Source organism: Schistocerca americana, chromosome 5 (genome assembly GCF_021461395.2).
Source record: "Schistocerca americana isolate TAMUIC-IGC-003095 chromosome 5, iqSchAmer2.1, whole genome shotgun sequence".
NCBI lineage: Eukaryota > Metazoa > Arthropoda > Insecta > Orthoptera > Acrididae > Schistocerca > Schistocerca americana.
The window spans coordinates 142,266,273-142,554,630 of NC_060123.1; positions in this window are offsets into that span (position 1 = coordinate 142,266,273).

Genomic DNA, 288,358 nt, shown 5'->3' on the forward strand with positions numbered 1-288,358 from the left:
AATACAAAATATCGTTTGTCCAGATAAAGAGTCAACAAATACATTAGTGAGACTGCATGGTAGCAGTAAAAGCATTGGGCGTTTCAAAACCTCCAGTTGCTTTGGAGAAAATATTGTAGCAATAGGATCAGCAATTTCTTGCTTTGTTTACTTCTCCTATTAATTTAAATCAGATGACACAATATTCTCGGTGCTGAGTTCGATTAATATATTTTGTTTATCATCTACTGATTTTCTTCTTCGTGCATGTGTAAGATATTTTAGTGGGTTGCGTTATTGACGGCATGGAAGTTATCGAAGTCATGCAACAAACCACTCTACGGTGCGTGTTTTCCGTCTGCTGTCTCGTACAGCTTCGTTTCTTCCCGTGTTAGAGCGGATCTGCGGAGCAGTAACTGCATGTCAGGGGCTAGACACAAGTACGTGTGTTGGTGGAGCTGCAGTGGAAGGGAAGCTCAGAAGTTATGTCAGCACAAGCTAGCCAAAGATTCTATTCAGTCACTTGTCGACCAGTCTGGTGCGCTAACAAAAGAGAGAATATGAGAGCTGACGTTTAAATTTCGTGTTTAAGAAAGCATTTACACTGGAGTACCGTATAGAAATACCACTGGTTGACCGTCGCACGAACTCCAATATGGAAGACATACTCGTAGAAGTAGGCATCTTGGCGTTAAGAAGCAAATGAAAGATTTGAAAACAGATAAGTCAGCAGGTCCGGGTACAATCACAGTTTGATTTTACAGACAGAATTCTTCGCATTGGCCGCTTACTTTGCTTTAATTTCTCGCCTATTCTCCGCTCAACGTAAAATAGCAAGAGACTGGAAAAAAACGTCGGTGACTCCTATACATAAGAATCCTGTACACGGGAAGGGTAACAAACTACAGATCAGTACGCTTAGCATGAGTTTGCTGCAGAATTCTCGAACATATTCTGGAAAACCTGTCCACAAATCAGAACGTATTTAGAAAGCATCGCCCTTGCGAAACTCAGCTTGCCCTTTTCTCACCTGGTACCCTGCGAACCATGCACGAAGGCAACAGGCTGTTTCCTTATGCCTAGATTTCCGGAAAGCGTTTAACACGGTGCCCCACTGAAGACTGTGAACGAAGGCTCGAGTATACGGAACACACATACGTAAATGGCTCAAAGAAGTACGTTGTCTTGGACGGTGAATGATCGTCAGACACAAAGGTATCGTTAGGAGTGGCTCAGGGAGGCGTGACAGGATCACTCTTGTTCGGTATATACTCGTACAAAAACGATTCGATGCATAAGGTTATGAAACGTCCCCTTAGAAAAATTTATGAATGACTGTGTTGATAAACCTCTTACATTATTTTCTTTTCAAACAGCTGAGCAGAACTGAACACACTCAGACATTTCGCTCTTTACCTGTTCTGATCAACACTAAACTGACACACAACATTTTTAGCGCAACGCAATCTGACTTTCAATAATACCTACAAAAGAATGGCCCTGACTAACAATAACCTATACCTTTCATGAATCACTTACCTCACAAAATTCTTCGTTACTCAAACTACTGCAATACAGCGTGCGCCGATACTGCCAGCTGAATAAAAGATTGTAACTACTGAAGGCACTAACTACTGATAGGCATAGTTAGCAAATGAAAGATTTTGATATAGAACAAACAATGTATTTACCTTAATAGTCTTCAAAAGTCATAATATATATATCAGTTCATGACATCCAGTCTTACAAATTTACTGTCTGTCCAGATCATCCGCTCTCAAAACTCCGCCATCTCACTTCCCCACATCCACCACTCCTGGCGGCTCACCTCCAACTGCGCAACGCTACGCGCTGTTAACAGCCAACTGCCCACCACTACAATAGCAAACAGCAATGCAAACCAGCCACAGAATGCACACAGCACAGCCAGTGATTTTCATACAGAGCGCTACTAGGCGTTACCAACAGAAAAACCTAAACAGCCTACTTACAAGGTGAGCATCATTCTGCGGCTGTTTGCTGCTGACGTTGTGGTGAACGCCGGAGAGCCGTCGTACAGTGACAGGAGGAGGATTCAGAATGACTTAGAGTTACTATTTGTTGAGCTGAACCCTAACTTGCTGTAAATGTAGAAAAATGTAAGTTAAGCATTTACGTAGAAAAAACAATCCTTTGACGTTCGAATACCGGTTAGATCTATACACAGTCACACCCTTTAAACACCTAGGCGCAACATTTCAAAACGATATGAAATGGAACGAGCAAATATGGTCGGTAGCAGGAAAGGCTCATGATTAATTTGAATGTATTGGGAGAACTGCAGGAAAGCGTCGCTCCTCTATAAAGGGGACTCATTTTTGAGTACTGCTCTAGAGTTTAGGATCCCACAGTATCGGATCAAAGGAAAACGTAGAATAAATTCAGAGGCGTGTTCCTAAATTTTTTACCGGTACGTTCGATCAACATATTGGTATTACGGAAATGCTTCGTGGACTCAAATGGGAAGCCCATGTGCAAAGGTGACTTTCTTTTCGCGAAACACTGTTGAGAAAATTTAGAAAGCCGGCTTTCGCGTCTGACTGCAGAACGATTCTATTGCCGTCAACGTACATTTCACTTATGGACCGCAGAGACAAGAGAAATTAGGGTTCGTACAGAGGGTTTTCCGTCTCACCATTTGCTAATGGAACAGGAAAGGGTACTATCCGCAGTACAACATACTCTATGCCATCCACCATACGGTGGTTTGCGAAGTATGTATGTAGACAGAACATAGTGAGAAAAGGTATGACATTCTCAGGAAGAGACGATTAAAATTTTGCGGTTACGTGTTCAGAATGAATGACAATAGAATGGCTAGCAGAACCCTTAACCTCCCCATCTCAACAGAAGTTGACAGCTAGTAGATACCTGATATCAAAGGAGATTTTCATTGGCGCCACAGATGGGACAGCATAGGACAGATCTGAGATCCAAACAGTTGTCGAGAACAATCAGCTTACAGACAAACTGAAAACTGGGGCCAAAAGAACCTGGACAGAAGAACGGAACAGAGTCTTGATAGAGATGAAGAAGAAAGCCAAGTCACCAGCAAATTACACTGAAGCGTCAAAGAAACTGGTATGCGCATGCGTCTTCAAATACAGATATATGTAAACAGGCAGAATACGGCGGTGGTCGGCAACGCCTATGAAAGACAAGTGTATGGCGCACTTATTAGATCGGTTTCTGCTGCTGCAATGGCAGACTATCAAAATATAAATGAGTTTGAACGTGGTGTTATAGTCGGCGCACGAGCGATGGGACACAGCATCTCCGAGGTAGCCATGAATTTGGGATTTTCCTTTACGGCCATATCACGAGTGTACCACTAATATCAAGAATCCGGTAAAACATCAAATCTCCGACATCGCTGCTGCCGGAAAAAGATTCTGCGAGACTAGGACCACTGACAACTGAAGAGAATTATTCAACGGGACAGAAGTGCAACCCTTCCGAAAATTGCTACAGATTTCAGTGCTGGGCCATCAGTAAGTGTCAGAGTGCAAGCCATTCAACGAAACATCGTCGATATGGGCCTTCGGAGCCGAAGGCCCAATCATGTATCCTTGAAGACTGCACCACACAAAGCTTTTCCCATCAAGACCGACATTAGACTGTTGATGACAGGAAATATGTTGCAAGGTCGGACGAGTCTCGTTTCAAATTGTATCGAGCGGATGGACGTGTACGGGTATGGAGACATCCTCTTGAATCCTTGGACACTGCATGACAGCAGGGAACTGTTAAAGCTGGTGGAGGCTCTGTAATGGTGTGGGCTGTGAGCAGTTGGAGTGATATGGGACCCCTGATGCGTCTAGATACGATTCTGATCACTTGCATCCATTCATGTCGATTGTGAATTCCGACGGACTTGGTCAATTCCAGCAGGACAATGCAACACCTCACACATCCAGAATTGCAACAGAGTGGCTCCAGCAACACTCTTCTGAGTTTAAACGGTCGCGCTGGCCACCAAATTCCCCAGACATGAACATTATGGAGCATGTCTTGTAATGTTGATGCATTAAGTTGTTCTGAAAGCGGTGCGGATATTCAAGACAATAAAAGCGGGTTAAAAGCTGTGAGCAATCTGGGGAAGTTAACCTTGCATTATTGAGCAACTGTTTCACCAGGTATACAGTCTAGCTTACCAAATTCACATCCAGACTAACACTAATTATAATCTTTACATAGTCACCTTATGACAACCGGTGATATATATATAAAAAGAGAATTTAAATAAAAATAAATAAATCAGTTTACATTTGGACATTTATTTTAACATTGATCATTGTTCCGTTAAAATTTCAACATATTACACTTGGTTCATAACTAAACTGGTGCCTTATTTAGGATTGTGAAAATGTGAGTTTGTAATCTTACAGAACACATCAAATATGGAGCCAAGACTGGGAGACTGCATACAATACTGCATTCACAAAATAACACACGAGGAATGTTGAAACATATGCAAGAGGAAATTAACCACAACCAACCGATTCAATTTTCACCCAAAGAAGTTACGTTCGTAGCGCAGTCCCGTCCGTCATGAAATTACCACACACTGGTATACTAAATTCATACTAACTCTCTGTGAAATCTCTTACACCACATGCTTCACGTGGTCAACTTGGTTTACACAAAGAGTGTAACTCCACGATAATTTTGGCACATTAACAACAGGTGTAACCACTAGAATGTTGAATGCAAGTATGCAAACGTGCTTGGATTGTGTAGTACGTGTGCCGGATGTCTCTCTTTGGGATGGAGTTCCATGCCTCTTGCACTCGGTCGGTCAGTACAGGGACAGTTAATGCTGGTTGTCGTCCGATTATGTCCGGTATGTGCTCTGTTGGAGACAGATCTGATGACTGAGCAGGCCAACGTGAGATGTTGACACTCTGTAGCGAATGTTGGGTTGCAACAGCGGTATGTGGGCGAGCGTTATCCTGTTGGACAACACCCCCTGGAATGCTGTTCATGTATGGCAGCACAACAGGTCGAATCACCACATTTACGTACAAATTTGCAGTAAGGGTGCATGGGATAACCACGAGAGTACTCCTGCTGTCATACCATAATTCCAGGTGTAGGTCCGGTGTCTCCAGAACGCAGACAGGTCGGGTGCATGCCCTCAACTGGCCTCCTTCTAACCATCTAACCATCACCGGCACCGAGGCAGAACCAGCTTTCATCAGAAAATACAACACACCTCCATCCTGCTCTCCAATGAGCTTTCACTTGACACCACAGAAGTCGCAAATGGCGGTGTTTTGGTGTCAGTGGAATGCGCGCTACAGGGCGTCTGTCTCGGAGAGAAATGAAGATTTTCAAAATATAACTGACATTGTATTGTAATAAGAAAACTTATATAAGATTTTTATTGGAATCTTTACAAAAGTGCAGTAGAACGAGTGCAGTATCTTACAAGATAACAAACGGAAGACGACTCTAATAAGATTATTCCAAACATCAGGAGAACAAAAATAGCGGACGAACGAAATTAGTCCATCGTTTACATTTATCTTGTAGACATGAGGTTTTAGCGATCGATACACTAAAATAAGAGTAAATTCAGAATAACTGCACAGGTGCATCGTTTACATAGTTATTGTATGAACAGTTCATACAAATTCTGGTAGACAAAATCTAATAGTGCAAGCCTTGTGCCGAGGTAAACGTAGGTGATAAACGACTTAGACTAGAAGGGAACAGTGGTTTTCTAATCATGAATGCTGAATTTTAGTTGGGTTGATCGAATAACTAATGAGTAGGTGCCAAATGGAATTGGGTAGAAAAGAAATTTATGGCACAAGTTGAGTAACAAGCGATCATTTGGCAGGGCATATCCTACGATCAAGAAATCATCTGTTTGATAATGAAAGAGGACGAAAATTGTGGAGGGAGACCAGAGCTTGATTGCAGTGAGCATCTTCAGGTAGATACAGGTTGGGTTAGCTACGTGTACATGAAGACGGTTGCACAGAATAGACTATCATGTAGAGCTGCATCACACTGGTTTTCGAACTGAAGACCGTGACGACAACAGGTTATTCTTTTTTTTTAATGTCATACCCCTCTCTGCTATACTGAGAAATTTTCATAATGTGGCTGATAATGTCTTTGAATCAATAAATAATGACATTCATCGGATCGTTTTGGAATGCCACACATCACCAGAAAAATAATTCCCATTGTTGTAAAGACCTCAGAGTAAGCTAGAAACGGAGATAATTTTGGGTTTAAGGCTAGAGAGACATAGCTCTTCAGCCTTGACAGTATGTGACGAAAGACAAGTGCTGCCAAGTAAAGGCATTGTTTTCCATCTGCGTTGTAATCTGTGCAGTGATTTCCTCAGCGGGATGTTGGTGATGCATACTTCCACATACACGTGTTACTCACAGATGAGGCATACGCGCCAGTAATTTACTCAGTGAGATCCCACGGTAGATTGCAATTAGAAACCTCAAACAAACGTTATTCGCAAGCTCTTGGACGCGGAGTGATTGGTAATAACTTCCTAGAATCTGTGCTTCTGCCATTGCACTTACGTAGAGCTTTTTTATACCCAGATTTTTTGTACCCATTAATGACGTGCAACATCCAGCACTGGTAGCTGTTCGCAGCATGCTCTGACTACGGCTGACTACAGATATTCGAAATTTCAGTGCTGATATACGAGCACAGCTTAACTGTCGACTACTGAGAATCATTCGATAGAACGAGCAAGAGTTCCTGTGTGCCCAGCGCGTGTGCCTCATTTAACGCTCGTTGAACTTTTTCTCTGAGGCAGTAAATGAAGCGAGTGGTGTATACAGGGAGAAAATCAGGGAGGTTGCACGGGACATCAAAACAATCATTTCTCTCTAATGTCATAAATGTCTGTGAGCTCTTTTAATCCGGTAGAGGACGTAATCCCTCTCAACACTCTTTCGATTGCTCATAACATGGGAAGGAATCAGACGAATGTAAGAAACGTCCCTCATGAGCAATTGCTAATCCATTTCATTTACGACATGTGCACAACCTGGAACCAGGTGATTATCCACTCAGAGCACAGTTTTTGCAGTGGCACCTGGGACAGTCTCAAATGCATCCTCCACTTCCGTCGTATGTGCTGTTTACAAATGAAGCAACGCTTGGGTGTGATGGGGTCTTCAACATCCCCAATTCGCATATTTTGAGCGACATTAATCAACATGCCACACTTGCTCGCGCTCATCCGTTGCGGATGTGTGAGCAGATGTTGTTGGTGGCTATCCAATTGAACCATGCCTTCTAGCTATGCCATTAAATGACAGGCATTATTACAATTTCCTCGCTAGAACATTGCCAGAGTTGCTGGATGACGTGTCAATCGCTTCATGACACCGCATACGGTTCCAGCATGATAAGGCGCCAGCACATTTCGATCGTCCTGTGCGTCGATTCTTGAACGACAGATTTCAGAAAAGTCGGCTGGCAGTGGTGGTCCTGTACCTTGGCCTACTCGAGTCCCTGATTTGAGCGCTCTGGACTTCTTAGGGTGAGGCATTTTTGAATGCATACTGTAATTGAAGAAATTCTGTTGTGTTCATATTGTTATCCCTTGGAAATAAAAAATTAAAACTCTTTTGTGTTACATTTTGTCCTCATAGGAACACAAATTAGAAAAATTGTTTTCATTGCCCCATGCAACCTCCCAGAGTTTGTCGATTTACATAATTTTCACCCTATAAAACTCCATTCTCCACAGGAACTGAGCTGATTGCGTGGATCAGCGATGCATTTGACGATGTGGAACAGAATCCTGCCATATGCAACCGAGATGGACGACCATAGGTGCGGATTTGTCAATCACGTATTGAGGTTCAGAGAAGAGTGTTTCATTGGCTGTAACAGATATGTTTACTCATTGCCTTAAAAACTGATATTGTGTACAACAGATCTTACCCATTCCGATAACTATATCAATGTCTCAAGCTCACAACTCCGCAGTATTTCGTGAGAGCCCTTTCTGAACAGAACAATGTCTATCAGATCAGTGCATATTGCGCAACAGAAGTAGTGCATTTGTAGATAGGCAGTAATTTATGCAATAGCTACAACGCACAGTGCACACAGCAATCCTAGTGTGTTAACAGAATGAGATTTTCACTCTGCAGCGGAGTAAGCGCTGATGTGAAACTTCCTAGCAGATTAAAATTATGTGGCGGAGCGAGACTCGAACTCGGGACCTTTGCCTTTTACGGGCAAGTGCTCTGCTCCAGGCTGTTGCTAAGGCATGTCTCCGCCATATCCATTCTTCCAGGAGTGCTAGTTCTGAAACGTTCGCAGGAGAGCTTCTGTGAAGTTTGGAAAGTAGGAGACGAGATACTGGCATAAGTGAAATTGTGAGGACGGGTCGCGCGTCACGCTTTTGGAGCTGAGTCGGCAGCAGCACGGCCGCTCAGCGTGTTCCGTCAGAGAGTTGATCACATTACACAGGTTTTATGAATTGTTGAAATATTTGGTGTGAAAAGTTGAGTTGCTGTTCAATTTATCCTTTATTGTGCTACGTTTTCGGTCAAACGAAAATAACCAGGCAGATTTTTGTCAATAGCAGGAGCGCATAAGTAAAAAGAATATCAAAACTACAACATTTGTAAATAATGTTTAGTCATGCAGCAATGAATGACATTCCATCCAAACAGCTCAGCATGACTAAACATTATTTATAAATATTGTCTCCTTGAAATTAGGTGTTTTGATGTGTGTATCTCTTGCTGTTAACAAAAATGTGATCTGACTAGTTTCTGACCGAAATCGGTCTTATAATAAAAAATTAACTAAACCGCGGCTTAATGTGTAACAAGATGCAAATTCTACAATATAATATTATTGGTCAAAGAGTATATATTCCGAAAATCATTGAAAAAAATAAAGTACACTGACCAAAATGAAGACCGTAATTTGTAAGTGTGGAAATTGTATCTGTAAACAGGCATGTGATAGCGCTTGCCCTGAATCCGCTGTGCCGTTCTGAGCCCTGTGCCTCTGAGAAAGGAGCTGTGGACCCGCGATGTCGGACGCCTGTATTCCGCACGTTGCGCTGTCAGCTGTTTATGGTGAGCGCGCCGGCAGCGCCGCGACTGCATCACAACCCTTCTGTAATAAAAAAAACTGAGTTACCGGGTCAACCTCCACACCGAACAAATGCAACGATCAAAATGAGATTAAAAAAAGAAAAAAAATCGGTAGAGCACTTGCCCGCGAAAGGTAAAGGTCCTGAGTTCGAGTCTCGGTGCGCCACACAGTTTTAATCTGGCCGGAAGTTTCACACTAGTGTGTTCAAATGGTTCAAATGGCTCTAAACACTATGGGACCCAACATCTGAGGTCATCAGTCCCCTAGACTTAGAACTACTGAAACCTAACTAACCTAAGGACATCGCACACATCCATGCCCGAGGCAGGATTCGAACCTGCGACCACAGCAGCAGCGTGGTTCGGGACTGAAGCACCTAGAACCGCTCGGCCACAGAGGCTGGCTTACTAGTGTGTTAACTCACATGTTGTTGTTGTTGTTGTGGTCTCAGTCCTGAGACCGATTTGATGCAGCTCTCCATGCTACTCTATCCTGTCCAAGCTTCTTCATCTCCCAGTACCTACTGCAACCTACATCCTTCTGAATCTGTTTAGTGTATTCATCTCTTGGTCTCCCTCTACGATTTTTACCCTGCACGCTGCCCTCCAATTCTAAATTGGTGATCCCTTGATGCCTCAGAACATGTCCTACCAACCGATCCCTTCTTCTAGTCAAGTTGTGCCACAAACTTCTCTTCTCTCCAATCCTATTCAATACCTCCTCATTAGTTATGTGATCTACCCATCTAATCTTCAGCATTCGTCTGTAACACCACATTTCCAAAGCTTCCATTCTCTTCTTGTCCAAATTAGTTATCTCCCATGTTTCACTTCCATACATGGCTACACTCCATACAAATACTTCCAGAAACGACTTCCTGACACTTAAATCTATACTCAATGTTAACAAATTTCTATTCTTCAGAAACGCTTTCCTTTCCATTGGCAGTCTACATTTTATATCCTCTCTACTTCGACCATCATCAGTTATTTTGCTCCCCAAATAGCAAAATTCCTTTACTACTTTAAGTGTCTCATTTCTTAATCTAATTCCCTCAGCATCACCCAACTTAATTCTACTACATTCCATTATCCTCGTTTTGCTTTTGTTGATGTTCATCTTATACCCTCCTTTCATGACACTGTCCTTTCCGTTCAACTGCTCTTCCAAGTCCTTTGTTGTCTCTGACAGAATTACAATGTCATCGGCGAACCTCAAAGTTTTTAATTTCTTCTCCATGGATTTTAATACCTACTCCGAATTTTTCTTTTGTTTCCTTCACTGCTTGCTCAATATACAGATTGAATAACATCGGGGAGAGGCTACAACCCTGCCTCACTCCCTTCCCAACCACCGCTTCCCTTTCATGTCCCTCGACTCTTATAACTGCCATCTGGTTTCTGTACAAATTGTAAATAGCCTTTCGCTCCCTGCATTTTACCTCTGCCTCCTTCAGAATTTGAAAGAGAGTATTCCAGTCAACATTGTCAAAAATTTTCTCTAAGTCTACAAATGCTAGAAACGTAGGTTTGCCTTTCCTTAATCTATGACACAACATAATACGTGAGAAAATTTTATCAAGCGAAAGGGACTAACATTACCGTACAGGATGTGTGAGGTGTAGACATCGTATCATATCAAAATTTGTAGTGAAGTTGCAGATGTACAAAATGTTCTAATTACGTCAGGGGTACGGTCGCCAAGATAAAGTAGACACTTAATAAATGATTTTGGCAGTGATGTCCCTTCGTACTAAGGGATTTATTATTGTTGCACCCGCAAAAGAAACCATTGTCTCGGCGACGGTGGAACGTAACAGTGTAGAGCGGAATCTGAGGAGTGGGTGCGCGCCGCATACCCTACGTCGGCGCAGCGCGCAGCTTGGCAGCCGTCCCCGAGCCTCGCTTGCCAGAGGTGAGCAAGGGCTGCGGCTGCAGGTCCGAGCGCGTGCTGCCTGCTATCTTCAGCGAGCGAGCAGCTATCCCGGTTCTCTGCAGGTCCATGGCAGCCGAAACTGCGAAAGTCGCGAGGCTTCAAAGTGCGGTATTTAAAACTGAAAAATGCTCTCTCTCGTACGGAATATATAGGTACAAGCACACCTGGCTACAGCTGAAGAGTGCATGTGGCTATAATTCAGTACTGCGTCAGACTGTAACTGAACATTGGATCTGAGTCAGGTTGATTACTTAAGCGGAATGGAAAACAAATTTATCTAGTTACGGATGAAGCAGTCAAACCTACTTAAGAGGTACAAAAGATAAAATTATTATTCTTAATGGAATTAACTTGCCATTATTTAACCAAAAGTGCACAACGGCTAACATTTATGGCTACAGAAAGACAGCCAATACTGTCTGTTCCATTCTCCTGTACCTAACCACAACTGAAATATCGTAGAAGCTCTTTGGAATTAGAGAACAACCAGTAAACTACAAATTTTTTTAAAGAATCGAACTCCCATGTATAAAACAGCTTAAGACGTACCTCATAAACTACGCTACTGGTCATCAGATACTACAGCCAAATTGATTTGGAAGATAACACGTTCTACAAAGATTACATGATTGAAAATACAGCCACATGTGAAGTGAGGAAGATGACCAATTCAGTATTATGTGTTGCCGCCACTGCTGGCTACAACCGCTGCTAGACGCCTCGGCATTGAACCACAGAGGCTCTGGATGCGTTGCTGCGGTATAGCAGTCTATGCTGCTTCCACATATTGCCGAAGTTTATCTGGTGTGCCCGGGCCAGTCGTTCTGAAATCATCGACCACACGTTTTCAATATGCAAGAGATCGGGACAAGAGAGAGCCAATGCAGCAATGCAATCCGAAGGACGACGAGGAAGTCTTGAACATTGCGCGCCACATGTGGTCGCGTGTTACTGTGTTGCAATGTGGCTGTCGGAGAGCTCCGAAAGTATGGGACGACAACACGCTCCAATACCTCAGAGATGTGACGCTGGCTGGTTAGTGTTCGCCAACGCGTACTTGGTAGGTACGAGAGAGGAATCCAATATCACCCCCACCACAATACCGAGTGCAGGACCAGTACAGCGATGCATAAGGCAACAGTTCAACAGTCTCTCATCATAATGTCTCTGGACTCTAAACAGACCATCGCGGTGGTACAGGCAAAATCGAGATTCGTATGTAAGAACAATGTTGTCCCATTCGGCTGCCCATGTCCGTCGTTCATAGCACCATTGCGGGCGCAATCGCCTGTGGCGTTGACTCAGTGATAGAAACAGCAATAGACGTCTTGCGGACCGAATTTGTTGCGACACGGTTCGCGATGCAGCAGAGCGATCCATCGCAGCCATGCGCTCAGTATGCCTGATCAAAAAAAAATGGCTCTGAGCACTATGGGACTTCACATCTATGGTCATCAGTGCCCTAGAACTTAGAACTGCTTGAACCTAACTAACCTAAGGACATCACACAACACCCAGTCATCACGAGGCAGAGAAAATCCCTGACCCCGCCGGGAATCGAACCCGGGATCAGTATGCCTGTCATCACGTACAGTGGTACAACGAGGTGCGTGCAATCGGTCCCGTCGGACGATCGTTCTTTCCTGCATCCACCGATTACAGATCCGCATCACAAGCGCTTGATTCCGTCTGACACGATCACTGATTTCTCTAAAGGACAATCCGCAATCCCTATAGACAACTATTCTTCCTCGGTAGAACTTAAAAACGTGCTCGAGAGACGCTAGTTATCTCCTACGAGGCATACTGAAGCTGGTTACGCAAAACGACAGCACGAAAGAACAATTCCAATACCTCTACAAGGCTGTTTATTCCCCCCTCCCCCTTTTTGCAGGTGGCGCTGCCGCTGCCCGCAGTATGCGCCTGAGCTGAAATGCTAATCATGTGCATCTCTCCTCGCCGCAGACGCATGCTGGAAATTTCATCTGATTTGGTTGCTTCCTTCAGGCTGTGGCATTTTGGGTGGCCAGTAGTGTATTTTAAAAACGACTTAATTTATTAAACATTTGACTTTAAATAGATAAGCGAGAAAAAGTTTAGGGAACTTGAAATTCTTGGACGTTGCTAACTGCTCTTATTATGCAAAACTTAATGCTACAGTCTGGCTAATTTGCGCGTCATTTCAAGCAAAATCTAGCTTTTCACGCATGTTGATGTTTATGAAGTCTTATTTCCTAAACTATGCATAGAACAATGACATAATTTTGAGGTTCATTCAGTGGTATATATGGATAAGTGTCTGCAAACTGTGTTGCGAATAGAGGCTCTACTAAAGATGTAATAAATTAGAACATCGTGCCTGATCCTGAAATCTGACCACATGAACAGTGAAAATGCAGTAGATGCTAAACTTTTTACCCTTTGATTGTTTTGTGGGGAGCGTCAGCGAGAAAAAGTTTTGAAACTGTTTGAAATTACGTGTAAAGTTTGTTGGCAGCCGCTAAATGACCTCATTCTCAAATACTGGATGCTAAGCCCTCTCATTCTCAAATACTGGTTGAATAAAGTCCAGGTATTTGCGCCCCATCAATTAAGCTGCCTCAAGACAAACACGCTATGGTAGTTGTCTTATTGTGTTTGAATTTTAATATAAGTTTATATATCTCAATGAGTATGTTGTAGCAGAACTTTAAATTTTTAAATTCTGTCGATAATCGTGCGAAATCCTGAAAATCACTTTATTTATTTATTTATTTTCCCATAGAAGCCGTTAGACCGGTATCTTGCGACTGGTATGGGCTTCTGCGATAGAAGTTTAGTAATGTAGATCTGCCACGTACTCGATATCTTGTTCAAAGCCAGCTTCAACCCAGAACAGAAAGCTGAAAGGAAAGTGATGCAGTGCTGTGTTGTAACAAGTGATAGCGCAAAGGACTAGTTTGGTCCTGACCATACGTTTCCTAAAACTTTGCATTTTTCACTGTAAATCTTCTCTTGCTAAACCTCTGGCGTAAATAACAAGTTAATTTTCAGACAGAAGATCCGGAGTAACAAAAAGGGTCTAAGCTGCGCTCAAAACTTGGAGTGGATGTTGAAGGTGTCTTGAGGAACAAATCGAGGATAGCAACCCGTGTCCAGAAACGTCATCAGCAGACACTACAGCTATATAACGTTCATCCTCGAAGTGCTGCTGCAGTTACTGGACATTCGTCCGATATTGCTTCTGGCAGCTCGACAGAAGTGTGCGCTTGTCCGTCACTCTGGAACCACATACATCGACGGACTGCAAGTGGCACCTCCTCCAGTAACTGCAGCACTTCGAGGATGAACTCAGCTGTGAGTCGAGGGAAAAGCATGTAGGGGCCAGTCAAGTAACAGTGGGCCATGCCAGCCCATACACTGATGGTGAATATTTCCTGATAAGTTGGTTTGTGACCGGCATGGGGGCTCACCACAGCCCACAGTCGTGGGCGTCTAACATAGCCTTACAAGTGAAGGCCATTTCGTCCGGGAGTAACACATATGCAGCATAATATGCTGCCTGGCGCAACGCTGCAGGAACCAATGCCCGAACTCCTCATGTGGAGCAGAATAGTGGAACAAAGCACCTGTCCATTTTGAAGTTCGGATGGAAGCATTCTCTCCTTATGTCGCACCCGCCAAACCACTGACAGGGAAGTTTGAATTACTTGTGCCACAGTACGGGTGCTTGAGGATGGATCTGCGTCGAATATCGCCAGTACGTTGTCCTCAAATCGTGGCTTGCGCATGCTTAGCGCCTGCCCACTGTCGTGTCGAAGCCCCACGAAACCATACATTTCACCCAGACGCCGATGGAGTGGTGCGGTGGACGCCCCATTGACTCTCGCCTCACCACACGGAAAACGCGTGCCTCACTCCTCGACCCAGGTGATCGTCTCCGTGACGCATTGCGAACTGTCGTTTTCGACCGCGAAATGTATCGGAATCAACGTCCCAGGGAAAGAAGTGGCACATTGACGCCCGTTTTGCCACTCCATGAGGCTTTTACGTGTCGATTCTGAGCGGCAGAGTGTCTGAAATGTTTACCTCGGACACTCATAAGGAAACTGTGGGATTTCAACCCCAGGTGTCGCGATAGTGACATCAAAAGAAGAGGTGAATGTAGGTAAGAAGGACTGTCATGACCTTCTCATCGCGTGACACGTCCAAGGTGGCAATGGGAACTGTGGTGAAGTATGGTGCCAATATGACACCATTAACCCACCTCACAGCTTACATGAACTTTCGATCCGTGCCCTTTTTTTCCGCATGTGTCGACGCCTTGCTTTCTGCTGATCTTATCCGAGGGTGATGACGCAGGACGCCACGCTTTTGCAGCGTTACAGAGCAAGGCTGTAGGCACGTTAAAGGTAAATGTCAAATTTGTACGTCACAGTGGGAAGCACTAACGGGGTTTCGAAAAAGTGATCCTTTAATTGTGTTGTGCAGTGATTCAGCTCCCCATACGTAGGGATTTTATGCAACCTGCAATGCTTACAAATACCACGAGCAAGTTTGCGTATTCTCTCACTCACTACGCACAAACTGTCAGCCCTACAGAAAATATGAACAGTCCCTTTAGTAGGAAATTTAATGCAACTAAATTTTGTAGAGGCCGCAGTTTTCGAATTATTCAAGTAAAACGTACAAAAGCGACCTCCAAAAGCTTTATTCTTGAATAACTCGAAAACCGTGGCCAGCAGCAAAACGTATCCCAGCACAAAATATAACCACATTAAATTTCCTAGTAAATCGCTGTGCTCATTTTTTGTAGGAGTAATAGTATGCTGGAGGGAACTGGCACCATGAATCCTGCGGGGATGTCCATAAGTCCGTAAGAGTACGAGCGGCGGAGATCTCTTCTGAACAGTACATTGCGAAGGATCCAAAATATGCTCAATGATGTTCATGTCTGGGGAGTTCGGTGTCCAGCGGAAAGGTTTAAGCTCAGGAGAAAGTTCCTCAAGCCACTCTGTAACAATTATGGACGTGTGAGCTGTTGCATTGTCTTGCAGGAATTGCCCAAGTCCGTCGGAACGTACAATAGACATGAATGGATGCAGGTGATCAGACAGGATGCTTACGTACGTGTTTCTTGTCACAGTCGTATCTAAACGTATCGGGGTCCCATATTACTCCAAATTCACACGCCTCACACCATTACAGAGCTTCCACCAGCTTTAACAGTCTCCTGCTGACATGCAGGGCCCATGGATTCATGAGGTTGTCGCCATACGCGTACACGTCCACCCGCTCTATACAATTTGAAACGAGACTCGTCCGACCAGGCGACATATTTCCAGTCATCAACAGTCCAATGTCGGTGTTGACGGGCCCAGGAGAAGCTTAAAACTTTGTATCGTGCAGTCATCAAGGATACTCTAGTGGGCCTTCAGCTCCGAAAGCCCATATCGATGATGTTTCGATGAATGATTCGCACGCTGACACTTGTTGATGGCCCAGCACTGAAATCTGTAACAATTTGCGGAAGGGTTGCTCTTGTCTCATGTTGAGCGATTCTCTTCAGTCGTCGTTAGTCCCGTTCTTGCAGGATCTCTTTCCGATCGCATCGATGTCGGAGATTTTATGTTATACCGGATTCCTGATATTCACGGTACTATCCCAAAATGGTGGTACGGGAAAATCCCCACTTCATCGCTACCTCTGAGATATTGTGTCCATCGCTCGTGCGCCGACTATAACACCAAGTTCAAACTGACTTAAATCTCGATAACCTGACACTGTAGCAGCAGCGACCAATCTAACAACTACGCCAGACACTTGTTGTCTTACATAAGCGTTACCGGCCGCAGCGCCTATTCTGCCTGGTTACGTATCTCTGTATTTAAATACGCATGCCTATATCAGTTTCTTTGGCGCTTCAGTGTAGATCATGTCTTATTATCAGCCCGGTATGGCATGTTGCTCACTGTATTGCTGGAGCGAGGTTTTTTGGATGCGGGTATGAATCATCCCGTAATCATGGCTATGAGCGTAGGGACTACAGGCCCAGAGTCAGCACAGAGTGTGACGGGTGCGGAGGAATTTCCTTCGTTGTTGACACACTAGAGGACACCCCCGCCGCCTGTACCACATCACGCTACCCTTAATCTGCGCCGGCGTGATGCAAGGTGGACATAAATAGTGCGTCGTGCTGGCAGCCGCGCTGTGGCCGAGGGCAGGCGAGGCCACGTCACGTCCAGTGCTCGCCGCCGTGCTGACAGACGCAACGCCACGCGCGCCTGCTGCGTGACTCGCGCCGCCGCCGCCAGGCGCTGCGCAACGCCCTGGCACGTCACGCGGGGGAAGCCCCGAGCACCCGCCTCTCGCAGCCGCCTGTCACACGTAACCGACCGTTTTAAATTAACCTCTCTCGCATCGAAACGTTTATTCGGTCTCGTCCTCGGAGTTTCCGTGATTTCGCGTCAATCTCGAAGACGCGCCCGAAATCGACGCATTCATTTCGATATGCGGCGTACGAGACAAATTATGTGACGTACTGCATCGAAGAGTAACTAGGGGTGGTTCACTGGTGCTCCCGGATTAAATCTCTGCGGTACTTCATTATTAAATCAGTCTAAATAAGTGTCACCAGCCTCAGAACGACCCATGAGACACGGTTCAAATACGCACTAACGAACGACGTTTCAGACGTTTTCAGATCCGACCACTGTTCTGGAAAACGAGCTCAGCAGACACACACACTATTCCATCTATAACTGGTTCCTAGCAAAAACCGCCGATAATTTCCTCATTAAAAAAAAACATAGTAACAGTCTAGAGTTAAAAAGTAGGTCTAACACGAAAGCACCGCTCTTTAAATTTACACGGGAATAAAATGAATTTTTTGTCTTCTATTAATGTCACCAAATCCAGTTCCTTCATTAAACAACACCTCAACCTATTTAATCGCTCCACACTTTGGCAACCTGTCATTCCTACTGAGTACTAAGCTGCAGCACCCGCCTGCAAAACGGGCAAATTAACCAGAATAGATTTTGGCTAGTTAACCCTTTGTGCGTCACATTTAGAAAAAAATTGGAGAAAATTTTTTTGTGATTAATATTTATTGTATATGTTGCACATATGCCATATCCATTGCAAAAGTTCTTCTGAAGCTATTGGTTAATAAATAAAATAATGATTCCAAATGGCATCATTAGAAATTACATAATAATTACTCAAAAAATGCATGCATAACTGTATTGTAAACTTACCGTATTTCTTTCCCTTGCCCTTGACGAACTATGTAAAGTTCGTTCCATAACCAAGAATTTCAGTGTACACAGAATAAAACTAAACACAACAGTTATTGTTCACTCACAAATGCAATAGAACAACTGACGACACTTCTCTTTTCTGCACTTCAAACAAACGGCGTCATGAAAGCAAACGCCACTGTGATCTGTTGGCCAAACTTGGAACTACGTGAAGCGATGCCAAACGGTATCATTGAAGCATTGGGAAGCTCAAAAAAGCCAGGAATACTTAATGATGCCATTTGGAATCGCAGACGCAGAAAGGGTTAAATCAGCTGAGCAGGACTCGTCCCTATTCAAGTGATCACCTCAGCCTCTGGTAGAAGGAAAACGGTCTTAAAAAAGACTTCATAATTTTAAATATCTGGGGGTACTCTTTGCAGAGAACACATCGTGTGAGGCAGAAGTCAAAAGCTGGAATCCAAGCCGCAAATCGATCGTACATCAGTCTGACACTGCTTTTTAAGTCGCACATTCTCGTAAGAAATTTCAAACTCCATCTCTACAAAACAATGATCCTACCTGTTGGCAAAGTTGCTGTTATGCTGTCCTCCAAAGATCGCGGTCCCACACTACAGCTGGCAACACGCATCGATATCGAAGGCGTTAGCCATGTTTTGCTGCAATGTGCATCGATGAATGGGAGAAGCTAAAGAAGACACGCCCTCCCTCTCAAATGGTTCAGATGGCTCTGAGCACTATGGGACTTAACATCTGAGGTCATCAGTCCCCCAGAACTTAGAACTACTTAAACCTAACAAACCTAAGGACATCACACACATCCATGCGCAAGGCAGGATTCGAACCTGAGACCAGAGTGGTCGCGCGGTTCCAGACTGAAGCGCCTAGAACGCCTCGGCCACACCGGCCGGCCCTCCCTCTCAGACCAGCAGCGCCCTCGCACGGAGGTCAATATAGAGCCGAGCATGGCAGTACTCTGATGCAATTTCTGACCTCGGCTGAAGCACTCGACATCAGCGAGTACGACTAAAGAGTTCTTAAAGTCTCAGATGGAAACGCATTCTTCTGAAGGTTGAAACACGTATGTAACGTAGCAGCGATGGTGAGGCATGTTAAAATCTTTGACCAGAGAGCCTTTTATCGTGGTTAGACTGCGCTTGACCGCGCGAGTGTTACGAGCAGTACTCTAGTAGTCGTCGTGCAGTGCACTCTGTCGGTAGCAGTAGCTCAGTGCAGTTGCGTCCAGTAGTCGGTCGGTAGCAGTCGTGCAGTACAGTTGCGAGCAGTCTGTCAGTGGGCAGTAGGTGAGCAGTGCAGTATGTCGGTAGTAGCAGTCGAGTGCAGTTGTGTGTGAGGAGTCGGCGGGCGTCGACACGGCATTCTGGTCAAGATACAGGACGAGGTATATTATTTTTAAATGCGCTCGGCTAATAATGTAAATTAACTGTAACTAATTTGTGCAATAATCGCCCCAATAATAATTTTGGTTTCAAAGCAATTTTCAAAAAAAAAAAAAAACATTTAATTGAACCAATGATTTCCTTCCATTTCCCTTAAAGTAAAGTTTCAGTTAAATTTAAAAAAAAAAAAAAAAAAAGATATTATTTGCAATGCATTTCCTCCAAGCCGTGGCCAACAATAAGAGCAGAAACCTGACATGCAGTTATACTGAGGTAAGAAATTAATTCTGATTTTTGCACAGGGCCAAAGACCGATATTTCGGTTTAATTGAGTTTACATTGTCACTGAAGTCTCATTAGCACTGAATTGCTTTTCATTATTTTCGTGACAGCTTACACTTCGAGTCAGATTGCGATTCTCATTTTTATTGTCATTAAATTTTATTGCTAGGGAGGTTACGTTTGGCTCCCATTTCTATTAAATATTGTCTTTTTAAAAATTCTCCGGAAAGGTTACACTTAGCTCAATGATCATTAGCAGTCATAAATAATTGTCTTTTAAATTTCGGTGGGGAGGTTACACTTGTTTTTTTTTTTTTTTTTTTTTTTTTAAATTGAACTGAAACTTTACTTTAAGGGAAATGGAAGGAAATCATTGGTTCAATTAAATGTTTTTTTTTTTTTGAAAATTGCTTTGAAATCAAAATTATTATTGGGGCGATTATTGCACAAATTAGTTACAGTTAATTTACATTATTAGCTGAGCGCAATTAAAAATAATATACCTCGTCCTGTATCTTGACCAGAATGCCATGTCGACGCCCGCCGACTCCTCACACACAACTGCACTCGATTACTACTACCGACATACTCCACTGCTCACAGACTGCCCACTGACAGACTGCTCGCAACTGCACTGCACGACTACTACCGACCGACTACTGGACGCAACTGCACTGAGCTACTGCTACCGACAGAGTGCACTGCACGACGACTACTAGAGTACTGCTCGTAACACTCGCGCGGTCAAGCGCAGTCTAACCACGATAAAAGGCTCTCTGGTCAAAGATTTTAACATGCCTCACCATCGCTGCTACGTTACATACGTGTTTCAAGGTTGACCATTGTACTTCCAGAGCACAGGTCGTTAATTAGTGCATCGAATGACACTTTAATAGTCAGTGACAGTTGTAAACCATCAAGCTCTGTTGTGGCAAAGGACTGTATCAAGTTAAGTAAATCTTTTTACCATCTATGTAATAAAGTGAACTAATATTTCATATGTTGTAGGTTCAATGAGCCATCTCCAAGAGCAGTCAAAGAACCCACACTTTTTGCTGGATAATTGTAGTGTCGTCTGGTCATAACGGTTACCAAACTTGGAGTGTCCGGAAAAAAGACTCGAATAATCTTCCCATTTTCTAGCGAAAAGTATTATGTAAGATGAGACCTACAACAGACCAAACAATGTAGATCTGATGAGAACTAAACGGCTTGTATGGACAGGACATTTCCCTGGGATCGATGGACACAAATGGCCTTTGAAATCTGAGGAGAAAAACCACTAGACAGACCAAAGAAAAAGTGAAGAGATAGAATCCCTGAGGGCTTGCTGCAGATCAGCGTAGAGGGTATTGGTGACAGAAAGCAGCAAACATAATCTAGTGGAAGAGGATTCCTGTGGCTGTGTGCAGTTAGGTAAAGTAAATGACCTGCTTGGGTACACAGAATACGTTAACGCACTGCTTCCAACATTCGGGGAGGCCAGCCTGCTCCGTGTCGAATACACCTTTCCCTTTAACATGAGGACTGTTGAACCTGCCGGTCAGCCTTGATGTGGTTTTCAGGCGGTTTCTCTTATCTAACTGGATGAATAGGAGGCTGGTGGCCACTTCCCGCCTCAGGTAAACGCTACTCAATCATTTAGCAAACGTCCTCACTCTATGACGTGAGTTTTATTCTGGACGCAGACAGATGAGGTACACGACTTCCGTCTGGAGGGGAGTGTGGTGTCGGGAAGGGCACCCAGCCACCAACTGTTCTAACATGGCCAACCGTATAACAATGCCGACTCTATAGAGAAACCGGTAAAGGCAATGTAGAAAAGAAGAAATGCGTTTAGGTAAATAGCAGGATGGCTCACCTAAAAGGTATATGGCTGAACTCCTTCACTGACCTTGTCCTGACCGAACAGTATTCGGGCAGTAATGAGCACACCATCGGCGAGACGCCAAAACCTGATCTTTCAGCCCAACTGCGCAACAACTTCTTTTCACGAATGGTGAGGCCCCACAGCATTACAACGTCAATGCACGAGCCCAGATAAGTTGGTTGGTTGATTTTGGGAGACGGTAACAAAAATCCCGGATAAGTGGATAATCAACTGGGACCTAGTGTATTTGCCTCATTTAGCGCCGCTTAACTATTTTTCTCCAGCAGCTTGTCAGTAGTATGGTGCACATTAATCCATTTGCAACTGGAGCCGGCACTTACCAGCGGGAGACAATTTTGTGGGCTGACACTATTGCGAAATTAGCATCCTAGTAAGGAGGCTCGGAGTAAGCTGTTTCAAAACTTGCTGTAAATTTTTTCGAAAAGTCGTTTGCAAACAATTGTCGTTTTCCATTCTGGGAATCTCTGTCTTGTTCCTGCATCATTACCGCGATCAGAATAGTGAGCTGGAACGAACGGAAGGTGGGGTAGCAGTGGACTGTTTGTGTCTCATGCTCTCGCAGCACTTCTCCGTCTGACACTCTCAGTTCATGGTATTTTCAACTTTCTCCTCCGACACATCATCTCGAAAGCTTTCGTATTTTCTTTTCCATCATCCTCAGTTACCAAGTTCATCTCCGATACCTACATATACTCACGGTCTTTGAGAATCGTTTCCTTGCGATCAAGACCGTCAGTAACGTTCTTTTCTGGGTAGCTGATTATTTTAGTTGGGCTGGTCCAGATTAAACATTCACTTCTTCTACGATACCTGGTGGTTATAATTTAGCTGACAACTTTCCGAGTGCTGCAGTACACGCTGTATACATCGCAGTATGCTAAAACATCGTAGGTGTACTCATTAATCGATGCACTTGCAGAATATGCTGAATAAATGCCCGCCGGTTAGCCAGGCGGCCTTTCCGGGAGAGGAGGGTGCCGGTCCCCGGCACGAATCCGCCCGGCTGATTAGTGTCGAGGTCCGGTGTGCCGGTCAGTCTGTGGATGGTTTTTAAGGCGGTTTTCCATCTGCGGACTATTTCCCCTTATTCCGCCTCAGTTAACTATGTCGGCGATTGCTGCACAAACACTGTCTCCACGTACGGTTACACCATCATTACACTACCACGCAAACATTGGGGTTACACTCGTCTGGTGTGAGACGTTACCGGGGGGTTCACTGGGGGCCGAACAGCACAATCACCCTGGGTTCGGCGTGGGGCGGCGGTGGGGTGAGTGGACTGCTGTAGCCTGTTGTGGGGTTGTGAACCACTGAGGACTACGGCGGGGACGAAGCCTCTCCGTCGCTTCTAGGTCCCCAGTTAAATACAATGCTGAATAAAATAGTAATTCCACTAGGTGAAAATATGGTTAAACACACAAGGGTATGTTACGTGTTTTGCATTCGTATTTCGTTTCTCGGTGCACATTCTGTTTCGAGCAGACTGCACATCTACGCCATAGTCCGCGTTTCTTGGAATAGTCGCTTGGAATGACATTTGGAAAGTGCCTTCCAGTAATCTGCAGAGTATTCTCGTCATCAGAAAGTATGCCTTTCCTACCTCTCCTCCGTGTTGTAGCTAATTTTTCCACAAGTTCTCGAACCAGACATAAACGAAAATCTCCTAATGGTATTTTTCCGCCGATCTGTGAAGAGTGTCAGCATTCAGAACACAATGGTCCATAACATGAAAAAAACTTTTTGTTCCGTTGAACAGAGTTACGCACAGATCCACCTGAGCTTAACAGCGTGTCAGAGCGGTCTACTGCGCTCATACTTCCATTTTAGTCGACAACACACTCCGGCTTCATTTCTTTCTCGCCAGTCTTCCTGTTTGTCTTTGCTGTGTTACGCAGCCGGCCGGTCAGTCTGGAACCGCGTGACCACTACGGTCGCAGGTTCGAATCCTGCCTCGGGCATGGATGTGTGTGATGTCCTTAGGTTAGTTAGGTTTAAGTAGTTCTAAGTTCTAGGGGACTGATGACCACAGATGTTAAGTCCCATAGTGCTCAGAGCCATTGTGTTACGCATTTCCGTATTGTTACAAGTAGTCAACGTCTCTCTTGTTGCACCACTTGATGGCAATCATTTTATCAGCTGACATAAATTCCACTTCTCCTCGTTTTAGTTTCTTCTCTAGCTTCGGAAAATTGCGCCTTTTCCTACGTACAGAACCTCGTGCTCCTGTTGTACGGATGTGAAGCCAGAGGAGCAAGTCTGGACTGTATACCAATTGTCGACATACAGGGTGTGTCCACGTTCACAGTATGACTTCATAAGTGTTGCCACTATATCGCCGGATTTTCCCAATTTACGAACTTCAATTTCTGCTGTTGTGCCTGTGTATACAACGAAATCTAAGACGTACACAGTTTTACAGTTGCACAACACGTCTTGATTCCAAATGGGCTCGAAGAATGAATTGTTTAAAAAATAAGCGACATTTGAACAATATTGAGCTTTCATCGACACAGACCTTCTTGTATCTATTAAACGCAGTACGGGACGCCATACGAACTGTATCAGTTATTTTCCTAATTTTAAACAATTTGTCATCTCCACGTTCGGCAGAGTTGTCACTATCATAGAACATTCTCAAAAGAAACATAAAACGGCCACGTTAGATAACTTCGCCGGAAATTGGAGTGCTCAGAAGTACATCTCTGGACCGATATTCCTTTATTCTCAACTTTTTAACACGGACCATGAGAAGCGAAATACCAGTGAAGAAATATAGCTAATCAAAACCAGTGTCTTTCCAGGTGGACAGTCGAGAATGAACTGATTCCGACGTGTTTGCCGTGGTGAAAGTGTAAAATCGGTTCGTTTCAAATCCCATAAATTTCATAAGATTTTCTGACTGAGATAGCATGAATAAGGATAGAACGCTTGAATCAGGCTCTAGCTGGCAATTATATCCTGAAGATGAGTCATGAAATGCCTGCAGCACTGGATTGAAATTACGCTTTTACCAATCAAATTTGTCCCTAAGGCGTGGGCTTTTACGGAACCACTCGACTTCACTTTCAGAATCTGAAGAACTATCCTGGTGAGCTCTACTACGCGAAGTATCTAGACGCATATTACTACAAGATTCTTCTGAATAATCATCATCATCACTTGAGTCATTGAAGATGCCACACTCACCCACTGTCACCGTCGCTCTTTGAGAGTATCTCCAGTATCTCTTCGTCGGTGCAAACACGCCGACGTGCCATTTGTTTGTGGAACTCAAAAGTGATAGTACTCTAAAAATCCTGATGAATAAGCAGAAAGATAAACGACACCACAGAAGCAGAATGCATGTGGTCACACGAACCAACAAGCATAAATGTCGAACAGCAACTGTGAAATCCCAAGGAAATACCACTGAGCGGCTATAGACGTCCGCAGGACCATAGATAGCGGAACCGTCTGACGATAAAAGACGTCATTAGGACTACTGGCCAGACCGCGACGGTGAATGCCGTCTGCAGCTCCCACGGGAAATACCACTGCAGAACGACGTCTGCAGCCCCTGCAGGAAGGTGCAGAGCGGCGGGATTTCACGTCTAGAGTGCACAAACGGTTAATTGGCAGTCTGTGGAGGGTGAAATGCGCGCTGCAGGTGGTTGTACTACCACTGGGGTGTGCTTTTCGCCTCATGAGATGGGCTCACTCTTTCTGGTTATCGTAAACATGAACCAGGATGCTGCTGTACGTCATTACAACGGTAAAGGGACCCTCTGAGACCCACAGTTCGGCGACGACTTCGGTGCTACCCACGCACCTTTGTTGATCATGTTCAAAATATAAACCATGTGATCAAAAGTATCCGGACATGTGGCTGAAAATGACTTACAAATTCGTGGCATCCTCCATCGGTAATGCTGAAATTCAGTATGATGTTGGCCCACCCTTAGCCTTGATGACAGCTTCCATTCTAGCACACATACGTTCAATCAGGTACTCGAAGGTTTCTTGGGAAATGGCAGCCCATTCATCACGGAGTGCTGCACTGATAAGAGGTATCGATGTCGGTAGGTGAGGTCTGGCACGAAGTCGGCGTTCCAAAACATCCCAAAGGTCTTCTATAGGATTCAAGTCAGGACTCTGTGCAGACCAGTCCATTACAGGGATGTTATTATCGTGTAACCACCCCGCCACAGGCCGTGCATTATGAACAGGTGCTCGATCGTGTTGAAAGATTCACTCACCATCCACGAATTGTTCTTCAACAGTGGGAAGCAAGTAGGTGCTTAAGAGATCAGTGTAGCCCTGTGCTGTGATAGTGCCACGCGAAACAACAAGGGGTGCAAGCCCCATCCACGAAAAACACGACCACACCTAACACTACTGTGGTGTCACCGCCAGACACCACACTTGCTAGGTGGTAGCTTTAAATCGGCCGCGGTCCATTAGTACATGTCGGACCCGCGTGTCGCCACTGTGTGATCGCAGACCGAGCGCCACCACAAGGCAGGTCTCGAGATACGGACTAGCTCTCGCCCCAGTTGTACGGACGACATTGCTAGCGACTACACTGACGAAGCATCGCTCATTAGCCGAGCAGATAGTTAGAATAGCCTTCAGCTAAGTCCATGGCTACGACCTAGCAAGGCGCCATTAGCCTTACATAGCAATTGATAATTATCGTCTAGAGCATGTCTCAACAAGAACGATGTATACAACAAGGATAGATTAAAGTTAAGTATTCCAAAAGCAACATACTTTTCTTTATAGCATTTATTGAGCGTCCTGTTTCAGACTTCACGATATTCTGCGTGAGATTATAGCTTGCATATCGGCCCCCTCAAAATAACACTGTGTCGGCACTTCTGTCGACACATCAACTACCACCTCCAAATTTTATTGTTGGCACTACATACGCTGCCGGATGCCATACCAACATCCTGTCGGGCATGGGTGTGTGTGTTGTACATAGCGTAAGTTAGTTTAAGTTAGATTAAGTAGTGTGTAGGCGTAGGACCGATGACCTCAGCAGTTTGGTCCATACGACCTTACCGCAAATTTCCAAAAAATATCCAAACCCTCCCATCTGATCGCCACATTGTGCACCGTGATTCGCCACTCTACACAACCTTTTTCAACTGTTCAATCGTCCAATGTTTAAGCTCCTTACACCAAGCGAGGAGTCGTTTGGTATTTACCGGCATGATGTGTGGCTTACAAACAGCCGCTTGACCATGAAATCCAAGTTTTCGGACCTCCCGCCTATCTGTTGTAGTACTTGCAGCGGACCCTGATGCAGTTTGGAATCCCTGTGTGATGGTCTGGATAGATGTCTGCCTATTACACATTACGACCCTCTTCAACTGTCAGCGGTCTCTGTCAGTCAACAGACGAGGTCGTCCTGTACTGTTTTGTGCTGTACGTTTCCACTTCACTATCACATCGGAAACATTGGACATAGGGATGTTTATGAGTGTGGAAATCTCGCGTACAGACGTATGACACAAGTGACACCCAATCACCTGACCATGTTCGAAGTCCGTGAGTTCTGCGGAGCGTCCCATTCTGTTCTGGCTGGCTGGCTGGCTCTGAGCACTATGGGACTCAACTGCTGTGGTCATAAGTCCCCTAGAACTTAGAACTACTTAAACCTAACTAACCTAAGGACATCACACACATCCATGCCCGAGGCAGGATTCGAACCTGCGACCGTAACGGTCGTGCGGTTCCAGACTGTAGCGCCTTTAACCGCTCGGCCACTCCGGCCGGCCCCATTCTGTTGTCTCACGATGTCTAATGACTATTGAAGTTGCTGATATGGAATACCTGGCAGTGGGTGGCAGCAAATGCACCTAATATGAGAAATGTATATCTTGAGAGGGTGTTCGGATACTTTTCATCATATAGTTTATGTGTCAAAATTTCTACACCAGTCAGTCTCGAAGCTGCCCTAGCGGCTTTAGGCAGGCAAACCCTACCTAAGGGGTGTCGAGAGGGTGCCTAACCATCAGACGCTAGAGCAGCCGCGAGACTGAATTGGTGTCGAAGTTCTGACGGGTATATTTCTAACACGCTCAGCAGAGGTGTGTGAGTGGCACCGAAGTTGTGACCGAACTGAAATCTCTAAGAGGGACGTTTTACCGTTTTAATCACGCACAGATTAATGTAGCAGCCCCCTGTGATCACGCCACAGGAGACCACGAAACAGCAGTGCTGAAAAAGCATAAATTCTCTTTGCAGCTTTGGATCACGTTCAGGTTTTGTCGAATGGTTCTGAATTGTCCTTAGCGTTAACACCCTGTGTACTAGAGCAAAAACTGCAGTCGTACTACATTCCTAAGGGATCAAATCATTTTCAGTAGGATTGCAGCTCCATCCTATTGGAGCTCCACTTTGTCCTTAGAGTCAGGTTGAATCGTCGAGGTGGTGGCAGCAGTGTCTAACGTTGTCAGGAATGTCGTCCCATTGTTCATAGCACAATAAACTGACGTTTTAGACAGCGAAATGTGTGGGAATCAACGCCACTCGGGGGAGGGGTGGTTTCATTGTCGCCCTTTATGCAAACTTTGAGGCTTTTTCGAGGCGATTCTGAGTGGCATTCTGTCTGAAACGTTTCCCTCGGCCACCCTCAACAAAAACACTTGATTTCAACGCTGGTGTCATGGGTGCTACCTGCACTGCAAGTGTCGACACCTTGCTATGTGAAGCGTCGTCGAGCTCGAGGGTGACGTCACAGGGTGCCTCACTTTTGCACTGTTACAGAGGAAGGTTGTAGGCACCTTTGGGACAAAGTTTGAACCAATGCGTCGAAATGGGAGAGAATTACTGGGTTTCAAAAAAGAGATCCTGTGTTGTGCAGTACGTATTCCTTGCTCTGCAATTTCAGTAATTCTTCATCCAGTAAGCAACATCTCCGAGAAGACGTGCACCCGCGGAGAATGTGTGCTGTGGTTAGGTCGCCTCCTGGTGTCGCGGGAACGTGATTCGCCGTCGTCACGGCTAGGATTTATGTGGTGGGCCGGCGTGGTGAGAGCCCGGCGCCTGCGACAGCTGACGCGCTCTCCAACTGGAAGGCTGTGCCTGCCCTCCTGATTTACTGCCCCTCTCTCCAGGCTCCTCTCCCTCCCAACAAACTGCCGAGATCGCTCTTCCCTTCCAACTCGTTACGAGTTTCACCAGGCCGCATAGAATACGATCCCGGCTTTTACAGCTCGCCGAAGTACCGCTACGCTTATTAAACTCGCGTCAGCCGGTGTGCTCGCCAGCCGGAAGAACAATCTAAAAGTATCTGTACGAGGTATGATAATTACTTTCGATTATTTGGCCGACAACCCCGCGTAGTTATGGCTACTAAATACACTCTAAGACAAAGAACACCACATACCACGAAGGAATTATACAAATGGGACGGAAATCCGCAATGTGACGTACAAGTACAGACATAAAATGATTACAATTTGAGAAAAATTGGATGATATATTCAGAGAAAGAGCTTCACAAATTGAGCAAGTCAATAACGCGTTGGTCCACCTCTGGCCCTTATGCAAGTTGTTATTTGGCTTCGCAATTTTGAATGTCCTCCTGATGGATATCATGCCAAATTCTGTCCAATTGGTGCGTTAAATCGTCAAAGTCCCAAGCTGATTGGAGGACCCTAAACATAGGGCTCAAAAAGTTCTCTGCAGGTAGAGAGATCTGACAACCTGTCCGCCCCTGGTAGCTGAATGGTCAGCGCAAGGGAATGTCATATGTAACGGCCCGGGTTCGATTCCCGGCTGGGTCGGAAATTTGCTCCACTCAGGGTGTAAGATGGCAAGAACTATGCCCCTTACATGAAGTCATTAAAGATCATCTAACTCACGTTGAGCGAACAGTAGGGCTGAACAAAAATGACTGACAAGGCACAATGTTGTCCTTATCACCATCAGTTCATCCCCATCGACACGCAAGTCGCCGAAGTGGCATCAACTCGAAAGACTTGCACCAGGTGAACGATCTACCCCACGGGAAGCCCTAGCCATACGGCCTCTTCTCTACATCTGGCAACCTTTCTGGCCAAGGTAGGCTTTGGCAACCACGAATAAAAGCAGAAGACACTCTCGCCATGTGCAGGCGGGTATTATCGTGAAGATGTTGGAAGCCCAGAATGACTTTCCATGAAAGGCAACAAAACGAGGTGTAGAATATCTTCGACCAACCGCTGTGCTGTAAGGGTGCCACGGATGACAACCAAATGGGTCCTGTTATGAAGAAAATGGCACCATCACCCCTGGTTGCCAGGCCATATGCCAGGCGATGGTGAGGTTGTTATCCCACCGCTGTCCGCAGAATCTCCAGATACATCTTCGGTCTGGGATCTCATTGACTGAAGTAGAATTGTCTTCAGTGACGAGTACCGCTTCGAACTGAGCCCCAATGACCTGTGAAGACGTGTCTGGCAACGATCTGGACAGCAATGGGATACCAACTTGGCTGTCGGTGCAAACAATACTGTCAGCTGTGAAATGTTAATGCTAGTAGATGTTACTTCCCAGCTATAAGTAGTGCAGGAGAGAACTGAAAATAAAGTGAAAGCAGGGCAGAAAGAGGTGGGGTCGAATCGAGCAACGTTTGATCTTAACCGCAGGTCGCAAACGCAAGTTGTAAGCTACCGTCACAAAAGAGGAAGCTGATTCTACGGCCCATTCCATGCTCTAATGTTAACGCACCCCGTAACCGCACAGCAGTTATATCCAGGTAAGTGCCTGAATTAAAATATACTGCGCAAGACAGTTAAAGGGTCACTTCTTGAAACACATAATTGTCTCCAATTGCAGTGAAGAAGATAGGGGGAGCTTAGAAGCGCCCTTTGCAGTTTTATTCACTCACGTGTTAATGTCGCAGTCCCTCCTGATCATGCCATAGGATCGCCTGAAACAAGAGGCCTGAAAAAGCATAAAGACCCTGTGCTGCCTCCGATCACGTTCAGATTTCGTCAAATGGTTTTGAATGGTGCCTAGTGCTTCTACCACGCATGCCAGAACAAAAATTGCTGTCACACTGCCCTGCAAAGGCGTAAGATCACGTTCAACGGGGTCGGAGCCCCACAGTGTCCTAGGAGAAGGTTGACTCGACGGGGGGGGGGGGGGGGGGGGGGGGGGTATGTTAGTAGTGTCTAAGGTTGTCAAGAACGTCGTCGTATTGACATAGTACAGCAAAACTCTCCTTTTCGAGGTGTATAAATGAAAGCCCTAATGAAGAGGGTGGTTTCATTGACGCCCTTCATGCCACCTCATGAGGCCTTTCTTGTCGATTCTGAGCGTTGGTTGGTGTTTCTGAAATATTTCCTTTGGTCATCTTCCCTACAAAAAATGTCTCACATGTTGAACATATTTTTTGTAAGAAAATAAATGCTGATATGCAATTTGTTTTCAGCATATTGTTTTTTTCTGTGATCATTACGAATATATCTTGTTAAAAAAAAGTAGCCCAATATGTAGGACACATGTTTTTCTAAGAAAAAACGTATATCCAGTAGTTTACTTTCATGCAGAAGTTATTGTATTTCTTGGAGTCTACTCATCCGTTTTCCTTCCTTCTACCCTGTCATATATAATTAATTGTTTACAATGTGCAATTACATATGCACTGCACATGTCATTTTCATAAGGAAGGATGAATTTACATTCCAATTTAGGCAGATGCAAAAGTCTACATAAAGTGTCAATTTTTTTTCTTTTTTTCTTTTTTTTTTTACAATAGGCAGAGACATCTACATTGCATGGATTCTTTCTATAAGGAAGGATGCTTAAGTCTTTTACAACATGAATACCTACACTTAAATGTCTGACAAGAACCAGAGGAGTGAGCACAGCGTTAATCCTGCAGAGCTAGTCGCAGGTGAGATCGCTGCTGACGGCTCGGCCCTACCCTATAGCCATATTCTGTATCGTCCATACCGCGCGGTTCTGTAGGTTAGCCTCGGCAGTGACGTCATTTTCTGCTCGGTAGCCGAAGTTGTGCTCTGTGTGCTGGTGTGGTCTGTTACCGCCTGCCGATTTTTCGTCTACTGTACCGAAAGCTGGTGATAAGGCTATTCATTCAATTTAGTGGGCTTTGATTGGGGAGACAATTTGTTATTTTAAAAGTGAGTGATTTTTATTTATGGATGTAGTGATTATATTTTAGTGAACTGGGGCGCATCCAAGTGGAAAGGGAGTTCATAAATGTTGACTCATGAAAGTGGCACTGTTATGAAGTAGGCAAGAGCAACGTAGGCAGGCAAACACTCGAGAAACTGTGGCGCCATGCGACTTGCTAAAGTAATGTGCGGGACGAGACGACCCTTTTGAAACGCCCGAGAGCAACTTTGTGGCGAGGTGCTGACTGAGCAGGAAGGCAGCTTGTAATTTGGTTGAGAAATTGCGGCCGCACATGAGAGCCCATCATCAAGCTACGCCCATCCCTTTGTAGCTGAAGGTATATTTGCTTAGCAAGTCCTGAAGTCACTAAATCAGTTGAACATTCCTTATCAGTAATCAACTTTTTAACGCAGGTAGCTATTCCGAGGAAGACCAGACATACTGGTCGAAACCGGTCAATAATTAAATGTCTTACTGCGTCTTGGTTTTCTTTTCTATATAGCACACATAAAAAAACAGACACACAATGATAATATGCGTAGCCATTTCGGGGTCACTGGGATGTGAACATACTAACCTTCTCATTTCCGTCCTCCATTTCCATTGATATATGATCAACACTAGTCACTGTAAACACATTTTTCGTAAACAATAATGGGAATAGCGTGTCTGGTAGCTGTGTCGGCTGGCCGCTTCGCGTGTGGCGGGCTGTGCGCGCAGCCGTGCGCCGTCGTCGGATAAGCGAGCTGCGGTCATTTATCTTTGATTGCAGGGATAACAACACGGCATGGGCGCACCTCGGTACCTCGGAAGCTGTACCGACCCGCTACCGAACGGCTTACGGAATTGCACGGAGGCTCAGTGCAGTAACTCTACCGTTCTGTGCGCTCATCTAGGGAATCGATAGGAAGAGCGACGAAACGTTGCAGAATAGAGCTGCTGGCACCGCACATCGGCCTACTTCTGACCTCAGGTGCTGCTGCGGCGGCGATGGCCGGTGCTGTCTCGCAGCAGGTCCGGGCATGCCGTGCTCTGTCGCACTTCGCGGAGCCGCGGAGCCGTGTGGTGCACGCGGACGGTGGAAAACGGGGGGGGGGGGGGGGGGGGGGGGGCAGCGTGGCGGCGGCCGTGCTGGACGATGCAGGGCGGCCTAACATCTTCTCTGACCGTCGTAGAGCCTAGAGCCAGGGCCACTGTTCCAGAACTTGGGTTCTGATCTCAGAGAGCCAGGACCAGTATCCTAGGCCTTATATTCTGACATCATAGAGCCTGTCGCGGTGCTCCAAGTCAGTCATCTTGAATCCTGACTTAATGGAGCCAGGGCCAGGAGCCCAGATCTTCTGACGTCTTAGAGCCAGGGGCAGTATGCAAAGATCGCCATATTGATTTCCAACATCATCTTGCATTTTTTAATTTACTGCCAATTTATACATAGGAAAACAGTCCTACTTGCATTGGAGTAGGGAAAACCCCTCTAATTTTTGAATTTCACGCTAAAATTTGAAATTCCCAATATTTTATACATAGAGCAATTGGCCTTTGTCGGGTAGGGTGGGGAAACCCAATGATTCATCGATAACATCATCAGTGACATGCTTTGCACCAGAATTGTCCTTACTTATCTACTAACGAAGAAGAGCTAAAGAACTGTGTGGGACCGAACGTTTCAGAATCTGCCTGGAGTAAGCAGTGGCTGGGGCTCGTGAGCAGTATTGGTACCCAGAAAGCCGGAACCATCACTGTTTCCACTTCCTGCGACATTGGACCTCGTGCTGTGCATCGTAACAAGCTTTCTGTGATCCGACTCTGAGGGCTACTGCTCATCTGCTCTTGTAATCGGTGCTTTGTTGCACATGCACAGCTTCAGTGGCTGTTTCTAAGCTAATAAAGCCCAACTCCAATCGTTAGGCAAATACATTATTTTCATACTTTAAACAATTCCAGAGTACTACCATGTGTATTTTTCCTACCAGAAACTTTAATATTCCACTCTCAGTGACCAAAAGTCATTGGAAGAAACTGGATGTGATTTTAATAGTACAGCTCTCAAAAATAGTCACACATTGCAGCAAGCGCTCTATGAGGTGTCGGGATCATTCTGTAGAGATGTTGATTCACACATCTCTTAGTGCCATCCACATGTGTTCTTGTGCTGCGAGCATCGAGCCTACAGGGGTATAGTCAGCACTTCATTATTGCTCCACTGTATTACGGCTGGGCCGGCTGGTGTGGCCGTGCCGTTCTAGGCGCTTCAGTCTGGGACCGCGTGACCGCTACGGTAGCAAGTTCGAATCCTGCCTCGGGCATGGATGTGTGTGATGTCCTTAGGTTAGTTAGGTATAAGTAGTTCTAAGTTCTAGGGGACTCATGACCGCGGATGTTAAGTCCCATAGTGCTCAGAGCCATTTGAACCATTTTATTACGGCTGGGCAACCTGAGCGCCATGATCGTGGATTCGAGTTTGTGACACCTTCACGGAATGTCAGTTGCACAGAAATGGAATGTGTTGACATTTCCACGGATCCCAAGGTAATTCTAACGATACAAGTATCATTATAACCATAATTTTTCCGTAATAACACTGCATCGTAACAGTTGATATCGAGAGGATGTAACGAGAACTAATGTTGTGGACATGACTACGTAGGCTTCTTTGGCCCGTGTAATGATGATTAACATTCTTATGGATGCTTTATCGTGTCATTGTGCAAAAGACTTTAATTATAAACTTAAAATCAAAGTTTCAAACGTTTTAGAACGGTCTTCCTCGTGGCAAGACTGGTTTTCGTCGAGGAAAGGTGCCTCTGTTTACTGTAGACGACCGGTGTGAATACGTCATACTTTTGAAACTATATTGACCCTAGAAAATAATAGGGTAATCATCAGTTGCACAGAAATGGAATGTGTTGACATTTCCACGGATCCCAAGGTAATTCTAACGATACAAGTATCATTATAACCATAATTTTTCCGTAATAACACTGCATCGTAACAGTTGATATCGAGAGGATGTAACGAGAACTAATGTTGTGGACATGACTACGTAGGCTTCTTTGGCCCGTGTAATGATGATTAAAATTCTTATGGATGCTTTATCGTGTCATTGTGCAAAAGACTTTAATTATAAACTTAAAATCAAAGTTTCAAACGTTTTAGAACGGTCTTCCTCATGGCAAGACTGGTTTTCGTCGAGGAAAGGTGCCTCTGTTTACTGTAGACGACCGGTGTGAATACGTCATACTTTTGAAACTATATTGACCCTAGAAAATAATAGGGTAATCATTAAGGAAACCGAGCGAGGTGGCGCAGAGGTTAGCACACTGGACTCGCATTCGGAAGGACAACGGTTCAAACCCGAGTCCGGCCATACTGATTTAGGTTTTCCGTGATTTCCCTAAATCGCTTCAGGCAAATACCGGGAAGGTTCCTTCGAAAGGGCACGGCCGATTTCCTTCCCTAATCCGAGCTTGTGCTCCGTCTGTAATGACCTCGTTGGCGGCGGGAGGCTAAACACTGATCTCCTCTCCTCTCCTCCTCCTCCTCCTCCTCATCATCATCATCATGAAGGAAGGGGGTGGCTGCGTGGGAACGAAACTATTCGCTGTCTAGCCGGCTTGTCAGTGATTGGTGACAGTGTGCAAATCCGCGCTTCGCTTCTGCTGGGAACGGTTTCCTCCTGGAGTGCGCGGATGTGCACTAACAGTTCCCCTATGGCTGTTTGCTTACTCTTTCGTGTCCGTGACTAGTGAGGGTTCCTACCCCGCGACCGCCCGCAGCCCGATGGGCAGGGATAGCCGGCAGCTAGGAAGCCGGAAGTTCGTAGCCGTCCTCTCTGTTGATGTCGTCAGACTGCTTAATAAAATTCAGTCGCCTCTCGAATTTTTTGTTGGCGCGTCCACAACTCTTTCGTCAGCACACGGGCTTCCTGGGACGTCACAGCCTGTCCACAGTCACGGTGTTGTTCCGCTATCGCCAACTGATTATGATGCGGTGATCACAGATAGCGTTCTTCTGCTACTCATGTGGTAACTGTTCTCCCAGTCTCCCCTATATAGGTAATTCCGCACACACAACGTAGTTCATATACTCCTGCAGTATTTAGTTTGTTGACTGCATTCTTGGTGGAATCTATCATGTTACGAAATTTGTGGCTACTGCGGTAAATCGGTTTGAAATCTCGTCGGAAGAGGACGTTCCCTAGCAGTTCACAGACATCCATCAGATATCCTAAGTGCACTAGCGGAAGCTTCTGTCCCTTGCCCTCTTCTCTTGTTTCATTTCGGTTGGCCTTGGTCGCTTTTCTTATAACGACGTTGCCGTAACCGATGATGGCGCGAAATGTGTCGTTTAGCACCCTCAATTCTTCCTTGATGTTTTTAGTGCCATTTATGTGGCAGGTACTGGCAGTCAACGTGTACAGAACTGAATACGTCTGAGCTGGGTGATGGTGGCGATGTCCCATCGACAACGAGGTCGTTAGAGATGGAGCACAAGCTCGGATTAGGAAAGGATGGAGAAGAAAATTGGCCGTGACCTTCGTCAAAGGAACCATCCCGGAATTTGCCTGAAGCGATTTAGGGAAATCAAGGAAAACCTAAATCAGGATCGCCGGACCCGAGTTCGAACCGTCGTCCTTCCTAATACGAGACCAGTGAGCTAAGGTTTGTGCAGGATGACTTCTTGTACACTTTGTGTCCAAGCGTACCATTCGCAATTCTATATACTTCCACGTCCAAAAATGGTAACACTCTGTTGTCTTCAGTTTCGGGGCTGAACTGTATGTTCTTAAGGTGGCTGTAAGCTTCCCAGTTCCGCCTCCCTGTATGGCCAGATAACGAATGTGGGCTACATAGGGCAGCCAACAACGGGGGCGTTTGCTCTGAAGCTTCCATGAAGATTTCCGCAGCGACTGGGGAGAGGGGCGGAGTCCACTGCCGCTCCATCTCATTGCTCGTAGTATTTACCTCACCACGTAAAGTACGCTGTGATAGGCATAAGTGCACAAAATCACATACATTATCTTGGATCCGCTCATGAAGGATGTGCGTCGTTTCCTCTATAAGTGTGTTGATAAGGAGAGATTTCACATCGAAACTAACCATAATAACAGGTGCTTATCCGTTCCTCCTTAATTAGCTGTACAAAGTGGGAAGAATTCTTCACATACGAGTCTGTTTGTCCCGCAAGACGGCGCAGTTTAGATGCCACACTTTTCGGTGTGTAATCCGTTGACTACAGGCTTCAATAGTGTAACCCTCGTTATTCCGCTTAGGTCTTCCATTAATTGTAGGAGGCACGAGAACTTTGGTGCTTAGCCTCTTGGCTGTGTCAGCATTAATCCTCGAGTCCTTCACGAGTGCCTTCGTTCTCTTGACTGTCCTCACCGTCGGCCACTCCTTAGTTCTCCGTAAATGAAGTCGCCCAGTAGTTCATACGCTTTCTTTTCATATTCATAGGTGCCCATCAAAACCGCAGACTTTCCTTTGTGCGCATGTAATACCGTAATATCCTTGTTGTATCTGAGCTCTTTTATGGTCTGTAATATTGTGTCTTCGTAGCTTTGCTCTTTGTAATATTCTGGCGGTTTCTTGTCTTACCTTTTCTGCTTCGACATGTAGTACCAGATAAGTGGCTACCAGATGACTGACACTAATAACATCAAGGAAGAATTGAGGGAGCTACACCATACGTTCCACGCCAACGGTTATGGCAACGTCGTTATAAGAAAGGCGACCAAGGCCAGCCAAAATGAAACAAGAGAAGAGGGCAAGGAACAGGAGCTTCCACTAGTGCACTTAGGATATGTGAAGGACGTCAGGGAACGGCTAGGCAACGTCCTCCAACGACGGGCTTTCAAATAGATTTTCCGGAGCAGCCACAGCATTCACAGCATGATAGGTTCCACCAAGGATGCATTCAACAAACTAAATACTGCACGAATGTATGAAACACGTTGTGATTGCGGAGCTGTCTACATGTGGGAGACTGGGAGACCCGTTTGCATACTAGAAGCAGAACGTGAATGCTATTCGCGATTAGCTCGACGTAATAAATCGGCGATAGCGGAACACCACCGTGACTGTGGAGAACCCACCGTATTCCAGCAAGCCGGTGAAGTGGCGAAAGTGTCGTGGATGCACCAGCGCTAAATACGGGAGGCGAATGACTTTATTAAGCAACCTGACGACATCAATAGAGAGGAGGGCTACGAACGTCCGGGGTCCTGCCTGCCCGCTATTCCTGTCCAACGAGCTGCAAGGCGTCACGGGACGGAAGTCCCCTCACCCGTCATCGACGCGACAGCGTAAGCAAGCAGCTACGAGGGTAATCCCAAAAGTAAGGTCTCCTATTTTTTTACAAGAACATAGACCTGTTTATTTCTACAATGGTTTACATCAGTTTACAGCTTGAACATTTTGCTATTTTTCGACATAATCACCATTTCTGTCGATGCATTTATGTAGACGTTGTGGCAGTTTTTATATGCCCATGTCATACCAGCACGCCACCATGCTGTTCAGAAAGTTAGGAACCTCTTCTTTCACCTCGTCGTCGAAGCTGAATCGCTTTCCGGCCAAATGTTTTTTTAATCTAAGGAACTGGGCGCCAAGTCACGACTATAGGGTGGGTGGGTGATTATCTTCCACTGAAACTGTTGCAGGAGAGCAACGGTTTGCCGAGCGATGTGTGGGTGAGCGTTGTCATGGAGAATGTGTACGCTCTTGCTCAACGTTCATCTTCTCCGGTTCTGCCTTGCCCATTTGAGTTCTTTCAGAGTCTCACAGTACCTGTCAGCGATAATTGTGGTCCCAGCGATTCAGCTCAGTGCGTTTCCGCACACACCAAGAAGAAGATACGCCCACCAGAAGCCAAGCGCTGATTTCCAGACTGACGCCAACCATTGACAAGCCGGATAGTCGACGAACAGCTTCGTTCCTACCCATCCGTCAACACTTTCGTCATGACTAGCCTTTCATCGTGAGTAGCGTGTTATATTCTAGTGCAAATAAGGTTTAAAAAGTATGATGCATTGACACCGGTCGTCTACAATAAGTAGAGTCAACTTTCCTACATGAAACCAGTCTTGCCCTGAGAAAGGCCTTTGTAATACGTTATAAACGGCGGTTTTAATTTTATAATCAAGGTATTTTATACAACGACGCACTACAACACCAAGGAGAATTTTAATCATAATGTTGTGGCGTGATGGTAACATAGAAAGTCACTGTAATGTGCTGCCACCTTGTGGCTCAAGTTTCAGCTAATGATGCTGTCGACGTTCATAAACCATATTTGTGAAATATGCAAATGTATATTGATTTTACTATTTTTTAAAAAAAGGATTACGTTTTTAAGTATAGTGTAACTTTATGTAGTTTTCAATGCACAGAGACGTGACTTTAATATTAGTAACGATCTGCAGGGAATCCCAGAGAATGTATTGGCGCGGCTACACCACGCCTTTTTCAGTAACTAGTTCGAAAACAGTACAATATGTAGGATCCTAGTTCAGACCTTTTGACGTGAAGACTTAATGTATCTGTGTGGTCTTAACTGAGCTAATTATCAATGAGAGCCTCGGAAGACCATGCAAGAAGAGCAGCTAAACAAATACATGTAATTATCTAAGAAGAAGCGGCCTATGATTTATTACAAAATGTATGAGTAGATATGCCGTGGAGTCGTGGGCTCTGTAAAAGTTTAAGATACATGGTACTGGCTATTACTACAAAGGAGGAAGCAGTATTATTCAGAGCCACAGAAATATCAGCCGCTAAATGCATTTTGTAGTAGCATTTTCGTTGGAAGCTTCGGATATAGTTGACCACACTTGTTATTATTCGTGTAAATGGGGAATGTTTCCTTTTTCCTTTATGTGCGTTAAACTGATTACGTTCTGCAGTCATAAAGATTGGTAGAAACCTGGATATAAATATTTGCCAGTCTCTTAAATGAAGCTAATAAGTATATTATGAACCAACTATATACTCTTAAAAATGTTACGTGTTGCTGATGCTGAATTTAAGAAAACTGCACTGCAAGGTAATGTGAAACTTTTACTGTTCTTGTTAAAAGCATTGTGGTGGCTTGTACGTCACAGAATATCTCAATTAGTGTACGTGTGACGAAATAATACGTTGTATATTCAGAATTTGGCTCAAGTGATAGCTTAAACATAAGGTTAATTTGTTGCCAGACGTTGAGAAGTGATTTAATTTCAGCTTTGGTATGGAACAAATGTTCATTGTCGTACAGTAAAAATAATCTGTCATCACAGTAAGCTAAGCATCTTCTGTGCTTTGCACGGTAGTTAATATAATATTTCTATGATTAGTGTCCATACTATGTCTTACATTTAAAGCAGTTATTTGGGTGTGAGTGTATGTATGGTTCAAATGGCTGTGAGCACTATGCGACTTAACTTCTGAGGTCATCAGTCGCCTAGAACTTAGAACTACTTAAACCTAACTAACCTAAGAACATCACACATATCCATGCCCGAGGCAGGATTCGAACCTGCGACCGTAGCGGTCGCTCGGCTCCAGACTGTAGCGCCTAGAACCGCACGACCACTCTGGCCGGCGTGAGTGCATGTATAAATGACCGCTAGACATTGATGCACATAAAGTGATCCTCTTAGTTAACTATATCCCGTCATCGTCACCTCAAAGGCAGTTCGTGTAAAGTTAGTTAGGTTTCGCCAACTTTCAGTTTTCAGTAACAATTCATTTATTTATAATTTATCATGGGGTAGTGTGGAAGCTCTGTCTAATATAGGAGCGTTCAGTAGTTCAACTGCTACAGATACTGCACGCTACTGCACGCCATCGTTTCCCGTTTTTTCGAGTCCGATTGCCAAACACGACCATTAGAGCAATTAACATTCCTAATTAGGATATAATTTAAACGAACTGACACAGCTCACTCTTCAGGTAGTAGTGCCTCGGAACAGGCTTATCCAGAAATAGGATACACCGACCTGTCAGCCGCTACCTGCTACTTACTACTCGTCAAGTCCACTTCTTGCTCTAAGAGCCCTACCCGCGGGACGGTTTATTGACAGAGTAGACCGGCCGTCGTCCGTGGCTTTCTTTCAGAATTCAGTATTGCAGTTGATCTCTGGCAAGTAGTGATCCGTGTTCTCAGTGTTGGACGAATGTTGTTCATCGAGACCACCAAAGCGAAAACTTTACTGATGACAACGAGCATCAGTATTTCGTGGACTATATCAACAAAGAAAACGTAACATATTGCCGTTGTTTAAACTATAAAAAGAATAAGTGCAAAGGAAGACTAGCCACTAAAAATATCATACTTTTAAGCGAAGGTAGCCGTGGTTGTATTCCAGATGAAGCAGAAAATGAAGTGTGAAAATATTTTGTAAGTACAAAAGGCACGCAAAAGAAACAGATACTGCGGTTTCATCAATTTACGCTGAAGAAGTAGGGCAGAAGTTCAGTCGAGGCTACGAGTGAGTAACATCGTTACCGTCACATAGAAGTGCGAAACAGTTGCTGCATAGCATTAGGCGAAGATACACTCCTGGAAATGGAAAAAAGAACACATTGACACCGGTGTGTCAGACCCACCATACTTGCTCCGGACACTGCGAGAGGGCTGTACAAGCAATGATCACACGCACGGCACAGCGGTCACACCAGGAACCGCGGTGTTGGCCGTCGAATGGCGCTAGCTGTGCAGCATTTGTGCACCGCCGCCGTCAGTGTCAGCCAGTTTGCCGTGGCATACGGAGCTCCATCGCAGTCTTTAACACTGGTAGCATGCCGCGACAGCGTGGACGTGAACCGTATGTGCAGTTGACGGACGTTGAGCGAGGGCGTATAGTGGGCATGCGGGAGACCGGGTGGACGTACCGCCGAATTGCTCAACACGTGGGGCGTGAGGTCTCCACAGTACATCGATGTTGTCGCCAGTGGTCGGCGGAAGGTGCACGTGCCCGTCGACCTGGGACCGGACCGCAGCGACGCACGGATGCACGCCAAGACCGTAGGATCCTACGCAGTGCCGTAGGGGACCGCACCGCCACTTCCCAGCAAATTAGGGACACTGTTGCTCCTGGGGTATCGGCGAGGACCATTCGCAACCATCTCCATGAAGATGGGCTACGGTCCCGCACACCGTTAGGCCGTCTTCCGCTCACGCCCCAACATCGTGCAGCCCGCCTCCAGTGGTGTCGCGACAGGCGTGAATGGAGGGACGAATGGAGACGTGTCGTCTTCAGCGATGAGAGTCGCTTCTGCCTTGGTGCCAATGATGGTCGTTTGGCGCCGTGCAGGTGAGCGCCACAATCAGGACTGCATACGACCGAGGCACACAGGGCCAACACCCGGCATCATGGTGTGGGGAGCGATCTCCTACACTGGCCGTACACCACTGGTGATCGTCGAGGGGACACTGAATAGTGCACGGTACATCCAAACCGTCATCGAACCCATCGTTCTACCATTCCTAGACCGGCAAGGGAACTTGCTGTTCCAACAGGACAATGCACGTCCGCATGTATCCCGTGCCACCCAACGTGCTCTAGAAGGTGTAAGTCAACTACCCTGGCCAGCAAGATCTCCGGATCTGTCCCCCATTGAGCATGTTTGGGACTGGATGAAGCGTCGTCTCACGCGGTCTGCACGTCCAGCACGAACGCTGGTCCAACTGAGGCGCCAGGTGGAAATGGCATGGCAAGCCGTTCCACAGGACTACATCCAGCATCTCTACGATCGTCTCCATGGGAGAATAGCAGCCTGCATTGCTGCGAAAGGTGGATATACACTGTACTAGTGCCGACATTGTGCATGCTCTGTTGCCTGTGTCTATGTGCCTGTGGTTCTGTCAGTGTGATCATGTGATGTATCTGACCCCAGGAATGTGTCAATAAAGTTTCCACTTCCTGGGACAATGAATTCACGAAGTTCTTATTTCAATTTCCAGGAGTGTATATGCGACGTACCCAAGATCCAATTGATACCGAAGGAATATTCTTTCAAGGAAATAGTTTACTGATGAACGTCGGCAGCAAATTTTTACTTGTAGATGAGAACAGAGGACTGAATGACAGGCCACTGGCGATTACCAGCGAAAAGGAAAAATCGTGTTTAAGCTGTCGATCATTCTTTTTGGACGGAAAATTCTAGAGTTCAAGCAACCTTTTTGGACTGTTGTTTATACTTCACGGTGATCTTACAAGTATGTGGGAGAATACGAAACTATTCCAGCCGAACAAAAGCTAGAAGTATACGATCGTTTCTTTAAATCTATTAAATCTAAGGTGCCTGAATGGAACCTTGCATCTCTCATGATGGATTACGAAATTAAAAGTAAGTTTGTTTCCTGAAAGAGAAAGTACGGGTTGCAATGATCATTTTAATCAGTCTTTAGGGAGACAAGTTCACTGCAGCTTCCTTGTTCCTGCCTATAAGGAAAATGAAAAGATTCGCTGTTACATAAGAATGTCTTCAGCTGAAGCACATCTTCCTCTGGGCGAATGTTGGACGATGGTTGGCTGTGTATTCAGTAGAGACCACTGGAACGGAATATGTTCACTGCCGACAGTTTCACACACAGGTCACCTTCAACAAGCTGTTAGCACTTGCCGCTAAGTGTACTATATTCAGCTGTTGGCGGTGACCGTATTCCAGTTCAGTAGTCGAACCTCCGAATCTTTCTCAAAGTAGCTACAGGGCTTTTAATTATTGACACGGCACTGTGAAATATAACCCCGTCTCTTGGGTCAAAAAGTGTCTGGCGGCCCTTGTTTACAATGATTTGGCAGTGTAGCGGTGCAAACAAATCAACCAGTTCCGCCAACAAACGTTTCCGATTAAACCGGCGCAGCAGTACGTCGCCTATTGGCCTCGCGCGCGGCACGTGGCCAGCAGTACGTCGCTTCAGACCACGACCGCCGGTGCGACGTCGCGCGTCGCCACGGAAGCTCCGACGCAGGGCGCAAGGGAACGTTTCACATATTCCGACGGTAAAACGTTGGTCACTTGCACAGAGGTTACACTGAAATAACGTGCTTCAAATCTGCTTCCAACATTAAAAAAATAAAAAATAAGTTTAGTTCCTTCTCAAATATACGTTGTATGTCAAGTTAAGTAATTAAGAAAATTACCAGATCAAATAAAAACGCTGCCTCTTGAAAATCTGCGGTAGCGCGAAAAATGTCTATTCTGTACTCTAATTCCATCCAGAGCCGCTGCAACACGTCCGGAGGAATGGTACCGATGACTTCCACAGTCCGAATAATCGAAACTTATCATTTTCTACACTTGCTCTGGGGTTATGTAGGTGTCAAATTCTACGTCTATCACTGTCGTTCAATTGTTTTGATTGTGATTATTCCATCTACCGTTCTTGAAGGCCCCGCACTGCAGTGGCGTACACTTTATCCTTCACGTAGCTGCAGAGAAGAAAAATCCAGTGGTATGGTGTTAGGAAAACGTGGAGGCCAAGTCATGAGTCCATCACGTCCAATCCAGAGTCCTGGAAGTGTTCAGTTTAGAGGTTTCCAGACATTCAACAACCAGTGATGTGGAGCACGATCATGTTAAAACCAAAGGTTTGATTGCAACTCTTCAAACTGCTGAAAGACAAACATCACGAACATGTCTAGGTACGTCGTTCCCGTGACAAAGAAGAACGGTATAATCATCTAGTCGCACATGAGGCCACACCAAAGGTTCAAAAAAATGTGTGAATTCCTAAGGGAACAAACTGCTGAGGTCATTAGTCCCTGGACTTACTCACTACTTAAACTAACAACACACACACCCAGGGCCGAGGAAGGACTCGAACCTTCGGAGGGAGTGGCCGCGCAATCCGTGACATGGCGCCTCTAACCGCGCGACACCAAAGGTTCACTTTCGATCTATCTTTTCGATCTATCTCGCACCTTTTCCCTGACACCGTGTGGATTCTGTGACTCCCCCCCTCCCCCCAATCCAAATGCGAAAATTATGCTTATTCATAGGTCCAAAGACATGGAATATAGAGTCATGAGGAAACATTGCACTTGACAAGGAAGCAGGAGTTCGGGCCATTCGGTTAAGCATTTCGCATGAAAATCCATACCGTTGCTTTTCATCAGACTTTATGGCCTGCAGACGCGATAGCTCTTCCAGGACCTTACAAGCAGTTGCAGGTGGCATCTGAATTTCCTGTCAAATCTGATGAACTGATTCGCATGGGCTTTGTTGGAACTCTTGGTGGACATTCTCAAGCTGTTCTTGAGAGACATACCGACCTCTGGCATGCTGCTTCAGAATGCTGGCAGTGCCCAGAAACTGCCTGTACCATGCGTCTTCTCCTAGCGTCTGGTGCTACTTTCTTGTAACCAGAATGAAACTGCTTTTGCATTTCCGGAGTTATCTCTCCGGATCAAAGCTCGGCTCGTTCCTTCTCTTCGACTCACGCCATTTTCGCTTGGACGGACAACAATGAAACAATGAAAATACACAAAAGTTGCAAAAGTATGCAGCAACTACAGGACCTGCTTCGCCCAACGGACAAGTCAGACTTGAAATAAAGAAAGATTTGCTACTTTTAAACCGTGTCAAAAAATTGGGCACTTTGGAGTAGACATCCTGAATTTTAAATGGAAAGATTATTTTCAATAATAACGGAGTACTTAATGCTTGTTTTTCATCGTTTTTCAAAAATCGCCGAGCAACGCCAGCGTAATCCGCAAACGGGATAATCGAGAGCTTGCTGATTTCTGTAGAAATGGAAAAGCACAAAGCGGATCATAGTTGCTCTACAGACATGTTTTGCAAAGAAAGTGATGGGCGGCAGCGCAGAGGGAATCCCGAGGTGGTCCGTGCCGAGTAAACAGGGAGGTCGGCCGGCGGCTGCGCGCTATCGCCGGCCGCATCGCCTGGCGCTCGCTCTCGCCCCGGAGGCCGCTTCCGCTCTCCGGCGGTCACGAGCGCCGCGGAGGAGTCCGACGGACCTTGCCCTCGCCCCGCAGCCCTTCACCGGCCCGCCCTACCGCCCTCCGCCCTCCGGCCCCACCTGTTGCTCCACACAGTGAAAGGCCGGCTGTGCACCGCCGGGTTCTCACGTGTCGCTGCCCCAGATGGTTGTTGTGGGTGTTATTAAGGGTAATTCAGCCTGTGTTTGCTTTGTAAACCGTTCTCTCACCTCTCTGATCGCGATACAGCTCCGGTCCCGTTTATCCCTCTTTCGACACCTCGTGAACTTTTGGAGCATATACTATATTCAAACATTATGAAGCACCTCTAAGGGAACTATCTATTGATACGTAATCAGCATGGTTTCAGAAAACATTGTTCTTGTGCAACGCAGCTAGCTCTTTATTCGCATAAAGTAATGGCCGCTATCGACAGGGGATCTCAAGTTGACTCCATATTTCTAGATTTCCGGAAAGCTTTTGACGCCGTTCCTCACAAGCGACTTCTAATCAAGCTGTGGGCCTATGGGGTATCGTCTCAGTTGTGCAACTGTATTCGTGATTTCCTGTCAGGAAGGTCGCAGTTCCTAGTAATAGACGGCAAATCATCGAGTAAAACTGAAGTGATATCAGATGTTCCCCAGGGAAGCGTTCTGGGACCACTGCTGTTCCTGATCTATATAAATGACCTGGGTGACAATCTGAGCAGTTCTCTTAGGTTGTTCGCAGATGATGCTGTAATTTACCGTCTAGTAAGGTCATCTGAAGACCAGTATCAGTTGCAAAGCGATTTAGAAAAGATTTCTGTATGGTGTGGCAGGTGGCAGTTGACGCTAAATAACGAAACGTGTGAGGTGATCCACATGAGTTCCAAAAGAAATCCGTTGGAATTCGATTATTCGATAAATAGTACAATTCTCAAGGCTGTCAGTTCAACTAAGTACCTGGGTGTTAAAATTACGAACAACTTCAGTTGGAAAGAGCACATAGATAATATTGTGGGGAAGGCGAGCCAAAGGTTGCGTTTCATTGGCAGGACACTTAGAAGATGCAACAAGTCCACTAAAGAGACAGCTTACACTACACTCGTTCGTCCTCTGTTAGAATATTGCTGCGCAGTGTGGGATCCTTACCAGGTGAGATTGACGGAGGACATCGAAAGGGTGCAAAAAAGGGCAGTTCGTGTAGTATTATCACTTAATAGGGGAGAGAGTGTGGCAGATATGATACACGAGTTGGGATGGAAGTCATTAAAGCAAAGACGTTTTTCGTCGCGGCGAGATCTATTTACGAAATTTCAGTCACCAACTTTCTCTTCCGAATGCGAAAATATTTTGTTGAGCCCAACCTACATAGCTAAATGATCATCAAAATAAAATAAGAGAAATCAGAGCTCGAACAGAAAGGTTTAGGTTTTCGTTTTTCCCGCGCGCTGTTCGGTAGTGGAATGGTAGAGAGATAGTATGATTGTGGTTCGATGAACCCTCTGCCAAGCACTTAAATGTGAATTGCAGAGCAATCATGTAGATGTGGATGTAGATGTAGATGTAGTGATCCCTCAATTTTGCGCTAACTTCCCACAAGCGCTGGTATCACTTCTTTTTGTGTGTGTGTGTGTGTGTGTGTGTGTGTGTCAAGGTCTGGTCGGTTCTGAAATGGAAAGCAAAGTATAAATCAAAACTGCTTTAACAGCATCTTTTAGTTACACATTGCAGCTAATTCTCTACAGAGTCAACACTCCGACTTAGACATTTATAACAGTGTGGTGCCAGCTTTCCAGTACCATCGTCATAGAAGGCAGCTGCCTGTGCTTTCTTCAATTCTCTTCGCTGGTCTGCAGCCCGTTGTCTGTGTCAAAATGCTGTCCTCATATCCAGCGTTTGCTGTGAGCACAGAGACGAAAATCAGAGGGAGGCAAATAGAAAACACTGCAGGACGTCGCATCGTTATTGCAGCTGCAGTGTGTGGCCGAGCACTGTCATGAAGAAAGACAATGACTGATGACAACATTCCTCTTCACTTGTTCAAAATCGTCCTTCGTAGACGATTTTCTGGAATCGCTGATACACTCGTTGAACAACATCTTCGGTTGACACTCGCTTCCTTCCCTGATCGTCCCTCTCTGAGTTCTGCCTCAAAGTTGCTGCACCATTGCCGCGTTTTGCTGTCACACATGACAAATACGTTACGAGGAGTGCTGCATGGAAATCAGACGGAACTCCTCGGCATGAAGCAAGCAAATGACAACACGCACTTCACACTTGGCGGGAGGCTCTATTGTTTAAAACATCTTTACGTGCTCTCCATGCACTCCTTACTGAAAAGTGCGACGTGCATACTACAGACACGGCGCAGCACCTTTGCGCAAAGCTTCATCGATTTTTCACTGTGGTTTTAATTTCGCAACCAGTCGGACCCTGAAAAAAGTAGCCCTAGTATTTTCTCCCTGTTATTCAGTGGAACCCCCACCTGAGGTATGGATTCGTCATTTGCTAGTTACTTCTATTTTTACGCCGTTGTTGAATGGTCAGAATTAAAATTTATATCTTGGTATGAAGATGTGGAGTACCAACAGATACCTTGCAGAACTCTTGTTCCCGCGAAATTTTCAAGTGTCACAGCAAAGCTAAGAACCTACAACTATACCCGCAGCGAATGTGAGGACAAGATCGCACTAGCTTGCAATGTGTTCGGAAGACATTCAGTGGTTACATAAATATGAAAATGGTATCTGTTATTTTGGAGATGTCCGAAAGAACAGATATCATCTTCATATATATATAGTTAAGGCTCACCGGCCATTTGACCATCTTCTTCTGTGCGGATGCACCAACAGTGCCCGAACTCTTACGGGAATCGACAGTAAAGCCGCGAATAATGAGTATAATGGGCGGGGGTCTCACGGGAGACGTGCCAGAGATGAGTCCCTGCAGTCTCACTGTCGTCTGTGTCTTCGGTGGCTCAGATGGATAGAGCGTCTGCCATGTAAGCCGGAGATCCCAGTTCGAGTCCCGGTCGGGGCACACATTTTCAACTGTCCCCGTTGACTTATATCCACGCCTGTATGTAGCTAGAGGTATTCATTCCATTGTACTTTCACTTTGAGTAGTCAGCCTACTGATACAGTAGGATGCACCCTACACTTCGCAGAGGTTTGCTGAGTGTGAATGTAGATGAAGAATACACTATTCACATGCACCTACTGGAAAATGTTGTCACGTATAGGAAAGACCCGCAGTAGATGAATAACCGTGTTAGGAATTTGCTACGGAAAGGAAAGATAGCTCCATCGCACGTTTAAAAAGCAGTCAATGCCTCAATTACAAGCAAAATCTGATCGAAGTCAAATGAACGAAAAGAGTCCACTAGGAGCATGAATTTGAAAGTAATGGTTTGCTTAGCGACCTTTCGAAAATCAGCAGTATTGGTCTTACGTAAGAGCATCAAAAAGGATCACGTACAGCCGCTCAGTGACTGTAATTGTACTGCAACGGAAGATAACGGAGAGAAGGCAGAAAACTGTTTCCGAAAGTTACGAGGGCATGCTGAAAAGTAATATCTCTCCGAATTTATTACGTGAAAACAAATGTTATTAAAATCTACACCGTTATTCTCCATGTTTACGTACGAGTATTTATTTCCGAACATATTCACCCTTCCGACGAACGCATGTCTCCCAACGACCGACCAGTCTGTTGATCCCCTCACTGTAGAATGTCTGTGTTTGTTGACGAAACCTCACCCTCACCTCTGCTTGCACCACTTCATCACTATCGAAGTGAAGTCCTCGAAGATGTTCTTTAGGTTTTGGAAGCAGATGAAAATACGGTGGGGCCAAGCTGGGACTGTGTGGAGGATGATCGATGATAGCGAACCCAAGGAGTCAGATTGTTGAAGATGTCGCCGCTCTCGTGCATGGTCTGGCATTGCTGTGCTGAAGGGCAGGGCGCTCCATGTGTGGAGGAACTCTTCGAATTCGAAACTCGATTACAGCGCGCTGTTTCTCACACGCCGACATAGGTTCTTTACACACGGCCATGTTACACGCTACACTTGAGAATCCTCTAGCGGCAGAGATCTGCAAATATGTAAACACGAAGAATAAATATGTACAAAGTTAATAACGTTTACTTTATTTAGAAAGCCTTAAGAGTTTTTCACACACAAAATTCGGAGGCAATACTTTCAGCACGCCCTCATACCTGGTGGTTATAATTACATTGCTGCTGCCAGTGTGGGCTGCAATTATAGTATGGCAAGGAAACTTAGTAGATATTTTAATGGGTTAATGTGGAACCGATTTACGCTACCAGGTGCAGATTTGGCACCGAACAGCAACTCCTCGACGTTTCCTGTGCTCATACTGAACAAATTGTGCAGCAGTGGTTGATAGTAACATCAACATTGTGCCTTTCTCACTTATTTGACCTTCTCTGCCCACATCCCTGTAATAATCCATTTCAAAAGGAAATATTTCCATATGTATTTCTTGCATTCACAGCGCCAGTTTTGCACCTGATGTCCAAAATTGAAACTAATTTCTTCCAGCATCAATCGATTGCGCATTAACGCATTAGAATATCAGCCAAGTTTCACTGCTACACAGTGACTACACCTACATAGCACGTTTGTGATTAGCTACACTTTAATTACACCACCGTGACAGAAATCGTGGGATACATCCTAACCTCATGCTGCCCCTTATTCCTGGCGTAGTGCAGCAACTCATCGTGGCATGGTCTCAGCAAGTCGTTGGAAGTCCTTTTCAGGAGCAGGAGCACTGAGCCATGGTGGTTCTATAGCCGTTTTGTGCACGAACTGACCTCTCCGTTACGTCCCATAAATGTTCGACGGGATTCATGTTGGGTGATCTGGGTGGCCAGATCATTCGCTCGAATTGTTCAGAATCGTCATCTAACCAATCAAGAGCAGTAGTGGCCCAGTGCCCTGGCGCATTGCCATCCATAAAAATTCCACTATTGCTTGGGAACATGAATCCACGAGTGCCTGCAAACGGTCTCCAAGTAGTTAGACATAACCATTTCTAGTCAATGATCGAATCAATTCGATCAGAAGGCCCAGTCCATTCCACGTAAACAAAGCCCACGCAATTACGGAGCCATCACCAGCTTGCAGCCGTGCGGGATTAGCCGAGCGGTCTAGGGCACTGCAGTAATGGGCTGTGCGGCTGGTCCCGGTGGAGGTTCGAGTCCTCCCTCGGGCATGGGTGTGTGTGTTTGTCCTTAGGATAATTTAGGTTAAGTAGTGTGTAAGCTTAGGGACTGATGACCTTAGCAGTTAAGTCCCATAAGACATCACACACACAAACACACACACACACACACACACACACACACACACACACACACACACCAGCTTGCACAGTGTCTTGTTGACAACCAGAGTCCTTGGTGTCGTGGGGTCTGCGCTACATTCGAACCCTACCATCACCTCTTAACGACTGAAACTGGGACTGATCTGACCAGGCCACGGTTTTCCAGTCGTCAACGGTCCAACCGACATTGCCACGAGCCCGGATGAGACGCTGCAGACGATGTCGTGCTCTTAGCAAAGGCACTCTCGTCGGTTGTCTGCTGCCATAGCCCATTAACGCCAAACTTGGCCGCACTGTCCCAACAGGTTCGTTCGTCGTACGTCCCACATTGATTTCTGTGGTTATTTCACGCAGTAACGCTTGTTTATTAGCGCTGACAAACCTACGCAAACGCCGCTGCTCTCGATCGTTAAGTGAAGGCCATCAGCCACTGCTTTGTCCATGGTGAGAGGTAATGACTGAAATCTGGTATTCTCGGCACACACTCTTGACAATGTGGATCTCGGAATATTGAAGTCCCTCAGATTTTCGAAATAGAGGGTCCCATGCGTCTAGTTCCAAGTAGCATTCCGAGTTGAAAGTTCGATAACGCCCCTCGTGCGGCCGTAATTACGTCGGAAACCTGTTTACATGAACCACCTGAATACAAATGGCAGTTCCGACAATGCACTGCTTGGGTAAACCTTGTGTACACGGTACTACCGCCTTTTTGTACATGTGCATATCGCTATTTCAATACTTTCGTGACCTCAGTGTATAACCACCTGGTATTTCACTGCGGAATATCATAATACGCTCCCTCCTTTTAGGCATCATACACGAACGCAGAAATAATAGGGACTAAGATAAATCACCACAGAATTGTAAATCATCTCAATCTGAGGCGATACAATTACGAATCTATATAGGTAAAGTCGTAGAAAATGTTCAAATGTGTGTCAATTTCTAAGGTACCAAACTGCTGAGGTCACCGGTCCCCTAGACTTACACACTACTTAAACTAACTTATGCTAAGAACAACACACACGCATGCTCGAGGGAGGACTCGAACCTCCGACGGGAGTGGCCGCGGAGTCAGTGACACGGCGCCTCTAACCTCACGTCCACTCCGCGCGGCCACGTCGTAGATCTTGTTCCATTTCAGCAGCGGTTCACCACAGGTCACAAGAGCAACGGGTGTTCCGTGTGATTCGAAAACTTGCGGGTCATTCCTGCCTTCCAGAAAAGTCGTCGCACAGAAGCATTTGGGAACAGACCTGTGGTGCAACATCAGCCTAATGTAGATTAATGAAACACGTTTCATGCTTGTGTATTATGACCTTTTTGAGAAAGAAAAGAAAACGACCAAGAAGTCGCGAACGGTAGTCTTATGAAACTCAGTACGTTCTGTACGTGTGTGAGAGCCACACGGACGCAGACGATGTCGCCCAGGCTCATGTCCCGTTCCTTGATTTCCGGAAGGCATTCAGTACAATTCCACACTATCGTCTAGTGTGTAACATACTACATCACCCAATATCACACCAGCTTTGAGACGGTAGTCAGGAATTGACACTAAATAAGAATTGAAATGTGGTTATTTACAGGGGCTTCAACATCAGTAACAACCATGACTTCAAAGCCCCATAAGGCAGTCTGCGAACAATGCTGCTCTCTCTAGGGAACTGATGTACTGGGCTTTAATAAGCAGAAAAATCCATTTTTGTTCGGTTACACTATTTTGGCGACAAATCACTGGGAAGCAGATGCGAGACAGTTTCATAGCAGGAATTCTAAGAGGATCTATATGTCCTTTCTGTCGCCACAATCGCCAGATATCCAAAGAGAAAGAGAAAAAGAAGTACAGATTATCTGTCTCTAAGTCGTGAAAATTTTGTTCAATGGCTTCTCGTGTCCTGGCGAGTTTGCGTGGTGTGTTTATGAGGCGGAGCTGTGGAACGAGCTTGTCATTTCCTTAGAGCTGCATCCAAACTGGCCTGTCCAGCCAAATAAACTGTCATTTACGGAGGTCAAGACGCATAACTAGGTGTACGAACAGGTTTTTACCCGAACTCGTTGTGCTGCAATGCCCTTTCATAGACTGCCGCATAGAGCCAAACAGAAACGCCCTAAACTTGCACCGAACTGTAATGGCCTTGCCAGGAAGCTTGCAGCCCAAATTATTCATCATGCCCTTCAAAAAGCACATTTTTGTTTTGGAGCATAGCAAAAGGCGAAGAACTGGTACCACTCAGTTGTGAGACCCCCCCACCAATGATGAAAGTCATTGCAGTGAAGCGATGTGTGCCTGTGTTCAACAGTGCTGGGACCAGGCTACACTGGGAAGTCAGGAACAGTCTGAAAAGGTCGTAAGGGTGTTACAGGGTAGACTGTGCTGACAGATGATTGTTAAGAAAAAATTCGTTACGTTGCACCGTTTCCGAGTTAATTAGATTGAACTTAGCCATTCACGCCGTTGCGAGCGCGGATTCACCGTTTCCGAGTTAATTAGATTGCTGATAGTGAATCATGTCGTTGAGAGCGCGGATTCAAGCAGCTCGCCAGATGCAATGTGTCAGTTGTTTTCATAACGTAGATGGTAGTGCGCGAGGCTGCTCAGCCTATGATTGGTTCAAATGGCTCTGAGCGCTATGGGACTTAACTACTGAGGTCATCAGTCCCCTAGAACTTAGAACTACTTAAACCTAACTAACCTAAGGACATCACACACATCCATGCCCGAGGCAACATTCGAACCTGCGACCGTAGCGGTCGCTCGGTTCCAGACTGTAGCGCCCAGAACCGCTCGGCCACCCTGGCCGGCGCTCAGCCTATGACTCGAGTTTGATCCTTACTACCATCTTAGGTCCAATTTTAGAGTCGCTCTCTTTTCCGGTTTCAGGAAACCATACGACGCACACACATCTGGCGACACCGTCTGTGGCGAGTCACTTGAATTTGCGAGCGCAACGGCCTGATTGGCTAACTTCATTGTTAATTAACTTGGAAACGGCGCAACGCATCACATTTTTATCTCAACAATTATTTCTTAGCGGAACCTATCTATCAACAGCCTTACAAGCTTTTCAGACTGTTTCTGACTACACTGAAAAGAACACTGTCCATGTTTGATATACAGGGTGTTACAAAAAGGTACGGCCAAACTTTCCGGAAACATTCCTCACACACAAAGAAAGAAAATATGTTATGTGGACATGTGTCCGGAAACGCTTACTTTCCATGTTAGAGCTCATTTTATTACTTATTACTTCTCTTCAAATCACATTAATCATGGAATGGAAACACACAGCAACAGAACGTACCAGCGTGACTTCAAACACTTTGTTACAGGAAACGTTCAGAATGTCCTCCGTTAGCGAGGATACATGCATCCACCCTCCGTCGCGTGGAATCCCTGGTCCGCTGATGCAGCCCTGAAGAATGGCGTATTGTATCACAGCCGTCCACAAAACGAGCACGAAGAGTCTCTACATTTGGTACCGGGGATGCGTAGACAAGAGCTTTCAAATGCCCCCACAAATAAAAGTCAAGAGGGTTGAGGTCAGGAGAGCATGGAGGCCATGGAATTGGTCCGCCTCTACCAATCCATCGGTCACCGAATCTGTTGTTGAGAAGCGTACGAACACTTCGTCCGAAATGTGCAGGAGCTCCATCGTGCATGAACCACATGTTGTGTCGTACTTGTAATGGCACATGTTCTAGCAGCACAGGTAGAGTACCCCGTGTGAAATCATGGCGGTGAATCGAGGAAGTATAGTACATACTGACGAAACTAAAATGAGCTCTAACATGGAAGTTAAGCGTTTCCGGACACATGTCCACATAACATCTTTTCCTTATTTGTGTGTGAGGAATGTTTCCTGAAAGTTTGGCCGTACCTTTTTGTAACACCCTGTATGTTATTATTGACAATGCAATATAAATTACTACTTGTCAACAGAAAGCTATGATGGTTTTTACGCTATTTGATGCCATAGATTGTAATTTGTCTGTTTTTTCTTTGTTAAAGGAGTTGTTACTCAGTTTCATGTCTCATGGATCATTTGCAGGATAAATCGTCATGATGTGGAAGTAGTTATTTTATACGCACATCATAATTATTTTTAAATGTACATGCTGGTCATTTAAGTCTTATTTAAATAAATATACAGATGTGAGTTAACAATTCCTTTTACACATTACAATAACAGAATTTCTTCTACAGAATGGAAGCTGTCAAGGAGGACCTTTTACAGTTTGTTTTCGAATTTTACTTCGCTGTCTGTCAGACACTTTGCATCACTGGGCCAGTGGCCAAAAATTTTGGTTGGAGCATTGTGCACCCCGTTTTGTGCTAAAGACTACCTTAATGTGGAATAATTAATGTCCTTTATTCTTCTGATATTGTAATTATGTACATCATTGTTCCTTTTGAACTGCAGTGAATTTTTTACAACAAACTTCACGAGGGGATAAATATATACCTTGCAGCAACAGTCAGAGTACACAGGTCTTTAAACAGATGTCTGCAAGATGATCGTTGGTGAGCACCACACATTTACTCTTACAGTACGTTTTTGAGCACTTAACAATTTCTTTCTTTCTTAAAGATCAGTTACTCCAGAACACTATTCCGTATGACATTATTGAATGCAAATATGCAAAACATGTCAGCTTACTGAATTGCCTCTACCGGCCGGTGTGGCCGAGCGGTTCTAGGCGCTTTAGTCTGGAACCGTGCGACCGCTACGGTCGCAGGTTCGAATCCTGCCTCGGGCATGGATGGATGTGGTGTCCTTATATTAGTTATGTTTAAGTAGTTGTAAGTTCTAGGGAACTGATGACCTCAGATGTTAAGTCCCATAGTGCTCCCATAGTGCTCAGAGCCATTTGAACCATTTGAATTGTCTTTCCCCAAGATATGCAATGAATCTAAGTGCCGATGTGGCTGAACTGAGTTGTTTTAGGAGTTCGAAAATGTGGTTTTTCCAGTTTCAATTCACATCAACGTGGACACCTAATAATTTCGAAGTTTCCGCCATATTTATTATTTCCTCAACATTTGTTACGATTATCACTGGCATAGTACCTCTAGATGTGCAGAACTGAATATGTTGCGTCTTTTTAAAATAGAGAGTGAGACCACATTGTTTGCCATTTCTTCTGTTGCTGTACGTATGATTAAATCGATTACTAGTGCCATCCCCAAAATGCATTAATTTTCCTTGTGGTATGTTAGACAGGAGTTCGTTTACACCAATGAGAAACAATTGCAGAACTAAGACTGACCCTTGGGAAACCCCATATGTGATTCTTCCCCAATCAGAATAATCTCACTAAGTACAACCTTCTGCATTCTTTTGATCAGATATGACTTTTCCATTGGCTGACTGTGCTATCATTGCCATAAAACCTCAGTTTATCTAGGAGTATATTGTGGTTCTAACAGTTAAAAGATTTAGGTAGTGCGCCGGAAATACCAACCAGTGCTATTTTGTTATTTAATGCTTATAAAATTTGGTGAGTGAATGAGTAAATAGCACACTCAACAGAGCAACTCTCCTAAAACCAAAAGCGAGCTTTATTGAGGATGTTATTACTGCCCGGGTGGGATACTAATATCGAATACAACACCGCGAAAATTTTGGAAAATGTCAGTAGTGAAATCTAAATCGGATTATATGCAAATGCGTATCCTGAAATGTTCCATGAATAAAATGCCCTCTTACATACGAAATTTAGAACTATGAAATCAACTGCTAATGCTACTCGACTGCTCCCTTAAGGGAGGAAATATGACAAAGTAAGAACAAAAAGAGCTTAAGACAGAAAAGAATTAATGATATTAAGTGCCAGTAGGAGAATTGAGAATGTGTGCCAGACTGGGATTCGAACCAGGGTCTTCTGCTTACTTGGTAGATGTACTGGCCACTACGCCATCCAGACACAGTGTCCAGTGCAACTGCGCGGATTTTCCTAGCACGGCCCCCGTTAGGTCAAAATTCTCAACTTATCTACACACTACTGATGTTGTGCCCCTGGCCCATTACTCACATTACTCGTGGCATCTCGCCGATTCCCGTAAGAGTTCGAGCGCTGTGTGCACCCGTACTGGATTATACACACGTGGTGTCTGTTCGTTCGGAAATATCCGAAAAGCGAATACTGCCATTTAAAAATAGAAGAAGAAAATATTTTAAACATCTATTAAAGGCCTGACTACAAGCGAAGGTCTGATAAGTGTTCCGAGATACAACACTCTCCGTATTCTACACGACTGTCTTTGGTCACACGGGCAACATTTGACAGTAACAATTAATTCACGTCAGAGGTTCTCAAGCAGATAAAGAAATGGTTCAAATGGCTCTGAGCACTATGGGACTTAACATACGAGGTCATCAGTCCCCTAGAATTTAGAACTATTTAAACCTAACTAACCTAAGGACAGCACACACATCTGTGCCCGAGGCAGGATTCGAACCTGCGACCGTAGCGGTCGCGCGGTTCCAAACTGAAGCGCCTAGAACCGCTCGGCCACAAGCAGATAAAAAGATATCCACAAGAGAGCATTAGATATAGATTTCTGATTCCTGGAATTGTTTTCAGCTGAAGAGGCACATACGCAATATCTTTCATATAACCGCACGATGGAAAAAACGATGTGTGTAAAGGCCGGAGACCTAGGGCGGCAATAGCATAAATCAACGTCGTTATGTCCAGCACGACCGATTTAAGGTAGTAGAAGATGTTGATTTAAAAACGTGCAGACTTCCTTATCGCATCGTGGGGGAGCTTCGTCTTGCTACAAGATGTATTCTATGGAATGCGTATCAAGTCGTGGCGACAGTCTTTGCTCACGCATGTCATGGTAAATGTTGGTTGAAACGTTTAGCCCAGTGATGAAAAATGGAAGGTACAATCGCACAGAACGCATTAACTTCCGGCGAATGACGCTGATGTTCAGCTATTCACGAAGACTTTTTTGCACCTCATATTGGAATGCTGAGTCTGTTAACCTTGCCACTTAGGCGGAAAGTTGCTTTACCGCTAATATTTCCACCTATGTATCAACGTGCATGCGTCGGCTTCCAATCAGCTGCCTTGCACAACGATCGAAACTTTGAACTTTCTTCAACGTTATCTATATTTCTTATCGATCTGTCGATATGCACTACGTAGTTACAGGAACCTATAACGCTATATTCACTTTGAATTGTGATTTATTTACGTGTACGTAAAAGTACAGCGTCGGTTACTAAATCTCTCCCTTTGATTCTAGTGCATCGCAAAATCCTCTTACTTCTTCAGAATAATTATGTAAATCGCGTCAGCATGACGGAAAATTACTCTCAGTAACAGAGGAGAATGTCAGCATTTAATGTCTGTAACGCTCTTGAGCGGTAATTCAGTTAACTTTCTAATACCGGAACAGTCTCGGAAATGCGGTGATAAAAGTTTGATGCCCTGCTGTAACGGGAGGCCACATATCGTTCCCCTGGCGCTCCTTTGCTTCAACACGGTCGTAATGATGCTGTGCCCAGTGGAAATACGGAAACGTTTAATCCTCGTTTTCTGCTTTCTCCGCACCGAGATCGCACACTATCCGTTGTGACTTGAACATCTACGAGATGATTAACTCTGCGTTACCTTCTATCTCAGATCTCAGATATTGGGAATGAAGAAACTGGGATTGGGTTTCATAAATTGTTTAACGATGGACGCAGTCTGTAATACTATATAATGACAAGTCGTAGTTTAACGTTTTTACCAAAAACCTCGAAAAATTCGTGATTCATTTCTCTCAAATTTTTACATGAAAGTGTATTGAGTTTTCAGACGGACATGGGCTATATATTTTTGATATGTAAGGATCTATGAAATATATAAAGGGGAAAAGTTCCAAGAAATCTCGAAAACTTCTTAATCGGTTTACTTTTACATAATTCCCAATGAACAATTAGACGAATAGAGGACGTATGTTTCCTTAATATATATAAATATATGTGTAACATACATATGGGAAAAATTGTTACCAAAAATTTCGAAAATTTCTGGACCAATTTACTACAGATTTTTACAGAATACTTTAATGAAAATTCAGATGGAGATAGCTATATTTTTTTAATTTATACGATATATAAATATATATGTAATACATAAAAGGAAACCTTGTTACCAAAAATGTTGAAAAGTTCTTGACCGACTTACTTCAAATTATTACGCTATACTACAACGCACATTCGGACGGACGTAGACTGTATGTTTGTAATATATACACGTATATGTAATATATAAAGGTGAAATTTTGTTACTGAAAATGACTAGAAATTCTTGACCGGTTTACTTCAGATTTTTACACGATACTCTAATCAACATTCGAACGGGCATAAACTGAATATATATTAATATACATGTAATACATGGAGGGGAAATGTTGTTGCCAAAATTCTCTAAAAGTTCTTGTCAGATGTACTTTAAACTTTTACACGATATCTAACAGACATTCGGTTGGACATGGGCTATATACATTGTAAACAACTATGTAGGCTGCAGGTATTCCGTAATACCGAGGCCGAAAAAAGAAAATCCTGTGCTGTGCCCTGCTGTGACAATGTGCGGTTTTGTTTTCTTTCTCACAGTCAGACGAACTGTTTCTGCTACATATAGTGACGGCAAAAAAATCGCAGCACCAAGGAATAATTAATACAGAGTAATGAAATTTCAGGAGTACATTTGCCTAGATAACATATTTAAGTGATTAACATTGGAAACCAAAGATTATTGTGAGGGGAGATATGACATTACAAATGTGAAACGCTGGTACATTAATAACCGGTCTAACAGCCCAAATGCTAATGCAAGCATGGAGATGTGCATGCATTGTGTTGTACAGGTGCCAGATATCAGTTTCTGGGATAGAGGTTTTTTTTTCACTTGTTCGGTCAGTACAGGGGCGGTTAATCCTGCTTGTTAGTGACGCCGTAGTTGTCGTCCGATGGTGTCCCACAAGTGTTCGATCGGAGACAGATCTGGTGATCGAGCAGCCCAAGAAACACGTCGACACTCTGCAGAGCATGTCGGGTTACAACAGCGATACGTGGGCAAGCGTTATCCTGTTGTAATACACCCTCTACAATGCCGTTCACGAATGGCTGCACAACAGGTCGGATTACCAGACTGAAGTACAATTTTCTATTCAATTTCAGTGCGATAACCACAAGAGTACTCCTATCGTCGTACAAAATCGCACCCCAGGCCATAACTTCAGGTGTGGATCCACTATGTCTAGTACGCAGACAGGTTGTTTGCAGTCTCTCAACTCGCCTCCTCGTAATCAACGCACGACCATCACTGGCACCGAGACAGAACCCGTTCCCATCATAATACACGACAGAGCTCCACCCTGCCCTCCAATGAGGTATCGCCTGACACCGATGAAGTCACCAACAGCTGTGGTTTTAAGAAATCTTTCACGTAGGAGGATCTTACAAACATACAGTCATTTGAACTACGGACAGACTCCCGTATGGACTACATAGTAATAAGCATTCGTGGCGCAGAGAAACAATTGAAAGATTTGAAAGCAAGTAAATCACCAGGTCCGGATGGAATCCCAAGTCGGTTTATAAAGAGTAATCTACGTCACTGGCCCCTGCGAATTTCCCGTTCATCACGAAGTCCCAAGCGACTGGGCAAAACGGCAGGTGGCTTCTGTATATTAAAAGGGTAAAAGAACGGACCCACAAAATGACAGACAAATATTCCTAACTTGTGTTTACTGCAGAATCATTTAACACATTCTCAGTTCGAATATAATAAATTTCCTTGAGACTAAGAAGCTTATGTCTTAGAATAAGTATGGTTTTAGAAAGCATCGCTCGTGTGAAATTCAGCTTTTCTCAAATGATATACTATGAAGTATGGATGAAGAGCAACAGGCAGATTCCATATTTATACGTTTCCGAAAAGCATTTGACACTGTTTTCCATTGCATGCCATTAACAAAAGGAACGAGCGTATGGAATAGGCTCACAGACATTTGAGTGCCCAGCAGACTTCTTAATTAATAGAACCCAGCATGCTGTTCTCGATGGCGATTGTTCATTAGAGACAAGGGCATCTGACAGTTCGGGATCAGCACCAGGTCGGATTAAAGGAAGACGTCGAGCCAGTTCTGAAGCAGGCTGCTAGATTTGTTACTGGCAGGTTCGAACAACAAACAAGTGTTACGGAGAAACTTCGGGAACTCGAATGGGAATACCTGAAGAAACACTATTTGAGTAAATGTAAAGAACCGTCATTCGAAGCTGACTGCCAAACGTTTCTACTGCCGCAAACATACACTGCGCGTAAGATCCACGTAGATAAGGTACGTGAAATTAAAGCTCATCAGAGGCACTTAGACAATCGTTTTTCACTCGCTCTATTGGAGAGTGTAACAGGAAAGGCAATGACTAATAGTGGTGCAGGGTACACACTGCCACGCACCATACCGTGGGTTGCGTGGTATCTAGACTATGTGATCAAAAGTAGCCAGACATCCCCAAAAACATACGTTTTTCATATTACGTGCATTGTGCTGCCACCTATTGCCAGGTACTACATATCAGCGACCTCAGTAGTCATTAGACAGCATGAGAGACCATAATGGGGAGCTCCGCGGAACTCACGGACTTCGAACATGATCAAATGACTGGGTTTCACTTGTGTCATACGTCTGCACACGAAGTTTCCAGACTCCTAAACATCCCTAGCACTACTTTTTGCGATGTGATAGTGATGTGGAAACGTGAAAGGACACATACAGCACAAAAGTGTACAGGCCGACCTAGTTTGTTGACTGACATAGACTGCCGAGAGTTGAAGAGGGTCGTAATGTGTAATAGGCAGACATCTATCCAGACCATCGCACAGGAATTCCAAACTGCATCATGATCCACTGCAAGTACTATGACAGTTAGGCGAAAGGTGATAAAACTGGATTTCATGTTCGAGCGGCTGCTCGTAAGCCACACATCACGCTGGTAAATGCCAAACGACGCCTGGCTTGGTATAAGGAGCGTAAACATTGAACGATTGAACAGTGGAAAAACGTTGTGCGGAGTGATGAATCGCGGTACACAATGTGGCGATCCGATGGCAGGGTGTGGGAATGGCGAATGCCCGGTGAACTCATGTGCCAGCGTGTGTGGTGCAAACAGTAAATATCGAGCGAAATTGGTGTCACGGTGTGGTCGTGTTTTTCATGGAGGTGGCTTGCACCCCTTGTTGTTTTGCGTGGCACTATCACAGCAGAGGCCTACATTGATGTTTTAAGCACCTTCTTGCTTCCCCCTATTGAAGAGCAATTCGGGGATGACGACTGCGCCTTTCAACACGATCGAGCACCTGTTCATAATGCATGACCTGTAGCGGAGTGGTACACGACAATAATATCCCTGTATTGGACTGGCTTGCATATAGTCCTGACCTGAATCCTATAGAAGACCGACTTCGTGTCAGGCATCACCGACCGACATCGATGCCTCTCCTCAGTGCAGCACTCCGTGATGAATGGGCTGTCATTCCCCAAGAAACCTCCCAGCACCTGATTGAATGTATGCGAGACTGGAAGCTGTCATCATGGCTATCACCAAATTAAATTCCAGCATTACCGATTGAGGGCGAAACGAACTTGTAAATCATTTTCAGCCTGGTGTCCGCATACTTTTGATCACATAGTGTGAGAGGCACCCACATGTCTTGCTCATACTATGGCATCAAGCAGTCAGGCCTGCAAGATGAGTGGTCTGCCAAGCGAGTGGATTCATTCTTATTTATCAAGGAGCATGAGCTCTAGTACTCACAATTAAGTTACAAATTATTCTCCTGTTTGAATATTACGCAACGGATAACGCACATCTGACTGTTAGTAATTTACACAACTCTGACTGTTCACTACGCACTGGCAATGCCACATTTTCTTTCTCATTTAACGGCTTTGATCAACACGTGGCCATCACACTGAATATGAATGGCGCACACATTATAAATTCTGGGTATCACGACAACATACTATTCCAAGGAAAAGGCCACCAATCTTTTTCTTTTCACTATCTTATTTATACCGATAAATTCTATAACCTAAACACACAAATTCTATATCCGACAACAATAACACATGAGAAATTTCGCCCAGCGGGCATGGCTTTACATAGGTGATTCTCTATCTTATAGTCTCGTAATTATTTAACGCTACAGTGCGCTTTCTGGATAGGATGGTGGATCTTTTTCTATATCTCACACTTCGACTCTCACACGCATCATTACGAAAATTTCCTCCAGACCGAGCGGTACAAAAAGGAACATGCATAACCCACTGCCTCTGAAACTATCTTGTTACTCTCCCATGCCAACTACACATACTTAAATTTCATGAAATACATCACACTGGCAACATACAATACAAAGAATAGTCACAACGTTATAATCACATTACTTTCAGCTCTCCTACTTCAATTAGTATTTATCCCAGTTTCACACGACACTGCCCCACTTCGTAATTTTCTTTCCTACTATGGACTCTGGAGGTTATATGCACGTCTCCCTGTGAAATGCAAGCCAAGTGGCGTTGCTGGATAGACGGCTGACTCACCTTGCTTCTCTCTCAGAGTATTATAGTTTGAATCAAGCGTCACACGGAAACATAACACGCAAAGTAATATTAAGAACATATTCATCACACACGCGAGTCCTCAACTGATACCATGGATGAGTACTTCTCTTTATCCGTTGTCTCATACACAGATTGAGACTCACACAGTACTCACCACGTGGAAGTACCCGTCTCTAATTTCAAGTCCTGCACACGCCATTTCTTAAATATTTCCAACTTATAGTACACACGCTAGTAATTCAGCTTAACTTAAGCACTCGGTAGTATTTCAACTTATTGCTACATGTGGTTTCATTGTGACCGTTGGTCACTTCCGAAAATTTCTGCGATCCCCTTCATATTACCTGCCTGACATTTAATTCTTCCCACAAAAGTTCCTGAAATAGAGAAATTATTATTCTCAACTACTCTTAAGTATTTCACATGCATACCATGTCTCCACTCTTTTGTCTTTACGGAGCACACCTAAGACAGGTCTTACCAACACTAGATCCAGCGGTAGAGTGCTGAAACATGGCCGTTCTTCAGGTCATCTCGCACCTCTGTCGAGGTGGGGGAAGACCATGCTACCCATTGGTCAGCCACATTTCAGGCGCTCAAAGCTCCGGTAAATTTCATCTCTTTGGTTCCACCAAAGGTGGCCAAAAGATCGTCTCAAAGATGATCATATATTCACATTCACTATCTGCGCTTAGCAGACGACCATACATTCATTCATTTCACAGATCTCACCAAAGTGGATGTAGGGATTTATTTTGTGGGAGTGCACATGTGATCAATTAAATAAATAAATTGTCATTCTTTCCCACACTGGTATCCGGCTTCGCTGTATTAATTGAAATTGAGTTATTTTTACAAAAAATATGTTGTTCTGATAAGAATAATGAAGTATGTTGTACCTATTTTCAATATCGGGCGGTACTGTACCCTTTCAAGTGTATGTCGATATCAATGGAATGCACGATACAGGGCGTCTGGCTTGGGGCTGTCCTTGAATTAAGCGATGTAACAGTTGGTTGTGTCACTGTGGTGCCAACTGCTGCCCAAAGTGCTGTTGCGGATGGAGTATGACGTGCCAGAGACACACGTCAAACACGAAATCTTCCCCCTCGGTGGTGCCACGTGGACGTCCGGAGCCCGGTCTTCTTGCGACTGTACATTCTCGTGACCATTGCTGCCAGCATTCATGCGCAGTGGCTACATTCCTGACAAATCTTTCTGAAATATCCAAAAGCAACATCGAGCTTCACGTATCCCCATTACACGACGTTTCTCAAACTCAGTGAGATGTTAATAATGATGTCTTTGTCGTCTTAAAAGCATTCACGACTATCATCAACTCACCACGTCCAGTTTCAAAGGTAACTAACGGTCACGACCGTTACAGCGTGTATTTAAAGCAAACCCGGCTTGCATCCTTATAGTGATGCCACTCTGATGCGACTGGTGCGAAATTTCAAGAGGCACTATCTTTCAGATGTAGAGCACGCCTACCAACTTTCGTTTATGTTGGACAAATCTTTATTAGTGTTGCGATTTTTTTGTTAGTGTATATTTTTTCTCATTAAATTTTTTTAATTGTATCCAAAAAAAATGTTCAAATGTGTGTGAAATCTGATGGGACTTAACTGCTAAGGTCATCAGTCCCTAAGCTTACACACTACTTAACCTAAATTATCCTAAGGACAAACACACACACCCATGCCCGAGGGAGGACTCGAACCTCCGCCGGGACCAGCCTCGCAGTCCACGGCTGCAGCGCTTTAGACCGCTCGGCTAATCCTGCGCGGCTTAATTGTATCCACATCGATGTCTAATTTTGTTTTCTTCCGACAGAAAACAAAAAAAGTTGTGTTTTGATCCATAAAATTTCTGGCGTGCATCCGCATAAATTCTTATGCTCCTGCTCGCCCGAAATTTTATGGAACAGTCATTGCGCCGCGAAAATACGGATATGCACACCAAGTTGTGGTTTATGTCTCAACGGCTTATGATTAAAACAGCAATGCGGAATATGAATTTTCAGTAACAAAGTAACAATAAACGAGGCGGAGGGAGGAAGGAAGAGCAGAAGGGAAAAGAGTGGGCGGGGGAGGGGGGGAGTAGCAATTGTTATAGACACGGCAGAGGAGGAGATGGAGAGAAGAGAGGGGAAAGAAGGAGACTAGGATGTATATCCAATTTCCATACATATTTAGCAATTACGGAGCATTACCAGATTCGCTAGTGAAATATATTTACATTTGGGTGCTAAATAAATGTAAATTCTTCGGACATTTCAAGTAAGGATAAAATATAGAAATCTCCTCAAGCAACCTCGCGGTGTATGAGGAACAGTGCTTATGGTGAAACTATCAATTACCTCATTCCGATTTCATTTGCAAAGTGTTTGCAGGAGATGACTGTCTCTAACGCCTTCTTACGTGAGCGACTTCGCCGGTCGTTATGGCCGAGCGGTTCTAGGCGCTTCAGTCTCGAACCGCGCGACCGCTACGGTCGCAGGTTCGAATCCTAACTCGGGCATGGATGTGTGTGATGTCCTTAGGTTAGTTAGGTTTAAGTAGTTCAAAGTCTAGGGGACTGATGAACTCAGAAGGTAAGTCCCACAGTGCTCAGAGCCATCTGAGCCATCTGAGCGACTTCCTGGTCAAAATCGACTACTCGACGAGCTTGCGCCTTTCGTGCCTGCCTGTAAATCAACTACCAACCACGACGCGAGTATGTCTGTGACGTCAATGATTTACAGATTGTGCCGACTTGGGAACTCTAAATTTCCGAGTAAGCTGGTCACTGCGCATGCGCATATACAGGTGGACTGTAGCAGCGGCTGCTAACATCGGAAGTCAACCTATTCAGTTCTAGCTCACTCCCATTATAGAAACGGATTTTGTGCTTTCGTGCTTCCTTAATCTTTACTGTGTTCTTTGCTTTATTTTTGTGGCACAATGAAACGGTTCCACAATTGTTGGCACTTGTCTTCCTAGTGCTCGCCTACAAGAGAGACGAAACATCTGAAAGGTATTTTCGTTTCACAGAACAAAAAGGTACACTATGCTACTTTATTTGTAAATAAAAGATAGTAAATAGATAAACGTGCATAATGAAAATGATTTCATTATTGAGAAAGTCTTAATTATTTGCCAATAAGTATAATTTTCTATGTTAATTGGCACTTAGCAAGAAACCGAGAAACAATTACTAAAGTAAAGTAGAGCTGTCTCTTGTTGAAATTCAGAAACCCGCTAGAAGCGTTTTTCCTAGCGGATTTAAATTTATCAATGACCTAAAGGACGGGCAGAGGCTCAGGACAGCGTAAAATAATGTTGTAGACAAAATTTGCATCACCTGAGGAATACCTAAATTGGCGTCAAAATCGTTTTTGGTTTTAATAAAGAAAACTTTCTACAGCAAGAGCGGTATTTGTTGCCTTCACATAAAAATGTGGACATTTGGCTGAGATTGCCCACAATTCAAAATAATATGTGCTTTTCCGCAGGCCAAGAGCATTGCATTCTCGCACCAACCTGTGTCTTTTTTCTATCCAGTCGCTATTCTGCTTTTGTTCATCATGAAAGCCCTTAAAAGTATTGATCAGCGGTTGCAGATGTCGCCATTCATTTCAGTGCTCTTTAGGTCCTTCCTTACTTCTTTGAACCATTTATCATACACATTAAAAAATCTGCTCCAATATATTAAAAAAATCTGCTCCGTTAGTCAGGTTGCTTACACCCTGTGTAAATATCTATAGAACTTATTGATGCCATCATCCGTTGATTAACCCCGTATAACTCTTCCCTTCCTCGAAATCTATACCGTCCGTCTATTATCCTAGGACCCATTACCTTGCGATGGATCTTGCACTCAAACTTCTCGGATTCTCTCAGTCCAGTCTTTCCTGTCATTCTGAGGCATTCACTTGCATACAGATGCTCCCTTTTGATCACTGTGTTACAGTGCCTGAGTTTAGTTTTCCCTGAGATTGCTTTTCTCTTATACAAGGCACGAGTCTTACGGAAATCACCAGCCATCTTCTCGCGCCTGACTCCTTACTCGCTGGTTTTCGTCTGCACTATCTCACCAAAAGTGCACTTTTTCTGTTTTACCATTCTGCTTCGTTTTCTCGAAAGAAATTTGTAGGCCAGCTTTTTATGCCTATTCGCTCACCATGTTTACCTCTTCCACAATTGTTTTCGCGTTTCTTAACAGGATCACCAGGACATAGATGAAGGCAACGCTATTGACTCTAACACCGTTCTCTGATCCTACAATGTGAACTTTGTTCATTAGCTCTTTTATGTTTAATTCCTTTTCTATTTCTCGGATGACGTTCTCTGACACGCAATTGAAGAATACAGGGGACAGTCCAATATCCAGTCGGACTCCGGTTTTAATTAAAAACTCATTGAGGACTCTCCCCTTAATTTACTTTCGAATGTGTCCATATTAGAGTTTGTTTGATGATTTCCATTCTTTTACATCCACTCCAACATCTATTAAGATGTCAAACAACACCTTCCGATCGATCGACTCATAGGTCTACGGAGACCATTGCCAGATTGTTAGAGACGTAATTTTGCAATGCCCCTTTCAGGTTGCAAATCCACATGACACTTTTTTCTTTGTCCATCTTGATGTTGGCCAAGTTGTTTATCTACGTGATCGACCAGTCCTGTAGTGCTTTGGAGAGTACTTTCTGCGTGTGAAATACGGTAGAAACGCCGCGATGATTGTTGACGTCAGTTCTGTCATCCCTTTTGTATGAGAGTTGACTCCACTCTGCTTTTTATTCACAAGGTATTATGCCAGTTTCCCAGATCGGTTCCTTCTCTTGACTTAGAGTATTAATGGTGATTTGTTCTCCTCTTTTAAACATTTCCTTTGTGATCCAGAATTCACCAGAGGCTTTTCTGTTCTTCAGTTCCGCGATAGTCTTTCCAAGTTCGTCAGAAGTAGAAGGAGCCGAATAGTTGTTTCTTTATTCTGGAATGATTCTTGGTCATTTTTGCAGGGCTCTGCAGACTGAAGGAGTGTCGCGAACTACTTGCCTAGGATCTCACAGTTTTCTTTATTGTCCACTGCCATATTTCCATCGTTTCTGTTGAAGTTCAAACTAGGCAGTTGATAGCCATTTACATGATGTGTGAAGGTCCTGTAAAAGTACCTGCTATTTACTTTTGAATTCGGACTGAATACGTTCGATTTCTTTCATGACTTTGGAATTTTTGGCTTCACGAAGGCTTTTTGGAGTCTGTTTTCGCACTTCTTTGTACTCTAAGATTTTACTTTGTCACAGTACCTTGTTTTATAGGCCGTTACTCTTTGGTCGACAGCCTTAACACGTCTGCAATCCACCGTGAATGTTTACGCCTCCTTTCTAAGACTGCAGTATGTGCCATATTCTTTTCGGATATCCTGCAAGGTTTGACTTTTTCTTTGAAACACCTCTTGAAAATTAGCTTTGTTTTGCTTTAGCTCATGGTTGATCATTATAACTTTATTCTGAGGCAGATCTTTTTTCTTATTTCATGGAAGAAGTTCAACTTTAACGTGTGTTCAGAAAGATCTTCTAGAGGAAGTTTTTCTTTTTCCTGAGATGTCTTTTAAAAAGAGTAGACATAAATTGAAGGCCAAAGGTGTCTCACGCGTCAGTAAGTTTTCTGTCATTTTTATTTGTTCTACTGTGGGCGGCGTTGTTGCCAGCAATATTCTAAAGTCGCCGTTCCATCCCAACTTGCTCACTGAAATCGCATATTAGAACTTTGACATCGCCAGTTGGGGTACTTTTTATTTCGCTCTCCATCTAGTCCCAGAACGCTTTTACCTTTTCGGGGTTTCTTCTGCTGCCTTCATTTATGGGTGCATGGGCATTGCATAAGTTCTACCTTTTGTTTGCATGTTTGAATATTAGAGAAGAGAAACTGCCACAATGGGAGCTGAAGTCTGTTATGGACTCAATTATTTGTTTGTGAACACAGAACAGTATGCCGAAAGCTGTAGATTTGCTCCGATCATTTGCCCATATAGAGCCAAGTGCCTCTAAGTAAAGGTGTTAGAATCTCTGAATCGTGTCTTCCGTAACGCAAGTAACAGAATGTTCTTTTCTTCCATCTCATCTAGAGGTCGTTTCAATTTCCCAAATTGAAATAGAGTTTGTGTGTTGACTGTTGAAAAGTGACTCTTTTTTGCTCGTAAATTAGACCTGGTTACATTGACTAATGTATTAATTTCATTTTTATTGCTTAAATGGGTCCCAGACGGTTCCCATTCCATCTTGCATGCTGGTACAACTGCCCAGAATCCGAAGGCCTGTGTACGTCGCCTAAAGGGATGGTCGGTTAGTTCTTTGTAAAAGTGTTTCCATCATGCTTACTCTTACTTCGCAGTACATTTGGGAAGACAAGTACCTCCCTGCGTTGTTAGAACTACAGTTGCAAGCCGTAAGGCCATTTCTTCCTCCCTCTTTCCTGTTAGCAAATGTTCCTCTTCCGCCGTCGAGGACGTTCAGTGATGCCTTTTCTTCAGCAATTGATACGCAGCTGCTTATTTGGCCAAGCCTTAGTTGCACGTATCCTGTATGTCCGCAGAAGCACTCCCCATCAGGCACTGGGACGCGCCGCATCGGGGTTGAGGGCCCCCATCCCACTATTTCGCGTAGGTTTAAGTCCAGCCCTTAGTTCAGAGCTAAACCCCGACGTAAGCTAACTGGACGCGGATAGTTATAAAAGAGAGGGAAAGAATATAGAACTCAGCACTGTTTAAGAACGGCATGGAAGTACTGCTGAACATATTTGCGGCAGTGAACAAACCTGAGTTCGACCCCCAAGACAGAACAAGTCCCTAAAACTACAATAATAATTTATTTTCTGAGCGGGTTCAGTTAATTGAATATAATCAGCTTAGATAAAGAAACTGTGCAGGTCAGTAAGATTAGTGATTTTCAAAACAGGTGGTCACCAAGTTCGAAGTGGTAAAACTATCAGCTATAGCTTGGCAAAAGCCACTGCTTACTTCGAATTTTGTGTTAAATAAAAGACAGGCAATTCTACTGAGAAAGTTAAGCAAGGAATGACAAGCGACGACGACTGTAAGACAAAGTGTGCTCGCTGTACCCATATAACAGCATCTTTATAGCACGCTAATGAAATGAATTTGAAATCTTACCAAAACGAGAGCACATCTCTTGATTGACTCGAACAACAATTCTATCTGGGAAAACGATGCCAAATGGAAGACAAAAGAATGGTTGACAGCTAGCAGAATTTTAGAGAAGGTGATAATTTACCGCATCATGCTTTCTTCAGTGCACTTTCACTTATGTCAAGAATTGAATGTAGATATAAGGAAACGGTCCCTCTTTTGACACCGTACCCATCACAGAGTGGGTAGACCTCCAGATCATCCTGCCAGCAGAAACTTTTAGTTATGGCTAACCAGAGTATTACTGGCCTGCAAACACTTCCGCCATTCATCCGAGAATGTAAGACACAAAGTTAGCTTCTCTTGAGGGATACGTCAAACGTCACGAGGAGGCGGAGAGACACAGACGTAACACTTCAGCCAATGGTAGTTGGTCTTTGACACAGTGTACCGGAACGGTCAGTTAACTGCCAAGTTAATCGCAAGAGCGAGCACACGACGCAAAACAGAGATATACGCAGGCGTTTACCCTCGGCGCTGTGTGTGAGTCGATAGTTCGTGGGCGAAGTAAAAAACTGGAATAGCAGTCTCTAGCAACCGTTAGGCCACAGTGATTTTTTTTCGTATTGGTTGCATGAGTTCTGGCTCAGTTATCGTCTGAATTGTTGCTATCATGTTTACTTGTGTTTGTTTCTGCTTTTTCAGTTTTATGTGCGCACGCCGTAATTCTCATTCAGTATGGTTCTGTTCTGGATTTTTCTTTTATTCACATGAATTATTACAGAGTCTCCAAGTACGCGAGGTTTTAGTTTATTCGGCTGGTCCCGGCGGAGGTTCGAGTCCTTCCTCGGGCATGGGTGTGTGTGATTGTCCTTAGGATAATTTAGGTTAAGTACTGTGTAATCTTAGGGACTGATGACCTTAGCAGTTAAGTCCCATAAGATTTCACACACATATGAACACATTTTAGTTTATTACAGACTTGCTGGCTCATCCTTTCTAGCCCGGTTTAGTCACGATTTATGTTGTATTATTATGCAGGTTTCATTGTATATTTCCTCTTTCAATTGACTGTTTTAGAATTGATTACTGAATTGACTTTCGTGTATCTGTATATGTGAGAGCGTGATCTTGAGTTTTAAGGAACGGCTTCGGTTTAACTCATGCTGAAACTTTTGTGGAACTCTTTTAACTACACCCGTCTCGAAGATTTTCGTAAGGGCGATGAAGACCCTGATATTGAGCACCGAACAACCACCAGCAGCATCATCGTCGTTGTCTAGAATTTGTGACGAATTCCACGTCCGTAGGATTATCCCGATAGTTCTGTCCACCACTTTCCATCTTCGTGGCTAGCTTTGTGTGATCGCCTCAAATCTATCCACACGCATATTCACAGGTACTCGAATGCTGTTGACTATTATGGCTGAATTCAGTGGCTGATACCCGATCATATTCTCACTACAGCAGGTCTTTTTGCCAATTCCAAACGCCATTTGTGCACGTTTCTCCTCAGCTGCTAAAGTTTTCACCAACTACAGTCCTCTTCAAGCTATCCGGTATTTCGTAACAATTTTCTAAGTTACCACGTTGTATAGAACCGAAACACCTACAAACAGCCTCACAGTGGTCCATTTATCACACTTCCTTGAAACAACGTTCTGCCGACTATGATCTCAATGCATTAGCTATTACGCAACCTCGGTAGACAAAATTTGCTATTTCGACAGGATTAAGTAGTTCTACGCATCAGTTAACTGTAGTCTGACATAGGGACTGATGACCTGAGCAGTTTGGTCCCACAAATTTCCAAAAAATTTCCTTGTAGTCTGACAGCATCAGATTTTCCTGATGTGCTGTTATGCAAGATTTCAATTCGCCTCAGTTGATTAAGGGAAGCAGTATATCTAGAGCGATTCTGCTGAAGTTTGTCCTTTTGCTAGTTGGTCTGCGTACACGCAGGGGCTGGCCCACATGCAGGAGCAAACCCATGCCATCAGAAGCCATGTCTCTCTTATCAGTCACGTGACAAGCTATGCCTCCCTCATTTGTCATACGAGACACCACGTCCCTCCTCTCCCCATCCTCATCTCTTCAGCCAATCAAAACACAAGATGGCAGAGCGTAGACTAGTTGTGGTTTGTAGTCCCGACTCCCGTTGCCTATCAACTGTTCCGATCGCATCCCTGTACTTTACGATTCACTAAAATGAAACAACCAATTACAGTAGAGCCCCAAAGGACAGCAATCTAGAACGTGCTCAAAACTATACAAACATTCAGAATTTTTTCACCATGCTCAAAAATATCTGAATGATCTGAGTCAACTATCAAAACTAGGGCCAGATTAAAGGAAATATTGCTCGCTATGTTTTCATTCCACATTACGAAAAATCACCAGTCACATCTGTTAATTTCATCAGAATCTGTAACACAGTCATTGTGGTAATTAGCTAATTATAAATATGAAGGTGTTGCTTCAGACACCATCCCACAAAAATTCAAAATGGAAGAAAAAATCATCTGCTGCTTTACACAGCTGTTGCCTGTCACAAACAGAAGGCAGCGTTCATACTCCGAATTTATTCAGGTTGGATTCTATTATCGCTGTGCTCAATGACTGCGAAATAATTATAATGAGGAATGAACAGTGCAAACAGTCGAATATCAATCTTTATTCTATCGCAGATCTAGCTACATTTCATCTACAGCATGGCCATCATCAGTATTTAGCGTGAGATTTTTTGAAATGTGTGCCCCATTAAAACTGATATGCTGGATTATGACTCCAAGTCTGACACTAAAATCTTTATTTTTTAAAATATATCACAAGCCCAACAAGCAAGGATTTTTAAATCTCATAAATATAACAAATTTATGGTCATATAAGAATTTTAGGTTCAGGCTTGCGGTCACTATGCAGCGCATGAATTTTAATAAGGCATGCATTTCATTAAAAGTCATGCCAAGCGCTGATGGTGTCTATACCACAGCTGAAATCTAGTTAGACTGGAAGTCACATTCAGCCTGATACACGACTGCTTGTTATGTTTCTCCCTGATTATAACACTCGATTGCATATTCCACTTGGTGTTAGGCTCAGAGGACCCTCAAACAAATTATTTCACACTTATAAATTGTTGTATGATGCTTGTAAGAGTCAAAGTGTTAAAACATGTGCAGAAAGACATGGCGGCAGCAAAAAAATGGTGATGTTCACATCAAGTATCACAATGTTATTTTACACACATACACACACACAGAGGAGCATGTATGCATGTCCAGATATCCACACACACCAAATCGATGACAAACATGGCTGTGAACTAAACCTTATACTTTTTTCATGCCTAAATATTTACAGAAGACAAGTTTGGCCTAAAAGATCGCTACTTGCCTGACCAGGCAAAAAATACACGTTAGGCAAGATACTAACCTAAGCAGGCACAAAATGTGTGCTAGAAGAATATTATTATTTAGGTCTACTCTTGGTGAGAAATACAATACATCCTCAAATTATATATTTCCACGTTAATTTGCTCTATAATAACGTCTAAATATGTGGAGGATGTTGAAATTTCAATCTGATTCTGAGGCATAGAATGTACTGCCCTCACCCAACCTTATACAAGTTTTCCAGCAATGTTTCGCCACCAGTTTAGGGGAGGTAAACATAATGTAACACTATTAAACAAAATCTACGTTATTAACAGATTACTGTTGCTTTTTATTTGCGTTTGTACGAGGTATAGTAGAGATTACACACAAAACGAACTTTCAAGGTAAGTAGCAATACTTACTTACCATTGGGAACTGTTATGCCGCGCCCCTCTGGAACTCTATTCCTATAGTCGACTACTACATGACACCAACATCTAATAAAATATGCAGTGCAGAAATACCACAAATAACGTAACTATACACCATTAAATGTTTTATGACTTAATCTTCAATACCCAAGGAGAACATCTGCATACACACAAAACAACAAAAGACAACAACAGTGTTGAAACATCATCCAGTGACGATGGTGCAATAAGACAGAGTCGACGTCTCGAAAATATAATTATTTATCGAACACATGTAGATTGCAGTCATGTGTAACTGCAAATCTCTAAAATTCGAACTTTGGAGCAATATTAAATTGTAATATTTCTGAGATTTTGGGTACAAATCACACTTTGCAGGCAGAGTTGCCTTTGAGATTAAATACTTCAATATCTAAATTGTCTTGCTTATTAAAATACACACATCTTGCATAGTGGCACTCCCGCTAAACTCTCAAAAATATGCACGCAAATCTCTGAAGGTAATGTGTGTTATATGACTGTTTTCACTCACTTTCTGAGTTTGAGTGATTTCACTTACATATAACGTGTATACAGGGGGTTACAAAAAGGTACGGCCAAACTTTCAGGAAACATTCCTGACACACAAAGAAAGAAAAGATGTTATGTGGACATGTGTCCGGAAACGCTTAATTTCCATGTTAGAGCTCATTTTAGTTTCGTCAGTATGTACTGTACTTCCTCGATTCACCACCAGTTGGCCCAATTGAAGGAAGGTAATGTTGACTTCGGTGCTTCTGTTGACATGCGACTCATTGCTCTACAGTACTAGCATCAAGCACATCAGTACGTAGCATCAACAGGTTAGTGTTCATCACGAACGTGGTTTTGCAGTCAGTGCAATGTTCACAAATGCGGAGTTGGCAGATGCCCATTTGATGTATGGATTAGCACGGGGCAATAGCCGTGGCGCAGTACGTTTGTATGGAGCCAGATTTCCAGAACGAAGGTGTCCCGACAGGAAGACGTTCGAAGCAATTGATCGGCGTCTTAGGGAGCACGGAACATTCCAGCCTATGACTCGCGACAGGGGACGACCTACAACGACGAGGACACCTGCAATGGACGAGGCAATTCTTCGTGCAGTTGACGATACCCTAATGTCAGCGTCAGAGAAGTTGCTGCTGTAGAAGGTAACGTTGACCACGTCACTGTATGGAAAGTGCTACGGGAGAACCAGTGATTTCCGTACTATGTACAGCGTGTGCAGGCACTATCAGCAGCTCATTGGCCTCCACCGGTACACTTCTGTGAATGGTTCATCCAACAATATATCAATCCTCATTTCAGTGCAAATGCTCTCTTTACGGACGAGGCTTCATTCCAACGTGATCAAATTTAAAATTTTCACAATCAACATGTGTGGGCTGACGAGAATCCGCATGCAACTGTGCAATAACGTCATCAACACAGATTTTCTGTGAACATTTGGGCAGGCATTGTTGGTGATGTCTTGATTGGGCCCCATGTTCTTCCACCTACGCTCAATGGAGCACGTTATCATGATTTAATACGGGATACTCTACCTGTTCTGCTAGAACATGTGCCTTTACAAGTACGACACAACATGTGGTTCATGCACGATGGAGCTCCTGCACATTTCAGTCGAAGTGTTCGTACGCTTCTCAACAACAGATTTGGTGACCGATGGATTGGTAGAGGCGGACCAATTCCATGGCCTCCACGCTCTCCTGACCTCAACCCTCTTGGCTTTCATTTATGGGGGCATTTGAAAGCTCTTGTCTACGCATCCCAGGTACCAAATGTAGAGACTCTTCGTACTCGTTTTGTGGACGGCTTTGATACAATACGCCATTCTCCAGGGCTGCATCAGCGCATCAGGGATTCCATGCGACGGAGGGTGGATGAATGTATCCTCGCTAACGGAGGACATTTTGAACATTTCCTGTAACAAAGTGTTTGAAGTCACGCTGGTACTTTCTGTTGCTGTGAGTTTCCATTCCATGATTAATGTGATTTGAAGAGAAGTAATAAAATGAGCTCTAACACGGAAAGTAAGCGTTTCCGGACACATGTCCACATAACATCTTTTCTTTATTTGTGTCTGAGGAATGTTTCCTGAAAGTTTGGCCGTAGCTTTTTGTAACACCCTGTATTTTTGAAGCTTTTGCTTCCCAGGTACGCGGCACAACCGCTGGCAGCCTGCCGCTGCTGTGGGTCCGTACTGCGCCAGTGTGTAGAGGCGGCCGGTCCACCTCATCGCTCCTAGCTTTGCGCTCCTGGCAGCACCAGGAGGCTGGCGCGGATTGTACGGGGTGCACAGGCTGTCTGAGAGCGCTGGATTCGGTTTTAAAGTAGTGGATGCCGTACCATTTTTTCAGTAAACTGGAATGCAAACAGTAACGTCACTTAAATTTTTCAGTGTCCTTTCCTCTTCTAACACCATTAAGGGAACTTTTATTCTGAGCCTTGTACCCTCAACAGGACATCACCATAATTAGTTACGAGTAACTGCATCTGAAACCACTTAATCCACTTAATTCAATCAGTTTTTAATGAAGAAAAGAAGCACATATTTAAATGAACATGTATAATGTTTATTTTAATTTTGATGTACCTCCTGAGATATCTTTACGTATCCTTGGTGGTAGGGCTAGCCTCTGGGGGTTTGTGTAACCTAGCTGTATACCACTGGTTCAGTCCAACTAACGAAACCACTACAGACTGGTTTCACTTGGAAGCATGAATTTATAGCTGAGTCAACTGAAACACTAAAGAGTGGTTTCAGCTGAAACAACTAATACAAAGTTCAACCCACAGGAAAACTACAGCATAGTTTCACTTGAAAAGAAAGAATGAATAATTCATTCAATATGCAAAACTACATCAGACTGCGCTGACTCTTTCCGTATGGCTGCTCTCACAGACTTGTTGCACTAGAAAGAAATGAATGAATCATAATCCAACCCATATACACTCATACTCATAAATTAAGGATAATGCTGATACATGGTGGGCGGATTGCGGGTTTAAATCACCTCGGGGTATGACCATGCGGTGCATTTAACCTGCGGTCGTCGCACGGTGGCGCTGGCAGCAGTCCACATACGCAGGGTTGTGTTAGTGCATGTCAGATTATGGTGTAGCGAGTAAGTGTGCAGACGTTTTTAGACGTGCTAATGGTGACTGTGTGTTGAAAATGGCTCAAAGAACACATATTGATGACGTTATGAGGGCTGGAAGAGTAGGGCGACTGGAGGCTGGTCAAACACAGCAGGTCGTAGCACGGGTCCTCCGTGTGCCACAAAGTGTGATCTCAAGATTATGGCAACGTTTCCACCAGACAGGACGCCCACAGTTGTGCAACACCACAAGAAGACCAATATCTCACCATCAATGCCCGCAGTCGGCAACGGAGTACGGCAGGTAGCCTTACTCGGGACCTTACCGCAGCCACTGGAACAGTTGTCTCCAGACACACAGTCTACAGACGACTCAACAGACATGGTTTATTCGCCCAGAGACCTGTAAGGTGCATTCCACTGACCCCTGGTCACAGGAGAGCCCGTAAAGCCTGGTGTCAAGAACAGCCACTCACCGCAGCCACTGGAACAGTTGTCTCCAGACACACAGTCTACAGACGACTCAACAGACGTGGTTTATTCGCCCGGAGACCTGTAAGGTGCATTCCACTGACACCTGGTCACAGGAGAGTCCGTGAAGCCTGGTGTCAAGAACACAGAACATAGTCACTGGAACAGTTGTCCCAGATTATGTTCACGGACGAGTCCAGGTATAGTCTCAACAGTGATTCTCGCCGGGGTTTTCATCTGGCGTGAACCAGATACCAACGCCTTAATGTCCTTGAAAAGGACCTGTATAGAGGTCGTGGTTTGATGGTGTGGGGTGGGAATATGACTGGTGCACGTACACCCCTGCATGTCTTTGACATAGGAACTGTAACAGGTCAGGTGTATCGGGACGTCATTTTGCACCAGTATGTCCGACTTTTCAGGGGTGCAGTGTGTCCCACCTTCCCCCTGACCGAGCGAGGTGGCGCAGTGGTTAGACACTGGACTCGCATTCGGGAGGACGACGGTTCAATCCCGCGTCCGGCCATCCTGATTTAGGTTTTCCGTGATTTCCCTAAATCGCTCCAGGCAAATGCCGGGATGGTTCCTTTCAAAGGGCACGGCCGACTTCCTTCCCCGTCCTTCCCTAATCCGATGAGACCGATGACCTCGCTGTCTGGTCTCCTTCCCCGAACCAACCAACCAACCAACCAACCAACCTTCCTCCTGATGGAAAATATCAGGCCAATGGAGTGACCCAAATCCCATCGAGTACAACTGCGATGCTCTCGGTCGACGTACCGCTGCACGTCTTCAAACCCGACAGGCACTGGTGGAAGAATGGGAAGCTATACCCCAGCAGCTGCTCGACCACCTGATCCAGAGTATGCCAACACGTTGTGCTGCCTGTGTACGTGTGCATGGTGATCATTTCCCACACTGATGTCGGCGTACATGCGCAGGAAACAGTGGCGTTTTGTATAACATGTGTTTCGGGACGGTTTTCTCAACTTATCACCAATAAATACCGTGGACTTACAGATCTGTGTCGTGAGGGTTCCTTATGTGCTTATGCTATTAGCGCCAATTTCGTGTAGTGCCACATCGTGTGGCACCACATTCTGCAATTATCCTTAATTTTTGAGCATGAGTGTATAAGTATACAACTAACTGACGAGACTGTTTTCATTCTGTTGCTACCATAAACTGCTTACATTCAAAGGAATGAATGGGTAATTCAACCGATACATAAAACTGTAACTGAATGAATAATCTGTTTTCCAATAAGTGATAGAATTGACTGTTGTCATTCGATTGTTCCCGTCATTAATTTTCACATCTGCCTCATCTACTGTACTGCCTCAACACTAAATTTCATCTCACATGTGTGCACACAACATCAAATAATTGTGTACGTCGACTGTTATTCTCTCCTAACCACCATTCTCTACTCACCATCATTCTCTAGTAAGGATCATCGTCCGCAGCTCGTGGTCGTGCGGTAGCGTTCTCGCATCCCACGCCCGGGTTCGATTCCCGGCGGGGTCAGGGATTTTCTCTGCTTCTTGATGACTGGGTGTTGTATGTGATGTCCTTAGGTTACTTAGGTTTAAGTAGTTCTAAGTTCTAGGGGACTGATGACCATAGATGTTAAGTCCCATAGTGCTCAGAGCCATTTGAACCATTTTTTGAGGATCATCGCCCAATAAACATCATTCTCCGCCTTGTACACTGAATATCATCCCAATCCCGTAATTTATTTTGCCACTGTCTCCTCTACCCAGCGGTATCAAGTGTAATGCTAATGGTAGTCAATATTTCCACATCTGTTTCATCTACTGTACTGCCTCATCATAAAATTTCTTCTCACATATGGGAGACCTCATTATCATCGTTAGTGAATTTCGTCGTTCTCCGTAATGCTTACTTTAGTGAGGCAATACCATTATAATATAGTACAGAGGGAATGAAAGCAATGCCCGGTAGCTGATAACATATGTAGCTGACAACCATCGGTTGTTGACTTTTTTTGTAGACTTTCACGATGGATATATACTGAACAAGTTTCAGAAAGTCATGTAAAACTATGTTAGGCAGAAACTTCTAGCTTAATTCATCACATCAAAAATTTAAACATTTACGAGAACATCAGAGTGATGTCCACTAGTGGTTCGGTAATTCAGGTTCCCTGTAACGGACACTATATTCCGATGGTGAGTAAAAGGAAGTTGTATTAATGAAAGACGAAACAACTGGTGAACCTAATATAGAAATTGCCAGTCTCTGAAGAAAAATGTATGCCTTCGATACAGAGTACAGGCACATATTGCACAGCGAAATGGGTATAAATCAGTTGTCCGTTAACAGATTAAACAGTAATGATCGGAGGCAATGCGTATTATATTCGTAAGTTCAGAAATCTGTGCAGCAAATAATTCATTCGAAACAGAACGTTGTTTCTACTACTAGCCAACACCAACTAGCTTTGGCTGCACTAGACAACAAATAAGGCAAATACCTTGGCGTACATTGTTCTTTTTTGGCTTCACGAGACTGAATGGAAATTCTGTTCCAGATCTCCTTTCCATAGAAAAATTTCAGGAGGTACTAGGAATCGAATTCGGGTCCTACTGCACTGAAGGCAGTGACGCTAAACATTTGACCATTTCGATGGTCGATGTTATTGTGCATGCCTGAAAATGTAACAACCGTGACGATGATGATGAATGACCCCCCCTTCTCTCTCTCTCTCTCTCTCTCTCTCTCTCTCTCTCTCTCTCTCTCTCTGTCTCTGTCTCATGCTTACTACAGTGAGGCATCAACGTTATATTATATCACAGAGGGAAGATTATCTCGCTGATCTATAAACATCTGTAAATTTTCAGGCAGCAACATTATAACGTATTGTAAGTAGGCTGTTTAGGCTTTTATGTTGGTAACGTCACGTACGTCCCCCCATGAACCATGGGCCTTGCCGTTGGTGGGGAGGCTTGCGTGCCTCAGCGATACAGATGGCCGTACCGTAGGTGCAACCACAACGGAGGGGTATCTGTTGAGAGGCCAGACAAACGTGTGGTTCCTGAAGAGGGGCAGCAGCCTTTTCAGTAGTTGCAGGGGCAACAGTCTGGATGATTGACTGATCTGGCCTTGTAACACTAACCAAACCGGCCTTGCTGTGCTGGTACTGCGAACGGTTGAAAGCAAGGGGAAACTACAGCCGTAATTTTTCCCGAGGGCATGCAGCTTTACTGTATGGTTAAATGATGATGGCGTCCTCTTGGGTAAAATATTCCGGAGGTAAAATAGTCCCCCATTTGGATCTCAGGGCGGGGACTACTCAAGAGGACGTCGTTGTCAGGAGAAAGAAAACTGGCGTTCTACGGATCTGAGCGTGGAATGGCAGATCCCTTAATCGGGCAGGTAGATAAGAAAATTTAAAAAGGGAAATGGCTAGGTTGAAGTTAGATATAGTGGGAATTAGTGAAGTTCGGTGGCAGGAGGAACAAGACTTTTGGCCAGGTGAATATAGGGTTATAAATACAAAATCAAATAGGGGTAGTGCAGGAGTAGGTTTAATAATGAATAAAAAAGTATTAGTGCGGGTAAGATACTACAAACAGCATAGTGAACGCATTATTGTGGCCAAGATAGACACGAAGCCTACGCCTACTACAGTAGTACAAGATTATATGCCAACTAGCTCCGAAGATGCAAACTGAAGTCGATATCCCAAATGTTTTATTGTCTTTAATATCGGATGAGGTACGGATGTGGGAATAAAACTTGTTGCCGTGCTAGTTCTCGAACTTCAGATTGGAAATTAGATCAGTCGAGGTGATAATATGTGTTGTTTTTGCAACAGTTTTTATGTATTTAGATAAGTTTAATGTGTGATACAAAGCTCGAACTAGAAACTAAGACAATTTAGATATATAAATACTTAATTTGAAGTACTATTTCGATTGTAAAGTACGTTTTGTGCTCGAAATTTTACAAGTAATACAATTTTTTTTGTTACCAAGTTCGAACTTTCCAGACCTGCAATTATACTTGCGTGCAGAGTGCGTGTGATCTGATAAATCATTTTATTTTTTATAAATTATTTTATTTTCTAAATGTTGACTCTGCCTTCATGTGGTGATGTTTGATCTCTATCACCATCTTTGATCATTATGTATCTAGACAAAATAGACATTCTCCTTGTGAATTGCAGTTTGAATGATACAGCGTAATAAAAACACCTTCTACCTATCTACCTTAAATGGTGTTTGAGTACGGCGTATGTAGTTTTCTTACATTACACATTATTTTTGGATGTTGGTGTTATTTAGTAGTTGATGATAGGAAATAGTTTTAAAGAGGCCTGGCAACCATAGCTCTGATAGGTAAGTATTGCTGCTCTCCTTGAGAGTCCAGTTGTGCTTAACTTCCGCTACCCCTCTTTCCAATGTGAATAATAGCCAATATTAGGCTGTTAATAACACTGATTATATTATATAGTAATACAATATCTTCTCCTCCCATAAACTGGTTGTGGAACATCACTTGAAACATTGTAGAACTATTTACAGAAGTGACTAGGGAGACAGTCCATAACAATTTTTTATAGCGAAGAATAAAAAAATAGCTGACAGCCTGGCACAATTTTATGCAATTCAGATGGAGGTCGCGAATTTTTTATGCGTGCGTGTGCACGTGCGCGTCCATGTGTGTGTGTGTGTGTGTGTGTGTGTGTGTGTGTGTGTGTGTGTGTTTATGCGCATGGTGGACGTGAGGGTGTTTTTCTGGTGAATTTTAGATGAAATGCTGTAGGAGTAAATTTTAACAAATGATTGAGGTTGCTCAGATAGTTTTGAGTATGGTTCAAAAATTAAGATCGTTTGCATACTTTTAGAGCACAGCCACGATGTGTGACTAGGGAGCTACAACGTGATTGGTTGTTTTATTTTACTGGAGTGCAAAGAACTGGAATGTGGTTGGAGGAGATGAGTGGTAGAGGCGAAGGGTGAGGAGAGGGGAAGAGAAGGGTTACAAACCATTACTGAACTAGTTCCATTTTCTTGAATTTTTAAAATTTGGATTAGTTCTGCCCTCTTGGATTTTTATTGGGGGATGGGAGGGGAGGGGAGAAGAGGGGTGGAGAGGGGAGGGGAGGGGAGGGGAGGGGTGAGTAGCAGAGGAGATGGAATGGGATGTGAAGTGGCATGTCATGTGATAGATAAGGGAGGAGTGGCTTGCCTCATGCTAGGTATAAGGGGTGTGGCTTGTGAAATCGTTGTTTGCGGCTGCTTGTAGGCCAGCCCCTTGTCCCTGCATATAGGCAACCTGACGGCCATAGGTCAAACTGCACTAGAGTTGCTCTAGATGTACTACTAAGGGACACATGGGAAATCTACATCTAGATGCCAGTGACTTGTCGCCTGCGTTACCTCGCTTGAGGACTCCACAAGATGTAGACAAGAAATCACGTAATAAGTTGTGGTCACCACTGCTCTTGTAACGTTCTAGGGATTCCTGTTAGCATTATCCGTCAGACACTCTACGTTAGGTGGCAACCCAACTCCCAAGCTTCCGGTGAATATTCGGGCCGCTGTCCTGTCACTTACTAGTTTAGAGCACTGTTGTTCAGTCCACCGATCGAGTTCAACGATGACCGAATCTTTGGAAACCCTTGTCGCCAGTTTTGTAAAGGACGCGTTACTGCTGCTGGGGTGGCCGAGTCGCCACGGTTATTACGGTAGGCCGAGTTTGTGAATTCGAGAAACGGCTTCTGGTACAAAACAGCGCTAAGACAATTTCTCCCTGCCACTATTACACAGCTATGCCCCAGAGTCAGTTAACAGAGTAGGAAAGCGAAGGTTCTACAACGCTCCAACGAATTAGTAACAATGTCAAACAAATGGGTAACGGCCTTGCCGCAGTGGATACACCAGTTCCCGTCAGATCACCGAAATTAAGCGCTGTCGGGTGTGGCCGGCAGTTGGATGGGTGACCATCCGGGCCGCCATGCGCTGTTGACGTTTTTCGGGGTGCACTCAGCCTCGCGATGCCAACTGAGGAGCTACCCGACGGAATAGTAGCGGCTTCGGTTACAGAAAACCATCGTAACGACCGGGAGAGCGGTGTGCTGCCCACACGCCCCTCCTATCCGCATCCTCATCTGAGGATGACACGGCGGTCGGATGGTCCCGATGGACCACTTGTGGCCTGAAGACGGAGTGGTTTTGCTTCGCACAAATGAGTTAAAAGGTTTACTTACCTTTGTGACTAGTTGAATAGTAAAGTCTGCAACCCAAAAAAGGCCCTCAATGGCTAAATGCAAACTTCACAGTATATAGCAAATGCAATTTACAGCAGCTGTCTGTTCACTTCTAAGAGTTCACTAAACGACTTTCCCTGTCTAAGTCAGCCCTGGGCGATAATCAATAACCAAGTGGGCGACAGCTGCTCTTCTGTCTTCCGAATAAGCTTCTGTCCGTTGTCGCCCGGTCATTGGTAGATTGCACTCGGCCAGCAATTGGCCGAGGCGAAGTCGATATCTTCGTCCTCAGCAACGCCCGTGGCGCTGGTGGAACCCGCGCAAGTGGCGAGTCTCTATGGCACTGGGACCAGCTCGCATCTGTGCGCCTGTGGTGCTTTTGTCCTGGCTGTGTCTTGTTCGGACGCCACAGCAAAACCCTGTGAACCCTCTGATGAATGTTCACTGTGCAAAGCTTAAGGAAGGAAGTAACTTCCCTATGTGTCAGCGATGACTAGCATCGCTCGATAAAGCTTGGACCATACATATAGAAAGAATTTCTACAGTATAGCCCAGGGTGTAACTGACAGAAATACGCAATGAGACGAACAGAAATGACACTTTTAAACAAAGTCATAATTACTTTCAAGTCGCCGCGAATTATTATGGTCCCTTGGACATTACACAAGGCGGGGCTTGGTTCCTAACAAAATGTGTGATCGCTATGGACGGAAACGCAAGCTCTGTAACGTGTCACAGGCTGGGCACAAGGTTCGTAATAAGTTCTTGTGGCAGGGCGTTCCGTTCCGCCACAAGCGCAACTGACAGCTGCTAGAGAGTCGCTGGTGCCATTGGACGCGATGCAATACGTCCCCCCAACGCACCCCACACGTGCTCGACGGGCCTGAAGTCCGGGGAACGGGCGGGGCAGTCCACCCGCTGAATATCCTCTCGTTTCCAGAGCGCCTCCACCTGCGCTCTTTGATTCATCCGCCCATTATCATCCATAAAAATGAAGTCAGGACCGAATGTACCCCGGAAAAGACGCACGTGTGGAAGGAGTACAGTGTCTCGATAACGCTGACCGACGTGTGTATCGTGTTGGAAGATCTGAACATCAGTACGCCCATGTAACACTATACCTTCCCACGCCATAAACCGGATCACCAAAACGCTCACGTCCAACACCGCTCCTGGGTGCATTACGTATGCTCACGTGGCGAGAGGTGGGAACACACGTTGCAGACCATCCACTGCCGTCCGTGGCGATCACACACCCTATTAAGAACCATGTCCCGCCTTTTGTAATGTCTAAGGGACCATCATAAATCGCGGTGGATTCAGTGTAATTAACGTATTTGGATAAAAATGTCATTATTGTTTGTCTCACTGCATATTTCTTCTTTACTACACTGTAGCAGCTCTTTCTATGTGTGCTCCAAGGTTCATCTAGATAGGTTACTTGCCAGTTGTAATGTCCCACCTCCTTCCCTCTTCCGTCTATTGTCCCCATTAAAGAATGCCCAGTCCAAGTAATTAATAAGCAAAGTCTTTCGTGAAGATTTGAGAGGAGCGAAGATTACAATAAACTTTCAAGTTTACTTAGCTTGTGATGTTGAGATGGCTCCAGTTCTTCTTGTCTAGGGGTCTGATTCTTGAAGCTGAAAATCTAACATCAGTACCTCACGGTTGGTTTGAACTGCATAAATTGGAAGATTGTTGTTGCAGAAGTTTTTACGTAAATATGTTTTCTCACATTTCAGTTTATCATACAATATTTTGAATTTTCACATTAACAAACCCGAAATTACATTGTTCGCATCTATTACACATAAATACGTTCGATCACATAAGAGGCGAGCTTACGACCCTCACACTCTGCGGAAATAACAATATTCCAAAGGGCTTACAATTTGTCTTAACGAATGAATTCCTACTAGTTTTCGTTACATTATTAATTTCGATTGTTATTTCATAAATGAATCCAGAAATAAACATAGTAAACAGTACAGGATTTCGTAACTGATAAAAGTAATTTTAGGTGTCCAAGTAATTCGCAATTTTAAACGTTTCTAAAAAAATCATTTTAACTGTACATTCAGAACTAATACTTCTCGAGTATAGCATCGAAACTAAAAAGTCATTCTATTTCGTAAATTTTAGCTTGAAATATAACATATTGTGCATAAAATTATATGAAAGTTTTCAGAAAAGCAACTGAGATAATATTGAGCTGTCCAAAATTCGAAAAATAATACTGATATGGACAACTAATGTTGAGGAAAAGTAATGCTAGATGAGGGTGTCCCGTTACACAGTCACACATGATGCGGAAGTTGTATTCCTTCTTAAGTTTCGTACATCAGGCAAAACTGCCGAGTAATGAGATACCTTATGATATTAGAGTAACCTGCTTAACCCACAAGTTTCGAAACTTGATGTACCACGATTTGCATCATTACTCTTTTATTAGTTTAGAGGAACAAATTGTGTATATTATCAGCGAGTAGTTCGTAACCATTAACAAATATTTTCCCTCTGTGAAAGGCTGCAATTTACCCTTTGCAGAGAACGATAACACCTTTTCTTCAGTTTGGTGGATGTTGTTGCAAAAATAAGTCTTCCTCGCACACTTTCACAGAACTCGTAACCTCTTCGTGGGTCTTAAAAGAAATCCAGTAAGACCCCACTGGAATTCTTCCGTCCATTCCTTAACAGCTGAAGAAGAAGAAATAGCTTCCGTTGGAACCATATCTAACTTTGAAATTCTGTAGGCAGAAACTCGTGCAATCCAAAGAATTTTACGTCAAAAAAGCATTTTAATTTATCAGTTACAACCAAATACACACAACTTGCCACTTTTAAAAATAGTTAAACAAACTAATCGCACAGATCAAGTTTCCGCTTGAATTGCTTTTGTTTATGTCACTACCATTTACATATTGAGCTGAGAACTTTTTACGTTACCCTCGAATTAACAGTAAAATGCATTTAATGCAAAACTAGAAAGAGGCCTTGCTTTTATTATTATTATGATTAATGCTCTGTTGCCAGGAATAGAGCGAGCTATTTGCCCATTAAGAGTCGCGGTTGCTCTCAGCCAAACATCCCAGCAGGTTGGGAGTGGGCTATAGGAAATCCCAACATCGAATGGGCTGTGCTTGTAAATATGTCATCTATATAAAAATTAAATGCACTCATACCTGGAGCAAACTTCGTTTTTTTTATTTTTCATTATTTCATTATTTATTTTTATTTATGAAGTGTACGGCATTTCCAGTTTCAGAACTGTACGCCGCGTCACACAAACCTTAACTTCCTCTCAGTTGTGAAATAAGCAAAATGAGCTAACAGCCATTTCACTCGTTGATTGTGTGGAAAGTGTTCTTACACGCATTGTTTCCAGAATGAGACGATTTTTTCCTTCTTTCTTTTTCAGCGTAAAGCAGTGTCGTTTCATCTGACTCAGTGGCCTCTATAGCGCAGTAACGAGGTACTGGTGATCGCTGCAACAGTAGTTAAATAAAGCCTAGCACCTAACAGCTTCCGCCACTCCTGGCCAACTATAGTGATAATGAGGACTTTAAATGCATCCAGACATTTCTAACGAGTAAGGATGATACATGCTGCCCAATTCACTTCCATTTATACGAACGCCCTTGCACTACCATTCGCTACAAACTCGCGTTCGAAGCTCGTCAGTAAGAAGTGAAACGAATTGCGGTTCTTAATACCCTTATTACCAGGTTTTGAAGGCGGCCTCTGCTGTTATTACGAGTCGTAATCCTGTTCCGATGTGTACCTCACTAACTCGAAGTTACCAGCAACGTCCTTCGCTGCACTATGCAAGCGAGCAGAGCATTAGCAAATACTTATCCATTCAGAATCGTGCAACACAACTTGGAAAGTAAAGTATCGTACTTTTTCGCCTTTATGTTGTGAAAGGCTTGTCGAATCGCTACTTGCGCAGGTTATCGTTAGCCCTTTGCACAATCATTCACTAACTTCGAGAACTGACGATTCGGATACACACTAATATTCGTGAAATTTGTAACAGATGGAAGGATACGTAACAAAGCGATACTGACAGACTTCGACGAAATGTAGATGATGTTTTAAGGAACATATTGAGAACAGAAGCGCATGATCAAAACCATCATCTAATGACATGGAGGATAGTTGCAATTATGATGGTTAGAACCTACTGCTAGGACACCCCGTCGATATCAAAATAATGTCAGTTTCTATGCTGAAGCAGTTTTTCTGTCACAGGGAAGGACATGTTGAACGTACTCTAACGTCCTGAATGAATGGTGACAGGCCGTGTTGAAGAGTTCAGCTTGCGTTATGTCATTGTAATAGCTCACGATTGCTGCCGAAGAAGTATACCTGCAGACGGCTTTGGCTTCTTAAATTCGATCTATAGCGTCGTTGGATGATGTTTTTCGAAACGCGTCCCTGTCCTTCCTTTGTCCTCAAGGTACCTTCTAAAACTCCTCTAAGTTTGCCAGCATCGTGCGTGACAATGTACATTGAAATGACTGGCAATTGGTATCTGTTAATGATATCTGATACAAGTTGTGAAGTCCTCAAGAACTGAAAAATGGACACCTCAGTGGACCGTCTCCCTCCAAGGTAAATGTCCACAAAACATTACTTGTGGTTGCTCCAAGACGGTGACAAACCAGTTGCCGGGCAACTACATACTAGGCATTTTTGATGGGCTATATGTGGGATAAACGCATAACATAGGGAGGGTGTAGTACCAATTCTTCGAAGAGGTCCTGCACATTCCTCGCGACATCTGCCTGGATGTTGTCCTGCTGAGAAATGCCACGAGGTGTTGTTTGAGTTAGGGACGGTAAAACTGGTTCTAGAACCTCGGCGGTGCAGCTGTTTCTCGACAGATCGCTCTCAATATGTATGACCCAATATTACGAGGTGTATCCCTAAAACGTCGTATTTGCCGTTTGTTCAAAAATGGTTCAAATGGCTCTGAGCAGTATGGGACTTAACATCTGAGGTCATCAGTCGCCTAGACTATAACTACTTAAACCTAACTAACCTAAGGAATCACACACATCCATTCCTGAGGCAGGATTCGAACCTGCGACCGTAGCAGCAACACGGCTCCGGACTGAAGCGCCTAGAACCGCTCGGTCACGACGGCCGGCTTGCAGCGACAGATAAAACTATGTACCCTGAAGGGACCGAACAACACAAAAACTGGCGGTGTCTGACTGGAGGTGTGTCGTGTGCTCCGACAACTTGTGATTCTACCTCTTTTCAAACGATGTGAGGCATCGTGTCCACTGACTGATGAGTGAGATGTTTAACCCTTTGACTGCTGTTTTTTCACTATGCAGCTCTACGAGGTGCATTCAAGTTCTAAGGCCTCCAATTTTTTTTCTAATTAACTACTCACCCGAAATCGATGAAACTGGCGTTACTTCTCGACGTAATCGCCCTGCACACGTACACTTTTTCACAACGCTGACGCCATGATTCCATGGCAGCGGCGAAGGCTTCTTTAGCAGTCTGTTTTGACCACTGGAAAATCGCTGAGGCAATAGCTGCACGGCTGGTGAATGTGCGGCCGCGGAGAGTGTCTTTCATTGTTCGAAAAAGCCAAAAGTCACTAGGAGCCAGGTCAGGTGAGTAGGGAGCATGAGGAATCACTTCAAAGTTGTTATCACGAAGAAACTGTTGCGTAACGTTAGCTCAATGTGCGGGTGCATTGTCTTGGTGAAACAGCACACGCGCAGCACTTCCCGGACGTTTTTGTTGCAGTGCAGGAAGGAATTTGTTCTTCAAAACATTTTCGTAGGATGCATCTGTTACCATAGTGCCCTTTGGAACGCAATAGGTAAGGATTACGCCCTCGCTGTGCCAGAACATGGACACCATCATTTTTTCAGCACTGGCGGCTACCCGAAATTTTTTTGGTGGCGGTGAATCTGTGTGCTTCCATTGAGCTGACTGGCGCTTTGTTTCTGGATTGAAAAATGGCATCCACGTCTCATCCATTGTCACAACCGACGAAAAGAAAGTCCCATTCATGCTGTCGTTGCGCGTCAACATTGCTTGGCAACATGCCACACGGGCAGCCATGTGGTCGTCCGTCAGCATTCGTGGCACCCACCTGGATGACACTTTTCGCATTTTCAGGTCGTCATGCAGGATTGTGTCCACAGAACCCACCGAAATGCCAACTCTGGAGGCGATCTGTTCAACAGTCATTCGGCAATCCCCCAAAACAATTCTCTCCACTTTCTCGATCATTTTGTCAGAGCGGCTTGTGCGAGCCCGAGGTTTTTTTGGTTTGTTGTCACACGATGTTCTGCCTTCATTAAACTGTCGCACCCACGAACGCACTTTCGACACATCCGTAACTCCATCACTTCTTCAACTGTCGATGAATTTCAATTGGTTTCACACCGCGCAAATTCAGAAAACGAATGATTGCACGCTGTTCAAGTAAGGAAAACGTCGCCATTTTAAGTATTTAAAACAGTTCTCATTCTCGCCGCTGGCGGTAAAATTCCATCTGCCATACGGTGCTGCCATCTCTGGGACGTATTGACAATGAACGCGGCCTAATTTTAAAACAATGTGCATGTTTATATCTCTTTCCAGTCCGGAGAAAAAAAATCGGAGGCCTTAGAACTTGAATGCACCTCTTACAATGCAAGTTTACGCATTTAGATTACAATGTTGGCGTCTAACGCACATGCATGCATGACTACAGAACACACCGAAGTGAAACTCAAACAAAAATGGTACATTTTTCCAATTCAGAACGGCAGGGATGGTATACACAATTCTATAGCGGTCTGACGCGATCGTGATTTCTGGACAGTGGAAACCGATGTCCAGTCCACTGCAGCCAGAATCGATAATGTGGATAAAGCTGTACGGTCTGTTTCAACCAAGCAGTCATCTTGTGCTGTGGTCCTCCTTGTCATCGCGTACAACCCCATCCTTCCGTGCATCACCTCTACAAGCCGAAACATCAGTGTCTGACAAACTCATCGGATGGAGACCAATCATTCTGTTCAAAATCCATGCTAGCACACACTCAGTACACAATACAGCGCTAGACATTCATTAAATTAATTTTACTGAACAAGCGCCCACAATTAGCGTTAGAATGCGTTAGACTTCATACAGAACGTGTGTGATGCCACTCTCTCGGGCCATGGGGATAGCATGCTTAAATTGTATTATACAAAGAAATAAGTAGAAGATGTGATCAAACCTAAAAATTAATAGCAAATCATTATTATTTATTAACTTCTAAAATTTTGAAATTAATTTTATGAATGTTATCGAGTCGAGAGTGAGATCACTATAACTTGTTCTTCAGTTGTAGTGGTATTCCCCACTATTTTTTTCGGCTCAGTAAGTACTGCCATAATTAGCTACAAATCATTACCGTGGTGGCATCTTCCCCTAAAATGAAGCCTTTCTTAGTAGAGCACGCCTCCACGAGCAGGGATATTCCTGAAGGGGAAACTGGCGGCAAAAGCCGCTAGAGCCTAAAAACCTAACATTGTAGAGAAAATCCTTTAGAACCTCTTGAAAAAAGCCCTTGTAGATGGGTTTCTAAAAGTACTTCCACTTTAGTCAGTCGACCGTTTTTCGTTTTTCTCAGGACAGGATTCTTTACTTAGGACCAGTGCGAAAAGTCACTTTTCCTTTTCAGCTGGGCTTCTGAAACAATACGCACTTCCATAACCAGCGTAGTCTGTCGCCAGGCCACGTGCAGCTGCGGTTTATGCGTAGTATTGGCAGAAGATTTCGCTGAGTGCCAGAGCCTCAGATGAATGAGGAATGCAGCTACTTCGACGAGCAATCATTTCGTTCGTTTACTTATTGCGAGTTGCGATAACCCACTTGGCAATTTAATGATGGTTGCGCGAACGCACGACCTTCAAAAAAAATGGCTCTGAGCACTATGGGACTCAACTGCTGAGGTCATTAGTCCCCTAGAACTTAGAACTAGTTAAACCTAACTAACCTAAGGACATGACAAACATCCATGCCCGAGGCAGGATTTGAACCTGCGACCGTAGCGGTCTTGCGGTTCCAGACTGCAGCGCCTTTAACCGCACGGCCACTTCGGCCGGCCACGACCTTCAGCGAGTCTCGAAATTAACCATGCTCAGATGACGACAGAATTGAGACAGTGCGGTTCTGGGGCATTTAGTTAGTGCAGGTTGCCTACATAAGAGGGATGTATGCATGCACTCAGGGGCAAACCTGTTAAGTCCTTTTCCATGTCAGCCTATTGTTCTCCTTTCTTTGACAGGTACTTAACCTATTATTCTATTTAGTGTGTTTCCATGTCGTTGCACTTAACCTATTGTTCCCCCACACCCCATCCCCATTCGTCAACTGCTGGCTGGTGTGGTCGTGCGGTTCTAGGCGCTTCAGTCTGGAACCGCGTGACCGCTACGGTCGCAGATTCGAATCCTGCCTCGGGCATGGATGTGTGTGATGTCCTTAGGTTAGTTAGGTTTAAGTAGTTCTAAGTTCTAGGGGACTGATGACCACAGAAGTTAAGTCCCATAGTGCTCAGAGCCATTTGAATCAGAGCCATCCCTCAACTCTTGCTGCTACACCTACACTTTCAGGTTTGAGTTAACCTGTTGTTCTGTTAAGTGCTTTTCCATGTCACCCCCATTTTCTTTTGATTGACATGCACTCTTATCAATTTGATTCACTACTTAATAAAATTGATCAATTATTTAACCTCTCCGGTGGGAAAGTGCCAGGAAGTTCAAAATTCCATCAGGACAAAGCAACCTCTACTAACCTAAGAAAAAAATGGCGGGAAGAAAGATCACTTGGGCTACCTCCACTAACCTAAGTCACCCAACTGTCACTTCCTCCTACGAACTGGCGCCAAACATAGGGTACTTGGGGGTTTTGCTAAAAACCTAAGAATATGGCGCCAAAGAAAAGACACTTGTACTAACCTCAGTCACCCGACCGCCACCTTCTCTTAAGGATTTGTGGGAAAAGGACATGGACATAAGTCTTTATTTAAACAATTCCATGCAAGTGTGTTCATCACAGGCTCAGGACTCCAACAGACTTAGTACCCTCGCCACCACCAGAGGGCGCTCTCCTCTGTGATGTAATCCAAGATGGCAGCATGCATTGTGTTCACCAAGAGCTCCAGACTCCAACTGACTTAGTACATAGTACTTGCACCAGAGGGAGCTGTCGTGACGTCAGGTGATGACGCAAATACCGTTATTCAAGATGGCGGCATACAATGTTTGCACCACGAGGCCTAGTACATATTGACACCACCAGAGTGCGCTACTGTGGACTTGGAATGAATTTTCACGAATTCGACACCCACCTGGACTTTGAAGCAGCTTAGCCGGTAATACTTTTCTCAAATACATAAGAGCTGCGGGGCACCAGCTCCTGAAAATATATTCTCCTTTGGTGTCCAAACAGTAAAGACAAAAATTTTGAGTTCGCTTATTCTCTGGGGGATGGCCGAGGCAGCACAGCACCTTCCGCTCGGGGCTATGAGACGCACCTGATGCGCCGACTAAATCACGAATCAGGCCACAGCCTTACGTCAGTGAAATCTGTGCATCCCCCCAAGCGGAATACGCCCTTCCTAATTAAATTTACTGAGTGCCTCCTGCCAACAAAGAGGACCCAGAGACTGGGCAAGGAGAACACATTCCCAGTGAAATGGAGGCACGATTTCGCTATAGCAAATGTAACCAGTACATTCTAAATAAAATTAACCACGAAATGGTGGCAAAAATGAATCAACGTGAAGTAGCGATACGTGAAAGCAATGTCACAAACTGAACAGAAGGTAAAATATTATATGATGTGATTGCTACGATTCAGAAGATTTGTATTCCCTACTGGAATGATTTAGTTGCATTGTACCAAAAAAACGTCCAAAATTTAATGGACATCTAGCCGCAATAAGATAATCCTCGATCAACCAAGAAACTCCTCAACATCATAAATGGAACGTGTAAAACGAAAGTACGATGGCTATCTGATACCCAGAGATGTCTTGGTGGGCTACTGCCAACTAAAACAAATACATGCAGACTGAAGATCGACTCAAAGAAGTTAACAACCCAAAAACTAACAGCTCAGAAACAGAAAAAAACCGGCGCAGACCCTAGAATGCCGATAGATACTTTATGAAAGGATTCAGTTTTGGAAAGACGAGAAGAATAAGAAGAAAGATTGTAAGGGACTGCTTCTTATAATCGCAAATATATGTCAAAGTGATGCTAAATGTTGTAGTTTTTACATAAAGAAAAGTATTATCTTCTCAACAAACAAGTCTTGAGATACACCCTTAATGTTTATATACGAAATTAGTGAATTTACTCACGCCACTTTTATTGCCTACGTCTGCGGTCACTTTCAGAACTCAAATTAATCATCAAATTAAGTAATTTAATACCGAGCGAGGTGGCACAGTGGCTTGCACACTGGACCCGCATTCGTGAGGACGACGGGTCAATCTCGCGTCCGGCCATCCTGATTTAAGTTTTCCGTGATTTCCCGAAATCGCTCCAGGCAAATGCCGGGATGGTTCCTTTGAAAGGGCACGGCCGACATCCTTCCCCGTCCTTCCCTAATCCGATGAGACCGATGACCTCGCTGTCTGGTCTCTTCCCCCAAACAACCCAACCCAACCAACAAATTTAGTACGATCGCATCCTCAATTGCTGGTGTATCCCTGTATCACCACAATAAAAGAAAAACAATGAATAGTTGAGGGAGTACGAATGAGAACAGTGGCGTATTGAAGTTTACAAAAAAAATGACAAGTTTTTATTCATCCTTTTATAATTACAATCGAGCTGTTAAAACTTTAAAAAAAATAAAAAGACAAACATAAATCAGGAAAGGTATGGTGCTTGATTAGCAAACCATTCATTGGGGAGGAAATTATACAAATTCTATCCTGAATTTATACATTTTGTTTACAAGGATCCACTGTTACGCCGAATTCTATTCAAATGGAATCAGCTACGACCAGGTACGCCACAAACTATGGTTTACGGAGAGCAGAGAGCTGTGAATATCATTTAACAACCCCATGCCGGTACAGCAATACTTTACCCTTTCTACTTGACTCAGGCGGCAGCAGAAAACGGTACGCTATGGGCCAGCAGCGCAGCGCGGCGGCAGATGTAATGTTCTGATGCATTCACGAAAACTTGCAAATTACGCGAACTGGCGTTGAGACTGTAAGAGCCGGAAAACTTCCCTATGAGAGCCCTGACATACCAGCAGATTTCAGTGTGAGGTGCACCCATTCGCTGGTCTGTCCAGCCAATTTGACTCACAGGCACGACGGCGCATGCTGGAATTGTCAAACGTCAGAGTGCCCACTGAGGATGAATAAGTCATGACATTAGGTATCTCCGAGATGATACGCAGTTCCACTGGTGATACAGCTGGAAACTGCCACTGGCTCTTAGTCCTCCACAATATTACACTCATGGAAATGGAAAAAAGAACACATTGACACCGGTGTGTCAGACCCACCATACTTGCTCCGGACACTGCGAGAGGGCTGTACAAGCAATGATCACACGCACGGCACAGCGGACACACCAGGAACCGCGGTGTTGGCCGTCGAATGGCGCTAGCTACGCAGCATTTGTGCACCGCCGCCGTCAGTGTCAGCCAGTTTGCCGTGGCATACGGAGCTCCATCGCAGTCTTTAACACTGGTAGCATGCCGCGACAGCGTGGACGTGAACCGTATGTGCAGTTGACGGACTTTGAGCGAGGGCGTATAGTGGGCATGCGGGAGGCCGGGTGGACGTACCGCCGAATTGCTCAACACGTGGGGCGTGAGGTCTCCACAGTACATCGACGTTGTCGCCAGTGGTCGGCGGAAGGTGCACGTGCCCGCCGACCTGGGACCGGACCGCAGCGACGCACGGATGCACGCCAAGACCGTAGTGCCGTAGGGGACCGCACCGCCACTTCCCAGCAAATTAGGGACACTGTTGCTCCTGGGGTATCGGCGAGGACCATTCGCAACCGTCTCCATGAAGCTGGGCTACGGTCCCGCACACCGTTAGGCCGTCTTCCGCTCACGCCCCAACATCGTGCAGCCCGCCTCCAGTGGTGTCGCGACAGGCGTGAATGGAGGGACGAATGGAGACGTGTCGTCTTCAGCGGTGAGAGTCGCTTCTGCCTTGGTGCCAATGATGGTCGTATGCGTGTTTGGCGCCGTGCAGGTGAGCGCCACAATCAGGACTGCATACGACCGAGGCACACAGGGCCAACACCCGGCATCATGGTGTGGGGAGCGATCTCCTACACTGGCCGTATACCACTGGTGATCGTCGAGGGGACACTGAATAGTGCACGGTACATCCAAACCGTCATCGAACCCATCGTTCTACCATTCCTAGACCGGCAAGGGAACTTGCTGTTCCAACAGGACAATGCACGTCCGCATGTATCCCGTGCCACCCAACGTGCTCTAGAAGGTGTAAGTCAACTACCCTGGCCAGCAAGATCTCCGGATCTGTCCCCCATTGAGCATGTTTGGGACTGGATGAAGCGTCGTCTCACGCGGTCTGCACGTCCAGCACGAACGCTGGTCCAACTGAGGCGCCAGGTGGAAATGGCATGGCAAGCCGTTCCACAGGACTACATCCAGCATCTCTACGATCGTCTCCATGGGAGAATAGCAGCCTGCATTGCTGCGAAAGGTGGATATACACTGTACTAGTGCCGACATTGTGCATGCTCTGTTGCCTGTGGCTATGTGCCTGTGGTTCTGTCAGTGTGATCATGTGATGTATCTGACCCCAGGAATGTGTCAATAAAGTTTCCCCTTCCTGGGACAATGAATTCACGGTGTTCTTATTTCAATTTCCAGGAGTGTATATTATTCCCATGAATAAGCAGCTTTCACTCAGTTAATAATCGGCAGAAATCAAACCTGTCTTTGGATGGGACTTATTCAACTCTTATGCTGAAAGGTGTGCAGTACACTGCTGCACACATTTTCAATAAGCTACCACTAGAATTCAGGCAGTAATCTACGCGCTTTCAAATCAAAACTAAAGAGTTTCCTCATGAGTCACTCCTACTATTCTGTCGAGGAGTTCCTCGAAAAATTAAGCTGATTCTTCTTGTATTGTTGATCGCGTTTACTTAAACTTATGGTTTGACTTTTCGGGTACATATGCAATTTATTTTTATCTGTTATTACTTTTATGTTGTAATTTCATGTACTGAAGCGTTCCATGACCTGAGATTTGCTCCTCAATTGGGTCCTACGGAACTTGAGGTGTAAATAAATAAATAACAAGTTACAAAATGGTTCAAATGGCACCAAGTACTGTGGGACTTAAAATCTGAGGTCATTCGTCCCCTAGACTTAGAACTACTTAAACCTAACTAACCTAAGGACATCACACACATCCATGCCCGAAGCAGGATTCGAACCCGTGACCGTAGCAGCAGCGCGATTTCGGACTGAAGCCCCTAGAACCGCTCGATCGCAGCGGCCAGCTAACAAGATGCAGACCACAGGTCTCACCCACTAGGGAAAGACCTGAACTTCTCCACCACGGGAGGACCAGAAGATGATGAAGGCAAAAAAATCACCATCATTTTCCACCAAGCCTCGGTACAGAGTCGAAATAGAAGAAAAAAACCGCCTCCACGTTGTATAAACCAATCAAACTATCCTCCACTCATTGAATCTCCCCTCTTGACTGTTCTGCTGGTCTGGTAACCAATCCAGTCACAGCAGCAGGCTTCCCACACTGGGGGAGCAAGCCTCTGCTTTTCACATCCTGACAGGAGCCAAGCAGTGACACAAAATCTCTCTTTTCTGAAAAAAGAAGATTTTAGACTAGGGAGGCGCCGTTGTCACGGTAAGCACCATGTTTCGGCAAAAAACGTCTACCTAGATGGGACCATTATCCCTCATTTTTGAAGAGATCTAATATTTCCTGGCTGACAATTTCCTATTCCTGAATAATGGCTGTTAAGCTTCCCAGACAGTCGTCTCTATGAATCATTTGTTTTTGCGACTCGCTATAGGAACCTGTCGACTTCCTGGCATCAGGGGAATTACATTCTTGCCTCCACTAAATATGTAGACCAGCCGCACTGTTCGTTATCGTCCCAGCTTCTAACAGGAGAATGCTTGTGGTTTTATGACCAACTTGCTGTTTGCACAAAAGCTCAGATTACAGCAGTCTCTCTTAAATGGCTTCCTGCACTCACTTTCTGGCAACTGGCCATCTTCGCAATGGTCTGTTGCCTGACCCAGGGAGAATGTTTTGTGAGCCGGTGCTCTCCTGCTGCAACTTAAGTGTGAATAGTAGCGTGACACGGCCCATAGCCCTTCTGCAGGTATAATTCTCAGCGCGCTCCTTTCGTGAATCACTCTCACAGCCAGGTCACTAGACGCAACATTTATATCTTGCAATCAATCATTCTCCCTGTTCTCTGTCACTTCCATTATCGCCCCTATGGCACGAGTTCTCTACAGGCTACATATGCAGTTATATGAACATTCTGTCCACACTTTCCACGTGCAAAAGTCGTAAACCACACATACCAAATGTAGTACCGGGGAACACGGAGATCATGATCAGAAATATGAATATTAATCTAACCGACGGTGTAGTTGAAGCTAGAGAGTGGTGTGCCACCTCTCACTACCTCCCAGTTATAAGTTTTGCATGGGGAGTACCACAATTCAATAATGAGGTTAGTGTGACATGGAATAGAAGAAATTACGACATTCTGAATGGGTCTTTCAGAATAACATGCTGGACCATCGCAGCTTTGCAAACCAAAAAATAAAAAATGAACCTTACCCTGTCATTTTCTCATTGAACCAGGGGTCATACACTCACTGCTGCATGCATTGCTGGGTGTTGGAATAGTACCTGTGGACCTTAAGGTCTTTGACATACGCCTCTGACTATACATACAATGACTGAACAGTTAAAAGGTCATGCATACATTTAACTTACCCATCCTCACCGAATCTGAGGTCAGATATAATTGGTTTCCCTAACCATAATAAAATATAATTGAGCATTGTGCATTCTGTTTCTCAGAGATTTTGTTACCCCTGCCCAAGCACTCACTGTAATTCAATCTTACATAGAGACAGTAACATGACACATTCTATCCAAGCATTCAGCAAAAGTAATTCTTTTAGTACAACAAAGTAAATGGTGTTAACACAAAAAAAATATATATAAATTACAAGAGTAATATAGTGAAACTTCGCGCAGATGACAAAGACAGAATAAACACATTAGTCAGTTTCAAAGCGTGGTATGAGTATCAGTGTATTTGTTGTGTGTGATCTAACACATCTAAAATGGTAATGTCCCTTAAAAGATTACCTTTAACCTAATAAAATAAAGACAACAAGGCACAAAAAATAAGAATTAAAAACACAAGCATTGTTTAAGTCTCCTACTGCTTCCTTCTCGAGGGCTTTTAGGGAGTCAAAAATGAATTTTAGCATTAGATGGAGGTATAGATACAGCACTATATTCAAGAGGTGAGTAACAGGTTGGATGTGGCAGGTGTAGTGGGTGAGCTGGTGCTAAGTGAGGGGTCAACTCTGTACTTATCAGTGATGGCAGCAGTGTTGGGCCAGGACCTGTCTCCAGTCTATGGCAGCAACATGTAGGCATCCAGACTACTGACAGACCAGAGATGGAGTAGAAGATGACAAACGGTTGCTCTTGTTGACAACAGTCTTACAATTGCAGTTGTCAGTGTTGTGGCAAGTGCCCAGAGACGTCAATCCCTTGGTATGGCGATCTCCAGTCTCTCCTTTCTGGTTGGCAGCGTCGTTGTCTCGGTGTGCTCCACGTTCCGGCAAAAAACGTCTACCTAGGTGGGACTATAGTCCCTCATTTATAAAGCGATTTAATATATCCTGGCTGACCATTTCCTCCTTCTGAATAATGCCCATTAAGCTTCTCAGGCAGTCGTGCCCACCCGCTAAAAGAACCTGGTAACTTCCTGGTGTCAGGAGAGTGACAGTGTTGTCTCCACTAAACGCGGGCGCCAGCCACTCTAAAGTGAGAATGCTTGTAGTTTTATTACCGTCCCGCCGTTCGGACAAAAGCTCAGTTTACGGCAGTCTTCCTTAAATGGCTTCCTCCACCCACCTGCTGCCAACTGGCCGCCTTCGCGACAGTCTGTCGTCTGGCCCAGGAAAAATGTTTTGTGAGCCAGCGCCCTCCCGCTGCAGCCCTAAGTGGGAAGAGTGGAGTGCCACAGCATGAAGTCCCTGAGCAGGTATTATTCGCAGTACACTGTGTGGTATCGATAGCTACGATGCCACGGTGTAGGTGCAAGTTCTCAGGTTGGCACTACGACACCGACAATGAAGACAGCGCCCTCTAGCCGGCGCTGTGCAGCTCTACGAGCGCCGCTCCAGATTCTACCCATTTGATTCCGAGCCGACGACCAAGCACCTTAGTTTCTACTTCATAGCGAGCGCGCCATTACAGACTTTGTTACTTCAGTTACTTCAATGATAGTTTGTCAAACTACTAGTAGCTGTTACCGTTGATGCCTGTGCGGCTTCGCACCTATGTGCTCATCTCAGCCAAATATTATTTGTACACGTTCATACACCAGTAAAAGAGTTTTGACTTATACGCAGTACCGTAGTACTTCACCTTTTCCTGCTCCTATTCGCTTCCTACATTCGGCCTACTCTTCAGTTTACAGGAGCAGCCCCACGTGCCGCCTAACAGGCGGAATACAAGAAACACTGCTTCTCTGAATCACTCACACAACCAGGTCTCTGGACACAACATTTATGGCCCACAATCCATCCTCCACCCTGTTCTCTGTTGCCTCCACTATGGCCCCTCAGATATATGTTCTCTACAGGCTACACATGCAGTTATGTGAACATTCTGTCCACAATTTCCTCGTGTAAAAAAGTTACAAGGCACACATACGAAATATAGTACTGGGGAACACGGAGATCATGATCTAAAATATGAATATTAATGTGACTAACAACGTAGTCCAAGTGAGAGAGTGGCTGCCAGCTTTCAAGATCCAAACGCGGTATTAATAATCCCATTGTAGATGGCCTGTCATTATTTTGTTCATGTATATAATCTATTTAGCTCTTCGAACGAAACTCATATTAAAAAGTTTCTTATCGTACAGTATTTGTCTGCACTACAGCCATATATAAAAATGAAACATGGACGATAAACTTTACAGACAAGAAAAGAGAGGAAGCTTTTAAAACGTGGTGTTGCAGGAGAATAAGTGGCAGACCGGACAACTAATGAAAAGATACTGAACTGAATGAGAGGGAGAAGGAAAAAGCTCTTTGCCAGAATTTATCTTAAAGGAAGGATCTGTTGATAGGACACATCATGAAGAAGCAACCAGTAATTAATTTGGTATTGGAGGGGGGAAAACATTGGGCATAAAATTTGTAGAGGGAGACAAAGCCAAGCTACAGGGGGATCTAGGTTACAATGGTTATCGAAAAATGAAGAGGACTGCAAAGGATGGACTAGCATGAAGAGCTGAATCATAATAGTCTTCAGACTGAAGAAAACAACATTTATAAAACGGGTTATAGATTATTACAAATAAAGGAAAGAAAAGAAACCGTAACATGACATCAACATTATTAAAAAAATGGATTGCTCCTCACTGTGAAAATGACCCCTGAATTGCAGATAGCCACAATGAAAAGACTTTTCGTCACGCCTGTCTCGAACTCAACGTGTCGCCTTTATGGTGAGTGTCTATCCTTGTAACAATATTGTTGACATTCTGACACAAACTATAAAATAACAATTACGTAAAAGCAAATTGCAATGTGTTTTACTACAAAAAGTGTGGGAGTGTTCATCGCATCATTGACGGTTCCTTAGGGTACTGGAAGCTTTCATGTTGGTGCGTAGCTACGAGGGCAGTTCAATAAGTAATGCAACACATTTTTTTTCTCGACCAATTTTGGTTGAAAAAACCGTAAATTTCTTGTGGAATATTTTCAAACATTCCCGCTTCGTCTCGTATACTTTCATTGACTTCCGACAGGTGGCAGCGCTGTACGGAGCTGTTAAAATGGCGTCTGTAACGGATGTGCGTTGCAAACAAAGGGCAGTGATCGAGTTTCTTTTGGCGGAAAACCAGGGCATCTCAGATATTCATAGGCGCTTGCAGAATGTCTACGGTGATCTGGCAGTGGACAAAAGCACGGTGAGTCATTGGGCAAAGCGTGTGTCATCATCGCCGCAAGGTCAAGCAAGAATGTCTGATCTTCCGCGTGCGGGCCGGCCGTGCACAGCTGTGACTCCTGCAATGGCGGAGCGTGCGAACACACTCGTTCGAGATGATCGACGGATCACCATCAAACAACTCAGTGCTCAACTTGACATCTCTGTTGGTAGTGCTGTCACAATTGTTCACCAGTTGGGATATTCAAAGGTTTGTTCCCGCTGGGTTCCTCGTTGTCTAACCGAACACCATAAAGAGCAAAGGAGAACCATCTGTGCGGAATTGCTTGCTCGTCATGTGGCTGAGGGTGACAATTTCTTGTCAAAGATTGTTACAGGCGATGAAACATGGGTTCATTACTTCGAACCTGAAACAAAACGGCAATCAATGGAGTGGCGCCCCAAAGACTCCCCTACCAAGAAAAAGTTTAAAGCCATACCCTCAGCCGGTAAAGTCATGGTTACAGTCTTCTGGGACGCTGAAGGGGTTATTCTGTTCGATGTCCTTCCCCATGGTCAAACGATCAACTCTGAAGCAGCTGGATGACATGTTGAATGGAAAGTAATTGATTTCTTCACTGAGGCATATGTAGTAGTATGATGAGGAGGGTGACAGTATCCTGGACTGCGTTGTTACTGCCATTGAAACGTGGATACTGCAGCTGTCAGCGGAATCGAAGCAGCAAAACATGGTACGGAATCATCCGGATTCATCTGAGACATAAAAGATTCCGGTCTGTGGCGTCTGTTGGGAAAATGATGTTAACGCTGTTCTGAGATCACTGTGGACCACTCCTGTTGGATTTCTTGCCACTAGGTTCCAACTATCATTACCAACAGTTATTGTTATACACTGTCACATATGCCTGGTGTCATCAGGAAGAAGGGATTCTCGACATGGACGATGTGGTTAGCATCCACAATGCGAAGCTACGTTTGGCAATCGTAACTGCCGACAACGTCCGGTCATTTCAGTGGGAGAGTCTGCTGGACCACCCTCCATACAGTCTGGACCTCGCCTCTGGTGGCCGGCCGCGGTGGTCTAGCGGTTCAGGCGCTCAGTCCGGAACCGCGGGACTGCTACGGTCGCAGGTTCGAATCCTGCCTCGGGCATGGATGTGTGTGGTGTCCTTAGGTTAGTTAGGTTTAAGTAGTTCTGAGTTCTAGGGGACTGATGACCACAGATGTTAAGTCCCATAGTGCTTAGAGCCAGCCATCGCCTCTGGTGATTTCTACGCTTTCGGTCCGCTGAAGACGTTGGTAGCAGGACCATGATATGGTTCCACGGTCAGTCGGACGAATTGTACTGTAGATCCATCTCAAATTTAGTGCCCGGATGGAACAAATGTTTGAACCAGTGTGGGGACCATGAAGAAAAACAGAGTAAGGCACGTTCAACACTTAATATTTACTGACGGTATATAAAATCGCTACACCAAGAAGGAGTTGTGCGATATAAACTAATGTTGGTAGACCTGTTTCTACATCTGAAAGATGATGTCTCTTGAAATTTTCTACAGTCGCATGAAAGGGGGGCTAGTAGCGCCACTATGAGGATGCAGATAAGGTTCGCTTCAAATACATGCTCTAACGGTCTTAGCGTTAGTTACATTTGAGATTGGATATGGTGAGCTGTCATTAGTCAAGAATGCCTTAAAGGCGACAAAGACACCATTATCAACGCCTCATTGAGTTTGAACGAGATCTCGTAATATGGCTAAGATAAGTTGAATGTTCCTTCTGTGATATTGTAGAAAGCCTTGTCAGGAACTGCACGTGACAGCTGGCAGTGGTGGTACGAGAATGTACAGTCTTAAGAAAACCAGGCTCCGGACGGCCACCTGGCACTACCGAGAGGGAAGACCATCGTGTTTGGCGTGTGGCTCTAGGGTATCGTACTGCATCTGCAGCAGCAACATTTGGAACCACAGCGACACAACGAACTGTTACAAATCGGTTACTGGTCCGAGTCAGACTCCCTTTAGCGTGCATTCCACTGACACCGAACCATCGCCATTTCCGATTTCAGTGGTGCAAGCGAGATGGAGGGAAGGGTGGAAATCTGCTGTGTTTTCTGATGAAAAATGGTTCTGCTTCGGCTCCAGTGATGGCGTGTGTTGAATAGAAGTAGGCTGGGTGGGGACCTACAACCGACCTGTCTGCGTGCTAGACACACTGGAGCTACAGCTGGAGTTACGGTCTGAGGTGCCACTTCGTGTGGCAGCAGGAACAATCTAGTGGATATCCCACGCAACCTGACTGCAAATTTGTACGTCAGTCTTGTGATTCGACCTGGCGTGCTGCCATTCATGAACAATATTCAAGCCGGCCGCTGTGGCCGAGCGGTTCTAGGCGCTTCAGTCCGGCACTATGCGACTGCTTCGGTCGCAGGTTTGAATCCTGCCTCGGGCATGGATGTGTGTGATGTCCTTAGGTTAGCTAGGTTTAAGTAGTTCTAAGTTCTAGGGGACTGATGACCTCAGATATTAAGTCCTATAGTGCTCAGAGCCATTTGAACCATTTTTGAACAATATTCAAGAGGGTGTTTTCCAACAGGATAACGCTCGCCCAGAAACTGCTGTTGTAACCCAACATACTCAACAGAGTGTCGACATGTTGTCTTGTACTGCTCGATCACGAGATCCGTCTTCAACTGAGCACATAGTTGACATCCTCGTAAACTCCAGCTTCATCTGCCAACAGCATTAACCGCACCCGTATTTACCTAGAAAGTGCTACAGGCATGGGACTCCATTTTAGAAACTCACACCGGCACCTGTACGACACAGTGCAGGCACGTTTGCTTGCTCGCATTCAACAATCTGGCGGTTACGCTGGTTATCAGCGTAGCAGCATGTCACATTTGCAATGGCTTATGTCGCGGCTACGTTGTAACCTACCAACAGATAAATTCCGAAATCTACCAATAATAAAATGCGACTAATCCCTCAATAAAATTGTGGCTCACTTATAACCTTTCAATAACTGACTGTGAATTTAAACTGTTAAATTTTGGACGTCAGCAGCGCTGCGTCATGGCCCTGAAAGATCACTCTGAATAAATTGAAAATTCTTACCTCAATAAGGTCGCCGAATAACGCGTATATATCAGCTCCTATAAGAAATTTTTCTGGCACAGCTCAGTTCAATGCTGGCCGATAGACTTGTCATGTATAAAAAGAAACAACTCATTTTCCTTTACAATAATCAGGATGACCATGGATTGGAGAAATTAATAAAATCTTTAAATTGAGTTGAATGATTGTCAAAAGTTAATTTTTATAAGAAAGATTATTATTAAGAGATTTCTTTTTAAAAGCATTTACATGGGACTTGATATAACGATACTACATATGCGCGAGGCTGCTTTTACCTTATACTACTACACTCAGGCACCGCCATCACTCCCCACGATCGGCCCAGCCAACTCCATACACACGACTGCTCGCTACTACTACTATTACAACTGCTACACAGTTCCTACTGCTGACAACACTGCTCTCTGCTCTGAGATTCTCTTACAGCTTACATATCGCAGGCACCGCGTGAGCAATCCATCGAAATTACATCTGCTGGAGTGCACTAGCAACAAATTCCTTAATCATGGACCTCTTACAACGTTAATTTGTGATCTTCAAATTCAATCACTTAAATATGGTGCCTAGGCAAATGTGTCCCGTGATTTCTTTGTTGTTGTTGTTGTTGTCTTCAGTCCTGAGACTGGTTTGATGCAGCTCTCCATGCTAGTCTATCCTGTGCAAGCTTCTTCATCTCCCAGTACTTATTGCAACCTACATCCTTCTGAATCTACTTAGTGTATTCATCTCTTGGTCTCCCTCTACGATTTTTACCCTCCACACTGCCCCCCAATGCTAAATTTGTGATCCCTTGATGCCTCAGAACATGTCCTACCAACCGGTCCCTTCTTCTCGTCAAGTTGCGCCACAAACTTCTCTTCTCCCCAATTCTATTCGATACTTCCTCATTAGTTATGTGATCTACCCATCTGATCTTCAGCATTCATCTGGAGCACCACATTTCAAAAGCTACTATTCTCTTCTTGTCCAAACTATTTATCGTCCATGTTTCACTTCCATACATGGCTACACTCCTTACAAATCCTTTCAGAAACGACTTCCTGACACTTAAATCTATACTCGATGTTAACACATTTCTCTTCTTCAGAAACGCTTTCCTTGCCATTGTCAGTCTACATTTTATATCCTCTCTACTCCGAACATCATCATTTATTTTTCTCCCCATATAGCAAAACTCATTTACTACCTTAAGTGTCTCATTTCCTAATCTAATTCCCTCAGCATCACCCGACTTAATTCGAATACATTCCATTATCCTCGTTTTGCTTTTGTTGATGTTCATCTTATATCCTCCTTTCAAGACACTGTCCATTCCGTTCAACTGCTCTTCCAAGTCCTTTGCTGTCTCTGACAGAATTACAATGTCATCGGCGAACGTCACAGTTTTTATTTCTTCTCCATGGATTTTAATACCTACTCTGAACTTTTCTTTTGTTTCCTTTACTGCTTGCTCAATATACAGATTGAATAACATAAGGGATAGGCTACAACCCTGTCTCACTCCCTTGCCAACCGCTGCTTCCCTTTCATGCCCCTCAACTCTTGTAACTGCCATCTGGTTTCTGTACAAATTGTAAATAGCCTTTCGCTCCCTGTATTTTACCCCTGCCATCTTTAGAATTTGAAAGAGAGTATTCCAGTCAAGTGACTTCTTTACTCTAAATTAAATATTTTTTGGTGATGTGATTCTTTCGAGCAGCGTATATTTGTAATTACCTGTATGTATCTCATGGGCATAGACTTTCTGATTCGCCTTCCAATGTGTGAATCTTTATAAAGACCAGTTCGCATGTTATAGAAAACAAAACTGTGAGTGATTTCGACACACAACTTTCACGGTCACTGAATGAAATTGTCCTGCCGATGACAGGAAGCCCCTCAGACTCGAAATTGCGTCTTGTTGGTAACAAACAGGTGCGGGCGGATAGAGCAGCGCTGCATGCTTTTTCGGGCCCCGCTCTCGCGGCCGTCGCGCCGTGAGATTTACTCCGCTGTCGTCGCGGCGCCGGCGGCGTGTCGGCTGGCGTGTTCTGCGCCGGCCGGCCGTGTACGTACAGCGAGCGCCTCGCGGTCCGTACACCTGCGGGAATTCGAGTGCCGCCGAGAACAAGCCCCGCGCTGCGACTTGGAAATGAGAGTATAAATCTGCGCTCGCCGTCTCACCTGACACTCGACCCTTGCTAGTCGGCCACTTTAATTCCGGAATGGGGACACATTTCCCGTCAGAAATGAGATATTTCATCCGCCCTCTCGATCGAGGTCAGCTACTGACGTCATCGAAGCGTTGATTTCCCGAGTGTACTGCACCGAGCGAGGGTGCAACAGGTTCTGACATAGCTGAAGCTGCAGAGAAGGAAGAAGCACTCGCTACGAGTACGAGGGTCGTTCAGTAAATAATGCAACACAATTTTCTCCTCAGCCAGCATCGGAAGAAAAATGCGGAATTTGTCGTGGAACATAGTGGAATATTTCCACTTCAGCCGCAATAGTTTCAAGAAGTTCCGAAACCTTGATGTGCTATACGTAGCCTTCAAAATGACGTCTCTTACGGAGGTGCGTTCCAAGCACAGAGCTGTCATATACACTACTACACCAAGAAGAAATGCAGATGATAAACGGGTATTCATTGGACAAATACATTATACTAGAACTGACATGTGATTACATTTTTACGCAATTTGGGTGCATAGATCCTGAGAAATCAGTACCCAGAACAACCACCTCTGGCCGTAATAACAGCCTTGATAGGCCTGGGCATTGTGTCAAACAGAGCTTGGATGGCGTGTACAGGTACAGCTGCCCATGCAGCTTCAACACGATACCACAGTTCATCAAGAGTAGAGACTGGCGTATTGTGACGAGTCAGTTGCTCGGCCACCATCGACCAGACGTTTTCAATTGGTGAGAGATTTGGAGAATGTGCTGGCCAGGGCAGCTGTCGAACATTTTCTGTATCGAGAAAGGCCCGTACAGGACCTGCAACATGCGGTCGTGAATTATTCTGCTGAAATGTAGGGTTTCGCAGGGATGGAATGAAGGGTAGAGCCACGGTTCGTAACACATCAGAAATGTAACGTCCACTGTTCAAAGCGCCGTCAGTGCGAACAAGAAGTGACCGAGACGTTTAACCAATGGCACTCCTTAGCACACGCCGGGTGATACGCCAGTATGTCTAAGACGAATACACGCTTCTAATGTGCGTTCACCGCGGACGCGACCATCATGATGCTGTAAACGGAACCTGGATTCATCCGAAAAAATGACGTTTTGCCATTCGTACTCCCAGGTTCGACGTTGAGTACACCATTGCAGTCGCTCCTGTGTGATGCAGCGTCAAGGGTAACCGCAGCCATGGTCTCCGAGCTGATTGTCAATGCTGCTGCAAACGTCGTCGATCTGTTCGTGCAGATGGTTGTTGTCTTGCAAACGTCCCCATCTGTTGACTCGGGGATCGAGACGTGGCTGCACGATCCGTTGCAGCCATGCGGATAAGATGCCTGTCATCTCGACTGCTTGTGATACGAGCCCGTTGGGATCCAGCACGGCTTCCCGTATTATCCTCCTGAACCCATCGATTCCTTATTCTGCTAACAGTCATTGGATCTCGACCAACGCGAGCAGCAATGTCGCGATACGATAAACCGCAATCGCGATAGGCTACAATCCGACCTTTATCAAAGTCGGAAACGTGATGGAACGCATATCTCCTCCTTGCACGAGGCATCACAACAACGTTTCACCAGGAAACGCCGGTCATCTGCTGTTTGTGTATGAGAAATCGGTTGGAAACTTTCATCATGTCAGCACGTTGTAGGTGTCGCCACCGGCGCCAACCTTGTGTGAATGCTCTGAAAAGCTAATCATTTGTGTATCACAGCATCTTCTTCCTGTCGGTTAAATTTCGCGTCTGTAGCACGTCATCTTCATGGTGCAGCAATTTTAACGGCCAGTAGTGTAGTTTCAAAGGAAAACCAGAGCATCGCAGATATTTATAAGCGCTTTCAGAATGTGTATGGAGACCTGGCAGTGAACAAAAGGACGGTGAGCTGTTGAGCGACGCGTCTGTCATCATCGCAACGAGGTCGCGCAAACCTGTCTGATCTCCGGGGATCCGGCCGGCCGCACACAGCTGTGACTCTTGCAATGTTGGAACGTGTGGACAGTCTCATTCAAGGATATCGAAGGATCACAATCAAACACCTCACTCTTTAGCTGGACGTCTCTATTGATGGTGGTGGCACACTCGTCCACCAATTGGTGTACTCAAAGGTGTGGGCTGCTAGATTCGATGCAGCCGAGCAAAAGGCTGTAAAGAGCAACGAAGGACCACCTACGGGGACATTTTTGCGCGTTACCAGGCTGATCCTGACAAGTTTTTGTCGAACATCGTCACAAGCGATGAAACATGGGTTCACCGATTCGCATCAGAAGCAAAAAGGCAATCCATGAAGTGGCGCCACATCACTCCTCAGAAACAAAAAAATTCAAAGCCACACCCGCATCATCAACCGGTAAAATCTTGGCGACGGTCTTCTGGGACCCTCAAGGAGTTATTCTGTTTGATGTCCTCCCTCGTGGTGCAACGATAAACTCTGAAGTGTATTGCGCTACCCTCAGGAAACTGAAGAGACGACTTCAGCTGGTTCGCCGCCACAAATATGCAGACGATCTGTTCCTTCTCCACGGCAACGCAAGGCCTCACACTAGTCTGCACACACGAAAGGAGCTCACTAAACCTCACTCGACTCTGCTTCCTCATCCTCCCTACAGCCCGGATCCCGCACCTTCCGACTTCCAAATCTTTGGCCCAGTGGACGATGCACTACGCACGGACAGTAGGTCGACGACGCGAGGTTACTGGTGCAGCAAGGTGTTGGCTTAGGCGTCGACCAACAGAGTGGTGCTATGCGGGCGACTTAGCGCCGTCGCACTGAACGGACATTATGTTGAAAAATAGGGTTTTGTGGCCAAAAGAGTGGGGAATTAATATGGTGTATTGGAGTGCAGAATAAAACAAACCTGCTTTCACAAAAAATATATTGCATGAATTCTTCAAATCCCCTCTAACAAATAAGTAATGAGCAGCGAACAAATAAAAAATGACATAACTTGCTCTGACTTAATAACCATATCAAATAATTCGATTAATGTGTAAATAATGTGGATTCTTCAAACGTTCTTAAATCAGTTTAACAACCTGAAGTTTTCCAAGATCATTAGTACTAATGTTATATGTGTTATAATTACCTGTAACTCTTTCCCTATCCACACACTATAATGAGCTATATTGTGATGAGGTTACTGGACGAGGCTAGGACAGTGGATTCACATCCACAAGAACCTGGGTTCTGTTCTTCACCCTATCATTCAGATTTAGGTTTTCTGCGGCTGCCCTTAACCGCTTAAGGGATAGATCCTTTGAAAATGAAACGGCCAATCTCCTTCCCTACCCTTTTCCAATACAATATTGTACTTCATCTCTAATGACCTCGTCACTGACGGAAACTTAAACTGTTATATTACTTCCTGCTTTCTCAGGGTACCTGGTTAGCTTTACCAGAACCTCTGAAGGTCTTAATCTCGCTAATTAAAAATTAAGGAATAAATAAATATTTCCAAGGAAATCAGAGTTGCAAATTATTCATATTTATCTAACCGCACAGACGTTTTCGGCAGTCCATCCAGTTATCAAGTGGACTGCAACATGGAATCCGCGGCACATATTTCGATCTGTCTTCATAGTTTTATCAGTTACACAATACAAATTACCCAGCTCAGAGTAAAGAAGGACACCAATAGCCATGAGACATTAACACTTGTGCATCAACACAAATAAATATTCAGTTAATAATACCATACTGTGACGACGATTAACGTAATTGTAGCTGACATGGTATAGCTGACATCGTATGTGCTGCTATCCACTTGATACTGGAAACCGGAAACATTAGTCGTTAATGTATTTTTCTGTCACCATAGGGTCTTCAGTGACAGCTGGATCTTAGATCCTCTTTTTTCTTTCAAATTGCTTCCTGTATCGTAACAAACACTTACCCACCGCACCGACGACAAAGGAGCCACTTTGGAAAATAATTCAGAATAGTCCGTAACATGTGTGCCATGGGGTTTGCTGCTGTCTACAGTTCTTGAATGGTTCCGAAGAAGAACTTGAAGGTATGTGTTTAACGTACGATAAACAAAGATAAAGACTGCAGAAAGACGAATGAATAGATAGAAAAAAGTTTCACGTAAGACGTTACCTGAATTGGAAAATCCTGGCACCGAAACTTACAAGAGACTATTTCCTTCTAGCCACAGAAAGTTGGCAAGCGTGCTAAACGGAGAAGGGTTCGCGTAGCATAATTTATTTGAGAACATTATACTGAAACGTGAGGGCAACTAGTGACTGAAACAGAGGAAAGGAGTACAACAGAAGACAAAAGTGTAGCTTCGAGAGATGAAATAGTGAAGGCAAGGAAAATCAAATAGGCAAAAAGACAAGACAAAGCAGAAATCATTAGATATTGTACAGGATATCGGATTTAGTTGATGAAAAAAGAAATACATAACAACGCTGCTATTTGTAACTATTATTTATGTTGTTCTAGCAGGTTGGTACTGGTTTCCTGTTCTTAAAACTTCCATGCGTGTCTGTGCTGAATGTTAACTTGAACAATGCAAGTGGAATGTTTACATAATCACTACATCATAACCGTCGCCAAATCAATCTGATACTATATAAATGTATCTGAATTAACTTTTACCAAAATAATCAGAAACCTAAAATTGTAACCTAAATGAGCTGTGCTGTAAAATTCTGTATTACGCAACGCAGTGAACAGTGCTACAATGAGTGACGTCACAGTACAGCACACAAAACTAACAGAATAAAAGTTCTAAATAAAATTACTAAACGAATTTTGAAAGACTAACTGTGCAAAATGCTTCTATTAAAATGCCTTGTAAATTAATACAAGCAAACTGACTAAGTAAAATTCCAAATGTCAAATGACGCACACGCGAATGTAACATTGCACTGTAAGAATAAGAATGTCTTATAAAGAAATGAAATTTGAACTAAACTTTACCTAAACTGACTCTGATAATAATTTTGAAACGCAAAGCTTAACTCTAAATGATGTGACTCTAATATTAAAGTGCCCCTAACAACTTTGATGAATACCTTGTGGCAACGCCAACTCGGTACTGCTCGAAAGTGGTAAAAAATAAAATAAAATAAAATAAAGAGAAAAAAAAACAAGGCAGCAACAAACCAGTTAAAGAAAAGAAACTTTGCCCAGTACTCAGTACTATGCAAGAAAAAGCCGCTATGCTAGGTACATCATGCTGTACAGCAATGCGGCGACACTCAATCAGAAAATAAAACTTTCGTGAGGAGACGGTGGTCAAAACTCGACTTATTAAATGATTGAAAAGGAGGCTATGATTCAAAAACTGTAATGAGAAACTCTGGTTCCTTAGAAATTACAGATGTTTACAAAAATCACTTCTTATTAAAAAATATTAATCTGCCGTATAAGACGTTACTGAAATGGTAAGGGAGTGGTGAAACCATAACTCTGAGTGCAAGCCATGTCACCAGATGATTTTGTTTAATCGCCTCTGGACAATGAAACTAACCGACCCGAGACAATAAAGAGAATTCGTCTTTAACGTTTGATAAACTATGAGCGAGCAAGCAGTGCACGGACAACATTACCTGAAAATCTTCACACTTTTCAAAGCAATCTTTTTAAACCACATTTCCGAAATGCAGCATCCTCTCCATTTGCGTGTCTGTTATTCTGCTAGTTATTTCCAGACCGCTCAGCAGCGTAACAAACACCCGACTCACTCATTTACGTCTCACTTAATGCTACTGGCAACGACAAGGCTGCTCGCAACCAAAGATCACATTGCTTGTACTCAGAATCTCTGGGGCGTAGCATATCGACTATCGAGGATTTTTGTTTGAAAAATATCCGGTGGAAAATATGAAGGATGGCACGTAGAATGAAAACAGAGTTCACATCACTTTCACTGAATCCCAAAAACACACCAGAAACTTTACATATTGAAACAAGCAGAAGGGTGTATAGATGTCTGAAAATTACATGAAAATATTTGGGTTTGGCGCCGCGAAATACTGTAAATAACTGACACAGATGAAACAAACGTTTCGGCCACAGTTACAGTGAGCTTTTTCGGTCAACGGAGACCTACAAGCAGAGCATTCTAATCTTGCCTGAAACTTTGGTTTTATCCGTGATAGTTATTTGCAATTGGAGGCTCTAGCGTATCCACGTGATTTTTAGATAAAATATATGAAATCTTTTGTACACGGATGTGTGGTTGTTTATGAGAAGATGTTACTGCTATTAGTTCCAGAGGTTTGGAATAAGGTTTGCCAGATAAATAAATAAAAACATTATACAGCGAAGGTGTGTCCCGAAATGACATAGGTATTTTGTAGTTATTTACTTGTGTTACATTTTCCGCCATAGCCCTGCTCTGTTGAATATATTAACGGCATTCAAATGAAGAGGAGACAGATGGAAAAAAGTGAGTAAACTGTTCATCATTTCAAAAGTAATCGCCATAATTATTGATACCTTTATCCCACTGAGACAAGACGATTAATGCCTTCATAGAAAAAAGTTTGCGTTGGCCTACGAAACGATGAGTCTACTCAAGCGTGCACTTCTTCGTCCGACGCAAATCGGCACCACGAGTTCCTTTCTTCACGACTCCAAAACTATGGAAATCGCATTAGGGGCGGCCGGGCTGTATGGAGCGAAACTTCTGTACCATTGTCGAAGCAACATGTAGGCGGGCGTCATGCTGTAATAGAGCTTTTCTGGGCGTTTGAACTTTATGGCACGCTTTGCCAAGTGTCCATGTGCACTGTAGCGCGCCATGAAGTCCAAACACCAGGGACTGTTGACGGACGGCGTCATTCTGTTGGATGATAATGCCCGCCAACATGTTGCCAAAGTTGTTTCGATAATGTTGCAGAAGTTTCGAGGGGAAGCCCTTACACATCTCCATACTGTCCCAGTCTCTCCCCGAAGAAGGAGCCCCGAAGAAGGATATTCGTAACGTAGATTTCCTTCGAATGAAGAAATGCACACCTCTGTACAATCATGATTCCGTAAGCGACCGTAAACATTTTCCCATGAACACGTTCACCGTGTTGTCTCACAGTGTGACAAATATACTAACAGTTATGGTGATTACTTTTGAAATTATAGACACTTTACTTACTTAGTTTTCATCAGTATTTCATTTGACTCTGCCTTATAAGTAGCATCGGCAAATTGTTGAGAAATAACGCCACCGACTACCTCAGAAACATATTAATAGTAGCTGCAAGCCGTCAACAAGAAGGGAAAAGTAGTTCCCAGACAGGCTGAAAGTAAGGCTGTGCAGAAGAGAGAGAACTGAAGAGCGTAAACTGAGACGACGCTGACCTCTTACTAACAGTTAACTCATTAACTGCCTTTTTTTCTTAAATTTCCTGTGAAATTCTGTTCATCTTCATAAGAAATTTGGGACCTGACATTTCAGTTTTGTCTATGGAATATTCTTTTCAAAAATTTAACAATTTTTCCAAAAAGTCCCAAACGGGCATCGTGACAGATGCCAAGAAAATAAAATGAATAACTTAATCGGAATATATTTTGTTTGTGATAATACTGTAGCAGTTCCGTTTGTTTTTAAATATTTGGAAATAACTACACTGCATTTCGTTTGAATACATGTTTTACATTTGTGTCTGTAAAAAAATTTACTGATGCCACTGTTCCATACATTCCATATGTAAGCCAATGTTATCTTTGCTACATTGTTTTCTTACATTCCTCTTGCATATTGCACATCTTTGTCTTCCTTCGCACGTTCTGTCTAAATACTGTCCCAAAGGACTCTTTGTCACTGTCTCTGGAACACGCCTCTGGGCCTTTTTCTGCAGTGATGCTCTTCCGAGACTGTTAGGATTAGAAATAGACTCTGTTTGCAGGTTGCCTCTAGGTATTTGCCTCCTAAAGTCCAAAAAGGTATATTACCATAAGCATGACAGTATAACACATAAGCATCACTACTATAGTATCAGTTATGTTTCTGAGTACCTTATTTTTCCACGGGTTTTTATTCTCTATTTATTTATGTACCAATCAAGTTTGTCTACTCCACTCATGACTTTATTCTACAGAGGCTGGAGTATTTTTCCTTGTTTTTTCTCCAGTCTGGACCAGTACTTTGCTCTGCGCACATGTTCCTTAATGTTTTGATAAAACTCGTACATATTTACTATCTTTCCTTGCAACACAGAATATTTCACTTTAGACGTCAGATCTGTAATCATAGCTTCACGAGGTTTTCTTTTGAGTTCACTATCTGTTTTGATAGCACAGTTATTTATCTAGCAGAATCGAAATGTTCCTGTTGTTGCTACGTTCCGGTCTTTCAAGGTTTTCATTAGATAGAAACAAGCGAAAAAATTGTCAAAATAAAAATTGTGATTAAAAGGATTATTGAGCACAGATACGTTATTCCTTATGACTGGTGCAGCCAAATCTTGCACCTCATTGCCATCGTTCCATTTCCCAGTGTACAATACTCTATGAAGGCAGTGTCCAGTTTCGGCGCAGTACATTGTCCACTGTTTGAATCCAAACCGTATGGGTTTACCACTAACAAATTGTTTGACATAATTATTGCCACAGTATCTGACCATCTACTTGTCAATGCTTATATTTTTGGGACAAACACCAAACTTCATATGGATTTTATTCATTATGTCAATGAGTGAGCGTATCTTGAAATTTCGGGGTGCCATATTATTATTAGTCACATTAGCATTGTCGCTGTAATGCAAATTTTTTTTGTTTCTAAATGTTTGTTTCTGGAGAAACGTCTTCTGACACTTCTAATGCTGAAGTCTTCATTTTCACACTAGTACATTTGCTCTGTGACAAGGAATATCAACCTGCAGGGCATAAAAAAAACCTACAAATTGGCGAAGACAGTCTACTGAAGCCGTAAATCTACGTCTGTTACTTTCTGCAGCATATTTGACACTTTCTTTTAAAATAAAATTAATTATTTCTGCTTCAGATAGCGTTTCGAACACTTCGATCGCCGATTTTTTAAAGAAATTACTTGTTCCATAGCACTCTTGATATCGTCATTATGCCCAAAAGTCTTTTCGTAATCGAGTTGAACTTTCTGTCAAACAGAAACTAACTTTTTCGTTTTCAAGTCACTCTTCTTTGACCGTTTGGGCCCCTAAGTATTAGGATCGTTTTCACCCAGAGGTGTTATACTTCCAGCCTACCGTGAACATCATCAGGATAAGTGTCTTCCAATATGTCAAGATCGAATTCTTCAGCGTCAGAAACAACATCCAAACTGTCGGAGGGAAATCCAACAATCTCTATTTTATCTCCATCACCATAATCTTGGATGAGAAAATTGTTTACCATATCTCGTAGCTCAGTTAGTGTGTAGAATTTTCTAATTGCCATATCTAAAAAAATATGATGCAACAATTGAAATATTAAAATATTTTTCGTATCAGAGACGATCCCGAAACGGGTATCATTTTAAAACATGTAATAGAACAATATTCATTGATACTAAGTGATGGAATGAATATTTGAGCTACTGTAATTTACAATTTTACTGTATGATCTCATTATTTGACGAAATTACGAAAACAATGTGAAAATTAATGCAGCTGAAAATCCATGATACTCCTGTGCTTAATTTACTATCCGATTTATAAGTTCATTCAGCTGTACACAAGAAACTGAACGCAGTGTTCCGATTCTGCTGTGTCATTTAAGTCCGCTGAACTGTCCTCGATTTTGCTGAGCTACTCAGCACTACTACAAAGACTCTGATGCCAACTGACGGATCTAAAACTATATGGTTCCCAAAAGGTGCCCGTGGTAGTTAATCGTTTTGAAGAATCGAAATGGGAAACGCTGGAAGTACCGAAATTGAATATTTTAGTTTGTTTCCTGTAAACCATCGAACGGACCATGGCTAGTAATTTGAGATAGGTTAGAGGTATCAGAGGTATGAGAATATTTCAAAATACCGGTACTAGATTTAGCAGTGTGTAAGTTCCTTTGATAGTGCGTGACCTGAAGAAATGTGGCGGGCGTGTCAGACCATGGTAGTAAACATGTAATAATTTGTTTCTCACTAGCTCTCCTACAAGTAACAAGCAGCAGCACCTGATTTCTGTTATTTTCGAGTTTTGTGTCCTGTGCATTATGATGAAAAGGCAAGATTAGAAACATACTGAACAATACTGAGCTAAAAATTCAAAGAAAGCCGTACGTAACAAAGGACGGATGTTGCTCAGAAAGAACCGTCCCAGTGCGATGTGAACTGAAATAATCACAATTTAGCTGCATACTGAGAACGTAGGGTGCGAGTGGCACTCTGAGACGAAGAGGTTACCACAGCAGAGGTACCCACGGCGGGCCGCAGCAAACAAAATGTCGTTTAATTTTGGGGTTTATAGTGAATGATATTCCCATACTAGGAAATATTCCTCGTCTTCCATTGACCAACAAACTAAGCGCTGAAAAAGAGAGGGACCTGTTAGGCATGCTCGATTTTCTTGAGTTTTATTACTTGTCAGTGACGCCATAGTGTGTGCTTTGTTACCACTTAGAAATATTTGAGATGATTCCGTGTGTAAGCAGTGTTCCCTTGGAAGTCGAACGCAGCACTTAGATCTTTGCCTAAATTTACATTTATATGTAGTTCTTAATTCCGAACTTATAAGACTTTTGCAACACTTTTCCGCTCAGGCATTACAGACGACATGAAACTATCACAAACTGCATTCCTGTTAATAAAATGATTTGTAATGTCATGGTTTCCTCCCGCTTTCTTACATTTTGAGACTGAAGTTTCCCGTTCGTGTGTACAGTTGATAAAATTGGCGAGACGGGAAATTAGGGCTATATCTCATTACAGCGACAGAAATGAAAACACGCAGTTCAGACTCACAGTTCTGCGCCTTCCAAGAAATCAACTATCGGAACCTTAAGGGGGATAGGACGTCAAACGGGCCGACTTGGAGCAGGAGAGGCATCTCAAGACATTTTAAATTCCAGTGTCTATACTTTTACAAATAAATTTATAAAACTTTGTCAGCATCACCAGGAAGGATTCAGGATTCACACTCATTGCAGTGGAAGTTCGAAAACATAACAAAATAATTTCTTTTTTTTTTACGTGCAAAATTTCATCATTTTTTCACTTACTAATGGCTGCATTTGTTGCTATAGGTACACTTTTCTTCATAAGTTAGAGAGATTCTTCGATGAATTTTGCACAGCATACATACCATACTCACAGGTGTATGAAACTCTAGAATTTATTTAATTTATGAAAAAACGAATGAACTGTTGTATTTTAAACTTCATGTTTAGAAAAATCACAAATTTTATAGTTAATTACCTCAATACTTACCACAGTTTTTAATAGATTTGAAAAATTCTAGAGTTTCATACACCTTTAAGTATGGTTTGTATGCTGTGCAAAATTCATCGAAGAATCTCTCTTACTTATGAAGAAATGTGTACCTATAGCAACAAATGCAGCCATTAGTAAGTGAAAAAAATGTCCTGTGGTGCCTCTCCTGCACCAAGTCGGCCCGTTTGACGTCCTGCCCCCCTTAAGAAAGCCGGCCGCGGTGGCCGTGCTGTTCTAGGCACTTCAGTCCGGAACCGCGTGACTGCTACGGTCGCAGGTTCGAATCCTGCCTCGGTCATGGATGTGTGTGATGTCCTTAGGTTAGTTAGGTTTAAGTAGTTCTAAGTTCTAGGGGACTGATGACCTCAGATGTTGAGTCCCATAGTGCTCAGAGCCATTTGGACCATTTTGAACCCCTTAAGAACAAATTTGAATGTTCAGATTTTTCCACGCTGTGCGATTGGCTTGTAGGAACGTCTCTTCATGGTGATCATCTGTGTGTATCAGGAAAAGTGTACAGCAAATAAAACTTAGTTTCCATTTTTCGAAGTTTAAATATTGGTTTAATTGAGTTATTCTAATCAGCAGGCGCGAAACTGTCTCAGTCGCTACACGCACAAGATAAAGGAAGGGAAAAGAGGAACAACATTTTATGGATTACGGAATAAAGCAAGAGCCATTTGCCATTTGTTATAAATTCAGGAGTGTCGTAAACTGGCAGCCAAAACTGGTGTCACACAAGCTGGCGAGCAGGACGCAGGTGTGCGCCGACAAAATTCCTTCAGCACCGGCGGGAGGTGTGAAGTTTGCTAAGCCTCTGTGACACGCGGAACTGACGGCGTGTCGGAGTGGCTCCCTCCCCCCCTCCGAAGGTCCTTTTATTTCGGGGCGCCGGATAGCGGACGATCCACGTGCGAACAATGCGTTAGGCGGGCATGCGTGAGTCTCCGACGGGAGACGCGCGTCTAATTCCAGAGCCGTAAATCCGTCCGCGCGTGGTGATCGCTTTATTCTGGGCGGGGCGTGCCAGCTGACACTCCGTGTTGCCGACTAACACGGCTCCACTAAGGGCATAGGCGCTCAGGGGAGGGGCCCTTTACCGTCCTTGTCCTAGTATTCCTAAAAGACGACATTTGGAGACTTTCACATGTCGTCAAAATGTGGAAGGGTCGATATCGAACTTGCTTCATCTGTCTGCCACTCTCGGCAAGTTTTCTTTTGTACTTGTGTGTTTTCAGTCCATTAGACTCTCTGCTTCGTTCCGATCTCTTCGTCTCTAACTACACTGATGGAGATGGAACGTGTTAGTTCTTCAAGCACTGTCTGATATTTTCAAACTTTGTGGATCTTTTCATCACATTATGGGTATTAAATGATTGAATTTTTATTCTATTCGGACGATGTTCACTATCGGCATCAGTATGAGTTGCGACCCCCACAGGAAGTAATACATCTACATTTACGTGATTACTCTGCTATTCACAATAAAGTGCCTGGCAGAGGGTTCAATGAACCACCTCTCTACCGTTTCACTCTCGAACGGCACGCGGGAAAAACGAGCACTTAAATTTTTCCATGGGAGCCCTGATTTCTCTTATTTTATCGTGATGATCGTTGCTCCCTATGTAGGTGGGTGCCAACAGAATGTTTTCGCAATCGGAGGAGAAAACTGGTGATTGAAATTTCGCGAGAAGATCCCGTCGCAACGAAAACCGCCTTTGTTTTAATGATTGCCACTCCAATTCACGTATCATGTCTGTGACACTATCTCCCCTATTTCGCGATAATACAAAACGAGCTGCCCTTCTTTGTACTTTTTCGATGTCATTCGTCAGTCCTACCTGATGCGGATCCCGCACCACACAGCAATACTCCAGAATATGGCGGACAAGCGTAGTGTAAGCAGTCTCTTTGGTAGACCTGTTGCACCTTCTAAGTGTTCGGCCAATGAATCGCAGTCTTTGGTTTGCTCTACGCACAATATTGTCTATGTGATCGTTCCAATTTAGGTTATTTGTAATTGTAATCCCTAAGTATTTAGTTCAATTTACCTCACTCCGATTTGTGTGACTTATCGCGTAATCGAAATTTAGCTGATTTCTTTTAGTACTCATGTGAATAACTTCGCCGTCCGCGGTGGTCTAGCGGTTCTAGGCGCTCAGTCCGGAACCGGGCGACTGCTACGGTCGCAGGTTCGAATCCTGCCTCGGGCATGGATGTGTGTGATGTCCTTAGGTTAGTTAGGTTTAAGTAGTTCTAAGTTCTAGGGGACTGATGACCAGAGATGTTAAGTCCCATAGTGCTCAGAGCCATTTGAACCATTTGAATAACTTCGCACTTTGCTTTATTCAGGGTGAATTGCCACTTTTCGCACCATCCAGATATCTTATCTAAATCATTTTGCAAGTCTTTTTGATCATCTGATGACTTTACAAGACGGTAAATGACAGCATCATCTGAAAACAATCTAGGACGGCTACTCAGATTGTCTCTTATGTCGTTAATATAGATCAGGAACAATAGAGGGCCTATAACACTTCCTTGGGGAACGCCAGATATTTCTTCTGTTTTACTCGATGACTTTCCGTCTATTACTACGAACTTTGACCTTTCTGACAGGAAGTCACGAATCCAGTCGCACAAGTGAGACGATGTTCCGCAGGCACGCAGTCTTGTACTTGTTGTGACATGGAAGCAGAAGCCTCCGAATGTCATCTTGAGCAATTTCTTGCCATGTCTGAAACACACATTGAGGTGGCAAAAGTCGTACGATAGCGATATGCACATATGCAGATGCTGTAGTATAGTGTACACAAGGTATAAAATTGCAATGGTTTGACGGAGCTGCCATTTGTACTCAGTTGATTCACGTGGAAAGGTTTCCGGCGTGATTATGGCCACACAACGGGAATTAAGATATGTCAACGCGGAACGGTAGTTGGATCTAGACGCGTAGGACATTCCATTTCGGAAATCGTTAGGGAATGAAAAATATCGAGAGCCACGGTAACAAGAGTGTCGCGAGAATACCAAATTTCAGGCATTACCACTCACAACGGACAACGCAGTGGCCGAAGAGCTTCACTTAACGACCGAGAGCAGCGACGTACGTGTAGAGTTAGTGCTAAAATACAAGCAACGCTGCCTGAAATAACAGCAGTAATCAATGTGGCACGTACGACGAACGTATCTGTTTGAAGAGTGCTGCGAAATTTGGTGCTAATGGGTTAGGCAGCAGACGACTGACGTCAGTGCCTTTGGTAACAGAACGACATCGCCTACAGCGCCTCTCGTGGGCTAAGTGACCATATCGGTGGGACCTTAGAGTACTGGAAAACCGTGGCGTGGTCGGACGAGTCCTAAGTCCAGTTGGTAAGAGCTGACGGTAGGGTCAGAGTATGGCGCAGACTCCGTGCAGCTATAGACCCAAGTTGTCAACAAGGCACTGTGAAAGCTGGTGGGGGCTCCATACTGGTGTCAACTGTGTTTACATGGAACTGACTGGGTCCTCTGGCCAAACTGTTCGGCTAATTGGAGATGATACCTGAAGAGTGGCAGGAGTCGATTCTGATTCCAATTTTTAAGAAGGGCGACAAAATGGATTGCAGTAATTATAGAGGGATATCGCTATTACCAGTATGTTCCAAAATTTTCTCGAATATTGCGCTAAGCAGGCTTACACCATAAGCAAATGAAATTGTGGGGGATTACCAAGCTGGCTTTCGGATGAACAGGTCAACTATAGACCAAATATTCACCCTGCGTCAAATTTTGGAAAAGAAATGGGAATACAATAAACCAGTTCATAAACTTTTCATAGATTTTGCAAAAGCATATGATTCAGTATTGGCAATCAAAACTGTACAGAATTCTTTTGGAACTTGGAATACCAAAGAAGTATGTTAGACTTATAGAAGCGAGTTTGAAAAACACAAAAGGTAGAGTATGCGTGGGGAAATTAGAGTCAGAAGAATTTGTAATAAAGAACGAACTTAAGTAGGGAGATGCCCTGTCTCCGCTATTTTTTAATTTAATTCTAGAATATACTGTACGAATGGCAGCAGACAATTCAGAGGGTGTGGAGTTAAATGGAAATATTAAGATATTAGGGTATGCAGATGATCTAAACATCATTAGAGATAGGAAAGAATCTGTAACAGCAAATGCGAATGCGTTAATCAAGGCTAGTGAAGATGTAGCTCTAACGATAAGTGAAGACAAAACTAAGTACGTGGTTACTACTAGAATGTCAACAGCAGTAGATCAGGAAATGTTAAGAGTTGAAGACATGCAGTTTGAAAAAGTGAACACATTTAAGTATCTAGGCGTAGACATCACTTCGAGAAATGAGATTGAATCCGAACTGAAGAAAAGATTACGGGCGGGAAATGCGTGCTACTTCCCACTGAATAGATTACTTTCATCACGGATATTGTCTAGGAATTTAAAGATTAGAATATACAAAACTATTATTCTACCAGTTATGCTGTATGGGTGTGAGACTTGGTCTCTCACTGTGCAAAATGAAAAGCCGTTTCGAGTATTTGAAAACAAAATTTTGAGGAAAATTTTCGGAGCAAAAAGGGATGACATTAGCGGAGAGTGGCGAAAACTGCATAACGAAGAGGTTCACAAACTCTATTCAACCCTTGACATAATCAGTATTATTAAATCACGTAGGCTGCGGCAGCGCGCAGAGTACTGGTAGGGCACTTAGAGGGAAAACGTCCTGTGGGGAGAGCGAGGCGGAGATGGGAGGACAATGTGAAGGCTGATTTGAGGTACCTAGGTATTGAAGGTGAATGGAAGGAAATAGCCGAAGACAGGGACAGATGGCGAAAATACGTTGCTGCGGTATGACCAGTGAGTGAGTGAGTGTGTGTGTGTGTGTGTGTGTGTGTGTGTGTGTAATTGGAGATCACCTGCGGACTTCATCTTCCCAAACGAAGACGGAATTGTCATTGGGCCATAACTGTTCACGATTGGTTTCAAGAACGTTCTGGACAATTCGGGCGAATGATTTGGCACCGAGATCACCCGCCACGAATTCCATCGGAAATTTATGGGACGTTATCGAGAGGTCAGTTCGTGCAGAAAACACTGCACAGGCAACACTTTCGGAATTATGGACGGCTATAGAGGCAGCTTTCTGCAGGGGACTTCCAACGATTTGTAGAGCCACGCTACATTGAGCTGCTGCACTACGCCGGAAAAAGGAAGTTCGACACGATACTAGGAGGGGGCCCACGATTTTTGTCCCTCAGTACATAGTGTGTCAGTTCATCAAGAATCCTGGCTGGAGGCTGGTGTGAAAGTACTCATCTTCCCATCACACCACATCCCATCACATCCCAAATGATGCTGTATGGATGACAAATCACGGGACAGGACATGGCAGTCAAGAACCCTTCGTTCTTCAAGGTATTTGAACTGTGAACTGCAGTGTGACATCTTGTATTATCCTGCTACAATATTCCATTTGGTAACTTGGTCATGAAGCACAGGACAATAGGGTTCACATTTCTTAAGACATACGATCGAGCGTTCAGCTTCCCTTCAACAATCACCGGATCTGTACTTGTAAGACCTGACATCGTAGCTGAGGGGCGCAGAGACCATTTATTACAAACTTTAATGGAGTGGACCGCAATAAAATGTAATAACAAATCGATGATAATCGTTTTCGGTTGACTAACAACTGTCCACAGATATTATAATGGGCACCTAAGTGCAGGGTGTAAACACAGCAATTTCGTTACCAAGTGCAAGTTGTCAATATCAAAAGATTGGTCAAAGCATGACTGTCAACACAAAAACAAAGAACGAAACTCCTGGTTTTACACACTAAGGGTAAAGCTTCGACCAGTCTTTAGATACTGACAAGTTTCGCTTACGAGGGGACCATTAGACCCATTAGTCATAGATTTTGATGAGTCTGTCGAGGGACTTGTCCTGAGAACCTAACTAGTGACTTTCTCTGCAACGGTCCCTACTTTCCGAGAATATCGATTTTGAAGTCTTGTGGGTACCACCAATACCCGTAATGTTATCACTGTTTTTACTAAGCGAGCGTAGAGCAATGTTTATGGTTAACGGCTACGACACTGACGGTACGGTTTCATATCCTGCCCCCGTACTTTTTGTTTCAATTTCATCGTACATAATATCATTAAATAGAATATGTCATGCAAGGTTATTCAAGAATAGTCACTTTCATCGCAGTAATTTCAATGAAAAATCAATCATTACATGCAAACCCTTTTTCAGATATATATGCAGTTTGTTACAGTATGGATCATAGAATCGTCTTTCTCGCTATCGCTTGCATCTCTCACTGTGCTGGAACAGACTACTGGATGATATTTGTCGCCAAATCAGCCGAAACACAAATTCTTAGGGTATCACGCACATTCAATTATAGCTACTGCCTTGCAGGCACACGGATTTTTCAGAAGCGTTACCGAAAAACATAGTTTACATTAAAAAAGACTGTTCTTTCTGCGGTCAACTTCGATGCGAATCATGCGTAGTTGGCCATTCCTGTGAAAGCAGGTGTTGTAAACTAATGCAGAATTAAATACTGTTTTGCTAGGGAATCTTCCCTCGGATCCATTTCTCAGTTAGGCTACTTTTTAGCAAGTCGAGAGCATTTTCAATTTTTTCTTAAAAATTTAACCTGCCTGTAAAAATAAAGATCAAAAGTTGATGTAGTGGAATACATTTGGGTGGGACAATTTTTAGACTGCATGTGTGCTTGTCTTTCATCTAAAAAAGATCTGAACGTAAAGTGTCTGATCAGTCTGCCCTCTCGATGAATCAATAATGCAAAGAAATTTTCCTTGTCCAACGTACGGTAGAATAACATATTTGAAGAGCTCTTCATGCAGTGCTTTTGCGAACTTCCCTGATTTTGTGTAGGTCGCAATTACATTTTTTTAGTTTATGAATCACCTCATCATCGCTTTTTTGAAAAATCCGACCAAATTTCCCCCAATGGTTCTTGCATACATGAGAAAACGTAATGCAATACCTTTCCTGAGGCAGTTACAGCAAATTGTGTTGCGAAGGAATGACTAATCTTGTTCAAACGATCGCTGTGTTAAGTAGAAATCTACGGATACCAGTGACTGAATGCTTGCCCGTATTTCGACTGTACAAGAGGTGGGATTATTCCTACCATTCGGTCAAGGAGCCTGAGTATGGCGTATTGTACTGCTGAAACTGCTTGCGCAAATAGAATAAACTGGAAATTTAGACTGCTGAAGGTGTATTGATTTGATATTTACATTGAACAGCCGAGGTCCCGCAACCATCTTGAATGAAGATCGACTTACAGAGGCTTAATACACCGGTGTCTTACTGAAAGCCAATACTGCGTCTCGCGACTCTGTACTGAAGAGGAGCGGTCGTGCGTGCGACGTAGTTGGTGTTCTGCTGTCTGTTTGGTCTACGTTCAAACGCACATTCTGAATATCTGACGTGTTAGATATTGCTCTGCACGTTCGGGAAGACTCTCCGGCGTGGTTTTCCGAAGCTATCATATCAGAAACTCGGCACATTCAACGCTCAACGTTCGAATGCACGGCCCATGCGCCGACGGCTTTACGGATATAAGAGATAAGCCTAAAATTTTCACATCGTTTTCTCGGCAATTAGGGCTGTCGCATGAAAAGCCGCTAGCCAGATTCTCAGGACAGGTTCCTCAACAACACATCTAAGACACACCAAAATCCATAAGTGAAAGGTCTGATGCTCTCCTTGTTAGTAACGATGTTCTTATAGCTAAATTGTACTTAGTTACCAGCTATGATACGTGAGGATGGTTGTTAGTCAACCGGCTACCATCTAGTTGTTATTATATTTTATTGTGAGCAAGACCATTAAAATTCAAATTCGTAACATTGTTGTCATGTCGAATACGTCATTACAGGAGTTGGAGAAGTGCTTCCTATCACCTTTCACATGGTTGTTTACGAAAACGTTAACATCGTTCTGACCGCCACAAACAGAAGAGAGACTCGTCCCCAGAAACCACAGAACGCCGCGCAGCGTCCTGTACGACTGTGGCTCCTCACCATGATATAGTGTCTCTTGTTTGTGGTGCAATGTCAGCGATAAACGAAGCATGGCGACGCGATATCTCAATCCCGCTTCACGCTGTTGTCCTCAGTCCATCTCGGCACCAGTCTTTCTGCAGTTATTGGGCTACAGCAGTTTCCTGTGCGATCTGTCGCTTCGGTGGTCCCATGACTCTCCTACCAATGCTTCCGCTATTCTCAATTCGAAAAGCGGAAAGGGCACGTCCGCCGGACATGCTGTGTTGCGACGTCCAGTATCGCTAAAGTCACCCCAACAGCCATCATATACTCACACTCTCTTCATCTGCAGTATCAACTTTTTGTGTGCTCAGATTACTGAAAGTAATCTCGCAAAAGAATGAAATTTTAATCCACATATCTCGCAGGTATGAAAATAGTGAAGTATCGGTTTGCTAGCGTCTATTCAAGGGATTCACGGTGCAACACTATCCATTTCTGTCACTGTTCTTGCTGTAATCGATTTGCTTGATACTCTGTATTTCATCATTTTGGTCTCTGCTATAATTTGCGCTCACACACTGTTCATACAATTGCCAAATTAAACATGCCTAGGTGTCACATCATGTGCTATTTCGTTATTCGTTTTCCTCGTCTGTTATGTCGCAGCTATCATTTTTTATGAAGACTGAATAAATAGCAGGACATGGGATCTTCAGGAATCACGTAGTTTAGAGCAATTCCGATCTTGTTTCTTGTGCTACGCAATTCATTGAAACATTGACGAGAATGTCTGCACGTACTCCAGTGTCGAATGATACTGTTGGCTGCAACATGAGAGTTAGAAGCAGCCGCCTGATTGCAGAGTTATCTCTCTCCTTACAGGTTGGTATTTCCACTTAGCGAAGTCTTTCTGTTGAACGTCCCACTGCAACCTCTCGGTTTTGGATGTGAAATGCGTTTAAATGAACTTCCAAAGGAAGTCGGCAGATGATGTTTGAACTGATCGCTCTATCAAAAATCTACAAATACCATTCTTTGAACGCTGGCCCTATATTGACCGGAACCGAGGTTGAAATCTTCCTACACGTCGGTCTGTGGTATGAAGAGCGCGTAATATATCGTCGAAACTGGTACCCCAATGAAATAGCAATTTGGAAATTTAGATGACTGAAAGGTATTTGATTTGACATTCTGTCCCAAAGGAAGAGGTGGCTTCATTGACGCTCTTAATGTCAGCCCACGACGCATTTTCGTGTCGATTCTGAACAGCGGTGTATTTGAAATATTTTCCTCGGCCATTCATAAGAAAAACGCGTGATTTCTCGATTCAGCATCCGCCGCAGACACGTCAAGAGAGAAGGGGTGAGATGTGGGTAAGGGGAGGTGCGGCAACATTCGTGTGGCGCGTCCACAGTAGTGCTGGGCACAATTTAGTGCCAATGAGATATCATTAACCCACCCTACAACACACGCGAGCTTCTGAACTGTGGATCTTTTCTCCGCACGTGTCGACACCTTGCTGCCTGAATAGTCGCCAATCCCTAGGATGACGTCGCAGGGGCTCCACGCTTCTGCATAACTACAGAGGGATGTTGTAGGTACTGTTGAGCCAAATTTGAAACATCTGCATCCTAAGACGGGGTTTCTAAAAAGTAAATATTTGATCCGTTTCAGTGGTGTGTAAAAAACAAAAGAATAGCAACACATTAAAGAGGCACAGGATGGAATTTACTCTGATTTCACAGAAGATAACATACCGGAGAAAAAATTCTGACATAGTGGTCAAAGCTTTCGTGATCCGAGAAAAAGTCATCTAAAAAGTGGGGTGAATTACGATCTCCTAAGTGGCGAAAAGAATGTAGATGACTTGCAGAGACAGACAAATCTCCTACCAAATCGATAGAAGCCACCTGGGAACAGCAAAAATGAAAAATTAAGACCATAAGCTGGAACTAAAACGGCTGTTGGACCTTTTTACAGATTATTGCTGCGGTTATTTAACTTGTAAGACGGACAAGTAACGAACCTTGTGAGAGAAAATTTCAGTACAGAAATCAAGTGTGAGGGGAAGGCAAGAAACAGGGACCTCATAAATAGTGTAATATAGTCGGTTAGTAATTAATTTAGGTTAAGGATAATTAATCCAAACACGAAAGGAAGAAAGAAAAGTAGAAATTAAGTAGTTGGCAAATGTGGAAATTGCTGAAGTCATAGAAAATTTGGAAGAATGTTGCTACCTACTAAGCAAGGCTTTCTCAAAAACGACGGACCTTGCAGCAGTGGGGAAACCTGGGTGCCTCACTGTATCGTTGGTGAAATCACAAGGGAGAAGTATCTGTGGAAAGGCCAGACTAACCTGAACAGGAGCAGGAGATTTTCAGTACTTGGAGGCCCAATAGTCTGAATTACAGATTCGTCTGGCCTAGTAATTTCAACCATCTTGTCTTGCTGTGTTGGTACTGCAGTACGACTGACAGCAAGGGAAACTACAGCCAGTGTGTTCCATAAAAATATACATCTCTACCATAAATTAAACTTTGATGACATCCAGTTGGGTAAAAATCCTGACCTAAAATTCTCCCCCATTTCGATCTCCGAACATGGATTACTCAGTGAGATGTCATAAGCAAAAACGAATCTGGTCTCTTGTAGATCGGAGCGTGGAATGTTACATCACGTAATCGTATTGGGTTCTTTTATTTATTTATTTTCCCATGCGGCCCGCCGCGAATTACTCTCCTGTGCCAACCTTTCATCTCAGAGTGGAATTTGCAGTCTGTGCCCTTAATTATTTCCTGGATGTGTTCCAGTCTCTGTCTACAGTTCTTGCCCTCTAAAGCTCCATGGAAGTCATTCCCCAATGTCTTAACAGAAGTCCTATCATCCTGTCCCTTCTCCTTGTCAACGTTTGCCACATATTCCTTTCCTCTCCGATTCTGCGCAGAATCTCCTCATTTCTTACCTTATCAGTCCACCTAATTTTCAACATTCTTCTATAGTACTACATCTCAAATGCTGCCAGTCTCTCCTGTTCCGGTTTTCCCACTGTCCATGTTTCACTGCCATATAATGCTATACTCTAAACGTACATTCTCAGAAATTTCTTCCTCAAATTAACGACTATTTTTGATACTAGTAGACTTCTCTTGGCCACCAATGCCCTTTTTGCCAGTGGTAGGCTGCTTTTGATGTCCTCCTTGCTCCGTCCGCATTGGTTATTTTGCTGCCTAGGTAACTTCATCTACTTCGTGACTATCGATACTGATGTTAAGTTTGGCCGGCCGAAGTGGCCGTGCGGTTAAAGGCGCTGCAGTCTGGAACCGCACGACCGCTACGGTCGCAGGTTCGAATCCTGCCACGGGCATGGATGTTTGTGATGTCCTTAAGTTAGTTAGGTTTAACTAGTTCTAAGTTCTATGGGACTAATGACCTCAGCAGTTGAGTCCCATAGTGCTCAGAGCCATTTGAGCCATTTTGATGTTAAGTTTGTCGTTTTCTCATTTCTGCTACTTCTCATTGCTTTCGTCTTTCTTCGATTTAGTCACAATCCATATTCTGAAATTAAACTGTTCATTCGATTCAGCAGATCATGTAATTCTTTTTAATACGATTTCTTCCTTCTTGGTCGTCCACTCTTATTATTACCTCCTGGCTCTCGTACATATTGTATATAACCCTTCTCTTCCTATATCTTACCCCTATTTTTCTCAAAATTTGGAACATCTTGCACCACTTTACACTGTCGAACATTTTTCCAAGTCGACAAATGCTATGAACATGTCTGATTTTTCTTTAATCTTGCTTCCATTACCAACCGCAACGTCAGAATTGCCTCTCTGATCCCTTTACCTTTCCTGAAGCCAAATTGATCTTCATCTAAGACATCCTGAATTTTCTTTTCCATTCTTCTGTATATTATTCTTGTAAGCAACTTGGATGCAGGAGCTGTTAAACTGATTGTGCGATAATTCTCGCACTTGTGAGCTCTTCAATCACCAGACTCATACATTCTACACACCAATGTGAATAATGGTTTTGTTGACGCTTCCCCCAATGATTTTAGAAATTCTGATGGAATGTTATCTACCCCTTTTGCCTTATTTGATCTTAAGTCCTCCAAAGCTCTCTTAAATTCTGATTCTAATACTGGATCCTCTATCTCTTCTAAACTGACTGCAGTTTCTTCTTCTATGACATAAGACATATCTTCCCCATCTTAGAGGCCTTCAGTGTACTCTTTGCACGTAGCCGCTCTCTCCGCTGCATTTAACAGCGTGATACCCGTTGCGCTCTTAATGTTACCACGCTTGCTTTTAATTTCACCGAAGGTTGTTTTGACTTTCTTGTATGCTGAGTCAGTCCTTCTAACAATCATTTCTTTTTCGATTTCTTCACATTTTTCCTGCAGCCATTTCATCTTAGCTTCCCTGGACTTTCTGTTTATGTCATTCCTCAGCGATTTGTATTTCTGTGTTCCTGAATTTTCCTTATCATTTTTGTATCTCCTTCTTTGATCGATCAACTGAACTATTTCTTCTGTTACCCATGGTTTCTTCGCAGTTACCTTCTTCGTGCCTATGTTTTTCTTTCCAAGTTCTGTGATTGTCCTTTTCAGAGATGTCCATTCCTCTTTATCTGTAGTTCGTGCTGAGCTATTCCTTATTGCCGTATCTATAGCCTTAGAGAACTTGATGCGTATCTCGTCCTTCCTTAGTGCATCCGTATCCCACTTCTTTGCGCATTGATTCTTCCTCACTAATCTCTTATACTTCAGTCTAATCGCGTTGTGAGATTACAGATGTCAAAAAGATAAGTAGATGGTTTGAAGTTACACGTAGTAGGAGTAAGTGAAATGTGGTGGCAAGATGATCAGGGTTCTGGCCTGGTGAGTTAAGGGTTATTAACAAAAAGTCAAGTACGAGTAACGCAGAAGTAGGTTCAGTTGTGGGATTAGATTGCTATGAGAAGCACAGTAATTGTATTATCAAGGCCAGACATACACAGAGCCTGGACCCACATCAGTAAAATTTATGATTGGAAAAGAAACTATTCAGGACGTGACAGGAGATGAAATTTTAATTGTCACGGAGGAGCGCAGCTCGATATCGGAAAAAGTAGTAATCAAAGCAGACTAAAGGAATGTCTTTTCAGACATTTGCTTTAAGAGCCCTACGAGAAAATAATAAAGGCAGGAGCGACCCGGAGACACAGAAAGGTTTCAAATAGATTATGCAGTGTAAGACATTTGCGAACCAGAGTTGAAATTTAAAACACCTCCGGGTGGTGATGTGGACTCTGCACGTAATTTATTAGTTGTGAAAATCGGATTAAAACGAAAAAGAATGAAAAGGGTAATAAATTAGGGGATGAGTTGTGGATAAGAATCTGTAGGCTGCAGTCAACTCCACAACACAAACAGCTGCGTTTGGAGTGGTCCCGTGAGCAGGTTGCGTGAACCGTTGACGAATGGAGTCGCATCGCGCCCAGCGATGAATCACAGTTCTACACAACCCCAAAAATGTCATAATATTGCCAGATCCCATCAAGCTGTAAATTTCCCATAATAGATCATTTTCCATAACACATTACTAGAAATTGCACTATAACAGTAAAATTAATATGAAAAATATATGTTAATTTATTATATATAATGAAAAATCGTGAACATCATAATTCAATAAAATTTCTACTTAGATGTAAGCAAATTGCTGCTCCATGTGGGACTAGCTCGAAGTTGTTTCGATGCCCTCCCACCTGGAACAGCCAGGTAGTGGGACACCTTCTTCTACTAAGAACTTCTATCATTTGTCAGCTTCTTCTTAGGTAAACAAATTGTTTCCGCTTTCTTTTCCTCAAATTAGTGGGACCACTTCGGATGCGAACTCTGAGCCAGTGTCAGTAACTAGGATATCGAGGACCATTTACAATATTTGTAGCCCAGCTTGCCTGAGGAGACGATACAAGGACTTTATGACACCCTTTACAACCACATCAGCACACGCATCCAGGCTAGAGAGGGTGCTACGTCGTAGTGTTGAGTGGGCTCGTACAGTATACAGATATTGTAATAACAGAAGTAACATCACTTAGCCTCTCAACGAGTGAAGTTTCATTTCGCTCCCTATTCTCTTTAAGGCTGCTTCACACTTCTTCCAGCCAGTGTGTTTGTAACACCTATTTTCGACCTATTTCGTATCTACATCGATAGTCCTATGTCAATTTGTAGTGCTGCTTCTGTAGCATGTTGTATCTATCATGAAAATTCTTTGACTTTGTATACACATTTCAGTTATGTGTAATTTTGAACGATGTTGTTTAAATTATGCTTGTGAATTTAAATAACTACTGAAGTGATTCCTATTTAATGTATTGTAAATAACTTGGTCCATAGTTAGGGAACATAGGGTTGAATGTAAAAGAGATGGAGAAGCCCCACAGCTACGGAAGTAGCCTGGCGGAGTGGAAAAGATGTGGTTGGCGCGCAAGTGGCAACTCGTCGTTTGTGACGGGTTAGGAGTCTGGGCTGAGCCGTGCTGTGGCTAACATCTCGCTAGCAGTAGTGCACCATTGTGGCTCATATTTTTGGAATTTTGAGGCCAGAAGAGCTTCAGGACAGTATTTATGGGCCTCGGATGCTGCATTTGGTGATACCATTATTATGGCGTGTTTTTTGGCCCTATAAAAATATATTTTCGACGCCAAGAAGATATGTAACAGGGCGAGGCCAACAGTATTGCCACGACTGAATCGTTGCCAGGTTAACAGCCACTGAAAATTAAGGCCACTAGTGCCAGCAACCTTCAACTAAATTACTTATATTTGGCACTGTGTAAATGGACCAGGTATTTGTGACATTTGGTTGATTTTATAATAACAATCGTGGTGTTGCTAAAAACTCTATCTTACACCCGCGATTATCCCAAATCACAAACCTGGACAGGAATCCTGTCCTAGTGACTTTAATTCTGAGTGTCCTAATTTAGTATGAGAAAGTGGTTGTCAAACAAAATGATAAAACAGATGGCAGTGTTAATGCTAACCTAATTTTCCTTGAAACACTCTAAACTCTTTCCTCATATCTGTTCATGTTACAACACGGTAATCTAATCTTGCAGATAAATGCGTTACTAACAAACAAATGGCCAATGAAATAGTAAGGAGTAACATATGCCTCTCAACAACACGTACCCTAAATGAACTAGGTGCAACAGTTTATAAAACCAATCACCGACACACATGAAACTAGTAGCAATACCGAACAGGAGAAAGCTTGTAATGATTCTGAATTTAAATCAGGGGGTCTGCTAAGGAGCATACTCTTACTTCATTGCTTAGTAAAGGGTCTCTATGCCAGTGCATTAACCAACTTGCATTAGAATAGATAACACAGTAAATAGTTCCTTCTTAAACTAGGTTTGGCGGACGGGGTGGCCGAGCGGTTCTAGGCGCTACAGTCTGGAACCGCGCGACCGCTACGGTCACAGGTTCGAATCCTGCCTCGGGCACGGATGTGTGTGATGTTCTTAGGTTAGTTAGGTTTAAGCAGTTCTACGTTCTAGGGGACTGATGACCTGAGATGTTAAGTCCCATAGTGCTCAGAGCCATTCGAATTTTAAACTCGGTTTGAACAGCTAAACGGAATGTAAATCTAACTACACTTGCTCTGAAGGAGCCTTTGCATTGCTTCATTAACTAACTAGCCTAGTACATCAGGGCCCTACTTTCATTGTCTGAAGAACCATGCTCGTTAACAAAACTACAGCAATATGTATGAGAAATGGTAAGTATTCTTATCATTAATTATTAATTAAGTAAAGCGCAACAAACTATAGGTCTTTAAATAACAAATGTGCTTTCATAAGCAGTCTTTTGATCTAATCAAAAATATAATTGACTGTGCCACCGACAACACGACGTTAAATTCAAGTTCAACCACTTTGGTTCAAATGGTTCAAATGGCTCTGAGCACTATGGAACTTAACTGCTGAGGTCATCAGTCCCCAAGAACTTAGAACTACTTAAACCTAACTAACCTAAGAACATCACACACATCCGTGCCCGAGGCAGGATTCGAACCTGTGACCGTAGCGGTCGCGCGGTTCCAGACTGTAGCGCCTAGAACCGCTCGGCCACCCCGTCCGCCAAACCTAGTTTAAGAAGGAACTATTTACTGTGTTATCTATTCTAATGCAAGTTGGTTAATGCACTGGCATAGAGACCCTTTACTAAGCAATGAAGTAAGAGTATGCTCCTTAGCAGACCCCCTGATTTAAATTCAGAATCATTACAAGCTTTCTCCTGTTCGGTATTGCTACTAGTTTCATGTGTGTCGGTGATTGGTTTTATAAACTGTTGCACCTAGTTCATTTAGGGTACGTGTTGTTGAGAGGCATATGTTACTCCTTACTATTTCATTGGCCATTTGTTTGTTAGTAACGCATTTATCTGCAAGATTAGATTACCGTGTTGTAATATGAACAGATATGAGGAAAGAGTTTAGAGTGTTTCAAGGAACGTTAGGTTAGCATTAACACTGCCATCTGTTTTATCATGTTGTTTGACACAACAATGCCTAATTAGGCTGGCCACCGGTTTTAATATATAATGTTGCAACTTGCTTTTGTGCTGGGAGAATGATCGTTCCTGACCCACCGTTTACTATTTTCTATACTCTACTCGAGTGTTTCGGGAACGATTCCCAGTTATCTCACGGTCACAACTTTCAAAAATTCCTCGCAGAGGTATACCGTTAGCATCTATTGCCATTAAAGATGATCGGTGGTAGCGTTACATGTTCTTCCCTCAGCACCTTTATCGTTAGCATCATCAACATAAACCGTGCTGTACACCGCATATCTCTACTAAACAGCTACAGTTGAAGACTTCGTACAAAATCTGGCGATATGTTAAAATGTATAAACGCTTTCACCATACGATTAAAAATAAAATACAATGATTTTCCTTCGTATTTCATTTAGTGCTATGGATGTTGTTGTGTTTATGGTCTTCAGTCCTGAGAGTGGTTTAATGCAGCTCTCCATGCTACCCTATCCTGTGCAAGTTTCTTCCCAGTACCTACTGCAACCTACATCCTTCTGAATCTGCTTAGTGTATTCATCTCTTGGTCTCCCTCTACGATTTTTACCCTCCACGCTGCCCTCCAATGCTAAATTTGTGATCCGTTGATGCCTCAGAACACGTCCTACCAACCGGTCCCTTCTTCTCGTCAAGTTGTGCCACAAAATCCTCTTCTCCCCAATTCTATTCAATACCTCCGCATTAGTTATGTGATCTACCCATCTAATCGTCAGCATTCTTCTGTAGCACCACATTTCGAAAGCTTCTATTCTCTTCCTGTCCAACCTATTCATCGTCCATGTTTCACTTCCATACATGGCTACACTCCATACGAATACTTTCAGAAACGACTTCCTGACACTTAAATCTATACTCAATGTTAACAAATTTCTCTTCTTCAGAAACGCTTTCCTTGCCATTGCCAGTCTACATTTTATATCTTCTCTACTTCGACCATCATCAGTTATTTTGCTCCCCAAATAGCAAAACTCATTTACTACTTTAAGGGTCTCGTTTCCTAATCTAATTCCCTCAGCATCACCCGATTTAATTCGACTACATTCCATTGTCCTCGTTATGCCTTTGTTCATATTCATCTCATATCCTCCTTTCAAGACACTGCTCTTCCAAGTCCTTTGCTGTCTCTGACAGAATTAGAATGTCATCGGCGAACCTCAAAGTTTTTATTTCTTCTCCATGGATTTTAATACATATTACGAATTTTTCTTTTGTTTCCTTTACTGCTTGCTCAATATACAGATTGAATAACATTGGGGAGAGGCTACAACCCTGTCTCACTCCCTTCCCAACCACTGCTTCCCTTTCATGCCCCTCGACTCTTATAACTGCCATCTTGTTTCTGTACAAATTGTAAATAGCCTTTCGCTCCCTGTATTTTACCCCTGCAACCTTTAGAATTTGAAAGAGAGTATTCCAGTCAACATTGTCAAATGCTTTCTCTAAGTCCACAAATGCTAGAAACGTAGGTTTGCCTTTCCTTAATCTTTCTTCTAAGATAAGTCGTAACGTCAGTATTGCCTCACGTGTTCCAACATTTCTACGGAATACAAACTGATGTTCCCCGATGTCGTCTTCTACCAGTTTTTCCATTCGTCTGCAAAGAATTCGTGTTAGTATTTTGCATCCGTGACTTATTAAACTGATAGTTCGGTAATTTTCACATCTGTCAACACCTGCTTTCTTTGGGATTGGGATTATTATATTGCTATGGATACCGTATTGAATAACGTGTAAGTGGGAAACTTAACAGAATTTCTGGACACAGTAAACGGGTAAACACTGCCGGCACTAGTATGTAGAATCGCCACTTTATTTCGAGCTTGTTAAGCTGGTAACGTGCCAAGTAACACTCGGCATTGTCTGCACAGCAGTTTCGTGGAACATGAGCAATGCCGATCGTGCGGGGAATATCTCGAATTGTTGGCAGCCGGCGACCGCCGCATGCTGGGAAGAGCACAGAAGTTGCTGACGTCAGCCCAGGAGTACCCTAGGTCAGGGCAGCCAACGCCCCCTGTCTCTGGTAACACCAACGGCCTCGTCGGCATTTGGGAAACCTTGAAAAAGCGACGGAGACGGCGCAATTGTCTGCCGCTTGGGGTAGGCAAGGGTCGATCTGAAATAACTTCAGAGGAGCTGCTTGTCCGGTGTTGTAGCCCGTTAAAGACGACAGCCTTACGTGCCAAATAGCTAAGGAATTTTGTGAGAAACGACGACGGGAACGATATCTATCTCGACAGACCAGAGGATCGGTATACGACTCGCGGGCGTCTATATACTTGGAAAAAATGCTTCGGTAACTTATTTGTGTGCCAAGTTATCAATTACCCGTTCACAAAGTTTCCTGCGCGAGCTGCTAGGTCTGGCTTCAGGTACTCCGCCACATGGACTTCTTTCAGACCTGACACCCCGTTTTAACCTCTGTGACGCAACGGACTGAGCCGAAAACAAGTTCCTGACAACCAGACACATTAACACGTGACACCACTGAAGGGTCGCCACAGGAGTGAAAGTAATATAACTGATATCAACGAGAAGATATGACTCGTTTCTTTATTTTATTTCTCAGAGTAGTAAAAACCAAGCGCTTGCGTTGATCGTCGGTTTATTTGCCGGCCTGATTGGTGGACGTGCATCACTCCGAGAATACACCACACCCAATTACACAATGAAGTGACAAAAGTCGTAGGATAGCGATATGTACATGTACAGATGGAAGTAGTATCGCGTATATAAGTTATGAAAGGTGCATAGGTAGAGCTGTCATTTGCACTGTGGTTTTTCATGTGAGAAGAAGGACGTGATTATGGCCACACGACGGGAATTAGAAGATCTTCAACGCAGAAACGTAGTTGCAGCTAGACACATGGAACATTCCATTTCGGAAATCGTTATGGAATTCAGTATTCCGAGATACACAGTGTCCAAAGTGTGCCGAGAATACCAAATTTCGGGTATTACCTCTCACGACGGACAACGCAGTACTTAACGACCGAGAGCAGCGGTCTTTGCCTAGAGTTGCCAGTGCCAACAGACAAGCAGCACTACTTGAAAGAGCCTCACAGATCAACGGGAAACGTACGACGAACGTATCCGTTAGGACAGTGCGGTAAATTTTGGCGTTAATGGGCTGTGGCAGCAGACGACCGACGCGAGCATCTTTGCTAACAGTATGACACGGTCTGCCGCGCCGCTCCTGGGCTACGTGGCAGTATCAGTTGGACCGTAGGCGAACAGAAAGTCGTGGTCTGGTCTGATGATCTCCGACTTCAGTTGGTAAGAGCTGGCGGCAGGGGTCGAATGTGCTGCAGGCCCCACGAAGCCACGGATCCAAGTTGTCAACAAGGCACTGTGCACGCTGGTGGTGGCTGCATAATGGTGTGGACTGGTCCAACTGAACCGATCAATGACTGGATATGGTTATGTTCGGCTACTTGGAGACCATTCGCAACCATTCATGGTCTTCATGTTCCCATAAAAGATAGAATTTTTATGGATTGCAATGCGCCATGTCTGGACAATTCGAACGAATGATTTGGCCACCCAGATCGCCCCACGTGAATCCCATCCATCATTTATGGGACATAATCGATAGATCGGTTCGTGCACAAAATCCTGCGGCGGCAACACTTTCGCAGTCATGGACTGCTATTTGAGGCAGCATGGCTCCATATTGCTGCAGGGGACTTCCAACAAATGGTTGTCCACGCCACGTCGAGTTGCTACACTCCTCCGCACAAAAGGAGATCCGACACGATATTAGGGGGTACCCCATGACTTTTGTCATCTCAGTGCAAACTGATGACTAGCAATCAACAGATTCCAGAGTGCTCAGGTCATCAGCAAAAGGCAGTTAGGTATCGTCATCTTAGACAAATTTTGTTTTAGGCTTGATCTTACAGCATGTTTTCTATCATTCTTCTATCTTGCTTCGTCTTTTCGTCTCTCCGTTAGCACCACTCCGACGTCGGTACAAAATTTCATTTTTGTGTGCCGTACCCTTTTTCCTACCTATTTCTTCATCTTCCAGCGCCGAGTAGTCTTGTTTCCACATCTACTACTACATCTACTACATTTGTACTCCGCAAGCCACCCAATGGTGTGTGGCGGAGGGCACTTTACGTGCCACTGTCATTACCTCCCTCTCCTGTTCCAGTCGCGTATGGTTCGCGGGAAGAACGATTCCCGGAAAGCCTCCGTGCGCGCTCGAATCTCTCTAATTTTACATTCGTGATCTCCTCGGGAGGTATAAGTAGGGGGAAGCAATATATTCGATACCTCATCCAGGAAAGCACCCTCTCGAAACCTGGCGAGCAAGCTACACAGCGATGCAGAGCGCCTCTCTTGCAGAGTCTGCCACTTGAGTTTGCTAAACATCTCCGTAACGCTATCACGGTTATCAAATAACCCTATGACGAAACATGCCGCTCTTCGTTGGATCTTCTCTATCTCCTCTGTCAACCCGACCTGGTACGGATCCCACACTCATGAGCAATACTCAGGTGTGGGTCGAACGAGTGTTGTGTAAGCCACCTCCTTTCTTGATGGACTACATTTTCTAAGGACTCTCCCAATGAATCTCAACCTGGCACCCGACTTACCAATAATTAATTTTATATGATCATTCCACTTCAAATCGTTCTGCACGCACACTCCCAGATATTTTACAGAAGTAACTGCTACCAGTGTTTGTTTCGCTATCATATAATCATACAATAAAGGATCCTTCTTTCTATGTATTCGCGACACATTACATTTGTCTATGTTAAGGGTCAGTTGCCACTCCCTGCACCAAGTGCCTATCCACTGCAGACCTTCCTGCATTTCGTTGCAATTTTCTAATGTTGCAACTTCTCTGTATACTACAGCATCAACGGCGAAAAGCCGCATGGAACTTTCGACACTATCTACTAGGTCCTTGTCCGATATTCCACTAGCCTGCCCGTCCTTCGGGTTTCTCATTCATTTCTCCCCACGTCGACTGGTTCTCGCATCTCTCCATTTCATGCTTTACTCGCATTCTTAAGTTTAATATACTTCTTCTCCATTTGTAGACCAATTTCCGCTACCAGTAGGCATCTTTTGTCATGTAAGCATTATTCGCGAGCACCAGCTTGGTTTTGATATTTTCCTTGCTTTAGTTATCTCACGTAACCTCCTTTTGTGTTACTATGATCTTTAGTCCGAAAACCTTTTTTGCTGCAGCTCTGCATGCTAATCTATACGGCGCAAGTCTCTTCATCTCTGAATAACTTCTGCAACTATCACCCACTGGAACCTCTTTACTATATCAAGTCCGTGGACTCGCTCCACGAATTTATTTTCTCCACCTCCCTTCATTACGAAATTAAGTACCCTCTGTTGCCTGAGGAATTGCCTTCTATAAAACCACGTATCAAAAACTTGTATTCCACCCCTATCTGTACTGTTTATAGTCCACATTTCACTTCAGCATAAGGTTACAAGCCAGAAATCTAGTATCACAAAATCTTTGTTACACATAAATTTAAATTTGATATTGACTCACTAGCTCCCCATCTGACGTCTTGAGGTTCATACAGCTGCTACTCTTTACTTCAAAGGTGTTGCTTAATTTTCACATACGTGGTGGCTACACTATCTGGTCAACAGTATGTGGACACCCCTACAAAAAGCGGAACTGACCACAGGGCGTCACGTGAGGCGCCCGTAGACCACGCAGACCTCTTATACTAGCAGACAGGGACTGCCGAGCATCGCAGAATGCAGGTGTAAAAAATCGCATGAGATCAGCAGAAGGAATCACTCGTGACTTCCAAAGCGCTATCAGCACTCCAGTCAGTACAATGACTGCGTGGGATAACTTAAAATGTGAAGATTTTAGGTTAGGCTTTACCGTGACTGTCATTGACACTGAATGAAATAACAACTTTAATGTTACCAGCTAGTGTTTATTTATCTCCACGACGCGTTTCAAAGGTTTAAACCTGCACCATCAGGTGGATATACATTTGTTAGTATGACTGTGAGTGTGTGTGTGTGTGTGTGTGTGTGTGTGTGTGTGTGTGTGTGTGTGTGTGTGTGTGTGTGTTGTGTTACGATCTTTGGAGGAACTCGTGGCCCAGTCTAGTGGAGCAACAGAACACAATTTCAGAACATGGATTTGGGTTTCTTTTGACAAAAGACTAAACATATATCTAACGGTAACAATAAAATATGTAAAATAGCGTACCTCCAGTGATCGTAGGTTCCTTTTACTGTCGTAACACATCTATACTGTCATAATTTGTAAACAAATATGGCGTCTGGAAACTATTAGGTGCAAGGATCATATAGCAGAAAAGAAACAATACCACAAAGCGGTCCGAGGTGCCTTGCAACGGTTCAGGCAGCTCACCCCTCCCCCTCCTCTCCCTCCGTCGGAGGTTCGAGTCCTCCCCCGGCCATGGGTGTGTCTGTTGTCCTTAGTGTAAGTCAGTTTAAGTTACATTATACATTAAGTAGCGCGTAAGTGTAGGGAAAGATTTTGGAGATATTTGTTTTGAGGTGTTGAATACATGCCTTGGAATAAGTGTTTCAGGTGGTATATAAATCCGTTTTTGTCAAGTTAATATAGCATAAACTTAATACCCGTTTATATAATCAGGTGACATGTTGCAATCTTTAAGTACGCTAGTTATGTTGGCTACAGTGGTAAAATTATACACAAATAACAATATTGGTTGGGATTCACAGATAGAAATGAAAGGCTGGAGATAGAGAGAGACGGAGAGGAAGAGAAAGAGAAAGAGAAAGTGAGAGGGAGAGAGAGGGTGGAAAGAGTAATGGGATGGAGGCTGGTGGTTCTCACCCCTACAGCACTTCTTTCAAGATTGTAACTAATTATGTGTTCCAAATTTCGTTGAAATCGCTCCACGGATTTAGGATGAACTTTTTACCCGTGGCTTTGTTCTCATACTCACATGTAAAATATATTTCACCCATATTGAACATATTTCACCCGTATTTATACACATGTTTCACCTTTATGTCTAGCAAACTGCGACCTACAGTTTCATTTTCACGGAGTTTAATGTTTATGACGTCGTATCTCCTCAAATATGTGCTGTATAATGACATACTTTTGCAAGTAAATTCAGTGTTATATGTGCCTTCTATCTACGATATGTGAACAGAGTTAGTAGTAAAGAAGTAATCAATTAAAGTCATGCACGATGCGGCAGTTTCTCACGCATCTCAGTGTTTATGGCGTCTTATCTCCTGAGCTAAGTGTCGTACAAAGATATAAATTTTTCTATGTACATTCAGCGGAATATTTGGATGCCATCTGCGAAATTTGCTGCGAACAGAATTAGTAGTAAAGAAGTAATAAATTAAAACGCCATGGTTCATGTGGCAGTTTTAATGCATGAACAACGAAAATGTACCGAGGTAAGGAGTTTTTCCCTTTCATTATTTGTTGGGGGTCGTCAGTGAGAAAAACTTCCGTTAATGTTTGAAATTATGTGTAAAGTTTGTAGCAAGTCTCTAAGCGCTCTCACTCTGACATACTGGACGACTAAAGTGTGGGTATTCTCGCATCGTGGGCTACACTGCTTTTTCACCCCCACCCTATTGATAGGTGGTGCTTCTTCTCCCCGCACTGAGTCTTTCCAGACAATAAATGATATCTGTACCTAACCCGGTTGATATCGGTCCGCTGATTTAGGAGGAGATGTGGAACATACATACATACATACATATTTATAATTTGTACGGAATCAGTTTTAATTCTATGTGTTTGTCGAAGTAGTATTTCAAAATTGAAAGACTTTTGATGTGTTTCAGGAAGCCTCTTATTGCTTATGAGATTTAAAATCTTAGGACGTAATCCAGCGGAGTTTTCTGTTCAAGAGGCTCTTTCTAAGTTTTGGCAACCATCTGAAACGTAGTTGGCCACTTGAGCCTGATATTTAAATTCTGACGTTCTTTGTTTAGTAATTCAATGTAACTGTTGTCATAGCTAGTTGCCAAATGCTATTTGTTTAAATTTTGCTTATCTTAGTTGTTAACAAAGACGAGCTACTAACTGTAACTGTTTCGAAATTGTATTTAAAGACATTGGTCTACGTGAAGGTGCTCAATTAATCACTCTGTTTCTTTATTCTATTAACTTTTAAGATGGCTAACAGTTGCAACTGTTTCTTAAAGTTTAGTCCTTGTGCCCTCTTTATTCTGAGTGTTTACCAGAGCAGAATTGTTAATGCAGTGAAAATTGCTTTTCTTAAGTGTCCGCCTGGAACATTAGGAGAGTTAATACTTCTTGTTGTTTTGATGTCTGATCTTGATACTAAGAGGAGCAGTGCGCTTAGTGGCGCACTTACGGCCGTGCAGTAAACATCAGGTCGTAAAGTTTGTGATACGGTTGTGGGAAGACTTTTCGACGCAGAGAAAAAGCCACCAACACACTGTTGTGTGTATATATTAAGGTTCCACGTGCAAAAATATCTGCACTTACAGCCGTTACAGCTGTTATAATATGGAACAACTCGTGCTGTGAGAGAAAAGGTGCGTAAATTTATTAAGCAAATTACAATAGCTTTATAGGTAAATCAAAAGATGGGAAATTGCAGACAACATTGGCTGGTGTTAATGAAATAACTGAAAAAATATGATAAGAAGGTAAGAGACATGTTGTTGGAAAATGGACATCACAGTCCCAGTTTTCAAGAAAAATGATAGAAAGAAATGTTGTAACTATAGGGGTATCACTTTAACATCTCAAGCGGATAAACATTACGAAAGAATTACAGAGCCTAAGATCAAACTGTTCATTAAAGAAAATATCTCAGAACAACAACATAGATTGAAGAATGGAATATCAACAACTGATGTAATTTTTGCTAGTCTCATCTTCAGCCAGAAGAAAAGTAAAGTGACGGTCATAAAAAGATATGCACAACCAATGTACATGTCGAAATTGAGATCAAAGAGCTGGATATGACCCACCTTTTGAAATATTTTGGCAGATTCCGATACTTATTCTATAGATAAAGAAATCACTCACAGAATTCAGGCATTTGGAAACGACTATTAGACAGTTGCAGATCTAATATGGAACAATAAAGTAATATTAAAATGTAAGAAAAACTATCTAATGTCTCTATGAAACAAATTAAATCCCCATTTTGACTTATAATTGTGAATATTTGTCGGAAAGACACAGTGATGTAGAGTCCGGTATAAGGAAATCCGAAAACAGGGTCAAGTTGTTAGACTGCAAGACACAATAAGCTCGCAGCGACTGAGATGTTATGAACATGTGTGAAGCATGGCTGCTAAATGGCTGTCAAGACTAATGTGTGATCTGAAACTCAGAGACAAAACACCAAGAGGAAGAAAAAGACTCGGGTACAACGATATGGGTGAAATCTGACTGTGAACACAGAGGACGTACCTGGGACAGCATCGAAGAGTGAGAGAAATTTGATGACTGTAATTGGCGGAGAAGCCTCGTTTGTCGATGGTCGAATGAGATGGAATGATAGTGTGATGATGATGATGGCTTTGATGGTCCTTGATTGTTCTGTACCTAGAACCTCGTTTTTTCAGACATTCTGTTCTTGTTTAATATCCAGCCTCTATCTGTTTACATGTACATATTTACTGTACCATCATGGTCCTTTACTAATATGCATAATGTTGTGTATGCATTTTATGGGTTTAAGCACAACCTATGAACGCCACACTTCCCTTTCTTTTCCCACCTGTAACCTGCTTACATTGTGACTTAGATTCCTTCATCGCTACATTTTCCCCATGTTTCAGTAAGTTCCACCAAACGAAAGTGTTAGCGTTTGGTTATGTATACATCTATCACATTGTAATGGACATATTTCTGATGTATACTCTTTCCGTTTCGATACAACGTTTAAAATTCAACTTGTTGACCCATAATATGTGCTAGTATTGTAACATATTGGATTACTCATTATTAAGGTCAGTAAATACGTACCTATTCACATTAAACCGACATATTAAACATTCAAGCCTTTATCGCCCTATTCTACACTTCTTTATCGTTCATTGTCCTTCACACAACAACTGATGACTGTTGGAATCAAGTTGGTGAACTTTGTACATTACACTACATTAGAGAAATTTATCCTCCTTTTAGAAATATGGTTTGCTTTCATGCGTACTGATCTTCATTTAACTTCCACGTTATCAACAGATCCCATATTTTACATTCATATGAAAAAACACTGCATTCCTTCGTATGTCCGCATGTTTCCTGTCATTTCTCACGTTTAATTTCGTGATGTATGACTATATTGAGACTGTGTTTAGGTACTAATATATTTGCCCATTTACTGGAATGTATTACTGGCTTGTTATCATTTCATACGCCTGATTCAGAGTATTATCCCCTTCATTTTATTATAATTCTCTTATATTGTTTTATTAATGCTAATCAGTATCTGCTAATATGTCTGTATTATTATAGGTTATATGAATACTCGTATTTAATTCTATATATCTGTTCATGTATATGTTGCTTACGTTTTAACAACTTTTCACCTTTTGATTGACTTTACTGTATCGTTATATTATTGATAGTTGTATATTGGACTTGAAGTGTACTGTATATTCGTTGATTTCTGATGTGCAGGGGCCCGAAGATGACGCTAATGGAGCGTCGAAACTGGTTGCTTAAATAATAAAATTTTTAGGAAGAATTACGGCTGTCGGCATCCTTTTTCTACAAGTTTGTAAACTGTTCGCGTGCCGCCGATGTTAAATTATTTTGTGCATGGCAAAATGATGCTATCCAAAATCGGAGCTGAGGCAACTTCGGCGCATCACGGGCAGTCGATGACAGGGAGGGGGAGGGGGGGGGGGGGAAGGGCGGAACGATGGCTACGGAGACGTGTACAGGGATTGACAGACATGTAATTGTTGAGCAACTGACCACCCAAATAAACCTAGGAGCTACCCCAACGACAGTTCAGTGAACGTTGCTGCGTACGGGCCTCCGCAGCAGTCGCCTGGTTATGTACCCACGCTGACTGCTGCTCGTCGGAGACGAAGGCTGGAATTTGCGCACCAATAGCGCAACAGGACGTCCACTTTATGGTGGCAGGTGGGCTTTTCAGATGAATCACGTTCTATGTTCCATCGGCGGGAAACGTCTGAAAGCAATCACCCTACAGCAATAGTCAGAAAGATCCAGGTCGGAGGAGGGAGCGTTATGGTCTGGGGGATGTTTTTGTGTTATTCCCTGGGTCATCTCGTCGTCTAGGAAGGCTCAATGGGTGAATACGAGTACGTATCTATCCTTGGGGACCGTGTCAACCGCTACGTGGAGTTTGTTTCTCATTGGTATGATGGTGGCATCTACAGCCGGTCTACGCAATATATCACAGTGTGGGGTTCGAAAAGCACCAGGATGAGTTTACCGACCTCTCCTGACCACCAAACTCCCCGGATTTAAGCTGAACCGAGAATCTGTGGCAGCACCTCGATCGCGCTGTTCCCGCCATGGATCCTCAGCCGAGAAACCTAGTGTAAACTGCCACGGTACTGGAGTCGGCGTAGTTCAAGTCCATGTCATTATTTTCCAGAACGCCACTGACTCTCGCCCTGGACGTCTCGCAGCGGTTGTCGTGCTTCTCACTCCTCATCACATTAATATGTTCATCGATAGAACAAAACAAAAAAAGCTAAACAAGCACAGACTACTTCTCCATTGCATTTCTCTGCGTCTGGACCAAACTATTCTGCCCTCTGAGCATGATTCAATGCTCTGTTGCATTTTTAAAAATCTGAAGCACTTCCACTTGTCAACATCGCTACTTTCCCCTTGAAAATTTAATACATATCCCTTCTTCTGTCATACAGTGAAGCAAATGTTAATTTCGTTCCCCAATAATGCTTCTTACTTTGTGGTCACATGTTTGAACGAAGGGAAAACAAGACTTCCTAGAAATTACACCATGGATTTTTGTCTGAATTTTTATAGCCAAGTAAATATCGGAAAATGGACAGATAGGGTATTAAATTAACCAGCGTGAGATCTTGTTTTGCAACAAATGTGCAACTGCTTGAATGTTATATGTAATTAAGAGAAATCTAAACAGTGATTCGAAGGAAAATTGACATATTTCATGAACATCTGCTGCTAAGTATGTAAATTATGTGTCAAAAACTATCGCCGTAGCATACATTGAAATTTCTTTGCATTCTCTTCATCTAAGTACTCTCAACGATAATAGAATACCGATCGTTATTTATGTATATTCCATGTTTTCTGAACAGAAGTTGAAACAATAAATTTTTAAGAAAAAGCGTTCAGATGTTTCGTGAAATGATTTGTCTAAAAAATAAGAAATAAAATAGATTAGAGTGCGCCTTTGCATGATGCACGAAATCACGTCCAGCAAATTAGGTGCGGAATGAGAATTTGAAGTTCAATGTTTAACTTAGAATCTTAGAATTTTAAGGAATGTTAGTAGATATTTGTCTCGTGAAATTTCACTAAGTTGTCTCCTTACGTCACTGACGTATGAGCATGTCAGCTGCTGTACGCAATTTCGAGCATCATTCAAGGGCGCGTCAAATGTTTCTCCAATCTACTTCATATTTTACTACGAGACAAAACATTGCACAAAACATTTGAAACTTTTTTCAGTCAGTAATGCTCCTTTCTTTGCCCTCTCCTCATTACTTGTATCCCATCACGTTCCCCTCTCCCACCCCTTCTGACATGTCAGTCTCATCCAGTGCACACAGTTTAAATCTACCTGCCTAATATTTCTTTATTATTCTACTTTTTAAAAAAATACAAACTGTATTTTTTTCTCCTGTAGATATTATTTCTGTACTATTTACTTCCCAATTATTTGCAACTGTTGGATTCCATTCTAGGTGGAATACCTTTTATACGGAGTGAATCATTAACTATTGCCACCAAGAATAACTCTGAAGGTATGATAGGAGCTGTAAAGTTCGTGGGACAAATTTTGCATGGACAACGGGGGCCCGCGTCAGAGATAAGGTCAACTTTTTTTTTTTTTTTTTTTTTTTTTTTTTTTTTTTTTTTTTTTTTTTATGGGGTGCTGTAGTTTGGTACTTATTTTCTGATAGAGGCTATCGAGACGAATTTAGTGAAGTGTAAGAGTAAGGTCTTTGAAGGTCAACTAAGATGAAAAAAGTGGCATGAACGACCGTTTACAGAAGGTGTTCGAGGTGATAACCATTGATATCAACGCAGTGCTGCAATCTTCTTATCATGGACTGAGTGGTATTCCTTACCACTTCGAAGCACATGCTCTGACAATTGTTTCTCGTATATCGTGTAAATAAAAAATATTCACCGAATACAACATTAATAGGAACGGTAAGAATAGTATCGTCAAATCAAGCGAATGTTAATGATGTATTCCTTCGAAGAACAAGTCGATATGCTTCTCATTTACGGAAAATGCCAATGAAATTCAGTGAGAGCTACAGACTTATGCGCTGAAAGACATCCTCAACGTACTCACCCTACACGTCGTACATTTAAATACGTGTATGATAAATTGAGAACAACTGAATATTTCACGCATCGGAAACATATCCGTCAAAGGAAAGTTACTAACGAGGAAACGGAAATTGGTACTCTTGTCACTGTGGTTCAAGATCCTTGTGTTAGTTCACGTCAAATCACAAGGGAATCTGGCATGAGCCAGAGTAGTGTTGTTCGTGTTCTGAATCGCCATAAATATCATCCTTACCATATCAGTCTCCACCAAGAATTAACTGATACGGATTATATGCATCGCACTGAAATCTGACGATTGGCTCAACTTCACATTCAGAGGGATGACCCATTTATTAAGCTGACTTTATTTACTGACGAGGCTACATTCACGAACCATGGAAATGTCAATTTACATAACATGCATTATTGGGCAACTGAAAATCCATGTTGGCTGCGGCAAGTTGCACACTAAAAACCTTGGTCAGTGAATGTATGGTGTGGGATTCTGGAGGACAGAATTATAGGCCCCTATTTCATCGAAGGAAATCTTAATGGTAGGAAGTACACCACATTCCTGCAAAAAACATTAGGTATGTTATTGGAAGAAATACATCTAGGAACAAGGAACAGAATGTGGTATCAACACGATGGGTGCCCGACACATTTTTCGCTCATTGCTAGAAATGAGTGGCAGACAGAATTTCCAAATCGTTGGATTGGAAGCTTAGGAGATGTGTCGTGGCCGGCTCGTTCACCAGGCTTGATGCCTCTGGATTTTTTCTTCTGGAGATTCGTAAAAGACATTACTTGTAAAGACGTTCCAACTACACCTGAAGATATGCGAGAGATAATTATCAGAGCAGGTGCTTCGGTAAGTGCCGATGTGATAAGGGATACCATTCAATCCATGATAAGAAGATTGTAGCAGTGCATTGATACCAATGGTCATCACTTCGAACAACTTCCGTAAATAGACGTTCAAGCCACCTTTGTGACCTTCGCTGACCTTAATAGACCTTATTGTTACACATCATTGGATTCGTCTCAGTCGGCCGAGGTGGCCGAGCGGTTCTAAGCGCTTCAGTCTGGAACCGTGCGACCGCTACGGTCACAGGTTCGAATCCTGCCTGCGGCATGGATGTGTGTGATGTCCTTAGGTTAGTTAGGTTTAAGTAGTTCTAAGTTCTAGGGGACTGATGACCTCAGAAGTTAAGTCCCATAGCCGCTATCAGAAAACAAGTAGCAAACTATAGCATTCCACTTTAAAAAACAAAGCTGACCTTCGTACCTCTGAAACGATCCCACCTAGCATCAAAAAACCAACGTCCTATTATGGTCCGCGTTGTCCATGCAACTTTTGTCCCACGAACTTTTCAGCTCCTGTCATACTTCCGAAGTTATTCTTGGTGAAAATAGTTAGTGACTCACACTGTATAATGTACACAATAATGAATGTTATAAGACGGGAAGAACGTTTGGTTACATGTAAGGAAGGGCATTATGATCCTATTTGAGGAAGGGTAAAAAATATCAGCAATTCGCGATATGCCATATGATGAATAGTGAGACCATTAGTAAAAGGATGCGCTAACGTTGACGTCGTTGTGACTTACCGTTTACGGCTGTTGTTTAGATGTATGTCTACGAGACGTCGGCCGCGCGGGATTAGCCGAGCTGTCTGGGGCGCTGCAGTCATGAACTGTGCGGCTTGTCCCTGCGGAGGTTCGAGTCCTCCCTCGGGCATGGGTGTGTGTGTTCGTCCTTAGGATAATTTAGGATAAGTAGTGTGTAAGCTTAGGGACTGATGACCTTAGCAGTTGAGTCCCATAAGATTTCACACACATTTGAACTTTTCTTTTTTTTCCTACGAGACGTCGGTTGCATAACCATCAGGTGCTGTTGTTGATCCGTTATGTAGATACAGGGAGTGGACAAAAATATGGAAGTATAGAGAGAAATGTACGCTTGAATATAAATGCAGATGCTAGCCAAGTCTTAGGGTTTCACTGTTCTATTTGACCATTGAACGACATATGTGTTATGTCCGGTGCATGTTACAAGTGTCAATCATCTTCAGAACAGTGTTTTGTGTAGCTGTGATTCTACTATGTCGGAGCTAAGTTCACTCGAACAAGGGGAACTGATGCTGCTCGTAAGATGGCTGTTTCTGTAGCCAATGGAGCCGAAGTGATCTGGTGTTTCAAGAGGCACCGTGTCGAAGATTTATGCCTTATGCAAGGAAAGCCAGAAAACATAATCCGTCAAGTCACAAAGTGGGCGAAAAAGTGTTTTGAGTGATTTTGACGGACGGTCACTGAAGAGGATTGTGGCGAAAAGTAAGAGAATGACAGCTGCAAAAGTCACTGCAGAACTGAATGTCGGATATGCGAACACTGTCATCAACGAAAGACCACGAAGGGAGCTCCAAAAGAAGGAAATTGGAGGGTGAGCTGGAATTCCAAAACCACTCAGCAGTATGGAAATCCCCCCAGCAGGAGAACGTGGTACCGAAGGGATAAAACGTGCTGCTGAGCAATTGAGGAATGTCATTTGGCCGAATAAGTCTCATTTCACACTGTTTCCAACTTCTTGTCGAATTTACGCCCCAAGCATGAAATAGGGCGAGATTTAGGTGACGATTTGGGCAGCCATATCGTGGTATTCCATGGGCTCCATGGTTACTTTGCAAGGTAAGATTAGTGCCAAAACTTGTGCGGTCGTTTCGGCAGCTCAGATCCATCCCATGATACAATGTTTGTTCCCGGACGGTGATGCCGTGTTCCAAGGTGAGAGGCTCTTTTTCACACAAATTTAAATGTCGAGGATTGGTTTTGCGAGCACAATGATGCTTTGCCGTATCTTCCCTGGCCACCACAATCACCAGATGTCAATGTTGCGGAGACTTTGTGTTCCACTTTGGAGAGAAGGGCACCTGATCACCGTTGTCTGTCATTATTCTGTTGAAAACTATACAGGAGGTGCAGTTACCCATACAGGGAAGACTCGAAGTTGTGTTGTATGCCAACGGATTCCCCACACCTTTTAGGAATAGCAATGGGTGGTTTTTGTGGTGTTTCCACATTTTTATTCACCCTGTGTACACCTGGAAGTGTTTGTGTAATGTTTGTTTTTCTAATAGACTGACATTTCGGAGAAATATAAGGGACTGTCACGTCCGTACTGTACTGCCGTTCTCAGTGAAGAGCAGCAGCGTCGGAACCGACGTCCATTCGCATGGAAGACTGTTCCGTTTCGCTTGTCTGCTGGCGGAATCGCGGAGGGCAAGAAGGTCAGGCGCTGTGGCCTAACCTGAGCGACACACACACACACACACACACACACAGGCCTCGTTAGTGCCCTGCTCGGCCATTAGATGCCCCCATTAGCATCGGCCGCTATTAGTGGGGCGCGACGCCGTAACTCTGCCAGATAAGACGCCCGCCAGCGCTGGACTGGATCGGCGGACTGAGACGCCGCTGGCGTGTGCGCCAGTCTGGAGGGACACCTTGCACGGCCATCTGTCCGCCCTCACGAGCCTGCAGTAACAGCAGAAGGCGCCAGACGCGACAACGTCATTAGCGAGCAGTCCGCAGACGGGGTGGCAGCAGTCCTGTGCAGTTCCAGTTCCGAACTGTGCAGATACCAGAGTGGTTGTGTGCATCCGAAGGCAACGTCGGGCTTCGAGGACGGCTGGGACCGGAGAAAACGTGTGTCCCCCCACCGACACTCTGGTCGCCTCCTGCAACCAAGACACAACTCTCCTCCCACGCTCTCTATCGGCTAGTCAAGCGGGGATCGGACGAATTTTGTCTGCCGCCATTTTACAAGGACAAACTGCTTTTACGCTAAGATGATGGTCTGACCCAGCTCGTCGTCCATGACAGCTATCACGGAAGTACTGGCACTGAGAAAAAGAGTGAAAAATTTTTTTTGATTGACGATAAAATACTCCCGGTACCGCCATGACTGGTCATGACCTCCAAAAGATTTATCCTTTCCATCTTTTCATAGATGTCGTATCTCTCATAATGTGGGCCACACTGTGCGTTCGAGATGTTCTTGTTACTCCTTAACAACTCATATATTCCTCTGTTATCATTTTTGGTGCCCCATCATTCCTCATCAATAATTTCTATCTTAGCCCATTTCCGGTTGATCGACTGACTGCAGCATATTAGGTGATCAGACATAAATGCGACTGACTGAAAAAGCTAGGCACTAAGTTTCGTTCATTTCCACCAGCCGACTGTGAACACCAAAACAGTAGCCAGAGAGCTGCATACTCGTTAGGCTACAAGTCAGAGGAGGCTGACAAGTCTTGCAGGTCATCCCTATTTCTATTCAATTTGTAGGAAGAAGCAATTGAAGCAAATGAAAGAAAACTCCAAAAGATGAATAAAAATTCCATGGGAATAGCAAATACACTACTGGCCATTAAAATTGCTACACCACGAAAATGACGTGCTAATGACGGGAAATTTAACCGACACGAAGAAGATGCTGTGATATGCAAATGATTAGCTTTTCAGAGCATTCACAAAAGGTTGGCGCCGGTGGCGACATCTACAACGTGCTGACATGAGGAAAGTTTCCAACCGATTAATCATACACAAACAGCAATTGAACGGCGTTGCCTGGTGAAACGTTGTTGCGATGGCTCGTGTAAAGAGGAGAAATGCGTACCATCACGTTTCCGACTTTGATAAAGGTCGGATTGTAACCTATCGCGATTACGATTTATCGTATCGCTAGATTGCTCCTCGCGTTGGTTGAGATCCAATGACTGTTAGCAGAATATGGAATCGTTGGATTCAGGAGGGTAATACGGAACGCCGTGCTGGATCCCAACGGCCTCGTATCACTAGCAGTCGAAATGACAGGCATCTTATCCGCATGGCTGTAACGGATCGTGCAGCCACCTCTCGATCCCTGAGGCACCAGATGGGGACGTTTGCAAGACAACAACCATCTGCACGAACAGTTCGACGAAGTTTGCAGCAGTATGGACTATCAGCTCGGAGACCATGGCTGCGGTTACCCTTGACGCTGCTTCACAGGCAGGAGCGCCTGCGATGGTGTACTCAACAACGAACCTGGGTGCACGAATGGCAAAACGTCATTTTTTCGGATGAATCCAGGTTCTGTGCACAGCATCACGATGGTCGCATCCGTGTTTGGAGACATCACGGTGAACGCACATTGGAAGCGTGTATTCGTCATCGCCATACTGGCGTGTCACCCAGCGTGATGGTCACGTCTCGGTCACCTCTTATTCGCACTGACGGCACTCTGCACAGTGGACGTTACATTTCAGATGTGTTACGCTCCGTGGCTCTACCCTTCATTCGATCCCTGCGAAACCCTACATTTCAGCGGGATAATGCACGACCTCATGTTGCAGGTCCTGTACGGGCCTTTCTGGATACAGAAAATGTTCGACTGCTGCCCTGGCCAGCACAATCTCCAAATCTCTCACCAACTGAAAACGTCTGGTCAATGGTGGCCGAACAACTGGCTCGTCACAATACGCCAGTCACTACTCTTGATGAACTGTGGTATCGTGTTGAAGCTGCATGGGCAGCTGTACCTGTACACGCCATCCAAGCTCTGTTTGACTCAATGCCCAGGCGTATGAAGGCCATTATTGCGGCCACAGGTGGTTGTTCTGGGTACTGATTTCTCAGCATCTATGCACCCAAATCGGGTGAAAATGTAATCACATGTCAGTTCTAGTATAATATATTTGTCCAATGAATACCCGTTTATCATATGGATTTCTTCTTGGTGTAGCAATTTTGATGGCCGGTAGTGTAAGTACGGCAGACCATATAGCAGTTCTGGACGGAAGTAAGAAAAATTTAGAGGAACTGTTGAAAGGAACGAAAACACACTACGGAAAACGGTTTGCGGACAGAGGAGTGAAAATGAAGGTGGTGAACACAACTAAAAAGGAGAATAAGGAATTACTTAACTTCATATATGCAAACGATTCAGTAGTGGAAAAAGTGAGACAATTCTCCGAGGTTACACAAGATGGCAGAAGCAAGAAAAATATAGGAAATAGACTATCACAGGCGAAGAAAGATCTCTTCAGTAGAGGAGGTCTGCTAGTATCATACACTCAGGCGACAAAAATCGTCGGACACCTGCTAATATCGTGTCGGACCAGCAGCGTAGTGTAGGGACTCGTCGTGGCGTGGATCAACAAGTCGCTGGAAGTCCTCTGCAGCAGTATTGAGCCTTAGCTGCCTCTATAACCGTTCATAATTGTGAATGTGATGCCAATGTAGTATTCCACGCACGAACTGATCTCTCGATTATGTCCCATACATGTTCGACGGAATTCATGTTGAACGATCTGGGTCGCCACATCATTCGCTCGAATTGTGCGCAGTGTTCTTCAAACCAATCCCGAACAGTTGTGGCACGGTGACACTGAGCATTGTCATACATAAAATTCCGCCCACGAATGGCTGCAAACGGACTCCAAGTAGCCGAGCACAAACATTTCCAGTCAATGATAGGTTTGGCTGTACCTGAGGAGCCATTCCATTCCATGTAAACACAGCCCACACCATTATGGAGCCACCACCAGCTTGCACAGTGCGTTGTTCACACCTTGGATTCATAGCTTCCTGGGGTCTGCGGCCCACTCAAACCCCACCACCTGATCTGGAATAATCTGAGTAAGCAACGGTTATCCAGTGATCTAGGGTCCAACCGATAGGGTTACGACCCCAGGAAAGGCGTTGCAGGCGGTGTCGTGATGTTAGGAAGGGCACTCGCGTCGACCGTCTGCTGTCATATCCTGTTAACGCCAAATTTTGCCGCACTGTCCTAACGGATACATTCGTCGTACGTGTCACGTTGATTTCTGCCGTTATTAAACGCAGTGTTGCTTGTCTATTAGCACTGACAACTCGCCCGTGATCACGTCGGAAACATTTTCTCATGAATCGGCTGAGTACAAAACACAGCTCCGTTAGTGCACTGCGTGTACGAGATATTGCATATCACTTTTCCACGACTTCAGTCGCCTCAATATACATCGAAATCGTACACCTGGAACGCATTGTTGTATGGAAATGAAATGTGGACCAAAGGAAGAAGAAACTGAAAGCATATGAAATGTGGTGCTGTAGAAGAATGTTACAAATGAAGTGGACAGATAAAGAACAAAATGAAGAAGTACAGTTAGGAAAGGAAAGGAAGAGCCTTGCCACAAGAAGGGGCAGGCCAGTGAGACATAGGCTGTGACACCACACGTATAGTTGACATGGCGCTAGGAGCAGCAAAGGAGAAACATAATTCAGGGAAGACCAAGACTAGAGTATAACATTCTAGAACATGTAGGGTGGGATAAACAGACTGTGAGTTTACAGGTACGGATGGCTCTCAGCCTTGGCCTTAGAAAACCCCAAAAAATATTTTGCAGCATTTCTCGTACCAAAACCGAGCAATGTATTGCAAGACGGCTGAGCACAAAAAATGGCTCAATTTTTACGATATATTCCTAAGATCCCCATCAACAATCTTGGTATTCTTATCCGTTTCCGAGACACAGAAGTTCAGAGTTACCCTACCTGCACACTCAAAATACGTGCTTAAAATCCGATGGGAGACGAAAACAGTTTATAAAGTTATCTAGCATGGAGAAATGTCCTGTAATGTGCATTTTTTATCATCAGAACGGTTCTGGGAACTCCACGTTGTTGTACTGAAGCATACGCAAAATTTTGTGCCCTTTAAATTCGGTCTTCGGTGTAAAGTTAGTTTTTCATTATTTCAGTTTCACAAAAGTAAGCTTTCAGATTTTACTGAACTATACAATTCTTTTTCTATGAATGACATGCCCTAACGTCGCACAGGAAAGAAGGGACCCAGCGGGAAAATCTCCTATAGGTGCACAAAAAATGCGAATATACTCCTTGTAACCTTCCCGTATATAAGAATAAAAATTTCCGGTACAAAATTGACTGAGTATTGAAACTGATAAATTTTGGGTGTAAGCATCACTACGTCATGGCCCTGTGAAATCAACCTGAGTAAACTGAAAAATTCTTACCTGAGTATAGATTTAAGTGTCAGGAAGTGGTTTCTGAAAGTATTTGTATGGAGTGTAGCCATGTATGGAAGTGAAACATGGACGATAACTAGTATGGACAAGAAGAGAATAGAAGCTTTCGAAATGTGGTGCTACAGAAGAATGCTGAAGATAAGGTGGGTAGATCACATAACTAATGAGGAGGTATTGAATAAGATTGGGGGGAAAAGAAGTTTGTGGCACAACTTGACTAGAAGAAGGGATCGGTTGGTAGGACATGTTTTGAGGCATCAAGGGATCACAAATTTAGCATTGGAGGGCAGTGTGGAGGGTAAAAATCGTAGAGGGAGACCAAGAGATGAATACACTAAGCAGATTCAGAAGGATGTAGGTTGCAGGAGGTACTGGGAGATGAAGAAGCTTGCACAGGATAGAGTAGCATGGAGAGCTGCATCAAACCAGTCTCAGGACTGAAGACCACAACAACAATGGTGTCGCCGGATAACGCTGTCTATATATCTGCTCCTAAATGGCACAGCTTAGTGCAATGCTGGCCTATCAACTGCTACTGTACAACATTTGTCTGAGATTTGCATTATTAGAAAAAAAACTGACTTTGCTTGTTGACAAAGCTGCATAGTTGGTCCTCTGATTATTAAACAACACATGACTATGATCTGGGAAAATTTGTAAAATATTTAAATTCAAGTAAATGACTGGTAAAAAATTATGTTCTGAAAAACCTTATTATTGAAAACATTTCTGCAAACCATTACATAAAAAATTGAGCATTACAAGTCTGACTTAATTAGTGCTGAAAAATCACAAAAAGATTGAAACAAATTCATATCAGCATCTCAGACAACAAATTTATGTAAACGCATGGCGATGAAGAATAATAAAGTTTACCTTACACCACATGGCAATGAACTGCGCTGCACCAGTCGCGCCTGCTATTGCTCTTACATGGCTAAACTGTACTGTAGCGGTGAGGTACTACGACTTCTCCGCAACAGCGAGCTATTGCGACTGCTCCATAAGAACGAACTATTGCGACTCCCCTGAAGGAGCGAGCGATTCCTACTGCTGCCAGCAGTGCTCTGACCTGCGATTCTATTGCAGGAGAGATGTTTTATATCGCAGGCAGCGCGTGAGCAATACATTTAAATTACATTTGCTCCAGTAGGGTAATGAACAATAACCTCTTACATAATGAACTCCTTACATCCTGTTTTTAAAGAAATTCTGAAAAGTATGCTACCAGCTGGCTCATTCGACCTTACTGAGCACCTTTAAAAAAATTCCAAAAATCTTGGCAAGCGATTTTTTATTCTGAGAGAGAAGAAGACAGTGGAAAAGAGAGGGAAAAGTAATGAGTACTGGAATAGAGAACACAGTGTTTGTGGTATGCAGAGAGCGAAGGAGACAATGTTGTGTGAGAGAAAGAGAGATAACCAGTCTCAGTGGAACATAGTTGACAGTGAAAGAACAGTGCTAGGAAAAGAGTGGAGGAAACAGTGCCAGGGGTGGGGAGAGGGGGGGGGGGGGACAGAGAGGAGAACAAAGAGACGGAGAAAGTGGAAGTGGGTGACAGCAAGTGATGTGAGAGACAGAGTCTATGACAGTGGCAATGAGGAAGGCAGAGGTAATAACAGTGAGAAGAGACAGCAGCAGTTGGAAGGAATAACTGAGACAATAGCAGTAAAAGAGAAAAAGAGGGAGACAGATAGTGAGAGGAGACTGTAGCAGGACAGAACGAAGGAGACTGTAGCTGCGAGACAGGAAGCAGTGACTGTTGGAGAGCCATGAAGGGATAATGACAAGGACTTGGCCTGAATGAGTGAATGAGAATGGGGAAGTGGGAATGGGTGCGTATGAGCGACTTACAGCGATAGACTAGCAAGTATGAACGAGTTACAGTTAGGGGAGCTTGTGGGGGTGTGAAGTAAGTTGCATGTTACAAAGAGCGCAGTTATGTTCGGAGCCCTAACTTTTTGGAGAAACGTCTAAAGATGTTGAGTAAGGTAGACTGAGGAAGCTGGTCCCCACTTTTCAGTCAGAGTATTTTAAACAGAAGCCTTTTTTATGCTACGATAGGAACATTTTTCCGCTGTGACTCTCTGGTTGAGGAAATGCTTATCTCCCGGCACGGATGATGGGGGGGGGGGGGGGGAGGAAGGGGAGGACAAAACTTCGAGTACAGCGAGCAGGCTTCGCGGTATTGGTCGGTCGAAGGCGGAAGGGTTGCGGCAAGCAGAGAACAGGGCTTGTTCGTGTGAGGTACAACGGCGATTGTGGATCGACTCAGCCAAGCAGACTTGAGCCGTCCGTCAGTGTTCCTCCCACGTCAGACACATTGAGGATATCACGTACATGTTGTGGACATGGCTAGTTCTGCTAGTCAACATTCTCTTATGAACAGGTACCGTAATCCGGTCTTTGTTACATCGGCATTATCCGACAGCTAACACCTAACAGTGCATCGCCAGACCGTGTTTTCAGTTGATGACATAAGGGTGGCTGCCAACAGTGTACCGCGTTTGCTGCATATGGTACAGATTTCTCACTGATTGTATGTAATCAGATGAAGTCGGTTGGTTAGATATTTTTTATACATTGTGATTAATGGTGCTTTAAGACTGGTCGTGGGCACTAGAAACAGCTTGTGTTACTAACTGAATAAGCCAAGGTTGTGTCTCGTTTCTAATACTGAACTATTTCAGGTGAGACTGTGGTATTTCCTTGTATCTTGCATGTGCTGACGCGGACTGATGTTCAAGTACCAAAGCACATGTTTATGGGCGGATGCAACAGAGGTCCATATATCACACAAGGGAATCTACTTAATGTTCTCGTATCTAGGGTAATCACTTGATCGTGTAAGCTCAAATTTTTCTGAAGTTGCTTTGCTCCACCTTGTCTTCTGATCATTGTGGTTTTGTACAATAATTGTAAAGTCATACTAAATTTCAATTAATTTGAGTCACCAGTAAACAATTCAATGCTGTCTAAATGCTTTTTTGTTACAGTAACTGGGGTAAACATTTGATCGTTAAGTTCAGTATAGCTTGGAAGTTGCTTGCACCAACTTGTTTGTGTATGCTTGCAGTTATTTTATTATGGTACTAAATTCCTTTAAATTTTACGGAATTTGAATTTTTATTAATAATTGATTGCTTTGCTGAATTACGAATCCAGTTATTGCGGCTTTTTGTTTTTATCAAGCAAATCTGTATCTCCTCTTCATGGACTACCACCTTAACGTTGGTGGGGAGGTCTGTGTGTCTCAGTGATCTACTGAGTTATGCTGGCGGGAACTATGCTCCTGGTAGGTTCATCCACACTAGACTGGTCAGCTGGTGAGATTCCAGATAAAGGACAGTCCCCACAGGGGACTCCCTTATTGGGAGTATGGAGTGTGTGTGTTGGGGTTTATGGGCGCTCAACATCGAGGTCATCAGCGCCGGGAGTATGGAAATGGCGACCACATGAGACCTTAGCTAAGTCTGACATTACTTCCACATACTTGTGTCAGGCTTCTTCTGTTTTCTTTTCTATCGGCCTCCCTTAGTGAACTCTTCGTTTTTTCGACCGCAAGAGTATTAGGTTTCGAAGTGCGAGGTTATCTTTCATCTTCCTATTCTATCTGCAGCGGCGGTGACAATGGAGAAGATGTACCTCGGTATAGTGGAGCCGGCGGAATTCTGGGTGGACCGAGCTCTTAAGTACTGAACGACAATCAGGTTAAAGGAAGAAAACCTTGATTAAAAATTATCTGGTCCTCGAAGTCGGGGGGTTGAGGTGCTGGGCCCGCACCGCATCACTTTGAAAACTGCAGTATGGAAAAAATTCAAGAGTAAAGCCTCGGAACCAGATCGGAATTAAACGGAATTGACCCAATAAAAGAAGACTGTATATAAATTTCAGGATATGGGTCATCCAGGGCATCGCAATAAGAAAACAAGTATTCAAACAAATCCATCGGAACAGTGTAGGTGTAATAGCACTAATAGAAGCAAAAAAGAAAAGAAAAGCAGTAGATGAAATAGATGAATATGTTCATATTTACAGTGCAGTGAACAAGGAGGGTTGAGCAAAGAAGGGAATATGTGTTGCGGTACATAAAAATTGGAAACGCTGCATTAAGAAGTGGAATTATGTAAACGAATGTCCGATGCATGTGGACATGAAGCTAAAAGTAAAAAGATACGATGTGGTGATCGCTGGAGCATACGCACCCGCAAGTAATGCTACTGACACTGAAAAGTGTAATTTCCTTAATGATTCGACAAACTTCCTAGATGTCATTAGCAAGAGGAAGGAAATGTATCTTTCAGGGGATTTTAATGGACGAGTGGGTAAGCAGGATGCCAGAAAGGTTGTAGAAAAATTTGCGGTGGATATTGTAAATGATAATGGAGAGAGGCTATTAGAAATGTGTGAACAGTACAGTCTTAAGATATGGAATGGCTTTTTTTAACACAAAGAAATCCATAAACATACTTGGGCACTGCCTACAAGGAAGTTACAATCTATAATAGATTATTCTACAAGGAAAGAAAGTAACTGTACAAAGGCAGAGGACTGCAGAGTCTATAGGGGAGCAAAATGTTTATCTGGCCATTTACTGCTTTGGTGTGCACTTTGGTTACCTTTCAAAAAATTAGTACGTGCCAAAACAATTGTAATGAGAATGGAGACAAACTGGAGCAACCACAATATAAGTTAAGTTTACTGCAGGATCCTTCAATTGCCTTTTTATGCAAGCTTAGACTTAGTGGGTAGCTATATCAGACTGATGATACAACAGTGGAAGTAGCGTATAAGACAACTGTGAGGTCTATTTATGAAGCTGCCTTTGAAAGTCTCGGAGAAGTTGAGAACACGTCTGGCAAATTTAAATGTGACTGATGGTATGGTGACACTGCAGCAAAGGTGAAGAAGAGAAAGGAGGCCTATAACAGATGGCGTATGAACAGTAAGATAGATGACAGAAGTAGGTAGGTAAGGCTGAGGGAAGAGGTAAAGAAAGCTGTAATTACAGCAAAACATGCTGTTTGGACTTTAAATTTGAAGAAATTATAATTCAAAAACGGCAAAGCGCCAGGACTTGGTGCTGTATACATGGAGTTGTTGAAGGAGTTGGAGTTGTTATTTCAGTGTCTCGCAAAGGTATTTAACCGCTGTCCTAGTGGAAAGGAAATTCCTGCCGAGTTTAAAGAAGGGTTCATCACAAACATATTTAAAAAGGGAAGCAAGGACGACTGCGCAAATTATTGAGGCGTCACATCATCAGTTCTACATTTAGACTATATGTAAGATGCTTAAAACTAGACTTGAGAGAGAAATTGAGGAAGTAGAACAGACTGGCTTTCGGGCATGAAAGTCTTGTATCGATAATATATGCACCATTATACAGGTGACGAACAAGAGATAGGCACATAACTTGGGGCACACATAGGTTTTATAGACTTTCAGAAGGCTTTGACAGCGCATCTTTTTCTAGGATCTGAAACCAATGTAAAACCAGAGCATCCAAAAAAGTATTGTACAAGCCATTAGAAATCTATATTCAGATATTACTTGTCGTGTTAAAGTTGGGGCGTTACTATCACACAAACTTAACGTTAGCAAAGGACTGAGACAAGGACGCTGCTTAGAACCTACCCTCTTTAAAATATTTTTGAACGAAGCACTGAAAAGCTAGAACACAAAGTATTAAAATATGAGAATTGGAGTAGATGATGACATCCTGTTCTCCCTAAATTTCACCCACAGGCCATTTGCATGGGCGTCGATTGGCCGCCATGTTCTCCGGAACGGAACACATGCGACTCCTATTTGCAGGGCTATATTAAAGACAAGGTGTACAGCAATGTCACCAAAACCGTTGCTGAGCTGAAAACGGACATTCAGGAGATCACTGACCGCATCGATGTTCCGCCACTTCAGCGGGTCAGATCATCTTCGGCGAGGAAGATACGTTAAGAAAGTTTAATAAAGATTATGAGCATTGGAGCATGAAAATTAACTTCACAAAGACTGAAAACTAGGTTGTCGGAGATATAGGAAGGGATCTTGTTATGGATTGTGTGTAGCCGTTCATATAAGTATTTAGGCACAATTCTCTCGGATAAAGGTGGAAGCAACGAGGAAATAAAACACAGAACTGGAAAGGGAAAGGTGACACTAAAGCAGTTACACTCCACTGTTTGTAATAAAACGACGTCGAAGAATTTGAAAAGGACAAACGAAGCTGGGTTAATGAGAAGAAATTAGAGACAATGCAAATGTAATTTTGGAGACAAAGTTGTGAAGAAACAAGAAGATGCAAAATAAGAAATGATGTGCCAAGAGAATAGATCGGAGTTACCAAACATATCGTAGACACAATTGAAAATAAACGGCTAACATGGTATGGATACCTTAAAAGAATACCACAGGAATGATGGCCCCCTAAAATATGGCACTGGAGATCTCCAAGACATAGAAAAAGAGGAAGACCCGGGCTAAATTGGAACTATGCAGTGAGGCGTACGGTGCAGGACAGGGCCACGAGAGAAGAAACTGGTAGGACAGAGAGAAATCTGTATCTCCATGGTCTCTTTGTTCAAGTTGGCAATAAATGTATAAATACATGAAATTTATTCGCAGTTGCGAATATGGACAACTTTCAGCTGTATAATGGAGTGACGCAATTGAAAATTTGTGCCGGACCAGAAGCTGGATTTGCCGCTTACGTGAGCGTTCGCCTTACCGTTGGCTACCCAAGCACGCTTCACGGCCAGACTCAAACTTCCATATTCTTATACGGATATGATGTCTGTTCTTTCGGACATGTAAGTATATATCCATGTAAGTAAATAGTTCTGGCAATACGGCCATGACCTCCTCCTTCTGTGCGGGTGCACACATAGTACCCGAACTCTTACTGGACTTGGTAAGAGTGTCTTCCACGAGTAATGATTATGTTGGGTAGGGACACTATGAATGTAGTGTGTGGATATATAAGGTGAGAATGTGAGTCTCGCGGGAGGCGTGCGCGAGATAGTCCCTGCAGTCGCACTGTCCTCTGTGCCCTCGTTGGCCCAGATGGATAGAGCGTCTGCCATGTAAGCAGGAGATCCCGGGTTCGAGTCACGGTCGGGCACACATTTTCACCTGTCCCCGTTTGTATGTATCAACGCCCGTCAGACCTGAAGGTATTAACATATAATTCTAATTTCGTTTCAAACTTCCATATGTCATCAATCATGTGTCTATAACCTGCACTCGTACATCAATTCAGCATATTCTTCTGCAGGTGAGACATTTAATTGAAACTCGCTTGCCCGGTTTTGGTAGATAAATACAGGGTTACAATTATTGAACTGTATGAAGGTTAAACGTAAATTACTTACAAACTATGGCGTGCACACACCTTATTCAACATGTAAACGTCACAACAAATATTCGGATTTAGGTTATAACATGTTCGATATGCCTGCCATCATTGGCGATGATGTAGTGCAGACGAATAGCGAAATTCCGCATGACCCGCTGAAGTGTCGGAACATCGATGCTGTCGTTGACCTCCTGAATGGCTGTTCTCAGCTGAGCAATGGTTTTGGCGTTATTGCAGTACACCTTGTCTTTAATATAGCCGCACAAAAAAAGAGTCGCATTTGTTCAGATCCGGAGAATATGGCGGCCAACTGAGGCCCATGCCAGTGGTCTCTGAGTAACCCAGAGCCAGAATGCGGTCCCCAAAGTGTTCCTCCAGGACAATGAACACTCACCTTCTTCGATGGAGTCGAGCTCCGTCTTGCATATTGTCGAAGTCAGGGTCACTTTCGATATTGGGGATGAAATCGTCTTCCTAAACCCTCACGTACCAATCGGTAGTGTATGTCAGTTTAAGCACAGTCTTGTATAATTGTTCAAAGGGGATGTTTCAGTAGTCATCGTGTCATCAAGGAATATCGTACCTATTATTCCGTGAGACAGTCACCTGTTGAGGGTGAAGAGACTTTTCGATTGCGAAATGCGGATTCTCAGTCCACCAAAGGCGCCAGTTTTACTCACTGACGAAGCCGTCCAAATGAAAGTGGGCTTCGTCCCTAAACCAAACCATACTAATTCCCATCATGTCCCGCATCCAGGCGTGCAGTTTGAACGTCCTAACGCAAACCGTTCAGAGGTTATGACGGTTGTATTTCATATAGTTCAATACTCGTCACCCTGAACAAATTGCAGCACCTGTGTGGAAAACCCCCTTCGAGTGTTTGTTTCTTCACGATTTTTCAAATAGTGTGCATGTAGGTGAGACACGACATTAGTCTCCTTACGTTACATCCCTAACAAAACCAAGCAAAGGATATTGAATAATTCGAGAAACGAATTAGCCCCGTGACATTCAACACAATGCTGGGAATCTTGACATATGAGTAATCTCTTTCAACAAACTTAACGAAAAATTGTGCATCCGACCAAAATTCAATCAGTGGCTCTCTCAACCTTAAGGATCGTGTACAGATGCAAACATGCCTGGTACTAGTAACTTTAAAGAAAGGTAGTACTTTTAATGCACTTCATTTATTTTTTAACAAAAAAAGCACGTTGAATGTGTTTCAGCAAAGAGTTATTAAAAAAGTGAACTTAATTAATTGATTGACGAATATTTTTAAAGCGAGGGAAGGGGAATAGAGTGACCTAACAGTTTTCATACAGCTCGTTCACGAAGGAATAAGCCGCTCCTTATCAACAATGAATGTGCATCATAAAACTGAAGTTTGCGTGCAAGCCTTAAGATGAACTGAATCACGGTCGGAGCTCAGCAAAGAGTCGGCGTCGAGATTCCCCAAACTGCGGGAGCTGAGCTGTATTTTGCCGTATCGAGCATGTGTGCTGTGTTGTCGAGGCTGCGACTGCTGGTGTGATGGATCGGCTCACGTTCTGCGTGGCCGGTGGCTGGTGGCTGGTGGCGAAAATGCGACCGATCCTGTCCCACGCCGAAAAAACTATCGAAAAATCACTCTTAAAATTTGCATTAATGAGGACGACGGCATGTGTCAATTCCAAATGCGAAACCTTCTTTAAACTTTCGAGGTCAAGCGTAAATCTGTCTTCTTGGCTGAGCGCTAAGGCAGAAGATCATTCTGGAGTTGTGCAGCACCAAGTAGAACTTGTCCACGACCGCAATCCAAGTCAGTAGTTTTCCCACAATCACATGGGGTGAATTAGCCGACTGTTTGATCTGTTTCGTCTGCAAAACAGCGTCTCCTACTATAGTTGGGGGACGCGAGAGCCGTCCCTCTGACTTCATAACATATTCACCAATAGGAATTGCCCTCTCTGAATGCTATAGTATTTCCAAAATATGGCTTAGAAGTCTGAGGTAGGTGGTATTTTTGCATCCCGTGTCTTCATTTCTTGAAGATTCCGATCTGCTGACGGAGTTGTCTTCCCAGAGCGGAGAGAGAGCGTGCTAGGTGTCCTCTAATACAAGGAAAACACTTTAGAAGTGGGTGGTGGATGCGTCCGTGTCCCCATTTTTTAAGACTCCAGTATGCTTACAGACGTGTCTTCCCAGCATGGGCAGGGAGAGAGCATAACTCTTCCCTAACACAATGGAGCCAGTAAAACAAATGTAAAAGCATGTTTCCTGTTTAGCGAGCTCTAAAACCAATTGTCATATTAAGCAGAAAAAATAGAAGGGGGAGGGGGGGGGGGGGGAGCAGGGTCGGTGGCGGTGGCACGCTGAGGTAAACTCATACTTCTGGAACCATCAGAGACCAGTGTCCCAGATTCGATCTGTCCACTGTGAAGAGTGCACACTGCTCAGTTCTGATCCTTCTACGCTTATAAGCTAACAAAAGTACACTGTGATGGCAAACTACAATTATCGTCATTTCGTTATACAGTTGATGGTTATCCATATCTGCATCTGCGAATACATTTCGTGTATTTCATAACAGCTGCTGTTGCAATGTTACTTATAATCCGTCTTGATTGCAAAAATCTTTATTCACATGACCGGTTTCGGTTACTCTAGAACCATCTTCATATCTAAAATGACAATGATACTAATTTAGTACTTTACAAATGCAAACCTATTTCGTCCTATCCGACCAACATCAACTGTACCAGAACGTACCTGCAATTTCGGTTACAGGAGCAACCTTCACATGCTGCGTCACATTAAATTGGTTGGCAGAATGCACGTCATTTATATTAACCGTAAAATTCTTACCGACAGGTGGCGTCTGGTACATTTGTTACATTGTATATGCACATATTGTGTTAAGTAGATTTTTCTAATTGGCTTTTATCTCTAAAAATACTTATTTAAGATCTGTAGTTGTCAAGCTTAAAATCTGTACTCTTCAAAATTAAAATACACAGTAAAGTTATCGTTTTTGTACGATCGAAAACAAAGGGTGATTTCTATATCCACGGCGCAGGTGTAGACTTGTTTTCCTCCACGGTCTGTTTCCGTGGTTCCCGCCATTTCGGTGTTGTGCCGCGAGCCGTTCGGTCGTCTGATGTCCATCGCCGTGGGTAAGAGGACCGTGCAGGAGGGCCGTGGGTAAGAGGGCCGTGCAGGAGGGCCGTGGGTAAGAGGACCGTGCAGGAGGGCCCCGTCAAGGACGCCACGCGCTGCACGCATCTTCCAGCTGTTTCCCCGTGCACCATCTCTCATCCTTCAGCTTGGATTTCTATACGTAACAGTGATCATTTCAGTAAGTCGTCATAAATACTAAAATAGGCATTATGATTGAACTCGTTTTGCTCGTTGAGGATTAAATCCGGGTCTTTCTTTTTGTGGGTTTATATTTCAACTTCTTCCAAAATGTTAAGAAACCGTCCCTTATGAGCTCTATGTAGGATTTCTAAGTTTTGTTCAATGTTCGTGACTGAGTGCTTTAAGGCAGCCATGTGCGCCCCAAACGCTGTTTTGTTTTGAGAGTAGGTGTGCTCCCTGAATCTAGTTTCAAAGTTCCTACCAGTTTGCCCTATGTATTGTTTACAGTAGTCTTCACATTTGATCTTATACACACCGGAATCCTGAAATTTCTTCCTACTATTACATATTTTGTGCCGGAGCTTCAATTTTAGCGTGTTATTTGTTCGGAACCCTATTTTAACGTCGTGTTTACGATCGCAAGGCAAGTTTCATTCTTATGGCTCGCTTACATCTGCTCACTGCACTGACTCGCTTCCGAGTCGTAGGGTACATCCGTTACGGATGCCTGCGTAGGGAAGAGCTTCTCTCTGATTGCCTCGTATTCTGCAGTGCCACTTAAGGGAGCTAGCTTCCACGTCTCAACAAAATGTGAAATTTAGAAAGTAAAATGACGTCCAGAATAAGAGGAACCTCGCAACTCTCAAGATGAGAACAATGGGATACAGTATTCAAGAACAGACATTGCATGTCACAGATTCTTTTAGCAACATTATGCAATCATGCTGTAACAAAATGAAACCGTGCCTGAAGAAAAGGCTGAAATGGTTCAAATGGTTCTGAGCACTATGGGACTTAACATCAGTGCCCTAGAACTTAGAACTACTTAAAACTAACTAACCTAAGGACATCACACACATCCATGCCCGAGGCAGGATTCGAACCTGCAACCGTGGCATTCGCGCGGTTCCAGACTGAAGCGCCTAGAACCGCTCGGCCACAACGGCAGGCAGACTTAAATGAGTAGTGCATGGTCATAAATAGGAAAAAGGACAGTTTTGTACTGTAGACTAAATATTCAGTAGCAATGAAATTAAGGCTTTTATTTCAGTATTATTACACATGGCTTTCAGTGTCTACCTCACGTTCAGTAGCTACATAAGTGCTCTGTGAGCTAGGGTTCGACCCGATAGGTAGTGTCAGTACATGGACGCTATGCACATGTTTATGAATGTTACATGGGAATCTTTGAAAGAAAGATAACGTTCTTCTCTTAAACTTGTAAAAGCTAGGCTTAGAAGAACAATACTCGATACAGCCAAAAAACGATTTTACTGCTTCCATTGTAACGATCTTAATAACAAAATTGTGGTATCATACTAAGACCGTGGCCCCACACCAAAGCCGACAACGCACGTCGATACCACAGACATTTGCGATATCTCGCTGCAGTCCTCAACAACAGATGTGAGAAGCCAAAGGAGACACCGTCTCTCTTACCACTGTGGCGGCCTGGCACAGAGGTCAATATAGAACCAAGCATGGAAGTGCTCAGCTGGGGCAGTCAGCGGCATCGAGAACGACTAAGGACTTACTCAAGTCTCAGACGGGAATGTGCTTATGTTAATATTGAACATTGTAACCGGCCGCGGTGGCCGAGCGGTTCTAGGCGCTTCATTCTGGAACCGCGCGACTGCTACAGTCGCAGGTTTGAATCCTGCCTCGGGCATGGATGTGGTTAGTTAGGTTTAAGTAGTTCTAAGTTCTACGGGACTGATGATCTCAGATGTTAAGTCCCATTGTGCTCAGAGCCATTTGAACCATTTTTTTTTAACATTGTATTTCACGAGATGAGTTTGGTAAACATTACATAAAGTAAAGATTTAACAGTCAATGACAGCTGCAAATTATCAACCACTCCTGTGGCAAAGGATGATATCAAGTTAACTGATAACTAATATTTCATCTCCAGAATGAGATTTTCACTCTGCAGCGGAGTGTGCGCTGATATGAAACTTCCTGGCAGATCAAAATTGTGTGCTGGGCCAAGCTCGAACTCGGTACCTTTGCCTTTCGCGGGCAAGTGCTCTACCAAGTGAGCTACCCAAGCACGACTCACGCCGTGTCCTCACAGCTTTATTTCTGCCAGTACCTCATCTCCTACCTTCCAAACTTTTCAGAAGCTCTCCTGCGAACCTTGCAGAACTAGCAATCCTGAAATAGGAGTGCTTTCTTTCAGGAGTGCTAGTTCTGCAAGGTTCGCAGGAGCACTTCTGCAAAGTTTGGAAGGTAGGAGACGAGGTACTGCAAGAAGTAAATCTGTGAGGACGGGGCGTAAGTTGTGGTAGCTCAGTTGGAAGAGCACTTGCTCGCGAAAGGCAAAGGTAGGCCTACCGAGTTCGAGTCTCGGCCCGGCACCCAGGTTTAATCTGCGAGGAAGTTTGATATTTCATCTGCTGTATCTCCAACGTGCCATTTCCCACAGCTATTAAAGAACCTACAGTTAAGGCCTGACGATTTAATTTTGTTAATTATTAACAAAAATAAAAGAAATTAGCCCTCATACACAGACAGAAATATCACCCAACTCTAGTTGTTGGGGGGAACGAAGAGGGGTGATCTACAATTGTACGAAGTATCTTCATCTTATAGTGTTTAGTGAGTTGCAGACCATGCATGTAACGTGGGCACAGTATATTAAGATTTGCGTGCGACTGAAAGGGAAACGCCGAGTTAAGAAGCGTTCTGCCTCGCATCTTCTTACCATTGCCTCGCGTCTAAACTCCACCATTTCTCTCTCTCTGCGAGATTTACGGGTCATCGGGACAGTGAATGTAAAGCTACGGCCTGGGAACGCGTATAAAAGCGCCGTTCGGCTGCCCGCTGGAGTCGCAGGACGTTTACGACTGAAGACCGCAAAACAAACGCCGGCCGGCGCGTGCGCGCGAGGGGCCGTGCGCGCTTTCGCCGCTGAGTCCGCGGGCGAGATCAAACGCGGGCGCCGCCGCACGACGACGCGTTTATGCCAGCCGGATGGTCTAATTGATTCATCATACGTTCGTGCGCAGTAACTTAACTGGCGAAAGCGCCCGACAGCGTCATAAGGCGGCTTTCGAAAGCAGCCTTCACGACGCTGACCGAAACACTGCCCGCCGACGTAAATCCGACGCGGCGGCGGCTGGCGACCGCGTCTTATTCGCGACGGGTCGCCGCATCGATACCCGCGCTTGTTACGTTAATTGGGCGCACAGTTTATAGCCCGCCATTGTCGATATAGTGGACAGCTGTGAGCCGCGCGCCGGCCATTAGAAATAAATGGCCCGGAGAAAATGAGCGGTACGTCCGCGGGCATGATCGGTGTCTCGTCAGCCGGGCGAGTCGCGGCCTACCGTATCAGGTTACCGCTGTTGTAATTACGCCGATGGGGCGTTACCACGCCCATACGGACTCCATCTGAACCAGCAGCCATCACTCCTGATCCACGTCTTGGGTTTTACTCCTGCATAAATACGTGCAGAAACTGTTTTACCCACAGCAGCCGGAAGGGACAACGGACGCACTGAAACCAGAGGAACATGTCGTAGGTATATTGCGAAGGAAATGACCGGAAATAATTATAATACACTGAGGTGACACAAGTCATGGGATGCCTTCTCGTATCGCGACGGACCTCCTTTTGCAGAGTGCAATCCAGCAGTTCGACATGGCTTCGACTCAACAAGTCGCTGGGAGTCCCCTGCACAACTATTGAGCCATGCTGCTTCTTTAGCCGGCCATAATTACCAAAGCGTTGCCTGTGCAGGATTTTGTGCACGAACTGATCTTTAGATTATGTCCCATAAATGTTCGATGTGACTCATGTCGGGCTGTTTCACTCGTACTGTCCATAATGTTCTTCAAACCAATCGTGAACAACTGTGGCTCGGTAACCTTACGCATTTGTCACCCATAAAAACTCCATCGCTGTTTGGGAACATGAAGTCCGTGAATCGCTGCATGTGAAACCCAAGCACGCAAATGTTGAGCAGCTGACCACCAAGAGGAACCAAGGACATACCAACAGCCTCCCCAACGACTGTTCAGCGGACCTTGCTCCTTATGGGCCTCAGCAGTCGGCACCTAGTTCGTGTACCCTTGCAGACTGATGTTCATCGATGACGAAGACTGGAATTTGCACGCCATACCGCATATGGACGTCCACTGAGTGGCGACAGCTGGCCTTTTCAGATGAATCACGTTTATGCTCCATTGGACATCTGGCCGTTAACTTTGTACGATGGCAAGAACTATGCCCCTTACATGAAGTCATTAAAGATCACCGAACTCACATTGAGCGACCAGTAGGGCTGAACAAAAATGACTGACAAGGCACAATGCATCTTGTAGAGGTTATAGTATGGACGTATTGGAATAATTAATGTTGGGTAATTGTCTTAAAGTAATTCACCCGACGTGAAAACTTTGTGGAAACGCGTCGATTTACTAGAGGCTAGTTTATCCCAGGGAACTATTCATAGCTGACCGCAGCCGAGTGGCGGCGCGCGGCAGAGGAGCAGCGAAGGGAAGCGACAATAGACAGCTTAGGGCGGCTCAAACTCTGAGAAAGCAGTAACGGGGCAGGGCCTCCAGCTGCCTTAAGATGAGTGACAGTGAGGGGGTGGTTGACCCCATGCTGGTGTACCGGGAAGCAGACGGAGAACTTGTACGCCTGTTGATAAATGTCCGTCGTCCCGTTTTCATAGGAGAAAGCTGCGCAAATTACGGTGGTGCTGTCAGCAGCGGCCGAAACATGGGTGCCCGCATCTCGTGGTCGTGCGGTAGCGTTCTCGCTTCCCACGCCCGGGTTCCCGGGTTCGATTCCCGGCGGGGTCAGGGATTTTCTCTGCCTCGTGATGGCTGGGTGTTGTGTGATGTCCTTAGATTAGTTAGGTTTAAGTAGTTCTAAGTTCTAGGGGACTTATGACCACAGCAGTTGAGTCCCATAGTGCTCAGAGCCATTTGAACCATTTGAAACATGGGTGTTCCTGACTATAGCAACTTCACGCTGAATTGACGGTCCACAGAGTCTGAAGTAAATCAGGTAAAGAGCAACAGAATGGAATACGCCAGCCTCCGATGGGAACTTCGGACCAAGGAATTTGAAGTACTCTCCTGGGAGTCAGAATTTCGGAAAAACTGGTGTTTTATGCAGATGCTAAACTTGATGGGTGGCCTGGGAGGAGCTAAATAGCGGAAGTTGAGAGGAAGGGAAATTTTGTGGGAATTTGTTCACTTCCCAGAGAAGGCATTAGTCAGCATTGGTAAGCGACGCGTAATTAACGCGACTTGCGCCGCAATTGGCATAAGTGATTTTGCTGGAGGGGAAAACGAGGCGAAGAGCGGACTGGCAGAAGTCTCCGTAGAGGTTTTTCCGGTCCCAGCTTGTCTCTAGTGCGGACGTAACGCTCTTCACTCGGCTTGCCTGAGAGAGAGTGAGCATCTCTGCAGTTTTGGACTTAGCAAATGGAACGATTGAGCTTGGAGATAGAAAGTTTTCGTTCAGCTATTTACTGAGCAAGATAGCTAGGAGTGAATAGAAGAGCGCAGCCTTGCAGCACCACAAGGCCGGCCAACGTCTGCACAACGACGACGCCCCGCCACATTGATTTTGGTGATATTGCGCCCACTCCGGCTTGAGTTAGGCCACTGATTAATTTGTTGGATCACGTTGGCAAAGTTTCCACGAGTGTTTCATGGGCCATGTATTGTAGAATTCTTCTCACACTTCACATTACGCCTTGGTCAGTCGATAGGAATTAATTTTGATTTATCGCGCCTTACTCCACGTAAACGCAATTTATTCCCCACTGCCTGTTAGGAGATTCATGTAAAGTTATGATTGAAGGTCATGAGTTAAAATAAATTTCTGCTAATCGACTGCATCTGTTTTCAATCAGGTAGTCGAAATCCCAAGTCACTTTCTTAATTAATTTTATGTTCAACATTTGCATCTGGTGTTCAATAGCTGAATATAACATCAATGTGCACCCCTTTTTAATTAAAAGGGGTCAATTCTGAATCAATTAATGTCAACACTGCTACCGCAGTTCAAGCAGGAATCACAGGGCTTTGTTACTTTCTATGCGTTATCCGATATTGCGGCAGTTTTGCACTCTCTGTTGATCTGTTAGTCAATTAGCTGGGGTGAGCACACGCCAAAACCAGATAAGTGACGGGTGGGGTGTTACAACTTGTACGACCCTGGAATAAGCGTCAGAATGGTCGAGGGCAGCGGAGGGAGCGTTATGGTCTGAGGAATGTTTTAGTGGGACTCCCTGGGTGATTTCGTTATTCTGGAAGGCGCAATGGATCAACACAAGAATGCCTCTATCGTTGAGGACCATGTCCACCCAGAATCGCAGTTTGTTTTCCCCTTGTCACGATGGGATCCACCAGCAAGACAATGAAACAACGTGTCACACAGTTGGCAGTGTACCTGTGTGGTTCGAAAGACACCAGGACCAGTTTACCGCACCTTCCTGGCCACGAGACTCCCCGGATTCAAATCCAATTGAGAGTCTGTGGGACCACCTCGATCGGGCTGTTCGCGCCATGGATTGTCAGCCAAGAAATTTAGCGCAGCTGAGCACGACACTGGAGTCGCCATGGCTCCGCATCCCCGTCGGAATCTTCCAGGACCTCACTGACTCTGTTTCTGCAAGTCCGCGCTAAAAAGGCGGTTATTCAAGCGTTTGGCAGGTAGTCACATTAATCTGACTGGACCGTGTTGCGTCTTCACCTGAGGAAAGGGGAAGAAGTCACCTGGTGCCAATTCAGGAAACTCTGTGATGTGACGCAAAAGTCAATACCCCAAGGACGCAGCAAGTGAGCCCGTGTTCTGGGCACAATGGGCTGGGGCGCTGGACAGCTTCCTGCGGTGACTCTGTGATGATTTGCTCCCTACAAGATTAGCGTGTCACACCACACAAAAAGACACTCCGCATAACATTACCCAACGATGGTTAGGTCTTCGGCTTTTTCGACGGTAATGAAACCGCATTTTTCCACTGCTTGCTTTGCTCCTTTGTCTTGGGTCATTGTGACACACCCGACTGTCGTCATGTATGGTTAGGCGGCTGAAGACGTCATCTGCATCGGCCTGGTACAGCTCCATAACTTCCCACTGCTGCCTCAGTTTAGCAGGCTTTGTGAATGGCTGCGAACAGCAGCAGAAACCAGCGGTTGGCCACCTTTGTCATGCACCATATGTTGTGTATGATGTTTGACCCTTTGCCTGTCAACGGGACCTATGTTTCCCAAGATAGTTTATCAGAGAACCAACTGCAATTTGTTGCCTGTTATTGCTGTGTATCGATGTCCCACTGCTAAACGGAAGCCTACTAAAGGTTACAGAATTGTTATAATTACAGATTGTACCTGTAGGGTGTGCTGTCCTCAAGTTTCATTGCTAACCCTCGTCTCCGTATTGTCGCATCGAATTGGTGCGCAACTGCAGATAGGCAACCCAATTACCAGATTAGCATACTGGGCTGCCTTCGCGTCTTCGCGAACACCTGCCTGAAAATTACTTATACGTTCGTGGCGCCCTCCATGGGTAATGCTGGAATTCAATATGGTGTTGGCCCACTCTTTACCTTGATGACATCTTCTACTGTCGCCGGGATACGTTCAATCAGGTGCTGGAATGTTTCTTGGGGAATGGCAGCTCACTCTTCATGGAGTGCTGCACTGAGGAGGGGTACCGATGGCGGTCGGTGAGGCCTGGCACGAAGTCGGCGTTCCAAAACATACCAAAGGTGTACTATAGGATTCAGGTCGGGACTCTGTGCAGGCCAGTCCATTACAGGGGAGTTATTGACGTGTAACCACTCCGCCACAGGCCGTGCATTATGAACAGGTGCTCGATCGATTTGAAAGATGCAATCGCCATCCCCGAATTGCTCTTCAACAGTGGGAAGCAAGAAGGTGCTTAAAACATCAATGTAGGCCTGTGCTGTAATAGTGCCACGCAAAACAATAAGGGGGCAAGCCCCCTCCATGACAAAGACGACCACATCATAACACCACCGCCTCCGAATTTTACTGTTGGCACTACACACGCTGACAGATGACAGTCACCGGGCATTTGCCATACCAACACCCTGCCATCGAACTGCCACATTGTGTACCGCGATTCGTCAATCCACACAACGTTTTTCCACTGTTCAATCGTGCAATGTTTACGCTCCTTACACCAAGCGAGGCGTCGTTTGGCATTTACCAGCGTGATGTGTGGCTTATGAGTAGCAGCTCGACCATGAAATCCAAGTTTTTATCACCTCCAGCCTAACTGTCATAGTAGTTGCAGTAGATCCTGACGCTGTTTGGAATTCCTGTGTGATGGTCCGGATAGATGTCTGCCTATTGCCCTCTTCAACTGTCAACGGTCTCTGTCAGTCTACAAACGGGGTCGGCCTGTATGCTTTTGTGCTGTACGTGTCCCTTCACGTTTCCACTTCACTATCATATCGGAAACAGTGGACCTACGGTTGTCTAGGAGTGTGGAAATCTCGTGTACAGACGTATTTCACAAGTGACATCCAATCACCTGACCACGTTCGAAGTCCGTGACTTCCGCGAAGCGCCCCATTCTGCTCTCTCACGATGTCTAATGACTACTGAGGTCGCTGATATGGAGTACCTGGCAGTAGGTGGCAGCACAATGCACCTAATTTGAAAGACGTATGTATTTGGAGGTGTCCCTGGCAGTAGGTGGCAGCACAACGCAGCTAATATGAAAGACGTATGTTTCTGGGAGTGACTGATACTTTTGATCACATGGTGTAGTTGTTGGTAAGCATAAGGTTGATTAAAGTGAGTAGCAGCGCATTCCTCAATCCTGTAGATGTTTAAACAGATCGTCCGTCTTTGGCCGACGGCTGAATCGCCCAGCAACGTTAGTCCTACGTCCGCAGCCCAAGTCTTCCTCATTTCAAACCAGCAGTGTGAGAATCTTAGTATTACACTACTGGCCATTAAAATTGCTACACCACGAAAATGACGTGCTACTGACGCGAAATTTAACCGACACGAAGAAGATGCTGTGATATGCAAATGATTAGCTTTTCAGAGCATTCACACAAGGTTGGCGCCGGTGGCAATACCTACAACGTTCTGACATGAGGAAAGTTTCCAACCGATTTCTCATACACAAACAGCAGTTGACCGCCGTTGCCTGGTGAAACGTTGTTGTGATGCCTCGTGCAAGGAGGAGAAATGCATACCATCACGTTTCCGACTTTGATAAAGGTTGGATTGTAGCCTATCGCTATTGCGGTTTATCGTATCGCGACATTGCTGCTAGCGTTGGTCGAGATCCAATGACTGTTAGCAGAATATGGAATCGGTGGGTTCAGGAAGGTAATACGGAACGCCGTGCTTGATCCCAACGGCCTCGTATCACTAGCAGTCGAGATGACAGGCGTCGTATCCGCATGGCTGTAACGGATCGTGCAGCCACGTCTCGATCCCTGAGTCAACAGATGGTGACGTTTGTAAGGCAACCACCATCTGCACGAACAATTCGACGATGTTTGCAGCAGCATGGACTATCAGCTCGGAGACCATGGCTGCGTTTACCCTTGACGCTGCTTCACAGGCAGGAGCGCCTGCGATGGTGTACTCAACGACGAACCTGGGTGCACGAATGGCAAAACGTCATTTTTTCGGATGAATCCAGGTTCTGTTTACAGCATCACGATGGTCGCATCCGTGTTTGGAGACATCACGGTGAACGCACATTGGAAGCGTGTATTCGTCATCGCCATACTGGCGTATCACCCGGCGTGATGGTATGGGGTGCCATTGGTTACACGCCTCATCACCTCTTATTCGCACTGACGGCACTCTGAACAGTGGACGTTACATTTCAGATGTGTTACACTCCGTGGCTCTACCCTTCATTCGATCTCTGCGAAACCGTACATTTCAGCAGGATAATGCACGACCGCATGTTGCAGATCCTGTACGGGACTTTCTGGATACAGAAAATTTTCGACTGCTGCCCTCTCCAGCACATCCTCCAAATCTCTCACCAATTGAAAACGTCTGGTCAATGGTGGCCGAGCAAATGGCTCGTCACAATACGCCAATCACTACCCTTGATGAACTGTGGTATCGTGTTGAAGCTGCATGGGCAGCTGTACCCGTACACGCCATCCAAGTTCTGACTCAATGCCCAAGCGTATCAAGGCCGTTATTACGGCCAGAGGTAGTTGTTCTGGGTACTGATTTCTCAGGATCTATGCACCCAAATTGAGTGAAAATGTAATCACATGTCAGTTCTAGTATAATATATTTGTCCAATGAATACACGTTTATCATCTGCATTTCTTCTTGGTGCAGCAATTTTAATGACAAGTAGCGTGGTATCTGTTTCCGTCCCACTTTTATTCTTGTTTTGGAACAGTTTCCCATTGCCTTTATTGGATAGTCAGAGGCAGATTATGCCGTAAATGGAACACCAGAGATTACGGAAAGTGGGTCCTTCTCTGGAGCGCACTGGGTTTTCATGGAACGGACAGTAGGTGTTGAGGTAAAACAGACGATAGGCGTTGGGCAACTCCGCGGAGGTTTGCCGTATCCGGTAGTCGGACAGCTGCGGCCGCAGGAACTGGTCTGCCGCGTGCCACGGCATTAATCTTCGTTACGGCGCATCTCTGCGGAGCCGGCGAATATTTCAGCGGGTCGCGATGGCCGGACCGCGCGGGCCCCTTCTGGGCCGGCCGGCCTGACTTATCGCCACGCGCCGAGCCCGCCAGACCCCCTGCTCCCCGCTGGGCGAACCAGCCTCATATTTTGTCCGCCCGTTAGCCTAACGTAACGTAACGTAACGCCCCGGCGTCGAAGTCCCTGCACTATTTGTCACATCGGATTAGGGCGGACCGGTCGCACAGGCAACGACGCTCTTTCTCTCTCTCTCTCTCTCTCTCTCTCTCTCCCTCTCTCTCTGTCTCCACCAGAAGAATGCGCACCTCTCTCGTAAAATCCAGCATTCGCACATCTGCCGCCAGGGGTCATGGGTCGTGCCCCGAAGAGCGGGCTTTCTAGCGGCTGCCGGAACACAGACAGGACGCGACAGTATCTCACCACGGAGAGCTCATCGCAGTTTATGCTTCTCTGGGAATTCCTGTAAACCTTTAAATCCTAACTGTAGAAGTTAGCTTTGTGTGTGTGTGTGTGTGTGTGTGTGTGTGTGTGTGTGTGTGTGTGTGTCGGAAGTGGGTATATACACTGCCGGAAAATAAAATAGTACACCATTTTAGAGGTTTCCAATTCGCTCATGATTTACTGCTGCAACAGTAGGCCTACATGAAATGATTACATTTACAGATCAATAGCACAAGCGGTTCTGAGGTACGAGGTATCAAAAAAATGGCTCTGAGCACTATGGGACTTAACTTCTGATGTCATCAGTCCCCTAGAACTTAGAACTACATAAACGTAACTAACCTAAGGACATCACACACATCCATGCCAGAGGCAGGATTCGAACCTGCGACCGTAGCGGTCGCGCCGTTGAAGACTGTAGCACCTACAACCGCTCGGCCACCCCGGCCAGCCGTACCAGGTATCGACTCAAGCTGAAACGTATTAGTACGTGGTGTAGGATCCGCGGGCAGCAGTGCAGGAAATAACTCTGGCATCCAGTTGGCGAATACTGTCCTGGGATACGTTACGCCACGCCTGCTCGACCTGGTCACGTAGTTGTATAAGAGTTGTTGGATGACGGGTAGCACGAGTCACTTCTTGTCCCGTCAAATCCCACACGTGCTGAATTGGAGTCATGTCAGCGGAGTTGCTACACGTCTTGCAGAACACGTTGAGTTTCATGGGTAGTGTGCGGGTCAGAATTATCCTGTTGGAGCAACACATCACCTTCTTGTTGCAAGATCAGGGAAAGAACGGGTCTAACAACATTCTGCACGTTCCGAGAGCTATTTACCATACCCTTCAAAATTAACAAATGTGAACGAGAGCTGTAGCTTAGCACAGTGCGGACTATTAGGCCTGGGTGGAGGACAGTGTGCCTTGGACATATGGACTCTGCCAGATAGCACTCAGTAGGTCTACACTGTGCGTGCAAACGACCACCACTTGCGTGCAGGCAGAACCCGCTTTCAGCCCTGAAGACCATGGCGCGCCATTCCATTTTCTAAGTGATTCTCTGACGGCACTGGTCGAGCCGTGCACGACCACGCTGTGGCGTCAGTGGAGGTGGGCTAAACGTGTGCGTACCCGTAGTCTCAGTGCTAATAACCGGTTCGTGAAGTTCGTGTTGACACATCTGGGTTCACAAACCCTCTTACGTGTGCTGTGGTAGCTGTACGATCTGCCACTGCTGCACTTACGTTACAACTATCCTGACGGGCAACTGTGCTCCATGAACGTCCAGAACCTCTTATATGGGTGTAAGAGTGTTCACGTGATCACTATTACCAGCATGCACAACTGATGCAGCAAGTCCAATCAGTATGGCATTTCTCCGGAAGGACCATCCAACTACTCGGAAGGCCACAAGTTGACCCTTTCAAACTCGGTCAGTTGGCTATTGGACGTACGAGTGCACCTCCGTGGCATGATTGCCTTCTTGCTTCACACGTTTGCACCACACTGAGCCTTCTAGCTGTGAGCATTTCGTATCAAAGGGTAGACACAGATGGCGCTTGGCAGCTACACTACTATGCTATATTGGCGGACGTGGTTGAAACCATCTACAATCTGCCAGGTGGCATATACCATCATCGGATCAAAATCAACATCGTTTTTCCAGGTGTACTAATTTTCTCTGGCAGTGCATATTGTCTGACAAAAAACGTAAAGCATCCAAAAGTAGTAGAGGAAACGAAATGAAACTTCATTCGTTGACAGGGTATGTGATGTCACTGTAGTAATTACAAAATAAAGTCAGATTTACAAAGAACTTGGCAGCTTGAGCCCGGTTATCAGCATGAACCTCCACACCCTCTGGACTAGATGCATGCACTGATTCGATCACCAACGATTTCAGAAAGTTGCTCTTGAGGCAAGCTCCAATACAACTGTCTTAACTGGTCATGATATCCTGGGCACTGGCCATGGGCAGAGTTGACTTCCCAGGATCTCCCACACATATTCATATGATACGTGTGGACGAGCATTGTCCTGTTGAAAACTGGCTTTACGATAATATCACATGAGTGTTAGCACATGAGGATGAAAGATGTTCGTGACGGACCATTAAGCCATCAAAGCTCCTCCAGTCATAGCCACCTGTTATCTGAGGTCTTACATAATGCCCCATGCCATGACACCAGTAGTAACATCGCTGTGCCTCTCCAAAACACTGGAAGAATGGGACCGCCCTCCAGGTCTCCACCATATTCTCTGGTGATTCTTTGCTGAACACAACATGACACCATTCATCAGTAGTCAGTACTTCCTGGTGACAGCACCACTCCATACGCAGTTGTTTGTGTTGTGATGTTAACAGCACCAAACGAATGGGACAGTAATTACCTAGTGAGGCTGCTGCTAATCTCCAACCAGTGGTGTGGGATGATACAGAATGTTGCAGGGAGTCCATTACTTGTCCTTGGATGGTAGGCACAGATGTGAAGTGGTTAGAATATGCTGGGTATAAAACCCAGTGATCCTCCCTTGTGATGGTCGGACTGGTCGACTGGCATCTTAACCTCGAGTGTGCCTGCACTCGCAATTTTCATGTAGTACAAATTTGTCCACTATCACATCCGAATGCCCCAAAAATCTTGACAGCGTACAATTCGACTGCAGCTGCGCGAAGTGGACCGTTTTCGAACTCTGTGCTCTCACACGAGTACGCTGCATCTCTTGCACAGTGCTAATTCAACATCTAACGCTGTTCACCCTCCGTATGTACCCTACCAGCTCTGGTAACAACACTAAACATGAATAACACTAATGCACTCTAATGACTCCTTCACCTGTCTTCTTGAGATTAATAGGAATTAGTAACGCTTACGTGGTTTTGGTGGAAAAGGAACTGGTACTGATCAGATGCCTGTTGAAGATTCTGTGATTTTATGTTCAAATTTCTTTGCCAATTTACCGTAAGTGGAATTCAAGGTACACGTGGATGTTTTGTACAAGTGTAATACTAGTGAAGATGGAACGGCTTAAGGATTTACAGTGTTGGTCTTGTATGAACAGTCGTATTAGAAGAATTGTAGTTACTGTGGGGAAAGCTAACCTTTTTGAAAATTATAGTGATGCGTAATATTTTCTGGTCTCGTCGAAAAAAAAAGCACCCCGTCTTCAGGCCACGAGTGGCCTACCGGGACCATCCGACCGCCGTGTCATCCTCAGAGGAGGATGCGGATAGGAGGGCGTGGGGTCAGCACACCGCTCTCCCGGTCGTAAGATGGTATTCTTGACCGAAGCCGCTCCTATTCGGTCGAGTAGCTCCTCAATTGGCCTCACGAGGTTGAGTGCACCCCGAAAGATGGCAACAGCGCATGGTGGCTGGATGGTCACCCATCCAAGCGCCGGCCACGCCCAACAGCGCTTAACTTCGGTGATCTCACGGGAACCGGCGTATCCACTGCGGCAAGGCCGTTGCCCTGTGGTCTCGTCGAGTCAACATTAATTTAATTTTGAGCTGAAATGATATTTTTGCATTTTGAGTGACAAATGAGATGTTACTTTGCTGTTGGGAGTGTTATGTTGAGGTCTACATTGAATATTGGAGTTTATTATGCAAATTATTATTTCTTCATTCGAGTTTATAAAGGGGATTCAATTACATTTTTGCGTGGGACTTTGGAAGGAAAATTTTATTGCTGGTTAACTGGAATTGTGTCTGTATTATAGAATATGGGTGTGGTAAAACGGTGTATCTGTTGCTCGTTGGTTGCTTGAATATCTTTAAGGATCTGTATTTGGCTGTGGTGAAAAATGGTAGTTTAGGGCAGTGTCACAAATTGATACGTAAACGACCCCTCGCAGACCCTCCGCAGTCTTGGGTGTGAATTCTGTGGTGTCACCGCCAGACACCACACTTGCTAGGTGGTAGCCTTTAAATCGGCCGCGGTCCGTTAGTATACGTCGGACCCGCGTGTCGCCACTATCAGTGATTGCAGACCGAGCGCCGCCACACGGCAGGTCTAGAGAGACTTCCTAGCATTCGCCCCAGTTGTACAGCCGACTTTGCTAGCGATGGTTCACTGACAAATTAAGCTCTCAATTGCCAAGACGATAGTTAGCATAGCCTTCAGCTACGTCATTTGCTACGACCTAGCAAGGCGCCATTATCATTTGCTATTTATCTTGTGATGCATGTACCGTCAGACGGATGTTCACCAATTATGGATTAAAGTTAAGTACTCCAGAAGCTACGTACTTTATTTGCTAGTCTCCACTACTTGACCTGTTCCAGACCTCACGCCAGCCTGCGTGAGCTAAACGCGTGCCTTTCGGCTTCCTGTCATAGTGGATTGGCTGTCTTGCCAGTCCACAACAAATTCTCTACAGTAGAGCGTACATTCGTTTTCACGCAGCTTGAGGGCGACCCGGAAGATAGCAGAGTGCATATACACGCAGCTTGCGGGAGTCAAAATCCTCCCCCAAATCAGCCCCTTACATCCCCGCCCCCATTTCCAGGTGTCCAGTAATGCTATTACCACGTACTTAGCGGGAGAACCTCTGGTTTTAGAGTTCATAAATGATAGGTCGAAACGAAAATGCGAATGAAAGCCTGAATCAAGCCTGGAGGTGTGCTCAAATAGAATAATGGTTCTACATCTGCACGAATACTCTACAATCCACACGTAAGCACACGAGGAATGTGAACACCTAGATTCATCTGTGAAAGCTCTGATTCGTCTTGCTTTATTACGATGGTCATTTTTTCTTATGTGTGTGTGTGTGTCAACAAAATATTTTCGCATTTGGGAGAGAAAGTTGGTGATGGAAATTCCGTGAAAGCTCAAGCCGTAAGATAATCACCTTCGTTTTCATTATGGCTACCAAAACTCGGCTATCATATCCATGATACTGCCTTCCCTGTTTCGCAATAGTAAAAAACTAGCTGTCTTCTTTGATCTCCACTGATGTCCTCCATCAACTACATCTGATAAGCATGCCATACTGCACAGCAGTACTCCGCATGAGAATGGACAAGGGTAGTTTAGGCGGTCACTTTAGTAGATTTGTTGCATTTTCTAAGCGTTCTGCCAGTCAAACAACATTATGTGATGATTCCAACGTAAGTTGCTAATAATTGTAATCCCTAGGTAGTCGGATGAATCAAAATCTTTAAATTTGTGTAATTTATGATGCAACCGAATATTTAACGGATTTCTTAGTACTCCTGTGAAGAACATAACATAAGAAAGTGTTTTGTGAAGCCTCGTCGCCAGTTTTGTAAGGGCCTCGTCGCTACTGCTGTGGAGGCCGAGTTCGTGAAACGGCTTCTGGTGCAGTACACTGCTAAGACAATTTCTCCCTGCCACTGTTACACAGCTATGCTCCAGGGTCAGGTAACCGGATAGGTTTGTGACTAGTTGAGTTCAAATGGCTCTGAGCACTATGGTACTTAACTTCTGAGGTCATCAGTCCTCTAGAACTTAGAACTACATAAACCTAACCAACCGAAGGACATCACACACATCCATGCCCGAGGCAGGATTCGAACCTGTGACCGTAGCGGTCGCGCGGTTCCAGAGTGTAGCGCCGAGAACCGCTCGGCCACCAAGGCCGGCACTAGTTGAGTATTGAAGTCTGCAACACTGCTTGCAATACAATACAAAAAGAGCTCTCAGTGGCTAAGTGCAAACAATCGTAGGTAACTTCACTGTGCATAGCAAATGCAATTTACAACAACCGTCCGTTCACTTCTAAGAGTTCACTAAGCGATGTTCCCTGTCTAAGCCCTGGATGACGATCTATAAAGAAGTGGGCGAGAGCTGCTCTTCTATCTTCCAAGTAGGCTTCTGTGCGTTGTCGTCCGGCCATTGGCGGATTGTACTCGGCCGGCAATCGGAGGCGTTGGTGAAACTCCCTGTAGCACTGTCACCAGCTCGCATCTATGCACCTGTGGTGCTGTTGCCCTGGCTGTGTCTTGTTCGGACGACACAGCAGATTACTCATGCAAAGCAAGAAAACCAGATCTTGTTTCGATATGGAACAAATTTTCATTTCTTACTGTAAAGATCATGCTTCAATCGAGAGGTGAAGAAAATTTTTGTGAATTTTATGTCACTGACAAATGATTGCACAGTATCGTGGCACAGAGGCCCGTCTTTGCCGTGGCGTCAAGTGTGATAACGTGAAGCCGAAATGGGAGAACACAACTCTAGCAAGCTCGCTTATCGGTGGGAGCGCCGAGAACGATAACTCAAAATTTTAAATTTAAGTCTGTAGACATTATAAAAACGGCTTAAAAGAATCAAACCAAAAAGCGAATTAGAAAGAGATGGTACAATTAGGTTCAAAAATGGCTCTGAGCAGTATGGGACTTAACGTCTGAGGTCATCAGCCCCCTAGAACTTAGAACTACTTAAACCTAACTAACCTAAGGACATCACACACATCCATGCCCGAGGCAGGGTTCGAACCTGCGACCGTAGCGGTCGCGCGGTTCCAGACTGAAGCGCCTAGAACCACTCGGCCACACAGGCCGGCGGTAAAATTAGGCCAGGTGTGTGTGATCAAAGATAATTCCGAACAGTGTGGATCGAAATCTATTGAAGGAAAGTTGCAGAAGCGAGCCAGCGTTGCTAAAATGAACAGCAACAGGCAGACGCCATATGGAGCTGTGAAAGGGACTCTCGTGAGATGGGGAGGGGCTCGATGTGTGTCGGACGCGTCGCCTCACGAGTGCAGAAAAGGACGTTGGGGCATAAACTTGATTCGAGTTTTTACGAAACACCGATACACAAAGTGATGATAGTGCAGTAAATCTAGTAAATGTGCATAGCAAAGTTTCTTAATCTTGCGAAAAGGCGGTAAGTCGCGAAGCCTCAATAACAAACGGTGAGTAGTGTGCACGCTAACGCAATATGGCAAAAGTGAGAACCTTGACGACGCCGACCGAGACTGATTTGAGAGATTTCGTCGTTAATCGTGGCTGGTACTGAGACAGTGTTTGCTACGAAACATTCATGCACAAACATTTGATGAAAACAATGTTCACTTGCCTCATTACGTTATTCGACTGATATCGCTTCTGTATTGACGGAAAGCTGTGCAAAGGCAACAAGATGAATCTAGAAATTTAAGCTATTTGTTACTTGCCGCCGGCCGGAGTGACCGAGCGGTTCTAAGCGCTACAGTCTGGAACCGCGCGACCGCTACGGGTGCACGTTCGAATCCTGCCTCGGGCATGTATGCTTGTGATGTCCTTAGGATAGCTAGGTTTAAGTAGTTCTAAGTTCTAGGGGACTGACGACCTCAGAAGTTAAGTCCCATAGTGCTCAGAGCCATTTGAATCATTTTTTGTTACTTGCCACGAACATTACTCCCGTGTTTCCCAAAAACAACAAAATGTTTTCCAGTCTCCAAAACTGCTAAGAGGGCCTTTTTCGTATTGATATCGACAGCGAAAGAAAACAATTTTGGACGATGCCATCAGCTGTCGTTGGCAAAGCCACTGGCTGCAAGATCTTCGAACTGTGTCCAGTGCACAATCCCACTATGCAGAGTGAATCACTTCTGGGTGAGAAACAGTTGATTTATTATTCACAAATTCAGTTCAAGTACGGGTACGTTCTAAATTTTATACTTTCGTTCAATGCCCATATAAAAGCACCCACTAAAAATTATGCAACTTTTGAAAACTCTTGACAATAGGGACATTTTGTATTTAGTTTTAGCAATATTTCTGTAATACAGTGAGTAGCACATATTTGAGTCCAAATTCTCCGAGTTTGGAATTTAGGTTCCGGCGTTGTGGCTTTTGAGGTGAAGGAAAGCAAGCGGGAGAACGTGAAGACAGTACCGTTTCATAGGAGGAAACTATTAACTGCCGGTAGGCCGACGCTTAGAGGACCAAGCCGTGCCCTCGGACTGAGTCGTGAGCGCGGGCTATACGAGAAAATTACAAGTGAGAGTTTAGGCCGGTAGTAAACAGCAGAGGACAGCCCAGGTGTGCCGACTACGCCCTTGAAGAGTTATTGGCTTACGCACAGCGTGCAAGAGAATTCACTCGAGTGAACACGAAACAATTACTTGATTGTTTCAGTTCACTGCATTCGCCATTCAGTTCACACCAAGTAATCCCACAATCCTTTTATGACGCTACGTCCCATCCATAAAACAGCGTCAGGTTACTAATTACTATTCAGATAGGTTAGAGTGTTAAATGTGTGACGTTAGCATTTAAGGGAGTGAAGTTTGGAAAAGGTTTCGAATTGTGTTTAAAATTTGTTGGAACTCGCTAAGCGCTCTCATTATCAAACACTTGGTCAATACAGAGAGGGTAATTTAGGCTCCGTTTTAAGCAAAATCTGATTTTTCACGCACCTCAAGTTTCATGACGTCATTTGTCTTGAATTATGGTCGTACCACATAATTTTGCAAATTGGAAATTTGTGGTAAGTTCGTGTGGGACGAAACTGCTGAGATCATCGGTCCTTAAGCTTACATACTACTTAATCTAACTTACGCTAAGGACAACACACACACCCAATGCCCGAGGCAGGACTCACACCTCCGACGGGGGAAGCTGCGCGAACCGTGGAAAGGTGCACCAGACCGCGCGGGCGTAATTTTGGAGGTATATTCAGTGCGATATACGAAATCTGACAGCAGAATGTGTTGTGAATAGAGTCAGTAGTAAATAATGACAATATCACCCAGACCATAACGCTCCCTCCTCTGGCCTGGACCTTTCCGAAGATTGTTGCGTGGCCGTCCCCGAAAACGTCAGTATGTTCGGTGGAGGATAAAACGTGATTCAGCTCAATATGCCACCTGTCGCCACTCAGTGGACCTCCATTTGCGCTGCTGGCGTGCAAATTCTATTCTTCCTCGACGATGAACAGCGTTCATCATGGGAGCATGAACTCGGCTACTATTTCGCAGGCCAGTACGCAGCAATATTCGTTAACGGGACAATGTTGGTGCCCCCTTTGTTCATCTGGGCAATCAGTTGCTCAACGGTTGCGCGTCTATTCACCCGCACACATCTGAGCAGCCGTCGTTCACTGCTGTCACCTATGGCCCTTGGTGCACCACAGTTGCTTCGGCGCCGTTTTGAAGAGCGCCGTTTTGCTTTTGCGCGGTATCCGCAGTACACGAACAGTTTACAACCTCAGCCGTTTCCGAAATGCTACCACCTTTGGCCCGAAAGCCAATGATCATGCGATTTTGGATGTCAGATAAATCGCTCCGATTGCGCATAACAACAATGACTGAACTCTTTTCTGCATCGCCTCATCACACTTTTTTACCCTCCACTGCCAGTGCCGCCACCTGCTGTCTATGAGTGATAATTGCACGCTGAGGACGAAAATAGGCGCTGGTCTCATTAACGTGATTGGATCGTATACATGCTTGCCGCTGTAGTCGATTTCAGGGTGCAGACCCAGATAATCAGTCTGAACAGCTTGTAAGGATGTTGCAGGGTAGGTTGTGCACATAAGTAATTGCTAAGAACAAAATTCGATACGTTGTGTCGTTTCCGAGTTAATTAGCATTGAAATTATCCAATCAGGCCTTCGCACGCGCAAATACAAGCCACCCCCCCCCCCCAGATGCAAATAGTGTCAGCTGTTCTCAAAGCGTAGATGACAGCGGACGATACTGTTCACGAGCAGAAGACGGCAAATACCATAACCCGATTTCCCAGAAACTTCGTTCAGTGGAAGAAGAGCCAAATTAACGAACAAGTGCCTCGTCTTATCCGTAGATACTGGATCGTTTCTGAGAAAATGACTGTGAAAGCTCTCGACTTAATTCGGATGCTTTTTCAAAGAGTAAAGCGCCATTTGACTATTTCGGCTTTTATGCCTTTACAAGTACAATGCATAAACTTATTAGACCATTATTAAGTCATATCTCTTAAGATAGGCCTTAACAAATAATAATGGTCTAATAAATTGTAGCATTGTACTTGATAATGACATAAAAGCCGATGGCCGCATAATACAAAAGATAAATATAAGAATCCACATTCAAATGGCGGTTTACCCTTTTAAAAAGTATTGCCTGACTGTGGCTCAACGAGAGCGAAATACTTTTACTTTACATGTCTTTTAGCGCGAGCTTAAATCGCCCCAACTGCAGGTGAAGTGACTAGCGTCGCGGTTTGTCAATTTTGCGTCCCGTGTTCGAAGTCTCTTATTATTTTTATTTATTTTATTTTATTTTTTCATTTATCTTTCCATGTTTCTAGAAGGTTATTATACGAATGTTTTTTATCAAGTTAGGGCACACAAGGACGTTGTATTAATTGTAAAATTACAGCTGGATTTCACAATAAGTGTCATAAAATTTATTATATAATATGTATTTGTATGGCATTTTCACAATCTTTTTAAATTTTCGTATTCTTATATTTCATTCTTGTATCAATTCTTACTTGTATCAATTCATATATTTTACTCTTATGCAGGGAAATTTGGTGCGTACACTTGGATGATACCGCACGAAGAAACATTTGAAGCATAGCAATTACGAACAGTACGAATATCACGTGTAGGCAGGTTTGCCACAGCGACTTTTTTTCGTATAAATCACACTCTGGAAAGAAATTTCTTTAAGATTGCCGAATATTTCAAGTGTTGGAAATACCTCACGGCAAACCACGCATAACGGATCTCCTTCCCAAAAACTGGCGCTTATAACTGATTATGAATCAAGATACACAACAGGAATATCACAATTTAAGCTGGTTTTTACATTCATTTGTTGTTGTTTTTTTCTTCTTTTGAAATTCATTCAGAAGGCATACAATTATTAGACGAATAGGCACAATGTTATTCCATTCTACCCAGTAAAATATTCGTTTAGTTAACTTCTACAGACATGGGTAGATAAACCAGAAACAAAAATAAAAATAAAAATAGTAGTCAGGTTTCGAACACGGGTCGTAAAGTTGTCAAACCGCGATGCTAGCCACTGTGGCACCGCTTCGTTTGGACTGCCTACTCGCTAAAAGGCGCTTAAAGTACACTCTTGGAAATGGAAAAAAGGACACATTGACACCGGCGTGTCAGACCCACCATACTTGCTCCGGACACTGCGAGAGGGCTGTACAAGCAATGATCACACGCACGGCACAGCGGACACACCAGGAACCGCGATGTTGGCCGTCGAATGGCGCTAGCTGCGCAGCATTTGTGCACCGCCGCCGTCAGTGTCAGCCAGTTTGCCGTGGCATACGGAGCTCCATCGCAGTCTTTAACACTGGTAGCATGCCGCGACAGCGTGGACGTGAACCGTATGTGCAGTTGACGGACTTTGAGCGAGGGCGTATAGTGGGCATGCGGGAGGCCGGGTGGACGTACCGCCGAATTGCTCAACACGTGGGGCGTGAGGTCTCCACAGTACATCGATGTTGTCGCCAGTGGTCGGCGGAAGGTGCACGTGCCCGTCGACCTGGGACCGGACCGCAGCGACGCACGGATGCACGCCAAGACCGTAGGATCCTACGCAGTGCCGTAGGGGACCGCACCGCCACTTCCCAGCAAATTATGGACACTGTTGCTCCTGGGGTATCGGCGAGGACCATTCGCAACCGTCTGCATGAAGCTGGGCTACGGTCCCGCACACCGTTAGGCCGTCTTCCGCTCACGCCCCAACATCGTGCAGACCGCCTCCAGTGGTGTCGCGACAGGCGTGAATGGAGGGACGAATGGAGACGTGTCGTCTTCAGCGATGAGAGTCGCTTCTGCCTTGGTGCCAATGATGGTCGTATGCATGTTTGGCGCCGTGCAGGTGAGCGCCACAATCAGGACTGCATACGACCGAGGCACACAGGGCCAACACCCGGCATCATGGTGTGGGGAGCGATCTCCTACACTGGCCGTACACCACTGGTGATCGTCGAGGGGACACTGAATAGTGCACGGTACATCCAAACCGTCATCGAACCCATCGTTCTACCATTCCTAGACCGGCAAGGGAACTTGCTGTTCCAACAGGACAATGCACGTCCGCATGTATCCCGTGCCACCCAACGTGCTCTAGAAGGTGTAAGTCAGCTACCCTGGCCAGCAAGATCTCCGGATCTGTCCCCCATTGAGCATGTTTGGGACTGGATGAAGCGTCGTCTCACGCGGTCTGCACGTCCAGCACGAACGCTGGTCCAACTGAGGCGCCAGGTGGAAATGGCATGGCAAGCCGTTCCACAGGACTACATCCAGCATCTCTACGATCGTCTCCATGGGAGAATAGCAGCCTGCATTGCTGCGAAAGGAGGATATACACTGTACTAGTGCCGACATTGTGCATGCTCTGTTGCCTGTGTCTATGTGCCTGTGGTTCTGTCAGTGTGATCATGTGGTGTATCTGACCCCAGGAATGTGTCAATAAAGTTTCCCCTTCCTGGGACAATGAATTCACGGTGTTCTTATTTCAATTTCCAGGAGTGTATGTCGAAAACTTCGACCGTCGTTTTCTCGGAAACGGTCTAATGTCTACGGGTAAGCCAAGACACGTCTTCGCTTATTTTGACCCCTCTTCCACTGAGCGAAGTTTCTGGGAAATCGGCTTATGGCACCTGCCGTGTTCTGCTCCTCACTCTTTGGCTCAGGTTCGATCCTTACTACCGTCCCATGTCCTTTTTTTTGTGTGTGACTGTCTTAGGAAGACAAACGAAGAACAGATTTGGTGACAGCGTCTGTGGCGTGTGCTTGATTCTGCGCACACAATGTCCTCATTAGATAACTTCAATGCAAATTAACTCGGAAACAGCGCAGTGTATCGATTTCTTTTTCAACAGTTATTTCACAACACACCCTCTCCTGACGCCCCCTTACAAGCTTCTCAGACTGATTCTGAGTCCCCGGTATGTGCAGCAGAGCAGCGAGTAATCGTGCTGTACGGCAGATGTGCGCAAATACGAGGGTTGTCCAGAAAGTAAGTTCCGATCGGTCGCAAAATGGAAACCACACTGAAAACCAGAAACGTTTTATTTGGAACAGTTAGGTACATCTTCCATCTACTTCTCTACATAGTCGCCCGCTCCAACTTCGAGTGTTGTCGTAGAGTTGTATCAACTTTCCAGTATCCTCGTCATAGAAAACAGCCGCCTGTGCTTTCGGCCAGTTATCTGCACTGGTCTGCAGCTCGTAGTCTGTGGAAAAATTTTGTTTTCATAGCCAGCGATTCTTGTGAGCAGAGATCAGACTCAGGGGGAGCCAATTACCGACTGTATTCTGAGTAATCAAACACTTCTCATCGGAAACGCTGCAGGAACGTCTTCATTGCCCCTGCAGTTTGCGGCCGAGAATTGGCATGAAGAAGGAACTGCTCGACAGTTGTGCTATGTGGGCTGCATGACACAGGCGAAATCTCTAACCAGGCTCTCATACTTGGCGGCAGACACTATTCCCTACGCATCTTTACGCGATCACTGTTCACTCAAAACTGAAAAGAGCGACGCGACACTATCGACGGGCATAGTAGAGACTCTGCCCAACACATCTGTGTAAAGTTTTACCGGATTTTCCCAGTGGTTTCCATTTCGCAACCGGTAGAACTTACTTTCTGGACAACCCTCGTATTACCGAGCGAGGTGGCGAAGTGGTTAGCACACTGGACTCGCATTCAGGAGAACGACGGCTCAATCCCGCGTCCGGCCATCCTGATTTAGGTTTTCCGTGATTTCCCTAAATCGCTCCAGGCAAATGCCGGGATGGTTCCTTTGAAAGGGCACGGCCGACTTCCTTCCCCGTCCTCCCCTAATCCGATGAGACCGATGACCTCGCTGTCTGGTCTCTTTCCCTAAACAAGCCAACCCCAACCCCCAACCCTCGTATTACTCATTTTATGCTGAGGGTAGGTTGTGGGATACACAACCACCTTTAAATTTGCGTAAACGAGCTTGAGAAACTTCCTAAAACGATACTCAGGCTGGCCGTTGTATCAGACCAACGGTCGTGAACATGCCGATGGATACGTTACGGTCTCGCTCACCTCCCTGTGTTACAAGGTCAGCACGTTAAGGTAGTCGAGCAGGTCGGAAACTATTTGGACTACAAAATAATATTTTAATTGCTGTTTCTCTTAAAAAAAGAAACCTTACGTCCACGTAGCATTTGACTCTACAGACGTAGAGAGAGACAAGGGAAAAATTGTGCCACGCAGTGTAATCCATTTACGTGAGAATCAAGCTAAGTACGTAAAAGTAACATTCTCACCGATGGTCGCAGTCTGACAGTGTTCCGTTGCGCCTTACGCCGATTGTAATTACACTCTCCTCGTAAGTAACAGATGACGTTATGTTTTTGTTTTGAGGAGATAGGTGAAGTGATCGCGGAGTGTGATAGGCAGCTACGAGTACGTCGGCCAGAGGGCAGATAGCTGTCTGTCCGTCCGAGAGGGACGAGCGAGCGACGGGATGTGGAACGAAGGCAGCCTTGACACGGTTGGGTGCCCGGGGCGAAACCGAGGCAGAGCATCGCAGCAGCCGCATCTGGAGGGAGAGAAAGAGAGATGGACCGACAGACAGACAGGCGAATACGGCGATGCCCCAAGGCCGGCGCCGCGCCGCCTGCCGATTAATTGGCGACGGACTGCGCTGCGCCGCCTTTCCCAGCCTTGGGCGGCGCGTCCGCCGCCACCGGCATCTGTGCCATCACCCGCGTCCATCCGTGACGTCCCTCTCCCGCAACAGTGGCCGCCATCAGATCCGTATTGCGTCTCTCTGCCACGACACACTGCGCGATTTATGGTCGACATCCTAAACGTAGAGTGTAGAGTGGATTTTGGAACATTGAGAGGGGTCCAAAAAAATTTAACCACTGTTTAAAAGTCCATAACTCGCAAACTAATTGACGGAGTTGTCTCATTTTTGGTGAAAGTGTAACTTAAAGTCCAACTTAAAGATATCACTTAGGCGTTCGAAGTGGTCACCATTAACATCCACACACAAACGATGCCGCCGAACTACAGCACGAACTACTGACTGCAACGTGTTCAGTTGGATGTACGATGAATGTACGATGGATTCTCGAAGTTCATCCAATGTGCGTGGCTTTTGTCGGTAAACGACGTCCTTTAGCGTTCCCCACAGGTAAAAGTCCAGAGGAGTTAGGTCTGGGGAACGTGGTGGATACTCCATAGCACCTCTACGGCCTATCCATCTTCCCGGTAGATTTTCGTCGAAATACGCCCTAACACGATTTTGGTAGTGGGCTGGGGCACCATCTTGTTGAATGTAAACTCTTCCGTCTCCATACAAGTCTCGGATGGCAGGTAAAATGGATGTCTGAAGCTTCTGAAGGTACACCTCACCGGTAACTGTGCCGTCAAAGAACAATGGCCCAATCAAGCCCCGGTAAGAGAACCCACACCACACATTTACTCGTGGCAAATTCACGGCTTTGTCTACATGGACGTTCGGATTTTCGCCGGCCCAGTAGATGCAATTGTGGCGATTTACTGTACCATTAAGTTTAAACTGTGCCTCATCAGACGACACAATCATCTCTGCAAACTCTTCATCGTTGCGCACCTTAGTAAACCACTCGCAGTACTCCATTCTACGCTCTGGGTCGTCCTCGTTCATTGCGTGTAGCAATCGTGGGATGTAGCACTTCCACTTTGCTGTCTTCGAAATTTGCCGAAAACTTGAGCGACTCACTCCAGTTTCACGGGCACACTGTCTCACAGACTTTTGTGGTGAACGAGTGAATTGTTGTAACACACGACGGGAGTTATCTGGACTTGTTACTGTTACAGGTCGTCCAGATCGTTGTCTCTTTACATCTTTAACACAGCCCTCGGCTTCAAATTTGTCTCGAATGCGACGAATCGTTAAACGTGTCGGTGGCTCTGTTCGATACTCATATCGCCATGGCTGTTGAACCTCATTAATGTTTTCGTACTTAAAATACCACTTCAAAACTGACTTCCTTTCATCGAATATAAGGCTTGCGCCGGCCATGTTTACTCGAGTAACTAAGTGCAACTAAAAACAAAACACTGACTATCTGGCGACTTTCATCTGACAAAACAAAACAACGCAATACAACGCTTGTGTGGCGATTGCCGGAACTGCAAACTGTTACACTACCAAAGATGAGACAACTCTGTCAATTAGTTTGCCAGTTATGGACTTTTAAACAGTGGATACATTTTTTGGACCCCTCTGTATATTGTGTTCGAACATTATGAATTACCTCGAAGAAACCGGTCTATTGACACACAGTCAACATGGTATTAGAAAACATCGTTCCTGTGAAACACAACTAGGTCTTTATTCACATGAAGTGTTGAGTGCTATTGACAAGGGATTCCAGATCGATTCCGTATTTCTGAATTTCCGGAAGGCTCTTGACACTGTATTACATAAGCGGCTCGTTGTGAAATTGCGTGCATATGGAATACCGTCTCAGTTATGTGACTGGATTTGTGATTTCCTGTCAGAGAGGTCACAGTTTGTAGTAATTGACGGAAAGTCACCGAGTAAAACAGAAGTGATTTCTGGCGTTCCCCAAGATAGTGTTATAGGCCCTTTGCTGTTCCTTATTTATATAAACGATTTGGGAGACAATCTGAGCAGCCGTCTTCGGTTGTTTGCAGATGACGCTGTCGTTTATCGACTAATAAAGTCATCAGAAGATCAAAACAAACTGCAGAACGATTTAGAAGAAATATCGGAATGGTGCGAAAAGTGGCAGTTGACCTTAAATAACGAAATGTTTGACGTCATCCACATGAGTGCGTTAAACTTCAGTTACACGATAAATCAGTCTAATCTAAAAGCCGTAAATTCAACTAAATACCTAGGTATTACAGTTACGAACAACTTAAATTGGAAGGAACACATAGAAAATTTTGTGGGGAAGGCTGACAAAAGACTGCGTTTTATTGGTAAGACACTTAGAAAATGTAACAGCCCTACTAAAGAAAATGCCTACACTACGCTTGTCCGTCCTCTTTTAGAATACTGCTGCGCGGTGTGGGATCCTTACCAGATAGGACTGACGGAGTACATCGAAAAAGTTCAAAGAAAGGCAGCACGTTTTGTGTTATCGCGAAATATGGGACAGAGTGTCACTGAAATGATTCAGGATTTGGGCTGGAAATCATTAAAAGAAAGGCGTTTTTCGCTGCGACGGGAATGTTCTCGCGAAATTCCAATCACCAACTTTCTCCTCAGAATGCGAAAATCTTTTGTTGACACCGACCTACATAGGGAGGAACGTTCACCACGATAAAATAAGGGAAATCAGAGCTCGTTCGAAAAAATATAGGTGTTGATTCTTTCCGCGCGCTATACGAGATTGGAGTAATAGAGAATTGTGAAGGTGGTTCGATGAACCCTTTGCCAGGCACTTGAGTGTGATTTGCAAAGTATTCATGTAGATGTAGATGTAGATCTAGAGCTTAAAAATAAATTTGGCAACTATCGAAAGTTGGACACACTCACTCACACACGACACTAAAATGTTGAAGCTTTCTTGTCCACTTTTTGAGTCCGCAACTAGAAATAATCGGAGAATCGTTAACGACACTAGCCTCTCGTGTCGGAGAAACGCCACAAAAGCCACTAATCGACCGCCTGATGAAGATTCGAAACGAGCTCCAGGCATACGTGTATTATACGACTGCCCCACACACACTGGAATAGTGACTCTTTAGTGACCAAGCTCTGCAATAACACGTATTCATATAAAACAAAAATTCACAGTAATGACACACTACTGTATAGTTACTTGCTGAGCAGGCATACAATAAACGTTGGTACTGTTCTGTTATAGACTCTCCACGCGATATTTGCTCTTTGCCTTCGTGCAATGGTTAACTCTGGCTGTTTGGGTATCAGATTGGTTTTGTTTTGGACGAATACAAGTTTGAGTTGAGTTCTGTCTGTAAGAATATTGATTTCTGTACTAATTAGTACGTTAAAGTGTGGAAAGAAGTTATAAGAAAGCGAATGAAGAATAATGGCTCTGAGCACTATGCGACTCAACTGCTGAGGTCATCAGTCGCAATGAAGAATAATGCCAGTGTTGATATAGAATTATTTGGGTGCAAGAATTGAAGGACCACTAAAACGTCTCCATCGCTCCACTGCTGTTGAGGCTAAATTTAAATTCTACGCCTATTCGTTTCACCAATTAGTAGGAAACAGATAACCATACGCTGAAAAATTTAAAAATATTTCTTTATGTAGGAAAAATGTAAAAAATAGTTACAAAAATGCAAAATATTTTGTTTCAATATTACAAACCTGTAGATACTTACGTTAAAAAATAACTCCCCAGTCACGTTGTCGCAGTGGTGGATTGAAACAACTCGCTGTTGCAGTGACTCACGAAAACTTCCTCCTAGTGTTCAACGAAAAACATGTCGGTTGTCTCGAAACAATGCGCGATGCCAGAAAAGGACCTTCCAACATCACATGCTGATGATAGTCTTGCATATTGTATAAAACGAATGTCATTGATACACACATTTTCGATTTCACCAACGGCTACTTCCCCTTCCAAAAGCTTTACAATTTTACGCATAATACGAAATCCACCATCTTTTTTCGAACACTCTTTTAAATTTCTGTTTAATATCTTCCGCTTCTGGACCTTTGAGTAAATTAATTTTTCCTCATTGTCATGCACTCTATTGACCGTCTCATTTAAAGAACGGGTTGATGTTTCTAATTTTTTGATTAAGTGAAACAAACAAAAAACTCAAATTTATAGATGTCAAAGACGACTCATTTTTTAGTGTACTGTCGCTGAGTAAGAAGTTTCAACTGAAGAAACACCATCCTGAAACACCATCCTTATTTAGCTCATCAATCAGCAACTTAAAATTTCCAAAATTGTTTGCATAATACGAGGGTTGGAGCTTTAATAGTGGCAACTATTTAGTTACAGCTCGTACAAAATAGATACGTGTTTCAATGTTTTACTGGCCTCCAAAGTAGTCACCAGCATTGCGTATAACCCGTTGCCAGTGAAGTGGAAGTCTTAGGATACTCTTAGCAGTGCCAGTTGTGTTGACAGTTCGAGCGGCGCTGTCTATTGTCCGACGAATTTGTAGCAGTTCTGAAGCGAATGCCGTGAAGTGTTTCCTTCAGTTTAGAAACAGAGTTGAACACACGGGGGCATAAGTCAGGGGAGTGTAGTAGGTGGCATAGCACTTAACAGCCCCATCACTCAAACAAATCAATTACAGCTTACACTGTACGTGCTTGAGCAATGACCTGCAAAATGATGGTCAGGTCCTGCAGAAAGTGTCATCACATCTGTCTCTATGCTGTTCATTTTTGTAACACAACCGACGCCCAGCTTAGAGAACTGTCAACACAACTGGCACTGCTGAGAGTATCCTTCGACTTCCCACAACGCTGGCAACGGATTATACACAATGCTGGTGACTGCTTTGAAGGTCAGTGAAACCTTGAAACACGTATCTATTTTGTACGAGCTGTAAATAAATAGTTGTCACTACTAAAGTTCCCACCCTAGTATATTGTTGCTTTCAACCATGTCCCCCAACAACTATCTGGGTTTAAGTGGAAGTGCAATATCTGGATTTTTGGCTCTGGAAAAATCAATTCTTACACGAGCTTTCACCAACACCTTTTTGCCAGTTGAGATGAGTTCGTTCAGTTTAGGATACAACGTACGTATCTGCTCACGTACTCTAGGCGAAGGCCTCGGCTGCCTTCTTCACCATGGAGTGGCACTCAACTTGAGTAGTTTGTGCAGAAATGTTAACCATGGTGCTGTGCTGGTGTAACTGTTAACATTTCTGCTTACTACGCAAGGAGACCTGGGCTCAAGTCGCGGCCTCAGCACAAATTTTAATCGATTTCTTCTGATTCAATCATTATTGCAGACATTGGAATAGGTTTATTTTTCTTTTGGTAGCTATTGCATCGAAGAGAGACACTTTTATGCTCTTCTCGTTCGTTGCTACAGCGTCAACGACAGACAAGTTTTTCTTTTAGTCGCCGCCTACCATTCTATTCAACTTAGATATCCCTTAAATTGGTTCTTTAATTTTTATAGATTCGTAATTTGTATATCATTTCTGGCTTTCCCTTAACCAAATTTCTAATATTTAGAAAACATTTAATTACTGTGCACATTAAATCTTTCCGAGTTAATGGTACAGCGATTTATTCCTTCGGAGTAAATCGTTTCTCGTAAATAATATATTTCAAATTATTCCTCAGTCTTTTAAAACTTCCAATGAGACATAGAAAAACTTTTCAGACAGCGCAGTTTTTTTTCACTTCACCAATGACATATTTATTTTACCTTTTTATAGCAACAGAACTTCCCAATAACATACGTGTTGCTTTCGTAATCACTATTACGAAGTCTTTAGAAAGGTACCAATCGAATAACCTTTCGTTATACAAGAAGTCTGAACGTTATAAAGGTTAAATCATATAGATTTTACGCGTAAATCCTTTTCATCTTTTTCACAATTAAAACCATATTAGTTATTGGAAACGGGGGTACCTTCTCGTGGTCAATCGGCACCGGGTAGATGTGTCGATCTGACCCTCTCCCGGATGGTCCCTTCCCAACCAAGCAGCATACGCGGCCGTGTTGTTCCGATTCCCTCAAGTTCAACATGAAGCATAACGAAATAAGAATTTCGTAATTTTTTGCTAAAATCATAATGGATGGAATATCCTTAGTCATGTTTTAAAAAGAAATACCCGTATTTGCCTTACGTCGCTCAGGAGGCAAAGAAAATTATGTCGCACTTCACAGAGCAAAACTCCCCTTCTGGACTTAACGGTAGCTGTATCGAGTATCACGAACCTCGTGTACCAATCCTTTTTGCGAAAAAAGGATAAGTCCTCTCTTTTTTCCGATAAAAATCTTTTTTGCAAACCATTAAGGTCGAACTGAATGGTGAAGCACACACTGCCTGGAATCTGCTGGAATCTGGAGGAAACATGGTCAGTCTCAGAATTTCAATGGGAAAATGGTCTAAACTCAAAAAGCATTATGTTTGAATATAACTCTGAAAATAACTTCTTTTGTTCTTTTGATAGCTTTTTGGTGAAATTCGACTCGATAATATCATCAAAAAAATCTTCTAGTGCTCATAACTCAGATATAGAAAAATTACGTCAGCTAATGGTTTAGCTTAAGTACGTTCACAAGGGTGAGACGGGGACAGAATGTTTGGAGTTCTAAAAACGTTTTCTCCATCGTTCTAAGACTTAAATAAGGCTAATTTTCAAATATTTAACTTCTTATTTATAAATTGTTACAAATGAACACTGTTTACTGTAACAAATGTTAAAAACAGTTTTCACTTTCAGCTGAGTACATCTGCTCTTCGTTTTCGTATACTCTGAAAATCCAAAAGAATACGAGCGTAGTTGGCAGTGAGAGCTATGCTTTCCGGATTTGATCTATCCTTTCTTCTTTTTCTATAGGAGGCTGTCGACAGGATGTGTTTGTTAAAAGATTATAGAAAAGCTATAAAGGCAAGTTAAATCTGACCCATACCTTCCAATCCATTGACGAGGCAAATTCTTATTACAAGAATGCCTGACAATTTAGGGAAAGTAACCTGAGGGCAACTTGGCAAAGTAAGTAATTGTACTGTAGTGTCTGTAAATAAACAACTATTCCCAATTTAGAAGTCTCATTCTTCACTGTTGCAAGTGAGAAACCATATTTATCCAATATACGAAATCAAATAGAAAGATCTTTCAGACAATGACATCAATAAACGATTCTTTAGGATATTCACTATCGTCCAGACTTCGTGTTTCTTGTGTAAAATCTAGTTCAGTCCCTAAGTAAAGCACTTTCCATGCAGGAAACGTATAGTTTCAGAAAGTCTATTGAACATGTTCCACCAAACTACACTGTCCAGCCACATTAATGTGACCACCTTTCAAATGCCTGAATGAACACCCTTTGTAGCGCTGGCCGCACAGGCTCAGTTTCAGTGAGGTTCTGGATGGTGCCGATAGGAATGTAGGGATGTGGGACAACGCTGACTCGAGTGCCGCGCCCAGCCAAGCTTTGCTTCTCGGCTGAGGATCCATGGAGCGAACAGCCCTATCTAGCTGGTCCGATGGGTTCTCGATTGGGTTTAAATCCGGGGAGTTTGGTGGCCAAGGAAGTACGGTCAACTCATCCTGGTAACGTTTTAACCAAGTGCGTACATCACGGTCTGTATGATACGTTGCATTGTCCTGCTGGTAGATGCCTTTGTGCTGAGGATAAACAAACTCCAGGTTAGGGTGGACATCGCTCCCAATTATAGATGCATACTTGTGCTGATCCATTGTGGCTTTCAGGATGACGAGATCACCCACAGGGAACGCCAGAAAAACACTCCCTAGACCATAACACTCCCTCCTGCTTGCAGGTTGTTTCCTTTCAAATGTTTCACGCCACACACGCCAACGGCCATCTGTCCGATGGAGCATAAAACGTGATTCATCTGAAAAGGCCACGCGTCGCCACCCAATGGACGTTCAGTTGCAGTGTTCTCTTGCAAATTCCAGCCTTCGTCGCCGATAAACAGCTGTTAGCACGGGTGCATGAATCTTGCGCTTCCTGCAGAGGTCTATATGCAGCAACGTTCGCTGAATGGCCGTTGAGGAGACACTGATCACCCAGGGAATGCCACAAAAACATTCTCGAGACCTTAACGCTCCCTCATTTTTTACTTTCAGACGTTTCACGTCGTGTACGCCAACAGTCGTAGAGCAAACACTGTTGGTACCCCTTGCTTCATCTGGGCGGTCAGTTTCTCTACAGTTGCACATCTATTCGCTCATACTCATCTCCGTAGCCGTCATTCGGAATCATATTTATCTCGGCGCCGATTCTGCTATGCACAGTGTCCTTTATCCACGGCGGAAAGCTAACAGTTTACAAATTTAGCCCTTTTTTTGTTTTTTTGTGTTGTTACACAAACCGCTCATTTTCAGTATTACGAAAAGATTTCACTGTTTCTCTGTGTCCACCAGCCGCGCTTTATATATCCTCTACTACTAGAGCTGCCACTTACCGTCTGTGATTGGCTACGGCATGTTTTCGTTTAACATAGGCAGTGCTCATATTCATGTGACTGGACTATGTAAATTGATACAACACTGAAGAGCCAAAGAAACTGTTACACCTGCCTAATATCGTGTAGGGCTCCCGCGAGTACGCAGAAGTGCCGCAAAACGACGTGGCATGGACTCGACTAATGTCTGAAGTAGTGCTGGAGAGAACTGACACCACGAGTCCGGCAGGGCGGTCCATAAACCCGTAATAGTACGGGGGGTTGGAGATCTCTTCTGAACAGCAAGTTGCAAGGCGTCCCGGATATGCTCAATAATATTCATGTCTGGGGAGTTTGGTGGCCAGGGGAAGTGTTTTGAACTCAGAAGAGAGCTCCTCGAGCCGCTCTGTAGCAATTCTGGATGTGTGGAGGTGTCCCATTGCCATGCTTGGATTGCCCAGGTCAGTAGGAATGCACGATGGACATGAATGGATGTAGGTGATCAGGCAGGATGCTTACATGCGTGTCACCTGTCAGAGTCGTCTCTAGACGTATCAAGGGTCTCATACCAATCCAAATGTACACGCCCCACCACCTTGAACAGTCCCCTGCTTACATGCAGGGTCCATGGATTCATGAGGTTCTCTCCATACCCGCACACGTCCATCCGCTCGATACAATTTGAAATGAGACTCGTCTGAACAGGTAACATGTTTCCAGTCATCAACAGTCAAATGTCGGTGTTGACTGGCCCAGGCGAGGCGTAAAGTTTTGAGTCATGCACTCACCAAGGTTACACTAGTGGACCTTCGACTCCGAAAGTCCACATCGATGATGTTTCGTTGAATGGTTCGCACGCTGATACTTATTGATGGCCCAGCATTCAAATCTGCAGCAATCTGCGGAAGGGTTGCACTTCTGTCACGTTGAACGATTCTCTTCAGTCGTCGTTGGTCCCGTTCTTGTAGGATCTTTTTCTGGGCGCTGCGATGTCAGAAATTTGATGTTTTACCGGATTCCTGATATTCACGGTACACTCGTGAAATGGTGGTACGCAAAAATCCCCACTTCATCTGTACCTCGGAGATGCTATGTCCCATCGCTCGTGCGCCGACTACAAAACCACGTTCAAGGTCACTTAAATCTTGAGAATCTGACATTGCAGCAGCAGTAACCGATCTAACCGCCTGACACTTGTCTCATATAGGCGTTGCCCACCGTAACGCCGTATTCTGCCTGTTTACATACCTCTGTGTTTGAATACGCATGCCTATACCAGTTTCTTTGACACTCCAGTGTAAGTTCCAATTTTAAACTCTGAAGCTGACGTTGGTTCCTCCAGTTCCTAGGCAATGTGAACGTGAGTTCATTATTCGTCTCGTCCTTAATGGTGTCGCCAAAAAAAAGGGCTCTGTCTGTTTCCGATCACATGGCGTTTACCTGTAGTCCGGAACATCCTGCACATTAATGTCTGATATTACGTGTACACTAATGTACTTGAAAACGTTAATAAAATGGTAGAGAAGGCTCCAATACTGTGGATTTCTCTTGCGTTCACTTCACATGGAAGAAGCCGTACGGTGTGACAAATTGCGCACATCCACCGCAGCTGGAAAATCCGCTCTTAAGGCCAGCATTTAAACTCGTAATCAAAAGGTCTTTTAGCAGCAATAGTATTTGAAATTCTCTTCTAATGTCCGTGCACTGCAGTATGAAGTGGGGTTACAAACAGATCCGAACTTTTCGAGTCAGCTTGGGCGCCCGCATCTCGTGGTCGTGCGGTAGCGTTCTCGCTTCCCACGCCCGGGTTCCCGGGTTCGATTCCCGGCGGGGTCAGGGATTTTCTCTGCCTCGTGATGGCTGGGTGTTGTGTGCTGTCCTTAGGTTAGTTAGGTTTAAGTAGTTCTAAGTTCTAGGGGACTGATGACCATAGATGTTAAGTCCCATAGTGCTCAGAGCCATTTGAACCATTTTTAGTCAGCTTGGGCAGAGCAGGAAATCAGTCATCACAACGCCATTATATCATCGCTGAATACAAGTGTAAATAAGAATGTAAAGAAAGATATTAACTATTTCCGCTTAGTAAGAGCGACAGGAAACAGCTATCGGTAAACAGTTATTGATGTTGCTGAGCAACGAACACACCGCCATTTGATTGTATTGTTGTTTATTTAATCACGGCCCAGGTTTCGGCCCTTTATGCCATTTTAAAGTGAATGAGTTTATATCATTAACATATATTCCAGGACGTCAGGCTCAAAATTGGCCACAAATTAAGAAAAATATTGGCTCCCCACGAAATGTCAGATGTAAAATCATCATTTTGTAAAAAGAAATCGTAGGGCACGTCATATTTAGTAAAAACATGTTTACTTGTCTGTATAAAAGGTAATGACATAAAGCCAATCACTTGAAAATGGCATAAAAGGCCGAAACCTGGGTCGTAATTAAATAAACAACAATACAATCAAATGGCGGTGTCCTCAATTTAAAAAAAAATTGTTTCAGGTTACCTGGTCAGTGAATATCAAGCATTCGTCTCTCCTAGTGAAAATGTCGTATTTACATAAACGAAATATAAGAGGATTATACAATAGACAAGTATGTGCCTATCGATGTTGTGAAGGACGGGAAACACCCATTGTGATTCAAGAGCCGCTTTAGAAAGCTGTTCCGAAAGCAAAGAGAAACATCGCCATTGATTTTAACTCAATCACAGTCATGTAGACAAACATCTGTACGTTGCCAAAATGAGCGTACGGGGAGCTTTCAAGGAATTTGATAATAAAATTCTGTCTTACGTTGAGTAAGTAAACGGATCAACACCATCTGCCTTGTCATTCAGTAATCACACTGGCACTGAAACGGAGGATGACAGAGAGGCAACGGAAATATTACATTTGACGAAATTGTTTCACAGAGGAAGATCGTTCTGAGATTCCTCCTTTCAATCATCTCACGATCCCCAAAATGACAGATATCGAATTAAGTGACCACAGGATAATAAAATTAGTAAAAATAACAGAGAAAAGGCGACTGGACCTGATGAGATACCTATTTTATTCTACATAGATTATGCGAAAGAGCTTTCACTTCCTTTACGAGCAGCCTTTCGTACTTAGTTGAAGGAGTGAAGCGTTCCACGTTATTTTAAAAATGCACTGGTCATTGTTGTTTTCAAGAAGGGTTTCAGAAAAGTTGTTTTCAAGAAAGTTGGATAGTTTTACTTACATCGATACGTCAGTCTGTTGTAGAATCTTGGAGCAGGTTTCATGAACTTTCTGGATACCGAAAATTTCCTCTGTAGGGATCACCGTGGGTTTCGCAAGCAACGATCGTGTGAAAACCAGCTCTCCCTGCTCACCCCCGAAATCTAGAAGTGAGTAGGTACCAGCGTCCATGTAGGTGCCGTGTTCCTTGACTCCCGGAAGGCGTTTGATATAGCCCCTCACTGTCACCTAATGAATAAAATGTGAGCGTTCGGAATATCACACTAGCTTTGTGACTGGACTGGAAAGTTCATTGCAAACAAAACGCAGCGTGACCTTCTTTAAGTACAGAAAGAAGCTTCGGGCACACCGCGAGAGATTGTTATAAATTCATTACCGATACAGTGGAACACATCGGAAACTCCAAGAATCCTTTCGCGAATTCTGCTGTTGTATATACGGAAGATGCGACACAAAATTTGTAGTAAAATGCGAGAAGACCTGTAGAGATCGATGCTTTGTGCAGGAATTGGCAGCTGACCCTCAACATAAACAAATTTAGCATGTTGCGTGTAAATAATGCTGATTGATCACATGATTCCACACGAATCACTGGAAACGGTCACATCCATCAAATTTCTGAGAATGTGCGCACGGAAGGTTTCAAAGTGGAACGACGACATACTTGTCATCATAGGAAAGGCAGATGCCAGAATGAGATTCATTAGAGCCACCCTCAGGATGTGTACTCCACCAACGAGGAAGGTGGTTTACAAAAGACTCCGTCGACCGAAACTCGAGTGCTGCTCTTCAGTCTTTATCGCCTGGCAATACTCGTAATATTGATAGAAGAATCAGAGAAGATCCAAAGAAGAGCAGCGCGTTTCGGCAGGGATGAGTATAGTAAGCGCGAAAGCATCACGGAAATATTCATCCAACATATGCTACAAGAGAGGCGTTGTTCATCACGGTATGATTTAAAGCAAAATTTCCCAAAGAGTACTTTCCTGAAAGAGACAAGCGATGTAGTGCTTCCTTCCACCAAACATTTCCAGATATCGAATGATTAATGCGTCCTATCGAGGCGTCTACAGCTGAAGCCTTCTAACTTAAAAAGCCTGCCAATGATGTGAGCTAGGAGACGAGTGGAGAAAGGGCAGCTCATATTAGTTTCGTGGCGGATGGCGAAATAATTTTGAGATTTCACGTCAGATGGTTCCACGTACGCTTGCTACCTGTCAGCATCCATTACATGTGATAGGCGGCCGTTTCGCAACGAGCGCTTTTCATGCAGCGCAAAGCTGCACTACGTTCAGCGTTAGTCACTTGTTGATCAGACAGTCTATCATAGGCTGCCTCTGACCGTGCGACAGACTCGTCTTTGCCCAGTTTTTTAATATTAGTCTTAGAACCTTGGGAACGATTTTTTAAATTTGTGTGCAGGATACATAGCAATTTTTATTTCAGAAAAATGTAATTAAATCTGATAGTAACCCGCTCTGAAAAATTTTGTACCGCAGGAAGTTATACTGCAGTATCAACTAAGTCAATAGCAAATTTCGTCTTTCTATCCGCAATGGTTCAGCAGAAGATCTTCCTTATGCACTGAAAAATGGAAGTTGCGGAAAATGCAGAAGAAAGACTTCGTTAGCATTTAAGCCAGAACGAAGTACCTTAATGTTGGCCGTAACCATACATTGGGTCTTTCTGGTCTCCATGCAGCTCTTTTTTTCTAGTCTGATGCTTCTGGCATGCGTTTTTGGCAATATCCATCAGGGGCCCTCCAAACTTACCAATACGCACATCATCAGTCTTGCTCAGTAGGTTTTCAGAGAAGCAATCTACATCAAATCATTGTCTCATAATGCTCTTGATACATCCAGTGCGCCGGTCGATGTGGCCGAGCGGTGCTAGGCGCTTCAGTCTGGAACCGCGCGACCGCTACGGTCGCAGGTTCGAATCCTGCCTCGGGCATGAATGTGTGTGATGTCCTTAGTTAGGTTTAAGTAGTTCTAAGTTCTAGGGGACTGATGACCTCAGATGTTTAAAGTCCCATAGTGCTCAGAGCCATTTTGTCATTACCTCCCTTTCCTGTTCCAGTCGCGTATGGTTCGCAGGAAGAACGACTGCCGGAAAGCCTCCGTGCGCGCTCGAATCTCTATAATTTTACATTCGTGATCTCCTCGGGAGGTATAAGTAGGGGGAAGCAATATATTCGATACCTCATCCAGAAACGCACCCTCTCGAAACCTGGACAGCAAGCTACACCGCGATGCAGAGCGCCTCTCTTGCAGAGTCTGCCACTTGAGTTTGCTAAACATCTCCGTAACGTTGTCACGCTTACCAAATAACCCTGTGACGAAACGCGCCGCTATTCTTTGGATCTTCTCTATCTCCTTTGTCAACCCGACGTGGTGCAGATCCCACACTGATGAGCAATACTAAAGTATAGGCCGAACGAGTGTTTTGTAAGCCATCTCCTTTGTTGATGGACTACATTTTCTAAGGACTCTCCCAATGAATCTCAACCTGGCATCCGCCTTACCAACAATTAATTTTATATGATCATTCCACTTCAAATCGTTCCATACGTATACTCCCAGATATTTTACAGAAGTAACTGCTACCAGTGTTTGTTCTACTATCATATAATTATACAATAAAGGATCCTTCTTTCTATGTATTCGCAACACACTACATTAGTCTATGTTAAGGGTCAGTCGGCACTCCCTGCACCAAGTGCCTATCCGCTGCAGATCTTCCTGCATTTCGCTGCAATTTTCTAATGCTGCAACTTCTCTGTATACTACAGCATCATCAGCGAAAAGCCGCATGGAACTTCCGACACTATCTACTAGGTCATTTATATATATTGTGAAAAGCAATGGTCCCATAACACTCCCCTGTGGGTATGGAGACCTCTACATGAATCCTTGGACCCTGCACGTCAGCACATTGGCGGATACATATTGGGGGGCGCCCCCCCCCCCCTTCCGGAGGTCCACCCCCACCACGACACCCCCCCCCCCACCCCCCCCCCCCCCCCCCGCCTCCAGAGGCCGCCCGTATTGCCATCCGCGCTGTCCCCGCCAGTCAGCCCGCACGCTATTCGTTCGTTTCTTTCGTCAGTCGACTCGACTGAATCGACTAGTTGACTAGTTGTACTTTCTTATGTAGCACGCGCGTCCGCGTCATCGTATTCTATAAGTGTCTATCTGGCGCATAGGGATCGACTTAATGGCTTAGCTCTCTTGAACACTCACCCTGACATTGATTGTCGTCATTGACGATGTAATTAACCAATTTGCCACGAAGAATAGTCGCATAGATTTCATCATTTAAGGAAGAGAACCACAATTGTAACTTTTTCATATCATAAAATGGCATTTTCTTGTATATTTGTATGATAAGTTTAAGTAAAACTTTCTTAAACTTTGCATGTGACGGTAAAAGTAAAGGTAGGTCAAGATATCTGTAGCGCCACCTCATTGAGGTTTTTCTGTATCCGCCACTGCATCAGCAGGGTACTGTTCAAGCTGATGAAGGCTCTGTAATGGTGTGGGGCGTGTGCAGCTGGAGTGACATGCGACTCTTCATGTGTCTAGATACGACTCTGAGAGGTGACACGTACGTAAGCATCCTTTTCTGATCACATGCACCCATACATGTCTATTGTGCATTTCGATGGAATTGGGCAATTACAAAAGGACAATGCGACACCACACACGTCCAAAATTGCTACAGAGTGGCCCCAGGAACACTCTTCTGAGTTAAAACACTTCCGCTGACCACCAAACTCCCTAGGCATGAACATTATTGAGCTTATCTGGGATGCCTTGCGACGTGCTGTTCAGAAGAGATCTCCACCCCTCGTACTCTTGCGGATTTATGGATAGCTTTGCAGGATTCAAGGTGTCAGTGCCCTCCAACACTATTTCAGACATTAGTCAAGTGCATACCACGTCGTGTTGCGGCACTTCTGCGTGCTCACGGGGGCCCTACACAATATTAGGCAGGTGTACCAGTTTCTTTGGCTCTTCAGTCTATGTTTAGCAATATGTGGTGACCATTTTGTTAGAGTATTCACATAGTAGTTATTCAAGTTGTTACTGCTGTATTCACCTCATTTAAATTTTTCATGTTTATGACATATTTCTTTTCTGTTTCTGGAATTCCTGTAGGGTCTTGGTCTGGAAGATTACATGGAACAAAATAGTTTCCTTATGGTGTCTGTATTTTGTTTCTCAAAACTTTTTCTGCCACTTGCTTCTGCCCATCAAGTTACTTTCCCAAGTCAACCAATTAATCTAACCTACAACTAAAGTAACGTGATAGCAGATGGAATACTTGCAGTTAGTAAAGAAACAGTTATTTTTTATTTCAGTTCTCTGCAGTATTTGGATCTCACTTGTAATCTACATTACTTCAGTATTGCTTATTTTGCGTCGTGCTATTTCTGTTAAGAACGTCTCTCATTTTCGCAAAAAATGGCTCAAATGGCTCTGAGCACTATGGGACTTCACATCTATGGTCATCAGTCCTCTAGAACTTAGAACTACTTAAACCTTACTAACCTAAGGACATCACACAACACCCAGTCATCACGAGGCAGAGAAAATCCCTGACCCCGCCGGGAATCGAACCCGGGAACCCGGGCGCGGGAAGCGAGAACGCTACCGCACGACCACGAGCTGCGGACTTCATTTTCGCAGTGGGTACTGTAACTCGTATTAACTCTCCCACTGAAACTGTGCACAATACACAATATGGCGTGGAAAATACGAGTACAGCAAGGGCTATCAGCGAAAAAATATGCTCCACGTTGCGGATGTAATGCATCAGCCATCGACGGCTAGTCTGCCTAGAAAAGTAGTCACCCGCGAGCGAACAGTCCGTAAATAGCGGCGTTCGTGGGGATAGCGCGTCTCGGTCGGTTAGCACACCGGCGACCCCTGTCATCTCTCCTCGCCCGGAGTGATCCGGCCGAGTTGCCTCACGGGCGAGTGGGGTCGCGACATGGCGGCAGACAATGGGTCGCGGCGCAGCCATCGGCTCCTCCGATAAACAGAGCGCTCGTTGGCAGGCCGGCCGCCATTGTCGAGGGCGGGGATGGGCTGTTTTCCGCGCTTTCTGTCTCTCGTCGGCGACCGCCGCTGCCGTCCAATTAGCGCTGAGTCAGCGGCGCTGCCTCGCCTTCCGCGTGTCGCCTTTGTCCGCTAATGAAGTGCGCTGTTTACCCGCGGCACAAAGGCAGTTACCTCACGCGTGCTAATCCTGTGCGGCTCGCGGGACGCGGCCGGAATTTCTGAATGGCCGCCATTACTGGCAGGCGCGGTCGCGCCGTGTTGCGGTAGGGAATGACCGCGGCCAACTGGGCGCCCGCGCCGCGAAAACACTGCCGTTGCAGTCAGAGGTGGCTGTCCGGCGGAGCGGGGAATGAACGACGTTGGCAAGCCGTCCGTGTTGATATCGATATCTAAACATCGATGGCCGATAATAACTGATCTGAAATCGATGGTTTAATACCGATGTTCAACGACGAATTTATAGAATGATGTGAAAGGCGTTACACAAATATTGGGTTGATGCGTAAGTTCGTAGTGTCTCGCCATAACGCAACCGATACACACAACAGAGACTTCAGTCGCCAATAGTACATTCTACTTCAGTATTTGCGACAGTTTCGCGACGCTGTTGTTTTCTATTCCGCGACCGTAGAACTCACGTGGTTTTTAGGCGAAGAACCCGTCGAGCCATGTTCGAAGCGCATTTTCGTCCGGAAAGGAAGTTCCTTGAGCCGGCCGGGGTGGCAGAGGGGTTCTATACGCTACAGTCTGGAACCGCGCGACCGCTACGGTCGCAGGTTCGAATCCTGCCTCGGGCATGGATGTTTGTGATGTCCTTAGGTTAGTTAGGTGTAAGTAGTTCTAAGTTCTAGGGGACTGATGACCTTAGAAGTTAAGTCCCATAGTGCTCAGAGCCATTTGAACCACTTTTTTTAAGTTCCTTGGACGTTGGTATGTAGAGAGAGGAAAAGGTGAAATCTGGCGGCGCAAGATCAGGTGAATAAGGTGGATACGCAATGTCTTCACAACCCAGTTCCTGTATAGTGTTTCCTGTCAATCTAGTAGAATGCGGCGGGCGTTATTGAGAAGTAGCATCACTTCACGCAGTTTTCCTGGTCGTTGTTTTGGACTGAGTCTGTAAGACGCTTCGACCATAGATACTAGTAGACCGGCCTTGCTGTGCAGAAGCTATTGGGCTGGTGTGGCTCCAACATAAACCACGTGACTGTTGTCAAACCTGGCGGGATTTCAAATCAGCGGTCTGCCATCCTATGTTTGTATCGTATTTTACCCACATTTCTCAGTTGACTGCCAAACGCTTCCAATAAAAATTACTTTTTCATTTGCGAAAAATTATGTCAGAACTACATTTGACCTGGATTTGTTCACAGTATCATTTATAAAATCTAACAAATATATCGAAGGCCCCTCTGGTGGGCAGCGGGACGAAATTACTATAAACTTTCAATTAAAGTAAAATGTCATTAAAATTCTTTTAAGCAGTAAGAGTGGGCTCGTGTCAAAACTTTAAACATCGGATTCGCCGCGTTTTGAGCTCTAGTCACTTATTAAAGAAAATGGGATATTGGAATTATGTCAACTATAGGTGCCAAAATTGTCGACTTTAGGAGCAGGTCCATTTCAGAGTATCAGTTTTAGGTGCACTTCAAAGGTTCAGTTCCTACTGTTTTTACAAAATTTTAAACTATCAGTTAAAAAAAATGAAATTTTAGATGAAAGGTGAGACTTTGAAGTTTCAGAAAATAATTTTGGAGCCTACATTTATTTAATAGTATTAGAAGGTAGACAAAAATTCTCTTCATGTGTCGACTATAGATGCTCTTACCTTATCATAATTCCACTTGTATATTCAAAAAGACGCGTATGTGCAGATGGCTCAAAGTTTTTCCGTTTCAGGGCCTGTATCCAAAGCTACCTTCGGTTTTCATCCTTAGGGAACCTATGAGTAGGAACGAGAAACAGTTATACTTACTTCTGTAACCGAATTATCACAGATACTTTCCAAAATGTAATATGAGTCTGACTTTACAGGCATCACTTTCAACACTTTAATTTACGTGATACTCTATTTCAAGTGTAAAAAACATATAAAAGTCACGTCAGCAGATTTCAATAAACGCATCTGCACTATCATAGAAACACTTACACGTGAAATGCAATGCCATTTCCCCCGACAAAACGCTGAGTACAGCCATAAGCGCAACACGAAACAACCATGTTTTGCCAACATTCACGTGACTTTAGCCCAGAGATGTTGGAGCCACGAAAATGACGTCAGGGCCAGTCTATTATATTTATGGTCGAAGGTAAGAAGTCTCAGTTGTTGACAATAAATGTCAGCAGTGATGATTTCACTTCGGGGAAGCAATTCGTAGCGCACCACATCGTCGCTGTTCCGCCAGATGCATAAGATTATCTTTTGTGGACGCGCCAAGGCCCTTGTACGGAGAGTTGCTGCTTTGTTTGGGCTCAGCCATCTCTTTATTTTCCTTATGTCAGCACAAAGACATCATTTCTGGTCACCAGTTACGACACAGGATAGGAATGGTCGGTGGTGTTCACGAGCCAATCGACGAAGAGCAAGCAGAGATGCACATATGGCCACCTGCTGAAGTTTGTGATTTTCGTTTAGAGCGTATGGTAACCATACACCCGATTTGAGCATATGGTACCCATACACCCGATTTTTAAACCTGACCCGTAGCATGCAAATTTCACACGATTATGGAATGATTACAGTATACCAGATTTGCCAGTTCTCGAGTACAGTGACGTGTGTGTTATGCGTTTAAATGATCTTCATCAAACCCTGAAGGTCTTCCTGAAAGTGGAAAGCCACTAATATCTAATCAATCCTCCTTAAAACGAGAAAACCATTTTCATGTCATGCTCTGCCCCATGGCATTATATCCATGTTGTTGTTGTTGTGGTCTACAGTCCAGAGACTGGTTTGATGCAGCTCTCCATGCTACTCTATCCTGTGCAAGCTTCTTCATCTCCCAGTACCTACTGCAACCTACATCCATCTGAATCTGTTTAGTGTATTCACCTCTTGGTCTCCCTCTACGATTTTTACCCTCCACGCTGCCCTCCAATACTAAATTGGTGATCCCTTGATGCCTCAGAACATGTCATACCAACCGATGCCTTCTTCTAGTCAAGTTGTGCCACGAACTTCTCCCCAGTTCTATTCAGTACCTCCTCATTAGTTATATGATCTACCCATCTAATCTTCACCATTCTTCTGCAGCACCACATTTCGAAAGCTTCTATTCTCTTCTTGTCTAAACTATTTATAGTCCACGTTTCAAATGGTTCAAATGGCTCTGAGCACTATGAGACTTAACTTCTGAGGCCATCAGTCCCCTAGAACTTAGAGCTACTTAAACCTAACTAACCTAAGGTCATCACACACATCCATGCCCGAGGCAGGATTCGAACCTGCGACCGTAGCGGTCACGCGGTTCCAGACTGTAACGCCTAGAATCGCTCGGCCACCCCGGCCAGCGTCCACGTTTCACTTCCATACATGGCTACGCTCCATACAAATACTTTCAGAAACGACTTCCAGACACTTAAATCTATACTCGATGTTAACACAGTTCTCTTCTTCAGAAACGCTTTCCTTGCCGTTGCCAGTCTACATTTTATATCCTCTCTACTTCGACCATCATCAGTTATTTTGCTCCCCAAATAGCAAAACTCCTTTACTACTTTAAACGTCTCATTTCCTAATCTAATTCCCTCAGCATCACCCGATTTAATTCGACTACATTCCATTATGCTCGTTTTGCTTTTGTTGATGTTCATTTTATATCCCCCTTTCAAGACACTGTCCATTCCGTTCGGCTGCTCTTCCAGGTCCTTTGCTGTCTCTGGCAGAATTAAAATGTCATCGCGAACCTCAAAGTTTTTATTTCTTCTCCATGGATCTTAATTCCTACTCCGAATTTTTCTTTTGTTCCCCTTACTGCTTGGTCAATAAACAGTAAGACAAACAAAAGAAAAATTCGTAGTAGGAATTAAAATTATCCCCATACAAGCCACAAATGTTTCTGGCGGTCTCTGCTGCTGTTGCCCTTCCACTGAACTCAAATAGAAGAATATGTCGGAAATGTTCCGATTTCTCCATTTGTTGTTCCATTTTTTTGCATCCATAGATCCACTCACTGTCTGTAAATGACAACATGTAAACTAAGATATCAACAGTGAACTACAAGTAAAAACGTCAGTCGATAAACAAGGCCATAGTAACCGGAATACCAACATGCAAAACAAAAACGTTACCAACTAACGCACCAAGCTAGTACACCTAGTATCACTCAGTTATTGGCAGCACAGCCTTAATACCAAACATAAAGTGCCAGCCCAAAACAACATCATCTGGAAACCTTTTACCAACCCCAGCTTGTCCGTACTTCTTTTATGCACTCTCTCGTTAGGTGAATATGCCTACCGTGTGTGGTATAAATCCGTCCACACGAAAGAAATAGATGTAGCTCTTAGTCTAAATGGGAGGCTAATTACTGGATGCTTGAAACCAAATCCTGCTGATAAATTGTACGACATGGCAGGCATTGTTCCTCTTAACATACGTCGGGAAGTTACTGCAAATCCCAAAAAGGAAAAAGTCGAAGAAAATGTGTTATACCTACCACATGGCCGTACTCCGCCAAGTCCTAGGTTATAGTCTCGGAAAAACTATTCACCGTTAACATCTGCATCAGCAAGAAAGCCAGAGAAATATGTACTGTGAGCAGTCAAAATAAGTCATCCCCAAGCACGGGTAGAGCCACCAGAATGCTTCCCAACCAATCAGAACGTGGGCCGAACAAGCGTTGGCAATTCTAAGGGCAACCTAATGCAATGAGGATACTTCCAAGGATCAACACTGTCTGAGTAAGGAGAAGTACAGACGACATCTGCGTGAGTTGCTGTGTTATGACACATATTCCGAAAGAGATGCCTCTAAATGACGACAAAAATTGTTGGCCGTAAATTAGTTAGGCTTTTTGCTCAACTTCGAAGATCGATCTTTTGTCTTTAACATCTACAGTATTTTCTTTTGAAAACTTCAACTTCGATGTTAATATATTGATATTTCAGATCCTAACATCGATATTTTGCGAACATAGGTGACCATCGAACAACACTAATCGGAACAGAGTCATAGCGTAGCCTAAAAGGGTAGCCGCGCATGACTGATTTTTCAGTAGGTCGACTTCATTTGGCTGATAATGGAAATCAACGCGCATTGAAATAATTCCGTCCACTAAAAGCAAATTATCCTAATGGCCGTTATTTGTGTAACAATGGAGAGTAATTTAGTGCAGTTTTCAGTACTAAATCATTTTCAGTGGAAACTCAAGTAAGAAGGTCTTTATGAAACAGTGAAACATCCCCTTCGAAAAATTAATGAATTACTGTGTTGATAAACCTCTTACGTTATTTGATTTTCAAACAGCTGAGCAGAACTGAACGTACTCAGACATTTCTCTCTTTACTTATTCTGATCAGCACTAAACTGACACACAATACTTTTAGCGCAACGCAATCTGACTTTCAATAATCCCTACAAAAGAATGGCCCTGACTAACAATAACCTATACCTTTCATGAATCACTTACCTCACAAAAATCTTCGTTAATCGAACTACTGCAATACGGCGAGCGCCAATACTGCCAGCTAAATAAAAGATTTTAACTACTGAAGGTACTTACTGATAGGCATAGTTAGCAAATGAAAGATTTTGATAGAGAACAAACAATGTATTTACCTTAATAATATTCAAAAGTCATGATATATATATATATCAGTTAATGATATACAGCATTATAAATTTAGTCTTTCTGATGGACACACGTCCAGATCGTCTGCTCTCAAAATTCTGCCATCTCTCCCCCCATATTCACCACTGCTGGCGGCTCACCTCCAACTGCACAACGCTACGCGCTGTTCACATCCAAGTGCCCAACCTACAACAGAAAAAATCCCAACAATGCAAACCAGCCACAGACTGCACACAGCACAGTCAGTGATTTTCATACTGAGCGCTAAACAGCCTACTTACAACAGCAATAAGTAAATGTCCACAGAAAGTAGTTGCAACGGTCAGTATATCAACGCATTGATTTCATGGGCGAATCTCACTGAAAACCGACAGCAAGTATTTATTTTATTTCACAAGAAGCCAGAACCATACATAAGTCACTATAAATTTGTGAGAGGGAAATCCTTCGATGAGGTGGCACCGGGTTGTACTTCTCGTACGAGCGACTGCGCGGATCTATAGACGTGGAGTTTTAATATTCAGGAACATTCTTTGGACAGTCATCATCAAAGCACAGCTTCCATTTCATGTATATGCACACTATTGGGCACCCAAGACCTAGAACAACCATATAACTGTACAAATTGTCTCGAATACTTTCCCCTGTGAGAATGCTTCAAAAATAATTTGTTTCGTAAATACGAACGAAATCTGCAAATTGTGTATTGGTTCTTGTTAAGTACAAGTGACTTTGTTTCTGTTCACTTTCTCGATGCCCAAGGATATTTACAAAGAAATCTCTCCTACCTTGTGACGTATCACGTACGAAGCCAGTGCGTGATGCTACAATCTCTGAATGCACTGATTTTGCAAAAATTGCTTGTCGCCCGTCTTGATTTTATACGAATATACACTAACGTGATTATTGGTGCGCTTTTGTGACAATTGGCTTTAATCAAACATACGTACTGTAAGACCTTCAGTACACCCACCATCAGATTATTTGACTTGTAGCTCTAACGAAGAAGGCGAGTGTCAGCAATATGTCTCGTGGTCTTATCGTGGCGTGTTTATCTTCTGCCGTTAGGTCAGACGATAGAAATGCCACTTGCACGCTTAGAGTAGCAGATTGACGGTGCCCAACTTTAAACAGAACTTGATTAATTTTCACACACATTTCTTAAAATAATAACAAGCATAAAAATTACTTAACTTGGTTCTGGAGGCTATTTACAATTGAAAATCTGAAGTTCCTTTGGTATTGGTACGTTAATCTTATTCTCACACATATCTCTGATACTTGACAAAGGTGTCTATACATTTATCTTCATGGCTAGGTACAGGAATATGGTAATCTTATTAGGCGCAGACTGAATCTTGACCATAGACTGGTGCAGACAAATGTAGACAAGTGCAGACTTGGTACAGACAAATGCAGACTGACTAATCGGAGGTCTGTACACTCGTTATAATACCTCGATCGTTCATGTATCACTGCGCGAGTGTGATCCGCGAGGAAAAAGGTTCTACGTTAGCAGCAGTCTCATTGGCTGCATTACATATTAATACGTGGATCGGCGGAAGATTTGGTCCGTCTCTATGGCAGCGCCATCTCGTAGTGCGGAGACGGACGAGTGCTGCGCCTGCGCTGTTGTGCTTAGCGGGGCGCGCTCTAGTGGGAAAGTTATGTACGCGCTGACTACGTGGAACTATGTACATAACAGTACCAACGTAACATTTCCCATGTCACAGATATTACATAAAAACTGCACATTTTTATGATCCATATTCTCATACTGAACGACTCACATAATTTTAGCTTTCTAATGAAAAAACATTCCTTTGCAGTTTGACATGTTAGATACTATACACTGAACAGAGTTAAAGAGATAACCAACAGAATGAGAACACAATATTCGCGCTCAGAAACGATCGATTTCACAGTATGCAAAAATAAGAATGAAATATGTAGATATAAAGCCATTCCAAAAAAGGCAGGTGGCGACAGATAAAAATATGAGCGAACTACCAGTTTATAAATTTTTTTATGTATTACGTAAGGTACATATGCTGTGCTGTTGGGCAATCAGTATGGCTGAAACTGAACACACTTCGTACGCCGCGATCTACTCATTTTACACGGAGCATAAGCTCTTGGAAATTTTACGTTGATGGTCAGGTGGTCTCCTAATTGTTAGATCGGGCACTCTGAAAAATCCACCTTCCTTTCTGGTGCACCGCTATTCATTGCTTGTAACCACAGTGTGTGATTATTTAGCATGTACTACACACGCCATCCAGCGGGAAGATGGGTATTTCGTAGTGGATCTGCCGCCTCTGTATCAACACTCCTTAGGCTGCGCAGTTCGGTCCAGCAAGCTTGTGAGAATCATGTTCGCCACTAACATGCATGGACAATACGAAGATTTTAAGGTTTGCATTTCATCAATGTGTGCATTTTATCAACTGAATTTTTATCAAAACATTTATACGTGCCTTTTATGCTTTGACTTCGTGTAATGTGAGGTGGCAATTATGTGGTGTCACCGCCAGACACCACACTTGCTAGGTGGTAGCTTAAATCGGCCGCGGTCCATTTAGTACATGTCGGACCCGCGTGTCGCCACTGTGTGATCGCAGACCGAGCGCCACCACAAGACAGGTCTCGAGATACGGGATAGCACTCGTCCCAGTTGTACGACGACTTTGCTAGCGACTACACTGACGAAGCCTTTCTCTCATTGCCGAGAGACTGTTAGAATAGCCTTCAGCTAAGTCCATGGGTACGACCTAGCAAGGCGCCATTAACCGTATCTGAAGATAGTCTTATTTGTATTATCAAGAGCGATGTACCCCAAGGATGGAATAAAGATAAGTATTCGAGGAGCTGCATACTTTTCTTATTAGAATTCACTACTTATCCTGTTCCAGAATTCACGCCCGTCTGCGTTAGATAGCGTGCATCGGCCTCCTCTGTCTACAAGGTGTTGGCACATTTACCAACACATCAAATTATATTACGATTTCCGTAAAGTACGTGAAATTTTATGTAATCCGTGATATGAATTGTAGTCACCCCTCTGTCCACTTTCTATCTTTATGTTGGTAGCATGGAACCGGTCATCTTGGAACAATAAATGTGTCTACACTGCTACCGCGGCGTACAAAGTGTGTTGATTTTTTGTTTACAGTATGACGGAAAGACTGGAAGCAGCCGATTTTGGTGAAAATCAGGATGTCAAATCAAACACTTTTCAGCTGTCCAATTTCCAGAGTTATTTTATTTGGATACCAGTTTCGGCGATTTACTACGCCATCTTCAGGCCCCTGACCGACGTGGAGGAAGATTTAACCTCGGTTCTGGTCAAAACAGGGGGCCGCATTCAAATACTGATTTCTGCTTGCTATAGCGCTCATTTCAACCATCATTTACCGACTGTTAGCGACTGTAGCGAACAACCGAGTTCCGCAACCATCTCTGAAATGATGAGCATGCAGAGACTTGGTGAAGGCCAGTTCGGGTTCTGGGGAAATGTAAGAACACGCAAGGTAGTAATGACCCTGAGATTTCTCTTAGTAGACAGATTACGAAAGGCAAACTTACGTTTTAGTTTCTGTAGACGGAGAGGAAGCTGGTGACAATGATTACTGGAATACGCTCATTAAAATTTTGCAGCTAGCAGGGTTAAACTTTAGGGAGCGGAAGGATGACACTAAGTTGTACTGGAATCAGACCGCAGTTAAAAGAGCTGGAGGAAAGGAAGCAGTAGTCGAGAAGGAAGTCAGACATTGTTGTAGTCTAGCCCCTCTGTTATCCAACTTATAGAGTGAGCAGTCTGTAAAGGAAACCAAGGAGAAATCAAGAAAAGGAATCAAAATTCGGGGAGAAGAAATAAAAATTTTGAGGTTTGCCGATGATAATGTAATTCTGTTAGATACAGCAAAGGACTTGGAAAGCAGTTGAACGCAATGTTTAGTGTCTTGAAAGGAGGATGTAAGATGAAAATGAACAAAAGCGAAACATGAGTAATGCAATGTAGTCGAGTTAAATCAGCTGATGCTCAAGAAATTAAGTTGGAAAAGAGACACTAAAAAAGAGCAGATTAGTTTTGCTATTTTGGAAGGAAAATAAGTTCAAATGGCTCTGAGCACTATGGGACTTAACTGCTGTGGTCATCAGTCCCCTAGAACTTAGAACTACTTAAACCTAACTAACCTACGTACATCACACACATCCATGCCCGGGGCAGGATTCGAACCTGCGACCGTAGCGGTCGCACAGTTCCAGACTGTAGAGCCTAGAACCGCTCGGCCACCCCGGCCGACTGACAAGAACATATCCACATTGCAATAACATGTATTTTGTATGTCAGTAAAGTAAGTCTACAATCCAAAGATTGGTCTGAACATTGTAGTGCTCTTAACAGTATAGTGGGACCTATAGTTTAACATGGGTTCTAAATCATGGTGTAACCTGGGATTTTTCACATTAACAAAAAGGGATAATTGACGGAAACAATTGTAGGACTAAGTGAGGAGACCTTTGGAGATAAGTTTACCTAGCGTGTCACACTCGAGGGCGATGGCTTACTTCTAGATAACTTCTTTCCCTGCAGCAGCGTCTTTCCCTGCTAAGGTGTCGTATGATCCGCTCTTTGGTTAAATTCACACTCTATTTTTATGTTTAATAGGTTGGTGCATAAGCTCGTATCATTTTTGTTTCGTATGTTGGTATTCTGGTTACTATAGGTTTATTTATCAATCGTCGTTTTTTATTTGTAGTTCATTATTGCTGTTTTGGATTAAATGTTGGCATTTCCAGATAGTAAGTGGCGCTGTGAAAGCAAGAAAACGGAATACCAAATGGAAATCGGAACATTTCCGACATATTTTTCTGTTTGAGTTCAGTAGAGGGGTGACAGCAACGGAGGCAGACAGAAACATTTGCGCCGTGTGTGGGGATAGTGCCACTGGGCAGAGCACGGCAACGAAATAGGTTTCTTGTTTTTAGGAGCATCGTTTTGACATTAGGGACTCTTCACATTCAGGAAGACTTTCGTTGTTTGATGAAGATCGATTAAATGCATTAATCGACAATGATTCACGTGAGTATTGGAATTCGTCCGACCGCAGTCACTTTCTCCAACGCGCCGCGAGCGGCCGAGCCGGCCACCCTCGGGCGAGACCTCGGGTGCTTTCATTCTGCAAGGACACAGCGGGAAGACGGGGCGGACGCCCCCGCCTCGCTCAAGGAGGGAGACGTCGCGAAGGGCCCGTCCAACAACGAGCAATGTGCTGAGAGCTGATGGACCCAAAATGAGTCTGTCCAGGGCTCACGCAGAGAGAGCGGTTATAAAGAAGCGTTGTGTAGGTGCTCCTCGGATTGCAGGGAAACATCTTAAGAATGTGAAATCGCGAGAACGATGTCGATTGACGAGCCACACGCCAGCCCATGCCAGACAGAATTTTTGCACCCTGCACAGAGAGGCGTGGTGATGAAACTGGGCTAGGCTACATTGAAAATTTCGTCCGCCAATGACAACGCTGAAAGGAAGAATATTTCGAAGAGGGGTTGAGCTGGGAGTTGGATGAGAAGCGAGGAGAGGGGGGTCGTGGAGACACCGTGGAAGCGAGAGGACATGGACGCTCTTCCACCGATCGCCAACATCCGCCTTCCGACACCGTGGTAGCACAGCTTCGGCCACGCAACCGACAGCGCGGAGATCGTACCTGGGACGCGCTGCTACGCTGCGATTGCTAATACGGGCAGCCAACCCGTGCAGCACAGCTCCGACGCGACGTGCCGTACCGACGCAGCGCCTGCCGCCGACAGCAGTATATGACGAATGCTTACGAAGAATGGTGAGACGATTCGTTCCCTCCTCCTTCCCCTTAATAACTGAGTCGTATCTATGCCCAGTCAGATCGGCCCTTAGATTTGTAATTTTGTTTTGTTTTGTGTAAACACCACGAAAATAAATACATTTCTTTCGTGGTTTGGTCATATAATCACTCTTTTACATTCATATATCAACCACTTAATTTTGTACCCTTCATGTTTGATTTCATTTAATTTCTCGAGTTCACAAAATTTTTGGCGCCTAATGTGGGGCAACCAGTATCTGATGTCACAAAATAATTTCTCGAGTTCATTACATTTTTGGAGCGCAACGTGGGGCGACCTCATGGGTAATGTTCACGGTATCTGATGTCACAATATAATCTCTCGAGTTCACAACAGTATATTTCAGAACAAGCAAATATGATGAACTTTGATCACTCTGGTATCGTGCTGCATACAGCAGGGAACGTTAAAAAATCCGGTGTAAGGGTGTCGCATGCTCTAAGCCAAAATCACAAAAATGAGCAGATGGCTGTGCTTGCTCGTCCTGAATTGACTTGTGAGAAACACCGAATATTTCTATCCTGTCACCCACTGGTGACGAGAAACTGAGTCCTTATGCTACCATAAGGAAAACAAATGAAAAGTTGACTCCAAACGAAGCAGGAACCTCCCGAACAAGGACCTGCGCGCATCCATAAAAGATAATGTTATGTCTGTGATGGAACATCGACGATGTGGTGCACTATGAATTGCTTCCGCGACGCTGGAATTTATTGTCAACAACTGAGACGTATTGCATACACAGTCCAAAAACAACGACCCGAAGACTGCGTGAAACTCCACTACAATTCCCGCACGCATTCTGCTAGACTGACTAAAAACATTATACAGGAGTTGGGTTCGGAAGTCATTCCGCACCCACCTTATCCATTTGATCTTGCGCCGTCAGATTTTCATCTTTTCCTCTCTCTATCGACGATCTTCAAGGAACTTCCTTCTCGGATGAAAATGCGCCCCAAACATGACTCGACGTGTTCTTCGCCTCTAAGCCATGTGATTCCTACAGAGGGGAAATCGAAACGTTATCCCAGCGTTGGCAGACTGTTGCAAATACTGAAGCAGAATGTAGACTGAACAGCCAAAGAAACTGGTACACCTGCCTAATATCGTGTAAGGCCCACGCGAGCACGCAGAAGTGCCGCAACACGATGTGGCATGCACTCGACTAATGTGTGAAGTGGTGCTGTAGGGAATTGACAGCATCAACCCTGATAGGCTGTCCACAAATCCGTAGGAGTACGAGGGGCTGGAGATCTCTTCTGAGCAGCGCGTTGCCAGGCATACCAGATATGCTCAATAATGTTCATGTCAGAGGAATTTGGTGGCCAGCGGAAATGTTTAAACTCAGAAGAGTGTTCCTGGAGCCACTCTGTAGCAATGCTGGACGTGTGGGGTGTCGCATTGTCCTTCTGGAATTGCCCAAGTCAGTCGGAATGTACAATGGACATGAATGGATGCAAGTGATCAGATAGGATGCTTACGTACGTGTCACATGTCAAGAGTCGTATCTAGACGTATGAAGGGGTCCCATATCACTCCAATTGCTCAAGCCTCATACCATTACAGAGCCACCACCAGCTTGAACAGTCGCCTGCCGACATGCAGGATCCTTGGATTCGTGAGATTGTCTCCACACTCGTGCACGTCCATCCACTCGATACAATTTGAAACGAGACTCGTCCGACCAGTTAACATGTTTGCAGTCACCAACACTCCAATGGCGGTGTCGACGGGCCCAGGCGAAGCGCAAAAATTCGTGTCGTGCAGTCAACAGGGGTACACGAGTGGCCCTTCGGCTCCGAAGGCGCATATCGATGATGCTTCGTTGAATGGTTCGCACGCTGACAGCATAGAAATCTGCAGCAATTTGCGGAAGGGTTGCATTTCTGACACGTTGAACGATTCTCTTCAGTCGTCGTTGGTCCCATTGTTGCAGGATCCTTTTCCGGCCGCAGCGACGTCGGAGATTTCATGTTTTATCGGATTCCCGATGTTCACAGTCCATGGTGTATGGTCGTACGGGAAAATCCCCACTTCATCGCTACCTCGGAGATGCTGTGTCCTATCGCTCGTGCGCTGACTATAACACCAAATTCAAATTCACTTAAATCTTGCTAACCGGCCATTGCAGCAGCAGTAACTTATCTAACAACTGCGCCAGACATTTGTTGTCTTATATAGGCTTCGGCGACCGCAGAGGCGTTTACTGCCTGTTTACATATCGCTGTATTTGAATACATATCCTTATACCAGTTTCTTTGGCGCTTCAGTGTATAAGTGATGACTAACGGTTCATGTTATGTGTATCTGTCGTGTTAATTAAACTTACGGAAAAACAATACGGACTTATACACCAACCCAATGTCATCATTCTTACGTTTTTCCACGAGTAACTATAAAGATTGAAGTAACAGAGCCGTAACACAGCCAGTTCTGAAACTGTGCGCTTTGTCCACATCACATCTCGCCTTCCTGAGTTGGTGGCGGGCAGTTGGGTCAACACTTTTCAGAGAAGAGGAGAGGGGAAGACAGTGAGTTGGTCCTCGCCTCAGCGCGGAGCCTTCGATGCGGGCGGTTTCGGCGTCGTGACGGGCCGGCACGACTCTGTGGAGGCACCGCCCAGCGCGCTGCATTATGGGGGAGCCACAGGGTGACTGGCGGGAATCCTCGCGGCCCACCGGAACACAAAAGTGAATCCGACAATGGCCGTAATTTCACGCGCCGCGTGTCTTATAATGGCGGCCGGACTTGGCGGCGAATCCGGCGGCGGACGCACAAAGTGAGAGCCCTACGTCAGCAGCGCCTCACGCCGCGCAACGGCGGCCAACGAAACGAGAGAGAAAGAAAATAAACGACCGAGTTCTAAACCAGAGGTAGTTGTTCGACTTAGGCTGCCATTGCAACATCCCAAGATGAAAGGCGGGAGAACTGTCAGTAGCACGCTGCAATAAATCAACTACAGGCGCAAGGAATCGCATATCTAATTATTAAGCATCCACTATGTGGCGCTGTAAGAAATAGCATTAGTGACCTCTGGATAATTAGTGCAGTGAGAAACGTACGCCTAATAATCGATATTTTAATTTTCATAATTATGTTTGAATACAATATAGGAGTTTTACGAATAATTTTTTTTTGTTGGTTCACGTGCATCATCATGACAATTTTTGTAAAATGGACATTTCGAGCATCTTTGCAGGAACCCCATACAGGACGAGAAATTTGCTGGGTCCCGTGGATGGTCTTTCCTACTATACTATCTCTCTATTATTATCAAGTACCAAATTCCATTACTTTTAAAATGACCTTTTATATGTTACATATATGCACGTACGTAATAGAGAGACGCATCAGCAGTTGCAAAATGGAAGAAAAATTTAATTGTTCCTTCTTTTAATTCTCTTCAAAATCAAAATTCTTAATGAAATTATTTTTATCGTTACGTAAGTACAGATCACAGCCTATTGCAGAAATACTCATTAAGAAACTGAGAACAGGCTTTAACTTATGTCTGTCACTTTCATTCATTATTATACTGAAAATTTTCTTTCCGTGGAACTGCGCGCCCGTGTCACAATTTAAAGAAAAGTATATCTGCCCGTAATGGCGTCATATTGTTGCGCGACAGTGATATTATTTCTCGAAGCTGCAGTCTTCAAATAAAATCTGAAAATACTTAAATCTTTGACGTGGAGGGTGCTACCGTCACACACACAACAACTAACGCATAATGGTTCTGTTATCCACATTTATTACGATTCAGGCGCATATGCAACAGCGCTACTATTAAGCGTCTACTCTCAGCAACGTCCAGAGGACAAGCAGTACTGTAAATCCAGTCTTGTTCAACATTTTACCAAGAAGATCTCAGTGTCTATTACACAATTTACTATTCACAGACATTACGGCACATTGTTTATTCTTTGCTCAGGTAATTATAATGTATTGCAAATTAAACTGTAGGAAATACCACAACCATCCATAAATTTTTAATGCTTTTATTGTTCCATTACTAGTTTCGGGTCTAGGCCCATCGGCAGATGGTAGAGTTGACTTCTTTGCAAGTTTTACGTTTGGGTCCTTAGATCTATGTAAGAAAGTTTTTGTTAAGTTCAGTTTACAAAAGGTTTTACGTTTGCATCCTAAATTTTAACGAAGCTTTTTTGATTACATGGTTTTACATTTATATATGCTCTCTATATAGTACTTACTTCATGAAAAATTCTGCTTTAGATATTAAAAGACATACGCTTTATTTTCTTTTAGAATCCATCCTGATCAATAAACTGAACTAAATACAAGGTGGCGGATACATTTATTTACATCGGCTGCCAATGTAAACAGATGTATCCGCCATCTTGTTTTTACTTCAGTTCATTGATCGGTATGGACTGCAAAAGAAAATCAAACCTCTGCCTCGTAATATGTAAAGTAGAGCTTTTCAGGAAGTAAGTATAACGTATAGAGCATATATAAGTGTGAAACTATTCATCATAAAAACTTTGCTATGTTTTAGGACACAAATATAAAACTTGCAAAGCAGTCAGCACTACCAGGCCTGAAACTAGTAATGGTACAATAAAATTATGTCAAAAAAGCTTCTGGCTGGTTGCAATATTTCCTACAGTGTAATTTACGAAAACAGCTGCAGTGTTCTCCAGCCGAAATGGACAAAATTACTCCCAATTATTCTCAACTAAATAACATTTGTTGCGTTTTCGTCGTAGCACATATTAAAAAATAATATTCATATGTGACACGTAATGTTCTTGACTGGTCTGCATTTAACATATTATACTGTTGCATATGTCGATCCATGTGGGGATGCTATACCATATATAACATGACCAGGAGGAATGGTCAGTATTCAAGGATATGGCAAGAACGGCCATTCGGAACAAAGCAGTGTAGTAAACGGGGGCTCTAAACTGCATACCTTAACAGCTATGAGTGCTTGTTCAATAGTAGAGACGTGTTTCACAGTAGCAAAGAAAAACATGTGGTCATAGCTCCAAAGGCAAGCAGTTTAGAGTCAATTTTCTCTTATTTTGGTCCATACTGCCACTTCTTCAAATATTGAAAGCAGAGAACATGCAGTAGGAAAAAAAACTGTTTCACAGTATCGAAGATGAAGAAGTGCTTATAGTTCTCAAGTATTCATTCCTAGACTTTTTTACTTCGAATGATCGTTCCTGTCGTAACCTTGAATGCTGACTGTCCACGCTGTGACACCCTGATTACCGTCCTATTCACATTATCGTGTCATCACGTTCTAGTAAGCCTGGCAGTTCGAGCCAAGATGCCTGTGAACTGTGAGGGGTGGCAATTCGCTAGGGCAGTGCTCCGCAACAGGTTTGCCACGGCACACTGGTCAGCCTCCACGGAGTGAAGGGTGTGACGCAAAATGTGCAAACTACTGTAAGAAATGAAGCTATTTCGATTTTAGACATAATGCAGATTTTTGTGCTTTCTGAACAAATTAAATGTAATTTATTTCCTTGAATTTTAAGTAAGATGGTGCTTGATTATTCTTTAATTATTTAATGCATGCTGGTAACTTATATTTTCATAGAAATTAAATGCAATTTATCTACTCATTGTTGTTATGCTTTGTTCATCTTTAGTTAATTGTATTCTCGCCTGTACCACTGCACCGGCTATGCCGCTAGGGTGAGATTACTTTGTACAACACCATGTTTTGTGTACGGATGGGTGTACGTGCTGTTTTCCAAAATTCTGAGGATTAGCAAAAACAGCTCTCTCTTAATATTTTTGTTGCCTTGTTTTGATATTTGTTCCATTTTGCAGCCACTTCTAACTTTGTTGCCCTTTGCGTTCGCCATCAAAGTATCCAGACAAAAAAAAAAAAAAAAAAAAAAAAAAAGTCTCTGAGCACAATGGGATTTAACATCTGAGGTCATCATTCCCCTAGAACTTAGACCTACTTAAACCTAACTAACCTAAGGACATCACACACATCCATGCCCGAGGCAGGATTCGAATCTGCGACCGTCGCTTTCGCGCGGTTCCAGACTGAAGCGCTTAGAACGGCTCGGCCAAACCGGTCGGCTGGCATTTTCGTACACTTAAATGAACTAAACAGAAAAATGCAAGGTATAGTCGAAAATATTCTGACTAGTATTGATAATATTCAAGGATTAATTAATAAGTTAAATTTGTGGGCACAGAAAATTGAGAATGGATCGCTTGACATGTTCCCAATTATATGGCCCCTTATTGACGATAATGTGCTGATGGACCCAATTAAAGAGCATTCAGTACTCTTGTAGCCGAATTGAATTGTATTGTATGGAACTGGGGAACTAGAAACGATGGAGAGGCTTCGTCACCGCCGTAACCTTCAGCGGTTCACAACCCCACAACAGGCTACAGCAGTCCACTCACCCCACCGCCGCCCCAAGCCGAAACTAGGGTTATTGTGCGGTTCGGCCCCAAGTGGACCTCCCCGGGAACGTCTCATACCAGACGACTGTAACCCCAATGTTTGCGTGGTAGAGTAATTACGGTGTACGCGTACGTGGAGAAAGTGTTTGCGCAGCAGTCGCCGACATAGTGTAACTGAGGCGGAATTAAGGGGAACCAGCCCGCATTCGCCGAGGCAGATGGAAAACCGCCTTAAAAACCATCCACAGACTGGCCGGCATACCGGACCTCCACATTAATCCGCCGGGCAGATTCGTACCGGGGACCGGCATGCATTCCCGCCCAAAAGGCAGTGCGTTAGACCGCACGGCTAACCGGGCGGGCCTTGCAGCAGAACCCGAAAAATATTTTGGAGGAAGTGTTGAAGATTTTGACTAGGTTCTCGAACCATTTGTGGATTCGAAACGTCTTCTCAGTAATTTTGGATTGGGCTTACATGAGAAACTGGCAGATTTGAAAGCAGAGAGAACATTGAAATCAAAATTTTTCCAAGTACCTTTGGACATATTTTGGTTGTCAAAAACAGTGAACGCCCCTCTATCTCCGAGATGACAGTTAACGTATTATTACAGTTTTGAACTACATATTTGTCTGAACTGGGCTTCTCGACGTTGACAAATTAAAACATCGAAGAGAGAGAGGCAAAAATGGGAAATGAAGTTTGCTTTGTTAACGATTCAGCAGGAATCAGGCGTCTGAGTGCAGCTAAGCAGTCTGAAGTATCACATTGAAGATATGAGTGGAGTTATTTACTTAAAAAATCGTATTAGAGACGTATGTTTCCTGTGGTAAATTAAAATTAATAAGTTATTAATGCCCACATCTCGTGGTCGTGCGGTAGCGTTCTCGCTTCCCACGCCCGGGTTCCCGGGTTCGATTCCCGGCGGGGTCAGGGATTTTCTCTGCCTCGTGATGGCTGGGTGTTGTGTGCTGTCCTTAGGTTAGTTAGGTTTAAGTAGTTCTAAGTTCTAGGGGACTGATGACCATAGATGTTAAGTCCCATAGTGCTCAGAGCCATTTGAACCATAAGTTATTAATAAATGCATGAGTCTATTCCTGTTTTATAATAATAATAATAACAATAATAACTGATTACATAACGACATAATAATTCGTAGTTATATTAAGGTTCACACGATTTTGAGGGGACAAACCGTGGTTGTACGGTGAGTAATAAAAGGTTGCGAAACGTTCAGATAACTGTAGCAATTGGCTGGCAGGCAATAGGAAATCGACAGTTTGTAGCCACTGATTGTGTTTCCCTGCGGTATGGTGGTGACGTCGTGCGTCTAGTCACTTGCTTATACTACTAAGCTCTTGTCTTGTGCAGCTGATGGCCGGCGAACACAAGCGATATGTGTCAAATGGATACTCTGCCCGACCTTCAAGATTTAGGTTTTCCGTTATTTCCCTAAATCCCTTAAGGTGAATGTTGGGATGGTTCCTTCGAAATGGCACGGTCAGGTCTCTGTCCATCCTTCCCCAAACCGACCTTGCGCTCTGTCTCTAATGATCTCCTCGTCGAAGGGACGTTCAATCCTGATCTTTGTTCCTTCCGAGTCCAACGAGCTGTGTGTGTTGTCTGGCCAGCAGCTCCAGAAGACTGAAGATCAGCAGCGTAAAGAAGTGGCCACCAGAGACTGCCGTGCGACGTGAACGTACTTCTGCTGATCCACTGTTGCCTGCCAGTCACCTTCTTTAGTAGCACAGGTAACAGCCAACCGTATAACCACCCCTCCATAGCCTTCGAATTACTTGACTTCCCAGAATTTGACGGCTGTTGACACCGGATAACCGAAATAAGACGGTATATGATGATGATGATATCCCATACACCGGGGAGCGTAGGGGACGATGCGGGGGACCCGCACCGCCGACTAGGCAACGTCCTAGCGGAGGTGGTTTGCCATTTTCTTCCTCCGACCGCAATGGGGTTGAATGATCACGATGATGAAGACGACACAACATCACCCAGTCATCTCGAGGCAGGAAAAATCCCTGACCCCGTCGGAATTGAACCCGAGACCCCGTGCGCGGAAATCGAGGACGCTACCGCAAGACCATAATTTTACTAATCGGTATATATAAGGAAGATTATTCCTAGGATCCAACAATTTAATTGCCCTGAACAGGCCTTCTATGAAAATGGTCGATTCGTCAGCTTTACACTTGTTTCAGTGTTTCATAATGACTTAGCTAATACTGAAATCAATTTATTTAAATTAACACTGGCCATGCAGTTCCTGATACAGGAGCTATGTAAACAGCATAGTTGTTTAGACCAGAAGTGTGTAAATATATCTGAAGTGAGCGGCCAGATAGACGGTCCCTTGTAGACTCGACTAAGCGCCATCAATCACTGTACCAAAGTAGCCTGTAGGTGCCACCGTCCAACCACAACAGCTCTTAGAACTGTATGCTTGCATGTAGATACTCTAGGTGAAAAGGTAGCTGTGATGGTGGTATAATCCAGCACAACGAAAAAGCGAGGAACTAATTAATCAAGTGAGGTAGGAAGACGCTCGCTACAACATCTGCTGCACCTCCACATCAGTGAAAACGTCGACATTGTTTCTGCTCTCGATACAAATCGATACTGCTCGTACACTGTAATAGTAAAAACAACTAGCAGAAATTCAAACGTTAATTAAAAATAGAGTCTTAGGTCCAGTTATATGTAAGTGAGCTTTGATACCCTCAGTATCACCGAGAATGTGTAAAGTTTTGTTTGTTGTTGTTATTAATTTCATTTAAAATTTTGAAGACAGAACAACTTCAGCCCCTCCAAAAAATAATTTATTATTATTTTTATTATTATTTTGAGCTTTTCCTCATTACAGAAGCTTGTCTCCAACATAGCATTTTACTCGGAAATTACAGTGCAAAGAATAAATGTTCTTAAACTATATTTTGAAAATATTCCTCTATGTGTTTCGATGTTGTGTGTCCTCTTCCTCTGCGCCCATTCTCCTCATTATGTGCTGTACATTTTGGAGCCAGGTTGTCAGAGGTCATCCTCTTCTTCTTCTCCCCTCTGGTTCCCACTCCAGTATCAATTTTGGTATTCTGATTTTCTCCATTCGTCGTACATGCCCGTACCACTGTAATTTCTTCCTACCCATTACCTCATATATTCTTCCTTTTATTTCCATTCTCCTTATTATTTCGGTTTTCCTTATCTTCTCTTTCCTGGAGATTCTTGCTGATATTCTCCAGAAGTCCATCTCTAGAGCTTGTAATTTTTTAATGTACTTCAGGTTAATTGTCCAGGTCTCCGTTCCATACAGAACCACATTCTCTAATATGGATTTGTATATTAATTTTTTAGTTCTGCTCATTACATTCCTGCTCCATAACACTTAGTCAAGCATCCCAATGACCTTCCATCCGCTACTAATTCTTTTATTGATTTCTGACTCTGATTTTCCCTTGATTTCTAAAATGGATCCCAAATAACAGAAAGTGTTTATCTTACGATTTTCTTTCCTTCAATGTATAGCCCATCTGAATCATTAGTCAAGTATTCTGTTTTTTGGTAATTAATCTTCGCCGGCCGAAGTGGCCGTGCGGTTAAAGGCGCTGCAGTCTGGAACCGCCAGACCGCTACGGTCGCAGGTTCGAATCCTGCCTCGGGCATGGATGTTTGTGATGTCCTTAGGTTAGTTAGCTTTAACTAGTTCTAAGTTCTAGGGGACTAATGACCTCAGCAGTTGAGTCCCATACTGCTCAGAGCCAATTAATCTTCAAATCCCAAGTTTTGTGTGTTACTGCTAGTTGATTGCACATATAGTTAGCATCCTCCCCATCTTGTGCTACGACTACTTGATCATCAGCAAACGACAAAATGATGCAGGTAAACTCCATCTCTTATTTCTAATCCTATACTATTACATTTACGAGACCATGTTCTAAGGCTAATATCTATATAGGTTTTAAATAATGGTGGTGACATGGGACAGCCCTGTAAAAGGCCTTTGCTTGTTCTAAATTTCTGTGAATGTTTATTACCAACTTTCACTTGGCAAATGTTATCTTCATACATCTTTTGCATTATTTTAATCAAAGAAGGGTTTATGTTTGTCATACGTAGTGCTCTCTAAAGCAATTTTCTTGAAACAGTATCATACGCCTTTGCTAGATCTATGAAAATTTATCCTATATTTTTTTTTCCCCTATGTTTCTCCAAAATCTGTCGCAATGTGAAAATATGGTCTACACATGATCTCCCAGCCGTGAATCCACATTGTTCTTCTTGGGTTCTAAATTTTTTTTCCGGTTTGTTTTTAATTACTTTAGCAAAAATTCTCATTAATGTGTTTGTAACACAAATTCCTCGATAGTTGGAACAAATTTTGCGATCCCCTTTCTTAAATATGGTATCAATGTAACCTAGCTTCATCCCGTTGGGTATTGAATTTCCATGTATCATTTTGCTGAAGAGCTGTGTTATCAGTTTCACAATTTTGTCACCACCATATTTCAGACACTCCAGATTGATATTGCCTGGTCCCGGTGATTTACCATTCTTTCCTGTTCTCAACGCCTGAAGTACTCCACTTTCTAAAATCTGGATCTCATCATCTTCATGACCTTTTTCTTCCACTGTTCCTTCTTCTAGATATTCTTCTCTGTCCTCATTTAATAATTTTTGGAAGTACTCTTCCCATTCCTTTTGTGTTATCAATTGGAGATTGGTTTTGCTTTTTGTATCCTGTCGAATCCCTTATAATACTGACGATGCTTCTTTTGCTCTCCCAAATCCTAATTTGCTATTCACCTTGACACATGTTCTTTCCCATGCTTCATTTTTGGCCATCCTTATTTTTTTCATCGCTTCATTCTTGTTTTCCTTGCATATTGATCTTGTTTCTTCCGATTTATCGTTCAACCACTGAAGGAAGGCATTTCGTTTTTCTCTAACGAGGGCCTCTATTTCTTCTGACCACCACTCTGCTGCACAGTTCTGGTTGCTATCTTTTTTACCCAACACCTCTGTTGCTATGATTTTCGCATTAGTTTTTATATAGTCATATACTTCCTCTGTACTTCCTTCAAATGATTCATCTAGTTTCCTTTCCATCCTGGCCGCAAAGACTGTTCTGATACTTTCGTCTTGTAGGCTGTCAATTTTAAAAGGTAAATTTGCATCTTTCTCAGTCTGGTTCGTTTTATTTATGTTACTTGTATCATTCCTTGCATTCTTCCATGGCCAAAAAGGTTTCATTTTTACTGGATTGTGTTCTGATCCACACTGGGCTCCTCTATAAGATCTGACGTCTACTGCCTTGAAACTACTTGTTTGTCTAATGATAATATAATCTATTATAGAACGAAGTTCTTTAGTGTTCTGTTGCCAAGTATATTTATGAATGACCTTATGTTTGAAAAATGTGTTGGCAATTTTTAGATCAAATTGTTCACAAATTGCAATCAATCGTTCCCCATTGTCATTATATGCGTCCTCTCCATGTTTTCCTACTATTCTACAGGACTCTCTAATTCCTACCCTTCCATTCATGTCTCCCATTTTAATTTAATCAATTTTTGCTTTGCTTCGTCCTACTAAGGCTGTTTGATGCAGTTTTTTCTTCTGTATGATGAAGATCTGCTTACATTCGAGAGCACCAGGAACACACCCACAACGACACATTTATCGTTCCGAAGTACAGAACTGTGTTCCCAGGCTACTTGCTGCTGAGTGCATGCAGACCCCGTCAGCAGCAGCAGACACGCGCCTGCCCGGCAGTAGTAGAGGCTCGTGTGACAGCCGTCACGCCCCGGCCAGTCGGTGCCCCATGGTGCTGCTCACTGGACGCCTCTGGACAGCAGCTCTGCCAGCTGATCTCCAGAGCGCTCTTGTTGACGATGACAACGACTTGCGAGCAGGTTACTCGCCATTCCGGCCAGCCTGAAGCACTTGTGGTAGTGCAGATTTCGACGCACAGCCTCCAATTACTCGACAGGGGCAGGCAGCTGCAGAGGTGAGTGGCGCCTCCCTATGTTGGTGGATGGCAAACGGTTTCTTGGCCCTGTTGGTCGGACTTCCAGTAGGCCAGAAGGTAGGTGGCATTCTCCGCACCCTATCAGTGATCAGCCACAGCATGCAGTGGCAGAGTCGCTCCTCCAGCAGTTCTTGCGCCATAGCTGATTGCAGACGTTTAGGCGCCTAGAAGGCCGTCTGAAATAGCGTTCCCCCTCCACAGGACAGCTGCGAGTGAGATCATTGATTAAGAGAGGTGTAGTACTTATGCTGAGACTTTCTGTGCAATCTGTTGCAGTGGATGTAGCAAAGACACCATGTCTACTAGTTTTCCCATTTGGTCAGCTCTCCCAGTGGCTTCATACTTTCCTAACTCCATCTTTCAGATGCTGTTTTTTGCTGTGTCAATGGCTGAATATTTACTATTGCCTTCGTATCTAGGCTTCCTGTGGCACTTTCCTCTGTCAACAGTACGACGGCATCTTTCTGTTGTGATTATGTCATTGTGCCTCGTTCGCGGCCTTGGGAACTCGACCAGTCCCATGTGTCGTAACAGATTCTTATTTACCTCGATCTGCTCAGCATTTCCCCATAGCTGGCAGTAAAGCGATCATTGATGCAGGCGGTTTTGCTCATGGTGTCGCTAGTGAAAGACCTTAACAAATTTTTAGTGTTTGCTGGGTACTGCTCTGTGGCACAACAGTTTTGTGCACCACGCCACGTTCCCCAATTCCTGTTCCAGTCGTAAATGATTCGTGGGAAGAATGACTGCTGGTAGACGTCTATGCTAACTGTGATTCTTGGCCAGTCAGAATACTGCACATTTGTGATTCTTCATGCGCATGCTGTATGATCAAAGTTTGCAAATTTTCTCATTTCAGAAAAATACTTATATACACTGAGGTGACAAAAGTAATGGGATTCCTCCCAGTATCGTGTTGGACCTCCAATTGCCTGGCACAGTACAGCAACTGGATGTGGTGTGGACTCAACAAGTCGTCAGAAGTCCGCTGCAGAAATGTTGAGCTATGCTGCCTCACTAGCAGTCCATTCTTGCGAAAATGTTGTCGGTGTAGAATTTCGTTCACAAACTGACCTCTCGATTATGCCCCGTAAATGTTCGATGGGATTCACGTCCGGGGAACTCGGTGCCCAAATCACTCACTCAACTTGTCCACACTGTTCTTCAAACCAAACGCGAACAGTTCTGGCTCAGTAATATAGCGCGTTGTCATCCACAAAAATTCCATAGTTCTTTGGCCTCCATGGAGCTGAAGATAACCATTTCCAGTTAACGCTCGAATCAGTTAGACCAAAAGACCCAGTCCATTTCATGTTAACACAGCCCACACCATTATTGGGATACCACCATCTTGCGCAGTGCCTGAGTCCACGGCTTTATGAGGTCTACGCCACACAAGAACCACACCGTCAGCTCTTATCAACTGATATTGGGACTCATCTGACCACACCACGGTTTCCAAGTCGTCTGGGCCCCAACCGCTATGGTCATGAACTCAGGGGAGGTTCTGCAGGCTATGTCGCGCTGTTAGCAAAACCATTCGGTCGGTCGCCTGCGGCAATAGCCCATTAACGCCATATTTCGCCGCACTGTCTTAACGGATACGTTCGTCGTACGTCACACCTTGTTTTGTGCCGTTATTTCGCGTACTGTTCTTGTCTGTTGTCTCTACGCAAACGCCACTGCTAAGTGAAGGCCGTCGGCCATTGCGTTGTCCGTAATGAGAGATAATGCCTGGAATTCGGTATTCTCGCCACACTCTTGACATTGCGGATCTCGGAATATTGACTTCCCTAACGTTTCCGGAAATAGAATGTTCCGTGCGTCTATCTCCAACTATCACTCCGCGTTCAAAGTCTATTAATCCCCGCCGTCGGCCACAATCACGTCCGAAACCTTTCCACGTGAATCATCGGAGTTCAAATAACAGCTCCACCAATGCACTCCCCTTCGTACCTTGTATGCACAATACTACCGCCCTCTCTATGTGTGCATACCGCTATCCTATGACTTTTGTCATCTCTGTGTTGTCCTTGTTGTTGTTGTTCTGCTCTTGAGACTGGTTTGATGCAGCTCTCCATGCTGCTCTATCCTGTGCAAGCCTCTGCATCTCCAAGTAACCACTGCAACCTACATCCCTCTGAATCTGCTTGCTGTATTCATCTCTTTGCCTCTCTCTACTACTTTTACTCCCCCCCCCCCCCCTCCCAAGCTTCCGTCCTGTACTAAATTGGTGATATCTTGATGCCTCAGAATGTGTCCTACAAACCGATTCCTTCTTCTAGTCAGGTTGTAGCACAAAATTCTATTCAGTACCTCCTCATTAGTTACGTCATTTATCCATCTAATCTTCAGCATTCTTCTGTAGCACCACATCTCAAAATCTCCTATTCTCTTCCAATCTAAGCTGTTTATCGTCCATCTTTCACTTCCATACATCGTTAGACCCCACGCAAATACTTTCAGAAATGGCTTCCTCAAGTATAAATCTGTACTCAATGTTAAGAAATTTCTCTTCTACAGAAAAGCCTTTCTTACCACTGCCAGTATACATTTTATATACTCTCTACATTGACCATCATCAGTTACTTAGCTTCCCAAATAGCAGAACTCATCTACTACTTTACGTGTCTCATTTCCTAACCTAATTCCCTCAGTGTCACCTGATTTAATTCGGCTACATTCTATTATCCTCGTTGTGATTTTTTATGCTCACCTTATATCCTTCTTTCAAGATTCTGTTCATTTCGTTCAACTGCTCTTCCAACTCCTTTTCTGTCTCTGACAGAATTGCAATGTCATCGGCAAACCTCAAAGTTTCGTTTTCTTCTCCTTGTACTTTAATTCCTACTGCAAATTTTTCATTTGTTTCCTTTACTGCTTGCTCAATATACAGCCTGAATAACACTGGGGATAGGGTACAACTCTGTCTCACTCCCTTCTCATCCACAGCTTCTCTTTCGTGCCCCTCGACTCTTATAACTGCCATCTGGTTTCTATAGAAATTGTAAAAAGCCTTTCGTACTCTGGATTTCCCCCAAGCCATCTTTAGAATTTTAAAGCGATTATTCCAGTTGAAAGGGATTATTGCAGTCAACATTGTCAAAAGCTTTCTCTAAATCTACAAATGGTTTAAACGTAGGTTTGCCTTTCCTTAACCTATCTTCTACGAGAAGTCGTAGGGTCAGTATTTCAGTATTGCATTTCTCCGGAAACCATACTGATCTTCTCCCAAGGTCGGCTTCGACCAGTTTTAACATTCTTCTGTAAAGGAGTTGTGTTAGTGTTTAGCAACCGTGGCTTATTAAACAGATAGTTCGGTAATTTTCACCCCTGTAAGCACCTGCTTTTTTGGAATTGGAATTATTACATTCTTCTTGTAGTCAGAGGGTACTTCATCTGCCTCATGTATCTTGCTCACCAGATGGAAGAGTTCTGTCATGGCTGGCTCTCCCAAAGCTATCTGTAGTTCTAAGGGAATTTTGTTTACTCCCGGTGCCTTGTTTCGACTTAAGTCTTTCAGTGCTCTGTCAAATTCTTCACGCAATATTTCTCTTCTAATCTTCATCTAAGTCCTCTTCCATTTCCATAATATTGTACTCAAGTACATCTCATTTGTGTAGATCCTCTATATAATCCTTCCACCTTTCTGCTTTCTCTTCTTTCCTTACGACTGATTTTCCATCTGAGCTCTCGATGGTTGTCTTTTCTCCAAGGGTTGCTTTATATTTCCTGTATGCAGCACCTAACTTACCCCTAGTCATATATGCTTCTGCCAGCCGGAGTGGCCGAGCGGTTCTAGGCGCTACAGTCTGGAACCGCGTGACCGCTACGGTCGCAGGTTCGAATCCTGCCTCGGGCATGGATGTGTGTGATGTCCTTAGGTTAGTTAGGCTTAAGTAGTTCTAAGTCTAGGGGACTGGTGACCTCAGATGTTAAGTCCCATAGTGCTTAGGGCCATTTGAACCATTTTTCGTTATTTGCTTGTCATGCATACAGACATAGGATGTACTACACAGTTATTTGAAAGTTGCAGAACCATAAATAGAGTGACGCACGGAATTGCAGTATTTCGAAACTTTAAGAAGAAATTAAACGATGACATAAAACACTTAGGCAACACTCTGGTAGTGCGATGGTCAGACATATCCTAGAACCTGACTCCCCCCCTCCCCCCGCCGTGCTGTGTCTTCAGCTGCCTGTATAACGTATCATTACTAGCTTTGTTTGGGACCTCATCAGCTTGGCTTTCGTGGACGACAAATCTGATTTCGAGTACGTGGATTAAGTGGGCTCAGTGATGCCTTGAGGGGTCGGCCACTCTTCCCATCATCTGTCTGAATGGGTTGCGGTTGGTGCCCGCTGCGATAGGTTAAGTGACGGTGACCTTCCTATCACGGCCAGTGTTTTTCAGCATTTGTTGGAAATGAGCTTTTGAAATTGTTGGTCACGAAACTGCTCTTTGCCGAGGGGCGCTAATAGTGGGAACAGGAAATAGCCAATAGAATTACCTGCCTTCTAGAATGAAATTTTCACTCTACATAGGAGTGCGCACTGATATGAAACTTCCTGGCAGATTAAAATTGTGTGCCGGACCGAGACTCGAACTCGGGACCTTTGCCTTTCGCTGGCAAGTGCTCGAGTCTCAGTGCGGCACACAGTTTTAATCTGCCAGGAAGTTTCATACCTGCTTTCTGCTTGTAAGTTTAGTGGCTTGAAGGGCATGGATATCAAAAACAGTTAAATGGAGTACTTTGAATCGACTGACTGGCCTCTCTGGTCTAGGAGGCGAATTGTAGGCCCTTGGCGCTTGAGGTGATATTTTAAGTGTCGATTGTATGCCACATGCGAGCGTAGCATACACTTTAATTTTCCGGTTTTCTAGGCGAGTATTGCAGTTTAGTCAGCGTTTGTACTTGGTAGAGAGAGACAGTGTATCAGAGCATGGAGTCTTTATGGATGTGGATGTGGATGTGGTTATTTAATGAACGAGACGGACTTGGTGAGGTGCAATAGGAGGAAATAAATTTCATTTGTTCCTCTAGAAACTTGTTTGTGTAAATTTCACATGTTGACATCGAACTACGATGCTGTTGGGTCTTCGTGGAGATTATTAGTGGAAATTGCTACGAGCCAGCTGGAGCTATTGCATGGTGTCGTGGAGCTCGGAATCTTTCGGAAAATAGATTTCTGCACAGCATTAATTCTTGATTATAGAGTTGTGACAAATTTAACTCCGGCTCGTGGGTCAATGCAACCTTTGTTTATTGGACATAAAAGCAGATAATTAATCCAAATACGCCAATAAACGTTTCCCAATAAATTTGCGGCGCAAGACGTCGCATAATTTTCGCAGTGTGCTGCACGTCGTGAAAGAGAGTGCGGATTGTGACTGCTGCCGTAAGAGGGCTTTCGCGCTATGCCATGGAAGCTACGAGTAAAATACAACGCGCCCAGCGGGGTGGCGTAGTGGTTAACACATTGGACTCGCATTTGGGAGGACAACGGTTCAAACCCGTGTCTGGCCATCGTGATTTAGGTTTTCCGTGATTTCCCTAAAGCGCTTCAGCCAAATACGGGGATGGTTGCTTTGAAAGGGCACGGCCGACTTCCTTCCCCATCCATCCCTAATCTGATGTGACCGATGACCTCGCTGTTTGGTCCTCTTCCCCAATTCAATCAAGCTAAGATGTAAGGCAGTGACTTTGTCAAGCACATAACGCACAAGGCTAGGCCACAGCATCTGCCCGGACTATTCCGTACCACAAAGAAAGAGAGAGTAATCCTTTAATTCTGTTCACAGATTGGAGCTCCCCATCAAATTCCAAGTAAATTGGTACCAAACAGAGCCAGCTAAGTCAATTAATTAAAAATCCATCAATCTTAATTACACAATTAGCGCTACGAAATTAATTTTCTCAAGTCCACAGACAATACCGAGGTGTTTTCTACATAGAGGATCATAGATTGGAGGGAGCAGGATAATTTCAGCATTTCCCGTGTATTCAATGCCTAAAACGCTCAAGATGTCGAGGTATAGCTGGTTCCTTGGCCGTTATTTCGAAGCTCGTTGAGGCATACAAGGTCTTCAGTATTCTTGGAATTTTGTGCCAGTTCATGCCACGCAACTTGAAGGCAATAATTCGGCGTCTCCAGGGCTCCAGAACGGTTACAGCTCCAACTTTTGTTAGGTTGGTTACAAGAAACTTTTCGTATCCCGTGGAGGTGCACTGTAGTTCGTCGACGAGTCTTTAAATACGAGGGTTGGTCGGAAAGTAAGGAACGATCGATCGCGAAATGGAAACCACAGTGAAAATCAAAACTGTTTTCTTAGCACCTTTAGCGACACTTTCCAGATGCTTCTCTACATAGTCGCCGCTCTGACTTAGACATTTATCGGGGCGTTACACCAAATTTCCAACAACATCGTAATAGAAGGCAGCTGCCTGTGCTTTCCGATAATTATCTACGCTGGTCTGTAGCGCGTAGCCTTCGCCCAAGTGTTGTCTTCGTATCCAGCGTTTCATGTGAACAGAGACGATACTCAGGACGAGCCAATTAGGGCTGTATTGTGGCTGATCAAACACTTCCCATCGAAAAGGCTGCAGGAGCGTCTTCACTGCCCCTGCAGAGTGCGGCTGAGAATTGCCATGAAGAGGGATGTGCGTGGCAGTTGTGTTAGGTGGGCTGCATTCATTAAGGCGAAGCCTCTTAGCAGGCCCTCCTACTTGGTGGGAGACATTGTTTTTCTAGGCACCTTTGCTCGCTCACAGTGCGCTCACAATTGAAAAGAGCGTCTTGAGGTGATCGACGGACATAATAGAGACACTGCCCAAACTGCCTGTGAAAAGCCTCATTGTATTTTCACAATGGTTTCCATTTCGCAACCGATCGTTCCTCACTTTCCGAATAGCCCTTGTCGTTGAGTGCGCAGCTCTCCAGCCCATTGCATTACAGTTATTTAAAGGTACCGGTATGGCGAGTTTCACCGTGCAGCAGTGGTAAGACAGTAAGTCTGGTAGCACGCCTTTTTGTCTTTCCCATTTACATGTTTAATTAGAGTATTAAAGGAGGTCTCTAGAAAAGGAATTCACTGTGTCAAGACTCGTAATTACAGGGACTGAGCGTACTCCTTTAGAAAGCGTCATTCCTTTTTCTGTCTTACCTGGTGACGGCTTGCTTGTTTTCCTAAGTCTCTGGTGTGTGGGAAAAGCAGAGCATGGTGGATTTGCGAGGCGCGTCGGACAGGCAGGAGAATGCAGCTACGAAAAAGGTAGCTCTTTGTGGAGAACTCGGTCTGGCCTGTGAGCAGCTCTTTGTAACGTCGGTCTGGCGCCGAGGTTGTGAGAAGCTACGTGGTGTATTGTGCACTTTTATAGCAAAGGACTGGCCGAAGGGCAAAACTCTGAATTGGTCAGCTTTCCAACGACTGGAGAGAACCACATTCAGATGTTTTTGAAAGCGCCTTTGCAAAGTTGCCATTAGACGTTTTCTCAAAGAACATGGTGAGCTGAAATAACAGCCCTAGCCTCGTAACTCTGTTGGTGTAAATTCTCAGCACCTCTGTAATAACGTTGGGAGGTAACGCAAGAAGGCGCTACTGGTAGAGGAGTCTGCAAGTTCAAAGTGATGGTACTGAAACTCCTGTTTTTTAGAAGTAGGAATTAAGTGGTAGTAAAAATTGCTGTTTTGAAGAGCGCGCCACAGCGTGTAGTGTGAAGCAGTCGACCTCCATTTCTGGTGGTGGCGCCGCTGTGGCAATCGCAGCTTTGGTGTCTCCCTCTGGTGGGAAAGGGGAAAGGTTGCCTGTTCACGTGCATTTAAGGGGCGCTATGAGCCCGCCAGTCAGACGTACCCTCCAAACCCACCTTAACCAGTTCACCACTTGGTGTAACCAGTGGTTCCTCCGTCTCAACCCCTCCAAAACCCAGGCAATCATCATAGGCCGCACCACTCGCTCCTTTCGCCTCCACGATTTCTACCTCACCCTTTATGGTCGTCCCATCCAGCTCACCCCCTGAAATACCTTGACCTCATCCTCGACCGACACCTCACCTGGACCCCTCATCTCCAGACCATCCAGCAGAAAGGCTATTCCTGCCTCTGCCATCTGAAACTCCTGTCTGGCTGGACATGGGGATTGCATCCTTCTACCATCCTCCACACCTACAAATCCCTCATCCATCCTATCCTCTGTTATGCCAGCGTTGCCTGGATCTCCGCCCCCACCTGCTTTTACAAGGCCTTCCAAATCCTTGAACGCCATGCGCTCTGCCTTGCCTTCCGTATCTGCCTTCCTTCCCCCACATGGCTCCTGTATGAACTGATCCCCTTCCCCCACCTCCTCCTGTTCCTCCAACATCTCCACATCCTTTACATTGTCCACAGGCTTGATCCCCCATACCCTCTGGTTTCCTCCTTCCTCTCCACCCCCCGCCCGTTGCCGCGCCTCTATCGCTGTATCCCTCCCTCTCTCCATCTCCACACCCTGCATCTCCTTCATCAGGGCAATTTCCAATGCCTCCCCCTCCTGGATGACGAACTTCTCCGTGACATCTACCCTTCCTTCCAACTATAGCCTGGCCTTGTCCCCCCCCCTCCCCAGGGCCCCCTTTTTCCTCTCCCCTCCTTCTCCCAGAGCGGATTTTCCTCCTTCCCCCCCCCCTGAGACCCTGCACCCCATACTTGCCTCTTTCCTTCCCACATCCCTCCCTACCTGGCCCTCTTCAGCGCGCCCCCCACTCATCTCCCCCCTCTCTTCCCCTTCCTCCCTCCTTTCCTCCCTCCCTTCTTCCAGTCTCCCTCATCTCCTTGCACCTGGCAGATCCTCCGTTTTGATCATCGTCAATGTGCCACATCAGTGTTGTGTTTAGTGCTGTTTCTGCTGTGCATCAAGAGGTGTGATTTTAATTGTGTACTGCCTTGAGGTTCGCCGTCAGTGTTTGTTCTGTGCTACGCCATCCATCGATACCTTTTATGCTCCAATCATATTGTGCCTTGTGTTCTTTTAATTGTCGCAGTGTGTGGCTTTTCGTGTGTGCTACTTTTAAACAGTTTTTTACCTCCATTTTACAGTCACCCCGTTTTTTATCTATTGCCTTCCATGATGTTCCCCCTTTTTTATATCTATGTTCACCATATTCTCTCCTTTGTTATTTTTAAATGTCTTCTATTGTTTGTTCTATGTCTTTTGGCTGAAGAGCAGCGCATATGCTGCGGCCAGCCCGCCCCGATGGGGAATTGAAATACAATAAAGAAAAAAAAAACCGCCAGTCAGTCAGTCTGGGGTAGTCTGGGTCAGTCTCTCGTCCCCATCTTGCTAGTCTGTCTCTCGTCCGCAGTTGTGAGGGAACTAGTGTCAGTCTGTCGTCCGGAGTGCTAGTATGTCTTTCGTTCGGATCAACCTTAAAAGCCGACAAAATGAGAGTCCTTCCACTCCGCCAGTAAGAGAACTCAGCGAATGGTCGCTTGGTCGGGGCTCATTTCCTGCATCTGACTCTGCACGTTAGGCCACCAGTCTGCTCGAGTTTGCTCAGGCAATGGTCAAGGCGGTTGGTTGGATCGATCGGTCGGTCGGTCGCGCACTGAGACACAAGATGACTTGTCCAGCTTCAGCATCGGCGCATGTGAGGTCGCCACGTGAGTCCAGTGGGCTGCGACGCCGTGAGACGGGAGATCGGCACGCCTTTCTGCGTCCGTTGAAGCGGCTGGAAGCGGACTGTTCGGGAGAGCGATTTGGGGGTGCTGCGCCAGGTCTTCTCCAGAAATCGCGGTTTATTAGAAGTTAAGTGATTGATGATATGTTGTTTCATTAACTTTTTTTAAAAAAAATTCTTTATTAACAAACCATTATAATTATACAAACTTAACCCACTTCCTTATTTCATTAGTGGGTCATAACACTTATACATTTATACTTAGTTTGCAGCTAATTTCAGTTTTTGTAAGTGAGCTACAGTTGATATTTAACAAACAATGGGCATCTAATATCTAGTATCTACAGTTTATATCTAATTCCTATACCTAATTAATATATTCTGTAGCGTCACATGTGTGCCAGTGAAAGATATGAACCTACTTTTAAATTGCCTTGCTCTTCGAGCTAATCCCGAACAGCGTGCCCCTGGCACTGGGCAGGCCTCGATGTTAAATTCGCTGCAGTTCCTAACGTAGTTTCCTAAAAGCTGAGTCCTACAAAACTAACTTATCCTACGTCATTTCTTGTGTGTGTCACAATCGGTGGTGTTGATCCCTACTCCCCCTAATCCTGCACGTGGCGGATTCCAACTGAGACGAAAAGTCGGCCAGTCCACGCACAGGCGGCATGGGAATAGGGCTCTTGGACGCATTCAGTGGTTGTTGTCTTTGTTATTTAGTTTATCTTTCTTAAGTATTCAGTTTGAACTTTTCGTGATACCTCGTTAGCCATTGTGTTTAAGGTCTGAAAAGTTTCCTCTCGTCTAAGTAGTTGATATGTGTGTCATAGTTAGGTAGTCTGTCTCGTAGCGTGTTCGCGACATCATTGAAGAGGGGCCTTTGTAAACTACATGTTCGGGTGTAACCTCCGGATTGCCACAGTCACACGCTGGTGTAGCCCTCTTCCCAAATCGACATAAGTATGTCGGGTAAGGTCCATGGCCAGTGAGAAAGTGGATCAGTCCTCATGTGGGCTCAAAGTACACTCCTGGAAATTGAAATAAGAACACCTTGAATTCATTGTCCCAGGAAGGGGAAACTTTATTGACACATTCCTGGGGTCAGATACATCACATGATCACACTGACAGAACCACAGGCACATAGACACAGGCAACAGAGCATGCACAATGTCGGCACTAGTACAGTGTATATCCACCTTTCGCAGCAATGCAGGCTGCTATTCTCCCATGGAGACGATCGTAGAGATGCTGGATGTAGTCCTGTGGAACGGCTTGCCATGCCATTTCCACCTGGCGCCTCAGTTGGACCAGCGTTCGTGCTGGACGTGCAGACCGCGTGAGACGACGCTTCATCCAGTCCCAAACATGCTCAATGGGGGACAGATCCGGAGATCTTGCTGGCCAGGGTAGTAGACGTACACCTTCTAGAGCACGTTGGGTGGCACGGGATACATGCGGACGTGCATTGTCCTGTTGGAACAGCAAGTTCCCTTGCCGGTCTAGGAATGGTAGAACGATGGGTTCGATGACGGTTTGGATGTACCGTGCACTATTCAGTGTCCCCTCGACGATCACCAGTGGTGTGCGGCCAGTGTAGGAGATCGCTCCCCACACCATGATGCCGGGTGTTGGCACTGTGTGCCTCGGTAGTATGCAGTCCTGATTGTGGCGCTCACCTGCACGGCGCCAAACACGCATACGACCATCATTGGCACCAAGGCAGAAGCGACTCTCATTGCTGAAGACGACACGTCTCCATTCGTCCCTCCATTCACGCCTGTCGCGACACCACTGGAGGCGGGCTGCACAATGTTGGGGCGTGAGCGGAAGACGGCGTAACGGTGTGCGGGACCGTAGCCCAGCTTCATGGAGACGGTTGCGAATGGTCCTCGCCGATACCCCAGGAGCAACAGTGTCCCCAATTTGCTGGGAAGTGGCGGTGCGGTCCCCTACGGCACTGCGTAGGATCCTACGGTCTTGGCGTGCATCCGTGCGTCGCTACGGTCCGGTCCAAGGTCGACGGGCTCGTGCACCTTCCGCCGACCACTGGCGACAACATCGATGTACTGTGGAGACCTCACGCCCCACGTGTTGAGCAATTCGGCGGTACGTCCACCCGGCCTCCCGCATGCCCACTATACGCCCTCGCTCAAAGTCCGTCAACTGCACATACGGTTCACGTCCACGCTGTCGCGGCATGCTACCAGTGTTAAAGACTGCGATGGAGCTCCGTATGCCACGGCAAACTGGCTGACACTGACGGCGGCGGTGCACAAATGCTGCGCTGCTAGCGCCATTCGACGGCCAACGCCGCGGTTCCTGGTGTGTCCGCTGTGCCGTGCGTGTGATCATTGCTTGTACAGCCCTCTCGCAGTGTCCGGAGCAAGTATGGTGGGTCTGACACACCGGTGTCAATGTGTTCTTTTTTCCATTTCCAGGAGTGTATTTCAATTCCAAGCGTTCCCTTACATTAGGTATGAACTGGAAAGTTCTGCGTCCAGCCTCTTCTACCTCCCAAGACTCCTGCCAGAGTTGCTCCCCTCTATTCCTTATTTCCCTTTTATCCCCCACCCTTATACCCATGATGTCTGCAATCTTCTCATAATTTACCTTTTTGGCCCAGTACCAAGCCGCTTGTTCTCTTATTTTGATGTCCAGAGGGCAGAGCCCCATTATGACTAATAGGGCCCTCCCTGGAGATGTTCTGTAGGCCCTCACAGATCTCAATATCATACTTCTCTGGACCCTTCTCACTGCCATGGCGGGCACAACCCTCGTGAGCCTGTGCGCCCAGACTCCCAAGCCGTAACCCAACTGAGGTTAGGATGCTATTGTGGTAGAGTTTAATTAGGTGAGGAGGGAGATGGAATCTTTTATGGCCTCTTGAGATGAGGTTATTTAATATCTGGAGAGCTCTCTGGGTAACAGTATCAATGTGTTTCCCGAAGCTCCTCCTCTCATCAGTGATAACTCCTAGATAACGTGTCTCACGTTGTCGGAGAACTGGTGAACCGTCAATTCTGACAGTCGGATTTCTGATGAGATGTCCTTTTAGCAACAGGTAAGTGGATTTGCTGGGCGATATCGTCATTTTTGTCGTATGGCACCACTGTTGGAGTTTGTCTATGGCTCTCTCTATCTTCGGTTCAATGTCTTCCCGGCTACGGCCGCCGACCAACAGGAGGAGGTCATCCGCATAGGCTATCACCTCTAGAATCTCATCACTTTGTTGTAACCTGTCTAATAGAGGCTCCATATGGATGTCCCAGAAGAGGGGTCCTAAAACGGAACCTTGGGGACATCCTTTGGTAATTGTTTTTCCAACTCTGTCGCTAGGGGATGATAGCCAGACCTCCCGATCCTTACAATAGCTCCTCAGGCAACCGTATAGCGGTCCTGGACACACTTTCTCCCGCAAACAGGAGAAGAGCGAAGGCCACCACAGGTTGTCGAAGGCGCCACTGATGTCAACCATGATGCCAACCACGTATTTGTGCGGGGTCGAGCCGCAGACCCCAGCCACCAGGGCGATTGCATCAGATGCCAACCGCCCCGGCCTGAAGCCGAACTGCCTGATGCTCATCCCGCACAACGCTCGGTGTGTCGTCAATCTTTCAGCTAGCAGTTTCTCCAGTATTTTTCCGAATAGATCCAGCAGGCAAATCGGCCTGTATGATTTCACTTCCACGGGGTCCTTGTCTGGTGCTATCTTTATAATGATTACGTTTGCCGTTTTCCATTTCTTTGGGAACTTTCTTTGCCTAAGGCATTCATTGTAAAGATGCGTAAGTGGCGCAGTCAGCTGAGGCGCCAGGAACTGCACTACCTCCGCAACAATGCCATCTGGCCCAGGTGCTTTTCCTCTTTGCAGTGATCTTATATGGGCTGCTACCTCCTCCTCTGAGAATGGGTAGACAGCCGTCTCACTATTGTATGCTTCTTGATCTTCATTTTTCAATTGCTTCTGCCCTTCTGTCTCCCCATCCGCGTTGTCGTCAGGCAGCAGGCACCGGAAGAGGACCTCTGCAGTCTCCTGCCAAGTTTCCGTCATCCTGTCCCCGTGCCTGACTGCTGATAGCTTCAGAGGAGAGCGGATTTTTTCTCTTACCAACTTATAGGGAATCCCCCATGGGTCCATGGCTAGCTGGTTTAATACGAAGTTTTCCCAGCTTCTCGTCCTAACTTCGCGCAGTTCCTTTTGTAACTTCTGCTTTTCCTCCCTATATAGCAACTGCCACCTTTGTCGTTCCTGCCAGACGACACTGCGCTGGTAGTGCCTCCTCAGCCTTCTGACAGATTGACGCAGTTCTCCTAGTTCAGCAGACCATGGTGACGGAGAGGCCGCCACGGCCCTCCTCCTAGTTGGTACAGCTGCTCTCACTGCTCTTGTCACTGCATTCACCAGTTCCTCCGCTCTCTGGTCTACGTCCATGTCCCGATGCATGTCACCTTCCGGTAATGGAGGAATGTCGCACTCCCCTGCTAGGCGTTCCCAGTCAGCTCTTCTGTAATTTAGTTGCACCTCCCACCCCATGGCCCAGCGGCACTCTCTTTCTCCTAAGGTGAAAGTTATCAAGTTGTGGTCGCTTGTGGTGGCGTTTTCTGTAACTCTCCAGTTTTGAATAATATCGGTTGTGTTTGGTGTTACAAGAGTGACATCAATATTTGTGCCCTGTCCTCCTCCTGCAGCGTAGGTAGGAGGATTGCCAGAGCTGTTGGCCACCACAAGTTGTGATGCCATAATGAGTTCCTCTACTTTTTCACCGTTGGCGTCTCTTGTGCCACTGTACCACAGGGGGGATTTAGCATTAATGTCAGCTGTTATCACGACTTTTCTTCCCTGTAACGCCGTGGTAACTCTCGCTAAATGGTCTATGTGCTGTTCTATGTTATCACCAAACTGAAAACACATGTTTATGAGAGTAATGATTCCCACAGGGGATTGCTGCTCCACGACGTTACAGTGGCTAGTTGTAAACTGTGAGAGTGTGGTGACCCTCAAAAGTTTGTTTGTAATTATAATCGCCGCCTTCGGGTCATCCCCTCTGCTGACTATTTGCCAGCTAGCGGCAGCAAATGCGATTTTCCCAGCCAGGGAGTATGGCTCCTGTAGACAGAGTACATCTAGTCTCCTCTCGTCCAGCTCCCTTCGGAGCTCCTGCATCACGAGTCGACTGTTATGAGTGTTAAGTTGTCCAATATTTATTTTTGTCATTAAGGGAAGTACGTATGTATTCGGTCATTCGGCCAGGTCTTACTCCAGTCGAACGCATGTGCTAGTACTGATTGTTGGTAAATGTCGTCGAGATCAAATTTCTCACCTCGTCTTTCGAACACTTTCTTGAGCAAGTCTCGCAAGGCTCCGAAGTCGGTGGGGAGATTCACTGATTTTAGCTGGATACTGTCAACAGCCTCCATAACCGAGAAGGTTATCTTCCTGCCGTCTTCATGTCCTACACGGACCACATGTCGTAAGGCAGTGGTCAGGGTAGCTGGCTGCTCCAGTCTAGATAGTTGCATGGTGTACTCCAAGTTGGGGTACACCCTTACCGGATCGACTGGTGGTAGTCTCACTATTGATGTGCCTTGTGTAGAAGAGCTCGTGCTTGAGCTTGTCACTGTGTTTTCCTGAATTGGTTGTTTATTCGTGTGTTTGTCTTTAGTAGTTGCCACAGCCACAGGATGCCCTTGCCGTTGCTGGTGTAATATCGGCATTGTTACCCGGCTTTCAGAGGAGGGAGTTTCGGCCATGAGGGGGAAGTCAGTTTGTATGCCTATGTCCATAGTTGGGAATTCAGTTTGTATAGCTTTGTCTTCTGTTTCGATTTTAGCGGCGCCCGAGAGCGACCTCAAAAAATCCTTGAATCTGTTTGCCCTCCTCCTTTTGCTCGGGGACTTTCGCTTTGGCATCCTGTTCGGTATGCCGGGCTCAACCATGATCAGTTCTAGAGATTAATCTCTGTTCAAGCATTCGATATGTCGGGCAGTTCCTACCTGTGGCTCCAAGACTTTTTCCCTCGATTTTTGCATGGTATGCAAATTGCCGCCGCCTTACAATCTTTGCGGCTATGACCATTTTCCCCACACTTGGTGCACGCCGGCTCCCTGGTGCACAGCCTTAAGATGTAGTCCAAATCACCACAGTTGTGGCAACGAGGTACCACGACATAATCTCGTGTATTGATGGCATGAAAGCCAACATATAATCTGCCCATTGTTGTTATATTTCTCCACATTGGCGCAGTTACTTCGGCGACGTGATGAACAGCATCACGACCCCGTGGCCCAGTCTTAAATTTCAACCTAAAACAATTCTTAAATTCTTCTTCGTTCATTTCGTCAAAGTTTTGTTGTCTGATTGTTTCTGAGAGTTCATCATTGGTCATAATTCTGGGTACGTCGTATAATATAACAAGAGGATTTCTTTTCCTCGGTGGTTCACATTTGACCATCGAGTTCAGCTTCTGGTTGTTCAGCAGTTTGTCTTTGTCCTGCTAAGAGGCAACTTCGACAATAACAGAGTTGCTACTTGGTTTTATCTTTTTGATTTTAATTTTGTCTTTCACTGGATCTATGTTTTTTGTGAAGAGTTCCTGAATTTTCTTTACGCTCGTGTCCTGACCAGGCAGTGTCCTAAGGAAGACTGCTGAGTCTGGTCTCTTTGTCATTTTATCAATTGTGTCTCTCGTTGTGTTTTGTGGGCGCTTTGTGGGCGCTTGCGCGGCCACGGTCGCCCACGTCTTTGCCGGTTGCCTCCTTAATCTGTCATTTTCTTTTTCCAGCTCTTCAACTCTGCCTTCAAGTTTAGCGTGGGCAATGGCCCATGCTGCCAATTCTTTTTTTATGATCGCAAGTCCAGCTTGACTTATCTTTCCATTCTTAATTTGTTGCTCCATGAGCAACGTAATTCTAGAGTGTCTTTGTAGCACAGACTCATTCTCTGCCTGTCCCAGCTCGTCCTGGGGAGAGGGATCAGGCGCAGCGGAAGCCTGTTGAGGCGCACACGAATCACTCGTTTCATTTGTAGCCATGATTGTAACGAGTGATGAAAAGGATGGGAGCCCGTCTCTTGCCCCGGACCGGCTCCACTGGCATTGGGGGGGGGGGGGGGGGGGACTTCTGCAGCTCGCCCATCGACCTCGCCCCTAGGTCAAGGGCACTTCCGAGCTGCAGGGTTCAACGCACCGTCGCCAGTGCACTGGTCCCCCTCGGTGACCCAGTTATCGACGATTTCACGCGACGCTCCTCGGCAAGTGCACCCCGCACTCTGGAGAGGCGGATGCACCTCTCGCCCTTCGCCGCCTACTTGCCCGAGTTTCCACCTCTCGGCCAAGGACCCACTCCTACTCAGGTGGCGGGCCGGTCCCCCAGACGTTCGGCGGTCTGGACCCATCTAACCTGGCCCAGGCGATGTCACCACCTCCAGGGTTTGGCAGAACACGCCCCGGTTACCCAGGGGCGCGGCGAAGCACCCTTGCCGACTCGCGCCGCGATCCCACGCCGACAAACGAGATCGTCGGCACGCAGAGCACCTGCTGGTCTGTGCCCTACGAACAGAAAGGGACAGGTGTTCGGTCCCACGACACAGCTCCCCCTGTGCCACGCACCCTTCGCTTTCGCATCGGGTTGGGTCGCAGCTCTCCCTTTTGTCGCAAGGCAAAATGCCGAGCTTAACATCTGGCACCACGGGAAGGCGGAAAGAGCCACTTGGGAAGGAGAGGCTGTAAGAGATGCATCATTTCCCCGTGTGAGGACTGCCGCGGCACGCCCGACTGGAAGCGATACGCCCCAGTGCGAGCCTCCGTGTCTTACGGCGCGCCGGCAACGGGCGGGCCCGCGCCGAACGCGCCGTCAAGCGACCGACCTCACGCCAGACTGTTTCGTTAACTTGTTAAATTCTACTAGTTTTCTTGGTGAGGTCACCGCCCGTTTTGTTTTGGGGTCGTCCCACCATTCTTCTCCGTTTGCCCACCCGCGGGAAGGTGGTTGTTTATGAATTGGGCGGTCCGTTTTTCCTTTGTGTAGTAGGGGCGGGTTAGAGCAACCTGCGGTTCGGATTGTTCGGTTATCTCCCTATTAATATACCGTACGTTAGTAGCTGCCTCTGTCGTATTTGTCGGATTTGGTGTTAACGAATTTATTTCTTGGAGTGTAACGGCCTAATTTCTGAAATATGTTTTGATCTTGCCTATCATCTTGAGAGGCGGTATCTGTGTACTGTAGAGCATGTTAACTTGTTTGGCCAACCTTGTATAATTTTATATAAGATTGAATTTCATGGGCTTTTATTTAAATGGTCATTTTAGTATATAAAGTTGCCACCCTTTCACCGTAAGACTTTTCTTAGAAGTTAAAATCAAGTTGCACCTTCGGTGGCAAAGTTAATATTTTAATTTTAGTGTTTTGTACCATTTCCATCCCTCCTACGGGGTGCATAGTTTGTGTGCTTGTGTGAATTGTTAAAACTTTTAGTTTAGAGTAATCTGTGTTGCAGATTTGTACCAGTCTAGTCTTTCAAAGGTTGTTGTGAGCGGTCGTAACTACGGCCGTGTCAAAAGGGAGCGGCAAGGTTCTCAAAGCTCATACAGTCAAAAATTTGTTTCTTTCTGCCTCTGAATAAATTGTAACTTGATATTTAGAAGGTGCTTTCTGATTATAATTTTAAATCTGTCTCTTTAAAAAAAAAAGGCTTTAGGCACCATTGAAGTGAATAAATTACCATTTGTTAAAAAGGAATTTGCTTATGATTTCATCAGTTACTCCCTGGCAACTACTTCCATTCTTACATAGTCTGATTAAATGTGTTAATGTTCTTGATGAATCGCTAGTAAATAAAATAAATTCTTACGAATATTTTTTGAAAATAAAACACGGTTCAGGGATGGATTCCGAATCTCCATTGGATTTGTTCAGAGACTCGTTGGCTGGCAAGATTTTCCCCGACAAGGGGCTGCGCGCGGTTGGAGCTGCGGTCTCCGCACTTTTTACGATTGGTGTACGTTGGCGGGAAGCTGTAAGAGCCTGAAAATGTGCGTGGAGGAGGAGGAGGATTCGACCTTCAGACTCCACGGAGAGAGACTGAGCTTGGCCCTGTGGGGTTGAGTTAGATATCTGAGATTGAGTGTAACGCTGTGTCTTGTAGGACACAATGCACGTTTCGAACGTCGGTTTGGGACGATGTCCGGAGTTGGCTCCTGCACAGATGTCTAATGTTGGAAGCCGCGACGGCGGCATCGTCTTACGCGCAGAGCCAGCAGCACATCAGCCGCGCCATTTGAGCTCACGATGGGCGCAATTCGCTGCACCGGCGCGTAGAGAAACTCTGAGTCGTCCATTAAGTTTTATGTCACAGACGAGTTTCTGTCTCAGATCCACAGTAGCTCTGTTGAATGCATGTGGTTTACCTGTTATTCAGTAGATGTCCAGTGACTGTGAGTAATCGTTATATTTAGTGTAGTTGATCTAAAGTTCACAGGGTTTGGAGTGAGTCAGGATTCTGTTACAAGGGCCTAGTTGTTCAAGAGAGGGATAACTGAGTGAGCAGTGAACACACAGTCACTTTGTATTTCAATATTGTTAACTCACTATAGACTTGATTTATATATTATATGAATATCGACTTTCCATACGAATAAATTAAAGTTCAGTTACTCGATGTTTATATTTAGCAAAATTGGTTCAAATGGCTCTGGGCGCTATGGGACTTGACATCTGTGGTCATCAGTCCCCTAGAACTTAGAACTACTTAAATCTAACTAATCTAAGGACATCACACACATCCATGCCCGAGGCAGAACCACTCGGCCACCTCGGCCGGCCAGTGCTGTCCAAGTTAAATGCGCCGGTAAAGCTGTTGTTCCGTATTGTCGCTAAGTCGATGTACGCGTAACGCACAACACAAAACGCACCTTTATTATCGTACTTGACAGGACTCGAGACAGCGTGGCAGCAGTCCCACGTGAACGGAAATCCAATGAGGTTCCAGCAAACGCTGAAGAATACGTAGTGCAATGTTTACATCAGGTTTATTCTTATGATGAACGGATTATAGTGCTCTCTTTAAACCTAATTCCTGCAACATCTAATGAGTAAAAGTGTAACCAGCATCATCAATTCGGCAGCACTTTTAAAATCCGAATGATGACTTATTATGTATATTGTTATTACCAAAGTAGGAGACTATGTTTGAGTGCTTTTCTTTCTCCTAAATTGTACAAAATTAATTCAAAAGCGAAACAGATCAGTAATGATTGACATACTATCATCTTATAGTGAGTGTTGTTGTCTGCTGCTGCCGTTACTTCTGGATGACTGACCCGCACTAGTTGCTATTGTAACCCTTATTCCTTAAAGCGTTTATTAATGGTTCTGTCAACAGTTGTAGTTTTTTATTAGGCGGCCCATTTCGAACCCTTATAGGTACATTTTAAAGCCTGGCCCACTGAGTTCCCACTGACAGTGCCTGATCTTAAAAATGAACATAGAGCGACAATACATGCTCTATAAATGTTACCCGGAAGAATGCTACAATCCACACGTCTGCTACAAGACGAAATGAAACTGAGAGAACCATTAATAAATGCTTTAATGAATTCAAATGAAGTTGCCGTTCCCTGTCAACGAAATGTTGAAACTGAAGAAAGGTACCGCTTATTGTGTTACTGACTCTCCCAATTTCTCTTATTGTACGCTGAGTGGTCGTAAGTCACGGGGACGCACTTTGTACGATGTCAGTCGTTGGCTACTGACGCCTTCGCTGTGTATTCCGCCTCCATACAGTCCTGCTAGAGATGGGCTCCTGACTCCATACAAATCTGCGGCGATGCGGCTCGCAGCAGGATGTCGATCGCCCCTTGTGTTTCTGCGGACGCAGCGTGATGTCCGTTCGTCAGGCATCTGTAGGCGTCCTGGGCTGCGGTTTATGCGTTTGGAAACATTATCTCTTCGATATGGAGGATGTGCCGTGGGCGCTTTGGATCTCTGAAACCTGAAATCTTAGTAATCACCGAACTGCTAAGATCCATGCGTCAAGCACAGATTATCTTCCCCCGTTTGAAGTCGGTTAAGGTTGAATTGCTGCCATGTTCAGTACATACCCGTTTGTAACAGAGTGCTCAGATACTCGCAACGTACGCTTGGTCTAGCCGCAACTCTTCCTTTGACTTGGACCACTCCATTTGTTATTCTTCAGCTGGTACATTCTCGAAATGCCACAGTTTCTTGTCCCAAACTTCATCTCCAGTGCCAATAGTCTCTTTCTGCCCTTCTCTCACTCAGTTACCACGAGACACCATATGCAACAACAGTCTCAAAAATAGACTAAAACGCTATTTGCTTCCTGCTGTTTTTATATTGCTGTTCCAGACAATGGAGTTTAGTTGCCATATTGCTCTTTTTCTTTGCTTTACTTTTTATCTCCAATAACTGTGCTATTGGATGATAGCGACAACTATTTCGATTATTAGGAAGCGATAACCGTTTCATTATTGTTGTTGCTATTGGATGACAGCGACAATTATTACGATTATTAGGAAGCGATAACCGTTTCATTTTTGTTAGATAGTGTCTAGATGCTGGCATATTTGTAATTTTGCTGGCCTCAGCTACAGGAAAAGATCAGATCTGTGGTCTATTCATCGTAAAAACAACCCTGATGTGATAACCCAACGCACAACGCTTTATCGGCTCGTTCGAAAAGGGAGGCCGTTGCATCAAGCCCACAGTGATGTGAACAAGGCCGATAATCGTGTGGAAGCTTACTTGTTTCTGTTCGACATTATTCAACTGAATATTAGTAATATTTCGTTTAACCTATTTCCAATTGCTCTATTTTAACACTTCTCACAGAGAGGTATTTGAAAATGCTCAAGCACTGAAATCATTCAAATCAAAAGTATTAAAATAAAACATTCGGAAGCAGATCACACCAATCATGCATGACATCTGCAGGTAATTAATAATCTCTACAAACAGCAGATAAATAATAAAACTTATAATGCTATTTAAATTTTAAAAGTGATAAATTAATATACATTAACACTCAGGTAATAATACGTTTCTTAAGGGACCATGCAAAAACCATATTTTAGCTTAGAAACTATTAAACTCGGTTGCAAGTTGCTTTACCGGTAGTGACGGATGTGTTCTCAAAAACATAGAGAACTATCAGTTTTCCGCCAACGTATGCAACTGAACGCTCCTGTACAAGATCACAAAGCACTACCCACCATCCGGCCACTACTGTGTACATTCAGCGATATTTTTATACCGATATTATACCACGTTTGCCAAATTTACGCAAAATAAGATGGAAGCTTAAGCCTTTCGCCATTTTATGTTCAAAGAAGAAATTGGGGCGAGTATTTACAAACTAAACTGACATGTACCGATCAGAACTATCATAACGTCGTGCGCAGAATCGTTCAGTGAAATGCTACTGAGCACTGAGTTTTGAAATAAGAAATACAGGGCGTATCAAAAAGAATCATCTGATTTTTAAAAAAATCACAGCTATTATGTTACTTGAGATATGTGCATGAACAACGTACTCTACATCTATATCTACATCTACATCCATACTCCGCAAGCCACCTCACGGTATGTTGTTTGAAAGAGCAAATTCTCAAGCTTTACATGGTTCCCACTAGGTAGCAACAGTGTGCGCCCACTTCAGTTCTAGTAAAAATAGTGTCGGGCCAACAGAAAGCATTTTGTGTTCTTCATTTTGCGCAGTGCGGATCAGTAATAACTGCTCAGCGTGACTTTCGTACCAGCTATGGTGTGGATCCTCCTATAGCACAGAGAATCAGGTCGTTTGTGTAAAGGAAAATCGCCGGGCCGTCCCCGAGTGTCTGACACAAACGTCGAACGCATCCACCATAGTTTCCATAAGGAGTTCGCGGAAATCCGTTCTCTGTGACAAACAAAAAGTCTGGAGTTCTGTAATTTCGTTCTTGGCAAGATGGAGGATGACAGTTTTCTTCCACGCATAGTTTTTAGTGACAAGGTCACATTCCATTTAAATGGAAAGGCAAACCGTCATAATGTGAGAATATGCAGCGCGGAACAACCACATGAGCCGGCCGCCGTGACAGAGCGGTTCTAGGCGCTTCAGTCCGGAACCGCGCTGCTGCTACGGTCGCAGGTTCGAATCCTGCCTCGGGCATGGATGTGTGTGATGACCTTAGGTTAGTTAGATTGAAGTAGTTCTAAGTGTAGGGGACTGATGACCTCAGAAGTTAAGTCCTATAGTGCTTGGAGCCATGTGAATTTCAGCCACATGAAGTTGTACGACGTGAGAGGGAGTTTCGTGCAGTTTCACAGGAAAAGGTGTGTGGTCCATTTTTATTTGCTGAGAACACTGTTACAGGAAGCACATATCTCGATATGCTTTCTTTTCCCGCAGTTGGAGACTGATTCGAACGACTTCATTTACCAGCAGGATAGGGCATCGCCACGCTGGCATCTGGAAGTGCTGGAAGTTTTAAATCGAAGGATATCTGAACAATGGATAGGTGGCACTGGACCAAATGGTTCAGCCTTACATTACTGTCCTCCAGAGTCACTGGACCTGACCGTTGGTGAACATTTCCTGGGGGGAGGGGGGGGGGGGTTATAAAAAACTCTATGTTCTCCTCCATTACCGACAGCAATGAATGAACTGAGACATCGCGTAACAGAAGCTGTGTGTGGAAGCTGTAACTCAAGACATGCTCGCTGCACCGTGGGAACAATCTGAATATCGTATTGACGTATGCCGTAAATCTCAAGGGGGGCGTATTGAACACCTATGAAAAGGTATGAAAAAAATCTTTTCGAGTTTCCCGTTCATCAAGAAACAAAATTCATTGTATATGCTTATTAGTTTCAGAAATATAGACGTGTCAAATCGGATGATTCTTTTTGATACACCATGTACATGATTAAGGATTTATCATATTAGTGAGCAAAACCATCGTTGGCCGTTTATGCTTCAGAACGTCTTAAAGTTTCATTAGCCGTAGTATAACATAAAATATCTAATGCATGATTAGGGTCTACTTTCAGTGGCGTAACAACACACGAGAACGTGTGCGCTGGCCATTCGCCGTCCAGGTGTTTGGTCACGTCGTGATCATTCTACAGATGAATGTAATGCGCTGAGCACGGGGTGCGACCAGAGCACGGAGAGTGCACATGCGGCAACGCCTGCCCCACGCAAAGCGATGAGACAAAGCAGCGTGGTGTCGGGATGGCGCTGTCTGCCGCCGAGTTGCGCAACCCGGCGCGGCTCTTGGTATTCCAGCTTCTGAGGGACCGCCTCTGACACGTGGGCTGCTGCTACCAGCCACGCCGAATGTTAACGTCTCTGCCGCAGCGTGGGAAAACACACGTGGCGCGTGCTGCTAACGCTGTCCACGTGACCAGCAGCTGGAACAACTTGTGAGCTGCCTGCTGGGAAAACGGCGGGGCTTCCGAGGGAGAATAACGAGATAACACCGACGACTGTGCTGTGGCTCCTGTCTTCTTCTTCTTTTTTTTTTTTTTTTTTCTCGGCGTAATTAAATGAATATATGATTACTAACTTTACATAGCAGGTACTTCAGACTATAGCACTGTACATTTTGTTCTATATTTGTCATTCTCTACTCCAAGGAATTCCGGCCCGTTATAGAGTCGCCGATAGTTTAAGCCAGTACAAGGCAAGCTGGTAGTTGGTCAAGGTGTTTCCCAATCGGCAATAACTGGAAGTGACTTACAAGTTTCGGCATTTGACTTAAAAAACCAGGGCAACCTCACGAAAACTTTGTTCGGGACCACAAGCCTGGAAATGTTTTAAATTCATTTCTGGAACAACATTACCTACTGTCTCAGACAAGCATTCTTAACTCCGCACTCTGGCCCTGACTTGCCTATCGTGACCGACCGACCGCCGTACCATCTTTTGCCAATGGCTTCATTGAATGCGCTGTGTAGGGGCGTGGATTCAGCACACTTCCCTCGAGGCCGTTGTCGGCTTTCTCGGTCTTGGAGCCGCCTCTTCGCAGCAAGTAACTTCTCAGCTGGAAATAGGAAGATGACTGCAGCCGCTCCAGTCTTCCCAGCAAGGAAAAATCCGTGGTAGTAGTCGGAATGAACCACGGTCCTCTGCTTAGCAGGCAGACACGCTGACCACTGCTAAAGAAATTTCTGTGTGTGTGTGTGTGTGTGTGTGTGTGTGTGTTGTGACTGACTGAGTGAGTGATTGAGAGAGAGAAAGAGAGAGAGAGAGAGAGAGAGAGAGAGAGAGAGAGAGAGTGTAACGTGTGTGCTTACACAAAATAAACCTATAAGACTAAAACTGAAACTAACAACATTAACAAATATATCTAATTAATGACGACTACTGGCATTCGCAGATGCTTCACTACAAAGTGCAACATTCCTTCCTTCTCTTTGTAGCGAGTGTGTTGGTTGATTGGATGAACAGCTGTAGCTATGGCGGCTGTCTCTGTGATCTCTCCTCTTAAAAGTCTGCATTAATTATATCGTGTGTCTTTGTTCCCTAGCAGGTCACCTGATGATCTTCTATACCAAGGACTTCGTTTCTAGCAGCAGGTGATTCGCCGCCTAGTAAAGAATTGATTAAAGGTACAGCAGGGCCCTACAGAGCAATGAAAGTCAGTATTGTCTGTCAATGTATGTACTCAGAAATGGACACATGAGAGGTGGGCCTTTCACAAGTTTCCTTACGTATCACTCACAATAAAGCAGTCGATAGACGAGCAATGGACTTGCTGTAGGACAAATCAAAATAACAAAAGCTCGGACGAATAATAATGTCTTCAGTATAAAGACCGGTACCTAGAGGAATCGCAAAGTAAAATAATATGAATCGCTGTAACAAAGAGGCTAGTCATGGATCAAGGATTCCGTCGCTGTAACAGCAGTCAGACAATAGAGCTTACCGCGCTACATGCCGATTTGCTCCGCTGGTCTCTTGCGCCGCAAACGTAACTACAGCATAGACGCAATCAGAGTAGTTTCAGCGTGCATCGTAATTGTAAACATCTCAGCAACTCGAGAATGGTTAACAAAAGGTTGCTCCCGAGGTAATGGAAGACAACACTTCTCACAAAATAGAGATCACTGTGCAAAATGGCGTGTATGTGTGAGGTTGACTATCTGGTCCAGAAATTTACATTAAATCCTTCCATTTCCTTTCAATAAAAGTCCTGTAATCAACACACGGAGTACAATTCAGTAACGCTATTTGAAGCCCCCTAAAGCTATCACTCTTCACAAGCAATATGTCATAAAATCCACTCTAATGTCAGTGATAGGTGCTAAATATAGCCGGCCGGTGTGGCCGTGCGATTCTAGGCGCTTCAGTCTGGAACCGCGTGGCCGCTATGGTCGCAGGTTCGAATCCTGCCTCGGACATGGATGTGTGTGATGTCCTTAGGTTAGTTAGGTTTAAGTAGTTCTAAGTTCTAGGGGACTGATGACCTCAGTAGTTAAGTCACATAGTGCTGCACTGGCCGGTCAGCTGCTACAGCTAGCGTGTAGTGACGTGACCAGCTGCAGTTCACACGTAAAAGGAAACGAGCAAGACAACTTCGATTGTCATTTAATTTTTAACCTTCCGTCGGTCGCAATCTTTTCGTAACTCCGTTCAGTCGCAGATCTTTAGATCTAGATTAAGAGATTAAAAAAAGAATTGAAGGAATGAAGATTTTTATTGCCTAAAACATACGATTTTGAAAACAACCATTTTTTAGTCCTCCACTGTACTTGCGTCAAAATTTTGACTGAATGGCGACATAAACATTAAAAGAAAACACACAAAACCACATAGGCACTTCAGACTGTTCCTAGTGACTTCAGTCCTCCTCAGATTCGCTGGATTTAGGCTCCTCAGAAAAAGTTGGAAGAATGGCAACTTTACAAAATTGTTAAGGCTTTCGTGGCCACTTGTTGACAAACTGCCTATTGGCTTCTGTCTCGGGTTCTTCGGCCGACGTTCATCTAAAGATTTTTCTGACATTTCGCCAGCACGAGTGGCTGGCATTGTCAAAGCTTCACCCTCCACCGGCAATGGAGGGTGAAGCTTTGACAATGCCAGCCACTCGTGCTGGCGAAACGTCAGAAAAATCATTACATGAACGTCGGCCGAAGAACCCGAGACAGAAGCCAATAGGCTGTTTGTCAATGGCAACTTTGCATTCATCGCAGACGTCGTTTGCGTGTTTATTGCATATCGGTTTGACGCAACACAGACACCTAGACACATTAAGCCTCCTCAAACCAGTTTCAGTCGTGCGAGGCACAAACCTACGCCTCTTGAAGGATGGTTCGTCTTTATGGTCATCATTATCAAAATTCATTTTGGTGTTGAACTTCCGCAGGCGGATTTGGAGACTGGAGGTGATTCCATGCCTCTTCTGGCTCCTTCTCTGCAGCTCTGGGAGAGTAAGCTCGTGGGCCAACGTTTTGAAAAACACCCTCCTGCGCAATGGTTCAAGATCATTGCCAAGATAGACGAGGAGAGAGCTTATCCCTGCCAATTAATCATCGAATAAAAGATTACCATTGGCCAACGCTTGTTGTTTCTACATACATCATAAGTTGAACACACGTGGTTGCAGTATCCACTCCACCTTTTGTGGAGTTATAAAATGTTATGATCTCTGGCTTCTTGACCTGTCCAGATGAAGGATCAATAGCATCGTCGTTATGAAGGGTAGAAACGAGGAGAAATTTTTTTTTCTCTCTCTCTCTCTTGGAATGTACGAGACCAGAGTTTTTCCATCGCTGAACCCGAACATACTGTCACACTGCTTCCTTCCTTTCACATTCAAATGGCTGGAGGCAGCTCTCTCTTGTTTATCCTTGTCGTACCAACATATGTGAGTTTATGGCTTTTGAGCTCATCAAAAAGCGCAAAGTCGGTAAACCAGTTGTGTGACGTGACATTTCGTCCAATCCCAGTAAGGGCTGAACCATTCGTCTGACGACGTCAGGTGGTTTGTTGCTCACCCTGAAAGGACCTTCAGGCTGCGTACCAGTGTACACCTCCAAGTTGTATGTGTAGGTCATCTTTGCATCCACGAGGGCGAACAGTTTGATCCCACACTTGTTGGGTTTCTAAGGAATGTACTGACGAAAAGGGCATCTTCCTCTGAAACCTGGGAGCATTTCGTCGATGGTGACGTTCTCTCCAATAGAACAGTTCTTTTGACAATTCTCGATAAATACTTGTAAGATTTCACGAATAGGACAGAGCCTGCCAATCTTTTTCCTTTGCTAAATGGTTCAAATGGCTCTGAGCACTATGGGACTTAACTTCTGTGGTCATCAGTCTCCTAGAACTTAGAACTACTTAAACCTAACTAACCTAAGGACATCACACACATCCATGCCCGAGGCAGGATTCGAACCTGCGACCGTAGCAGTCGCGCGGTTCCGGACTGAGCGCCTTAACCGCGAGACCACCGCGGCCGGCTTTTTCCTTTGCTCTCGAGAATTGCGATCATCAAACCGAAGGCACCTGATCAAGGTTTTAAAGCGTCTTAGTCTGATAATGAGGCCAAATTTTTCAATTCCATCGTTTTCACGATCCCAAAGCTCTTCTAAACTTTGACGATTGGCTTTATGGGCTCCTGCAAGGTACAGTAAACCAATAAACGCCCGAACTTCAGTCGTGTCTGTTGACATAATGTCTCTCGCTCGAGCAAAATTCCCCTTGATGCTCTCGATATACTGACTGGTGTATTTCACCATCATTTCAAGCATGGCATCCGTGATTCCAACACTCAGCTGGAGTTTTTGCCAGTCTAGCTGCTCCTACGACTCCTGGAAAGTGAGTGATAATATTTTCTGGTCCTCTGCGCCTTCCCCTATTCGATTGCTTCTTGGTCCATTTGGTCTTCTTATCCTTCCCTAATAGTGCCTCTTCTTCTTCAGTATCACAAGCCTCTTCATAGTCAGGATCATCAGTAAACTCTTGGTCAGAAGCCGTATTATCTTTTCCTTCTTCAGCCCCATCTTCTGACGCAATATCGCTTTCTTCACCTAAATCTTCTGTTAGCATTGGATCTTCATCATTATCAGCTGTCAAAAGTCTTCTTACCGCCTCGACATCTTTCTCGTTACTCAGATCCATCGTTCTCTTCGTCATATTGTCCAAAAATCTGGAACAGATGACAAACTAAATAAATTAGTTTCGCCATAACGAGTTCAGTCGCAATGTGCAACTATCGCACACCTCATGGAACACCACTGTTATCTAGAAATACAACAAAATAACCTTATAAACTCGTGAAATATAACGAATAAAGATGAATGCAAGGAAAAAAATTCAAAATACGAACCTCAGAAAGTGTGACGTCTTCGGTCGCCACGTGCTTTTTTGGCCACTTTCTCTAGCTCAGGCTCTCGTGATGCCGTAGCGACGACAATGATGAGAGGTCGGTGAGACCTTCCTGAGCCAGGAGGGTACTGGGGAGGGGGCGCCACTGTTCACCTTTAAGCAGGAGAGCCAACCAAAAAACTGTAGCTGTGCTTTTTCCGCAAAGGTGCGACCGACGGAGCATTAAGCAGAATGAAATAATACACTGCAAATCTCCCACAATACGCTTCTTAGACGAAAACCGCAACACGTTATCGTTTGTAGCTAACGTACTATTGTAATTAGAAACAAGAATGACGAAAATTCCTGACTTAACAACAATCTAATTTTTCTGCGTAAGCTGTGTGTAACGTAAGAGAGTATTGAAGGATTTCACCGTATAAGTAAATATTGAAGCCGCTTAGCTCCTTTCTTATCCGAATCCGAGAAATACATTTCAGTTCTGGAAGTGTCACCTGGTACGTTGATAACGAGACCATCAACAACAGAATCCACGAAGCCAAACAGGCGCAGCATTTTCTCCTCTTCTTTTATGACGAGCCGTTCTATATCCCGCCAGTGTTAGGCAGTGTCGTGTGAAAAAACTGCGTGCGTTGGTTCCAGTGCGTCTGTCTGGCAGCTTAACTGTCTTGTTACTTCTCGAACCAAATCCCGCAGCTTGGCTCCAGATCAGTTCTGCTGGGTTAAAATTGTAATTGTATAGTAGCAAATGTATAAATGCAGCATTTGTATGATGTGCTCGAATTGTGAAAACGATTGTTTTTTCATGTTTCTACGATACTTATGTACCTCTGTGGTATAAAACGATGGGCATAGTCCTAATAAACAGGATTTGGTCTTTCATTTTTGCCTTAAAAATTTAACTGTTATGTTTTCTTAATTTAAACAACTTTTATGAACAGTCTTTCATAAAACATCGATAATTAAGAATTTGTATTTTAAATGGAAACAGGAATTTCGCACCCATATGTAATGAGAAGCAAGAAGACGTGCATTATTCATAAAAAAATGATGATGAGTTTTATAACTACCAGATGTAGGTATTTCAAATTGAACGAGAAAGAAAACGATACTGTGGAGATTTGAACCAACGCGCGATGGGTTCACCTTTCAGTGCGTTACACACTGCGCTAAACGTTCAGTGAAGGGTTAGTGTCTGTACTGCACTATATTCAACAGCGAGAAAACTTCAAAGCCGATTATCTCCGTTTATATATGAAAAACATTAAGAACAGCCTATTTATCGGCACTTATAACCGTGTTCCAGACGCGTGTTTCACTACGGCACAGAAAGCAGTCCAGCCATTTTCATACTGCGCATTAACAGCCCCACTATCAAATCACAGCGCTGCAGAGGCTGTTGTGACTACACGACTTTTGAAATAAAAACTACGTAGCTAAAGCGTGATTAAGAAAAACGTTGATGGCTGTTAATACATTTGAATGTCTTAAAGTTTCATTTAACGTAACTTAGTAATGAGATATACATAGGTGGGACCTACTTCCAAGAGCGTAACAAAAGTAGTGTACGTGTGCTATGGCTTCTGACCAATCATCGCGTTTGTGTTTCTTTACATCAGGTTTATTCTTACGATGTACGGATTATAGTGTATGTTTTCTGTAGCTTACCCATGGAATCTGATCGTACAAACTACAACGTTTAGTTAGGCAAACTGACACTTTCTAGAAATTATAACTAAGGAATAGCTAATCGTATACATAACAAAAGAAATGCAGAAAGTTGTACGTAAGTCAACAAATGTAAACAGAGCATATTTTTCTGAAGTTGGAGAAATGATTGATAACCTTCCACAACATCCAATATTAGGTCCACATTTTGCTGTTGTTTCTTACATGTGCAATTGTGAATAATGTTGTTTCTAAACAGTTATTGACTGGTTTGCTGCAAATTATCCCTTTCTTACGTTTTTTTCAGTGCAGCGTGCACAAGTCTGATGATCATAGTATACAACATCAATAATAAATTTTTAATTCTCAAGCAGTATAACCACGTAAGGCACAACATTTAAATTTTTTCGGTGTACCCGTACATCTCAGCGAGAATTTACCAGTAAAAGCTAAAGTTATTAAATAACTGATCTCACTACCTCTACAACTCTCGCACAGAAAAAATAGTAAGTTAATGTGCTTCGCTTAATTTTACTCAGTAGTATGCTATGGAATTATATTGTGAATTAATTAATGTTTACTACAAAAAGATTTCAATGCACAATAGCAGACTACAAGAATATCTAGCACTTAAGCGCAATCGACGCTAAGCGCGACACGATTTAAGAACACTGGAATGTGACTTAATATGAGGCAGAGGTGTCTTTAGGCATATGGAAGATCGCAGTACTTACTACTCGTATTTTCCTAAAACAACGTTCTTCACTATTTGACCGAAGCCCAAAACGTTCGAAAGGAAATGCAAAACCTGTATACAACACAGTAACGGAAGACTGTACATGGATATATTCGAAGGAATCAGTAACTAAGGAGCAGTGTGCTGTTTGGGTGATCACGAAACACTTCCCAGAAAATGAACGCTTGTTGGTTACAATGCACATGCCTCGACCACTGTTTTAGTTGACCAGAGACCAAGTAATGACGAATGGTATACAAAAATTTGTTTGCCACTAGTCATGAAATCAACAACAACAATCAAAGATGTCGCATCATTCGTCATCCTGTCAGTGTCAGCTACTATACATCATTCAGCTGATCACCAGTAAACCCCCACCTCTGATTCTACAAACTATCGAACTCCCGTGTACAGCACAGCTTCAAACGTTAATGTGAGAAATATTCGACGTTCAACATCTAAACGACAAAATTTTTAGGAGTGAATACATAGTGTGTAGTGGAGCGATCACACTGTTGTATAAATAATTCAAAAGCCAAGATCGCTTAAATACTGTTTGCTGGATAACCGGCTTCAACACACTAAAGGTGCCATCATCGGATCTGAATGTAGATTAACATTTATAAACCATTTGGATATAACGATACACGAGGCAGACCATCTAATATAAAATCACTGTCACAAAAAATAAAAAACAATTGCTCTCATGGTCATTCTTTTCCATAAGATATGTAAAACCGAAGTCACAAGATAAAACTATTTGGTACATGACCGCTGCTCGACTAACAACGGTCGGCATTACACTGTGATGTAATTGTTTGGAAGTCGCTAAGTTCTACCATTCCGAAACTCTCGACGAATACAGGCTGGGTAACTTACCCGCCTTCAGTTATGCTGCCTCAAGAAGTACACAGTTTGTAAAATTTGTCTTCCTGTGTTTAATCTCTAACGTAATATTATACCTCTTAGTTAGTAGATTATCAGGGCATTTTTAATTTTTAAATTCGCTCAATAATTATATGAAATAATGGAAATCAAATTTCTGTTACTCCTGGAAGCCATTAGATAGGGAGCTTGTAACTGTGATCGTGCACTGTGTACCAGGAGAGCAACTTAGTAATTCAGATTTGACGGAGAGTAAAAAATAACTGAATGTCGCACTGTCCGCAGCCAGCTGCTTTCCTTGCCAGCAGCTCCTTTTTGTTCCCATATATCTTTAAAAAAATTTCCTGGACAATCATTTTGATCTCTTCAAGGAACTGTCCAGTCCTTGTCTAACCACGTTTTGAGGTACCAATATTAGAGTGCAAAAATACTGTTTTCAGAAACGGTTCGAACGATTGCAGAAGTATAGAAATTTTACAAGATGGTACTCTGGGAAACAATAAAAAGATATGCACAAAAAAAAAATTTCTTTCGTTCTTAAAATGTAGCTCCTTATGGGGGAATTTCTAACACAGGTGTTGATGAATGACATGTGCAAAATGAGGTGAGGTTTCACTACCTTGAAACCAAGTACGTACATCTGCGGTACCTTCCAACAACGTGGGAACTATGTCTCTCAGAAACAATGTCCACACTGATGCATGTGGATGGGGAAGCGTCAGACATATGCCTATTGAGTAATCACTGTCTGTGTCCGCCAGCAAGTTCACTGCAATTACCGGCCGGTGTGGCCGAGCGGTTCTAGGCGCTTCAGTCTGCAACCGTGCGACCGCTACGATCGCAGGTTCGAATCCTGCCTCAGGCATGGATGTGTGCGATGTCCTTAGGTTAGTTAGGTTTAAGTTCTAGGGGACTGATGACCTCAGATATTGAGTCCCATAGTGCTCAGAGCCATTTGAACCATTTTTTCACTGCAATTCTTCAGGGATGGCTCTTCACGTCCGTAGCGTGTGCATTCTCCACGGGCCTTACAAGACAGTCGTGAGTATTGATGATTTGATTTCCGGCGAAAGAGGAGAAAGTATACACGGAAGAGACACGACTGACCTTACAACGCTTCATTCTCTTTCTCTCTATCGTAGGATCGTACCTGTTGTCCCCTTATTAATTTTCACTCAGTACTGTGCGCGGAATGCATTTCATGTGCAACTGATAGAGGCCCCTCTTCCTACTTCTTCCAAGTCAGAGGTCCGCACAGTCTATTAACCTGCTCGGTATTAGCGTAGCGCCATTATCCCTTAATCGTTGGGACCTTCTTGGAAACACGGTCTGTGTCGGGTGTCTCCTATGTAGATACTGTCTCGATACAACCTAGCAGCTTCCCTACAGTTTCCGTTTCATTGTCCTCATAGACAAATGCACACATCAAACAAAGTTTTGCATCACCTCAATTCCGAGAGTTCGGGAACCTGTACAGAAAATTGGGATAGAGATCCACCTAAACTTTATTTCCGCACTTTTTATTGCTCATGGAAACCACACATTGCATGTTGTACCACCATACAGCGAGACCTTCAGAGGTGGTGGTCCAGATTGATGTACAAGCCGGTACCTCTAATACCCAGTAGCATGTCCTCTTGCATTGATGCATGCCTGTTTTCGTCGTGGCATACTATCCACAAGTTCATCAAGGCACTGTTGGTCCAGATTGTCCAACTCCTCAACGGTGATTCGGCGTTGATTCCTGAGTGTGGTTGGTGCGTCACGTCGTCCATAAACAGCCCTTTTCAATTTATCCCAGGCATGTTCGATGGGGTTCATGTCTGGAGAACATACTGCCCACTCTAGTCGTCCAATGTCGTTAGCCAGAAGGAAGTAATTCACAAAATGTGCACGATGGGGGCGCCAATTGTCATCCAGAAGACGAATGCCTCGCCAATATGCTGCCGATATGGTTGCACTATCGGTCGGAGGATGGCATTCACGTATCGTACAGCTGTTACGGCGCCTTTCCAGACCACATGACCACCAGCGGCGTACGTCAGCCCCACATAATGCCACCTCAAAACAGCAGGGAACCTCCACCTTGCTGCGCTCGCTGGACATTGCGTCTAAGGCGTTCAGCCTGACCGGGTTGCCTCCAAACACGTCTCCGACGATAGTCTGGTTGAAGGCATATGCGACATTCATGGGTGAAGAGAACGTGATGCCAATCGTGAGCAGTCCATTCGGCGTATTGTTGGGCCCATCAGTACCACGCTGTATTGTGTCGTGGTTGCAAAGATGGACCTCGCCATGGGCGTTGGTAGTGAAGCTGTGCATCATGCAGCCTACTGCGCACAGTTTGAGTCGTAATACGACGTCCAGTGCCTGCACGAAAAGCATTATCCAACAAGGTGGCGTTACTGTCAAGGTTCCTCCGAACCATAATCGGTAGGTAGCTGTCATCCACTGTAGTAGTAGCCCTTGGACGGCCTGAGAGAGGCAACAAAAATCTATGATCATTTGCCCAATAACATTAAGTGTCTGGCAGGTAGCAAATCACGTTTTAAATCTAGCTTAAAATCATTTCTTTTGGACAACTCCTTCTGCTCCATGGATCAGTTTTTGTTTCGTAAATGGCAAAAAAAAAAAATTGTACCTCTAAATGTAGTTGCATGTGTAGAACTAAAAATTTCAGTAATATTAAAATTAGCACTATTCATGTGTGTATATATATCTTGTAATCTGACTTGTTCCACATCATATCGATAAAATAATCGGGAAAATGATCTACGGAACATGACATAACTAAAACTAAACTAAAACTAAGACAGTTCCTGTCTCCGTATCTCCTCCATGTCCGAACAACATCGCTTTGGTTCACTCTGAGACGACTGGACACTTCCCTTGTTGAGAGCCCTTCCTGGCACACGGACTGTAGTATTACAGTTCTTTACATCAGGACTGACTATAACAGCTTAACAGCACACCATCTGCAACGGATTAGCAGATTTTTCTTTCAACCTTCATCATGTCGGATTTGACTACCTTATAATGACAGCAGGTGTGTACTCAATTTTGGAGTTTACTACATCATAAAAACAACAATTCTTAGGTCACAGATATTCCGCTGACTGAGATAGTCCATAATTTTCTCGGCTTGTTGCATTAGAATCAGTCGCTTTGAACCAAGATTCTCCCCCTCCCCCGGCCCCCTAGCCGTAAAGTGACGCACTTGACCTCCGCCATCACCCTTGAAAATCTGCATTATCACCAAGGTAACACTGTGTAGGGGTAATGATTCAACGATACTTGTTTTACATAAGACCAGATTTTTTTCGTGTTCTTTGCCAGATCTTTTCCTAAGGTATGACGGTGGTGGCTGCTGTATGTTTCGAGCATAGATCTTTTCCCAGACGCACGAATCTCTACTAATCTTCGCTCGTCGTCATTTGTGTGTTCCCTTTTGAACAGAGAGTCCAACAGACTCTGCTTCCTCAGCATCTTATGAATTTCGTTACTAAACCATGGTGGGTCTTTTCCATCCTTTATCCACTTACTAGCCATATATAACTCTCCAGACCACCGTTTGCAATCTGCTTAAACTTTGTCCATAATTCCTCTACATCTTACTGGAACAAAGTGATGTCAATGCACGATCTAAATGTGATGCTAATAACTGCTTATCTGCTCTGTTCATCAGAAACACTGTCCTAGTTTTCGTGACTGATTTATTAACTTTCGTAATAATATTTACTATAATGACATCATGGTCGCCAACACCCGTTTCTGTACTGAAATGTCGATAAGGTCAAAGCCTATTTGAAGCTACAAGTTCTAAAAAATTTCCACTGCGTGTGGGCTGCCGAGCTAGCTCTCAACACAGTTCTCAGAAAACGTGTTTAGAAGTATTTCGCATGACTGTCTGTCTGTATTCCTCGCAGTGAATCGATACACATCCCAGTCTGTACTCGGTAGATTGAAGTCACCTCCAAATGTTATTGCCTGATCTGGGTATTTATGCGCTATTGACCGTAGACGTTCTTTAAATGCCTCTAGAACGGTCGCAGCTGAATCGGGTGGCCGGTAAAAACATCCAACAATTAATTTGGTTTCACCTACACATGTTATACGCGACGAGATAACTTCACTGACAAATTTAGCTTCTACCTCAAAAAAGACTATACAGGGTGTTACAAAAAGGTACGGCGAAACTTTCGGGAAACATTCCTCACACACAAATAAAGAAAAGATGTTATGTGAATATGTGTCCGCAAACGCTTAATTTCCATGTTAGAGCTCATTTTAGTTTCGTCAGTATGTACTGTACTTCTTCGATTCACCGCCAGTTGGCCCAATTGAAGGAAGGTAATGTTGACTTCGGTGCTTCTGTTGACATGCGACCCATTGCTCTACAGTACTACCATCAAGCACATCAGTACGTAGCATCAACAGGTTAGTGTTCATCACGAACGTGGTTTTGAGGTCAGTGCAATGTTTACAAATGCGGAGTTGGCAGATGCCCATTTGATGTATGGATTAGCACGGGGCAATAGCCGTGGCGCGGTACGTTTGTATCGAGACAGATTTCCAGAACGAAGGTGTCCCGACAGGAAGACGTTCGAAGCAATTGATCGGCGTCTTAAGGAGCACGGAACATTCCAGCCTATGACTCGCGACTGGGGAAGACCTAGAACGACGAGGACACCTGCAACGGACGAGTCAATTCTTCGTGCAGTTGACGATAACCCTAATGTCAGCGTCAGAGAATTTGCTGCTGTACAAGGTAACGTTGACCACGTCACTGTATGGAGAGTGCTTCGGGAGAACCAGTTGTTTCCGTACCATGTACAGCGTGTGCAGGCACTATCAGCAGCTGATTGGCCTCCACGGGTATACTTCTGCGAATGGTTCATCCAACAATGTGTCAATCCTCATTTCAGTGCAAATGTTCTCTTTACGGATGAGGCTTCATTCCAACGTGATCAGATTGTAAATTTTCACAATCGACATGTGTAGGCTGACGAGAATCCGCACGCAATTGTGCAATCACGTCATCAATACAGATTTTCTGTGAAGTTTGGGCAGGCATTGTTGGTGATGTCTTGATTGGGCCCCATGTTCTTCCACCTACGCTCAATGGAGCACGTTATCATGATTTCATACGGGATACTCTACCTGTGCTGCTAGAACATGTGCCTTTACAAGTACGACACAACATGTGGTTCATGCACGATGGAGCTCCTGCACATTTCAGTCGAAGTGTTCGTTCGCTTCTCAACAACAGATTCGGTGAGCGATGGATTGGTAGAGGCGGACGAATTCCATGGCCTCCACGCTCTCCTGACCTCAATCCTCTTGACTTTCATTTATGGGGGCATTTGATAGCTCTTGTCTACGCAAGCCCGGTACCAAATGTAGAGACTCTTCGTGCTCGTATTGTGGACGGCTGTGATACAATACGCCATTCTCCAGGGCTGCATCAGCGCATCAGGGATTCCATGCGACGGAGGGTGGATGCATGTATCCTCGCTAACGGAGGACATTTTGACCATTTCCTGTAACAAAGTGTTTGAAGTCACGCTGGTATGTTCTGTTGCTGTGTGTTTCCATTCCATGATTAATGTGATTTGAAGAGAAGTAATAAAATGAGCTCTAACATGAAAAGTAAGCGTTTCCGGACACATTCCACATAACATATTTTCTTTCTTTGTGTGTGAGGAATGTTTCCTGAAAGTTTGGCCGTACCTTTTTGTAACACCCTGTATTTTTGTCAACTGCAATGAACACTCCCCTTCCTATGACATCTAATTCGTCCTTTAGATATGCGTTTCACGTCTCGCTAAATATCTCAGAGATTTTCACTTCGGGTTTCAGCCAGTTTTCGGTCCCAAGAATAATGTGAGAGCGAGAACTTTCCTGGAGAGCAGCAAATTCAGGAACTTTATTACGAATATTACAACAGTTTACTGATAAAATTACGACAGTCGAAGAGTCTTTATTCTGAACGCGGTTTGACTGCGCTTGCTACATATCGACTGGCGAGTTTCATCAATAATGCTTTGGATTATTTTAAGAAGAACACAAACTATTTTGTGCCTGGAAAAAGTTTTGAGTTCAGTAAAGATTATGGAGCTCGCTGGTGGGTGTTATGGAGATCTTCAGGAGTCATTGTATTGTATGTTGTATTGTATGTTAACCGGGGACCTAGAAACGATGGAGAGGCTCCGTCCCCGCCGCAGCCGCAGTGGTCCACAACCCCATGACGACTACCGCAGTCCACTTCACCCCTCCGCCGCCCCACACCGAACCCAGGGTTACTGTGCGGTTCGGCCCCCGGTGGACCCCCCATGGAACGTCTCACGCCAGATGAGTGTAACCCCTATGTTTGCGTGGTAGAGAAATGGTGGTGTATGCGTACGTGGTGAACTTGTTTGCACAGCAATCGCCGACATAGTGCAACTGAGGCGGAATAAGGGGAACCAGCCCGCATTCGCCGAGGCAGATGGAAAACCACCTAAAAACCATTCACAGACTGGCCGGTTCACCGGACCTCGACACATTCAGGAGTCATACTTCGGGTCGGGAATCTAATCACTGAAAAACAAATTGACTTAAATGATGACTATGTCAAAGTGTAACAACATTTGTGTTACAGAATACTTTTCACTGTAACCTCATATCTTCTTTTTTCTGATTATTGTTACCGATCTATGTTCACCTAACCAGTTTGTTTTGTGATTTAGATTCCTTTTGCAGTAATAGAGCAAGTAGTAAAGTATGACGATTTCGAACTGTTGACTATACAACATAATACCCTATAAAGTGAAATGTAGTTAGGAACGGATCGTAGCACACATATCTCGTCCACTAGGGCAACAAATAAAATGTCAAGTAAAGAATCTGAGCATATCCTCGGAGTCTAGCGCACCGTGGACGCTGGAAGGACGTGTTTGGCAGAGGGGCAGCCATGCGTGGGCCGAACACAGAGCATACTGGTATCCGCTGTCCAGTCTCGTAAGTCATACAGAGACACAAGTAATGCTGCACTGGATCGCACGCCCAGGAACACGCCTCCTTTGTATCACGCCTTAGGGCCCAGCTAGAATGTCCTTACTGACGGCATTGTGCTTGCTAACCCGGCATTACAGGGGCGAGGTCCAGTTTATAAATTCTGGGCGGCGTGGGTGGCCGTGAGACAGGTGCGGGCCACCACAGCAGCCGGTGATTAAGTTCCGCAGCCCCGAATTACACACTGGCACTCCACTCTCGCTACACGCACACAGACACAGTGGCGCAAACATTTCTTACTAGTCGCCGTTCATACTCGTGAATAATCAGCTGGGCACTCTGTGAAGTCACGAGCTCCTTGGTGCTACAGAAAGCAGCTGTTAACTCTTGGATTACTTGATATTGTGCACTGAAGCATATATTCTGCGTCAGATCTAAGATTCGTTAGACTACGTCTGTTCTCGTCTTCTCGTATTGCTACAAGAATTCGCTCGCAGCCGTCTTCCACGCGGCAATACGCGAAGATCGGTTCTCGTTTGTAAAGTAATTATACCGCTGTCGATGCTGGAGACCTAGTTTTAGGTTACTCGGAGAGACTTTCTGCACTACTGAAGTAGCAATATTACTTATTAAGTAATAAACGTATAACAACATTCTAAAACCAAGATCGCATATATATTTTTTATTTAAAACAACGTGTTTCGACAGACTTTGTTGTCGTCTTCAGGTATTTTTGTTATGGAACGTGTTCATCTGAAGTTAGACCTCTGGTCAAGCTGTCATATGGGTATAAAACAGCACATCCACATGGTATGAGGTCCAACGCGTTTAATAACAAAAAGATTTTTTAAGACCTGAACACGACATCAAAGTCAGTCGACACCGGCTGTTTTAAATAAATAAGTATTTATGTGATCTTGGCTTTAAAATGTCTTAGAAAGAAAATGAGAAAATTCAGTAAAATGTATAATACTGTTGTGAGAGGAACAAACTGTAGGGAAAGGAAAATATGATGAGGAACAAACTGTAGGGAATGGAAAATATGATAACAGAACTGAGTTGTGAAGAAAAAACGGTAATGTGATTGAGTAACTGAAAAAAACCTGCGGAGATAAGGAGAATTAACTGCGGGATCAGAAGAAGAAAAAAAAGTAACAGTTTAATGACCTGTCGACGCAGAGGACATGAGAGACGAGCAGAAAACTCGGCCCCAACAAGTATAAGAAGGAATTAGTCATACTCTCATTACTGAAGAACCATTCTAGCACTGAGATGTACACTGATGTGACAAAAACCATGGGATAGCGACATGCCCACATACAGATGGCAGTAGTATCGCGTACATAAGGTATAAAATGGCAGAGCATTGGCGGAGCTGTCATTTCTACCCAGATGACTCATGTGAAGATGTTTCCGTCGTGATTATGGCCGAACAACGGACATTAACAGACTTTCACGCGGAATGGTTGTTGTGTAACACCATATCTCTAATGCTCTATTGATTTATTTTGCTTTTGTTTCATTTAATATTACATCGTTAAGCTTCCGTAAATGTGTTTGATTGAATAGATAACACAAAATTGTATACGCCTTTCTTTGTACAAACTTTGGTGTCATGGTTTGGTTCTATACAAAGTAGTGTATCTGTCATTTAAATTATTTGTCCCATTTGGAGGGAACAAAACTTGCTATATATAATTGTAATTTCTGAATGAATAATTTTTTGTAGAAATGTCAATATGTGCAAATGTTCTGTTTTATTGAATGAATTTGGTTGCTGTTATGTAAACTGCTGATCCTCACTTAGAGTTCTTAGTTAGTTTGTATGTAAAAGGTGTAGTGGTTCCCCTCGGGAACGGAACTGTGTAACGCGCGCAAATTGTGGTTGGCCTAGGTGGGAAAGGTGGAACATGAGTCAGTCGGGGACGAGCTACGAGTCGGGGACGAGCTACCAAACTGTGCACTGCCGTGTAAAAGATGCATATTGTGCTGGTTCCGAGAGAGGCATTTTCTGCTACTTTCCAATGCCTCGGATGGATGGATAAATAGCTGGAACTATTCTGGAATTTGTATCTATCATCGCCACCAAGAACTGACAGAGTCCAGCAATTCTACCTGCAATTCCACCTACCAACATGCAGTTGCCACCACATTGCGCAATCATTGCATCGGAAAGCTACAACGACGTACAGTGAAGGATCAGCTTAATGGATGTGTTAGTGTGCTCAAGTATAAGGTAATTTATATCTGAATTTATGTACCTACCTTGATTTTTCTCCTCATCATAACACCTCTCAGGTTCCTCTCCGTTTGAACTAAAGTGATATCCGAGTGTCCTTACTAAAAGAACATTAAAGGCCAGTGTTTTGCTAATTGATGCCTCTTGAACATAGTTAAGAGAAAGTTAAAGTTAATGTAGCAAGAGAGTGAGTTAAAGTTAATGACGCTTGATAAAAATAATTTTCCTAGTAAAACTGCTTATTAATGTGTTGTTGCCAACTTCAAATTAAAAGTTCTTGAGACTGAGGCTTATAAAGTTTTGCTTAATAAATGATCACATTTTTGCCTGTTGTAAATGGCACAAGGTGAGTCAGTTTCTTACATATATGTTAATTTTGTGTCTCACGGCAGTAAAAGTGGAAAACTGCAGTTGTGAAACGTTATATACTCATGTTTGCTAAGTGTTTGTCTCTCTTGTGTATTAGCAGTGCATATTAATAGTATAGCAGGATCCACAGTTTGTCTATTGTGTTAATGCTCGGTAACAATAACAGAAAGACCCCTAATTAGGAAAACCATAATATCTTTATTCAAATGATAGTGAGAAGCAACCTGTTAGTGGATTCCAATTAACTTTCATTTTAAATAGTAAAGTATTTAACTGAGAGAGACTTAAACTATATCCAATTAATGATTCTGCATTGAATAGTAATAATAACGTTATAAAGACCATTCAGTTTGTTTAAGCCCTGAAAGTAATAGTGTGTTTCGGTATCTGTTATAATTTTACAAATAGTTTGTGCTGCTCTAACTGTTAGTTTCAATCTTACCGTAAACATTTGTGTGTGTCAGAGTTCATTGCACTCGCGTGTGACATAGTACAGGTTGTGTTTATCCGTTAAAATTACTAATAACTATTTTCTTGAACGAGAATGTTAATCATTCTCTTGCCTAGTTAGGCTGGCGACCGTTTTCTTTATACGTTAAACAGTGCAGATAGGCAAAATTTTGTTTTTTACTGTTCAAATATTTACGTAATTCTGACTTTCATTTCCGATAAGCCACCTCCGTTAGGTGCAACACGGTCAACATAACAAAATTCCTCTCAGAGGGTAACACTGCTCTGTTGCTTTATACCATAATTGCTTTAATAAGACAGTTTTATTTCACAACCTGCCTCCAGCTTCGAGGTTATGGTATAGCAGTAGCGGACAGGAGTGTTATAGTTGGAGATGTATAACACATTCCATTTCGGAAATCGTTAGGGAATTGAATACTCCGCGATCCACACTATCAAGAGTGTGCCAAGAATATCAAATATCAGGCATTACATCACACCACGGACAAAGCAGTGGCCGACGGCTTTCACTTAACGACGGAGAGCAGCGGCGTTTGCGCAGAATTTGTCAGTGCTAACAGACAAGCAACATTGCGTGAGATAACCGCAGAAATCAATGTGGGGCGTACGACGAACGTATCACTTGGAACATTGCGGCGATATTTGGTGTTTACCGGATATGTCAGCAGACGACCAACACGAGTGCCTTTGCAGACAGCACGACACGACATCGCCTGCAGCGCCTCTCCTGGGCTCGTGACCGTATCGGCTGGACCCTAGACTACTGTAAAACCGTGATCTGGTCAGATGAGTCCCGATTTCAGTTGGTAGGAGCCAATGGTAGGATTCAAGTGCGCCGCAGACCCCACAAAACCATGGCCCCAAGTTTTCAACGAGGCACTATGCAAGCTGGTGATAGTTCCATAATGGTATGGGCTGTGTTTACATGAAATGGACTTGGTCCTCTGATTCAACTGAACCGATCCTTGACTGGAAATTTTGTTCTATTTGGAGACCATTTGCAGCGATTCACGGACTTCTGTTCCCAAACGACAGAATTTTTATGGATGACACTGGACAACGTCATCGGGCCACAGTTATTCTCGGTTGGTTTGCAGAACATTCTGGACAAATCGAGCGAATGATTTGGCCACCCAGATCGCCCGGCATGAATCCTACCGAACATTTATGGGGCATAAGCGACAGCTTCATTCATGCAAAAAATCCGGCATGGGCAACATTTTCGCAGTTCTGGACGGCTGTTGAGACAGCATGGCTCAATATTTCTGTGCATGACACGTCGGGTTACTGCACTATGCCCGGCGTAAGACGGCCTGACACGATATTAGTAGGTATGCCAATGCTTTTGTTGCCTCAGTGTATAAAAGACGTGGGATGTATGTGCAGCGGCTGAGGTATGACTTTAACAAAAATGACACAGGTATATAACTCCTTGTATACGTAGTTGAGCAATGGACGGGCTGGATCCTGGGTTAGTGTGTGACGCAACGCTCAGAGGTTCACGGAGCTTCTAACTGATGTCAACATATTACTGTTCTTTGAGCATGTGATTTTTCCAGACACAACGAGGTGAATAATCAATAACTCAGTGGACAGTTCAACGACAGCTACGTCCTGTTACCAATTGATACGAGAGAAATTTCTATCTGTAGGAGTCCGACTCAATGATACAATCTTTTAACGACTGATTCTGGTGTAGGATTTGTTCTGGTCTCTCCTAATAGTTTTTCGCTACCACGTTCTCTCTGTTGCTGACGTGTAAGGTTACTCTCTTCTGCAGAATATCAAAACCATTAGCTTATGGAGGAAATTTAGTGTCGTATATTTATTAAGGTGAAGATTTTTACGGGTACGTGGCGTTATTTTAGCATACTGAAAGGTGGCTACACTGAGCCACAGCGCCAGAGAGTTTTGTTTCGCCGCCTCCACTGGCAGTGATTATTGAGTAGTAGCGGAGTGCAGTGCTTGTTGAGAACTCGTAGTAGTCAGTGCTTGCTGAGATGTCGTAGTGAAGAGTTCTTGTCGAGAGGTCGTAGTAGGGAGATCTTGTTGAGATGTGGTAGTAGCGAGTCGGTGTGGAGATATTGTAATGATTAGAGTGTTTTTCATCAATATAAATGAAGGTAACAAACTCTTTTTCTTTTTTTTATTTTTTTTTTTATATAAAGCACTCTAATCATTACAATATCTCCACACCGACTCGCTACTACCACATCTCAACAAGATCTCCCTACTACGACCTCTCGTCAAGAACTCTTCACTACGACATCTCAGCAAGCACTGACTACTACGAGTTCTCAACAAGCACTGCACTCCGCTACTACTCAATAATCACTGCCAGTGGAGGCGGCGAAACAAAACTCTCTGGCGCTGTGGCTCAGTGTAGCCACCTTTCAATATCCCTTGTTTTAGCCTATCCATCTTATATTGTAGGGTGATATTATTTGGCAGCTAGTGATCACATTGCTTATTCGATCGACACCCGTCGTAATATAGTGCATAACTTGCTTTGAACAGAAAGTTTCATCTCTCCTCTGTTACAAAGATTTCGACATTTTGGTGCTGCCTCTAAATCGGAAGAAGTTGACAGTTTGTCTGCGGCACATTTGTGTAGAGTGTTGTACGTTCGTCCAAGAGCATGGGGTGAGTCACATTTGTACACTGCAGTCTACACTGTCTTCCTGAGCGAGATGACAATTGTCTGTTAAATATAGCCCTCACCCATACGTGATAGGGATGTGCTAGCTTTCCAGCACCAACGAATTAAAATTGTTACGTTATGAGAGATAGTGTCCGCCGGTTTCTTCCTCAAATAGTATTCCCGATACTATCACGTAAGTGAAGTTGCCTGTGGACCGAAGATTTTTTCGACAAGTGCGTGTAGTGACTATTTACCTTATGAATGCGACTATAATGGTTGCAAATTCATCGACCTCCGTTATTGGGTGGAGAACTGTAGGGCCCCCCTAGACAGGTCAGGCGTGCACTACACACCGGAAGCAGCTACTAGGGTAGCAGAGTACGTGTGGCGTGCACACGGGGGTTTTTTAGGTTAGAGGGACCCCCCCTTGGGCGAAACGATAAAATACCTGACGGCTTACCAGAGAGGACATTATCATCGTTGATAAAGAACGTCCGTCCTCAGAGACCAAAAACAGGAAAAGTTAACGTAATATTGGTAAACTGCAGGAGTATCCAGGGCAAGGTTCCTGAATTAGTATCTCTTATTGAAGGAAATAGTGCGCATATAGTATTAGGAACGGAAAGTTGGTTAAAACCGGAAGTGAACAGTAACGAAATCCTAGACACATAATGGAATATATACCGCAAGGATAGGATAAACGCCAATGGTGGAGGAGTATTTATAGCAGTAAAGAATTCAATAATATCCAGTGAAGTTATTAGCGAATGCGAATGTGAAATAATCTGGGTTAAGTATCAAAGGTAGGTCAGATATGATAGTCGGATGCTTCTATAGACCACCTGCATCAGCAACCGTAGTAGTTGAGCGCCTCAGAGAGAACCTGCAGAACGTCGTGAAGAAGTTTCGTGATCATACTATTGTAATAGGGGGAGACTTCAATCTACCAGGTATAGAATGGGATAGTCACACAATCAGAACTGGAGCCAGGGACAGAGACTCTTGTGACATTATCCTGACTGCCTTGTCCGAGAATTACTTCGAGCAGATAGTTAGAGAACCAACTCGTGAAGCTAACGTTTTAGACCTCATAGCAACAAATAGACCGGAACTTTTCGACTCCGTGAATGTAGAAGAGGGTATCAGTGATCATAAGTCAGTGGTTGCATCAATGACTACAAGTGTAATAAGAAATGCCAAGAAAGGAAGGAAAATATACTTGCTTAACAAGAGTGATAGGGCACAAATCGCAGAATATCTGAGTGACCACCATCAAACGTTCATTTCTGAGGAAGAGGATGTGGAACAAAAATGGAAAAAATTCAGAAACATCGTCCAGTACGCCTTAGATAAGTTCGTACCGACTAAGGTCCAAAGCGAGGGGAAAGATCCACCGTGGTATAACAATCATGTACGAAAGGTACTACGGAAACAAAGAAAGCTTCATCATAGGTTTAAGAGTAGTCGAAGGAAAAGCTGAACGAAGCGAAAAAAAGCGTAAAGAGAGCAATGAGAGAAGCATTCAACGAATTCGAACATAAAACATTGGCAAACAATCTAAACAAGAACCCTAAAAAGTTTTGGTCATATGTAAAATCGGTAAGCGGATCTAAATCCCCTATTCAGTCACTCGTTGACCACGATGGCACCGAAACAGAGGACGACCGAAGAAAGGCAGAAATACTGAATTCAGTGTTCCGAAACTGTTTCACTGCGGAAAATCGTAACACGGTCCCTGACTTCAGCCGTCGCACGGACGCCAAAATGGAAAATATTGAAATAAACGATATCGGAATTGAAAAACAACCGCTATCACTTAGTAGCGGAAAAGCATCCGGACCAGACGAGATACCCTTAAGATTCTACAGTGATTATGCTAAAGAACTTGCCCCCTTTCTATCAGCAATTTATCGTAGATCGCTGGAAGAACGTAAAGTACCTAGCGACTGGAAGAAAGCGCAGGTCGTTCCCATTTTCAAGAAGGGTCATAAATCAGATGCGAATAATTATAGGCCTATTTCGCTTACGTCAATCTGTTGTAGAATAATGGAACATGTTTTGTGTTCTCGTATTATGACGTTCTTAGATAATACAAATCTCCTTCATCATAACCAACATGGATTCCGCAAACAGAGATCATGTGAAACTCAGCTCGCCCTATTTGCCCAAGAAATTCACAGTGCCGTAGACACTGGCGAGCAGATTGATGCCGTATTCCTGGACTTCAGGAAGGCATTTGATACGGTTCCGCACTTACGTTTAGTGAAAAAAATACGAGCTTACGGAATATCGGACCATGTTTGTGATTGGATTCAGGATTTCCTAGAAGAAAGAACACAACATGTCATTCTCAACGGTTCAAAATCTGCAGATGTAGAGGTAATTTCTGGAGTACCGCAGGGAAGCGTGATAGGACCTTTATTGTTTACAATATACATAAATGACTTAGTTGACAACATCGGTAGCTCCGTGAGGCTATTTGCAGATGACACGGTTGTCTACAAGAAAGTAGCAACATCAGAAGACTCGTACGTACTCCAGGAGGACCTGCAGAGGATTAATGCATGGTGCGACAGCTGGCAGCTTTCCCTAAACGTAGATAAATGTAATATAATGCGCATACATAGGGGCAGAAATCCATTCCAGTACGATTATGCCATAGGTGGTAAATCATTGGAAGCGGTAACGACCGTAAAATACTTAGGAGTTACTATCCGGAGCGATCTGAAGTGGAATGATCACATAAAACAAATAGTGGGAAAAGCAGGCGCCAGGTTGAGATTCATAGGAAGAATTCTAAGAAAATGTGACTCATCGACGAAAGAAGTAACTTACAAAACGCTTGTTCGTCCGATTCTTGAGTATTGCTCATCAGTATGGGACCCTTACCAGGTTGGATTAATAGAAGAGATAGACATGATCCAGCGAAAAGCAGCGCGATTCGTCATGGGGACATTTAGTCAGCGCGAGAGCGTTACGGAGATGCTGAACAAGCTCCAGTGGCGGACACTTCAAGAAAGGCGTTACGCAATACGGAGAGGTTTATTATCGAAATTACGAGAGAGCACATTCCGGGAAGAGATGGGCAACATATTACTACCGCCCACATATATCTCGCGTAATGATCACAACGAAAAGATCCGAGAAATTAGAGCAAATATGGAGACTTACAAGCAGTCGTTCTTCCCAAGCACAATTTGTGAATGGAACAGGGAAGGGGGGATCAGATAGTGGTACAAAAGTACCCTCCGCCACACACCGTAAGGTGGCTCGCGGAGTATAGATGTAGATGTAGAATTTACGTAGCTCCATTCTTGAAGACCTAAGGCCGTGAAGTCTGCTCTTTCTTAATGCACTTTGGGGGGAGAATTGTCTGTGCCTGTGAAATCCCTTGCTATTTGTGGATAGTCTTATTACACACAAAAGTCATATTCAATGTTGTGATTGTAAGATATCAGTCTCTTCCACAATAATGCGGTATCGGCACCTAGTGCAGTATCGGGTAGCGAAGTGGATAGAGGAATTACGAAGGATCCAGATGCGATCATACCGCATCCAGTGGATGCCGTAGTCATAATCAGAGAAAGTAGAAAGGAGAATTGTGAGAGTACACCTAACATAACTCCAGGAAAGACACGCGTGAATTCACTAATTACATCGTCGTCCATTTTAGCATTTGGAGGTGACCTACCAGAATCCCCAAGATGTTTAAAGCGACTCAGAATTCGATAAAGCTAACTGAAGCCAGTAATTTTGCAATGATACAGGCTGATACTGGCCGGTAGCTCCGCAAGTCAGGAGGCGATAAAAAGAGCGGATACAAAATTTGAAAAAATTGAGGCTGCGAATTCCGCTCCTCAGGCACAGATTAAAAAGTTAAATGCCAAGATAGAGGCCAGTAAATCTGTCATTCAGGCCATGCAGCAGGAATTAAAGACGAACATGAGTGAATTCTCAAATTTATATGCAAGGGCTAATGACGTCAATAAAACGGTGGAACAAGTTCCCGTGCACAGGAATCAATAAGGTGGACTGATGCAAGGCTTACACAAGCGAAAGTCAGAGACAGGGAAATGGATAACAACTTGGAAGACAAAGCACAAAAAACTTCAGAACAAACTGAACACCATCTGCATGCAGTCACTGAGCAATTAAAGATTAGTAACAATGCTCTAGTGAGAGACGAAGTCCAGACCATGCATCATGAGTCTGCAGAAACTTGTGCAGTGCTGATAGGAGAAATTCTGGAAGTTCGTCATCTTCTGGCATTTAAGGCATGGCAAGAGAGCTTTAACGGCCAACAGAAGGACAAGACTGCACAATTAGGGTCAGCTGTAGGAGTAGTACAGGCGTGAGTAAGTGAGGTATTAGGGAAAGGGGGGGGGGGGGCGGCTAGGTCGCAATAGTCCCACAAATTCCGATAACTGTACGCACCAGTTAGCCATTTACGAGGATGTAAATTAGTGTACGATGTGCAGGGATCAGTAGAACAGAGTCCACCCTTGACAGATGCAAGTAGGGTTACCGTTGGGCAATGGTCGGATGTCGGTGGTCAAGAAATGTTAGCGCTTGTGGCCCACTTCGACTATAAGCATTACTTGACAGTACATAAATTTCAAATGTTTAGGAACAACGGTAACTCGCTCCATCCTAAAGCTTGTATTGAACAATTTAATCATATTTCCCATCATCATTGTCATTAAAATAACACCTTGAATTTCTTTGTGGTCTGTTGGAAAGCGTCCAATTCCACAACAGTGTACGGTGTACAAAGATTTCTGTGATACTTTCTTAAGTAAATACTGGTCTAAGCTAGTAGAAGAAATGGTAGAGGTGGAAATCATTAAGGGAGATATTTCGATGGATCTGGTTCACAAAATGAGATAAAGTCCCTGGAAACTCTGTTGAAGAAGAATCAATTTCTGCATGTACTGTACAGCTCTGCTCAAGTTATCTACTTCTGCTACCAGCAGACGCAACCACATTTCCAACACAATCTTGCAGGTAGAACAAGAGATGATCTGGAGACTTCAAGAGCCTACTGCAGGAACTTGAGCTCGTGATTTCAGCTGGCAAGCAACATCCACCTGATGGTAGGCAGAATGATCAGGTATAAACACATAGTGATGGCTATCTCAGACAATCCCACCCCATTGTAACAGTTGGAATAGTTTCCAATGGCACAATAACAGCTATAATAGGATCGGTGCAGATGAAAATAATATAGAGCCAGTGATACATGGCGTGGAGTTCGTGCTGATACAGCATCTCGAATTATGACCGAATCCAGTTGCAGGACCATCATCAGAACATCGATTGGAGGGCTCCCTCAGATCTGACTGAACATATATCCATGGCTGATCTTAGAATGATAGATGTGAATGTCTTGGAGTACGAAGATTTTTAATGTTTCATAAATCTGTGTGTGTTTAGAGTACAAGTATACTATTTCGAATATCTTCCCCCATTTATTACGAGCCATAAGGTGTATGAACATGAGGTACACTGCATACACTAATATCACTGAAGTCACATCCCTAAAGTCACACTGACTTCGTCATTCACACCACTTGAGTAATGTAGCACTCTTCCTAGAATAATGTCTTAGGCATCAGCAACAAGTATTTAAGATTGATTATATGGAGTTAGGCTGAAAGATTACAGAGCACTTATAATGAATTCTACTCTGCTTTTGTAAATGATGAAAGTCTATGTGAATGCAGCTTGCCGCTAACTTGGTGTAATGTTTTGTCTGTACAGAAGTGTATCTGTCGCCTTTATCGCTCTTTCCCTCTCACACATAAATCGGTACAATAAAGTCAGGGCTTCGTGTTTTCTTGTTAGGCTGATCCGTGAAAAGACAGAGAAACAATAATGCTAATGGAGGATTCTCTCACTCTCTCTCTCTCTCTCTCTCTCTCTCTCTCTCTCTCTCTCTCTCTCTCTCTGTCCTTTATCTGTGTACAGTTTAAATATATTATTTACGTGATATCAGCCTAGTAGAATCTCTGGTGGAGCCCTTCGTCTTAATATTCAGCGGCTGGTTTGTTAGAAAAGATCTTTACATTTGTTATTATTATTATTAAGCGCTGCATTCAGTTGGGAAAATCGATCGTTTGAACAATTCGTTCAGTTTACGACAGATCTGAAATTTCAGATGTGGACGAAGCCTTTTTGGACGATTTCAAAAAACTCAGAGATTGCAGGCTCTCTTCGTCACAGCTGAAACTTCCCAATTAATTACAGGGCCCGGACAATCATCAATGGTTCAGACAGAGAACTCATTCGTCATTCACTCTAGAATAAAATGGTCACAAACCTTATTTCTGAGGAAAATTGTACATTGAATCCATTTCCGTACATGTTCCGTTTTCTGTTGGTTCCAAGTCTCATGTAATTTTCTTTTACAGGTTTTTCTTTCTCTTTATCTATCACGCTAGCGGCACAAACTTTCCTAGCTCGCTTTAACGCGAAGAAGAGTAAATAAATCTCCTTTAGCAATCCGACAATCTTCCAACCGATACTTCCGAAGCTGTTCCTCTCTCTCTCTATAATAACCATGGAGCATACATTTCTGTACCTCTGTTGTTCCAAAGAATAAACGTACTAGAAAAATACCTTGGCGTCGACGAGCTGTCGGCGCATATATTACTAGAAAATCTGATCAGATACTTTTCAAACGTAAATACATGTGGATGATTTGGTTGACCATTATTAATTATTGCGTGGTAGAGGGTAATTTTCCGTGGGGAGATTACACACTCTCACTTCTGATTCAGTGCTATGCCGCTTCATGTTCTTACAGAATATGATATTTACTGCAAGTTGACTTCATACATTATGATGAAATGGTGGGCAGTAGTTAATGGTCTTGTTTGCATGCTCTAGGGAAGGAATGACGGCAAGCTTTACCTGCATTCAAAGGAATAGGGTGCCGATTTAAACTACTGCAGTAACAGCTGCGGCGATGGTGGACGCATCAAAGCCCTTTTTTTCTGCGGAACGTGTGGAGACATTTCCGGAGAGCCGAGTTCCGCCGTCTCTTTGTGAAAACACATTTAGTTGGCGCCGGACGGGAGGCAGGCGCATCCAGGTATACAAACTAGCGCCGAGGAGTCGCCACTGCACTGGCCAGTGCATTGTAGAAAGGCAATAAAGCAGTGGATGGGCCCTTGTTAGGGAGGAAGCTGACAAAAGAACTGTGAACGTTCTGCGAATTTCCATGGGACAGGGCGACTGGCGCCCAGACGCCCAGACTCTGTTTCAAAACATATTTGTGAAAGCACGAGGCTTTTAGCGAGTTTATGGCCCTTCTTTGGAAACTTTGAAATGGACGCAACAGGGGAGATAGCAAGCTGTTTATGGAGGGCTGTGCTTCCGTCCTGAACATTTTTTTAGTAAAAGATACGGCAAATGCGTGGGAAAGAGGCTGCCAAAGCTGAAACTTTTTTCCTTTTTCTCGCAATTAACTTTAAAGTCTCTGATTGGTCAAATCAGTGTTTGCAGAGCAAAGGCCGCTCTCCCAGCTAAGAATGCTGGACTCCAGCTCGTTATTGGCTTGTGCAGAAGTGGGGGGAGTCTAAAATGTAAATGTGCTTTTGCTACCGAGCTGAGGAGGAACCGAGCAGAAAGAAAGAAGACACTCTTGCTAGAGGTGGGCCAAACGGTTATTCTGGAGTAACCGCTATCGCAGTTCCAGTTATTCTCTGATAACCGTTATTGTTAACGGTTATTAATAACTGCCAAGTTATTTTTCGCTAGCGAATACCGAATACTCCGAGAGTTAAATAACGACATAGTTGGAATCCATCAGTTTAGTTATCAGTATTACTGCGAGTAGGGTGAAATCGCAGGAATGTCGTATGAATCGTGTCATAACGTTAGCTTATTAACTCCGGGTGCATTTTAGTTGGTGTTAGAACGATTATTAGTGTTTCATATTATATGTTTGTAGGTTATCGGTCGCTTATTAGAAATATTATCTTCGCAGCTGCATCAGAAAGTACGCGGAACTTCGCCACAGCACTGTTTAAGTAAAATGTTAACAACGTGCGTTTTTAAGTATGAAGTAATATGTAAACTGAGTACTGTAGGTTAAATTCGAAGCTGAATTTCTTGTGCTGCTCACATAATAGAATAAAGTGTACAGCCTTGTAATACAACAAAACAATCTACGTAATGTGACAGATTCGTTTACTCCTGTGATGTAAAAGATAGTCCTATTGGGGAAAGTGTGAGTACGCTAATCTAAGTTTTATGTGAGATCTGGAAACTGCTCGATTTCTCCAGCTACAGCACTTTTATAACATATGAAGACATGCAGATCGAAAAGGTTGACAGTGTTACATTTCTGGGACTACAACTCGATAATAAATTCAGTTGGAAAGGGCGTACCACATTTTTTCACTCTATTATTTCATAATGCAGCATATTCTGTGGTAACTCATCAAACGTAGCAA